The sequence below is a fragment of the Canis lupus genome, chromosome 23, assembly GCF_003254725.2.
Source record: "Canis lupus dingo isolate Sandy chromosome 23, ASM325472v2, whole genome shotgun sequence".
Taxonomy (NCBI): Eukaryota; Metazoa; Chordata; class Mammalia; order Carnivora; family Canidae; genus Canis; species Canis lupus.
Genome location: NC_064265.1, coordinates 6,391,058 through 6,661,419, shown reverse-complemented (window position 1 = coordinate 6,661,419; position 270,362 = coordinate 6,391,058). Strand labels below are relative to the sequence as shown.

Genomic DNA, 270,362 nt, shown 5'->3' with positions numbered 1-270,362 from the left:
TGTCCATTCTTAGAAATTTCTCCATTTTGGATATTAAATGAAACTAGTCCATTTAGAACTGAAGCTCTGAAGGTAGGGTTTGTGATCCCTGGGGCTCTTGTGTGAGCAAAGACCACAGTCTACTCCATGTCCATGATAAACATGTTTCCACTTTCTGGAATAGTTCACTTACATACTAAATTAAGTTTGGACATTTTGTGGAGTAGGATACAAGGTGTATAATAAAATTTAAAAGATATCACACAAGAATTCTAGGAAATTTTGAAATTATGGTAGGTTCTAGCTGCCCTATCTCCAGGATTCATGGGTTAACAGATTTTCTACTACTAAGGAGTCTTTTTTTTTTTTTTTTTTTTGCTACTAAGGATTCTTCAGTGAAACAATGGAGAAACCTACTTTAAAGGCTTCACCTGTTTAAACTGGTCCTTGTTGCCTTGGGGAAAGGAAGGATCACAGACATCACTAGTGCCTATATTCCATGTTGCACAGATGCATCCCTTGTCATCTGGTCATGCCGCTGTCCTTTTTCCTGAGGCCATTCTACATATGGTATTTAAAAGGAGTTTGTAGAAGTTCTGGAGGGTTTTCTTCTTGGCTGACATTCAAAGGGGAACTTTTTTTGCTTGGATTACAAGGAGGTCGATATCTCATTAACAGTGATGACAGATTGTAGAGGCTGTAAGCCTCATACCAAATGTGAAACAACCAATATGTTTATGAAATCATTTAATCCATAATCACAGCATATAATGAAAGGTGCTGGTGCCTTGGCATTGGCATTTACAAGGCCGACACCATGATATGTTTCTGTGAAGTACAGGTTCAGCGAACTGTGTAATTTATGAGTCATGAGAAAAAAGGATCCATCTGGGCAGTTCTTGAAGCTTGTTGAGGCAAGGTGATGTCTTTAATCAACCTGAGTACAAAAATCACACTATTGAGCTATTTTGCTGTTCTGTGTAAGGCCATGTTCCTTTGGTCCTTACTATTTTCTGAGGGATTTGGGAAGCAGAGGGGGTAACATTCTTTTCAATTTTGCTGCAAAGATGCTATGGGTGTGGTGCAATTATTTTCTTTTGCAATTCAGAGCAACGGAGCTATGACTTGGAGGTCACTACTTGTATGGACCTTGAAAAATTACTAGGGTTACCTTTCATCAGGTGGATTGAGAGCCATAATTTGGCCCTAAACTAGCCTGCAGACAGCATCTGTGAGATTTCTAGGGACTCTGGGCTTTCTCATCATTTTCTGTGGTGGAATGCAACCCTTCTCTGAACTCTGGCCACACTGATCTCTATTTCAATGGGTCATTACTGTGCTCACAGCTTTTTTTTCTTTATGACCACCTTAGAAAGGCCCCATGAGTCAGCATCTACAATTGCATATCTGTGTTGTGTTTGGGACCGCAGGTCAAATTTAATATAAATTCAGCAAATGCATGCCTATCATGATGTTGGTATATTTATCTGGGTGATGATAATAATATTAATTTTTATGGTGGTCATAAGAATAATGGTCAGCAAATGTGAAGCACCAACACACTGGGTGCTCAATTAATTCCAGTTTGAGTTCCTTCCCCACACCAGTATACATATTCAATAGGTACTCCCAGCTGGGGTGTAGCAACATGCTCTCTCAGTTTTTATGGGTTTCGGTGATGCTCAGAGCCAGTGAAATTAAAAGTGTGAGCTTGTAGGATGAGTATCAAAAGAACTAGACAAGTATTGGTTGCATATCATTGTCGCCCAGGTTACATACACATTTTCTCTTGCGATTCCATATTCTTTAAAACCCACAATTTGAGGAAGAAAGGTATAATTTAATCTGTTAAATTTCAGTTACTCTTATGGCCCTCAAGTGCATTGCTCTCTGCAGTAGCATTTTATCTATATCATTTTTCTGGATTTTTGTATTAGAGCTAGATATGGTATAAAGCAATAAAGGTACTTTCTGTAGTAGCCAAAATTCATGGTGGTAGTGGCTTGGTAATGAAATCCAGTTCTAGGTTTCCCTACATTTGTCTCCTCTCTACTTTTGTTTCTCATTATATTTGGGATGTTTGAGTGATTTGGGCTGTGGTCAGACGTGGCAGGGGACCTGAAGATCACACCTTACAAACAGTCCAACCTCGGTAGTCACAGGTATACCTCTTTCTGGCATAAGAGAATGTTTCACACTCACCATCTTGTCCTAGGGTTTATAAAAATAGAAATATAGAAATATTAGGTCAATTTCTACTTTTTAGAAAGAGCCACCACCTCTGTTATCATTAGAGCAATAACTAATGGGGCAGACACAGATATGATGATAAGAATATTCATTGCAGCTGTGTTTATTGGAGCACAAAAAAGAAAAATTGTAATTATTCATAATTATTATTGAGATATAAATTTCTGTGTAACCCTCACAAAAAATAATTCCATTGCAAAAGTCAGTCCAAAAGAAAACACTCTCAAGCCACTTCAGCCTTGCAACTCTCCTGAAACATAGCATCTTCATGCTAAGTCTTCAAGAAGATGGTCAGTGGCAGGGCTGGAGAGGAAAGGGCTCATACCTATAGAATGCAAAATTTATTTCTTTTTTTTTTAAATAAATTTATTTTTTATTGGTGTTCAATTTACCAACATACAGAATAACACCCAGTGCTCAAACCGTCAAGTGCCCCCCTCAGTGCCCGTCACCAGTCACCCCCACCCCCCAGCCCTCCTTCCCTTCCACCACCCCTAGTTCGTTTCCCAGAGTTAGGAGTCTTTCATGTTCTGTCTCCCTTTCTGATATTTCCCACACATTTCTTCTCCCTTCCCTTATATTCCCTTTCACTATTTTTTATATTCTCCAAATGAATGAGAACATACACTGTCCTTTTCCGACTGACTTACTTCACTCAGCATAATACCCTCCAGTTCCAACCACGTCAAAGCAAATGGTGGGTATTTGTCGTTTCTAATGGCTGAGGAATATTCCATTGTATACATAGACCACATCTTCTTTATCCATTCATCTTCCGATGGACACCGAGGCTCCTTCCACAGTTTGGCTATTGTGGACATTGCTGCTAGAAACATCGGGGTGCAGGTGTCCCGGCGTTTCATTGCATCTGTATCTTTGGGGTAAATCCCCAACAGTGCAATTGCTGGGTCGTAGGGCAGGTCTATTTTTAACTCTTTGAGGAACCTCCACACAGTTTTCCAGAGTGGCTGCACCAGTTCACATTCCCACCAACAGTGCAGGAGGGTTCCCTTTTCTCTGCATCCTCTCCAACATTTGTGCTTTCCTGCCTTGTTAATTTGCCCCATTCTCACTGGTGTGAGGTGGGATCTCATTGTGGTTTTGATTTGTATTTCCCTGATGGCAAGTGATGCGGAGCATTTTCTCATGTGCTTGTTGGCCATGTCTATGTCTTCCTCTGTGAGATTTCTCTTCATGTCTTTTGCCCATTTCATGATTGGATTGTTTGTTTCTTTGGTGTTGAGTTTAATAAGTTCTTTATAGATCTTGGAAACTAGCCCTTTATCTGATATGTCATTTGCAAATATCTTCTCCCATTCTGTAGGTTGTCTTTGAGTTTTGTTGACTGTATCCTTTGTTGTGCAGAAGCTTCTTATCTTGATGAAGTCCCAATAGTTCATTTTTGCTTTTGTTTCTTTTGCCTTCGTGGATGTATCTTGCAAGAAGTTACTATGGCCGAGTTCAAAGAGGGTGTTGCCTGTGTTCTTCTCTAGGATTTTGATGGAATCTTGTCTCACATTTAGATCTTTCCTCCATTTTGAGTTTATCTTTGTGTATGGTGAAAGAGAGTGGTCTAGTTTCATTCTTCTGCATGTGGATGTCCAATTTTCCCAGCACCATTTATTGAAGAGACTGTCTTTCTTCCAACTGATAGTCTTTCCTCCTTTATCGAATATTAGTTGCCCATAAAGTTCAGGGTCCACTTCTGGATTCTCTATTCTGTTCCACTGATCTATGTGTCTGTTTTTGTGCCAGTACCACACTGTCTTGATGACCACAGCTTTGTAGTACAACCTGAAATCTGGCATTGTGATGCCCCCAGCAATGGTTTTCTTTTTTAAAATTCCCCTGGCTATTCGGGGTCTTTTCTGATTCCACACAAATCTTAAAATAATTTGTTCTAACTCTCTGAAGAAAGTCCATGGTATTTTGATAGGGATTGCATTAAACGTGTATATTGCCCTGGGTAACATTGACATTTTCACAATGTTAATTCTGCCAATCCATGAGCATGGAATATCTTTCCATCTCTTTGTGTCTTCCTCAATTTCTTTCAGAAGCGTTCTATAGTTTTTAGGGTATAGATCCTTTACCTCTTTGGTTAGGTTTATTCCTAGGGATCTTATGCTTTTCGGTGCAATTGTAAATGGGATTGACTCCTTAATTTCTCTTTCTTCAGTCTCATTGTTAGTGTATAGAAATGCCATTGATTTCTGGGCATTGATTTTGTATCCTGCCATGCTACCGAATTGTTGTATGAGTTCTAGCAATCTTGGGGTGGAGGCTTTTGGGTTTTCTACGTAGAGTATCATGTCATCGGCGAAGAGGGAGTGTTTGACTTCTTCTTTAACAATTTGAATGCCTTTAATGTCTTTTTGTTGTCTGATTGCTGAGGCTAGGACTTCCAGTACTATGTTGAACAGCAGTGGTGAGAGTGGACATCCCTGTCTTGTTCCTGATCTTAGGGGAAAGGCTCCCAGCGCTTCCCTATTGAGAATGATATTTGCTGTGGGCTTTTCGTAGATGGCTTTTAAGATGTTGCGGAATGTTCCCTCTATCCCTACACTCTGAAGAGTGTTGATCAGGAATGGATGCTGTATTTTGTCAAATGCTTTCTCTGCATCTAATGAGAGGATATATGGTTCTTGGTTTTTCTCTTGCTGATATGATGAATCACATTGATGTTTTACGAGTGTTGAACCAGCCTTGTGTTCCAGGGATAAATCCTACTTGGTCATGGTGAATAATTTTCTTAATGTATTGTTGGATCCTATTGGCTAGTATCTTGTTGAGAATTTTTGCATCCATGTTCATCAGGGATATTGGTCTGTAATTCTCCTTTTTGGTGGGGTCTTTGTCTGGTTTTGGAATTAAGGTGATGCTGGCCTCATAGAACGAATTTGGAAGTACTCCATCTCTTTCTATCTTTCCAAACAGCTTTAGTAGAATAGGTATGGTTTCTTCTTTAAACATTTGATAGAATTCCCCTGGGAAGCCTTCTGGCCCTGGACTTTTGTGTCTTGGGAGGTTTTTGATGACTGCTTCAATTTGCTCCCTGGTTATTGGCCTGTTCAGGTTTTCTATTTCTTCCTGTTCCAGTTTTGGTAGTTTGTGGCTTTCCAGGAATGCGTCCATTTCTTCTAGATTGCCTAATTTATTGGCGTATAGTTGTTCATAATATGTTTTAAAATCGTTTGTATTTCCTTGGTGTTGTTAGTGATCTCTCCTTTCTCATTCATGATTTTATTAATTTGAGTCTTCTCTCTCTTCTTTTTAATAAGGCTGGCTAATGGTTTATCTATCTTATTAATTCTTTCAAAGAACCAACTCCTGGTTCTGTTGATCTGTTCCACAGTTCTTCTGGTCTTGATTTCGTTGAGTTCTGCTCGAATCTTTATTAACTCCCTTCTTCTCTTGGGTGTAGGATCTATTTGCTGTTTTTTCTCTAGCTCCTTTATGTGTAAGGTTAGCTTTTGTATTTGAGTTCTTTCCTGTTTTTGAATGGATGCTTGTGTTGCGATGTATTTCCCCCTTAGGACTGCTTTTGCTGCATCCCAAAGATTTTGAACGGTTGTATCTTCATTCTCATTAGTTTCCATGAATCCTTTTAATTCTTCCTTAATTTCCTGGTTGACCCTTTCATCTTTTAGCCGGATGGTCCTTAACCTCCACGTGTTTGAGGTCCTTCCAAACTTCTTGTTGTGATTTAGTTCTAATTTCAAGGCATTATGGTCTGAGAATATGCAGGGGACCATCCCAATCTTTCGGTAGGTTTTTCTTCCTCAGGCTGTCGTTTATTTCCCTTAATCTGTCTTCATGGTCTTTTAATTGTTTGTCTCTTTTTTCCTCAGTTTCCCTCTTTGCCATCAACTTGTCTTCTATGTCACTCATTCGTTCTTCCACCTCGTTAACCCTTGTCGTTAGGACTTTTAGTTTGGATTGCATCTCATTCAATTGATTTTTAATTTCTGCCTGATTGGATCTAAATTCTGCAGTCATGAAGTCTCTTGAGTCCTTTATGCTTTTTTCTAGAGCCACCAGTAGCTGTATAATAGTGCTTCTGAATTGGCTTTCTGACATTGAATTGTAATCCAGATTTTGTAACTCTGCGGGAGAGAGGACTGTTTCTGATTCTTTCTTTTGAGGTGAGGTTTTCCTTCTAGTCATTTTGCTTGATAGAAGTGCGAACTCTTCTCACTGTAGCATTCCAGCTGTTCTCTCTTTATTTTATTTTATTTTTTTATTTTTATTTTTTTCTGTTCTCTCTTTAAATCTCAGGCCGAATTCATTGATTTTCAGGATGATTTGAAGGTTATCTAGGTAATTTGGTGGGGACAGGTGATTTGGGGACCCTACTCTTCCGCCATCTTGCCCCTCCTCCCCCGCAAAATTTATTTCTGTCAACAAGAACTACCTTAAAAATGTGATCAGTCATAAAGCCTGGGTCTCTAATGTTATCAGTCCTGAGAAGTGTGAATGCCTGCACCTGGGGGGCTACGGGGTGGTGTGAGAAGGCGTAAGTCGTTTGGAATCATACTGATATTTTCCAACCAAATTTCAAAATCTCTTACAAGTCTTAGGTTTTATCTTTAAAAACTAACATATATTCTATATTTTACTCCACAATAATTTATAATATATTTAACTCCACAAAATAATTTAATATTTAACAAGTTTGAAGTTACTGCTATTAAGTAAAATTGATGCCCTAGGAAGCTGTGCCATGTTTATCTTGGGCTTTGAAGACCCTGTGGCCTTCTGCCAAGGGTCAGTGACCCTAGTTTAAGACCTGAGTTGCGTGCAATTTCTCCTTTATTAGACATATTCTTTGACACCTTGTCTTAGAAATAGCTGATCTGATGGTTCCCCAGGCAGTGGTAATTCTTGGTGAAGTAGTAATGGCAGCTATGGAGTGTGGCAGGAAAAAAGGGAGGCCTCAGGAATGATGATAGGGTAGATAGTGGAGGTGTTCTCAGAAAAAGCATGGAGATAAACTGGCATACAAAAGTGGCCTGGGTCCTTGAGAGGATCAGCCTATTCAGCTTTCTCTCAACAAGAACGTGGTCACTCTCCTTGTAGACAGATGTGGTTACAGGAAGAGCATCTGATTCTGGGAAATGAAGCAGGTGCAGCATAGATAAAATGCAAAGATCAGTTAGTTGTTCTGGCTGTAGTCACAGCTGGAATTAAGAGAAATAAGACCTGGTTCAGGAACTGGGCTGTCTTGAGGTGGGAAAACAGGGCTCAGTCTGCAAGTCATGTGAGGTCAGAGCAGAGTTTCTCTCTTGGTTGCAGGCCCTTAGGTGGGATAGTACTTAAGGGACACTTGTAGAGGGGGGCCAGATAGGTTGGCCATTGGTGGGAGAGGGATTGCATTCAGGCTTTATCTAAAAACAGGAGCTGAAAAAGATGTCCTCCCAACTCCATTAGCAGCCCCTGGACTTCTCTGGTTTTAAGAGGAGGCATCAAGGATGACACTGGAACCACTGGAACTGAGTCCATGGACTGATGTGTGTAAAGGAGTAGAGGGCCAGCAGCCAGGGAAGAAGAGGCAAGGAGAATACGTATTAAAAACAAGAACACAATTTCAAATGCAGAGGAGTCTGATATTAATCCCTAGCCAAGGAGTAATAAGAGAGATACTTAGAAGTGACTGTAGTTCTGGCAATGTGTGTCATCAAAGGAAAGCGAGAGGTTGGCTGAGTTTTCAGCATAGTTTCAGCTTGGGGATAATGAGACAACATTTGCTTAAAACTAAAAATGTTCAGGCATAGATTTACTGTGAATGAGCCACACAGATGATCCGCTTGAGGTTGGGAAGAGGTTTGGGATTTTTCAGAGATTCATAATTCATTAGAATGGCCTGATCTTCCAAGCGGATAGACAATTTCTTTCTTTTTTTTTAATGAGAAGAGAAATATGGGTTTGTTTTTATACAGGAGGCCTGGTTCCCATCTCTCATTGTCATTATTTTTAATATGGAACATAGTTGGACAAGTAATGGTGAGAAAACATGGGGTGCATGAGATAGGTAAGAAGAGGCTGAGGAATTTATGACTATGAAATTCCTTTGAAGTCATATAACTGCATCTGGTAATTTTACATAATAAAACTGACTATGTAAGTAACTCTTTTTTGATATAAGATAAATATTCAAGAATTATGAATACTATGTGAAAACAATTATCTATATTCTGCACCTAAAAATCCTTTAAATACTCATTTGGTTCAAAAGGCGATATTTTTGATACAAACATGAAAAATATATTTGTATGTAACTAGGCTGCTTAATGTTCACTCTGAATGTCCAAATGAATATTTTTTTTGTCATTCTCATTTTTCATTCATTGGAAATCTAACAACTAATTCCAGGCTGAACAGTATAATCTTTTTGGGTTCCATTGAGCACCTTGTCCTCTGCAAGAGATGCCTGCTGACTATATGGACTCCATCTCATCTTTTTCAGGGTGGACAGTAGGAGGCATACTTGCTGATGAAAAGTCCATATTGTAGTTTTCCTGTGTTTGCTTTCGGTAGGCAGATGGTAAAATAATTCACTATACTCCGATGTTGTGGAGGGAAATATCATCACCATCACCACATCATCACTATTACCATCATCATCACCATCATAATTTTAAAGAAATGACAGATTTATTTACTCTTATATCTATACATTGATGTAGTACTGTGTTAGGTATTAGACAGTCCAAGAATCAGCTTTAAATAGTTGCTGATTGTTCATCTTCCCATCATTGTAGGGAAGATGCAAGAGTCAGGCAAGTCTGCAAGTACACCAAGCAGAATATGGTTGGCCCAAGGTACATGCCGTGAGCAAGCTCAAATGGATTCTAAACATAAGCTACTATTATAAGCAAACAAATGAATAAACAAAAGTTATGGTAGCAAGCTATAGAAAACCTTGGGGGTTCCAATCTAAATAGGAATGATTATAGCTTCATGATATAAGGGAGAACCAACTCTTAAAGCTTGAGCTAAGTAGCTGATTAATATCAGATTTTAGAAACTCAAGGGAGAATTCTGCTTGAGATTACTGCTTTTATTGTCATTGTGTCAACATCTTGCTATATCTGTGCTCAAAGGAAAGTAATATTTTAATAAACCAAGGACATTTCTCCCACTTAAATCTCCATTCTACCTACTTTGTTATAAATTGTGACGTGTTTTCAAAAGTATAGCTGATTAATTATGATAGCTATCTCTAAAGGGTGAGATGAACCAGACCATCATACCAGGAGTGAGTCTGAGCTGGATCTGACCTTTAGGTCAATCACTTGCTGGGTGACTTTGCATAGGTTAATCTTTCTGAGCATCAATTTCTTCCTTTATATGAGGTCTGTTTGGCTTATAAAGTTTATTATGTGGATCAACTGAGATAATAAAGATAAATACATTCAGACAACTGTCAAGTAGTATTCACATATGAACTGTTCTGATTAGGTCTATCTATTCTTATGGTTTTACTGATATTTAACATTTTTCATTATTCTGCTTTCAAAAAATGTTCTTAAATATTCTCCAGACTAAATAATTTGGAACTATTTAGTCAATTTTTCCAAAATATTTTGTTGCTACTTTCATTTTTATTGAGTAAATTTATATATTAATTTGGGAAGGATTAATGTCTTGACCATGAAAGTGTTTTGATTGTATAATTATATGTTGAATACTTTAACAATTTTCTTTTATATCCCATGGTGATATTTTACTATTTATTTTGCTTTTCAGATTGATAATCTTTATTTTTTAACTGGAAATCTAACTTATTTATACTTAATATAAGAACAAATGTATCTGGGTTTAAATGTATAATTTTATTTTGTGTTTTTTTACTTGTTATATTCCATAACCCTTCTTCCACTTTCTTGTTTAAATATTTAAAAAATTCCACTTTTCTTCATTTTTAAGTTTACATAGTGTTTACATTCTTTTAGTGATTACTCTAGAAATTACTTGAGGAAACATTACCTTATCACAGTCCAAATAATACCTTTACTCTCATTCCAGAAAAGAGCAGGCCCTGAGGACACTTCACTTTTGTTTACTTACAGAACTTACAATAAATACTGAACTGTTCTTATGCCTCATCTTACATTTTTTTCAACCTCCTCTCCTGTCTGCAAGAACCTGTCCAGCACTCATGCATCCATAGCCCAGAAATGCTAGGAGGTTAATGACCATTTGGGGACACAAGCTGGTGAATAAGTTTGCCTCTTTTTTGCCCTTCCTGTGGACAATCGTAAGTGGCTTGTCAGAAGTCTCTGCTAAGATGGAGTTCCAGCTGTCCATTGCTGTGAACTGCTCCTTAATGAACTCTTTTTTTTTTTTTAAAGATTTTATTTATTCATTCATGAAAGACACACACACACACACACACAGAGAGAGAGAGAGAGAGAGAGAGAGAGAGAGAGAGAAGAGACAGAGACACAGGCAGAGGGAGAAGCAGGCTCTATGCAGGGAGCCTGACATGGGACTCGATCCCGGACCGCTGAGCCATCTGGGCTGCCCTATGAACTCTTTTATTGGCTTTCCTTTTTCCTGTTTTGTTCTCCTCAGTTATTCCTCTCCCCTGCAATTATTACCTATCCAAAATTGCATTTATGGTTTTTTTTTTTTTTTTTTTTTTTTTTTTTTTGTCTCAGAAGCTGCTTTCTGGGGCTGTGGGCACAGGGCAAGACATTGTATATTGTAGTTATGTATCTTAACCTCATGCATTTGCCTCTTTGTTTGCTCTTCATTCCTTTTTGCACATCTAACGTTCCATGTGAGATAATTTCCTTTCTGTTTGAAGCAGCTTCCTTATACCTGGTATGGTACTTCTGGTAATAAAGTCCTTAAGGTTTGTCTGAAGATATTTTTATTTTACCTTTGTTCCTAGAGGAAAAATTTGTTTTTCTGGGTATGAAATTCTAAGCTGATACTTATTTTCTCTAAACACAATGAAGCTATCATTCCACTTCTGTTTTCTATTGTTGCTCATAAGAAGTCACCTACCACTGAGTCTCATTTGTTTTTTTTTCCCCTTCCTTGGGCTGCTGTTATAACTTTCTTTGATCTCTTTTTCTGCAGCTTTGCTATGAAATGTCCATATATGAGCTGCTTTTTAATTTATTCTGTTTGGGATTTTCAGCTTCTTGAATCTGTGAACTGATGTTTTTAGTCAGTTCTGGAATATTCTTAGCCATATTCTTCCTATATTGTCTCTGCTCCACTCTTTCTCTTTTCCTCCTTGGATTCCAAGTAAATATGTTAGACCCTTTTATTGTGTCTTTTATATTTTTTATGCTCTCTTCTGTTATTTTCCATCTCATTGTCTCTGTGTTTTGTATTTTGTATGATACATTCTCTCTATAAACCAAGTTGCTATTCTTTCTTTGGCAAAGTTGAACCTGCCATTAAATTTTTGCTTATTGACTTTTTCATTCTTTTTTTTTTTTTTATTTTTTTTATTTTTTTTATTTTTTTTTATTTTTATTTATTTATGATAGTCACAGAGAGAGAGAGAGAGAGGCAGAGACACAGGCAGAGGGAGAAGCAGACTCCATGCACCGGGAGCCCGACGTGGGATTCGATCCCGGGTCTCCAGGATCGCGCCCTGGGCCAAAGGCAGGCGCCAAACCGCTGCGCCACCCAGGGATCCCATGACTTTTTCATTCTTAAATTATATCTGGTTCTTAAAGATATGCTATGTCAATTTTTATAGTTTTTAATTATTTTCCAAAACTTTTAAACTTGGCTTTTATATCTTTAAACCAGCAAGGTAGTAGCCTATGTTTTATAATCACAATACAGAAAATATTTGAGAATCTGTTTCTGTTTCTGCTGGTTCTTGATTATAGTGATTTGCTTCCTTGTTCACCTGTTTCTTTGGCTTTGTGCTGTACATTGCACCTAAATTATGTTTAGGATAATTTTTTTTTGTTTTTGTTTGGTGATTTCTCTTTCTTAAAAAAACGTTTTGCCCAGAATTTTAGACATCTTTAGTAGGAGGGTTTGTCTGAATCACTTAGATTTCCATATAGGAAGTGGAAGCCCCATTCAAACTCCTTGAACAGGAGATGACATAATTTGGTATCAAATATAAAAAGTGTCACATTGACTATGTTTATGCTGAAAGTAGAGGAAGATAGGCATCAGGGAGACCAGTAAGGAGTCCTGCAGCTGACCAGGTGAGAGATGAAGGTGATTTGGACTAGAATGTGTGACATGGAGAGAAGTAGATAGATTTATTTCTGAGATAGAACTGTCAGGACTTTATATCAGACTTATAAATGGATGATAAGGAAAAGGGTAGCTTTAAGGATGACTTCTATAATTTGGCTTTAGTAAGTCAGTGGAGATTGCATCATTTACCAAGAAAGGAGAGACTGGTCACTTCCTGTTTAGTTTAATATACTTTCTGCGTCTACCCATGCTATGCTCTATGGCCCTAGCTTTTGTCAGCCTTCATGGTCCCGGGTTTTGGCACCCAGAGTTCATGGTGCTGACTTATGGACTCTGATGACACATCCATCTCCCCTTTCCTTCCAGCCTTTCAGGTGGTAGTGACGTCCTGCTGTGGCTAACATGCAGGTGGCTTCACCATTATCTTTTCTATCACCTGTCTTGCCAATTCCTGGCATTAAATCCTCTTTTGGAAAGACCTAGAATGATTTTGTTTTCTTGACTAGAATCTAACTGATAACCCTGGGTTAGAACCAGATTGGTTGGAGGGAGAAGGAAAATAACTTCCTGACATTTGTGGTATCCTATAGATATCAAAATGGAAATGTTAATGAATGACTCTTCCTTGACATCTTCCTTGATGGGAGAGGACATATCATAGTACTGAGAAGATCTAAGCAGACTTGTTTAGGAATATCAGGAAGACATATAAAGCCCAATAGGTCTTAGAATCAGATAAACTTAGGTTCATTTTCTGTTTCACCACTGATATTAGTGAGAGTTAAATTATGGCAAAAAAAAGATCTTCAAATGTCTGCAGCTTAACACTATAGAAATGTAATGCAACCATCCTCTAGCCAAAAAAAAAAAAAATGTGGAGGTGTCAATAAGGTGGCTGAGCATGGACCCAGAACTCATGGGAGAGATGAAGAGATACAAATATGGGGTTCTTTTGCATGTGGGTGACATTCACAGCTAGGGAGAGATTATGTAATATATATAGAGAGAACATAGAGAAAGAAGAGGAAGGGTCTGGGATGGCCCTGGGGAATTTTGATACTCAAAATTCAGATGGAGGAAGAAGAATCTGAAAAATGAAACTTGAAATAGTGAGCCAGGGTGGTAAGAGGAAAATCAGCAAAGTATGGAGTTGCTGAAAAGAAAACAGGAGTATGACAGGAAGGAGAGGAAATTTCAAAAGTTTGTAAGAGGTCTAGTAACATGAGATGAGAACATCTACTGGATGTGGAGCTCACTGTTGATCATCGTGAGAACAGCTGTATGGGAGGGATGTGGAGTGGAGTGGGCTGAAAGAACATGAAAACAACTCTTCTGTGAATATTTACTACAGAGGGACACAGTGTTTCTCAACCTATTTTTCATTATTATCCCTTAAGGAACCTGTTTAGACATTTTTCTCTAATTGCTCATATCCCCTGAAATTTCAAACCATAGGTACACTGTGTATCTGTTCATGTTCTATATGTGTTTCATTGTTGATACATAAAGCAAGTAAACTTGTTTTCATTCCCCTAAAAATCAGTTTTATGTGATATCATCCCTGCTGAGAATACATGGTCTTAGCCTAATAATTTCTTAGTGTCTACAGAGAGGCTCAATAGTTTTGTTGTTGTTTTGTAAAGGGCTAGATAGTACACATTTCAGGCTTTGCAGGCCATATGTGGTCTCTGGTATCTGTCACATATTCTTTTCTTTGCTTATATCAAAAACAATTATTTAAAAATAATAAGAATAAAGCATGATTCTAGCTTGCTGGCTGTACAGAAACAGGTTGTGGGCTGAGTTGGACTCACACTCCATAGCTTGCCACCTCCCTGATTTGTAACAATAAAATTGGTCAGATTTTAGAGTTTAAATAAACAAGATTTTGCAGATTCCTTGCATGGAATTTTGAAATATATGATTTAGTTATAGAGTTGAAAGGCTACACAGAGTTCACTCATTTATTAACCAAATAATGATTGACAGCTTTTTGTGTGTGGGAGGTATGAATAATTTTTATCTTATGGCAAAACAACCAACTAAGTAACCAAGTATTAAAATGTGTAAAGGGGGGATCCCTGGGTGGCGCAGTGGTTTAGCGCCTGCCTTTGGCCCAGGGCGCGATCCTGGAGACCCAGGATCGAATCCCACATCGGGCTCCCGGTGCATGGAGCCTGCTTCTCCCTCTGCCTATGTCTCTGCCTCTTTCTCTCTCTCTCTCTCACTGTGTGCCTATCATAAATAAATAAAATAAAATAAAAATTAAAAAAAAATAAAATAAAATGTGTAAAGGGGCACCTGGGTAGCTCACTCAGTTAAGCGTCCAACCCTTGATTTTGGTTCAGGCCATGATCTCAGGGTTGTGAGATCAAGCCCTGTGATGGGCTCTGCGCTGGGCATGGAGCCTGCTTAAGGTTCTCTCCCTTTCCTTGTGCCCCTCCCCTGCTTTCTTTCTCTCTTAAAAAAAAAAAAGCCAAAACAGCCAGCAGTGTGTGGAACATGCTGTGGGAGGTAACTAGGGGAAGGCTGGAAGTGGTGCAAAAGGACTAGCTTAGGCCTGGGATCAAAAAGACTTGGGTATGTATTTGCATTGACTCGTTCTATTTCCAAGATCTTCACTTAACATCTCAGTGTTCCTAACTGACAATGCAGGTGTTTATAAGCCACCAGTATAGGGGTTTCTGGGAGGATTAACTATAGTAAGATTGCAAGATGCCTGATGCCTCATAGCAGCTCTAGAGTGTTAATTTCCTTTTTCTCTACTTTGCTCTTAACATGACTGAAGAAAGTCTTGAGTAGCGTGAATTATATCTGAAAAGCAAATATATATATATATATATATATCTCCACTTTAAAGTTGGAAGACAATGGTGGCAAGCTGTTTCTATTGTGAGGATGCTGATGGAATTCAGGTAGTGTGTACAGAGCACCTGTGGGAAAAGAACTACCCCAATAATCTGGTTTGGGAGGTCTCAGAGCATCTGAGAATGTGCATTTTTAGAGCCTCCATGCGACTGATGGAGGTGGTACCTGGGTTGCACTTTGAGAATTTCTGCTCTATTATTAAACAAGAAAGGTTGGCTGAGGTTCCAGGATTCCAGAAAAATGTAGTTTTCCTACCTACCAGGTTTCCGGACACTCCAGCCATAAGAAGGAGAAAATGTTATAGTCTGGGGGGTCTAACCCAAATGTCAAACTGGACTCTCTGCTGGGGGGACCAGTTTACACAGGTTTCAAGAGGAACAAAGTCTAGCTTGATCCAGGCCCTAGCTGACATCCCAGGTACCCAGTTGGGAGCTGGGTTTCGCAGACAGAGGGGCCCTAGCACGGTTCTGGGTTTTCTGTCTGAAGGTCCTGGACATTGAGAGATTCTGGAAAAGGGATCAAAGTCAGGAGGAGGGGAATGGCAAGAACTAGATGGGGTTTCAGGATCTCGACCGTAGGCCAACATCACATGTGGTGTGGCTGAGACAACTAGTTTTATCATTCACTAGTTGTGTGCTAACTTTATAGGTCCTCATTTTTCAAATCTGTGAAATGAGATAACAATTCCTATTTCTGAGTGATGCTGTGAGAGTGATATAAAGTCTTTAAGGCACCCGCTATGGCACTTATGGCACACCATAGGTTCTCAATATACAGGGAAGGTTACTACCATCATTAGAGGGTGGAGTTCTGGTTCCTGCTAAACTCTAGAGGGCTAATCAGAAAATCAGACTTTGGCAAGGCCAGCTAATGGAAGCTTCTCCCAATGTTTAATTAGATGAGCAAATCTAAAAATCTAGTATTACTAGCTACATAATTTTGAGCTTGGGAATTTTGCAAACTCCCAGATTTGAGCAAAAACCCTTAGGGATTTTGCTTTTGTTGTAAGATCTCACTTATTAAAAACAAACAAACAAACAAACAAACAAACAAACACAAATTTTAATTCTTGGGCCACTTTCCCAATGTCATTAGCAGATATATATTACATAAATCAGTTATCACAAATTGAATTATGCTTCATATTATAATCATAAGTTAGGTGTCTCATCACCAAGTAAGTTCATTAGTTTTGGAAGAATACCATTGTTAACCATATGTGACTCTGTACAAAACCACTTATTTACATACCATATGCTGTCTCACAGTTTTAATAAATTCTAGTTTTAAATTTTTAAATTCGTGTTTCCTTGAATTAAAAAAAATGTAGAGTTAAAAAATAAAGAAACTCAGACCAGTCTGGCAAGGGCTAGGGGAAGGGTCAGTTCCCATGCTGTGTAGGCAACCAGGTTTTATGGCAGTGGGGTAGACCTTGAACACTTCAAGAGGAGTGTGAGGCAGCAGTGATCCTCACTGTCCCGGACAGAAGAGATTAGGGTCAGGTGCCTGAGGCTGTAGCATCGGGGGCTCAGCAAAGCAGATGTATAGAGCTTTCAAGGTCCAGGCCAGTAGGGGTGGCTTGCCTCACTTGGACTGAGATTTCCTCTGTACTCTAGCTGGAACCATCCATTATTTGGGATTCACTCAACCTTTTGGGGCTGGAGTTGGGAATGTGCATTTACTTTAAAGCATCACTTTCCTTTGCCTATGACTTCCTTTCTACCTCTGGTTCCCACTTGATAAACACTGTCCTGGGAGGTGACAGATGTGTGGAGCAGAGTTCTCAGCTTTTTGTGTTTGTAGCACCCTCGTGGATTCTCGGCAGCACACAGTAAGGGTGCTAGAAGTCAGTCCGGCACCAGCTAACCAGCCACCATTCCAGCATAACCTCTCACTGTATACAATGTCTCATGCTGCCTTAGAGCATCTCCCACCCCCTAGTCCCTGGTCCCACCCCCTAGTCCCCATGATTCCCTTCAGAATCATGCTTCCATTTAAGCTAAGCTGCTACTCCTCCGACTACATTCTTGAATACAGCTGAAAGCACAGTTCTCTCATTCTTTCTCTGAGTACTGTCTGACTTTCTACTGTGCCTTCTCCCTGCCCTTCCCAGCAAGCAGTGTTCCCTTTATGCTGCCCTGTACCACTCGGAGGGTCAGCTGACGTACTGAAAAGTATCCCCTGATGGGGAGGAGTAAGTCTTTTACAGTGATTAACAGTTGCCGGCACATTTGTATGGCAGCTGTTTTCTGGGATATGGGGATGGAGAGCTGTTGACACAGACAGGTGGAGGACACACACATAACTCCAAAGTGGGAGTTGAAGTAGACAGAGACAGATGAAGCACAGTTCAGTGCTTTAGAAGAGCAAACTATTTCTACAAAAAAACCTTTTTTTCACAGAAGACAAACAATTGCAAACCATCCCTGAGCCAAGTTGTAGCCTCCACTTCTGGCTTCCCTTATTTCCTATGAGGTAAGAGTATGTGCCCCATGCGTGGACTGACTCCACACACCAGTTAGTTAGCTGGATTGTTATAATGATGCTGGAGCTTCCAGCCTGTGGGCCTGGCTTCAGTAGCTAGGGCATGAACTAATATGAGACGTTAGAACTGACTTCTGCTCCTCCTCCAGAGTGCCAGTTTGTCCCTGTGGTTTCTCTTTTGTTTGCTGATAAAATCACAATGTGTTCATGTTAATTGAATTTGTCTGGCTGAAACTGTTTTCTGATGTCATTATGAATGTGAAATGACAATTATTACATACAAGAATTTCCAACAAAACATACTCCTTATAAATAAATGTAAAGTTAATGTTGTATGGAAGTGGCATAATTTTAAAATTGAAAACATGAATGTCTGTCAGCAGCTTTACCATCTACATGGTTTTGAAGGCCTTAAGCAGTTAAATGCATTGCCCCCAACATGCTAGCTTTTCATACACTGTTAAGTGAATCTCTGATGTTTAAAAGAGGTTCCTTTTACTTTGAGATTTTCCAGAAGGAAATACAGACCAGTGAATTTCTCAGGTCCCATTGGCCAGCACTATTCAAAGTATGGAATGAGGACTGTACTAGTCAGCCAACTGTTTGTGAGCAGCCCATGAGCAGGTGAGTAAGGAAGTGTAGAGGACACATTTAGAATTTTATAGCAACTTGACATTGTTGCCACCCAAGCAATGATCAGTGGCTTTGTCTTTGAATGGAGTATATGACCAGTTTTATGGTGGGCTTCATGGTGAGTCTCATGTGGCATGAGCTGCAAACTAGCTCTGCCTGGTAGGGCCACATTCAAAGTTGGAAGTGAACAACTTGAATCTGTTGAAATTGCTCGAAAACTTCTTATATTTTTGTCAACATACCTCTGTGGGAATGGTTTATCTACTATGAGTCTACAAATGCTATTAAAACAAAACACAGAAATAATTTAGATATACTTTATTCCTTATGAATCGCATTTCCAATCCAATTTAGGATACCAATCCATTTGTTGCATTAAAACCTTTAAATGGTGATATACATGGTGTTAAAAATGTGCACATAGATGCTTAATATGGGGGATTGCTAACTCATAATTTTTGGCTTAGTTTTAAGTGTGAGTCAGTGACATTATGACTGTAATAATGATTCTCTATATTCACTGCCTCTACGTACACTTTTAATGAATTTGATACACGTTATTGTTCTTTCCCCTGCCTTATTTATTCTGATTATATTTGTCAATGAATTGATATATTTATTGATATGTAATTTTGTGCCTGCTAAATAATAAAACTTATATTTGTATGTAAGTATCTGCTTTTTCAAAATTTCATTTTTCTAGTATTTCACTTTTATTGCATTTTATAAAATTGTCAGTCTGTGATGGACTGGAATTTAAAGAAAAAGTGTTTTCTTCTACCACACACAGAAAGAATCAATTCTATAATAATATGAGTAAGTGAGATCCATGAAGAACATATACCTCCAAATCACTTTGGGGGCATTGATGCAGATTCCCAGAAGCAGAATCTCTGGGGACAGTCTCAAGCGTTTAAACAAACTACTCAGGGTATTCTGAGTCTTACTTGAATTTGGGAAAGACCTGACTGTAAAATGACTGTCTACTATATGATAAGCCTGGCATGAGGTTAGGATTCTTGTGAGGCTGAGATACAAAGGAAAGCAGATTGTCTTCAAAGTACATCCATCCCTGACTGCTTTACTCGGGACTGATCATAAGGTCATTTTCAAACTCTAGGCAATAACAGAATTCTAGTTGGTGCCTAGGGAAACATTCGCAAACCGGAAAGCTTCAGTTTTATTTTTTTGACTGTGGGCAATGTAAATGACCAGCATGATAGACTGTTGGCAGATTAATTGCTAAATAATATAGGAAAATGAACGTGGCTAATTCATTTATTAATAGGACTGTGTGTTTGCCTTGACAATCTCAATGACTGAATTAAGTCAATGTTGTGGCCCTCTTGTAGCTTTTTTGACAGTTAACTGTTGAGGAAAAAGGAAATATATTTGAAACTGAGTTTAGTAATCCTTACAATTCTCCTCCCCCCAACTGGATCCTCTTCTCAATTTCCTCATTTTTATCATGAAAAAACCATTGCTCCATACTTGGATTACTGTAGTAGCCTCCATGCTCAGTAGTTGTCAGAATTTTATTTTAAGAGGGAACCTAAAAATGTATCCCATGGCTTGTATGTCTGGTGATTGTCTCCTAGTGGAAATCGTGAGGCCATTAATTTCACTAACTTGCATCCCCCAAATAGCTCTTATTCCAAAACATATTCATGAGAATTGGGTATTTTACTCAAAGATTTGTGGGGAGATGGAGAAGAAGATTCTGGATTTGGAGTCAGAATTCGAAAAGGCTCCTCTAATTTGAAATTATAAAGTAATTAGCTCATGTTTCCTTGAATTACATTTATATCATATTAATTTTTAAAATTTTATTTTTGACATTTTGGAGTTTGCTTTTTTCCTGAATTATAGCTCACACCCCCCTCCCCTCCCTGGAGGTTTACCTGGTTGTTTTCAAGCAATAGTCCTTAAACATGGGAAATGCTGCCACACAGAGGCTGTTTGGCAATGTCTGAAGACATTTTTGGTCATCAACTTGATGGGGGGATAGTATTAGCATCTAATGGACAGAATCCAAAAAGCCACTGAACACCTTCCAATGCATAGGACAACCACCCAGGACAATGAGTTTTCCAGTCCCAAATGTCAATAGTGCCAAGGATGAGAAACTCTACTCTAAAATCATTTATTAAGTAAACTACATTCCCCTTAAGGATTTGAGGGGCTTCATTTATCATATTTTAGATTCTTAAAATAATTTGGATCTATTTTTATACTTCCCATTATGTTTCTTTGGTCCGCCTGTATATCCATGTTTCAATGACACACAGTGGCTTTATTTTATGCAGTGGCTTTATAATCTGTTTTAATATCTGGAAGGTAGTCTTTCCTTGGTGCTTTTAGTTCTTCAGACTTTTCCTGGAAACATTTTGTCCCTATATTAAAATTAGAATCAGCTTATCAACTTCTAAAACCACTCATTGATATTTTTATGGAAACCCTGTTAGATTTATAAATCAGAGCCTCGGTGTCCATCGAAAGATGAATGGATAAAGAAGATGTGGTCTATGTATACAACGGACTATTACTCAGCCATCAGAAAGGACGAATATCCACCATTTTCATCAACATGGATGGAACCAGAGGGTATTATGCTGAGTGAAGTAAGTCAATCGGAGAAGGACAATCATCATATGGTTTCACTCATATGGAGAATATAAAAAATAGTGAAAGGGAATAAAGGGGAAAGGAGAGAAAATGAGTGGGAAAGATCAGAGGGTGACAGAACATGAGACTCTTAATTCTGGGAAATGAACAAAGGGTGGTAGAAGGGGAGGTGGGCAGGGACACGGGGGTACTGGGTGACGGGCACTGAGGGGGCACTTGACGGGATAAGCACCGGGTGTTATGCTATATATGTTGGCAAATAGAACTCCAATAAAAAAAAATATACAAAAAAGTCAACTGAGGGAGAATTGACATTATGATGTTGAATCATCCTATGCAGGAACATGGTATGGAGATTTTCCATTTTTTAAAGACTTCTTTTACTAGTTTTGAAATTTTCCTTTTTATAGTCCTCGAAGATTGTTAAGTCTTGTTAAGACTATTACCAAGACTATTTTAAGTCATAGATTTCTTGTGTAAATGGAGTCTTTTCTTTCATTTTATCTTCTAACTGTTGGCTGTTTCTATAACTGGAAGCCATTGATTTCTGTATTTTAAGTTTGTTTCTTGCTAACTTAGTGAAATCTAATTATTTGTTGTAGTTTTCAGTTAATTTAGGGGAACAGGTATTCCATGTGTGTGATCATATCATATGTAAACAAAATGTTAACACTAGTCCTTTAAAATTTTGAAATTAAGGAATCAATCCCATTTACAATTGCACCTGAAAGCATAAGATACCTAGGAATAAACCTAACCAAAGAGGTAAAGGATCTATACCCTAAAAACTATAGAACACTTCTGAAAGAAATTGAGGAAGACACAAGAGATGGAAAAATATTCCATGCTCATGGATTGGCAGAATTAATATTGTGAAAATGTCAACGTTACCCAGGGCAATTTACACGTTTAATGCAATCCCTAACAAAATATCATGGACTTTCTTCAGAGAGTTAGAGCAAATTATTTTAAGATTTGTGTGGAATCAGAAAAGACCCTGAATAGCCAGGGGAATTTTAAAAAAGAAAACCATATCTGGGGGCATCACAATGCCAGATTTCAGGTTGTACTACAAAGCTGTGGTCATCAAGACAGTGTGGTACTGGCACAAAAACAGACACATAGATCAATGGAACAGATTAAAAGATTTTATTTATTTGTTCATGAGAGACACAGAGAGAAGCAGAGACATAGAGGGAGAAGCAGGCCCCATGCTGGAAGCCCAATATGGGACTTGATCCTGGGACTCTGGGATCATCCTCTGAGCCAAAGGCAGACACTCAACCGCTGAGCCACCCAGGCGTCCCACTAGTCCTTTCAATTTAAACCTGTAATATCTTTGTGTTGTCTGATCACATTGGGTAGTACCTGGAGTATAATGTTAAATACTAGCAGTAATAGTGGGTAGAGTCAGTGTGCCATTGGCCATCCTTGTATTATTCCTGACTTAAGTGAGAATGTCTGATGTTTCTCTATTAGCATGAGGCTGGCATGTGGGCTGGGGGGGGTCATCTTTTATTTATATTAAAGTAACATCCATCAACACATATGTACTGAATATTTTTGTTATTTAACAGTGCTGTTACATACAGATCAGTAGAGTTAGCATTAAAGAGACTGACAATACCAAGTACAGGTGACAAATAGGGCTTCTGGAACTCTTTACCACTGGTAATAAATTGTGTATAAATTGATATAACACTGGAGTATTGTTGCATAGCCTTTGCTTGGGCCTGTGACAGAAAGTCCACTGTAAGTATACACACAACAGAAGTGTGCACATACATTGACTGAGTATTAGTGCAAGAATTTCAGAACAGTCTTGCTTGTACTAGCTCCAAACTGCAAAGTCAACAGTCCATTGACACTAGAATGGATAAATTATGGTACATTCATTCATTCAGTGGAATATTATACAGAAATAAAAATGATCTACATGCAACCCTATGGATAAATCTCACAAACAGTGTTGTGCCAAGGAAGCCAGACCCAAAAGAATATGTGAGGTACAATTCCATTTATATAAATTCAAACACAGGCGGACTAATGTCTGGGGGCAGAAGTCATGATATTGGTTGTTTTTGAGGAGGAAGGAGGAGCTTCCTCTTTTTTTAAAAAAATATTTTATTTTATTTTTATTTGAAAGAGAGTACTTAGGAGAAGGAGTGAGGGTGGGGAAGTGGGACAAGGGGAGAGGGAGAAGCAGAATTCTCTGCTGAGCTGGGATTTCAACGTGGGGCTCAATTCAGGACCCTAAGAGAATGATCTGAGCCAAAGGCAGACACTTAACCAACTGAGCCACCCAGGTGCCCCAGGAGGGACTTCTTATGGGAGGCAGATGAGGGTAGCTTCTTGGTGGTAATACTGTATTTCTGAATCTGGGTGGTTGATAGATGGGTATATTTTTTTGAGATGAGCCATCAACCTGGATATGTATAAGTTTGAACTCTTCTCTACATAGGCTATAGTTCATTTAAAAAGATTACTTAAAAAAATAATAGATTTTCCTGTCAGGTTTTCCCTGACTGAATAATTAGCCTTCTTGGCAACTCTAAGGACTCTTACTCTCTTATGTTTCCTCGTTTAAGGAACTGAGGAAGTGGAGAGGTTTGTGTCTACACTCTGCAGTAGCTGAGCAGTGGAGCCGCAGTCACAAATAAGTAACCGCCACAGCTTTCCTCCTAGTGGGTTTGAGAGGACCATGCAACATAGGCTGTTAGGGCCAGGCCTGTACTGGGTGACCTCCTTTAAGATTGGATGGACCTGCAGAGCAAGTACAAGCTTCTCTCCCAGGAGTGGATTCAGTGGATGATGTGCTTGCTGCTATGGGGGTGGCTGAGTCAGATTCAGGAAGTGAGCACTCACCAGGAAATGGGAGATGACGGTAGTAAGACAGGAGCCAGCAGAGCATGCAGGGAGCTGGGGGTAAGGATGGAGGTGAAGCATGAGGTTGAGGAGGGGCACACAGTGCTGCCTCCTTGAAGCTGTGTGGGCCACTTCATGGGGAGAAGCCGGGGGGAGAGGGCAGAGGATAAGAACCTGATCTAATGACACCTTTCATATTTTAATCCTGCACATGGTCTTAAAATGGTATTTGTTCCAAGCTTAGGCTTCAAGATGGATAAAAACAAGTGCATACGCATCGCAGCATACATATTATCCACTGAATAGAACACCTGGAGGTTAGCTGTCTTCTCTAGGGAATGAAAATAAAGCTTTTCTGGCAAGGTGCTTATTCCACTGCTATCTCTGGTGCAGTTTGAACTTAAAATAGACCAAGGTGTTGGAGGCGGAGGGGGTTTGTATTGAAGTTTGTTTGTCTTTGGATTATTGTTAGGGCCACAATAAAAACGCAAAGAGAGAATGTTTTGCAAAACCCAGGAAGTTATAAAACATATTTATTCCAGAACAGTTCAGCTGGTGCTAAAATGTCAATTAAATCAGCAGATGGTTAGCTACTCTTCTTTACAAGTTCAATAATATAAATTCAGAATTAGAAAGACTGACAAATTCCGTATACATTTATTCCACTTCTTCATTTAGAGATATGAGACATGACTTTCAAGTCAACTGCATAAATATTTACTTGCTCTCACCTCCACCCGCTGCAGCCCCCAATATGCTTGGCAATGAAATAGCTATGGGGTCCAGAGCCCTGGAATGACTTCATACAGTTTCTTTTGTTTTCTTCTGGATTATGACCTCAGCTTTTAAAATTGATGGATGATGTATTTTTCAGTAGTGTTGCAAATGAAAGAAGTTAGAGCAGAAAACATGTCCAGAGTCACACAGGTGGGTACTTGCAGGGCTAGAACTGGAAAACAGGCATTCTTGTTGTAGTCTCAGAGGGCTTATTCGCTGGATGGGACCCACATAGGGTCTTGTCAGACATGCTTGCTCACTGTGTAAATCATCCAGTCACCAAAAATCATTTAACAGTCATATGGCAAGTCAGAAATGGACAGGACATGCTAACAGAAGCCAGAGTGTCTTATTTATTGGTCTTTAGACTGAATCTGGAGATAGAAGAAAGCAATAGAAGTCCTTATCTCTGACAGAGGCAGGACAGGGCAGGCCAACAAATTGTGATATAGAAACAACAAGGGGCCCTGGCCTCGTCCTGTTCTCTTTTTTTATTTATTCTTCACAAATGCGATTTATGAACCCCAAAGCTATCAGCTTTGTGGCCTGACACCATAATTTTGTTCTAAGACATTCTCTCTATTCTTATGCATTTCCTGGCCACATTTGTGCACCTGCTTGTCAGTTCCATAAATCATCATAGATAAGCAAATCCTTCTCTTAACCTTTTGGAAAGATAATATGACCAATATTTCCTGAACATATTTTTGCCAGGCTTGCTTTGGGGAGATAAATGCGGCCTGTCCTGATGGTGCATCACTAAACAATAGCATGATTTATGAGGAGGAGTGGGGCTTTTTCATTGTGGTTTGCCCACAGACTTTTCAAATATCTCCTTTTTGGAAGAACCATGGGGAGTTGTAAGAAGACACAATACAGTTTTTTGACAAAGATCTTGTAGTCTGATTTCTACAGCAGTTTCTATACCCCAAGGTAAGATAGCATATGAAAGTTTTAATGTAGTGACTCAAATTATCTAGATGTTCTTTTTGAGGGATGTGAACCTTGGTTAAATATATATTTTTCTGTATGTTTACATAGACTCTGCAGAAAGGCCACAACAAGGAGCTTCTTTCCAGCTCCCAGATACATATATGCAAACTGCCTACAGGATAAAGGGAACTTAAGTGAGATACAGAGAGGAAATGGAATGTATGTGGCCTGGGGGGGAGGAAGAGCCCTTTGCTATAGCATAACTGTGACATTGCACACCCAAAGAAAATACTTGTAGAAAATCACATCCAGCATGAACATCAGAGAAGGAAAAATGTGTCATGGTTGAGACGTAGGCTGCAGAGTCATGAAAGGGTTGGGTTTTAATCCCTGTTTGTCAATGCAGTGAAGTTGGGAACCTTTGGCTACATGTCTTAAGTTCATCTGCTTTACTCCCTTGTAAAACAGCTCAGGCTATTGTAAGCATTAAAAGAGACATTATCTTGGCATTGGCTGGAAGCAGTTTCCCTCCCTGGCATGAAGAATTGGAATGATTGGACCTATCCCTCGGTTTATAGCACATGAATATTCTTACTCCCTGCACTGCCTCACTGTTCACTGTTGTTGTTTTATTTATTGTCCCTTTCATGTTCCATTCCTAAGCCTGTTTCTTGCTCCCAACAGGCACCCACTCCAGAGGAAAATTGGAGGGGTCTGCATCATGGTGTTCACATCATCTGACCCACTGCCTTGTGCTCATGAGCTTCAGCCCCCAGGGCTGTCTTTTTCATTTAGTTCAATTACAGAATATATAGAAGGGCGCAGATGATATACTTCAGTGTTGGCAGAATGAGGCTGGAACTTTGTTTCAGGATCAATCAACACACACACACACACACACACACACACACACACACACACACGCTTGCTTTTCTTTCTTTTTCTTTTCAGGCAACATCACAGATTCTGTTTTTGTCTTTGGTAAACATTCACTTATATTTTTCATGTGAATTTGCAGTATTTTTTCTAGTGCCCACTTTTTTTTCTTTTTGCTTTTGGAATACGGGAGACTTCTGACTTTGATCCTTACCTCTTGTCAGGAGTGAGACTTAATACCCTTGGTCCCATTCTAAATCTGGGCAGCTTCTGCCTGAGTTCCCTGTGGAAGCTGATGTGAATAATTCCTAGCCCCAGTTCATCCTGGGTCCCTTGGCAGGGGGAAAGGGAACCTTTTATTTATTTTTAAAAGTCTCCACTGTGTTTTTGCTTCCTCAACAAATAGCGTTCATGACAATCTTTAGTCCCTATAACCTGCTGTCAGAGCATTTGGAGCTTTCTTTCTTGGAAATCTCACTTCAGCAGACTGTCACTACCCCACGTTTGGGGTTATTTCCTTAAACTTTCAGAATGCAACTTGATGCAGAAAGAAAGATATGAGAGAGGTGGGAATTGTGAAGTTGGGTGGTGCAGCACCTGATGTGACACCCCAGCCAGACCAATAGCAGAAAGTTTCTTTCTTAAACCTTGTGGCTATTAAGAATGTTCCACAGTTTTGTTTAATTTTAATTTATAGACTGTACCCTATAAAATGACCTTTAATTTTTTTAATTTGATGTTTATATTACCATAATAGTCTTTTTTCTTTATTATTTTTTTCTTATTCATCATTTAAATTTAACCTCTATGTACCATTTTATTTACTTATTTAAAAATATTTTATTTATTTGAGAGAGGGCATGAGGGGAAGGGGAAGAAAGGGGGAGAGGGAGAAGCAGACTTCCCCCAACTGGGCTCAATCTCATGATTCACAGATCCTAACCTGAGCCAAAGGTAGATGCTTAACCAGCTGAACCATCCAGATACCCTCTACATACTATTTTATTTTAGAAGTTCTTTCTTTTTCCCTTTAAATAGTGGGATTTAACTCATGCCATTTGTGTGAATAAAATAGAAAAATTTAGCTTTTTGGCAACTTTCTTATCTGCTTATCTGCCTACATATTTTCTTTCCTTATTTTCCAGGCACTTGCTAAATGTGTGTAATGCTTTCCATTTTGATCTTACTATTCAACTTTTCTGGAACATTCATCTCTATTTCTCCAGTTCTTAAATTTAAGATCAAGTCAGTTATTCCAGGTGTCCTTATGTCATTCTTGGTATTAAGATTGCTTCTATTTACCCTCACTCACCATACTATTTCCTGATCTTTGGTACCCCAATTTGGGATTATAAATCTGGACTATTACTACTGTTGAATCATTTCCCTTATATCACAAATCAGTACTTGTGATTCTGCTTTTATGAACATCAAAATCCATTCTGATTTTGTGCTTTTAGTTTCCCACATTGTTTTCTCAAAGGCTTGTTTTTTTCCAGCGAGCTTTTAAAAAATTTCAATTAATTAACATATAGTGTATTATTAGTTTCAAAAGTAGAGTTCAGTGATTCAATAATCTTATATAATACCCAGTGTGCATTATGTCACGAGCCCTCCTTATTACACTTCACCTAATTATTCCATTCTCCCACCCCCCTCTCCAGCGACTTCCAATGAGCTTTTAATCTCAGTCCATATTTTAGTCTGTGCATTTCCTAGTTTATTTTGCATGCTAAAAATAGAGTTGATATGTTCTCATATTTTAGTGAGAGCGCAAATTAGATCCATTATAAATATTACTTTTGTGTTTTTAACAGCTTCTTTCAAACGTTTGCTGTTTCTTTGAATTACGTGGGTTAAAGGGGTAAAGGTGGTTGAAAGAAAGCTCTAGGTGTTTGGGGTGGATGATAACACCATATGCATATTCTATTTTGGATATGTTAAGTTTGAGATATCTCTTAGATAATTATCAGGTGATATATGAAGTATAAACTTCATGAAAGGGTTTGAGGCTGAAGTTGTAAATATAGTTGTTACCTATATGCAGATCCTATTGATAACTATAGGACACTGGAGTCTATCAAGTGAGAGTATATAGAAAGAAAGGACCCAGTCTGAGAAATGTAAACATTTATATTTTGGGTAAAGGAGGAAGAATGTACAAAGTAGCAGAGAAGGGGTCAATTACATAGGAAGAAAACTAGAATATGACATGTTACAGATCCAAGAAAGGAAAGTGCTGAAGGCTACTCTTACTGCTTTAGGAATAGCATTATGTTAGCCATTTAAACAATCTGGATTTGCTAGAATAAATACAATTCACCCAGCCAAATATAAAATGAACACTAACTGTATGGAATAAAGTGAACAACCATCTAGTTAACACTGGAATATCAGGAAAAAATTAACCTGTCTCCTCTCTAGCATCCCTCATTCATCCTGTGAGAAGAGGTAGCCTGATGACATTAGACCAAAGAGTAGAGCAACTGAGCTCTGTGTTTAGGAAACTTTGTGATGTGTCTAAACATCTGGTTCTGCAATAATGCATTGCTCACCCATTCCGGCTAGTATAAATAGAATAGGAAGTTATTGAATACTCAGAGAATCAGGGTTTGAGCCTCTGTAGTCAGGAAGAAAACCGAAATCATATTCCCGAGTATTCCTCACAGATACAGTCCCCTGAAGGCAGAACACTCATCCCTTGGTTCTCACCAAAAACAGTGACCTGAGACACTGTTGTGAAATCTTCTAACATTCCAGATTCTGAAAGCTTAGTACTTCTCTTCTAAGCTCCTTTTCCCTTTCCAATAAAATGGATTCTGGGCTAAATCCTTCCCTGTCTTATTTTTTGTCATTGCAATCTGTGAGGGTATGTTCACTTCCTTGTGCCCTAATTGCAAAGGAAGCTGGGAAAGGACATTTCCTGGTTTCTTTCTTGCACAGGTGGACCTCAACATGTAGAAAATTTCTAAAGTACAGGAAAGTACAGGAAAAGTATTCAAAAGATGCCAGAAAGGCACAAATAAGACAAATAGAGGAAACAGAGTGGATCCAGTAATATTTAAAGTAATGGTTAAACAACAAAAAAAATCCTGATCCAGTTTTGTAATAATTCTATGTTGTTTTTCCCCATGGCATTTTAAAAACTAGCCATCTTAAAAAGAAATGAAAAAGAAAAGAAAAATATAATTTCTAATATTTGATTTTTAAATATGAGAATAATTAGTAAGTAAGTATGATTCTTGTGTTTTCTAACTTGCTATACCTTTTATTTTTTCTATTTAATTCTTTCAAATGTCATTGGCTGGAATAGACTCTAAGGTGATGGTTGGAATGTAAAAGGTTTTCTGGAATTCTCCTGTAAATCACACCTGTAAAGAAGGGAGGGTATTAGTGTTGATGAGAGGGAGGAGATGAACTGAAATGCTCCAAACTCTGTGATATTTCCAAGCTCTGTGATATATAAATATATATTATTCTGTATAAGGATCATATGCTCAGCAGAACAATGAGTGTAAGCAATACTACTGCTTCCAAAACCTTTAAACATTTCTTGAAGTAAGTGTTATATAAAGGAGCTTCATGATTAAATAAAATTGGAAAATGCTGGATTAAATGAAGTAAAATGATACTATTATATACAATTGACTATATTTTCTATGCTTAACTTTTTCTTCCTGTGATGTGGTCACTCCATAACTGGAGGCCTGTATGGCCCCCTCCCCTTCACCATTTTGCCCATCCCTCCACTTCTTTCCCCTCTGGCAACCATCAGTTTATTCTCCATATTTATAGGCCTGATTCTGCTTTTTACTGGCTTGTTTACTCATTTGTTTTGTTTTTTTTAATTTCCACATGCATGGAAATCATATGGTATTTGTCTTTTTCAGTCTACTTATTTCACTTAGCACAGTACCCACTCGATCCATCCATATTGTTGCAAGTAGCAAGATCTAATCCTTTTTTATGGCTGTGTAATATTCTTTAAAATTTTTTTTTAATTTTTATTTACTTATGATAGTCACAGAGAGAGAGAGAGACAGAGAGAGGCAGAGACATAGGCAGAGGGAGAAGCAGGCTCCATGCACCGGAAGCCCGACATGGGATTCGATCCCGGGTCTCCAGGATCGCATCCTGGGCCAAAGGCAGGCGCTAAACTGCTGCGCCACCCAGGGTTCCCATGGCTGCGTAATATTCTATTGTATATACAGACAGATGGAAGCTTCCATCTTGTGATTCAACATTCTTCCTTTAGATTTAACTTCACCACATGGAGGAATTTAGATGGCTTCTTGAATCTTTGGTCAAGACCAAAGCTTGTGAGCATAGCATAACATATAGAAATGTTGAATAGTTATGTTGTACACCTGAAACTAATATAATCGTGTATTCACTATACTCAGAAAATTAAAAAATAAGCTAAGTAAAATAGATTTGTCGTGTTTTCTTTTACTTTTAACAGAATTCATGCATTGTGGATCTTTGAGGGGAGTAAGCAGAATTTTCCAATTTACTTGACCACGAAACACCCCTTTTCCCAGCAAAACACTTTGGGAAATGCTGGATCACACTAATTCCACTTGCACCAGAGGCCTTGCCTTTGATGTGCATGGAATTAAGAGCCCTCCACATATCTGATCTTGGTACTCAGGTAATCTTCCACTCTACTTTATTAACTTTAAAATTAAACTAACTTTTCTGTCATGAAAAAGCAAATATTTTTTATTAGAAAATTTAGATAAATGAAAGGGTGACCCAAAGCATCCACAACCTTACCATCTGTGGACTGCTAGAAACACTTGGATGCAGTTTCTTTCCGAACTTTAAAAAATGCATATATGTTTATAATTGCCAAAATATGGGATTGTGCCTCAATTTATTTTGTGCCCTGATATTTTTTAATAAATAATACGTGATAAACAGACTTTCATTTCCAAAGTACACATCTACAATGTTATTTTTAATGTAGTGTGCGTATATTGTAATTTATGTAATTTACTCCTTATTGTTGGACATTTAACTTTGCCTACAATATCACTATGGAAACCTTGCCATTATTAAAAATAATTCCATAATGAATAGTCTTGTGTCTACATCTTTACATTCTACCTTAATGCATCTTGGGGAAGTTAACTTAACTCTCCCATGCTTCAGGTCTCTCCTCTATAAGATGGAACTTTCAATAAGATCTACTTCACAAGGATGGTTCAAGAATTATCATAATTCTTCTGTGTCATGTTTAGATTATTTCCTATCATTTACTTATCACCCAAGAGGTGTTGGCTCTTACGATTGTATCAGCATACTATATAATCTGTAACCCAACCCAGTTATACTTAGTATTCACCTGGTTCTTCAGATGTTGGGCAGGGTTCCCCCAGCTGGCTCTAGAAGCTGCTGTTGAAGGTAGGAAAGTCTTTTATTCACAGTCCTGGGTAGACTTGTCAAAAACCTGGTGCTCTGATGCCTCCTCTGGTGTCCCAGGTCTGCCTGATGATGTTCTTCCCAGTCCTGAGGAGTATCAATTTTTCTCAAGTCCTTATATTCTTCCTTTAGATTTAACTTCACCACATGGAGGAATTTAGATGGCTTCTTGAATCTTTGGTCAGGACCATATCTGAACTGAAAGACTTGGCTCTAAACCACTTAAATACCAACCTGTTCTTTCTGGACCTGACTCTTCAAGCTACTATTCACCAACCACCAAATGGCTCATGGTAAGTCCCTCTGTGTGAACAGAGGATGTTGCTCCTTCCTACTCATGTGTGTGGTCATCCTGAACCTGCCTCCTTTTAGCCAGGAACTCTTTCCCATACATGAACATTTAGAAATAAAAACAGAACAGCATTAGCCAGTGGCTCAAGCCATCCTGAATGCACCTTCTCATTCTGTTTCTCTGTGTATGGTGGCTTTGTTCTTTTCTCCCACTGCAGACCAGGTCAGATACCCGTATATGAGCCAATAATTTCTGGCCAGGGAGTCAACAGTTACAAACATGGCAATATTCAGGGGTATCGTGTATACTGAGAATTGAATGGGGGGAAAGGGGAAGTTCCATTAAGGGGGGGATCCTTGTCAGATCATCCTTCATTAGTTGTTATAGTGGGGCTACTTGGATAGGCAGAAGAACAGATTCTAGGTATCAGTCAGCTTTTGTGGCAGTAACAACCAACACAGTTTTCAACAGAATAAAACCAAATGCTTATTTCCTTGTAACATTAAATGAAAGCTGCAAGTTGGCTGTGATTCCTGGGCTCAAGACATCTTCTAGGACTCAAGCTAAAGTCCTGAATCAGGGCTTTCTTTCCCATACTATTCTCATGGAAGAAGGCAAGAAGGCACGAGGCCAAAATGAATGAAGCAAGCATATTTAAAATTTCTGCTCACAAGTGGCAACTATTAAGCTACTGATTGGCTGGCTTCAGCCATGTGGTCAGCATGTCAATGGAGTAGCCTGGGAGACAGTCAGGTGGCAAAGGCTGTGGATGAGTGATCCTCATCACTTATTGTGGGGGAGGGAGCAGGCACTGAGAGTGAATGAGAGTGAGGGCAGGACAACACATGCAATCTCCTCTTTTAGAGGAGAACTTTTTAGGGAACTTGGCATTAAGGAAATGGAGGTATGGTAAATTATGAGGGTGAATGGTAGGTCAAGTGTTTTGGTTTTGTGTTTTATGGAGGAGACTTTTCTGCATGGAGGTCAAAGAGAAGGAAGAGGGAAAGTATGATAAATTAATTTAGTACTGTTAGCCTACTGTATGTTTGTCAGCTTATTAGTCTTCAACAGCTTCATGAAGCAGGTACTAGTACATTTGTTTTACCAATGAGGGGAGTGGGGCAGATGTTATATAACTTGTTTAGTCACAGAGCAGCAGAGTTGGTACTTCAGCCTAGTAGATGGACTATAAAATCTTGGCTTGTATTTTATTTACTAAGTGTAGAAGATAGAAACCTGGTCCTCTCCTCCCCACCTCTGCTTCACCCAAGAAATATAATATGAATTTGGGTAGTACTCTGCATGTCTTGAAGTAGATGGCAAATGCTGGAGACCATTGAGAGGCACAGGTGAGATCATCCTGCTCACATGGGCATTTTGCCCTAACTGACTCCAGGTATGCTATAAGCAGTGGGCAGCTTCACAATTAATGCCTGGGGCCTTGGGTAAGGTTTTCTGCCTCTCTGCTAGATGTGGCCTAATCAGCCAGAACTCTTGGCGATTGCATCCAGATGTTGTCTTTAGCTGGAAAACAAACAGAGTCTACCTCAGCCTCCCTCTGCATCCAACAGAAGAAGTTTTAGATTTAGTGTACTTCTTGGTGGATTTGCTGACACATTTCTTTTTATTTAGGGCCAAATGTTCTAAAAGCAAAGCCTGCATTGTATTTGCCAAACATGCATAAGAACACAAACAAAACTAATGTTTGCAAGCCCCAAATAAGTACTTCTTATGCCTTAAGTGCCGTTTGGAAACCATCCAGTGCCACAGTGTGAAAGCTTTGTGAACAATTCTCCATAATTGTGTATGTAAAGGGTGTATATTCACAATTGCTTGAATGTCTTTAATTGCCTTTGATTACATAGCACACTGTGTCTTACCCTGTGAATTGAACATCCTTTATACACCAATGGCTTCCTAAATTTGATATAGATTCCTGTGGAGTGGGATTTTGTACAATGGAATTTTCTAATTGGAGCTGGGGTAAAAAAGGAGGAGAAATGGAAGGGGACACCAAATTCCAAACAAATAAAATAAAAACCCACGTGTAAATCTTTATATCCCACTGCTCTTCTCCCAAACAGCTCTGCAGGCAGGACAGAATTGGCACCTTGGCCAAGTTCCCTCTGGGTGATGCACTTGTATGGCCTTAAACAGCATTTGGTTCTTCTCGGAATCCTGTTGAGGAAATAATGAAGTTTAAAAGGGCCAACCATGGATAAGATAGAAGAACATATAGGGGAAGTGCACTTTACAATCTCCATTCATGCCTCTACAGTCCCTAATATTCATCCTCACCATCCATGCTGGGCATGGGGATGACAGACTTATTGGGAACCTTGGTCACAGATGGTGGCTGTCCATATGAGATTGTATGGATGGGGGCTGGAGAAAGTCTCTAGGATCAGACAAGTCTTACTCCACACTAGATGACAAAGAGCAATGAATTGGGTGCTGGCAATTTGTGGTCCTTATCAGAAGGTAATGGCAAGTACAACAATTGAACACCATCATTACTCAGTTCAATGCTGGTGTTATAATTCTGAGCTGATTCAGGCTCAAGCTGTGCTCTGCAAACTCTTCATCTTACCCTCTATATTCTACAAAGTTTGTCTTCCTCCTCTTTTCTCTAGTGTTGGTGTCCTTTAATATTATTTTACAGATAGGGAAAGTTGCTCTATAAGAATACAACTCTACTTTCATAATCTGCTCTGGCCCATGGCTTTTTTGGTTAGTATTCGAGTGTTTGTGGCTTTTGTTTGGGTTATGCAGTGGATAAATCCAATCCAGCTGCTTGGATTTGGAGGATGAAGAAGTTCAGTGGGTGGGGTGGAAGTGGGGACCAGAGATATATGCCATTGCAATAAAATACCATTTTATTTGTGCTGAATCTTTATGGTTGTGGAAAGTTTCTTTGCTTTGGGTTTTTTCGCTATCTGCTGTATTTAGTGAGCTGTGCACACAATGAGCCAAACACTGTATTAGTAGCTTCTGAGACATTTTCCCCTCCAACAGTTATGCAAGGCACATCTTACTGCATTTCAACCAACGGAGAGACTATGGGTCTCAGAATATCCATAATTTTCCAGATCTTGGAATGCTACTGGATATGTTTGACTGTAGAAGATAACGGTTTTTCTAATAATAGCCTGACTCAGTTTGGAATTCCCAAGGCCAATCCCTCTGTTACATTTCCTCTTGGATTCCTTTTCTCTGGTCTCTAACATTCAGTGACAAGTCCTAGTGTGTTCCTCTAGCATATCAAGGACTGATCTAATAGCAGTAATTTATACCACTGCATTGCTGCTATTGTTTCTACTTCAGAATGCATTTCAGAAATGGAATTTTGGAGACCAGCTCCATGTAGAGGGGTTATTCCCAAAGGGTCTTTTGGAGTGTGAAGATGCTGGAATATATTTGCCAGCATTGCTGCTAATGGACTTTTGCTAGGTAAAAATGAGGCCAAAGAAGACAATACTTTGCAAAGGGACTGTGGTGCCCCTCCCAGATCTCCTATATTGGGTTGGTGCCCCCACTTTCCCAGCTTGTGAATGTTGGCTGCTAGTGTTCATAGCTGGAAAATTGGGACTAAGGGAAACTATCTGGCCTGAAGAGCTATGGAATGACTAATGTGGGAGTGTAAGCTCCTTTGATTTAAGAAAGGAGACCTCTAGGGTGTAGATTTTGCTCCATAGCCCCTCTACAGATCAGAACAAGACCAGACTATACCAAATACCACAATCTTGCTCAGTATCCTCCCCTTGCCTTATCTTGCTACACTCTTCCTTCATAGATTTCTCCTAAGAGTGCTTTTCCAAGAAACCATGTGTACTTGAATTCTTGTCTCAGACTCTGCTTCTCAGGGCATTGATCTAAGATTGTCTGCTTACCTGTTTAGTTCACCCTCAGCATACAATCTTGAATGCATTAGCTGAGTAATCTCTATATTATTCTAATAGCCATCCCTAATGGTATCTGAAGGAATCATTTAATGGATATTAGGAGACATTAAAAAGACTATTTAAGAATAACTGAAACACTTATAAAATAGCCACAGACTTTTTGAAAAAGTTAATTCATACATAAATACATGCAGCAACTAGAGATACTTTTAATGGTGCTCATAAATGAATTTGTGCATAATTATACATATACTATAATACATATATACGTATAATGTGTGTATATATAATATATATACATACACAATATACATATACTGATTTCTAATTCCCTTTTCATTCAAACTTTGGTTAGAATTCTTGATCAGATTTTCTCAAGGGCATATTCTCTCTTACAATCTGGTCTGGACATCCTTTTCTTCTTTTGTCCATGTTCTGCTGAGTGTAAATCACTCCTCTTGACCTACACCATTTTTGCTTTTTCCAGGAATGCAAGGGGAGTAGAATTTTCATATCAGAATGCTGAGTCTCATTCTCTTTTTATATCTTTGTTTGAAGTTTATTTTCAATATTGTCAAGTGATTGGAAAAACGCTTAGTGCTGAATCTTTATGGTTGGGGAAAGTTTCTTTGCTTTGGGTTTTTTTGTTATCTGCTGAGAACCTGCAGCCATATGTTGCAGCTTTGCCATTTTGTTCTGCATTACAAATGATTTTGGTCCCTAAAATGATTCTGATTGGAGTCTGAGCTGAAAACTAATCCCTTTTGGGGTTGAATCAGGGCATCATGACAATTCCTATATAACTTGTTGCAGATTAGAAGGTCCAATTGTTGAGCAGCCCAGGTGGCTCAACGGTTTAGTGCCGCCTTCGGCCCAAGACCTGATACTGGAGACCTCGGATTGAGTCCCATGTCAGGCTCCCTGCAGGGAGCCTGCTTCTCCCTCTGCCTGTATCTCTGCTTCTTTTTCTCTCTGGGTCTCTCATGAATACATAAATTTTGAAAAAAAAAAAGAAGGTCCAATTGTTTGAGCTACTTCATATCCAATATATTTAGAGTAAATGATTAAAGTCTGGTATGTATTTTTTGAAGTTTGCAGTCTTTTGAGAATATTACCCTTTTATGTTTTGAGGCAGGGTTTCTTTTGAATATGTCTTTCTGATTCTATCTGTGAGGGAGAAATGAGGAGGATAGGAAATTAATATCTGTTCTTTTTGCTTTCCCAACACAGGAAAACAATCATTGAGTTAGGCAATGGGCTGTACTTGAAAGTTATCTTCACCAGGCCAAAGTCACTGAACCAATGTCCACTGACATGCCTTTGTTCACATCAGTCCCTCTGCTTGAATGCTTTATACTCTCCTTTCCATGAAGCTGTCCCATCCATATTTCAAGCTCACTTTCTACCTTCCTTAAGAAGTTTTCTCTAACTGCTCCATTCTTACATGTCTTCACTTTCTTTTGAACTCCTAGAGCATTATCTATATAAAAATGGCAAAGAGATGTCATTGCATATCCTTCCATGATGGTTGGTAGTGGCTACCAGGGATACTGTGTTAAGGAGATATTAAAATGAGGTTTCATCCACGCTTACAGGGCAAAGGAGGTATGATTAGCAATGTCAGCCATGGATATCCATGATGGGAGTGGGTCTAAGTTTGCCATCCTTGCTCTACACCATTCAACTGACAATTTAATACTGCCTGCTTTGTTTTTTAGTTATCTTTTAGAAACATTATTTCTCTCTTCAGTTAGATTCTATACTAATTGCAGAAGGGGACTGTATACTTCTCTGTAGCCACAGAGTTTACTTTCTGGCACATAGATGGTTTCAATTTTAACAAACTATTAGTGATCTACATTAGATAAATAATATCTATAGGCCCTTAATGCTTCATTGTTCTCCAGATAGGTAAGAACTACTCTTAGAGCTTTACTTCCCTGTTTAATCTATTACTGTAGAAAGTTGCCACTCAAAGAATCACAAGCATAAAACATGATTTCACAATTAAAGCTGAAAAAAGAAAAGGTGAGACTCCAGCTGACACAGAAACAGAAAACACATACTCATTCATCAGTGGGGCTTTAAGTTTTTTTCAATTGCAAACAATGATTTGCCAAAGGAATCCACTAATTGAAGTGGACTTAGAACTCAAACTAGATCCTTTCATGGAAAACCAATTATAAATTACATCTTTATTGAATACATATTGAAAAACATGTAAAACTTACCAGATGAGGGAACATATTTCCCCATTAAATGTAAACCCCAGAAGAGTTTGCATCATTGCCACAGAGGGAAGACAAAGTGAATATATTCAAATTCCAAACTTATTAAATAAATAGGACAAGTATCAATACTTGAATGAACAATTTTCTTGGTTAATTTTTTAAAATCCTGATTTATGATATAACATACGGGTGACTGTTGTTCGGGGGGCAAATAAGTGGATAAGATCATTACCACCAAGGCTTGGATGTTAAAGCTTGGTTTGTTTATAGTGGAAAACGTGTCAGAGAATTGTGTGACAGCCATAAGCACTTGATCACTTGGTGGAGAGCACAGAAAACATCTAAGGATAATTTTCAAATTCATGCAACAGGTCAAGAAGCCCAAGACACAATAAAGCTGAGATTTACAGTGACATTCTCCAGTGAAGGAACTAACACTACAGTTTTGATATAGTCCAAAAGATGTACATGTTAAGTGTCTAGTAGTTGTCAAGACTCATGCTGTACACTACATGCCTTACAATGATGATTAGGTGCAAGGTAACTGGAGAAAGCATTAGTCTTACATAATTATGGATTCATATCAGGTACTGTAACTGACAAATTGTAGGAGCCTGGGGAGGTTGCTGATCTTTTCTGAACCTCAGCTTCGTCATCTAATGATGTCGACTTGGAGTCCTATTATGTGAACTAGGTGAGATGAAGTAGATCTAAAGACATCTGAGGAGAAAGATAAGCTGCTTGAATAAGCCTTGGATGGGAAGTTACTCCCTGTTGGGAGATAAAAACTGTAAAATGTGGGATGGATAAAGGTAGGATGTACTAGGATTCTCCAGAGAAACCAACTCAAATCTATATAGTATATATGAAAATATATAAAATAATACATATACTTATATTTCTGCCAGCATATAATACATAACTGTATACACACATACATACAGACATGTGTGTGTGTGTGTGTGTGTGTGTGTGTGTGCGCGTGTATAAGGAATTGGTTCACATGACCGGGCTGGAAGCTCTGAAAAAATATTTTAATAATAAATTTATTTTTTATTGGTGTTCAATGTACCAACATACAGAATAACACCCAGTGCTCATCCCATCAAGTGCCCCCCTCAGTGCCCATCACCCATTCACCCCCACCCCCCACTCTCCTCCTCTTCCACCACTCCAAGTTCATTTCCCAGAGTTAGGAGTCTCTCATGTTCTGTCTCCCTTTCTGATATTTCCCACCCATTTCTTCTCCCTTCCCTTCTATATTTATATTTATATTCCCCAAATGAATGAGACCATATAATGTTGGTCCTTCTCCGATTGACTTATTTCACTCAGCATAATACCCTCCAGTTCCATCCATGTTGAAGCAAATGGTGGGTATTTGTCATTTCTAATGGCTGACTAATATTCCAGTGTATACATAGACCACATCTTCTTTATCCATTCATCTTTCGGTGGACACCGAGGCTCCTTCCATAGTTTGGTCATTGTGGGCATTGCTGCTATAAACATTGGGGTGCAGGTGTCCTGCCATTTCACTGCATCTGTATCTTTGGGGTGAATCCCCAGCAGTGCAATTGCTGGGTCTATTTTTAACTCTTTGAGGAACCTCCACACAGTTTTCCAGAGTGGCTGCACCAGTTCACATTCCCACCAACAGTGAAAGAGGGTTCCCCTTTCTCCACATCCTCTCCAATATTGGTTGTTTCCTGCCTTGTTAATTTTCCCCATTCTCACTGGTGTGAGGTGGTATCTCATTGTGGTTTTGATTTGTATTTCCCTGATGGCCAGTGATGCGGAACATTTCCTCATGTGCTTGTTGGCCATGTCTATGTCTTCCTCTGTGAGATTTCTCTTCATGTCTTTTGCCCATTTCATGATTGGATTGTTTGTTTCTTTGCTGTTGAGTTTAATAAGTTCTTTATAGATCTTGGATACTAGCCCTTTATCTGATAGGTCATTTGCAAATATCTTCTCCCATTCTGTAGGTTGTCTTTTAGTTTTGTTGACTGTTTCTTTTGCTGTGCAGAAGCTTTTTATCTTGATTAAGTCCCAGTAGTTCATTTTTTGCTTTTGTTTCCCTTGCCATCATGGATGTATCTTGCAAGAAGTTGCTGTGGCCAAGTTCAAAAGGGTGTTGCCTGTGTTCTCCTCTAGGATTTTATGGATTCTTGTCTCACATTTAGATCTTTCATCCATTTTGAGTTTATCTTTGTGTATGGTGTAAAAGAATGGCCGAGTTTCATTCTTCTGCACGTGGCTGTCCAATTTTCCTAGCACCATTTACTGAAGAGACTGTCCTTTTCCCAGTGGATAGTCTTTCCTGCTTTTTGGAATATTAGTTGACCATAGAGTTGAGGGCCTATTTCTGGGTTCTCTGTTCTGTTCCATTGATCTATGTGTCTGTTTTTGTGCCAGTACCACACTGTCTTGATGATCACAGATTTGTAGTACAACTTGTAATCTGGCATTGTGATGCCCCCGGCTCTGGTTTTCTTTTTCAATATTCCCCTGGCTATTCGGGCCTTTTCTGATTCCACACAAATCTTAAGATGATTTGTTCCAACTCTCTGAAGAAAGTCCATGGTATTTTGATAGGGATTGCATTAAACATGTAAATTGCCCTGGATAGCACTGACATTTTCACAATATTAATTCTTCCAATCCATGAGCATGGAATATTTTTCCATCTCTTTGTGTCTTCCTCAATTTCTTTCAGAAGTGTTCTGTAGTTTTTAGGGTATAGATGCTTTACCTCTTTGGATAGGTTTATTCCTAGGTACATAATGCTTCTTGGGCGTAATTGCAAATGGAATTGACTCCTTAATTTCTCTTTCTTCAGTCTCATTGTTAGTGCATAGAAATGCCACTGATGTCTGGGCATTGATTTTGTATCCTGCCACACTGCTAAATTGCTGTATGAGCTCTAGCAGTCTTGGGGTGGAGTCTTTTGGGGTTTCTATGTACAGTATCATGTCATCTGCAAAGAGGAAGAGTTTGACTTCTTCTTTGCCAATTTGAATGCCTTTTGTTTCTTTTTGTTGCCTGATTGCTAAGGCTAGGACTTCTAGTGCTATGTTGATTAGCAGTGGTGAGAGTGGACATCCCTGTCTTGTTCCTGATTTTAGGGGAAAGGCTTCCAGTGTTTCCCCATTGAGAATGATATTTCCTGTGGGCTTTTCGTAGATGGCTTTTAAGACGCTGAGGAATGCTCCCTCTATCCCTACACTCTGAAGAGTTTTGATCAGGAATGGATGCTGTATTTTGTCAAATACTTTCTCTGTATCTATTGAGAGGATCATATGGTTCTTGGTTTTTCTCTTGCTGATATGATGAATCACATTGATTGTTTTATGAGTGTTGAACCAGCCTTGTGTCACTGGAATAAATCCCACTTGCCCCTGGTGAATCATCTTCTTAATGTACTGTTGGATCTTATCGGCTAGTATCTTGTTGAGAATTTTTGCATCTGTGGTCATCAGGGATATTGGTCTATAATTCTCCTTTTTGGTGGGGTGTTTGTCTGGTTTTGGAATTAAGGTGATGCTGACGTCATAGAACGAGTTTGGAAGTATTCCATCACTATCTTTTGGAACAGCTTTAGTAGAATAGGTATGGTTTCTTCTTTAAACATTTGATAGAATTCCCCAGGGAAGCCATGTGGCCCTGGACTTCTGTGTCTTGGGAGGTTTTTTATGACTACTTCAATTCCTCCCTGGTTATTGGCCTGATCAAGTTTTCTATTTCTTCCTGTTCCAGCATTGGTAGTTTGTGGTTTTCCAGAAACGTGTCCATTTCTTCTAGTTTCCCTAATTTATTGGTGTATAGCTGCTCATAATATGGTTTTTAAAATCATTTGTATTTCCTTGGTATTGGTTGTGATCTCTACTTTTTCATTCGTGATTTTATTAATTTGAGTCTTTTCTCAAATAAGCCTTTTCTTTTTAATAAGGCTGGTTAATGGTTTATCTATTTATTATTAATTCTTTCAAAGAACTAACTCCTGTTTTTTTTTTATCTGTTCCACAGTTCTGGTCTCCATTTCATTGAGTTCTGCTCGAATCTTTATTAACTCTCATCTTCTGCTGGGTGTAGGTTTTAATTTGCTGTTCTTTCTCCAGTACCTTTAGGTGCAAGGTTAGCTTTTGTATTTGAGTTCTTTCCAGTTTTTGAGGGATGCTTATATTGTGATGTATTTCCTTCTCAGGACTGCTTTTGCTGTATCCCAAGGATTTTGAATGGTTGTATCTTCATTCTCATTAGTTTCCATGAATCTTTTTTAATGCTTCTCTAATTTTCTAGTTGACCCTTCCATCTTGTAGCAGGATGCTCTTTAACCTCCACGTGTTTGAGTTTCATCCAACTTTCTTCTTGTGATTGAGTTCAAGTTTCAAAGCATTATGGTCTGAAAACATGCAGGGGACAATCCCAATATTTTGGTATCGGTTAAGACCTGATTTGTGACCCAGTATGTGGTTTATTCTGGAGAAAGTTCCATGTGGACTTGAGAAGAATGTGTATTCAGTTGAGTTTGGATGTAAAGTTCTGTAGATATCTGTGAAATCCATCTGGTCCAGTGTATCATTTAAAGCTCTCATTTCTTTGGAGATGTGTTTAGAAGACCTATGGAGTGTAGAAAGCTCTAGATTGAAGTCACCAAGTATAAGTGTATTATTATCTAAGTATGTCTTAATTTTGGTTATTAATTGATAGATATTTGGCAGCTCCCACATTCGGGGCATATATATTGATGATTGTTAAAACCTCTTGTTGGATAGATCCTTTAAGTATGATATAGTGTCCCTCTTCAACTCTCACTACAGTCTTCGGGGTAAATTTTAGTTTACCTGATATAAGGATTGCTACCCCTGCTTTGTTTTGAGGACCATTTGAATGGTAAATGGTTTTCCAACCTTTTATTTTCAGGCTGTAGGTGTCCTTGTGTCTAAAACGAGTCTCTTGTAGACAGCAAATAGATGGGTCCTGCTTTTTATTCAGTCTGACATCCTGCGCCTTTTGATGAGGTCATTAAGCCCATTCCCGTTCAGAGTTACTATTGAAAGATATGAGTTTAGTGTCATCATGATATCTATTCAGTCCCTGTTTTTGTGGATTGTTCCATTGGACTTCTTCTTAAAGGGGAATTTTGAGAGTCCCCCTTAAAATTTCTTGCAGAGCTGGTTTGGAGGTCACATATTCTTTCAGTTTCTGCCTGTCTTGGAAGCTCTTTATCTCTCCTTCCATTTTGAATGAGAGCCTTGCTGGATAAAGTATTCTTGTTTGCATGTTCTTCTCATTTAGGACCCTGAATATATCCTGCCAGCCCTTTCTGGCCTGCCAGGTCTCTGTGGAGAGGTCTGCTGTTACCCTAATACTTCTCCCCAAAAAAGTCAGGGATTTCTTGTCTCTTGCTGCTTTAAGGATCTTCTCTTTATCTTTGGAATTTGCAAGCTTCACTATTAAATGTCGAGGTGTTGAGGAGTTTTTATTGATTTTAGGGGAGATCTCTGTATTTCCTGGAACTGAATGCCTGTTTCCCTTCCCAGATTAGGAAAGTTTTCAGCTATGATTTGTTCAAATATATATTCTGGACTACTGTCCCTTTTGGCTCCCTCGGGAGCCCCAATTATTATTTTTTTAATAAATTTATTTTTTATTGGTGTTCAATTTGCCAGCATACAGAATAACACCCAGTGCTTATCCCGTCAAGTGCCCCCCTCAGTGCCTGTCACCCATTCACCCCCATCCCCACCTTCCTCCCCTTACTCCACCCCTAGTTCGTTTCCCAGAGTTAGGAGTCTTCATGTTCTGTCTCCCTTTCTGATATTTCCCACACATTTCTTCTCCCTTCCCTTATATTCCCTTTCACTATTATTTATATTCCCCAAATGAATGAGACCATATAATGTTGGTCCTTCTCCGATTGACTTACTTCACTCAGCATAATACCCTCCAGTTCCATCCATGTTGAAGCAAATGGTGGGTATTTGTCATTTCTAATGGCTGAGTAATATTCCATTGTATACATAGACCACATCTTCTTTATCCATTCATCTTTCGATGGACACCGAGGCTCCTTCCACAGTTTGGCTATTGTGGACATTCCTGCTAGAAACATCGGGGTGCAGGTGTCCTGGCGTTTCACTGCATCTGTATCTTTGGGGTAAATTCCCAGCAGTGCAATTGCTGGGTTGTAGGGCAGGTCTATTTTTAACTCTTTGAGGAACCTCCACACAGTTTTCCAGAGTGGCTGCACCAGTTCACATTCCCACCAACAGTGTAAGAGGGTTCCCTTTTCTCCACATCCTCTCCAACATTTGTGCTTTCCTGCCTTGGTAATTTTCCCCATTCTCACTGAGGTGAGGTGGGGTCTCATTGTGGTTTTGATTTGAGTTTCCCTGATGGCAAGTGATGCGGAGCATTTTCTCATGTGCATGTTGGCCATGTCTATGTCTTCTTCTGTGAGATTTCTCTTCATGTCTTTTGCCCATTTCATGATTGGATTGTTTGTTTCTTTGCTGTTGAGTTTAATAAATTCCTTATAGATCTTGGAAACTAGCCCTTTATCTGATATGTCATTTGCAAATATCTTCTCCCATTCTGTAGGTTGTCTTTGAGTTTTGTTGACTGTATCCTTTGCTGTGCAGAAGCTTCTTATCTTGATGAAGTCCCAATAGTTCATTTTTGCTTTTCTTTCTTTTGCCTTCGTGGATGTATCTTGCAAGAAGTTACTGTGGCTGAGTTCAAAAAGGGTGTTGCCTGTGTTCTCCTCTAGGATTTTGATGGAATCAAGTCAAACTCTCCCTCTTCACCAATGACATGATACTCTACATAGAAAACCCAAAAGCCTCCACCCCAAGATTGCTAGAACTCATACAGCAACTTGGTAGCGTGGCAAGATACAAAATCAATGCCGAGAAATCAGTGGCATTTCTCTACACTGACAATGAGACTGAAGAAAGAGAAATTAAGGAGTCAATCCCATTTACAGTTGCACCAAAAAGCATAAGATACCTAGGAATAAACCTAACCAAAGAGGTAAAGGATCTATACCCTAAAAACTATAGAACACTTTTGAAAGAAATTGAGGAAGACACAAAGAGATGGAGAAATATTCCATGCTCATGGATTAGAAGAATTAATATTGTGAAAATGTCAGCGCTACCCAGGGCAATTTACATGTTTAATGCAATCCCTATCAAAATACCATGGACTTTCTTCAGAGAGTTAGAGCAAATTATTTTAAGATTTGTGTGGAACCAGAAAATACCCCGAATAGCCAGGGGAATTTTAAAAAAGAAAACCATATCTGGGGACATCACAATGCCAGATTTCAGGTTGTACTACAAAGCTGTGGTCATCAAGACAGTGTGGTACTGGCACAAAAACAGACACATAGATCAATGGAACAGAATAGAGAACCCAGAAGTGGACCCTGAACTTTATGGTCAACTAATATTCGATAAAGGAGGAAAGACTATCCATTGGAAGAAAGACAGTCTCTTCAATAAATGGTGCTGGGAAAATTGGACATCCACATGCAGAAGAATGAAACTAGAACACTCTCTTTCACCATACACAAAGATAAACTCAAAATGGATGAAATATCTAAATATGAGACAAGATTCCATCAAAATCCTAGAGGGGAACCCCAATTAAACGTAGGTTTTTCTTCCTCAGGCTGTCATTTATTTCCCTTAATCTGTCCTCATGGTCTTTTAATTGTTTGTGTCTTTTTTCCTCATTCTCTCTCTTTGCCATCAACTTGTTTTTATGTCACTCACTCGTTCTTCCACCTCGTTAACCCTTGTCGTTAGGACTTCTAGTTTGGATTGCATCTCATTCAATTAATTTTTAATTTCTGCCTTATTAGATCTAAATTCTGCAGTCATGAAGTCTCTTGAGGCCTTTATTCTTTTTTCTAGAAGCTCTGAAATTTGTAAGGCAGGCCAGGAAGCAGGAAATTCGGGCAGTTTCTTTATTTTTATTTTTTTGTTTTATTTATTTATTTTTAATTTTTCTTATGTATTTTTTAATTGGAGTTCAATTTGCCAACATATAGTATAACACCCAGTGCTCATCCTGTCCAGTGCCCCCCTCAATGCCCATCACCCAGTCACCGCATGCTTCTGCCCACCTCCCCTTCCACTACCCCTTGTTCGTTTCCCAGAGTTAGGAGTCTTTCATGTTCTGTCAGCCTCTCTAATTTTCCCACTCATTTTCTCTCCTTTCTCCTATAATCACTTTCACTATTTTTTATATTCCCCAATAGTGAGACCATATAATGATTGTCCTTCTCCGATTGACTTACTTCACTCAGGATAATACCCTCCAGTTCCATCCACATTGAAGTAAATGGAGCTACTTGACAACTCAGCAATTGCACTGCTGGGGATTTACCCCAGAATACAGATGCAGTGAAAAGCCAAGATAGCTACACCCCAATGTTTATAGCAGCAATGTCCACAATAGCCAATCTGTGTAAAGAGTCTTGGTGTACATTGAAAGATGAATGGATAAAGAAGATGTGGTGTATATATACAATGGAATATTACTCATACATTAGAAATGACAAATACCCACCATTTGCTCAGGCAGTTTCTATGTAATGGTCTAGAGGCATAATTCCTTTTTTTTAAAAAAAGATTTTATTTATTTATTCTTGAGAGACACACAGAGAGAGGCAGAGACACAAGCATAGGGAGAAGCAGGCTCCCTGGGGAGCCGGATGTGGGACTTGATCCCAGGACCCCGGGATCATGACCGAAGGTAGACACTCAGCCACTGAGCCACCCAGGCATCCCACATAATTCCCTTTTCTTATGGTACTCTCAGTCTTTGCTCTTAGGGGCTTCAACTGATATGATGAAGTCCACTCATATTATGGAGGGTAAACTGCTTACTTGAAGTCTATTGATTTAAATATTAATATTTCCTCAAAATTTATCCAAAAAAATAACTTCTTGGCAACATCTAGACCAGTGCTTGGCAAAACGACTTGGTGCCATAGCCTAGTCAAGTTGACACATAAAATTAGTCTGCACAGGGGATTAAAGAGATGAAGTGACCTTAAATTAGTTAGGATTTTCAGACTTTGGAGGATGGACTTTAGTCAAATAATGATAAAAAATTACCATCCCAATAATAAAAATAATGATGGTAGTGAGCACTTATTGAATTCTATGAACCAGGACCCAGGGCCACAAGCCCTGTTTATGTGGACTACTCATTTGTTCAAGCTATGCATTTTTACATCACCTCCCAGGTAACTAGGGAATAGCACCCCACTAATCCTCCTTATATGCATGTAAAAAGGAACCATAAAAAGGAATAAAGCACTGATATGTTCTACAGTGTGGATAAACCTTGAAAATACTATGCAAAATGAAAAAAAGCCAGCCACAAATGATCACAAATTGTATGATTTTATTTACATAAAATATTTAAAATAGGTAAATCCATATAGACAGTGAACAGATTGATGGTTTCCAGGGGCAGAGCAGGGAGGGAAAGGGAGTGATTGCTTAATGGTGTGAGATTTTCTTGTAAAGTGATGAATGTATTTTGGACTTTGATAGAGGAGGAGGTTGTACAATATTGTGCCACTGAATTTTACACTTAAAAATTAATAGTTTTAATTATAAAAAAATTTAAAAATACTCTTGTGAGAGGAATATAAAGAAATTTGCAGACTATAGATAACATATTCCTAAAATTAGGGGTGTCAATGGTATACAGAGTCTCCAATAACTGAGAGATTTCCTTTCCAATTCTTCTCCTCATCCTCAGTCACTGATGCTCAACCTCTTTGCGTGCTAGCATATATGACATGTCTCTGAAGAGACTCCTATGTCCAGGGGAGTGTTTTCCTTCTCCCCTCACCATACTCTGTCTCTTAGAACCCATACAGTCATTTTTTACACCACTAGTATCCCTTTTCCCTAGCCCTTGGATCTTAAAGATAGGAGGTGCCCCCTCAGTAGTCTCAGGTGAACTGCTATTTTGATTCTGTCCCTCATTTGATCAATCAGCTCTTGACTGGAATGTACACATGTGAGATCCATTGCCGAGGAAGGCATGTCAGGAGAGCAGAATCTGAATTTTTTTTAGCTAGCATTAGCCATTCTTTCTTTTCTTTCTTCTTATGGTTTATTCTTTGTATCTGGAAGTCACTTTTGATCTCTAATACTATCTTTTGTCTTTTGCTTCTATTCTTCTACCTCGTGCCTTTTTCTTGAGGACATTATTGTATTACAACCTAGCAAGGCCAACAAGCTTAGCTGGCCATTCCCAATAAGAATGAATGACATAGTGTGTAGAGAATTAGAAGGTTGACATTGAGATTTTGGAGATAACAAGTAATGAGTGGGAGTGGCAGAGAGAAGGAAAAGATTGTTGAAAGTAAGGCAAAAAATTGTGTCCATGATGTTGACTAGATCATCTATACACATGTTGAAGTAACCAAGAACAATGATAAGAATTGAGAAGAAAATGAGTAAAGAAGAATGTCTGAAAAGTCAGGAAGTGGTTGCAAGAAATAAGAGTGCCAGGTGGCACAGGCTTTTGGCATGCATTGCAAAGGAGATGAGGTTTTTGGATGTAAAGAGAGAAAAAAAATTCTAGAAGGACCAAGAAATTGCTGGAAGGACACCTATCTACCTCATTCTCCTGGTACCAAGATACTTAAGGTAGAGAGAAAAACATAGCCACTTCCTAAAAGGACTGTAGGAGAAACATGTCCTTGGGTTTAGCCAGGTTTCAAGGAGCTAAAAGAAACTTCACTCTATAAATTTCCCATCACATTAAATTTTTCTTATACTTTGGCATTTGATGTAAAAAATTGAAATGGAATGTTGAACACGTTTAAAAAAGGATTTTAAAAAAGATTTTATTTATTTATTTATTCATGAGACACACACACACAGGCAGAGATACAAGAAGAGGGAGAAGCAGGCTCCCTGCAAGGAGCCGGATGCAAGACTTAATCCCAGACCCCAGGATCAAGCCCTGAGCTGAAGGCAGACATGCAACCACTGAGCCACCCAGGTGTCCCAAATATTGAACACATTTTAATGTAGAACAGCAATAATTTTCAATTATAGAAAATGTTGGTAGAGACATGACCATCAGGTCTTAGGTGCCCATCTGCTTTCTGAACAAATTGCCCAGGGCTCTTTCTATCTGTGGTAATAGGACTAAAGGAGGGGATTTTCTTGAGGACTGTTCAAAAGAAAATTACTCCTCTAGAAGTTTGAGGGTTCTTACGTACATATTTAGTTGTTCAGGTTTTCATTTATAGAAGAGTGTAACTTTCCCATCAAAACAGTATCATTTTATTTTCTGAAGAAATAACAGAATTGAATAACGTTTATGATATCTTGTTTGAGGGAAGCCAGTCTTTTTATTTTATTTTGCCTTTTTAAATTGAACTATAGTTGGCCACAGAGTTACATTAGGTTCAGACATACAACATAGTGATTCAACAACTCTATATATTATGTTCTACTCACCACTAGTGTAGCTAACCATCTGTCACCATACATTGCTATTACAGTACCACTGATTATATTCTCTATGCTTTAATCTCTATGACTGATTCATTCCAGAACTGGATGCCTGTACCTCTCTTTCACCCATTTTTCCCATCTCCCTCACCTCCTTCCTTCTGGCAACCATCAGTTTGTTGTCTACATATACAGGTCTGTTTCTGCTTTGTCTTTTCATTTGTTTTGTTTCTTAAATCCTACATATGAGTGAAATCAAATGGCATTTTTTTTTCTGTCTGACTTATTTAACTTAGCATAATACCCTCTAGGTCCATCCATGTTGTTATAAATCAGCCTGTCTTTTTAAAAGATCAGGTTTTAGTATATTCTTTTCAACATTGCAGTTAGGTCATAGGAAAATGTTGAGAGTTAGAGAAATCCTGTTGTGAATTGTAAGAACAGGACTCAGCATCCTAGGGAAACAGACACTGGCTGGACACCTGTGTGACTTGGTGGGTTTGTGGCAGATTGTGCTGGGCCATGTTCAAGAGCAGAACTGACAGTCATGTGTCAGTAGACTGTGTTTTTTTTTTTCCATTTCATAAGCAAAACAGCAGAATAGAGGGTTGTGTTCAGGAAGTCTTAGAGACATGAGCCCATAAGTCACTTGGCCCCATATAATAATAGTGGAACTATCTTATTTAGAAAATCATAGGCACTTCTATGATCAGTATTTTCTTATAGAAGAAGTTGCTTCAACAGAAGTCACTTACTAAAGGTGATTAGAACAAAGCCATGTCCTGGTATCCTCATCCCCTCCCACTCCATTCTGAAAGGCCAACAGGGAGTTGGAAGTGGAGCTGAAAACTGATAACAGGTTTTCAACATGGTACTGTGGGAATCCCTACCACCCCTTCCATTAGAAGGAAACTACTCAATGTCAGAGAGTTGGCCCAGTAACAACTTCACTTCTTTATACATGAAACATGCTTATATATGAAACAGAAACTGAATATTTAGGACAATGCCCCCTTTTGGTATGATGGCATATTATAAACAGAAATGAAATGAGATTTGCCTATCATAAAGAGGCTCTTGATACGGACAGCCTATTTAACAGGCATCATCCTGTCTAGGCCAGTTTCCCAGCATTGTAAACTCCCAACTGAAGACAGAAGCTTCCAGAAAACTGACTTGTACCAAAGGTGTGGTTTATGGGAGAGTCAGTCAGGACATTTTATTTTTAAATTCTGTAGGCATCATCTCTATCCAAAGAATGCAGTGGCAAGGGTCTTAGATTTGGATAAATCTATTTTAAGAAATACTTTAGAGTCATAGAGCATTAGAATGAATTGAAAACAACATTAGTAAAAGTTTATTTATGGATAAGAAAATGAGATTCCAGTTTGTCAATAGTAGAACTGGAAAGAGAATTTGATCTTTCTCTTCTTTCCTTCCTACTCACCTCTTCTTTCCATATAATCCAGAGTGTTCTTCTTTCTGGTTTGTATATTTATCAGCTTAGCTTAAAATTGAAGCAAATTTAAACATAATGCTATAGTTCTCTTTATAGAAACATAGAAAGAGAAGGATTTTAGAAAGTCTAATCAAAGGCAAATTCAAATGGGAATATAAGAATGATTTTACATCTATGAATAAAGCCTTTTTAAGGATAGGATGAGAGAAACCATCAATTACGGCATATAAAATGTTCTTAAATTGTGTGCTACAACTTTCAGGAAAGAAAACAGAAATGTGATCTGTTAACTGGATCTCAATTTCTATATAACTTTAAATTGTTCTGGAAAAATACTACTTCCAAAAGCCAATGGCAAGATAGACATTTCTCTGCATTTATTATTACACAGGCTATCACATGATTATACCTTTTGGAACAAGCGTTGTATTACAAGTGTGGCGAGTTCTATCTGAAGAGCTGAAAATGATCATAAAGCTTCATTTAAAAAAATACTCAGTTTACTTCTTCCGAATACACATAATGTTATGTATTAATCTCTTACAAAATGCTTACAGAAGACTCATTTTTAATGATTAGTAATTATAATATATTGTATATATTGAACTTGTACCATGTCTCATATATTTTAGAGTATCTTTTGGGAAATAGCAAATTAATAAAAAGGAGTGAGGTTTTAATGCAAGTGTTTGCATGTTATAAATATACACTCTTCCTCCATTTGGTATGTTAGTTATGAAGTAGAGGAAATAAGTCCATTTTAAAAAGCATCTGGCATACATTGTAGTTCATCCAAAGGAATAGATAGTAGATCTTTCCCAAAATGAGTTACAGATATTTCAGAAATGTAAGAAGAAAGGAGGGAAAAAAAACCCAACTTTTTAAATTTTCATCATCATCACGGGGCATGCTTCATGGTTCTATGAAATCATAAATGGTACAAATGTATACTATGGGTTCTTTTACATCCAGGGAATAATTCTGAGACACCTAAGTCAACATAGTACTGGAAGTCCTAGCCTCAGCAATCAGGCAACAAAAAGAAATAAAAGGCATTCAAATTGACAAAGAAGAAGTCAAACTCTCCCTCTTTGCAGATGACATGATACTGTATATAGAAAACCCAAAGACTTCACCCCAAGATTGCTAGAACTCATACAGCAATTCAGCAATGTGGCAGGATACAAAATCAATGCCCAGAAAACAGTGGAATTTTTTTTTTAAATTTATTTTTTATTGGTGTTCAATTTACTAACATACAGAATAACACCCAGTGCCCGTCACCCATTCACTCCCACCCCCGCCCTCCTCCCCTTCTACCACCCCTAGTTCGTTTCCCAGAGTTAGCAGTCTTTACGTTCTGTCTCCCTTTCTGCATCACTTGCCATCAGGGAAATACAAATCAAAACTACAATGAGATACCACCTCACACCAGTGAGAATGGAATTTCTATACACTAACAATGAGACTGAAGAAAGAGAAATTAAGGAATCAATCCCTTTTACAATTGTACCCAAATGTATAAGATACCTAGGAATAAACCTAACCAAAGAGGTTAAGGATCTATACCCTAAAAACTACAGAACACTTCTGAAAGGAATTGAGGAAGATATAAAGAGATGGAAAAAATCCCATGCTTATGGATTGGAAGAATAAATAATGTGGAAAAGTCTAAGCTACCCAGGGAAATTTACACATTTAATGCAATCCCTAACAAAATATTATGGACTTTCTTCAGAGAGTTGGAACAAATAATCTTAAGATTTGTATGGAACCATAAAAGACCCTGAATAGCCAGGGGAATATTGAAAAAGAAAACCAGAGCTGGGGGCATCACAATGCTGGATTTCAAGTTGTACTACAAAGCTGTGATCATCAGAAGAGTATGGTACTGGCACAAAAACAGACACATAGATCAATGGAACAGAATAAAGAACCCAGAAATGGATCCTCAATTAGACAATTCAATTTAAATTGAATTTAAATAAAAATTATGATAAACTTATTTAAAATTGCCTATTATTTCTTAAAATGATCAGTTCTTTTTTCTGTTTATTTATTTATTTTTATAATAAATTTATTTTTTATTGGTGTTCAATTTGCCAACATACAGAATAACACCCAGTGCTCATCCCGTCAAGTGCCTCCTTCAGTGCCCGTCACCCATTCACCCCCATCCCCCACCCTCCTCCCCTTCCACCACCCCTAGTTCGTTTCCCAGATTTAGGAGTCTTTATGTTCTGTCTCCCTTTCTGATATTTAATAACGTTATAGGTCAGTAGATATAAAAATCAAGATTTGAGCAGTTGACTAAAATAACCCCTTAGCTATGGTGACTTAGAGGTGGGTCAGAGAAGCGTCTTCACAATCCCAGAACATTGTGATCCTTTGAGAGATCACAGTAAATCAACAGTAGTGAGTCCTCTATAAAAGTCAGCTTAAACTGACTATCTGCCCTTACTAACAGGTCCTAAAGAGACAAGAAAGGAGCAGAAGAGCATCTACAAAGTCTGGAAAGGAGTTTCCAGGAATACGCTTGTTGTAAATATAAGTTATTCTAGTCAGCTTCCCTGCAATGCTGCCTTTGGGTGATAGGAATGTCAGGCACTGGGGTTTGCCACAATCTCCCCTTTTCCCTAATAATCTGTACAATATTCTGTACAATCCCTGTTCCCTGTGCACTGTACAATCTTACAATTTTTAAAAAAGATTTATTTATTATGAGAGAGAGAGAGAGAGAGAGAGAAGTGGGGGAAGGGGCAGAGGTTGAGAGAGAGAGAATCTCCATCAGAGTCCCTGCTGAGCGTGGAGCCCAATGCAGGGCTCAATGTCACAACAGATGAGATCAGGACTCATGAGCCCACAACCTGAACTAAAATCAAGAGTCGGATGCTTAACTGACTGAGGCAGCCAGGTGCCCCCTCAACCTTATGATTATGATTTCTATTACTGTGCAAATTTGTCTGTGTGGGAAAATGTATCTTCCTAGGAAAATGAATATGGATATGAATTTTAAGCAGTCATCGTTTATAGAATGCCTACCATGGTGCCAGGAGTATGTCAACATATATTATCCTAACTTTTCCCACATCAGCCTTATGAGGTAGTATTTTTATTTTCCCCATTTCACAAATGAATACATCAAGGTTCAGAAGAGTTAAATTAAATCACTGCCCAGGATTACACTCTTATAAGGGGTAGAGCTGAGAGGTGAAATCAGGACTGTTAGTCTTCAAAGAGTTGAAGCTATACATGGCTCACATTCTTGCTTATATGCTGGCAAATGTGGCCACATCTAATTCTAAGGAGGCCTGGGGAAATAAGCTATTTATACAATTACTATAAAACTGTTCCCCTTTGTGCCCTGTATAGACAGTTTCCAATTTTATGCTATTGTAAGTAACACTTAGTTAAACAACTTTGGGCAAAAAGTTGTTTCTCTGTTTAGTATTTTTCCATTTATGTGGTTCAGAAATAGAATTCCCGGGTCCAAGATCACTGGGTTTAAGGACTACAAATTTCCTTTTTTTCATGCTTCCCTTTTTTTTGGATGCCTTAATAAGTTTCTTGTCAGCTAAGTTTTTCCTTGCAAAGGTTTACCAAGTTTATGAAGTCAAAACAATCAAATTTTATTCCTGGATCTGGTTTGAATTTCATTGTTTACTTCTTGGTAAAGAAACATTGTTTACTTCTTGGTTCTTGTTTATGACTCTCATATTGGTATGTATGTGGAAAAATAGACACAAGACCCTGTCTCATTCTTGGAAAATTGCAGTTTTCCATTCCCAGAGGAAAATGTGGAGGGGGAGATTTTTCAATAAAAGACAGATCCCTGAGTGGGTCATCCCTGATTATTTTCAAGGGTTGCTAAGATCATTCATACACTCAGTTCATGCTTCTGACTTAGCAAATTTTCACAGAACTTAACAATTCCTTCTTGGGTGATCACTTCCCTTGAGTTAGTGCGTCCAGACACTACATATATCCCTTGGGTTTCTGGCTTTGTCCAGCTCTGGTTCCTTCTTTTAGGATGAGTAAGATATCTCTTAGTCCTATATCTGTTGGTTAGCTTTGCATTAAAATAGTTCTTATTGCTCAGTTAACCCCACCAGTGATCCTGCTGTGGTCCTCCTGTTCCTTTTCTTCTGGGAAATTTTTTCTCCCTTGTCTCCAGGGTTTATGACCTGGCCCCTTCTCTCTTTATGAAGGCTGTAAAAGCATCTTGGAATTTTTCTCCTCTGTAAGTTTATTTCTGTCTTTGAAGACTTCACTGGGTTCTGCCCTGCTCTTCTGGTACTCTTACTTTGGCTAATATTCTCAGCTTCCCCTCTTCCCTTCTCTGTTCTGTCTCTTTCCCATTTGGTCTCTGTCTGTCTGTGTGCTTTATGTTTGAGCTCTTCTGTTTTACTATTAGGCTGGCAAGGGTAGGGTCTCTGGCAATCTCCAGAGGGAGATGGCAGAGGTTTGGGTTGGCAAATGGGGCTGATGGATAACTGTTGGGCAAGCAGTCTGAAGATCTGAGCATGCGATTTCAAGCCAGAATGACACAGCGACACCTGTGTGCATGTGTGCTACACAATAAATGACAGGAAAAGAGCTAGCAAAGGAAATGTAAAAGAAAACTTTAGATAGCCAGAGGGAAGGAACAAAAAAAGATATCAAGTCAACAAACAAAAGGGTAGGGGAAAGTTTCCTGAAAATGACATAAGTTTTTCCTAAAAAAAAGCTGGATTACGTAGAATTCAGGAAAAAATCAGTAAAGAGTTATAACTCAGGCTCTGGTATTAGACTGCCTTGGTTCAAATCTCAGCATCACCACATACTAGCTGAGAGACAAAGGACAATCTCCTCGTTTCTAAAGTTTTTTTTTACTTGTGAAATAGAGATAATAGTATTGCCTATATTCTAGGACTGTTGTGAGGATTCACTGAAACGGCATATATATCATTCAGAGTTCAATCAGAGAAGCAGAACTACTCTAAGTAATAGAGAAAACAAACCTTATTAGCACTGGATTCTGCAATTGCAGAAACTGGCAGAGGTATTTATGCTGGGCTGTTATCTCTTCTTTTAGCACTGAGGCTGTGGTAGCATTAACCAGGTTGCCAGTAAGATAAGAAAGCTAAGTGTGGTCATGAGTAAAGACAAACTGGAGGCCATAAAGATGAACTGGGACCCACCTGCAAACACCATGCTGCAGCTGACATGCATGGGAAGCTGATGCCTTCCCATAAGGTACCACACATGCACATAGGGAAACTGCAGGAGGAGACAGAGTAGGAGTTGGAGTAAGTGACAATGTCAATGTGCGCCAGCTGCAAAGTGCCTGTTGCCTTATCCTGACATTCAGAACATACAAAATAGGGAAGCTGTTTTCTTTCTGCTTTTCAAGTCTCAAGCAGAATTTCTCCTGTGGCCTACCCTGACATGGAACCATTTAGGGAAGGGATTCTGGGAGATGTGGTTCCAGCTCAGCTATGTTGTTACAGAGCAAAGCCTACAAAGCCAATGTAACATGTTCGAGAGTGGGCATATGTAAATGATAATAAATATTATCTATTGGTGCGGTTGGTTCATAAAAGAGGAAGACGGTTTCTGAGAAAACCAGTAATGGGATGGAGGGTGGTGATCCCCAAGGGTCCACTGGAGGTGAATGTGTGAAGTGGAAGTGGTCGCTGTGGGACGTGGAAATCATCCTGCTTCTTCCTGTCACACTTGCTGATACTGTCTTAAGCTGGTGGACTTCAGTCCTCTCACAACTACTCATCAGAGCACTCTTACCCTCTCTGTGCACAAAAGCCTTCTTTCTTAGCCCCTCTTGAGCTCTTCTTTCTTCCTAAGAAGAGACCTACCGTAGCCACAGGAACTTAGCTCAAAATAGGAACTTCGGGTTTTCCATGAAGGTGCCACAACCGCCCACCTTTGGAGTTCTGGCTTATCTGCTTGTGCTGACATCACTGACTCAGACTCTTTGCCCAATTAGGGCAGCCCCTGCCTCAACACTGCCTCTCCTCCATGTCTTCTACTTAACCCTCCCAGCCATATTAGGAGAATCGTAGGCTATTTTTTTCTTCTAAGAAACCACAACCAGGCTCTTTGGGGATTCCCATGAACATTGGTCTTCATATATAAAGTAAAAGCATACATGAGGAGAGAAGAATCTATAACAAGCCCTCTGATTTATCCTTCCATGCCTAGTTTATTTGTGTGGGAGATAAGGTTGTCAGCCACCTTCCTCAAAAGGATATTCTGAGGTTTCACATTGGAGACTTGACGTTTATTAACTAGGGTCATATGAAAGCTCTGATTTAATCTCTGGAAAAATGCTTTGAGTGTTTCAGACATGGGAACCATATAAGCATAAAGAATTTTGCCCATAGCTCTTGAAGGAGGCAGCGGTCAGTCAACAGGAGTGTGGGCCAATCTTTGGTGTGTTTTGCTTACAGTTGTGTCTGGACAAATTGAAGTGGAGAATTAGAGATCAGTATACACTACACTGGTTTATTAACTGTTAACTATTCATGTACTGAACAAAGACATTATGAAAATATTTGTCTTATAATAGAAGAGTGCCCTTTTAGTTAACAGGTTACAATTGGGCCACAGCCTCTTATGAGGATAATACCACTCTTGGGGGATGACAGCCCAAACTGTGGAGCCTTCCATGTGCCAATCACTACACTATACTCTTTCATATAAATGTCTCCTTTCATCCCTTCAACAATTCCAAGTAGGTGTTATTATTATCTCTGAGGATCAGAAAGATTAAGCATTGTCCACAAGCCAGGAAGGAACCAAATCAGACAACCAATTAGGTTGTCTATATTAAAAAAAAAACAAACTATGTTCTCTTATTCTATTATTAAACACTAATGGTTGTCTTCTAGGTCAACAGCTGTATTATTATTTTTTTTAACAGCTATATTATTAAACATTTACTATTCATGTTCTTATGTGATGAAGTGGTAATACAAGTAAAGATAAAAACCTTTGAGGGACTATAGCTCATATATTTTAGAGCACACAGTTGGATTAGCAGCACACCTAGACTTATAAAAGAACAAAAATGTTGTCACTATTTTTGCCCATTTATTAAACAGATTATACTTCTTGGAAGAAAGTTTGTGTTAATGGGAATTCTTGTGAAGGGGAGGCCAAATACATCCAGTTCTGGGAAGGAAGCTCCAAGGAACTGAAGCATATACATATTAAAAAGAAACCAGAAGCATTATTAAAAAAAATCCTACTTGTGCTATAAAATCATGTTTGTTTTTTTTTAAGTCCATCTCATTTCTGTTGTTTTGTTGGGGGTATAATTTCTATTTTTACAAGAGTGAACCATCACCAAGAATCCCTCATTGTTTCTTGTCTGTGGTATGTTGGAAAGGTGACTTTCCACAAGTAGTCTGTTTGTAGTAATTACCCAGATCTTAAATGAGAAACCCAGTGAAAATCATGTTGTGTTCAGCTTGAAAGGAAGGCATTAATAAACAAATGAGCACACACTTCACTCACCTCAATAGTCAGCTGAGGAGCTGACATGGAGAAACTTTCAAGAAGTAAGTGCTAAAAAGATGACATAGAAACAGCGAAGAGAAATCTCAGTTGGCTTGGCCACATGGCAAAAATTGAGAATGTATGAAGTGTCCTCCTAAGATACTGAGGTTGGAGTTGTGTCCTCTAGGGCCAGTGGCAGGCCACAGACCTGGAGGGGAGAAACCTCTGGAGCTGTTCTAATGTGTTGTTGTAAATGGAGGCTTTCCTTGGTAACCAAATATTGTCTTTTTATTAGTATAATTTTTATTATTATAATTTTAGCTGTCATTTAGATGTCTTTCTACAAGAGTAGGTGTTATAAGAAAGAATACCTCATGCCATTCTGAGCATTTGGATGTGCAAAATGAAGGAGAGAGTTGGAGCTCCTGGGGGCAAGGAGGGAGGAAGCAGAAGGAGAAGGGAAGATGGTAGGGGCGAGGAGACAGTGAGTTGATGGATTGTCATGGGCTGGGATTCCTCTCTGGGTCTCTTGCTGATCATTGTGTCAAGTATACGAATCTGTGCCCACATTTATGGGAGTGGATTTCTTATAAAAACTGGTAAGAAGACAGAGTTTAGCATCCAGCCTGAGGTGGTGCAGGAACAAGAACAGCTTGCACGGGAATAGGAACAGGGAAGCACAGGGGGCCCAGGAGAACATAGGACTTTGGGAATTTCTGGAGATTGTGATGGAGGCTCAGTTATACACACACACAACAGGATGTCCAGGAATATTGGAGTTATAATGGAATTATATAGAGTATATATACCATATCTTCTTTATTCATTCATCTATCCATTGATGGACATTTAGGTTCTTTCATGTCTTAGCTGTTGTGAATAATGCTGCAGTGAACACGGGGGTACAGATATTTATCTGAGATTCTGTTTTCTTTTTTTTTTTGGATATCTATACCCAAAAGTGGGATTGCTGGATCATGTGGTATTCTATTTTTAAGTTTTTGAGGAACTTCTATACTGTTTTCCAATGTGGCTGTACCAATTACATTCCCAGTAATGGAGGCTTTTAGACTTTTCTGGGCCATGTCCTTGAGACTCCCAAGTAACACTCTTTAGATTTCAATGATTGAAAAGACCTCAGACAGCACCTCTGTTTTGGAGACAAATCCAGTTTAAACAAAAAATCAGTTATTGATTGTTCACTATACGTAGAGAACCATATTGGGTGCAAGGAAAAGAAAGATTCAGCTGGACATTTCACATTGTGTGTTGCTGAAAGCATGAGAAAAATCACTCCCTTCCCCTAAGTTGCTTATAATCTAGTTAGAGAGAGGGGCAAATAAGCATCTAGTTTATAAAGCAGATGAGGTAGGAAGTCCTGGCTGGACATACAGAGACAGAGACTGATCAATTAAATGGGTAGTAGTAGGTTCAGGGAGGTTATCTTTACTTCATGCATGATGTATATTTATAGATATATTTCACTGAGTACTTATTGTGTACCATAACCTGTGCTAAGATCTTTCTATTTAATTCTCTAAACAGTCTCATGAGATGGGCATTATTTAGTATTTATTTTAGAACTGAGGAAATGGGATGTAAGTTCACACAACTGGCAGGTGCTGAGCCAGACTGGAACATAGCTAGTCTGAGTGCAAAGCTCATACCCGTCACTACCCTGCATGAGGCCTGGGACAATGTGTGGGAACATCTGGGTGAAAGGCTCACAATTTCTTTTTCTGGGTGCTAATGCAAGTCTTACAGTTAATCTAAGACACAGACTTACTCAATACACTTTGCTTTTTAATCACTCATAACTTGAGACTTAAAAATCATAAAATGCAAACAATTCCCATTCTTTCTCCTCATTTCCCTACAACCTCAGTTGTCTCTAAACCACAATGGAGGTGGGGTGCAGTAGACATACAAAGAGGGTGTTGTGGAGGCAGCCCTGTCAGCAAATGTTCTTTAAGCTGTTTCTCTGGAGGTGGTGACAGATTGGCAACATCACCTGCTTACCTTGTGACTAGGGCTGCAGCTGCATTCTCTGCCAAGGCACAGGACAAAACCCAAGTTCTAGTCCAGATCTTGAATTCGATCTCTATCTTGGTGGGCTATCCTGACTGATCCAACCTGCTATAGGCAGATGTCATGGTCATCTAGTGCTATGACCCAGATGTGGTAAGAGGTGGGATCGGGTGCTGGTCATAATGGACTGGGTTGGGGATGAAGCCATTAGTCCATGGTACCCTGAACTTATCACAAAGCAATACAGCCTAGCATTCTGCCCTCAAGGAAAGTAGAGTCTATCCACTGAAATAAACTTTAAAAATTACCAGCAGTTGGGCAATCAGTGACAGATGCCAATCTAGTGATTCAGGTCAGGGCTGTACAGTTTCAAGGAGACTGAGGTTGGTCTATAGCCATTGGAGAAGACTCCACTGTAGGAGCTGCACTTGCTTCTGTAGACTGGGGGAAGCCACTGGAGGGTTTTAAGCAGGGAAACAATATCAAAGTGATGAGTTAGGAAGACGATTCTGGCTTTGAGATTGACTCTGAAGAAGAACCACCACCAAAAAAGGCTTTGCAATGGTGGAGGAGTTGTGAGCACATGGTGGCAGCATGAGGCTGCCAAGCAGGCTAACTGAACTTACTGGACTGCCATGGGTCCTTTGTCATTGCCCTATAGTGCTACAGACTCTGCCACTCAGGCACAGGCCTATCTCTTTTGTAGCCTGACCTCTCTCTTCTTCCTAAGAGTGTCTTCCCTTCCATTTCAGCTCTCCTAGTACCAATTCATCCCAGCCCCTACAGAATATTGATATCACCCACATTTTATGATGTCTCATAAACCTCTTGAGTGTTTTCAACTGCCTGCCCCACCCCAATTGTGTTAGATTTTTCTTATTTCCCACAGTCCATTTTTGATTAGACATCTCTTTTCCTCCTGCTTTATAAATTACTTATTTCTGCATTCATGATTGGTCTGTCTTGAAATATAAAGTGCATTTAAAAAATAAATTACATCTCGGGGTGGAGCTCTCATCATTTAACCATCTCCTTATCATTTTACTGGAGCTCACCGCTGACTGCTCCTGTCACCTCCTTATCACACAAAGCAAGAGGTCACTGAGACAAAAATTCACCCTTTCCCCCTGGGAGAGCTAGAAGTTGAGAGGGGGGAAATCCTTTATATTCACCTCCTGAGGCCATGAGGTTTAGGAGATACAAGAGAGGTGTTATTTCCTTACGGAGGCTGGATTTTTTTTTCAGGAGGGACTGAGTCTTAGGTGGTAGTGGTGATGGAGACAGTGGAGGAGGAAAGGATTAAAGCCTGCTGCAAGAAAAGAGAGATCCGGGGGGGTCCCCTTCCAGAGGCCTGGTCAATAAGACTCTGCTTCATGTGTAAAAATAAATAAGGAATAGCTTTGAAACCAACAAACTGAATCAAAGAACATATAACTGCTTAAATCTGTATCACAGCATAGTATAAATTAAATTTGAGAACGTGTGTGTGTGTGTGTGTGTGTGTGTGTGTTTACATGAACACATTCTTGGATGCATTCTTACTGGCCCAATGAAGGCATCTTTCTTACTTTTCTCATCTCCAGAGGCTAGTCTGGTTTATTACTATCTAGGAAAGGAGATAGTAGCTTCCCACACTGATTGCATATTACTACCTTACTATTACATTTTCCCTATTCTCTTTGGTTGGCTTTTTCTGAGTTTTGGGAGTTCTTTCTTTGTTCCTAATCTGTGTTTGCAGACTTTAGTCCTCCTTGGCAATGTTCTTAATGAGCAACAGTGACATTCAGTTAGATTTCCCCCATCATCTCTTCACCTTCCCAAGTGGCAGCGTGATGCTATATGTTTCCTATTGGTGCAGAAACAAATGACTGCAAATTTAGTGGCTTAAACAATGCAAGTTATTATTTTGTATAGTGTGGACGTCAAAAGTCCTCCATGGATCTCATTGGAGTAGGGCCCAAGAGTTCTCTTCTAAAGTTCAAGGAGGCTCAGTGGGGGTCTAGTCTGCAGGCTTCAGGAGCAAAAGTAAAGCCCTGTAGCTATCAGAATCTACTCTTTCTATAATTTAAGTTAATATCAATCTGTTGTTACTTCAGCTCATTCCTGAGGGTCTCACACTCCTAGAGCTTGTAAAAAATTTCTTCCTTCTGTTAGCACAGATCTCCTTCACAGAGTTCTGGGAAATATAGCCTGCAAAGCTCTGCTACTTTGCTAGTGAATTCTTTAGTGCCTGCTGCTGCTCCATCCCCATCGTATAGAGTGCCCTAACTGGAATCTCCTCTGCTTTCTGCTCCTCCCCTCCTGGCCAAATCCTGGCACACTCACTGTCCCAATACCCTCTGCACAGACTACATGATACTCCTCAAATGGCTGATCCTTTTGGGTACAAATAACATTTCGTGGTCCCCAAAGCCCATAGGTTTCTTTATTTCCAGCACTGGCTCAAGAAGATTTGCCTTGCACTGCTTCCTTGCATTGAATTTTATGGTTTTAATATCACAGTCTGTAAGAGTCACAGATTCTATAAAACTGATTTCTGAATACTTAAGATTTTAACTTTTTTTTCCCTGTGACACAAAGAGGGAAAAGCAACGGTGAGTAGTTTCATGGTCTCTCTATAGCAGGAAGGCTCTTGTGAGGGTCATGATGTATAATAGGAATTTGGCCCAAATCGCTGGATGTCTGTGATTAAAAAATATAACAACCCGGGGATCCCTGGGTAGCTCAATGGTTTAGCACCTGCCTTCTACCCAGGGCATGATCCTGGAGTCCTGGGATCGAGTTCCGCATGGAGCCTGCTTCTCTCTCTGCCTGTGTCTCTGCCTCTCTCTCTTTCTGTGTGTCCCTCATGAATAAATAAATAAAGTCTTTAAAAAATAACAACCTTTGTTCCCCTTGTTGTGAAGAAGCCTCTATTGTGTTTCCATTTTGAATATGTTTTAAACTTTCTTATTCTCTGAATTATTTTTTCTAGGGTCCTAGACATCACCATGATTGATGTGGGATGGATGAGGTTTTACCTGCTGGCTCTCTATCCTTGGGGCATTTCTCTGGAGATGAGATAAAGAACCTAAATGCTCTTTGGAACAAGACATGGCATAGGTAAGTAAGCAGCCTCCTCCTTCTATCATCACACCATGAGCTCACCAACCTTATCCCCTCCTCCTCACCAGCTCCTCTATCTCCGACCCAGTCTCCTACTAATACTGCTAATACTGCACACACACTCAACACTAGAGCCTGAAGGGAGCACCCTGTTGGAGACATACTAACAAGTCAAAAAGAACTGGCTCACTTTTACAAAATGTTGCATCACCTGAGAAAATTAGTAAAAGGAAATCTTACAGCAGGAGAAGGAAGGCTTCCTTTCCCCCGATAACAACGGCTCAGCCAATGAGAGACAGTCATGATGATAGCCAGCTAATGAAAAGCCACTATACCTAGAACTCCCAGTTTCCTCCAATAGACTTTTTGTTTATAACAATCTCTCCAGCCCCTCTCCCCCATAAAAACCGCAGTCTTCTCCTTTGTTCAGGGGACTTGTTTATGGTTTTGATACAGTTTGCTTGTCTTGGATTGCAAATCTCAGCTGTTCCTGAATAAATCCATTTTTTTGATGGCAAAATAACTGGTAGTTTCATTTTTTAAGGTTAACATAACCTATCTCCACAAAATATCCTCCCTTATAATCCATAAATTCTAGTGAAACTAAAGTGCATTAAGCGTTGGTATATTATAAAAGAGAGAGCTAAAAAGCAGCTTTACCACTTTCAGCCTAAAATCGCCTTTTGGAAAGCCAGAACATATTTGACATAGAGGTTTGAACTTTTGTCGACCCTGTTCCTAATGGAAGCCGCATAGTTCCAGCATATTCTTGTGGTTCACTGTTCGTTATTATAGTACTAACTACACATTTTCAGTATTATTTGTTTGAGGACGTCATTCCCAGTAGACTCCAGTAAGTCTTTGTTGAGTTCACTACAAAAATGACAACCACCTAATGGCCAAAGAAACATCTCTATTTGAAACCAGCAGCTTGTGATTTACCATGTTTGGATTTAGACTCTTAGGTATGAATACATTTCGTCAGTGTATGATGTGATTTCCATCTGACCAGTCTTGTGGGTGGCACACACTGGACCTGTGATGAGGTCCTAACTCAACAGTGATTGCTGATTTCACTGTAATTTTTTTCCCTCAAAACTCCCTGGTCTATCAGATTAAGGTTTTCCAAGATTATTTTTAGAACCTCTTCACTTAAAAATGGCTCCTTTACACTTTTCTCCAAGGAATTAAAGAGAATGTTTAGGTAAGAACTGACTTTCAGTGATTCATCCTAAATGTAAAAGGGGAAGCTGTGGTGAAGAGCATTTTCTCCCTCCAAGGGCTGGCACCAAACAAGCAATTGGAGGTCCTTGCAAGATGTCTTTTATTTCAATCCACTGTTGCTTGCTCTTGACTTCCTTGTCCTTAAGAGAGTGTATTAGTAGTCATAAATGAGAAAACAGATGACCTGAACACTTTGTTTATTTAGTAGATACATATTAAACTTTATATATTGCAGACATGACTTCTCTCTCTCTCTTTTTTTTAACAGCGTCCATTGGATATTTCTAAAGATCATTCATATATTAGAGCACAAAGTGCCAATTAATGCCTCAAAGCAGAAACCCTATGGATCATATTTTCTGACAACAATGCACAATGGTTCTAATCACATACACATACACACACACAACCATGAAATAAAAATCTAAGAGAAAAATCAAAACTGTAATTACAGAGTATTTAAGAATGAATGAAAATTGGAACACTTTCATATGGTGAAATATACTGCCCTAAAGAAAGCTGAACTCAGAGGAAAAGCCATAACCTTGGAAGATTTTTTTTAACCGTATTAAAGAATGAAAGTAAATAAACTAAGCAAACACTTTTTAGGAAACTTGTTTAAAAGGAGAAGATAGACAAAGAAAAATATTGCCATGCATAAAACAGAGCCAGGTGTAACCTGAGAACCTGAATAAACGAGACCAGTGGAGGAAACCTAAAGATGATCCACCATTTTTCTTGGAAATAGGTATTGTACTTTTCCATGGTGTATTTCAGGATTTCAGCACATCCTGACTTCTGTGAAGATATGGAAGATGTTTGAAAGCTGTTTAAATTTGTTAGTGAGATGATAAAAAGTCTGCTTTGTTTCCATTTTTAAAAAAGGAACTATAAAATAAGTTACTATTATCTTGTTAATGTTTTGAGGTACAGTTACATTCCTATTACCCAGGGGAAGATTGAGGACTATTTAAAACTCCTTATTGGAAGCTAAGAAAAAAAGCATGTTTGAGGGTCACAAACACCAGGTGCTCTACAAAACGCACAACAGAAAAGCAACTGAGCAAAATCTAAGAGACTGTTGCAGGATATCATTAAACCAGTCCTAATTTATTTTTTGTCAGTGTTGTTTGTAAGGATTTTTGTTTTGTGTTAAAGCTGTGGGACACACCTGCTCACAGTTTCCTGGGGAGGATATTTTGGGTGATACTGAACTAACTTTCTTTTATTCCCAGATTTATACCAGCCTATGCCCTGCTGGGCAGTATTTGCTAAAGCTATTAGAGCATAAGAAGCTACTCTCCTTCCTGAGCTTTTCACCCTTTAGGGACGCAGCTCACTTTCTCCAATTCCCTACTGATTTCAGAGTAGATTGTCTTTCAGCCTCCATTTTTATGATGATTATGCTCTTTCGTCCTTTTCAATATTTCATGGGTATCTTAATGAGATGTAGGAAGAGAGAGGGTATTAGATGGGCCAATATTATATGAGAATTCTCTACCACAGCATATTCCAAACTATGTGCCTTGGAATATTCTATTTGATCCTAACAGTTGTTCCATGAGTCTAAATCCCCTTTTATAGATTTACTGTGAAAATTGGGAAATTAAAGGCTCTGGGAAGTCCTGAGTAATGAAGCTTGGTTTATTTTATATAAATATAAGCTATTTGAGCACCCAACACTTTTTTACAGCTGCCTGGGCCTGGTTCTAAGCTAGGGTCAACCAGTAGATATCCTTCCTTTCAGTGACCTGGACCAGGCTTTTGGACCTCCATGCTGCTTTTTACCTTTCTATTTGCATGTACTGTGACCTTCCCACTGATTTTATTTTTCTCCCTTTAATAACAAAGAACACTAACTCTCATAAGCACTTGCCATGTAGCATTTCATTGGTTGCTTTAAATATGTAACCCAGATGCTGGACTCTTCTTTTTGATGGGACTGCATGTGTGTATTTAGTGTGTAGAGGTGAGGAAGAAGGTCGTCTGTGAAATCAACCCTACTAGTAATCAGTTGGACATTTACACATGGGTTCTCTTTGCAGCCCATGACTCACACTAAAGGTGTCTCAGCTCTCTGCTAGTGATGGGGTAAAAAAATTCTATTCTTTGCCTCCTGAAGCCCTGAGAAAGTTTTAATCAGTTATTCACTTCAAAGATAGAATCCAAGTCCTATAGCACTGGTGGTGGAGTATAGGGCACAGCATCCCTGCTTCAGTTAGATATTCACCCTTGCTTAGCTGCAGGCAGGGGTACAAGGCTATTTTCTCACATGATGAAGAATATCCCCTCAGACCCCCTTTCTCTTCATATTAGCATTTCCTCTCTGCCGCTGCCCCCTCTCCAGAATCTGTCTCCTGAGGCCTTCATCTCACCTCCATTCCAAAACTGTGGCTCTTCTCCCAGCCATTTTTTGAATCTTGGAAGCCTTCAAGACTTAGGTAGGTTACAACTGTCCTTGTTCTTGCCATTTCTGCAGATAGGCAGGAAGAAAGTAATGCTATGGCTTCTCTCTCTCTCTCTCTCTCTCTCTCTCTCTGTGTGAATATCTGTGGCAATCTGTGAGGACAACTGTCTTTCTCTGATTATCTATCTGCATGACTCCAGATATTTAAGGAACAGTAGGTATCTTGTACTAAGAGGGTAAAACCTTTTGGGCCTCATTGTGCAGAATGAGTGTATTTTCTCCTAACATTGGCTCAAATTACAAAGTCCCTGTTCCAGATATTTATTTCTGTATAACAAATCACTCCAAAACTTAGTGACTTAAAAACCATCAAACCATATTTATTTTGCTCATAAAGCTATCACTCGGGCAGGCCCAACAGGGATGGCTGCTGTTCTGTGATATCCAAGATCTCAGCTGCAGAAACACATGCTCTCTCCACTGGGCCTCTCCCCCATGGTGGCCTCGGAGTGATAAACTTACATTGTGGCTCAGGTTCCAAGGGTGGGTGTTGCCAGGGAGAAAGGCAGAAGCTGCAAGGACTTTTTTGGCCTAGCCTCAGATGTCATGCAGTATCTCTTCTGCTGTATTCTCTTGGTGACATAAGACCAGTCCTGATTCAATATGGGAGTGGACTACACAAAGGCAAGAGTATTGGGATGCAGGGACCATGGGAGGACCACCTTGGGGGGCTGGCTACTATAGCGTTCCTCTGTTTAGCTTCCAAAGGCAAGCTGATTTTTTAATATAAATTAGATTAGCCTAGACTATGCCATCACTGTACCCAAAAGTTTCAGCAGACACTCCACCAGAAAGAAGAGATCAGGACACATGTTTTCTATGCTCCTTCCAGCCACTGTGTTGCCTTTATTCAATGGAATATTGAATTAGAGGCAGAGAGCGTTTGTACTCTGGCATTCCATTTTAGAGAATATAAGTCATATTATCCACTCTGGCTCTCAGAGAATCCATATTGACTCTGTACACTCAATTTTGTATCAGAGAGGGAGGAAATTCTGGATGCTGGCTTTCAAATGACAGTAAGGCATCTGAACTACCGTGAAACCAGCAGCCCTCCCATCTCAGCTCCCAACATCATGCTGAGCAGTAACAAAAGAAATAAATGGGGACTAATGATACTAGGGTTTGGGAAATAATGCTTACCTGCACAAGATGCGCCCACTTAAGTCTTTTAAAAAGCAATTGTTCTAATGCTTTTATTGGTCTGTAACAAAATAAATCAAGCTGACATTGATTCCAAGGTCATTGTAGATTGAAGTTTAACCATATTAATGACTAAGTAATTGGATGCAAGTTTGAATGCTAGGAGGAGCTTGTGGAAGAAGGCATCACAGTATATTGAATGCTTGTAAACATTAGTACAAGTACAGAGTAAGAGAGACTCCCCTACTTGATGCTAAATAGGACCCAAGTTCCTCTACTTTCTGAGGGATGAAGCACTAAAGATTCTTCTCCATTTTACATCTGCGAGGATATGATATACTGCCCTAAGGAAGAATGGATTCTGATTTGGCTACCTTTCTCCTAAGATGCTATTGGTTCTCCTCCATGTTTCTGGTTATCTGCAAGGTGGGCTTGGCCTCCAAAAGGGGGTCCTTTAGGATGGCATGAGGGAAAATGCTGCCCCTAGTATAGAGGATGTAAAATGAAATGGGGCTTATCGCTGAGACTTTTTGCCCCATTCTCTACCCCAGGTTCATCTGTACAGGAAAATGCTTTCATAACCAAAGGTGCTGCATAATCTTCAACATATAGGGCTCTTCACCCTTACCTTATTCCCATGTCACCCTCTGTATCTGTGCCTCATGCCCTTCTCTATCACTTCTGTTGGTAACTAGAGCAGCAGCAGGGACTGCCTATTGGCCACCTTTGGGCAGATCAGGTCTTAGAGGCTGGTACCACCAGCTCAGCCCTCACATCTTACGGGCAACTCCAGGACTCACTTGGAGGACAGAAGAGACAGCACAATCACAAAGTGAGGGGGACAGAGGGGAGGGGAGCCCTAGCATATTGGGGGCTGGGAAGCAGGACTTCCTGATGTTCTGCAGAGAGACAGCAAATGTGATGATGCTAATGGGCCAGTACTGGGGACACAGGTCTGGAACCAGAATCACACTTGGCTGTGGGGATCTGAGCCTCATATTGGGCCCACACCACAAGCTGGAGCGCACTCCAGTAGGCTAACTTACATCACATGGAAGGGGATGAGGTGAGTCCTCGGGGACCACTGTGGCTACCACCCTGCCGCTGCCGCCCCCTGCATGGCACTTAGCTCTCTCAGCCCCGCCCCCACCTTGGGCAGCCCCGCAATGCTGTGAGATGGGCCCTCTGTCTTGTGGCTGGTACTCCAGTCTCAGATCCATGAGTCTTGTTTCACTGTTTCCCGGGTGGTGGGTCAGTGCAGCAGCTCCTCTGCGTGGACACAGTGTGAGATGAGGCATTGCAGCGGAGCCCGGCCACTGCAAAAGCAGGAGGGGCCAGCAATCAGATGTTTTCTAGGACATCCAGGGGGACAAGGCCTCTCTTCTTTCCACTGAGGACTCTGATAAAGCCATCCTGCTCTTCTTCAGAAGTCACACAGATCTGAATGCCAAGGAAGAAAACATGAGTGTCAATGGGGAGGAAGAAATTAGGAGCTGCTTGAATCACTGTGGACTGAGGCCAGGAGCACCAACTTGGAAAAAGAAGAGCAGTTTTGGGGGTGGTGGGGGGGAGACTGGCTGTCTAAGAAAAAGGTTGAATAAATATTAGGGAGAATCTGAGTTCGGAACTAGGCCCAGGTGCTGAATGTTTTGTGAGATTCAGTTTTGTGAATGAAGATCAATAAAATGTGATTAATCATATTGTGTCCCCCTGAAGAGTCCCTATGAGGACAGAATGATATAATACTTACCACAGAACCTAGCATGTGGCACCAATGAGTCCTCAATACATATGTAAAGATCCAGGTGAACAGCTACCATTCGGCAGGCTCTTTTCATGTCCTTGAAGCTATACATGGAAGTCAAAGGAAGCTATTCATTCCTGGCCCCTAGCAAAGCAAACAGATGCTAACATCTCTCCTAGCCCAACGTGCTGGACTTAACCAGTAGGTGGGTAAAATCTATCTGGATATCCTTGTCACTTATCACTGCTACTCAGCCCTTGCAGGGCATGAAGGGTAGATGCGATCAGATGGACATAATAGGTTTTTGAAAATAGTTGCCAGTGTGTTGTTTTATCTGCTTGACCTGCTTCCATGGGTGGTAGTTATGTCTTAGGTTGGATTCTCTAGAAACAGAGCCTGAGACATGAATCCTTGTGAAGTCACTTGTGGGTGTGCTCTTGGGAAGTGGGATCTGAGGGAAACATGGCAGACAGGGGGAAGGAGCTGAACAAGGGTGAGTTCTTAGGTGGAGATGAGTCTCAGCCTGATCCCACAGGAAGCTCTGAAGCATGAAGTGCACCACAGAGTAGTCCCACTGTGAGGCAAGGGTTCTGGCCTTTTGGGCCCCATGTCAGTCATTGGCCACTGGCCGGCCTCGGGTGTGAGAGGTGTAACCTCTCAGGTGAGGCAGCTCTTGGTCAGTGAAAGGGCATTACCTAGATAAGGGGCAGCTGTGGGCTGTTAGCAGCCACAGCAGCTAGGAGATGGGTATACCCACACAGTGAAGGGAATGTGGGCAGGGAATTAACAGAAACCATTTTACGTGGATACTTAAAAGGATACTTAAAGAGCTTTATTTGTGACTCCTGGGGTTTGAGACATAGAATATACTGGATTCTGGTTCATGTTTCAGAAATTCACTGTGTGAGAAACTTGATTGGAAACAGGCTCAGACAGGGAAATAAAAAGGAGGTAATTTGTAAGAACAGAAGATGCGTTGACTATTTCCTAAAGGTCAGAGGTGAGTTGTAAGAAGGAAATAGCCCTTAGGCCAGGTTAGGTCCCGCTAGTGCCTCACAGGTAAGGGGACCATCAAAGGAAAGGTGAACCATCTAATTTTCCAAAGCTAAGACCTATTATTGCCATGCCACAAACACAACAGACAAGAGACCCCAGCGATGTGCAGGGTGATATGTCCTAAAAGAACCCATAAAAATGCCTTGAGAGCAGGATTTACCTTTAAAACCTGCAAAGACTGAGTTTTCTTCCTTATTGAAATATGCCCCAAATTCAACAACTCTATTAGTCCAACCAATGTGCATCAATGAGAACCTTTACATCTGCTCCCTCGTGCTTATATATTATTCTATTATTTTTGTATATTTTTTATTGGAGTTCGATTTGCCAACATATAGCAGAACACCCAGTGCTCATCCTGTCAAGTGCCCCCATCAGTGCCCATCACCCAGTCACCCCAACCCCCTGCCCACCTCTCTTTCCGATACCCCTTGTTCGTTTCCCAGAGTTAGGAGTCTCTCATGTTCTGTCTCCCTCACTGATATTTCCCACTCATCTTCTCTCCTTTCCCCTTTATTCCCTTTCACTATTTTTTATATTCCCCAAATGAATGAGACCATATAATGTTTGTCCTTCTCCGATTGACTTACTTCACTCAGCATAATACCCTCCAGTTCCATCCACGTTGAAGCAAATGGTGGGTATTTGTCATTTCTAATGATTGAGTAATATTCCAGTGTATACATAGACCACATCTTCTTTATCCATTCATCTTTCGATGGACACTGAGGCTCCTTCCATAGTTTGGTCATTGTGGGCATTGCTGCTAGAAACATCGGGGTGCAGGTGTCCTGGCGTTTCATTGCATCTGTATCTTTGGGGTAAATCTCCAACAGTGCAATTGCTGGGTCATAGGGCAGGTCTATTTTTAACTGTTTGAGGAACCTCCACACAGTTTTCCAGAGTGGCTGCACAGTTCACATTCCCACCAACAGTGCTAGAGGGTTCCCTTTTCTCCGCATCCTCTCCAACATTTGTGGTTTCCTGCCTTGTTAATTTTCCCCATTCTCACTGGTGTGAGGTGGTATCTCATTGTGGTTTTGATTTGTATTTCCCTGATGGCAAGTGATGCGGAGCATTTCCTCATGTGCTTGTTGGTCATGTGTAGGTCTTCTTTGGTAAAATCTCTGTTCATGTCTTTTGCCCATTTCATGATTGGATTGTTTGTTTCTTTGCTGTTGAGTTTAATAAGTTCTTTATAGATCTGGGATACTAGCCCTTTATCTGATATGTCATTTGCAAATATCTTCTCCCATTCTGTAGGTTGTCTTTTAGTTTTGTTGACTGTTTCCTTTGCTGTGCAGAAGCTTTTTATCTTGATTAAGTCCCAGTAGTTCATTTTTTGCTTTTGTTTCCCTTGCCATCATGGATGTATCTTGCAAGAAGTTGCTGTGGCCAAGTTCAAAAGGGTGTTGCCTGTGTTCTCCTCTAGGATTTTATGGATTCTTGTCTCACATTTAGATCTTTCATCCATTTTGAGTTTATCTTTGTGTATGGTGCAAGAGAGTGGTCTAGTTTCATTCTTCTGCACGTGGCTGTCCAATTTTTCCAGCACCATTTACTGAAGAGACTGTCCTTTTCCCAGTGGATAGTCTTTCCTGCTTTTTGGAATATTAGTTGACCATAGAGTTGAGGGCCCATTTCTGGGTTCTCTGTTCTGTTCCATTGATCTATGTGTCTGTTTTTGTGCCAGTACCACACTGTCTTGATGATCACAGATTTGTAGTACAACTTGAAATCTGGCATTGTGATGCTCCCGGCTCTGGTTTTCTTTTTCAATATTCCCCTGACTATTCAGAGTCTTTTCTGATTCCACACAAATCTTAAGATGATTTCTTCCAACTCTCTGGAGTTGGAATTTTAGTGGTATTTTGATAAGGATTGCACTAAACATGTAAATTGCCTGGTAGCATTGACATTTTCACAATATTAATTAATTACTTCTCCAATCCATGAGCATTGAATATTTTTCCATCTCTTTGTGTCTTCCTCAATTTCTTTCAGAAGTGTTCTGTAGTTTTTAGGGTATAGATCCTTTACTCTTTGGTTAGGTTTATTCCTAGGTATCTTGTGCTTTTGGGTTCAATTGTAAATGGAATTGACTCCTTAATTTCTCTTTTTTCAGTTTCATTGTTAGTGTATAGAAATGCCACTGATGTCTGGGCATTGATTGTGTATCCTGCCACACTGCTAAATTGCTGTATGAGCTCTAGCAATCTTGGGGTGGAGTCTTTTGGGGTTTCTATATACAGTATCATGTCATCTGCAAAGAGGAAGAGTTTGACTTCTTTTTTTTTTTTTTTAAGAGTTTGACTTCTTTGCCAATTTGAATTCCTTTTGTTTCTTTTTGTTGCCTGATTGCTGAGGCTAGGACTTCTAGTGCTATGTTGACTAGTAGTGGTGAGAGTGGACATCCCTGTCACGTTCCTGATTTTAGGGGAAAGGCTCCCAGTGTTTCCCCATTGAGAATGATATTTCCTGTGGGCTTTCGTAGATGGCTTTTAAGACGCTGAGGAATGCTCCCTCTATCCCTACACTCTGAAGAGTTTTGATCAGGAATGGATGCTGTATTTTGTCAAATACTTTCTCTGTATCTATTGAGAGGATCATATGGTTCTTGGTTTTTCTCTTGCTGATATGATGAATCACATTGATTGTTTTATAAGTGTTGAACCAGCCTTGTGTCCCGGGGATAAATCCTACTTGGTCATGGTGAATCATCTTCTTAATGTACTGTTGGATCTTATCGGCTAGTATCTTGTTGAGAATTTTTGCATCTGTGGTCATCAGGGATATTGGTCTATAATTCTCCTTTTTGGTGGGGTGTTTGTCTGGTTTTGGAATTAAGGTGATGCTGACATCATAGAACGAGTTTGGAAGTATTCCATCCCTATCTTTTGGAAGAGCTTTAGTAGAATAGGTATGGTTTCTTCTTTAAACATTTGATAGAATTCCCCAGGGAAGCCATGTGGCCCTGGACTTCTGTGTCTTGGGAGGTTTTTCATGACTGCTTCAATTTCCTCCCTGGTTATTGGCCTGTTCAGGTTTTCTATTTCTTCCTGTTCCCGCTTTGGTAGTTTGTGGTTTTCCAGAAACGTGTCCATTTCTTCTAGTTTCCCTAATTTATTGGTGTATAGCTGCTCATAATATGCTTTTAAAATCATTTGTATTTCCTTGGTATTGGTTGTGATCTCTACTTTTTCATTCGTGATTTTATTAATTTGAGTCTTTTTTCTTTTTAATAAGGCTGTTAATGGTTTATCTATCTATTATTAATTCTTTCAAAGAACTAACTCCTGGTTTTTTTTATCTGTTCCACAGTTCTGGTCTTCATTTCATTGAGTCCTGCTCGAATCTTTATTAACTCTCGTCTTCCGCTGGGTGTAGGTTTTAATTTGCTGTTCTTTCTCCAGTTCCTTTAGGTGCAAGGTTAGCTTTTGTATTTGAGTTCTTTCCAGTTTTTGAGGGATGCTTATATTGTGATGTATTTCCTTCTCAGGACTGCTTTTGCTGTATCCCAAGGATTTTGAGTGGTTGTATCTTCATTCTCATTAGTTTCCATGAATCTTTTTTAATGCTTCTCTAATTTTCTGGTTGACCCTTCCATCTTGTAGCAGGATGCTCTTTAACCTCCACGTGTTTGAGTTTCATCCAACTTTCTTCTTGTGATTGAGTTCAAGTTTCAAAGCATTATGGTCTGAAAATATGCAGGGGAGAATCCCAATCTTTTGGTATCAGTTGAGACCTGATTTGTGACTCAGTATGTGGTCTATTCTGGAGAAAGTTCCATGTGCAATTGAGAAGAATGTGTATTCAGTTGCATTTGGATGTAAAGTTCTGTAAATATCTGTGAAATCCATCTGGTCCAGTGTATCATTTAAAGCTCTTGTTTCTTTGGAGATGTTGTGCTTAGATTATGTGTCATTAACAGAAAGCGCCGTGTTGAAGTCTCCCAGTATTAGTGTATTATTATCTAAGTATGCCTTAGCTTTGGTTATTAATTGATTGATATACTTGGCAGCTCCCACATGAGGGGCATAAATATTCATGACTGTTAGGTCCTTTTGTTGGCTAGATCCTTTAAGTATGATATAATGTCCCTCTTCATCTCTTACTACAGTCTTTGGGATAAACTTTAATTTATCTGATATGAGGTTTGCTACCCCTGCTTTCTTTTGAGGATGATCTGAATGGTAGATAGTTCTCCAACCTTTCATTTTCAGGCTATAGGTGTCCTTAGGTCTAAAATGAGTCTCTTGTAGACACAAATAGATGGGTCTTGCTTTTTTATCCAGTATGAAACCCTGTGTCTTTTGATGGGATCATTAAGCCCATTTACGTTCAGAGTTACTATTGAAAGGAATTTAGTGTCATCGTAATACCTATTCAGTCCCCGTTTTTGTGGATTATTTCTTTGGGCATCCTCTTTCTTTTGCAGTATCCCCCTTAATATTTCTTGCAGAGCTGGTTTGGCGGTCACACATTCTTTCAGTTTCTGCCTATCTTGGAAGTTCTTTATCTCTCTTTCTATTCTGAATGAGAGCCTTGCTGGATAGGGTATTCTTGGTTCATGTTCTTCTTATTTAGGACCCTGAATATATCCTGCAAGCCCTTTCTGGCCTGCCAGGTCTCTGTGGAGAGGTCTGCTGCTAATCTAATATTTCTCCCCATATAAGTTAGGGATCTCTTGTCTCTTGCTGCTTTAAGGGTTTTCACTTTATCTTTGGAATTTGCAAGTTTCACTATGAAATGTCAGGGTGTTGAACGGTTTTTATTGATTTTAGGGGGGGACTTCTCTATCTTCTGGATCTGAATGCCTGTTTTCCTCCCCAAATTCTCAGCTACTAGTTGTTCAAATATGCTTCCTGGTCCTCTGTCCCTCTCTCCGTCCTCTGGAACCCCAATTAAACATAGATTTTTCCTTCTGATGCTGTCATTTATTTCCCTTAACCTTTCCTCATGGTCTTTTTTTTTTTTTTTTCCTCATGGTCTTTTAATTGTTCTTTTTTTTTTCTTTTTTCCTCAGCTTCCTTCCTTGCCATGAACTTGCCTTCTATGTCACTCACTCTTTCTTCTACCTCATTAACCTTCATTGTTAGGACCTCCAGTTTTGATTGCATCTCATTTAATTGATTTTTAATTTTGTCCTGATTAGATCTAAATTCTGCAGTCATGAAGTCTCTTGATTCCTTTGTGCTTTTTTTCCAGAGCCACCAGGTACTTTATAATTGTGCTTCTGAATTGGCTTTCTGACATCGAATTGTAATCCAAATTCTGTAACTCTGTGGGAGAGAGGACTGTTTCTGATTCTTTCTTTTGTGGTGAGTTCTTTCTAGTCATTTTGCTCAGTTCAGAGTGGCTAAAAACGAGTTGTACTTGTTAGAAGTGCAAACTCTTCTCTCCGTAGCATTCTAGATGTTCTCTATTTAAGTCTCAGGTTGAATTCATAGGTTTTCAGGATGACTTGAAAGTTATTTAGGTAAGTTGGTGGGACAGGTGACTTGGGTACCGTACTCCTCCACCATCTTGCCCCGGCCCCCCTCGTGCTTATTTTAGATGCTTATTTTAAAAATGTCCAATTAAAATATTTAAATAATGAATCTGAATACAATTTACTGACATATACACAAAGATGTTGTATCAAACTAATGTCAAATACAGAGAACAGTGGGCAAGAAATCAAAATGTAAATTCTGGCCAGAGCTCAGATCCCAACAGTATTATCCCAAGCCATAAAACAAACAAAAAAGTGATTGCAGTTTGGGTCTTCATTAGTTTTTTGAGTCATTTTCAGAGTTTTCCTCATTTGCATTAACAGTAAATTTCAGTGTCTCTCAAGCAAAAACCCAGTGACAGTTTAGGTGTGTGTCCACATATGCTCCAAATCTTTATTTCCCCCTTTTCTCTCTCAAGATTTCAGTGTAGAAAAGAAACAGTACTTGGTAGAAGCAATGGAAGAATTGTTTGAATGTGTTTCAAAAATAGGAGGCCAAGATGTACAAATGTTCATGGTTTGTTGAGTGTACTGACTTATTCTGCACCTCCTACTTAGCATCCTTGTAGTGATCTGATTTGGGGAGACCTTTCAAAGGATGAGGAGTTCTGTACCCACTATACACTGCTTGGACAGTTTTGAGAGCAGATAATGGGTAAACAGATGAGGAAGCTAAATAAAGTTGAAAACGATGAATACAAATGGTTGAAAATAGGCTTCAGCAGCTTGTACACTTCTCAGAAATGAAGGGTCTAGGATTTAAAATTCTGATGGTACAAATGCATAGCTCAGCCAGGCTTGAAAACATGCTATTTTAGGAAGTAATAACTGGGTTGGAAACATTTCCTTTCATTTTGAGGTGGAATCAAGAGATGAGAGCAGAAGATTATGAGTAGAGAGAGGTGAGAGGTGAGGGGGAACCAGAGGAATTCTGCTTTGGAGGGTCATGAATAGGGTGACCAACTTGTCTTGGTTTGCCCAGGATTTTCTCAGTCTTTGCCCTGAATGTCTCACATCTCAGGAAATTCCTCAGTCCCAGACAAAGAGGGCAGATGATTATCCCAGCAAATGTTTTACTGGCCAGGCCGCAAGAGAGATACCTGCAGTGTCTGAGGTCCCTTAATTCCCCACTGTCTGTTCCCATTTATTCATTCATTCACCAAGTTTTTACTGAGTGCCCTCTATGTGCTAGCTACCACTCCAAAAGCTGGATTAGTTTCCTATGGCTGCTGTAACAAATTACCACCAATTTGGTGGCTTAAAACAGCGCAAAGGTGTTATCTTGCAGTTTGGGAGATCAGAAGTCCTCAAATGAAGGTGAAAACTGGGATGCATTTCTTCTCAAGGCTCTAAGAGAATCTGTTTCCTTGACTTCAGTTTCCAAGAGGCATTCCTGGCTCTGGATCCTTCCTCTATCTGCAAGCCTGCAGTGTAGCATCTTAAAATCTCTCTTTCTCTCTGACCTCAGCTTCTATCCTCAGATCTCCTTCTTTGACTCTGGTCTTCCTGTTTTCCTGTTCTAAGGGCCTGTGGTGACACTAGGTTCGTGTGGATAATCAAGAATAAATTCCCATCTCAAAATCTGTAACTTCATCACATCTGCAGAGTCCTTCTTGCCATGTGAGGTAAAATATTCAGCTTTGGCAATTAAGACATCAGGCTATTGTTCTGCTTACAACAAGGTAAGGATCAAAACTATTACTATCAAACATTACTGCTAACTCTGGGAAACAAACTAGGGGTGGTAGAAGGGGAGGAGGGCGGGGGGTGGAAGTGAATGGGTGACGGGCACTGGGGGTTATTCTGTATGTTAGTAAATTGAACACCAATAAAAAATAAATTAAAAAAAATATTGTAGGAAATATGTGCCTATGTCTGAAAGTTCTACTTTCATTGGATGAAATTGGATGCTATAGGCTGAAGGAAGACTCAACCTTGATGTTTTAAGGAGAGAATCTCTAGATGGAGAGGATGTAATGAAAGACAAAGAAAATGTACTGTGGGGAGAAGTGGGATGGTTGAGAAGAAAACACTACAGGCAATACACATTAAGTTCAGTCTCTGATAGAAGCAGTTAAAGACTGGATTGGAACTTCAGAATATTAAAGGAAGTGGGGCACTATTTGAAAATGTTCTCTCAGGAGGAAGTAGAGAGTGATGAAGTGGAAAGCAATCAAGAAGTTAAAACTAGGGATGCCTGGGTTGCTCTGTGGTTGAGCATCTGCCTTTGGCTCAGGCTGTGATCTCCAGGTCCTGGGATTGAGTCCCACATCAGACCCCCCAGTAGGGAGCCTGCCTCTCCCTCTGTCTATGTCTCTGCTTCTTTCTGTCTCTCTCATGAATAAATAAATAAAATCTTAAGTAAAAGAAGTTAAAACTATAGAGGAAATATGGCAAAATAGAGATGACCCAACCAAAGAATTAAGTTCCCAAAGGAAGAAGCATTAAGATCAAAAGGCAAATGATAAACAGGAAATTTTGGCCACATATGGTAGATCAGATGTAAATATTTTTAAAAGATAGAGAACTTTTTCAACAGTGAAAGAAAATAGGCAAAGTACATAAACATAAAGGACATACCAATGCCTGATAAAACTTCAGCCTCCTTAACCATTCAGGAAATTCAGTTTAATATGAATTGTTATCACGCTATTAAAATGACAGATGTCAATGATAGTAATATTCAATTCTGGAAAGGATGTGGGGGTCACCTGAGTATTCTCACAAATAGCTTATATGGGTAGAAATTGGCACAATCTTTTTGGAAGCAGTTTGGTCATATGTATCAAGAACTATGAAAATCTTTATCTGTTTGTCTATAAATTCTAAAGTATATCCTAAGGAAGTATATCCAGAGTCATGAAGAAAGATTTTGGTTTAAATATGTTCATTGCAAAAAAAAATGTTCATTGCAATTATCAATAATAGTTGGAAAAATTAAAATGAAATATCCAACAGCAGAAGAAGATTGAAGTACATTTTTATATATCTAGATTAGAGGTTGACAAACTTTTTCTGAAAAGGACCAAATAGTAAATATTTTAGGCTTTGAAGGCCATATGGTCTTTGTTGCAACCACTCAACTCAGCTGTTCTAGTGCGAAAGCAGTTTCAGATGATAGACATATGAATGAATATAGCTCTGTTCCAATAAACTCTGTTTTAAAAACAGGGCCAGATTTGACTATAGGTCAATAGGCCACAGTTTGCCAAACCCTGGTGTATGCAATAAAATGTTACAGAACTGTTAGAAACTGTTTTGAGAGACATTTAGTGACTAAGTTAAAAAAAAAAACCCCACAAACTTAGAACACTAAATAGAATATGATACCAAAATATTAATTAGAAGAAAAGTTTGGTAGAACATATGCCAAATTGTTTATGTTGATAATATCTCGATGCTTCAATTACCTGCTATCTTTATTTTCTTCTTTATACTTGGTTGTATTTTTCAGATTTTCTCCACAATAAATGCATTTTAGTTTTGTAATCTAAAAATAATTTGTCTATTTTTCCTTAAAGCTTTGACATAACACAAAGAATCAATAAAAATAGTTCTCCTGGGATAGCAGAACTATGGATGAATTTAAAGAAATACTTTTGTGGTATTTAATAAGGATATTTTTTAAATTTCAAAAATTAAGAAAACATGCTTTGGCATTAATGCAAACTCTAGCTGTGTTCACAACAAAAGGATAACTTGATTCTATTTGGAAACAAGAGCTCTGTGAAAAAAATAATATAATAATTATTAGACAAATTAGCCCCAGAGGCAGAAATGTGATTTGATCAAAGAGATATACTGCATTTATTTTCAGAATCAAATTTCTCCTATTTTCCTGCTAAAGAGCATTTGTCTCTATATTTTTAGAGTTGCAAATGTCATACTGGTTATTTTCTGATGCTTACTAGGTAATTTAAGGCCTCACTGGCCATTGCTGACGATCTGGAACTCACTCTGAATGATGCTGGTGGCATGGGGACCTTGCTAAGTACTGGTAGTGGCCAGGCACTGTCCTGGTGTTTTCACAGATCATGTTTAGCCCTCACCCCATGTAAAGAGGGAGGAGCTACTACACTGATTTCACAGATAAGGATGTTGACATTCAGAGGCGACTTTGCCAAAAATCACAGAGGATATGGATCCATTTCTGTAGGACATGAAAATCTGCATTCTTGTTACTACATTATACTCTCCTCATTTTGACCAGCATGTTTTGAAATTTTATACCTAAAATTATTTAGGACACTAAAGTGGAGCCAAATTTAAAAAAAATTTCTCAATAACAGATCTTTAAAATCTTCTGTCAAGTAGCTGACATTTTTTTCAAAATTGGTTGCTTTGTTGATGCCAAAGATTGAAAACAGAGAATTTGTGTAGGTCTAGAGACCTCCATACCTTTCGTGGACCTGTATGTAAATGGAAATAGAAATACCTTCAGCTGTCACAGGACTACTATAGGATTTAAAAGTGAGATAATGGAAGTGAAGCTCATTCTCAAACTTCAGCTTTGATCCTGGGGGGTTTGTAAAAAGACAGATTTCCTGCCTTTACTCTGAGAAGTTCTGCAGATCTAGGTTGGAGTCCAGGAATCTGCATTTTCAACAAGCTCCCAGGTGATTCTGATTCAGGTGGTCTAAACCACACGACCAGAAACACCAGGCTGGACAAATATCAGGGGTTATGGAACTTTTTGAAAAGATTATGGGCAGATCCATTTGGTTCCTGGTTTAGGCTGAAATGCTGTGTTGTGTCTTGAACACCCCCACCCACCCCCATCTTGGAAGATTGTCAGTTCAACCATGAATGTGGAGAAGGCAGGTGTGAACTTATTCACAGAAAAGACAATTTTGGAGACTAGAGCCAAGGAATTAGTAGGAATCACTGAGTTTATGTTCTGCTTCTGGAAATTGATCAGGTTGAGCAAATTTTAATTTGTCTTCTGATTTCACTGACTTGTATATTAATAATACAAAAACAATGTTTAATTTCAAGTGGGGAAGCACAAGATTATTCCAAGAAAAAAATCAAACATGCTTGCAAAATTATTTAATAAAACTTTGCCAATAAAGATGGATATCCTCCTTGAATTTATTTCATTTAAAAGACTTTCCAAGTTTTTGGAACAGGAAATATATAGGTGGGTAAACTTGGAGAAGCTAGAAGCATTGGCATGGAACCCAGCTGGGAAAAGTGCCCGTTTGCTGTGTGGGGCATGTGAGGCACGAGAGATGGGGTCTCAGTCTGACAAGGATGATTCATTCCATTGCCTGGAATCAAGGATGACCCAGGAGGGTACTTAGAGGAGCAAGAATTTGTTTCCAAGGGGCTCTCCGGTCCTAGAACACTTGTTTATAACATCTACCTTCCCTGGGAGCCAAACTATGCAGATGGTACTGTACTGCTCTAAGTTTGTTCCACATTGTCCAGGGCACATGGCTCAGTGGAAAGCACTGGCTTGGAGTTTTCAGACCTATGTTTAAGTTCCAGCCTGGATACTTACCAGGTTTTTGCACCCTTGAGCAAGGCATATAACCTCTATGAACCTTTGTTTCATTATTTATGAAATATAAATAGTGAATAATGAATCAATAAAATTCACAGGACATGTGTGGGATCTCAAGTAAAATATAGTTACATATACTTTATAAACATATATATATGTTTATGACATAAATACACACATACATACTTATGATATAAATAATAAGTAATAATAATGATACTTGTAATAATTACTGTGGCAGTGTCTAGGACTGTATTAATTTCTTCTTTCCTTCTCTGTGAACCAGGGGCTAGATGTAAAGATTTTTCTTTTAAATAGCCATAAAAGAAGAGTATATTATTATTCTTTGAGGGTGTACTTGTTAGTTTGAAGATGATCAAATATTTGGCACTATATGTGGCATACAAAATTGTTGATCAAGTTAGATACACCAATTTTTAAAAATTATAAATCAGATATGAAGTAATATAAATATAAAGTAATATAAAATCTTATGGGACTTAGAAACTATCTTTGTAGGCAATTATAAAAATGACATTCAAGATGTTTTGGGCAATGCTATTGAACGGGGATAGTATCAAAATTATTCTTATTATTTCTTAATGATTTTACTTATTTGAGAAAGAGAGAGAGAGAGAACACACAAGCAGAGGGAGGCGCAGAGGGAGACGCGGATTCCCCTCTGAGCAGGGAGCCCGATGAAGGACTCGATTCCAGGACCCCAGGATCATGACCTGAGCCAAAGGCAAACACTTAATGAATTGAACCACCCAGGTACCCTGGGATAGTATTAAAATTATTACTATGTTTTTCATTTTGTACCTCTTTGTAGGGTGAGCCTCATCAGTTCTGACCAGAGGCATTAATTGTCTTAGGAAATATTAGAATTATCATACCAAAAGTGGAGACAGAAAGAAAGGCAAGGCTTTGGCTTTCAAAATTGGAAATTTGAGTTAATTGTGAGACTTTATTAGAAGACTGAAGAAATTTCTAATGTCTGATTTCTCAGATCATCGCCAAATACACCAAGAGCAAATGTGGAGGTCTTATGTATTATTTTACTTTATAGTGAGGATACAGGATATGACATGAAGGGAGTTGGAGTCAGAGAGGAAGTGGCAGTGGGAAGCCCTCTCTCTGCTGGAAGAAAGCAAAGAGAGGCAGAATTAGGACAAAGAGCTGAACTGTGTGTGTCTTGTCTCTTTGTCTATATCAACATTCTAGGGGTGAGATGGAAGAAGCAAGGAGCTTGAAGACATATACATGCAAAGGGTTCATATGTCACTTCTCAGGAAATCGACAGCATCATTTATTTGTTGTTGCATGTTGAACTTTACATTCAACATGGCACCAGAGCAAGATGGTGCCAGACTCCTCTAGTGTAGGGAGACAACCCGGCACTGGTGTGAGATAGTCTGGTTACCTATGTCCTGACTATATTTTATGCAGTAATGTGAAGGTGTCTTGAGTTCCAGTGAAAAGGCAGAAGCTTGGAGTCTGGACAAAGAGGCCTCACTTAGAAGAGTCTTTGTGACTGGAGGCAAATGCAATGAACTGTAGAACCCTCAGCAAAGTAAACAAACTATTCCTAAGAAACTATGAAAAATAAACCATGCATTGGTGAAGACCAGTACAGAGCTCAAACTGTGTCCACATCAGAGACCAGTGGTCCTCAGAGAAAAGCATCAGGACCAGACAGATGTCCTTACTCTGCTGCTATAATGTTATGTACATTTCCTTTTATGAACAGATACTACAAAGTGAGCTTCCTGACATTGTGGTTTTGCAGGTGTAGATCCTACCACACCATATAATACCACCAGATTGAATATTATCTTTTCTCAAAGTGAATACTTTGAATATGACTCCATTCATTTTGATTTATTTGTATTGTTCTATTTGTTAGTGACTTTCTCTGTTTTGGTCATACCTGGTATGTGCTTGCATGCTTTACTCACCTGATTCTCTTTCAGTGTCATCTGCCCCTGTTCTTTACACCCAAGGAAGGTCCTAACACATCTAAAAATCTTCTCATTTTGTTGTACTCTCTGAACAAAGTTGGCTGGAAAAAAGCCAATCCTGTCTTGAATTTTCCCCTGAAAGGAAAAAGAAGGCATGCATCCACAATTATAGCATTTGTTGTAATTTCAGTTACCAAATGATTTTTTTTAAAAGAAAGAAAAATACTTACTTTCCACCAGTCTTCATTGGTGTCTTCTAGAAGTGTAATCATGTCTCCTGGCCTGTAATGAAGAGTGAACAAATTGAGCAGGGAAGGAGAGGGGGAAAAAAAGAAAAAGATGACACTTCAGAGTCACAAGTAATAGTTTTTCATTTAAACTATTTCATAATAATCCTAAAATAAATAGAAGTAAAATAAACATGACTTCTTCCCAGTTCTCCCTACCCCTGAAAATAGTTTTGTTGCACATCCAAAACAAGTATTATTTCCATGCTGTATTTTAAAAAATAATATTAGCATTATTTTTAAAAAAGATTTTAGTTATTTATTTTGAGAGAGAGGTAAAGGGAGAGAGAGAGAGAGAGAGAGCAGGAGAACAGGCAAATGTAGAAGAGAGAAAATCTCAAGTAGACTCCGTGCTGAGCACAGAGTGCAATGCGGGGCTTGACCCCACAAATGTGAGATCATGACCTGAGTCAAAATCAAAAGTCAGGTGCTTAATGAACTGAGCCACACAGGTGCCCCAATATTAGCTTTATTTTTACATATAGAGAAGGGTTTTTATTATCTCTGATAGTTTCCTATTCACTTTTGCAGCTTTCTGTTATGATATTATAATGGATCTTTCTGAGGATATTATTATATTTTTAAAACAATATTTCTTTCCTTTATTGAATTCTTTGTTTCCTCTAGAATTGGTTGGCTTCTGCTTTATACTATCACTTCTCCTTCATGTCAGAGGATTTTCTTCAACATCTTTGTTTCTTGGTTGTTTCTTTTTCTTTTCTTTTTCTTGGTTGTTTCTTTACATTAATGACTAAAAACAGAGGTGGATAGGTGTGGACCGCTGGGTGGACTTCTCTGCTATTACACACATCTGCATCTGCACTGGGTCTTTCTCCCAAGTGCCAGGGCTAATTTCAGGCTCTGTTTAAGAGAGCAGGGTGCATTGATTGGGGCATCTCATTTTTGGGTGGTTGGAAGTGTAGCAGGCAAGCTGTCTTGGGTGTCCTACCACTACTTCAATGGCTAAAACAGGATGGCTCTCCTAACCCTGGTGGGGGAGAGGTCAGTTTATTATCCTGTTAAGTACCATTACCTTTTCATTCCCTTCCCCTGTTCTCTAGATGATCTGGGGTCTAGAGTTATCTAAACACAGCTCTTTTTCTTTCTCAAACTTCTGTGCTCACAGAGAAAGCCTCCTTAGGCATGAGTTCCCTCTATTCTGAGTACAGGTGTTCCTTTGATTCTGGAGTCAAACAAACACCATTGCTGCCTGTTGCTCATTATAAACAGTAATGTGGGAGTCTGTATCAGTTATACACTGCCATCATAATTCACCAAAACATATAGCCACAAAACCTCAATGAGCTGCTCACATGCCTGGTTGTTGGCTGGCTGTTGGCTGGGATGTCTGGAGAGACTTTGCCCTATTATCTGTTTCTTGTACCCCAGAAAGCTAATTTGCACATTCATGCCAATGCCAGAATTTCAAGAGCAGCAAGGCTTGGAATTGACACATTGTCACTTCTGCCTCATTTTATGGGGCAAAGCGTGTCATGAGGCCAGCCCAGACTCAAGGGACAGGATAGAGACTCCACTCCTGCGGTGACAGAAACTGGAAAGTCTCATGGCAAAGGGCAGGAGCACAAGAAAGGGTGAAGAATTGGGTCATTCGTGCAATCAAGCCACTGGAGACACCCTCATGTTCTTCAATGAATTTGCTATGAGTTCAGTGTCTCCATGAATGTGTCCCTACACCTAAAAGTTACTCTTGCCTGAGCATTCTTTGTTCTTTAGGCATCTTCACTATTCTCAATACTGTTTGCTACAGTTTGCCTGGAAATTCTCAAAATCTGGGGTCTCAGCATTATTTCTTGTTTTCTAGTACTTTTATGGATGTATTCTTAGAGAAATATATTTCCTGACATTTTAAGGGATTGGAGCAAGAGAAGAAGTAGATCCGTGGGCTCATTTTGCTACTCTGATTCAATCTCCTCTGCTGTCATTTTCAATTCTCAGTTAATATCTATCTTCATAGGGGATTCTAAATAGAACAGGCTTGTTGCACCTGAAGCATTAAACATGAGTGGCATTTTGGTATTTCAACAGTCACAGTTCCATGCTGATGCCACAGAAAGCGAGATGGCTGAAAATCACTCTTTTCCCAGATGAGGGATTTAATTAAGCAGCAAGGATGAAAGCTGATGTAGAAAAATCTTTCTAGTTCCAGCAGATTTTACTTAACCTAATAACCTAAGAAACCATGTGTTAATATCAAGTACAATGACTTTGCTGATGGTTTGGCAGAAACTGGAAGTAGAGAATAAAGCTGCAGATGGGGAGAAGTACCTTTTCCTAATGGTGAAAAAGGATGCTGTCTGGATCCAACCTTTGGTTTTACAGTCTAAATAGACACCCATTTTTTACCATGACCCATGGTAACTAAACCACATATTAGAACAAGGCACTCACTTGAATACAAGTTATAATATTATGAGCAATACCAGACACTCTCCTGACAGTGTGATGAGGATTGTCTTATCCTATAAAAGAGCACCATCAGGACCAGAAAATTGCTTAGTGAGAGAGGAGAATTACATTCAACTATTTATTATTTTTGTTTGTTTGTTTGTTTATCCATTCATTCAATAAATATTCCAGAATGTCAACTCTGGGTATTCTTTGGAGAATAACATCCTCACTGGAGTTAATGTTCTAGTGAGAAAGATGGATACAAATAAGCAAATATATAATACAACATTTAATACAGTTTTAAATAAGAAGAATATAGTCTATATGTATAACTGATGAATATATAACTGCAAATTGTCATAAGGGCTATGAAGGGAATAGATGGGAGGCAGTTATAAAGCCTAAGAGTAGACTCCTGATATTAGCCAATTACTCTAATCATCTGATGGAGACAGCTAATGCCTCTTTTTCTCTGCAGGCAGGATCTTGCCCCAGGCAGCACTTGAATCCAAGACAGCAATGCTCTGCTATCTGGGTCAGCAAACCTGTGGCCCTTGGGGTGTTGCGCTGCCCCTTGCCCCTGCCTGGCATCACCCATCAATCTCGGCACTCTTTCCACTGCAGTTGCACTCAGACTGAGACTCCTTTTCAACATGGGGTCTAGGCCAATGCATCTGAGTAGGCTAACAAGATAAAAACACGGTGTGTTTTATGATATTTTAAATTTATTTTTGAAGAGGTGTCTTGACCCAATTTCTTTTTTTTAAATAATAAATTTATTTTTTATTGGTGTTCAATTTGCCAACATACAGAATAACACCCAGTGCTCATCCCATCAAGTGCCCCCTTCAGTGCCCATCACCCATTCACCCCCACCCCCCGCCCTCCTCCCCTTCTACCACCCCTAGTTCGTTTCCCAGAGTTAGGAGTCTTTATGTTCTGTCTCCCTTTCTGATATTTCTACCCATTTTTTCTCCCTTCCCTCCTATTCCCTTTTACTATTATTTATATTCCCCAAATGAATGAGAACATATAATGTTTGTCTTTCTCCGATTGACTCATTTCACTCAGCATAATACCCTCCAGTTCCATCCACGTTGCAGCAAATGGTGGGTATTTGTCGTTTCTAATGGCTGAGTAATATTTCATTGTATACATAGACCACATCTTCTTTATCCATTCATCTTTCGATGGACACCGAGGCTCCTTCCACAGTTTGGCTATTGTGGACATTGCTTCTGTAAAGACTGGGGTGCAGGTGTCCTGGTGTTTGACTGCATCTGTATCTTTGGGGTAAATTCCCAGTAGTGCAATTGCTGGGTCGTAGGGCAGGACTATTTTTAACTCTTTGAGGAACCTCCACACAGTTTTCCAGAGTGGCTGCACCAGTTCACATTCCCACCAACAGTGTACGAGGGTTCCCTTTTCTCCGCATCCTCTCCAACATTTGTGGTTTCCTGCCTTGTTAATTTTCCCCATTCTCACTGGTGTGAGGTGGGATCTCGTTGTGGTTTTGATTTGTATTTCCTTCATGGCAAGTGACCCAATTTCAAACTCTGGTTAGAGGTCAGCCAGCTCCCCTTAAGCAACTGATTAAGTCAATACCCCAACTATTTCCCTTCGGACTTTCACAGTCCAGGCCATGATGCACCAGCCCCAGCCTTAACTGCTCCTGGGGCCAGGTAGCAGACAACTAGGGACAGCCCTTATGCCCTGGAATCTGTGAAATTATTCAAATGAGCTAACCCGCAGGGAGCCTGGAAAACCAGCTAACCCCAGCTGCTGGCCATACAAAAACTGCCCTATAGCCTGAGTAATCTTTCCCCTGACTCCCAGCTGCAAGCCGTGTGGCCCTGGGTGGCAGCCCTCCACGCTGAACTGTGTATTCTTTGCTCAATCGATTCTCAACCTAGTTGTCTTCTCCCATGCTGGTGTTGGTGCAATCTGTCCTGCCATCAAAGAGCTGAGTCTAAACATTCTGTCCACTCATTCTACCTAGGGAGAGTCTTTCCATTGTTCCTGGAGGGATGGAGGCCTAATGCCTAAAAATCCTCTTTCCCTGGTTGGTCTTAGGATGGACACTGCCAGTTCATGACTCTCTGTCTCCAACTGTTTCCTGCTTCTGGGCTGACCAGCCCTCTCTTCATGGAACAATTCTTTTTCATTCTGGGTTGTCACACTCCAAAGTCCTGCTCTGGTCTAGCAGCTACACTCTTTCTTTCAGGAGACTTTATGTCCCTGATCCATAATGTGCAGTCTATAATTTACTCTATTTCCAAATTCCTGGGGATGAACTTGTCAGGCCCCCAAATATTAAAATAAAAAAAAGTTTCCCTTTGCTTGATTCAATCAGAGTATCCTAAGTTTGGGTAACCATTTTGCTGTACAGTACCCAAGAATTATACATGTATAAAATACAATGCAATTCATAAACAGTAGAGGCATAGTTTCTCTTTGACTGATCAGAGTACCACAACTGGCCTTTTCTTTTGGTTTACTCAATGAAATAAAGGCTCAAAGTTCTAATTTCTTCCTGAAAGTATAATTTTTTTCACTTGGAAGTTTGAAGATCTAGTGATTTTTACCTTTTAAGTGGGTGTTCCCTTAGGTTTTTGGCAAGGATGGTTGGTTCATGAAATCATCTTTGGCCTTTTAAGTGGCTTCAGTGTGTTTCAGAGCTTTGAAAAAGTTTTTCCCTCTTTTTACATCCACTCATCCCTCTTGCCCTCTACTCCAGGTAGTGACAAGAAAGGTGTGGCAAGAGCTGGAGGCTGGAGTTATTACTCTACCACTCAGTGGTTGATTGTGACGGAGGTGTTGGAATAGCAGAGGAGGAGAGCCAAACAGTCTGGAGAGGGCAACAGGTTCACTGAATGAAATGGGTATGGCCACGTCCATCTGCACTCAAGTAAGAAGGTTCAGAGAGACTTTACCAGTTTTAGGCAGGATTTGAATCCACTACTAAACCACTAAATCAAGCTGTCTCTTATAACCACCCAAACCTTGTGAAACTCATCAGAACTGCCCGTTTTACTCTGCAAGTACTTTCAGATATCTTTAATATTTCTTACCCTTTTCTATTCATCGGGAACAAAAAATCAACCAACCAAACAACAACAACAACAAAGCTCCAACAGACCAACCAACCAAAACCAAATAAATATACACAAACCAAATCAATCTTACAGCAACCTGCGTCATTCAGCCAAAGGAGATGTCCTGGAAAAACCAGGTTACGGGAACATAAAAAGGAGCCAAATTGCTCCATTAACTTCAGATCTGCTGCTTAATTTTTCACAAGACCCACTTCTCAATTTCCATAATTCTGGTCCAGAGCCTTTTACAGTCTGGGCACATGGGTAGGTAATGAGGAGCTCCTGAATCCCAGGTTGATTTTGCCTTAAACCTAGCATCTGTGAGACTGCCTGCATTTCCCCAAGTCCGGAGAGTTGGTGTGGAGAAAAAGCATTCAGATAAAGGACCATTTGGATGAGACTTGGTAAATGTTCCTGAACTGTCACGGATCACGCTTTCCAGAACCTAATTGGAAAAGGCATCTGAGTGAGAAGATGGCTGCTGAGCACATTAGTGGCATTCAGGAGGGTCTGGGTTTCCTGACATAGTGCAGCTTCAGAACATAATATGCATCAGAGACTTTCCTCAAATAGCCTTAATTGCATTTTGATGTCCTGGTGACTGTGAAGATTATTTTTAAATCAAATTGGTGCATTAGAATTACATTTAGTTTTAATTAAGTTGATGCATTTGCCAAGCAGTAATTTACTTAGAGAATGGAAACGAGACACCAAGGGGGTCTTATTCTGTCTCAAGGGCTCTCCTTTTCTTATTTTATGAAGGATTTATAAAGCCTTACAGAGTGAAGGACATAGCCACGCAAGTTGCAGGCCAAAGCCCAATGTGGACGGGAATACCGAACATGACCAGGGATCAGGAAGCCTGCCTTATGGTCCTGGGTCTGTCATTGGCCCACTGCGTACCTTTGGATGTCACAGCTGCTCTCAAGTCTGGCAGATACTCAGAATCCAGGGGAACACTTACCCATTCAGAACTCCAAGTGGCATCTGATCCTCTAGGCCTGGTGGGCGGGGGGAGCCCAGGAATCTCTATTTTAATAATATTCTCTAGGAGGTGAGAAGTGGTTTGAAAATCCCAACCATAGTTTTCTCCTCTGTCAAATACTAACTGCTTGGGTGACTTCACAGATTTATGAAAAGAATTCAAGGGGACGTCAGGGAAAATTGAGGAAACTGTGAAAGACTCTCAAATGGGCACAAACATTACCGATCTTGGTGTCCAGTTCATCTTTCTGGCCATCTCTCCCTTTCACTGTTTTTGGGCTATTTTACATATTTTCTACAAGCTGTAGAAAATTGGTGATAATGCAAATGACTTTTGTCCCTAGAAATGCAAGTGAACTGTGTCTGGTGGGATATAACCAGTTGTTGCTTCTGAAGATTGACCAGTACGGCATGTATTTGTAAATTCATGTCAGCACTCCTGCTCACCCATGTATGTGTGATGTTTGAATCCTCCTTTGTACCAGATAAACATTATACTGGTTTTCTCACTAATTAATAAGTCAAATAAAAATTTTGACATGTGTTTATTTTATATTTGTATAGACTCATGATTTCACCTTAATTTAAAAAATTAGTAGTGAACTAGAATAACTTTTCATGAACACATTCTATAGATAATAAACTTCCTGGTCTTAGAAAGACTTAGCAATCTTAATAAACCAAGAAGGAGTATGAATGGCCAACATGGAATATATTAATGGATTGTCTCAATCTGCTGATTAGAAAGAATTGCCAACCTCATTGGAGAGAATACCCACACAGTCAATGCAGGACAAAAAGTTTGGGGTAGGAAAAAGACCAGTGGATTGAAAATCTGCCTCCTTGGGTTCCAGCCTGGGCCTCTACTTTCTACCTGTCACTTCTTGGCCCTGGTTCTCCCAATTTACCCCCTTTGGTAAAGAATCATAGACTGTCTCATTCTCATTGGATGTGAACTAAATAGCTTAGGTGTCCATTCACTAAGCTCTACTAAAGTTGAAGACAGTCCTTCCAGAATGAGGATTGGAATGTGGGTAGTTATGAAAATAGGTTCCTGCTCCTGCAATGAATTTGCACTACCTCTTTGTAATGGGATTCGCATTTGCCCCCCATTTCATACTTCTTAAAGTCATTCTCATGTTCTGCCATTGAACCCATCCTTCCTTATCCTTTCCTGACTGGAAAGAGAATGACTGCTCACTAACCAAGCTGCACAGGCCCTCCAAGTCATCTCTTGCTGGGAGCCTTGGCTTGGTTGTGACTCCACCTCCTTGCAAAGCCTTCCCTGGCCTCCCATGGCTGCTTTGATGTCTTCTTGAGATGCTGTGGCAGCATCCTGAACTACCTCCCTTCCTACAAGACCTCATGCCGGGGTGTGCTTTCTTGTCTACTCTTCGGCCCTTCACCTCCAGCCTAGGGGCCACTTGAGCTCTTTGAGGGTCTGTGAACTGTTCACCCAGCAGCCAATCAATACTAATTCACCACGTGGTGAGCAGTGAAGACATGAATTGAATCCTGAGAATAGCCACACAAGGGTTAAACTCAGTTTTAATTCAATTTCAAGTGGTGCTTTGAAAAAAATCAGAAAGAGATGAATTCAGGCCATCCCATCTCCAGAGGTTCTCGTGAATATTAGCTAATGAGACGAATGGTTGCCTGGTTTCATTCAGACTCAACCACAGAAAAACCCGATAGACTCACTGCTTCCAAGAAAGAGGCTGGTGATTCAAGAGTCTAAATCCTTATTTGGGATTACAAAAGAAAATACATTTTTTCTTTGAAGGCCCCCAAATTTAGGTGTCCGGACACACACTGAAGTGAGAATTAATTTGTATTTTAGAATTTAATAATATTGGAAAAGCAGTTCCCTCTTTCCCTCTCCTGGCTCCTAAGCTTTGTTCTTTTTTCCTCTTTCTCTCCTCCTTATGAAACATGGCCATTATCATATAAATTTGTTTGGGGAGAACTAATAAAAATGAAAATGACTTAGATGTGGAAAGCCAAAATGGATTCTTTGGAATAGGCATTATATGGTCACTAGAATATGCATCTGAACCCTTTCATCCTTTATTTACTCCTATCCTTTATTTGAGAGCCCTGATGTTTCATGGCTCTGTGTTTACTTGGAGTTATTTATATCTGCTGCTTATTTACATGATATACCAGCATAGCAAAGCCAGAAAAATTATTCTTATTGATTTTTATTTTTAAAAAATATTTTATTTGAGAAAGAAAGCACATTTGTGTGTGTGTGTGTGTGTGTGTGTGTGTGTAGACAGAGCAGGAGGGAGAGGGACAACAGATTTCTCACTGAATGCAAAGCCCTATACTGTTGATCCCACACCCTAAAATCATGACCTGAGTCAAAACCAAGAGTCCGGCACTCAACCCACTGAGTCACCCACCCTCAAACCACTAAGTCCTCTTCTTAATGATTGTTAAAATGTGTGTTGGTGTGAATAATAAGCAATGGCTCTAAGACCGTTTTGCAGACTTCTGAACCCAAAATCAGCAAGGATAATGGGACTGGTTACATTGTAAATGTGGAAGGCAAAAAGCTAAGCATGTGCTATTAAGCTCTTGCTAACTATGTGTGTGTTGTGTGTGTATGAGTGCATGAGAATGAATGTGTATTTGAGTGTGCGTGGGCATATGAATGTGACTTTGTGTGTATATCTGACTGCAGGTGTGTGGGAGTGTATGTGCATATGTAAGTGTATCACACACTATACTCACCCACTAGGCTAGAAGGGTGATTGGGCACACAGCCTACGTGTACTCATGAGGCAGCATATATGATAACAATGCCAGTGTTGATTATAATGGGGTTCTCCATTTGTATTTCAAGTAGCATTTTAAAAAGGTTTATTCATGTATTAAGCTGGCCATCCATAAAGTGTAATTTTCAAAGCTCTTAAAAAATTCGATAATAAAGGTTAATGTGGAAATTGTTTAAGACTCTAATTTCAGAAGTTTATCTACTATACAAGCTCATTTCACTCAGATGGAGGAATGGGGTGCTCTGTAATATTATCAGACCTCAAACTGTCAGTGACAGTCAGGGGATCCCATGAACGCTGGCACCACATCTTTCACATCAGTGGTAAAATGTCATACCTATAAGTCAGTAACTGCCAAATGTACTCAGAAGATGCGGGACAGGGTCTCACAGCCTCCTTTTGGCTGGATAAATTGGACGAAGTCACATTGGATGTGCTCAAAGGCTAGAGAGAGCCTTTGACTGTGTTTTTTCAACTGTATATCCTTAGGGTAGTGTTAGTGAGGTCCAGAGACTTGGAAATAAAACATATTGTGAAAAGATGCAAATTCAGAAGGTATGAAAATATACTGTGCACCTCACTTTGTACGAGGAAGGAAAGAAGCCAGTGTGGAGGGGAGGGAATGGTATAAGACAAAGCTGAGAGGTCTCCAGGGATGAGATTGTGCTGGTCCTGGAGGTGTCTGTAAAGACTGTTGTCTTGAGAGGACATCGTAGACTTTTAAGCAAAGATGTGAGTGTTGTGAGCAGACCTGAGGCAGGCATAATGATTATCTCCTTTTATAAATGAAAAAGCAGAGACTCAGATGGCTTACGTAAATTTTTGGGTTTCATGGGAGTCATACAGCTAGTAGGTGGCCTGGCTGGGAGTTAAATCCATCTCAAGGATGTCCACATTTTTTATTCTTAAACAGTAAGTGAATCCATGTTGATAAATTCCTTCTCTCTTCCTCTGTCTCTCATTTCTTTCTTTTTAAAAGGATTTTATTTATTTATTTGGCAGCGAGAGCGAGTGAGCACACAAGCAGGGGGAACAGGAGCAGGAGAGGCAGACTTCCTGCTGAGCAGGGAGCCCAATGTGGGGCTCTATTCCAGGACCCTGGGATCATGACCTGAGCCAAAGGCAGACACTTAACCCACTGAGTCACCCACGCACCCCTTGTCTCTCATTTCTTAATTCTGGAAAGGAAGTATCCACTTCTGGAGTAAACAGAACAGACTGGAATGGATGTTACCAAGCTCCTACTAGGGACCACATATTGTTGTTTTATTTAATCACAGTGATCCCCTAAGAGCCTTATTATTCCTATTTTCAAGATGACAAAACAGAGGGTCAGAAAGTTAGGTAATATGCTCTATTGTTGGAAAGTAGAGGGGTTAGGATAGGAGCCCATTTTATCTGATTCCCAAGTTTGGATGTCCCCCAATACACTGTGCTGTCACATTAGAGACTTTTCCACCCAAAAAGGATGGGAAGAGAGGGGTGGGAGAAAGACTGGAAACACAGAGACCACGTAGGGCCTGCTACACGAGTCCAAGGAGAGATGGAAATGGGGATGGATTCAGGCAAAGAGAACCAGAAGGACTTGAATATTAAGTACATTTTGGGCACAAGGTAAAGGGATGCCTCTAGTGGCTGGCTTGAAGCCTGGGTAGACAGGTGATATTATTCACCCCAAGAGCATGTTTGTGGGAGGGAGGGTGACGCTGCTGTGTGCCATCCACTCCAGGGTAGGCAAGTAGGGATGTGAATCTGGAGATCAATAGAAAGGTCTGGATTGTTAGCTGTTGGTGGAAAAACTTTCCTTGTTCCTGAGGAGATACATAGTGGATGAGTGGTGAAGCAATTACTCAGCTGCTCTGAGCTACAGCTGTTGGCTTTGCCAGTTGGGTCTTCTTTGCCCTCAAGCTTACACTGCAGACATTCCTGTGCCCTCACCTCATTTGTCCTCTGCTCTGAGGACAATACCTGCATGCTCCCCTGGGTGATAATGAAGGTGGATAAAAATGATATTCTGTTAAAAGGAATTTTTTTCTACCTTATGGTATGAGAAGAAAAGGATAATTCACAAAGCCCGAGTTCATTTAAGGAATTATACCAAATCCCCAAAGCATGGCTTTACACATTGTAAATCAAGTGCCTAGCTTTTTAAATTGGGAACATACAATCTCTTGGAAAAAAAAAGGAAGAAAAATGAAAAAAGGGAAAAGTATGATTTATCACTCCAATCTTGCAGTCTATGTAATACAGGCATTTCACTCCTGGGAATGAATAGTCCTGTTTTCCTCAGAGCAGACTGTAAACGTTTGATTCGTGACCAGACAACTTGACTTTTAATGACCTGCAACTGTCTAAAATATGCACAAAAATTTATGACCACCACCAGGCAGCTAGACGTCATTCCTCAGTACTGTAATAACATCCTATATTTCTCTGGAATTGTTTCTTTCATCTGCTGACTTCAGAATAATCTTCTAGTATAAAATGGTGGGATTGACAGAAGTTGGTACAGTATAAATTCTAGATATCCAAATAACAGCCTTAAGAAGGACACGATAAACTGTATTTATTGCAATGTGAATAGACATCACCCTTGTCTTTATCAGCAGAAAGTATATTGTGGACAGTCAGCTGAAGGCAAGGCAGCCCCCCAGCAGTGACCCCCTAGGCAGGCTCTAACCTGTAGGGCTTGTTATAACTCTGATAGAACAGGTCTTCACTTGGTAAATGCCATCATCTTCGCTTGCACTGATGCCAGATTGTTTGAGTCTGTTTACAGCTCCAGCCAGTGAGTTCAACACAGGGACTCTTACTCAATGATGGAAAAAACTAAGATTACAAGAGCCTACTTGTCTGAACAAATCTCAGGTGCCAGGACTCAGGCCCTGAACTCTGCTCTGGGAAGGCCCAAGGATCACTTGGAAGAAGATGGCAAATGAATACTGGAAACCAAGCTGACCTTGGGTGTGAGCCAGATTCTGGCAGGATATACACTTCGCCTATGGAGTCTTGCTGGATGAGGGGCAGATGAGCTGCTAGGCTTGACCTCATGGCACATGGAACCCCGGGAAAGGAGGGCTAATTGGAGACTTTTTGGTAGCTCTTTCTTTTTATGGGCCTTTGGGTAAAGAGAAAGAGGACAGGCAGATTTCACTGCAGTGGAAAACCACACTCAGGCAAGTGGGAGGGGGATTGTACCTGGGAAATGGCACAGCCTGAGGGGGAGAAGTCTAAAGAGCTCCCAGGCGGAGAGACAACATCTTCCAGAAGCCATGGGAAGGGAGTGACTGGCAACTGGTAATTTGGCCTCCATGATATTCAGACAAGTGGAGTTGACCTTGGAATGGAGGCTATATCCATCCCTAATGCTCTGGCATTTCAATAGTTTTCAGGACTACTTTAGCTCTCTGTTCTCTTCAGAAGAGCAAAGAACCTATCTCCAAGGGAATATCTGACTAGAAAAGCAGCCCCTTCTATCCTGCTCTAGGATTAAAAAAACTCCAAATTCTTATGTTTTGGGGTCATGAATGGAGATGAGGAGTAAAGCATTTTCTTTGAGATAGGCCAGTGAACATCACATTATAAAAACGGTAATAACTACCAGTTATTGAGGGTTTACGATGATGAGGCACTGTGCTATATACTTTATGAATATTATTCATTTCATCCTCAAAAATACCTCAGGCTAAAGAGGTCACTGTTATTCTTCTTTGAGTAAGGAAATCAGAGTAATGAAATGTCTATAAATTGCTTAAGGTCACCCAACAGGTAGGATGTGAACACAGCATGGACTCCAGCTTCACTACCCCTAAAAAAAAAGCAACCTAAACTGCCAACCAGGAGAGAGTTTCAGATTGCACGAGGGTCCCAAAGCTCATCTTATCCTCCCCTGGGTTTCAGGTACCATGAAGTGGGATGGATCCTGAAATGAAAGCACAGCTCAGGGTGTGCAGCAGGGGGAATTGCCAGCCTCTCAAAGGATAAACAAATGGTTTTAGTTTGATCCTTCAATCCACATGAATTTGGGCATTAGTGACATTTATTGATTCCCTATTAGGACTCACAGGATGCCAAGTGCATTTGATGCTCAAGCTTCATGCAAACACCCATTGGCAGTTCTGTTGATGCACTAAAATTGCGCTTCTTAAAGTGTGGTACCAGATAAGCAGTATCAGAGCCACCTGCTGACCAATTAGAAATGCAAATTCTCAAGCCCCACCCCAGGCCTGCAGAATCAGAAACTGCAGAGATAGGGCCTGGTAATCTGCTAAGTAGCCTGACAGGTCACTGGATGCAAGCTCATGGGTGAGAATCACTGCTCTATAGCATTAGGATGTAGTACTAATTTAACTTTTTTTTACATGAAAAACACTGACTTTAAATTTTCTTTCCTTTTTCTTAAATTTTTCTTTTTTTTTTTCTTTTTACCTCATTTCCAAATCTTCATTCTCCTGTGGTACAAATTTATACAAGGCAACATAGGTGTTCATCTGTAATGGTTCTTTGGAAAGAGATCCCTGAAAGAGAAAATAAAAGAAAAATGAGAGAAGGAAGGAGGAAACAGAAGATGAATAAGCGAGCGCAATGTAATTCTAGTGTACAGATCATGAGTTTTAAAATATCTATTATTTGAGGATTTGTTTCAACCATAGATTTATTTTCTATTTTCTTAGTTAAGCTTGATTTCATTAGAAACCAAAACCAATTATGTGGAAATCTTTTTCAGAAATAACTACAAATTTCTTCAAACAAATTTTTTCTTTGCTATAGTTGTTCATGAAAGGTGACAGGCTTGGCCCCAAGAATGAGAATATTGGCTCTATAGGAAAATGGACATATGAATAGTAGTGAAGGACTTCCACTTCTAAAAATTGACTTTTTGTCAGTTAGCCTAAAATTTTGTATCTAGCCTATCAAAGGGACTCAGGTATTTTGAGCTGGCAATTAGTTCATGTATGTTGTGAAAAAAGCATAGTTTTGGACATCAGACTGATTTCGCTTCTACCAAAGAATCGCCATCTCCTGACCATGAAACTTTGCAATAATGGTAATAAAAGCTACCATTTTTGATGACTTACTGTGTGTGCTGGGCATTATGATACATGTATTAGCATACTTGAAACTCAAAACAGCCCTCAACTGTTGTCCCCAATGTATAGATTATACAAGAGTCTTGTAAGTATTATATAAATATTACCTACTATTATTATCCAAATAAATGTCAGTGCTATATAAATAGCACATTTCACTTTATAATATATAATAAATAAAATATAATTGTATATTACTATTATATAATACACAATATAACATGTAACATATACACATATCATTGTTTAACATGTTATTTATATGTATATGAAATTACATATGTAATATATAATTGTATACTTAAATATATAATAACATGATAAACATATTGAGACATAAATAAAAGTTGTATACAACTTCGATTTATTCTGCTATCCAAAGGTCAAGTACCTTATGCTATGTATTTCTGTCCTAGTCTATCCTATTCTAATGATACACACACACACATAGTTGTATAATATATAAATGAGCATAAAATATAATAAATATACACTCAATACTATAAAATATGGTCATAATAGACTAAGTAATTATATAATCTATACACTTTACAGTCTATATCAATTTGTATAGAACATATACTATGGAAACAAAAAGCCTACAACACAACACTTATCCTTTTTACCTTTGATGCACTGTGATAGTTCTGTTTGGTGACATCTATCAGTTTTATGCCAACTATGCTATGGAACATTATGCCACATTATTCTCTTCTGTTCTCTTCTACACTCTATTCTGTTCTGGGACCGACTAACTCGATTTCATAACCCACTCAGGTAGTGATCTGCAGTATGATCTAAGGACCCTGCCTGGTCTGTCTTCTGTGACATCCGTGAAAATTAATTAAGGGAAACCTCACTAAAACGGAGTCAGGACAATGGGCAGGGGAGCTCTTATGCCCTATCAATCCTGGTCAGTTTAGACCCAATAGAAAGAGAGGGACCTTGCTATGGATGCTACCTTAGCCACTACTTTTACTATCCCAGCAGAAGGAGGGAAAGCTAACAGCTCAGCCAGTAAGAGGCAGTCTCAGCTCTGTCAGTGAAAAGCCACTATACTTAGAGCTCTCAGTTTCCTCCATGGACTTCTTGTTTATAGCAGCCTCCCCAGCTTCCCGCTTCCTCTGCAAAAGAGCCTTTCCCTGCTCTGCCTGGGGAGAATTGCCTATGGTTTTGCTATTGCTTACTTGTCCTGCATTGACATATTCTGCCATTTCTGAATAAACCCATATTTTTTTCTGGTAAAATAGGTTTTTTTACAGTTGACATCGTGATAAATACCTGGTGGTTTATGTTCTTTGCTTGGTGGCTGAGATCGTCAGTGCCATTTTCTGGATAAGTAAACACTGAAGGAGACAAGAAAAGGCAGGTGCTTTATGAATCCAGTCACCATGTTTGGAATCACATCAAAGATGTGGTGTTATGAATCCCTGTTCTACAGCTTCTACCTTCCTCCTCTCACAGCCTTTCCCTCATCCTTAGTGACACAGCTTTCATGGCATCTTCCACGTGATGCTTCCCCTGCTTCCCTACATGGCACCATGGACCACTTTCTCTGCATGCCCACACCCATGTCCATGTCTCCAGCAAGCATTCATCCTCCTGAATACTTGGCCATTGGGTGTTCACAACCTGGCCTTATTTGGTAGCTCTCTTCATTCATCTTTGAAACAATGTCATTCATCTACTGAATGTATCAAATAATTTGTTAATGGCACGGTGGGTGTGGACTAATTGGTTTTGAATTACCTTTTCTAAATACCAGATTCTTTTATTCATTTTTAATATCTTGCTTCATTTCTTGATATCCATATTCTATTTTGCACATTAAAGCTTTAGTTTTTTTTTTAAGATTTATTTATTTTAGGGGGAAAGGCAGAGGAAGAGGGAAAGAGAAAATCTCAAGCAGACTCCCTCTTGAGTGCAGAGCCCCATGTCAGGCTTGATCCCACCACCTTGAGATCATGACCTGAGTCCAAATTCAATCGGACTCTCAACCAACTGAGCTACCCAGGCGCCCCTAAAACCTTAGTTTTAAACTTCAAAATATTTCCTCGATCTCTTATTGTCAATGCACTGGGGCTATTATTAAGAATAGAAAACAAATAGTGGTTTCTCATTTAGTTTGTTTTGAAATATGTAATTCTCTTCTTTTTGCATTTAAGCAGCCACTCTCTGGTCTTTAATAAAGAACAAAGCTTCCCCAAATGGGCAGGAGTTTTCACTGTCCATGTGCACAGCTGCAGAAGGTCCCTGATGGGTATTGGAGGGGCTCTGCCCTCAGCTAGTTCTGTCAGCCACATTCACCCCAGTGATCGTGACCGCCTTATTCTCACCACATCTATCTGCCTCAAATGAAAATGTGGCAAGGGTTTCCAAGTTTGGTGCCTAAATTAACCTACCAGTTAGATGACTTGAATTTAAAAATAACACAGTGCTGTTCTTTTCTTTCTTTTGTTCTCCTTTCAGATTATTAGGAAATATCAGTAAAGGAGGAGAAACACACCACAGAAGACTATAACTTATTTCAGTTACTGCATTGACATCTCCACTGTCCTTAAAATGAACTCAAAAGCTGTGATGCAGAAAACATGCTTCAGAACAAGAGCCTCTATAAACGTACTGATACTCAGTAAACATCTATTCTCCACAGTTTATAGTTCCAGAGGCTGTGCATGAAATTCCATGATTCCTTGGAAGCCTAGGCATAAATATGTAGTCATTAGAGGAGCTCTGGTTTGTAGGTAAGTGGAAAATGATCCTATGGATCTTGTCTGCCTCAGTATCTAGCTACTCACCTTACTAATTTGAACTGAGTGGAGGCCGACAATACTCTGTGATTCCCTAAAATCGTGGCACAAATAAGTACAAACCTGGATACTTCTAAAAGAATATTGAATATTTGAAGGACAAATGCAGAGAATGTTCCTAGAAAATTCTTGGAGCTAAAAAGGGAGACTTCATAGGCTACATATCAGTTTGAACTGATTTTATAATTTTGTAATTTCATATTATTTTAGTTTTTTTATTGAATATCCATGAGCCATCTGGTTTAAAATGTATACCATTTTTTAATAATAAATTTTTTATTGGTGTTTAATTTGCCAACATACAGAATAACACCCAGTGCTCATCCCGTCAAGTGCCCCCCTCAGTGCCCGTCACCCATTCACCCCCACCCCCCGCCCTCCTCCCCTTCCACCACCCCTAGTTCGTTTCCCAGAGTTAGGAGTCTTTATATTCTGTCTCCCTTTCTGATATTTTCCACACATTTCTTCTCCCTTCCCTTATATTCCCTTTCACTATTATTTATATTCCCCAAATGAATGAGAACATATAATGTTTGTCCTTCTACGATTGACTAATTTCACTCAGCATAATCTTTTGTGAACTATGCCAAAAATTATTTGAAGTGACCCCAAATGTATTTTTAGCTATATGAACGAAAGCAGACCACTGCAAAAAAAATGATTTAAAAACCAATTCTTGTGGGCTATTTCTTTTTTTTTTTTTAAAGATTTTATTTATTTATTCATAGAAACACAGAGAGAGAATGAGAGGCAGAGACCAGGCAGAGGGAGAAGCAGGCTCCATGCAGAGAGCCTGACGTGGGACTTGATCAAGGGTCTCCAGGATCACGCCCTGGGCTGCAGGCAGTGCTAAACCACTGTGCCACCAGGGCTGCTCTTGTGGGCTATTTCTAAGACTTTGATTTGAGGGGAAAAGAATAAAGAAAGGTAACTATTTTACCACAGATATGTCATATATTTTTCTATTTGGTGCTTTAAATCTGTTTTATTAAAAATAATTTGGTTGCTGATTTCACCCAGGATGACTCTTTAAAGAGTATGTCCATAATGCAGATATGTTTTCCAATGTTACAGAAGGAAATAATATATATATTATTGAATGAATAAATAAATAAATCTTTAAAAAATATTTTATTTATTTGAGAGAGAGATAGAGAGGGAGAGAGAGAAAGAGAGCGAGCACAAGCAAAGTGAAGGGCAAAGGAAGAACGAAAGACAAGGAGACCCCTTGCTGAGCAGGAAGCCAGATGTGGGGCTTGATCCCAGGACCCCAGGATTATGACTTGAGCCAAAATTAGACACTTAATCCACTGAGCTACCCATGTGCCCCTAGAATACTTTTATTTTATTCTTTTTAAAAGATTTTGTTTATTTATTCATAAGAGACACACACACACACACAGAGGCAGAGACACACGCAGAAGGAGAAGCAGGCTCAATGCAGGGAGGCTGACGTGGGACTCGATCCTGGGTCTCCAGGATCACACCCTGGGCTGAAGCCAGCGCTAAACTGCTGAGCCACCCGGACTGCCCTCCTAGAATACTTTTTCTTTTTTTCTAGAATACTTTTAAAGCAAAATATCCTAGTCACAATTTAGCTACATCGCACAAATTTTGATATTTAGTGCTTTCATTATGACTTAGTTAAGTATATTCCAATTTTCATTATAAATTCTTTTTTGACACATGAGCTTTTTTTGAATATATATTTTAATTTCCCAAATTATGGGTTCTCCTATATCTTGTGATGATTAGTTCTATTTTATTTGCATTATAGTCAGAAAGTTGTGTTCTATATAATATTGATTCTGAAAATGTATGAAGCTTGCTTTATGGTCTAGCAGGTAATCATTTTTATAATTGTTCTGTGTGTCCTTAAAAAGAATGTGAATTCTCCATTTGTTAGATGGAGTGCCCTTTTTAAGTCAATTAGATTAGAATTGTCAAATGTGTCCTCAGATACTTTAAATCTTGAATCTTTTTATGTATCTACTTTGCCAATGACTTGAGAGGCATGTTAAAACCTCTGACTATGAAGGGAAATGTCAATTTTCCTAATACTTCTGTCAATTGCTCCTTGAGTTCCTGTCATTTTGAGGTTATATAATAAGTAGACACAGGTCTAGAATTTATATCTTCTGGTGAAGTGGATATGATCATGAAATGATGCTTTGTCTAGTAATGCTTTTTTGATCTTAATGTCCATTTTTTCATACATTAATACAGCTATACAATCCTTCTTTTGCCTTTTAAAATATATGAATTTATTTTAAACTTTCTATATCCTGATGTTTTAGATTGTTAAAAGCAGTCATTTAAACAATCCAGTTTGTGGGGCACCTGGATGGCTCAGTGGTTGGGCATCTGCCTTCGGCTCAAGATGTGATCTCCTAGGCCTGGGATCGAATCCCACATTGGGCTCCCCACAGGGAGCCTGCTTCTCCCTCTGCCTATGTCTCTGCCTCTTTCTGTGTTTCTCATGAATAAATAAATAAAATCTTAAACAATACAGTGTGTAAAACTCTCTTATCTAGTTGATTTTGATTACTGATAATTTAGGATGCTTCTCTAGCATTTTATTTTATATTTTCTATTTGTCTCAAATTTTCTGTGTTGTTTCTTCTACCTCTGTGCCCCCTCCCCCTTCCACCTTTTAGGTTATAAGGTTAAATCTATTTTTAATCTTCTGGTGGCTATTCTAAAAATGTTATGAGGTATATTTAACTTAACAAAATCTAAAGTGAAATATCTTTAATTTCCTTCCAATTAATATGAGCATCTTTGATGCATGTTTCTTACTTAAACATCCAGTATTTCAGTTAATGTTTCTTTAACAGCTTTTTGCTAACTTCATTATCTTTTCATGTAGCCAACATTCACTTGGTTCTTTCTTTGTGCTTTATTCCTTGCTTCTCAGTCCTTCCCTTGAGGTCACATTTCCCTCTCTGAACTCATTTCGAAATGTCTTAAGTGGGTCTTTCTTCACTGCCTTGTAGACAGTGTTTGTGTCAATATATATTCTTGAAAGACAGTTTTGCTTTTGCTCCATTTACAGATCTCAGAGTTACTTTTCTTTCAGATTACTGAAGGTATTGTTTTACGGTTACTTGGTACTATTGTCAGTTACAGGAAAGAGTAGTTTGCCTAATTTTCAATCCTCTGCAGGTAATCTGTCTTTCAAGCTGCGTTTAATATTATCTTTTGTCTTTGAAATTCTGCAGTTTCACTAAGATGGGTCTAGGTATAAATTTCTGAACTTGAGGAATGGTGTCTTTAATCAATTTTGAAAAATATTAGCCATATCTTCTTGAATATCATCTCTCTCCCATTCTTTCTTTGTGTCAGTTAGATGCATGCTGGACTTCCCTGCTTATCTTCTGTGTCTCTTTTATTGTCATGGATTCTATTGCTTTGTCTTTCTGGCTATACTGTAAGCCATTTCTTTGGCTGTATATTCCATGCCACTAATTCTCTCTTCTGCTATATCCAATATGCTATTAAATCCAACAATCAAATTTCTTCTTCTTTTTTTAAATTTCTAAAAGTTCTGTTTTGTTTTCTTAAAATTCTCCTGTTCAACTTTGATAGTGTCTTATTCTTTTGTTATATGTTCTAATCCATTTTTTAATATCTTAAGTATATTTACCTATATAGTTATATATATCTTTATTTGATGATTCCAACATATACAGTCTCTAAAGTCTGATCATAAAAAAGGTGGCTTTGGCTAACTCTTACGCATGGTGGCTCATTTTCTCATGTAGTTGATGTATTTCAATTTTTAGCTCATGTCCTTTGAGAGTTCATTTGTGGAGATTTCTCAGGTCTGGGTTTCAAGTCCCTTCCTCCAGAGGCCATTTTTATTACTTCTGCCAAATGTCTGGTGCATTTATCCAACTAGGCCATTTTAAGTAAATTAAACTAAAATTTTATATTGTTTTGCTTTGTCCACAGAGGTAATATAAATTCAGGCCCTAACCCCAAGTAAGCAGAGTTTCTTCCCTCCTTTGCTTCCTTTTTTCCTTCTTTCTTGCTCCTACTCCATTTCTTTCTTTTCTTCCTGACTTAAGGCCAATATACCATTTCTCTTTACTAAGTTCCTCTGCAGGGCATTCTTTTTCCCTAGTGCCACTAAGGGTGGTTTTTGAGGTATCAGCATTTTTCCAAAGGGCCTCTTATTGAACCTATGACTCTGCCAGCTTGCCAGGTCTTGTTCCCTATTGACCATACAAGGGACTGATTATTCCTCAATCTGAGGCCGCTGGGATGTTTAGAGTAAACAATGGCCTTTACCTGCTTATGTCTCTGCAGTCACACTTTATTGTCATTTCTAGACTATAAGAAATTGCCTTATTTTGCTGCCAGCTCAGCCATGCATTAGGTGGAACTTTCTTTTTAATTCTTTTTCCCAGGAATTTTAAGCGTGTTAAGTGGAAAAAAATTTCTCTAAATATCAGCCCTCGACATAGCTGGAAAGAGAGTCCTTTATGCTTTTCAACAAACTTTTACCTGCTCCAGATATAGACATGCAGATTTCTGGGTATCTGCCAAAGAAGCCACTAAAATATTTGCTTCATTTTCTGACTTACAAGTCAAAATTTGATATATAAAACTAGTGTGTGTTAAAGGCAAGGATAAATTTTCCATATCTGAGCTTGCTTTTTTCCTTTCTGGGCAAAATTTCTTTGCTTCAGTGAAAAGTAACGTATCATTGGGCTTTGTAATATCCTCAGGTGGATTGATTAACCCAGTTCTTTTTGAAGAATATTTCTAAGGATTTGTCTGACTTATGTTCTCTTCCCTCTGCTTCTCTTCCAGGAAAGTTATAGTCACATAGTCTCATACTGAAATGCAATTATTGAAGGCAGCCAATAATGTCCATTATTTGGCATTTTGAGCTGAAATAGGCAGAACAGATTTTACTTTTCCCTTTCCTCATCACATCAAGTGGAGTTTCTGGTGAAAGGTGAAGACCAACAACTCTCCCCTCTGTATTTCTGATGCATCAACAAATAGTGTTGAAAACAACAACCAGAAACAGTCAGACCTGGTCAACATCTTTCATGAGAGAGAAAACAGACTGCATGCAGCTTATTAAGAAAGAGGTATGAACTCCATCCTCTTGCAAGGTGCCTTTGGAAATTTTCCTCAAGGATTTTGACATGACACTTGTCTGGCAAAAATAACACCTGTATGTACTGTGTAGTTTTTAGAACATAAATGAAACATGTCATGCAGAACAGCTTGTGACCGGAAGCCAAACACTGCTTCTGAAAAGCCAGCACCCTCCTTGCCATGACTGTGGGGAGACCAGTGGGAGTCCAGATACACAAGCAGGGTGTTTTCTCTCTGTTGTTTCCCAAATTGCATGGACAGGGGATTAAATCCAATCATGGGAACATGTTTTGAAGCAAACTCCTGCATAATTAATCCCTCTAGCTTCCAAGGGTGCATTGTAAAGAAAGCTATTGCTGATCAAAGGAATAGTTAATAGATCCCCAAAGCCTTCTAAAGGTTTACTGCTTGCTAAGTTCTTTCAACAGATTTCTTTGAATTAGTCTCTAAAAATGCTTCTTAACATAGAAGAAATGGCAAATATTCAACTTGTGTCTTTGAGAGTATTACTCCATGCCTCAGTTTCCTTATCCATACAGTATGTGTTCGTGTGTGTGCGTGCGTGTATGTGTATGTGTTGTGTGTACTGGAGGGGAGGGGAGGGGGTTGAACTAAATGACCTCTTATCCACTTCTTGAACTTTAATAAGATTCATATGCAAATTCTGATTCTGCAGTTCTGGAAAGGCTTGAAGTTCTGAATTTCTAACAGCCTCTGAAGTGATGCTCTGGCTGCTGGTCCATGGGCTACACTTGAGAGTGGTGAGGCTCTAGGCTATGCCCCTGACACCTGATGACCTTATGATGAGTTTGTTACAAACAAACATGCTTCACTTTGATGACTGTTAAATAAAGTTCCTCACATTATAAAAACTTATTGAAGACCACTTTTTATTTTTTTAAGATTTTTAAAATTTATTTGAGAGAAAGAGTGCAGGCACTGAAGAGGGGCAGAGGGAGAGGGAGAAGCAGACTCCCCACTGAGCAGGGAAGCCTGATGTGGAACTTGATCCCAGGACCCCGGGATCATGACCTGAGCCAAAGGCAGATGCTTAACTGACTGAGCCACCCATGTGCTCCAAATATCACTTTTGGAGTAAAGAAATCTTCAGGGCAGGACTCCTGGGTGGCTCAGGAGTTGGGTGTCTGCCTTTGGCTTGGGGCGTGATCCCAGGTCTGGGGATTGAGTCCTGTGTCAGGCTCCCCACGAGGAGCCTGCTCCTCCCTCTGCCTGTTCTCTGCTTCTCTCTGTGTGTCTGTCATGAATAAATAAATAAAATCTTTAAAAAAATGAAATTTCCAAGGCAAACGAAGACCTTAAGGACTGAGGAACAGGTGAGCAAAAGCACCAATAACACTGAGATGCCTGAGGCAGGGAGGTAAGTGGTGGGCACATGCTAGGAATGATTTTGAAGAGCAGAAGTAAGATTTACTGACAGATGGGCTATGAGATATGAGAAAAAGGGGAGGCAAGTCTGATGCCAAAAGTTTTGACCTGAAGTAAGATCAACCAGCAAAATGGAGCTCCTCTTTACTGAGCAGAGACAACTGGAAAGAGCCAGTTGGGGTGGGTGAGTGGGTGAGTGAACCAAGAGTCCAGTTTGGGTGTGTTAACTTTATGATGTCTATTCCACATTCAGATGGCCATGTCCAGTGGGCAACAGGCCTCTGGAGGCAAAGGAGCTGGAGGTTTTGGGAGTCATCGATGGATGGGTGGTATTTACATTCGTTATTTCATTTAATGATCACAACACTTTACGGATTTGGTATTAGTTCTGTCTTTATTTCAGAGGTGAGGGGATTGAAGCAGAGAAGCTAGGTCACTCCTTGGAGCCATGTGACCACTGAGTGAAATCCAGCAGTCAACCTCCAGAGCAAGGAAGGGTTGAGGACCAAATATGTCTGGTGCAGTTAGTGATGAGCAGACAATCAGCAATTTGGTGATACGTGTCAGGGAAGGCTGCAGGCAGAAGTCAGACTCAGGGGACAGAACAGATGACCAGACTTGAACTGTTAAAATGGAGGTCTGGTTTAATGCCAGTGTCTGGTGAGTTTGTGCTCAGATGCTGAAGAATTCTGGCCAAAGTCAGATGCCATTTGTGTGACACTAGACAGACTCGGGCTGGGTGGTCCTGTGGCATTACTGCCCTACTGTGAGGTTCCCCTGGCAGCTGGCACTCTAAATCGTCTCTCTAATGGCACTGCTAAGTGCTCAATGAATGTTTGTATTGATCTGAAAGTGCAGCCTTCCCCATATGATGTCAAAGAATCCTTACCCTAGCAGATGTGAGTGGGCTTGGCAAGGGGGGCCCTGGTGAACATTGATGCTTATTTAGGAAGGAGAATCACCAAGGATTCTCATGAGGGAATCACTTTCCTAACTAGAGAAGAGACATAAATGAACTCCTAGAGCTAAGGAAATGGAAGAGATACCCGTAAGATAGTTGCTGATAAAGTAGCTCTGGGGTACTGAATGCACAGCTCCTGCTTGCAGTCTGGAAAGGGCAGAGGCGACTAGTCAGGTGGAACATCTACTCAAGGTGGCACATGCTTCCCATGCAGGGATTAGAGCTGGCAGGGGTAACTTCCACCAGAAGAAGGCATTCGGCCCAGCTTAACGACAGGAATCAGAACCTGCAACTTTGCTATGTTATGAGCGACCCGAGGACAGCTTGTGACTCATGTACTTTTGCTGGTCATAGTAAATACTTCATAAATACCTTTTGCATAAATGAATGAAGATTAAGTAGTTCCTGACATCAGAGAGGCTCGGCAAGATTCATCCTTAAGGGGCTGGTTGTTTCTTTAAACTGTGGTTTAAGAGGTTGTTCTTTTTTAATGTTAGCAAGCAATAGTATATAGTTAGCATTCAACAAAAATCTTAGAAATTATTGTTAACAAGGGCCTAAGCTATGAGAAAATCAAATAGTATTAATAGAGAATGTTTGGTTAGATCATACAGATCACTTTTTGTGTATTAGTTATTTCTGTTGGGGAGGAGACAATTGTGAGGACCATACTTACCTAGAGCCACCACCCAAGTGGTTTGGGGGTACTTCAGCTCTAGCAGGGAGTAGCTTCTTTCCAGAATGGTTTGCTAAATCTAATGTAGGTCAGTGAGGGAAATGATGTATTAACAAAATGTTCCAGAAGTGACTCCCAGGCCTCAATGTATCTAAGTCTATAAGGGATGAGAACTCAGGATCTAGAAGTCAGGAAATGTAGTCAAATCATGGAAATCCACCAGTAATTATGCCCAGTTTCCCTCCAGAATATTGAACTCTTGCTCAGACTGAATTCCAGAGCTAGCAGAGAAATAAGGGAACTGGAAATCAACTTTCCCTGGCTGTACACCTGGATAAGCAGTGCCATTCACATCTGTGCTGAGGTGAGGCCTGCCTTCCTGCTCGCATACTCACCACTGTTGCTGCGTTTCCGTGGATCATACCCGCCTCCTGGCCCATCAGCTTCTTCAGGAACCTCCACGAGATCTGAAGTCTTAGAGAAAAGAGGGAGTAGCATGTAATGAACAAAATTACTTCAGTGGACCAACTGAGCAGAGAAATTTGATGTCAGCAGAGGAATTAAGGCGTCAGGAATTAATTCAGGAATTAAGGCCTGACACTGCCTGATGAATCCAATCATTGCTCTCTGGTCTGTTTGGCTAACTTTAGAGAGGCTGCGTGGGCACTGCAGCTCCCTTCAGGTGTGTCTGCAGGCTCAGGGAATAGGCATTCAGTGAGAGCTGAATGAACACCTAGATGCATAGGTCATAGTTCGGTTCGGGCTTCTTCCCAGGAAGAGACAAAAGAAAGAAATCAGAATTCCTGTCCATATCCTGTCAGGTCAAATTCTCACTAAAACTAAAGGTCTTTTATAGGTGATTTTTAAATATACATAGCCCCCACGATGATTTGACTTGTGATTTTTTTGTCTTTACAATGCTCATTCAGTGGAAACTGTACATTGAGTTTTGAATTTGTATCTTTTCCTGGGCTGAAATTATGTGGGACAATTGTCTCTGGTGATGCTCCACAGCCACAGGGTCAGCCATGCGATCATAAGGGTGAACAACCGGCACACTGACAATGCTTCTGTGTCCACACTGCCATTCTGTTTGTCACTTCAGTACAGTTTCAATCTATTGAGATAGTCAACACTTTATTATCAAATAGGCTTTTTGCTAGATGATTGTGCCCAACTGTAGGTGAATGTAAGTGTTCTGAGCCCATTTAAGTCAGGCCAGGCTAAGTTATGATGTTCGAGAGGTTAGTTGTAGTGAATGCATTTTTGACTTAGGATATTTTCAACTTATGATGACTTTATCAGTATGAAACCCCATCATGAGTTGAGGAAGGTTTGTATTAATTATAGAGAACATGATGTAGCATTGAGGGATGCATCACCTAGGTACAAGGTCAATGCTATTTCCCTTGCTGCAAAATTATTTATGTAATATTTACTCTGCCTTTTCTTTTTCTTTAATATGAGAGGCCATAGTCATTCTTCTGCCTCGGTTATAGAAATAACAACAACATCACTCTAAATGGCTAATGGTTACTGCTCATTTATCCCATGCTGTTTTGTGTAATATATATGTATCCACTTATTCTTCATGGTAATACTACAATAGACTTATTTTTCAGATAGGAATGTGGAGCCCAGGGGGAAAACAGTAACCCTTCTTAAGGTCCCACAGCTACTAAGTACTGGACCTGGGGTACGAACCCCCACGGTCATTTCCAGAGCTCATGCAACTGAGCTTTATCTGGTGGCGTGCTGAAGTGACTCACATGGGCTGGTGAGAGCCGTCAGGGCCATCAAATCGGGAGTGTGAAATAGGCCTGGGTGAGAGTATTTACACCAAGAAATTGGCAAATGCCACAGATCAGGGTCCGGCCCCCAGGTGGTGGTTAAACACTTATTGGCACACCACTGATTGCCTCTTTCTAAGGGTCACAGACCTGGCTTTCATTTGCCTGGCTCCCGTCTCTTTGGAAGAGGAATTTTGGGGGCCTCAGAGGAGAGTCATACTTTGAAAACAGTTTGTCGGGATCCCTGGGTGGCGCAGCGGTTTGGCGCCTGCCTTTGGCCCAGGGCGCGATCCTGGAGACCCGGGATCGGATCCCACGTCGGGCTCCCGGTGCATGGAGCCTGCTTCTCCCTCTGCCTGTGTCTCTCTGCCTCTCTCTCTCTCTCTCTCTCTGTGACTATCATGAATAAATAAATAAAATCTTTAAAAAAAAAAAAGAAAACAGTTTGTTTATATCTTATTTGAAAGAAACAAGTTTGCCTTCTCAGTCAGCTCTGCAGCACTTTAGCACCACCCCATAGAGACTTATTGTTACAATTTAGGTTTAAGATTTTTCCCAGCCATTCTTACTTTCATGACACATCAGAAAGAAAGGAAAAAAAATAAATGTCACAGGGTCTCTAAGTCACTTATACCCTGCTTCTTTGAAGCTCACTATTTCTGAACAAAAGTTGCTATTATTATGTTAATTTAATCTTATGAAACTGAAGATTTTTCACAAACTAGCCAACCAACTCCCAGAAAGTTTTTGAATTTGGTTTTTGCTGGCCTTCCCAAAGCCATCAAGCCTTTTATATTCTAGAACATTTGAAAACACATTAAAAGAAACCTAACGATTTAGAAACAGCCAGGCAGTGACTTTCAGACAATGTAAAGTCAATGGAAGAAAATAAACATGTGGGACAGAGTTTGCTATGGGAATATGTTAGCTTTAGGACATAACAAAACTGCAAGGATGGCAAGCGGCTGAAGTTCATTATCATTTGACCCTGCAGGAAGGAAGCAAAATCATTTTAAAGTACCAATCAATTGTTTCTGTTTTCTTCATTGAAGCAAGTTGGACTCTGGGGAAAGAGTGAAGCGACAGATATTTAAGTACAATTTGATTTGTCTTTGTCTCCCTGCAGCTCTGAGAACAATGCCTTCACTGAGCACAATTCCGAGAATATTTACTGATAGAACCAGTGTCAGGAAGTTTAAATGGACTGTGATGAATGGATACCTTATTGACATTCAGAAAACTGTCTTTTGCCTTGAGAACCAGTCTGTAGGGGACAGACATTGCTAGAAACTAAACCACTTCAGACGGAAAAGCAAACTGGACATTCTTAAATCGTCTCCCTGACATTCTTGCTACTTCTGCCCTGGGAACAGACTGGGGAGGCTAACATGTTCATTGCTGTGGAGTGTTTCTGAGGATGTCTCCTCATCTGAGTTTGGCACAGCTCAGGACCGCAGGGGCAGCCATCCACTGCCCGTGTGGATACCTCGGGGTCATCTCTGTGGAGCCCACTCTCTGTTCTTGCCTCTCTAGGTTGGCTTTCCATTTATCTTTCCACTAATGCTAGCCCCAGTTGAGCATGGGAGATGCAGGCACTAGAAGTGGATTGAGGATATACTGGCTCTCACCAGAGACCTGAGAAAGGACTATTTGGATGCAAGTCAAGTGGACAGGAGTCTCTCTGCTCTGTTTTTCTTTTGGGCAAAAAGTCTTGATTTGTAAAGGGTGATGGCTATAGGCTGACAGCCAGCTCTACATGGCTTTTGGGGAAGCAACTTATTGGGAAAAATGACTCTCTTCACTCTCCTAAGAAAGATGTGATGTGGTATGTGTGATTAAGGACATGATATACACATCAGCAGTTCTCCATCTTTGGTGGGAATCAGAACCACCTGGAAGGCTAATGAAGCACACAGCGACCCAGGTTTACTGTAGTAGGACAGGGCCTTGATTTTTACATTTTTACAAAGCTCTTCCATGGATCCAGATACCCACGAAAGTTTAAAAATCTCTGGCTTAAAACAACAGAAATAAGAAGTGAGTCAAGAGTCCTTGTGTTTGAGCAGCTTAGCCTAGCTGAGGAGGAAACTAAAGAAAAGTGAAACACAAAAGTAAAAAGTACCAAGCAATCTGCAAATAGTAATTGATGAATCTGCAAATACTAATTGATGAATTAGTTGTTACGGTGCCCAGGAAAGGGGTACCCAACCCAGACCCAGAAGAGAGATGTTGTCTTCCGGGAAGTAGAAACAAGATGTGGGCAAGGCCCAGCAACTGGGAAGAGTGTGGCTATCCAGAGAGCTGCAAAGCATGCATAGAGCTCGGGGCATAAGCAACGAAAGGGCATATCAATTTTGAGGGTTCTGAGGTCAGTCTTTAAGAATCCCTGTTACTTCTTCCTCACTCTTTAAGCAGTTCTTGAGTACCCACTAGATGCCAGGCACTGGTATAATTATACATGGGCCCCCATACATAGTTGCTCAGTACCTAGTTCAGGAAAGAGGCAAAAGCAGAAAATTACATTGCAATTATCTCTGTCCTATAAGAAAGGAATTCTTTGAGGGCCTGTAGGAGGAGCAATTCATCATGCTTGGGAGAGTCTGAGAACTCTTTACAGTTTGTATAAAAACCAAGCTGGCCTTAAAGAACTTCAACTGGGGAAACAGCATGTCCTAAGGTATGAAGATGTCAAAGAGCTTGGCATGTTCAAGGGAAGGTGAGTCTTCAGGAGAGCGACAGGCCTCATGTGCCATGCTAGAGTTTGGGCACTGTTGTTTGGGTATAAGCAAGACAGTACAATGTTTCAATTTGGAAAACTGCATAAGGTCTTTCTTTAAAAGCTGATAAGTCTGGAGGAATTGAAAGAGTAGATTCAAAAGGGAGAGGAGAACATAGCTATTCCTTTGAAATAATCTGGATGAGAGATGATGAGAGTCAAACCTCCAGCAAAGAGGATAGGGTGCTTTTGACACACATCTGTGTTCTGAGTTATAGGACCCAGTCACCAGTGGAGCATCATTTGAGCTTGGACATGCTGATTCAGAGATATCTGTAGGACTAGAAGTGTCTCAGGAGTCATCAGCTTAGCCATGGTGATTGGACCAGAGGGATGTGAATGAGATAACCAGGAAGAGCCTGTAGCACAGGAAGGCCAAGCCAAAGCAAAGCCCTGAGAACATTCTCAACTTAAGAGTGACTGGAGGACACATCAGAGGAGACAGGCTGAGCAGGAGAGCAGAGTGGAACCCTGGAATGGGTCCAGCCTCTTACAGAGCCCAAGAATGGGCCCCATTAACGAACAGCCTGGGAAATGCTCTTCTCAGAGAACATATTTACCTTTCTAGTGGATTACACCCTTGTTTCACTTCATAATAACTCAAATTCAAAGAAAATCCATCTAAGGGCTAAATGCTTAATGAAAATAAAGCAGCATCAACCTCCATTAATTGAGTGCTAGGCTCTGTGCTAGAAACTTTGCTTATACTCTTATATTTATTCAATCCATGTAGCCAAAACCAACGTTATCATTGGGACTGCCAATTTGATTTATAGCCCCCCTGTGGAGATCATCAGGACCAGGTACCTTAAAATGTCACGACTTATACCTGCACTGCTCTGAGGGCAATGTCTACTGAAACATTTTCCTTTTTTACTCTGAAACCCTGCAGTGCTCATCATTATTATGATACTCTTAACATGTATGTTATGTTCCTATTCTTGATAAAAACAGTACAAGACATAGCAAAGTTCATTTCTTAGAAAGTGCTAACTAATGTCATCACCATCTACTTTTGTTCTCCACTGCTTTTGTCTTTGGAAATAAGTTGTGAATCCTGAGGGTAAGAAGTCATGTGTTCTGTACAGTGCTAGTGAGCTATAGGCACTCAATTCATATTCGCTGAGTAAAACAGAAAACTAACTGACATCAATTTTAGGTTCAGCAAGGAAAAAGAGTAAAACACTTTTTGGTTCTCCTTTCTTAGAAATTAGTGGGATGCATGAAGAATGGGGCTTGCAGTGAATTTTAAAGGTGGCATCTAGGATAACCACATGGCATCAACCAGAGGGCCTTCAAACCTACCTACTCAACTAGCCACTTGACCTACATATTTAACCATAGACCATAATCTCGGTTATCCTGTGGATTGACCTGCACCTGTTGAGGGAGCTGCTTCCTCTCAGCCCAAGAACCCCTCTGAGGAGTATAGCCCTCCTCTCCTCCCATGATCCACCCTAATCACTTGATGTTGACAGGACCCAGCTGGGCAGACCACCTGGTGGCTCATCTGTGCCTTGCCCTGAAGTCCCTGTAACAGTGGAACCAGTAGCTGGGTGTAAGCTATACTAACTGACAACAGGAACCAGAAGGTTCTTGTCTCTGCAAGGCAGGATAGTGGCCTTCAGCATGAGTGGCAGAGCTGTGTGGCATCTTGGGGCATTTATAGAAATTCTGGTTGGGACAGCCAGAGACAGGATGATGATAGCATGTCACAAAGATGCACCGGACAGCCATTTTAGACCAAATAAAATGTAGGAGAGGGGTCTGGGAGGGGGATTGTCTTGTGGAGAGAGGCCCAATTAAATTACAGGTCCAGTGCCTCTGGGAAGGTCAGTTTTTGCATGAAACTAGGCAAGTGCCTTGTCTTAGAGAGAAAAGACTTAGGAAATATGAGAAAGAGTTGTATTCTTAAACTTTTATGTAGCTGGAACTGGCCACAGCTGGGACTTCCCTGCCTCTGCCATTGCTTTGTGTTAACTGCCATGCTATCTAATATTGGGAGAAGGGGGAGGGTACACGGAGTTTCAAGGAGCATGAGGCCAAGAGCATGGACTTTGAGGACCAAAATAAAATGATCCCTGGGTGTTGGCAACAAACAGGAATTTAATCTTTAGTAGTGCAGGGGAGCTGGGATTTCACTTCAGAGACTGCCTGACTCCCAACAGACATGCCCTCATGATGTATTTATGGGAAGCTCCTTGCTCTGCAGCGCCTGAGGTCTGCCCTCCTCAGAGCAATGCAGGTGGACTGAGGGAAGAAGGGGATAATTACAGAGGTTCTGTGAGGCGAATCAGAGCCACTGCCAGAGCTGCCCTTCTTTGTTCTCTGGGCCAGGGAGGTGCCGAAGCGGAGGGTCTCGTAGACAGGGTCCACCTTATTGCCACAGGCTGCAACAGAAGAGAAAGGTCATTTGAGTGACAGTTTCCTCCACTCACCATCAGGAGTGCAGTCAACAATTTATCGCACCTCCTGGGTCAACGGCGCTCAAGAAGAAAGTTCTGTGCCACAGACTCACTAATCCCTGGGCAAATGGAGCTTTGTGTAGTCAAGCTTTCCTGGCAGATGGACTCCCACAGTATGTGCCATTGGCTAGATCTTTCCGATGCACCCACCACTTGCAGCCAGGGCTCTCTGCTCCCAGACACTTCCTGATATATTGGCTTTCCTCTTTTGTCATTCATCCCCAGGACTCTGATTTCAAGGTTATTTCCTTTGATGTGAGGTGCTGCTCACCAAGGTATGAACCCTTGAGTGAGACACAAAGTTTACAGTAGGAGGCAAGTTGAAAGAATTTGACATTACCAGGCCTCACGAATTTGTTTAGAAGCTTTCTAGTTTCTAAATTTCTAGTTTAAAACTTGCCCCCCATCCAAAGATAAAAAAGAGATGTAGAGATTCTCAGAGGGAGAGAGAAAAAAAATAGAAGTGAACTGAAAGATATTGTTAAAGAATAAATTCAAGCCAAAAATATCTATAAATATCAGATATTTTTTTGTCCTCATTAAAGAAACACTGATATTCACAGAGTTCCTTCCAAGTGTTGATCTATAATTTACATTTTTGTACAATAATTATGAAAAGCAGCCTTTGCTGTTCTTCTTTTATAGGATCTGATAGGTTGAGGACCTTGTCCAGACACGCAGTAAGTTGGTCAGTGGGAAGTTGGGCTCGGAGCCGGGTCTGTGGGATGCTATGCTCCACGTTCTTTCCACTCTGTCATGCTGCTGATGGGTGGAATAGCATATCAGCAGCCGTTGGGACTTGGGTGTTTTTCAAGTTTCATCAGGGAGAGCAGAATTTGCTTCTCCTTCTGTTTCCTCTCCAGCAAAGCAAATGATCATAACCCAATACACCACCAGACAGACATGCAGACACACCCCGCTGGATTTGTGGTCCTGAGACAGCAACAGCTGTTAATGCTGACATTGCTGCTCAAAACCCAGCTCAATCCATCAGCGTCCCAACTCACCAATGGGCATAACTTCTTTAATGCATCCAAACTGCTCATGAATGAGCAAGGGGGAGCTGTAGTAACGCCGAAACCCTTTTGGCTGGAGAGAGAGAGAAAGAGAAAGGCTTAATGTCACTGATGAGATGGAGAAAACCATGCAAGAGCTCTGAAATTAATATAGCTGGTTTCTCCAGGGGGCACTCCTCTGTCACCTTTAAGATGCCGACATCCCTAGAATTTATCCCTGGGGGGCAGGTGGCACAGGTGGCTATAAGAAAGCTACACTCCACCTAGAAAGCAAGCCCCAGCCCTGCCGTTCCCTTTCCTGCCTCTCCTCCTTTTGCAGACCATAGCAGCCTCCCTTGTGTCCAGCCTCCTCATCTCCCAGGATACAACTGGACTGGCATGAATTATTTCACCAAGGTTTACTACTGAGATTTATTAAAATCATAAAAGGCCTGGGTAAGGGGAAGCAGACCTCAGAGGGAGGCCGAAGGGAGCTTGTATATATTACAAGCTCCACCCAGAGTCATTTGCCTTGTGTTCTAGACTCTGTTATGTTTTTTCACCCCTCATTCTTGGTCTTTGCCTTGGCTTATGGGAATCACCATTGGAGGAGGAGGGGAACATGTGAGGCAGAGGTTTTAGAGAAGAGGACATTGCCAATCAGGGTAAGGAGATGGACTCTCTAAGAATCTTGGCTTACTATATCCCAGTGTTGGAAGAGAACTTTGTAGCCCAGCCCCTAGTGGAATTCCAGAATCCTCACCAAGGATTGTTCCTGGCAAGTGGTATCTTCCTTTATTTGAAAACTGCCATTGTTGGGGGGGTGGGGGGAAGGAGCTCTTACTAACCATGGAGGCAGGTCATTGGTGACATTATCTCATTGTTAAGACTTAGTAATCTACTGATTCTAGATCTTCTTCCTGGAGCCACAGGAGAGAGAATTCCTCTTCTGTGTGACTGGTTTTAAATTTTTTTGAAGGCAGCTGTCATAACCTAACTACCTTGAGGGTAGACATTCTTGGTCCCTTTGACACGTCTTTGGCCATCCTAGAATCAATACCTTTAAAAGTGCTCTGGGTTGCTTTTTATCAACATGTGGCACCAGGACTGAAGCCCACACTCCCAAGATGCCATGACCAGCCTAGAATGGGCCAGGGGCATTTGACCTTCCTTGGCTTCGCCACCACAATCTCTTAAGTGGTGTGTCGATTTTTATTACTCTCTTCACTTTTGGGGATGGTGGTTAATAGCTCTCCCCTTCTTGACATCTACTGACCTATCAGCCAATTTAGCACTGATGTGACCAGCCACCTAGTTTTTCTGGGCTGAGAGGGTTCCAGAAATGCCTGACTTTCATCTTTAAAACACCAACAGTAACAGGATGTAAGACTTCCAGGGCTAAAATTGAAAAAGTTCTAACCCGGGACAAGTGGGTTACCCTGTTAAGGGCACAGAGTCCTTATCGCATGCGGAGCATTTGCCTCAAGGATTGATAAAGCTTTTCTTCTGCTTGATCATTATGCCAATGAAGAAGCCTGGTTGGTAGGCCAGGGACTAGGGGGCTGCCTTCCTAGTGTCCAGCTATCAGGGTGCCACGGGGATGGAGTATTGATGTGCAGGGGGTTATGGGCTCACTCCTGGCACCAGCCCTTACCAGCTTGCCCATGCACCGCTGGGGTGCTAGGCCATCCATGCACTTGTGGTGGAGGCTCGTCTTACAGGCCTTGCAGCGCAGCCCATGCTTAGCGTTTGCTCCTGTCAGACATGCGCGAGCTTTGGTTAGGATATAACCTGCCTTTACCTGGTGACTAGTGTGAAGTCCCTGAAAAAGTGGATACCTCCCAAACCCAGGTAATTCTTCTTTTCTGTGACTTTAGCATGATGCTTTTGAAATGGACAAGATCTTATGGCAGATTCCTTGACCTTCTCCCACATCTTCTACTTATGGTCCCAGCTCTGATTTCTTTCTGCTCCTTTCCTCTTCATTACTCCAGAAAAATCTCAGCCTCCTCCATGTCACTGTTCACTCAATTCAAGCTAGCAAATGCCACTTTCTCTGCTCTTCATATAGGCCTCCTGTTTCTGCTTTTCTATTTGTCTTGCAAGAAATGCAAGTGCTGAAATTTTGCCCATTTTTACCCAAGTTCTTATCACAGAGTCTGAGCTGTTGGACAGACTCTTGGGAAAATGGCCAATAAAGGGGGAACAGCATGGTCTGTGTGAGAGAGGGGCTGATGGTACCTGAAGTGGAGACAGAGGGCTGGATCTGACATCAGTTCCTGCCTGGTTAAAGAGGAAGAGGAGGAGGGTAGCTGTGAGAGCATTGCTGCGGGGAATCATACAGCCCTCCAGGACAGGGTGCGATGATGGGGTGGGAAGAATGGAGGCAGAGGAGGAAAGAGGTGCCTTGATAACTGTGCTTCTGCAGTGAGGCTCAAGGCAGCAGTGCTAGGGGACAAGAGAATGGGCCTGGGGGGCATCAGGCACTTGAGAGAGGTGCATTCATGTTCTCCAGAGCAGCTTAAGAGGAGGGTGAGGCTAGGATGTCAGAGTGGGAGATTTTCTGTATCCACTTGGTCCAGGACAAAAAATGCAAGACAGGGGAAGCTGGTAGGCTCTTCACAAGTGTCACAAAATGGGCCACCCAAATGGGAGTTTATAGCTTTCAGCTATACACAGCTGACTGCGGAAGCAAACTGGTGACACCCCAAGATCATGTGTGAAAACCACTCTTCTCCACCATTGCTTCCTCGCCCAAACCACCACCAGCCCTTGTCAGGACGAATTCCTAATGGAACCCATTTGTCTGTTTTTGTTTTCCTTCAATGAACCAGGACGATCATTTCAACATGACTTGAATCACCTCCCTCTCTGTAAACAGCCTTCAGCAGGTTCTTCCTGCCTTTCTGATGTTATACAAAATGCTCAGATTGTGGGGAGGCTTTGTATGGTTTGGTGGGAGCCTACATCTGTCTCTCTCTCAGGCCAACCCCCTTGTTCACTCAGCTCTAGCTACATGGACTTCTGTGCATTCCCTGAAGGTTTGAGCTCTTTAATTCCTCAGGGTCTTTCACATATGCTACCCTAAATGCCCAGATTCTTTCTCTATCATTCCTCACCTGGCTAGCCAATCCTCATCCTTTGGGTCTCTTGTCATTCCTCCCATTAAGCTTTCTTGGCCACATTATCCCTTTCCCGTCCAAATTATCTTTTAAAAATTATTATTATTCTTTCTTATAGCACTTTGTTGTTGTTCACAGTATTTATCACAATGATTTATTCAAGAGTATGCTTTTGTATGCCTTTTCTCTTGGACTGTGAACCCAAAGAGACCAAGGGCCATGTTTGTTCATCTGCCACTGTGTACCCAGCTCTGAGTATGATGTCCAATAAATGTGTTAATTACATTAACCAACAAATTCCCTCACAGTTACACATATGGAAACAGGGGTGACTGGACTGAGATAATTAAGTGGCATTGATTCATTGATGGTGTAGAAGCAGCATTCAAGAGCTGAGGAAGGACCTGAAGATCATCTGTAGGTATGATTTTATCCCACAGATGAGAAGTTTGAGGGTCTAGGTCAGAGGAGGTTGTGTCTAATTTCACTTTTCTACTGCTTGACCCGAAAACGTCCTCCCTTTATTGAGGGTACACAAAGATATGAATGGAGATAATTAGACAATAAAAAAGGGAGTACAGGAACATGATATTTAGCTGGGAAAAGCAATGAGCAAACTCTCATCTGGACAAAGATCCACGAACCTTTCAGAAGGTATTACCTGAAAATTCCCTTTGAGAAGATATCATTTAACACAAAGTGTGTCTGCTCTTACAGCCACAGAGAGTCAAAGTGACATATAAACAAACACAAATCACTGGGTATGTGAGGTTGTTCATAAATACTAGTTGGAAAGGCTCTTTGTCTTTTTTGAGAGTGATTACTGTAATGTCTTCTAAACACTGGACTTTGAAGGCAATCACTTATTTTTTGTTTTCAAATTAGAGAATGTTATTTGTGACCTATGAGAGAATTTAAGTAAAAGCCTCAAAGAGGAGTTATTTCATTGTATACTAGACTCTGAAATAGCACCCCTATATATGAAGGTATATTTTCTTTGAGACCCAAACACCATAATTTCAGTTTTCCTTGTTGGTTCTAATACACTCCACTATTTGAATGAGTCAGATCACCAGCAATAATTTGGTTTTAGGTGTTCCAATTTTTCTTATGGAATAGCAGGAGTGACTGAAGAGGAAAGTCCATATTCTATGGTTCAGAGAATAGTTCAAAAGGATAATTCATATAACTTAGTGGTGTTAGTTTACTATAACAAGATATGGGGGGATCCCTGGGTGGCGCAGTGGTTTGGCGCCTGCCTTTGGCCCAGGGCGCAATCCTGGAGACCCGGGATCGAATCCCACGTCGGTCTCCCGGTGCATGGAGCCTGCTTCTCCCTCTGCCTGTGTCTCTACCTCTCTCTCTCTCTGTGTGTGTGACCATCATAAATAAATAAAAATTAAAATAAATAAATAAACAAGATATGGGAAAGCTACAGTCTAACTTGCTACTACTGGCTTCCATCTCAAAGGTCCCACTGGTCTCACTGAACGTGACCCTTATGCCTCAGTAAGAGCGGGAGAGACATGGTTTTAAATTAGAATCTGTCTCATGCTGGCCTTTTAAACCTAAGAAAGCTACTAACATTCTTGGGACCTCAGCTGTCTCCTCATCAAATGGCAATACTTCTAAGACCTCCTACGGTTGCTAACAGTAATAGTGTTGAAATATATGCAAAGGGGATTGCACGGATTTATATGCTCTGAAACATAAAGATGTCACTGGACTTTGAGTAGACATGGTGGACTGGCCACATGAGAGTCCTATTTATTCATACCAAAGCCCACTACAATGTCAGTCCAGGAATAGAAAGTGGTATTAACCCCAAATAACAAGGTCACTGGGAAGACTGGCAAGCATAGAAGAGAGTTCAACATGTTTTCAGAAGATAGAAAGCAACTGGAGGAGGAATGGCAAGGAATTTGGCAGAAAAGAAGGAGAGTGGATAGCAACCAGAAAACTAGAAGATCAGGTACCCTCAAAAGTTGTGGAATGTCAAAATGCTGAGAGAAAAGAATTTCTAACCTAGAATTTTGTACCCGGGAAAGTTACCAAAATTACCCATTACCAATTTTGTAGGCAGAATCCTCACATATTTAGGGATTCAAAATATTTGCTTTCTACATACCCTTTCTCAGAACACTACCAAAAAGTGTGCCTTAGAAAGATGAGGGGATAAATCGAGGAGGAGGAAATTGTTGGATCCAATGCACAGAGGAACTGACACAGAGGAGAGGTAAATGGTACATCCCTGCAACAGTGCTGCAATAGCCCTAGACAGGTACTACCAGATGAAGCAAGGCCATACCTTTGGGAAAAAATGGAACTTAGAAGTTTATTGATGCTTTTGAGGCTTGGATACTATAATACGTATGGCATTTGACAGATACATGAAAACATCTGATAAAACAATTATAGGTGCATAAAAATCAAGAGAATTGAAAGAGCAATTTCTAATTCAGGAAATATAAAAGCTGTGTAAGGAAAGAAATGTAATCATAGTACAATATTTTAATCAGAGGTTAGCAATAGTCACAATAGTGTACACATCTACAACTTCACACCAAAGTGTGACAGAGCTACTTGGGAAGATGAGAACAAAGGAACAGCAAAGATTGTGCTATAACTCTTGTGGGAAGGTGAGAGCAAGGAAGAGGGGAGCAAGCAGGGTGTGCTGGAGGGATGAGAGCTGGAAGCCAATAGACATTTGGTTAATCAATAAATAGTAGAGCATAGCATTTAGAAATACTGAAATAAATGTCAGAAGAAATTATGAAAAAGGATGAAAGTGGCCACCTTTCACAAGTATCATGGTTATAGGATGAGAAAGTTTCCACTGGAGTATTTTCAGTATCATTGGTATCATATTTAAACCATTGTCATGTACTATTATGGCAAAAAGCAAATAAAAATAAAGCTGCTGGAAACTGGGCCATATAAACCCCTTAGACTAATGTGGCCTGTGCCATATGGAGAGATAGAGAAAATATGCAGCCAGCTCATCACATAACCATCACTTCTTCTCTGGGATTTGGACTTCTGGGATAAATCTAAGATAGTTCTATGAGTTACAGTGGAAAATTGTTAAGAATGTTAGTTATGATACTCAAACGGAGTTTGGTATGGATCAATGCAAGCCAGGACAACAGTGTCAGGCACTGGGCTGTTTTATAAGCATAGTATCATGTACCATTATGGATAAGTGAGCTGTCCCTAGAAGAAATGTTGAAGCTCCTGTGAATAAAGGAGTTTCTATATAGATACTGGGAGAAATATAAAAGGAGTTTTCTCAATGCAGATGGCTAATCCACAACATTGGATGGCAGGCTCCTTATTTTTGAAAAATAAAATTGATTACATATATCTATAAAACATTTGGCCAGAATTATTTCGATAACATTTGGCCATTGAGGCATTGCTTACCCCTTAGTCAAATTTCATATAGTATCAGGTAAAGATAAAACAGGATAAACCAAGGTTTACAATTGAGACCCTTTAACCAGGAAAATAATATGGGGAATGAGTAAAAATAAACTTGTACAGAAAAAGAAATGGATTCATAATACCGTACTTCATCCTGCAAAGAACAAGTAGTTGTAATTGTTACTAAAAATTAGTTTGCTTCCAGATTCTACAACTATAGAATTACTCCTACAATTTATTTGATTAAAATTAATATGTTAGACAATAAATAAAGAGACTCTTTACTGTGATTTGGGAAAAAATTTAGAACTATATACATAAAAATAGAATATTTATAAACAAAGTCATAAATATTTATTGGATGACACAAAATACCTATAAATAATTCAAAGGTAAATACAGATCAAAAAGGTCAAAGACATACCAGCCCCTATTCTTACGGGTTCAGGTCCCGAGCCGCCTTTGCCCTCCATCAGTGCAGGAGGGGCCACGGCTGGGAGAGGAAGCTGCACGGGATACCTGTATCAAGGGTGTGCAGACACTAGCAAGGACCAGAAGTCCGTGTTACTGAAGGGTCTCAAAGGCAGAGAGATGAGAGCCAAAAGCAATTAGGTGAATTTTTGGTGCCTGGGCAGACCAGAGGTTTTAAGGGCTAGGAAACTATGCAAGTAGTAGAAAAATGACAGTAGTTTTAAACAAAAGGCTATATAACAACAACAACAACAATCTTTGCTGGATAATAAAGATGGGAATTATAATGCAGCCAGCATTATTCATCGGCCCTTTACCCTTAAATGAACACTAACACAGGGATGGGACAGAATTATGTGGGAATCTGTTAAGAAGCCCTCTGTGATGTGACCCCTTGCCTACTTGCTTTGCCTCATTTTCAGTACACTCCACTTTGACCTTTGTTTTCCCAGATCATCTGTGGTTCTCTGCAAGGGTGGCTGGATTAAGCTTCTTAAGGGTTGCTCATATGGCCTCTTCTGCCTTTCTTGTTCAATTGCTAAACAGCTTCTCCTTTCAAACCCTTTTAAATATTCTTCAAAGCTGCATGCATACACGCCCTCCCCCTTTCCATTATACAGGACCTGCAGCTCTCCACATCTCCCTAACTATTCCTAGAGTACCTTTCACAACAGGCTCTCGACATGGGCTGCTGAGTGGTTTATTCACCTCTGGAACCTCTGCAGAAAAGGTGCTTGGTTGGCATACTACAATCCATCAGGAATGATAAGTCTGCCCAGGCTAAGGAAATGCTGGGGGCACACCCCATTCATTCTGTGGAAAGAGCTAGATTTCTCCTTGTGGCCCCAAATCTTGGAGGCTCGTGTGACTACCAATTTCTACTCTGCCTGCAGATCTGTACTGTGTGGGCCCATCCCCTGTCTGGTCTTGCTTTTCATGTTCCAATGTGACTGCATCTGGGTTTGCTGAGACTCAGAACTCCCTAGACCCTGGGTGACCCAACCATCCAGGCCAGATACTGCTTTGCCTGTCTGGCCTAGGAAGTGAGCTGTAAGCTGATTCTGGGAATCATTCTCTTCTCTGCTACTGGCTCTTCATACCCTCCTTGGAGCAGATGTTGAAAACTATCTAGACTGGAATCAGATTAGCCATGCACCTTGACTTAATGTCACTTTGCTTATGGATTCCTCCTAGCTAACAGCTTACACTGGCCTCTGAGTCCTCTTTCTGGAATGAGCTCCCATGACATCTCTCAGATATCCCACTACAGCATCTGTGGGTGCTTTGCTGTCCTGACAGAGAGACTCTTAAGATTTCCATCATTGCCTTCACCTCATACATATAACTCAGAAATGCCTGACCTTCCACACTTAAACCAGCCTGATTATAGGCAGTGAGTGAGCATAACCTTAGCCATGGTTTCCTGTACTGGTGCAATAAAGTTACAACCTACTATCCCCTTATACATGATGGCCTGAATGATCATATATAGAATGTTGATTTCCAGTAGGGGAATGCTTAAATTCTATATCTTTGGTATTGCTATTAAAAACTGTGGCTTCAAAATATAAATAATAACTGGATGATTGGGAGAAGCCAAGTTTCCATAGTGGAATTAAAAATAATATGTGCAGAACATGGGATGTATTTCCACGACTTTCACACACTACTTCTTTTTGATGTCAAGCAACAATGTGGAGATGATGAAGCCAACTAAACCAAAAGGAGTCACTGGGCATGATTCTCTCTCTTCTCATGTAGACAGAGGGTGGCTTGAGAGAGAATCAAATGGAAAGAGTAAAAAAACCAGCTTAGTTAAGATGAAAAGAGTTTGGCGGTCAATACACACACATGCATGCACACACTAGAGCACACACACATGCACACACACATTCGAGATGAAAAAACATTGTATTAGAATTCAGAAATTAATTCTCATCCTGATCCTGCAGGAAGGAAAGAAAAGTGGGAAGGAACTAAAAATTATTGAGCTCTTATGCACTGTTAGGCAGTTTCCTGGGTGCTTCTTTACTTTATTAATACCTGCTACCTGTTAAATGCAAGACATCATTTTAACGGAAGAAGGCAGAGGGAATCAATAACTTCAATGGAAAAGAATGGACAAATGTTGAGTTGGGATGAATACATAACTCATTAGCTGTGGAACTCAATCCTGTAATTTTTCCCCTGGTTTTATCCCCCATCCTGTGAGGTAGGGATTTTTGTTCTCTCATTTTTAGAGTGAACTGAAGCCCAGGGATACATAGCTAGTGAGGACAGAAATGGGATGAGGGTCCAGGTCTATACAGGTCTTGGAAGCCTGGCTCTCTTCCCCCATCCCCACCACCTTCTGCCAGCCATCTGCATGCCAGCAGATCTCTACCCTGATCTGGTCTGGATTTCTCCTGTTGAAATTGAAAGGGAAAAATTATAAAGGCATTCATGGTTCTCTCAGCTCTGACTGTCTACGATAATCCTAGAATAAAACTACAAGTCTCTTACTGCAGTCGTTGAGCACAGGGTTGGAAGGTTGGAGGAGGAGGAGGAAGAGGAGCAAGGGATTTCTAGACACTGAAGTTTTCCCTGAGGAGATTCTGAGTCAGCAATGGTTCCTGTCCCCACATCCTTTTTGGAAAAAACATTCTGATCACATTTGTGGGTAATGAATAAACTCTCATAGCTGACAGATGTGAACAGGAATTTTCTTGGATGAGCCAGCCACTGTACAGATGTGGGTCCATGCAACAGTATGCGTAAGGAATTATGGACTCCACTGCTCTGCAGCTCAGTATGGGCTCTTGGCCACACACAGAAGGACAATGTGGGAAACACAGAGTCTCTCCCATTGCAGACATTGTCAAGCCCATTAAGCTGGCGATTACTTATGCAATCAATAATGAATTAGAAATCAAGGCTGCAAATGCATTAGCCAATATAAGTGTGTGCATTGCTGTTTCTAGTTTTCATTTGTACTTACTCGGGGACTTAATTTGTTTTGAGAATGTCAATGATGTAATAGACGTTCTTGTTTTGGTTGATTCTTTAAAAAGGAAGAGCGGAGCCAAGGTAGAGAAATATAAATGTAAGAATACGAAAGTACAAAAGCAGGATAGCTGTTCTACAACTTATTATAACTTCCACGCATAAATTGTATTACACCTGTATGTTCAGATCTGGATATGTGTGTCTATACTTGCACACATAATACATACATGTACCATGGCGAGGTGGAAGGAACTGGACTTAAGGCATCAAAAGATTTAGATATTAGCCCTTGCTTTGAGACCTTGGATGGACAGTCATTCTCTGAGGTCTGTAACCCCATCTGAGAAAGGGTTTCATGAGCAAAAAGTCAAGAATCCAAGGGACCCTCCTAAGCACAACTCAACGTGCAAAAGTAAATGGCAATGCGGCTAGACAGTATATCACCTGCAGCTCTAAGTGGTGGCTTTCCCTGAGGTCATGATTTTCATTCAGATTCCTTAAGGCAGAGCTGGAGATTCCAAACTCAATTCGCTGAGGTGTGACCCAGATAGAGCACAGTCTATGTTCCACTTTCTTGTGTGTACTACACCCAAACCCCGCACTCAGTTTACAAACAAGCAAGTTGATCTTTGCTCTGTAATTGTTTACCTCAAATACCTTTAAAACGTAAAAATGGCATCAAATAATAAAGAAATGTATTATTTATGGATTTCATCCCATAGGTCTTTTATAAATAAGATTCATACTTATTTATTAACTATGTTAATATTTTATTTAAATAATAATTAGATATTTAAATATAATAATTTATAGCAATTGTATTTTCTTTATGTATTAATGTGATAGGCTAATCATTTAAGGTCTTATGACACCTGATGCAGACCCAGCTGATGAAAATTTTACCATCTGTGGCAAAGGGACAGAATTGGAATTAGTGGTTAAAGCACATGTGGACTGTTAGTTGCACAACATCGATCCCTCAGCTTTCTAGAAGAATGTCTGCAGTGCAAAACTGGGCCTTTGTCTGGAACATCTCTGTATTAAAGGGCCATCTATACCTCTGAAGAATCTGTATCAAAGGGCCACACTAGGAAAGGTTAGAGAGTGAGGAGAGAATATAAAAACAAACATCTCCCAAACAAAGCAAGACAAAATGAATGGGTATCACTTTCATCCACAGTATAGAAAGAGGGGCCACTGAGACATCAAGTTTCACATTGCAGATCAGATTAGGATTTGAGAAGCTCTGGCAAGGATTATGGAGAGAAGCTGTCAGAATGGAATGTCAGTTCTATTGACATGGGTGGGTTCCTCCTTGCCCTCATTTACCACTTTGATTTTAGAGAAGCAGGGGAGAAACAAGAGGCTGAGGACTGTGAAGGGCCATAGAGTTTAGCCTTCTCTAGCGTTTACCCCTTCAGGAGGGAGAGGGGACAGAGTTACTCCTCTGAGCTTACTCTCTGGTACAAGTCTTGCTCACGCTGAGTGCACCATGAATGGCATTTTTACAACATTCACCACAGCATTAGAAATACTTTCTTGTCATCTAGCATAGTATTTTTAAAATGTAGCTTGCAAGCTAATTAAATGAAGGCATAATTACCAGGAGGAAGGCAGATAACTCCCAATTTCTTCTTTGAAAAACACTGAATATTTCAAGAATCTGGAGATTCTGGCTGCAGAATGGAGGATTTCTCCAGAAGAAAACTCAACAAGGCAAAGCTTGGCCATTATGGAGTGTTTTTTTTTTTGTTTTTTTTTTTTTTTTTTTTTTTTTTTTTTGTTGTTGTTGTTTGTATTTCCTTCCTGAGAAGTTAGACTAAGGACCAGACAAGTGTCTCTGTAAAGGGCAAGAGAGTAGATATTTTGGGCTTTGCAAGCCACATGGTTTCTATTGCATCTATTCTACTCCACTGTTGTAGCATGAAGCAGACACAAATAACAAGTAACCAAATGAGCATGGCTGTGTCCCCATAAAACTCGATTTAAGGACACTGAAATTTAAATTCACATAATTTTCATGTGTTATGAATTATTCTTCTCTGGATTTTCTTTCAACAATTAAAAAATGTAGAAACCATTGCTATCTTGTGGCTCGAAATAGGCAATGGATCAGATTTGGCGTGTGGGCCATAGCTTTTTCTTTTTCCCACTACTATTTTTAAATTGAGGTACAATTCACATAACATAAAATTGACCACTGTAGAGTGAAGAATTCAGTGGCATTTTGTACATTCACAATATTGTGCAACCATCACCTCTACCCAATTCCAAAATATTTTCATCATCCCCAAAAGAAATCCCACCCCGTTAAGCAATTATGTCCCATTCTTCTCTACCCCAACTTCTAGAAACCATCAATCTGCTTTATGTCTCCACTGATCCACATATTCTTGTTATTTCCTATGTATAAGATCATCAGTCTGTGACCTTTGTGTCTGGGTTCTCTCACTTGGTTTGGTTTTAAGGTTTATCCACATGTATGAGTATTTCATTCCTTTATATGGCTGAATATATCATTATACACAGTCTAGTTTATTATTAGAAATAGCTATTCGTTCAATTACTCATAGAAATAGATTTCTCATTCTGATTTAAGCTCTTAGTGAAGGTGGGATACAAGGATATTCTATAATATAATAAAGGATACACATCTGAAATAAGTCTGTCTGAAACTTAATGAGGAAACATTAGAAACTCTTCTTACCAGTAAACTGCTCTCATCATTACCAGACACCAACATCTGGCTAAATCCGTAAGTCAAAGTTCATCCCATAATTCATCTGCCAGTAGTAGCATTTGATAAGGCTGATCATTCTCCTTAATATCTTCTTTCTTGGCTTCTAAGATGGCATATCTTCTGGGCTTATCTCTACCACACTAGGCACTTCTTCCTGGTCTTGCTGTTTTTCCCTCTTCTACCCAACTTTTTAAGATGGGAAGGACCCAGACCTCAGTCCTTGGTCTTCTCTTTTCTGTCTGTACTTACTCCCTTGGTCATATCATCCAATCCTACCCCCTTAAATACTACTTACATGCTTACAACTCCAATATTTATATCTTTTACCTAGAAAAGTCCCTCAAACTCCAAATCTACTTACACACCTGACTACTTGACATTTTTCTACTGGGCTGTCAAACTTCTTAAAGTTCAACACATCTCAAATAGAATTAGTGATCTTTTTTTCTCAACATATGCCCCAGAACCTATTCGACCTGCAGTTTTCTCATTTCACTTGATGGAAACTCCACTTTTCTAGTTACTTGGACCAGACACCTTGTTGGCAGTAACATCCCTGTCTGCTAATTTCCTTATGCAGACCACATGCAGAAAATCCCGCTGGGTACTTCCTTTAAAATATGTCAAGAATCTGGATCCTTCTCAGTTCTTCCTGCTGTTGCCGGATCTCTGACTTGCACTGCTGTGACTTCCTGACTGTCCTCTCTGCTGCAGTCCTTATCCCATCCGTCCAAAGTCTTAGAAGCCACTATTCTTCACATAGCAGCTAAAGCAACTTTTTGCAAATATAATTAAAGTCCTATAATTACTTTACAGAGTAAAAGTCAAAGGTCTTGCAATGGTCTACAGAGTTACATGAGATATCTGCCCTCCTTTCTTCTGCTCATCATTCACTCTGCTCCACTGCATACTGGCTACAGAGCTGTTATTTAACATCCCAGGCATACTCCTGCCTTCAGCTTTAGCTCTAGTTGTTGCCTTCACTAGGAATTCTCTTTCCTCAGAGTTCTCTCACCTTCCGCAAGTCTTGCTTAGGTGTGATCTCAACAAGCTTACCATGACCACCTCCTTTGATACTGCAGTCTATCCCTTGCCTCTGAACTCTTGGTCTTTCTCAACTTGCTTTACATCGTTCTTCCTTCCACATCACTTATAACATTAGAAAATGCACCTATCCATCCATCCATCCATCCATCCATCCATCCATCTCCCCAACCAAAATGTCAACTTTACAAGGACCAAGATCTTTTCTTTTCTTGGTTTACTGATTGCTATATCCTAAGTGCTTAGAACAAAACCTGGTAGAGACAAGATCCTCCACAAGTACTTGTTGAATGAATTCTTTTTAAGTTTGAAAGAAGACAAAGATGCCTGATGTTATGAATACTCAGCATGGTATTATTAAATAAGAAAAGAAAAAAGTATGTATTGAAGGGATGCCAAATTTTCTCCAAATAGTTTTGCAAATGCACCAGAATTTCAGTTGAAGTCTCAGTGGGATTTGGGTGGGGGACTTCACAACATGATTCTAAAATTAATCTTGAAGAATAAATGCTTGAGAATAGCAAAACATTTTTGAAAAAGAATCTATAATAACCCACAACAATAATTAAACCAGAGAACTACTGGTGATACTACATAGTTTTGAGTAAACAAACAAAATGACCAATAAAGTGAATTGAAAACAAAAAAAATACTTAAGTATCTTTAAAAATTTAATGATTGATATAAGTGACTTTTGAATCAGCAGTGAAAAGAGGGATTAGTCAACAAATTTTGGTGAATCTCTTGGTGAATTATTTGGGGAAAAAGACCAGATTCTTAATTCATAACATAATATGAAATAAAGTTTGGATGTGTTAAGGAATTTACATAAAAGTTGAAACTATTAGGGGCACCTGGGTGGCTCAGTTGGTTAAACATCCCACTCTTGATTTCAACTCAAGTCATGATCTCAGGGTCATGAGATTGAGTCCTATGCATTGGGTTCCCTGCTTAGCTGGGAATCTGCTTGAGATTCTCTCTTTCCCTCTCCCTCTGCCCCTCTTGCTCTTACTCTCTCTCTAAAATAAATATAAAACTTCTAAAAAGTTGAAACTATTAAATTATTGAAAACATATAAATACTAACATTTATACTTGAATAGAGAAGCTCTTTCTCAGTATGATATTATGAGAAAACAATATACCAGAAAATTGATAAATTTGATTACATTAAAATATGCTCACTAATAAAAAACCCTGAAAAGCAGATAAATTGGGGCAAATATTTGCCTTATAAAATTCAGAATATTATACTTATTATATGGGATTGATGAACATTTCTTATCAATTAAAAGGAAAAGATAAATAAGCCAAAAGATATATGATCCAAGAACATAACTCGACAGCTTATAAAAGAAATGGAATTAAAAGTTAAGAATTTAAGTGGCAGTCTTAATTAGCAATCAAAGAACTAAAGAAATAGAAATAGCAAGATTTCATTTTCCCCCTATCAAATGTGCAAAGACAAAAAAAAATGAAAAAGAAAACCATTAGAGCTTGGATGTGGGCACTGCCACACAAAGCTGCTAGAAGGGGAAATGGTAGCACTGCTGTCTGGTTAATTTGGGAGCATGCACCAAAAACTTTAAACAGATGATTTTTTGCTATAGCAATTTCAGTCTCAGAAGTGGTCTTAAAAGATAATGAAATATGTTTGCAAATATTTAACTACAAGGATGCTTGCCATTGTTTTATGAATATCACAAAACAGGAAATAACTAAAATATCACAGAGTAAGGTAACTAGTTAATAAAAGCCTAGTAAACCCATAACCAAAATATGTTTTGGCTACTGAGACAATTTTTTTATTTAACAATGATTGATGTAACATAATGCTCACAGTATAATGTTAAAGCATCAAAATTAGTGTAATACACCACAACTTTAGAAAACCCTCATTTGAAATTTACATAACACACATGGATGTAAAAAAGCCTGGTAGGGAATAAAGCAAGACATTAATAGTATTTCTATCTGGGTGGTAGAATTATAAATGCTTTTTAGTTCCTGTTTTTGTTTATTTGTATTTTCTCATTTTCTATAGGCAGTACATTTCTGTTTTGTAATGAGAAATAAGATATTACATAGTTTTGAAATAAGGACGTGTTGAGATGAGAAGAATCACCCAGGTGGTTTGGTTTTGGGAGTTCCCACTGTGGGGGATCTGTGGTTGGGGTCGGGGGTCTGATAGCTTGGGGAAAACAAGGTGGTGGCAACTGTCCCCCATCTCCACTCACCAGGACCTTGGCCTCAGGTAGTGTGGAGAGGGTTGTCCTGGATGCCCATTCCTGCCAGCTCGGCAAAGCCCTGGCTGCACACTTGCCCCTGCACTGCATGTCCTGTGCATGCTGACATGCACAGCAAGCTTTGTTTTTCTTTCTTGGAACAACATCCTTCCAGTGGGGCCTTCCTTCTAATTCCTCAAAGCACATTCTGTAATAGACTTGATAGACTGTTCCATCTCAATTACCTCTGGCTGGCAAGGGAAAAGTGCCCATACCCCCACCTCAACCCAGCTCCTCTTTTTTCCCCCCAACATTTAGTGGATGGCTTTCATTGCTTTCCAAAGTCTTTTTTGGGGGTGGGAGGGATGAGAGTGCTAGAGAGAGAGAGAGAGAGAGCGAGAGCGCGCATACACGTGCATGAGTGGGAATAGGGGTAGGAGCAGAGGCAGACTGAGAGAAAGAATCTTTTTTTTTTTTTAAATGTTTATTTATTTATGATAGTCACAGAGAGAGAAAGAGAGAGGCAGAGACACAGGCAGAGGGAGAAGCAGGCTCCATGCACCGGAAGCCCGATGTGGGATTCGATCCCGAGTCTCCAGGATCGCGCCCTGGGCCAAAGGCAGGCGCCAAACCGCTGCGCCACCCAGGGATCCCGAGAGAAAGAATCTTAAGCAAACTCCCTGCTGAGGGTTGAGTCCCACTTGGGTTTGATCTCATGACCCTGAGATTGTGACCTGAGCTAAAATCAAGAGGTAGATGCTTAATTGACTGAGCCACCCAAGCACCCTTCAAAGGCTTTTTTTTTTTTTAAATCCAAGTTTTCTGAGCAGAGTTTTTCAGTCTCTGCCCTAGTGATATTTGCAGACTGATAATTCTTTCTCTGTGTATGTGTGTAATGGTATTTCCTGTGCCTGTAGCATAGTTAGCAGCATTCCCAGCCTCTAACTGCCTGCTGCCAATAGCACCCTTTGTCCAGAATTGTGACAACCAAAAACAACAGCATGCATTCTCAAATGTCCCTGGAGATAAGGTTACTAGATAAAATACAGAGAAAGTCCAGTTAAATTTTAATTTAAGATAAATTTTTTTTAAAATATAAGAATATCCCAAATATTGCATGAGATAACTGTGTCCCAAATATTGCTTGTGACACACACTAAAAAGATATTGGTTGTTTTTCTGAAATTCAAATTTAACTGGACGCCCTATCTTTTTATTTGCTAAATCTTGAAACCCTACCTGGGAGGAAATTCGCCCCCTGTTTGAGAACCACCGGGAAAGGCGACAATTATTTTCAGGCTTCTTTTTTTAGCTGAGGAGAATAAAACTCTTGGGGAGGGAAATCCTTGGTCTAAGGTCACATAGAGACTAGGGTGCAGAGAGAAGGTCTGAACCAAGTTATCCTGATTACAAATTCCCTCTTACTTCCTGCACACTGAGCTACTCATCTTTCTCCTGACACGCTGAAAACTATGATCAGGGCTCCTCAATACACAGACTGTGCTCAGAATCACCAAGAATTAGGTTCTTCCTATATGTTCTCTGTAACACAACAGTTCCTTGAAGTTATTGTTCTACACTTAACAGATGGAAAACTAAGGATCAGAGAGTTTAAACAATTTACCCAAGTCTATATAGCTAGTAAGTGGTAGGGCTGGAATCCTAAAGTAGATCTGACTTAATCTATACTTGACATTGCATCTCTGGCTGGTGTCCTCTGCTTATTTATTTCTACCCCTTAATCAACTAGGTTTGACTGAAATCTTTTAGCTGTATTTTCTGGTTGCATCGTGATACCAGATCTTTGATCCACCACATTTGAAAATCAGGGATAAAAGGATGAACTAGTTCAGAAGTCTTCAAACACCCTTTCAGACAAAAGCCAAGTAGTGTAACCACCTGGTTAGCTTTTTCGATACAATACCTCCCATATGAGAAGTCTACCAGAAGAACATACAGGCAGTGGTTAACCTGGACAAATCTGTAGGCTTTATCATCAGTTTCCAAGAAATTAAGAGTTAACTCTATTACTTTTTTTTTTTTAAAGAAAATGTGGCATACTTTGGCTCTTTGTACTTCATGGGGAGATTTAAGAATTATAATGAGTTTGGTAGGAAGTGGCAAACTCTTATTCATCCTTCAATGCCCGCCTCAAAAGCCACATTCTTTATGGAATTTTCATTGACCTCTTCCTCCTCAGGTAGAACTGTCATTCCCTCAGCTGGGTTTTCCTGAAATGTTTTATATGTACCGGTGTATGTATTTACATATGTATATGTATCCCCAAATATCCAAATATTTATTAAGCTTCCCATATTTATTAAGTATCTATGGAAAGAAAGAAAGATGAGTTTTTATGCAAGAGACAATGTTAGAAATCTTATGAAAATTTAAAATGAACTCTTTTCTCTATCTCTGTACCTCATTTCTCTTTCCCAGGTACCTACAGCAAGGCCTTCTGGTTAAGTCTTGGTGCTTGCTGAGGTAAGAGTCTCACAAAATTTAGTCAGGGAGATCCCTTAGTGCCTTGCAACTCAAAGTGAGGCCCACAGATCAGCATGAATGGCATTACCTGAGACCCTGTGAGGAATGCAGAATCTTAGGCTTCCAACCAGACCCGCTAAATCAGGATATGCATTTCACCAAGACTTCCAGGTGATCCGCATGCATATTCAATTTGTGAGAAGTCCCGCCTTTGAGATCAGTAGCCTACAGATGGCACATATGTCGTATATGTACTGAAGAAGCTCTTCATTTCGTATACTTGGCAGATACCACTGATCAATCACAATAATTTTCTCACTGAGCTAATAGTGCAGCTTTAGAAGTTTCTCTGGGCAATCACTCCCAATCAATTATAGTATAGAAACCAATTTGCACCATCCTCCCTGATCTAGTCAACTCTCTCATTTTATAGATCAAGGGACAGGCTTAAAGAAACAAAGTGATCTGACAAACACTACCCTGCTCCTTCACAGCAGAGCTGGTATTAAACTGTTCGTGTCTAGCCTCCTGTTCTAATGTTCTTGTCCTACCATGCTGGGAAGTTAGGCAGACATAGCTCAAACCTGAACTTACAATTCTTTCTCACCATCCCCCAAAGAGCCGTAGGTTGCCTGTCACTATCATAATACGGTGTACTAGAAAGAGCTCGAGCTTTGGACCTAGAGCAAGACAGTTTAAACTGCTCCCAAACTTTAGATACCACTCAATACTTAGAAAGTTTTCTGCTGAAGGGGCAAAAGGGAACATACTTTCCATCACAGTTGAACTCTAGTCATTAGACCTTGATTAAAAATAACCCATCCTATCTCTCCCCAACTTCACTTGAGCAAGATGGTTTCCAAGTTTTCCGGGAAACTCACTAATAGAGTAATTCACCAGTGACTTGAAATGCCATCAAGCAAGCAGAAGGGGCCAAAAATGGGAAGACCCTGGGCCATTTTCCCCTGCCTATATTCCCCACTCCTTGCTACACTACATCCTTCCAACCCCCTCTTAGCATAAAAAAATTAATGGCATTCATTGTTTATAAATGCTTCTGTTGATCTTTCCTATTTCGGTTCCTGACTGTTAGTGGAAAAACTCTCCCTACTTCCCCCGCCCCTCACCCGCACTGAGCTTTAAAAATAGCAACTGGAGTTGGGTTGGCTCAGGGATCTGTGTTTGGAGTTCATAGACTTTGCCCTCTGGGTCATTAGTTCACACCGTAATACCATGGCCACCAAGCTGTCTTTTTGTTACGTATGTACTTGGCTTAACATTTTGAGAGAAGACATCCTCCTCAATGATCACTTTCCATGACCATTTGGAAACTATTTGAACTTGATACTCCTGACCATAGTATGGATAATCACTGCTGCTCTGTCTTCTTCTTTGTCTGGGGTCTGCAGTTTTTACAGTCACATTTGCTTTCTTCAGAACTGTTCTAGCTTAAGGCTTAAGTTTTTATATTTCCCCGTAGGCCCCCCAAGAATGGATTGGCCAGTTTAGATTCTCCTCCTCTCCATCACTAAAGTGCTTGTCTTGGAATTTGGCATACTATTAATATCACAACGTTTTGAACATAAAGATGGCCTTAATAAAACAGTGACCAGTTTTTCAGTTTTATGGTCCACAAAGAATATTCACACGTGTCATTCTAGGCAGTTATCAGTAAATTCCAAGAAACAGAGAGGCATTGTGATTTTCAATCCTGCTTGAAACATAGTGGGATTGAGAGAAGGTCCATCAGCTGTTTGAGGCTGCTCTATCTGCTAAGTGCAGAGCCAGAATGCAACATCCACCAGACTCCTCTGCACCATTTTGCCTCTTCTGCTCTCTGCTGCAGGTCTGCATTTTGAGCTTGTTTGCAATAATCACTTACAGATGTTCCCTGGAGCCACTGATCGTGAACAAGGTTTCACTATTTACAAACCTGATGGGACAAAGCCCTTGCTTCTTTGCCTTTATTGGCTAGTGGAGGTTTTAGAGTAAGTGTCAAGTCAGAGCAACTTGAGTGTAGTGTAATTCTTTAGGAGATGAGATGTGAAGCATTCCTGAGAAAAACAGTAATTTGATGTCAGTTTGCTGTCAGATGAGGTTTAGCAGCAGAGTGTGAAGTAGATGAGGAGGTAGAGATGGATAGAAGGAAAATAACTGAGGTAGTTCTTGAAATGGTTGATGTGAGATGTGCTGGATGAATCCTGGGCTGGGGTGGGAGCAGTGGGAGAGAGAGGAGGGCCTGACTTGACCATAGAGGTGTCACAGAGCATGTGCATGTATGGGGTTTCTGGGGGAAGGGGCCAGGAAGGAATCAAAGATGGCTTGGAGGCTCTGGCCAGGAGCTGAGAGCACGCAGGTGCCACCTGCCCAAACAGGAGAGGTCCTCAGTAAAGTGGCAGAGTTTCTGGAGGAAGGAGCTGCTTTGTGCCACTGTGGACATATTTAATGTTGGCAGTGCCAAGGCATCTGGGCAGCCAAATTCTGGCAGTCAAAGTGAGAAACTGGGCCTCGGGAGAGAAGGTAGGCAGGCAGCAGCTCATGTTCCCTGGGGTGGCAAGACAGGAAGCAGGGAGAAGCAAGGAAAGTTATTATAAGAGGACACTACTGCTTTTGGGTATGGTCTCATTTAATCTTTATACCAAATCTACCAGTTTGGCATTTCTGTTTCTATTTTTAAAATAAGAGAGTGGATGCTCAGAAAATATTCCTTGAAATGCCCTTTTCCAACAGGGATATCAGGCTGACCTCCTGCAAAGTGATGTAGGCCTTCTGGATCAAAGAGAGTCAGGCTGGTTCACTGTCCCTCCTCAGTTTTAATGAGTAAGTCTTGTTATTTCTCTTTATGCCATTAGAACAGGGTAAAGGTGGTGCTTGGGTATCGTGGACAGGCTGAAGTAATGTGAATCCTTTAAACGTTGTCTTTGCTCTGGCAATGGAGGCACACATTACCCTGACTGAAGGTGTGAGGGCAAGTGTGGTGGGCACATGTGTACACTCACACTTTTGTTTGTTGTCATGTGGTTGGGGTGTGGAGTAAAGGGTAACAATAGGCTTTTGGATTTTCTTTCCAGGTAAGTTTAGCATGTGATAGAATATACTTTGTTTTTTTTCTCCTTCAGCAACCAGGCAGTGTTTGATAAGCTACAAAGAAAATGCTTTGGTAGCATTTAGCCTATATTTCTCTCCACCTTGCCCACCAACTCCCAACTGCAGTCCTTAGTAGCTGGGTCACAGTGCATAGGTGTCTCCCATAAACACGCTTGCACACACACACATATTTACACCATGCCTGATGCTTTGAGCCCTCCCCCCCCCCCCCGCCCACACACACACACAAAGAGCTGTCCTGTATTTTCGTACCAGCCTAGTTCTGTCATTTTATGATGTGGTATCCACTGTGGCTGCCCAACCAACGAGGCCATTCTAAAGTAGGTCAGTGGGGCATTCTCCATTAAGGCAGCTGAATGGAAGTGCAGGATACACATTTTCCCACAGATTTGCATCTCCTGTGTTCACAATTGGAGATGGCCTGTTCCTGTGGTTCCCTAGCCTCCAAACACTTAATTAATAATCGGTCCAAGGGCAGGCGGCTTCTCTTTATTTGTCTGTCATGACTGGGTCTGAACCTCTAGCAGACAGGCATGAATCAGCAATATCACAGTTAGGAAAAAGTTTTGCAGCTTCAAGTTTAGAAAATTCTCACAGTGTAGCCAGGATTCACAGCAGTGTCCACTTTCTGACTGCTCAAACTCTGCCTTGGAAGATTCTTCCTTCCTTCTGCTCTGGGTGCCTTTAAATTTTTTTTTGTATTTCTTGGTGGATGGGAGAAGGAGAAAATGTATGAAGCACAGTGGGTCTTGCAAGAACACAGAGACACATATATTCAGAATATATTTGCTATGAATATATTACTATATATTACAATACCTAGCTGGTGATCTATTAGGGAACAACTAAAAATTGAGCAAAAGACCACTAGAAATTATCACTCTCCCCTTTAGGGTGGGTTATTTATGCAAGGAAAATTCTGTCCTCTGTTACCCTTTCTTTCTGCTATGTTATGATCTTAAAAGGCTTCTATAATACAAATCTCTTCTTTGGAGCACAAAAAACATTACTCTTCTCAGGGATCATTGCTATGCCATGATTCAAGAAATCACCAAAGTATTTGCAAACATCATGATCTATAATTTAAGAGGGATATTCTCTGTCCTTTGGCTGACATTCCCCAAAATTGTAGCATTTAAGACTTTGGTCCATCACTAGTAAAACAATAGTTCGCAGGAATAAAATCTCCCATTTTCTTTGTAACACTAATTAAACAGTGGCAGTGTCTGGCACTTGAGAAATTTTTATTTTGAGCCCCCCCCACACTTTATGTGTATAAAGATTCTCCCGGGGCACCTGAGTGGCTCAGTTGGTTCTGGGATCGAGCCCCGTGTCAGGCTCTCTGCTTAGTGAAGAGTCTGCTTCTCCCTCTGCCCCTCCCCCCACTCATGTTCATGCTCTCTCTCTCTCTTTCTCTCTCACTTGTTTTCTCTCTCCCAAGTAAATAAATGAGATCTTTAAAAAAAAAGAAAGATTCTCTTTCACTACTTGGTCCCTTTCTTATTCTTACTAGTCAGGAGATGTTTAAGCATGGGGTAGAGGAGGGAGGCAACTCCATTTCTTCGTAATACCAGCTTCTGTGTACATTATGAAAAGTAGATTTAGGAAAATATGCATAGGTATGACCAACATCATACTTATGTCTAGACAAACTAGACTCTGACAGTTCCTCTGGCTTCCCCAAACTGGTCCCATATGGGGTTCAGATATTCTCCCAATGGTGATCTGGCTTTAGGACATCCTAGTTGGGTCATCCAGATGGGTGGCCCTGGAAGGCCAGTGAGAGCACTGTAAGGCCTGTTAAACCCACCCTGTCCACTAAACGCCACACTCTGGTCATGGAAAGAGGCCTAATGCATCTTCAACTAAAAGTTGCAGGGGCTCCTTCTCAATTCTTCCAGTTTCTGGATGACTTCCATCCCCTTTCCTTTGCTACCTCCCAGGCTCCTCACTTGAATTGATGAAGATGCTAGGTATCAGCACAGGTCCTGGCACATAATTGGTGCTCAATGTCTATTGAGATTACCTACAGTTTTACCTTCTTCTGAATATTTTGCTTTGTGTATAACAAAAATGTTTATAGCTATAATTTTCATAATACTATTTCTTATTGGTTGAGGACTCATTTATCTGTTCATTCATTCATTCAGTAAATTCACACTGAGCCACCCCTACAGGATGGCTGCCAGGCTTGGTGCTGAGGATGCTGCAGAGAACACACACACCACAGCCTCTCTCCTCTGCAGGTTATGATGTCACACTTGCCCTTTGCCAAAGAATATGACCACATTATATAACTGTCTCCTTTCAAGGATACTATAGGGAAAGACATATTTTTGAGAGTTATACTATATTAAACAAAAGACAATTATAGAAAGCATTTGCTTTGGGTTGACAACAAAATACAAGAGAGCCAGCTATTATGATAAAGGAGTCAAGAGAATAAATAAGAAAACAAAACCAAAGAAAACCCTGTAAGAGTTCGTGGGGAAGCAAGAAATACAATTTCACCATCAAAGTCCATATTAGAGGTGGTACTGGACAGAACTGCCACTACAGATAATCTAATTACTGTCATAAAGTAGTTCCCAGATCTTTGGACTTCACAGACTAATAGGAAAGGGAAGAGTGTACTTCTAGCTTTAGTGGAAGCAGAGGAGGCAGGGAGACAAAGCCACAGGACATGGCTGAGGGACATTTTGTAGAAACCGCAAGAAGCCCTGAGTTGCTCACCAACATGCTCCAATCTTCAAGAGATTCATTAGCCAAGCAAGTGGGGCCCATGGCAATTCACTCCCTTATGCCTTTGGAACTGAAAATATACACTGATCAGCTGAGAAACGAATAAAAACAAAAGCTTATGAATGGAGATGATATGTAACAATAGGACAGGTAGTAAATACTGAAATCACTTAAATTTAGAAATTTCTAAATAGATGTATACATTTTATTATAAAATACACATATATCTTAACATTTATTCTCAAAAGTCTGACTTGCAAAATATGGGAATAACAATAAATGTCTGAACTGACAAGAGTGACAAACTTGGGTCAGGATTAAAAGTTTGGTAAATTATGGGGTACTTGGGTGGTACAGTTGGTTAGGTGTTGTGGTCTCCGAGTCATGAGATTGAGCCCTGTGCCAGGTTCTGTACTCAGCAAGGAGTCTGGTTGGGTTTCTCTCTCCCTATCCCTCTTCTCCTCCCCATTCCCCATGCTCTCTCTAAAATAAGTAATCTTTCAAAAAGTTTGGTAAGTTATCTGGAATAACAGAGAAAGCAAAATACCAGATTTTTTACTTTATAATAACTTGAGAAATGTAGAATAAAGAGTGTTCTGTGAAACCTCAGAGTTAATCATTAGGAGAAGAGTATATTATATATCTTCCCAAACACAGGGGGTTATAAAAGGAAATAACACACAAACCACACATGATTAACACATGCACACATACACACACGAAATAGAAGGAAACAGAAAATGCAAAATAGAAATGACATAGTAATAGACAGAAGGAGAGCCAAACATTTCACTCATAACAATGAATGCAAATCCATAAATCTCTTCCATACAAAGATAAAAATTCAGGTTGCAGAAAAAAAAGAAATCTAAAATCCAATCTAAAACCTAAGGGCAAAAACAGCACTTAGATAACATGAGTGAAAAGGTTTAACGTCAAAAGTAGATGAAGGCAAATATTAAAAAAAAACTAAGGTGGAAGTATTACAGTAACAGTGGGAGTTCAGGAAACAAGTATTAAACAGTGGTATGGCACTGCATTTGGAAATGGATATAATTGGAAGTGAAGACATCCCTGTTATGACCCTTTGTGTGCTGAAAAACTTTGTGTTATAATATGCAGTGAAAAGGGGAAATGAAGAGGAAGATCAGAGGATGAAATTGGGCTTCTGTGTCAAGCTTCCTTTTAGGCATGATGGAGCCTTAATATACCTAGGAAGAATTTTCAGAGGGATGATGGATTTTCCATGTTCTTCCCCTATTTTGTTTTTAATTAGCTTCTATTTCTGCTGGTTGGTATCTGATGGTAGAAGGGTCTTTTTCCCACCCATGAACTACCATTGTCCACATACTCAGTGTGTGCAGGGTGTATGCCAGCTGCTGTGGCATCCAGCACGTAAATGAGACCAGGTCACATCTTCAAGTTGCTTACTGAAGTCAAGTCTGTTTGAAGCATGATAGGAAAAGTTCAGAAAACAAGTGGTCACTCAAGAACTCAAGGAAGCACTGTAACTGGGTCTCTGGAATACATGGAGAGGAAGATCAGGAAAGAAGGGTCTTTCGATGCTCCACAAGGAATGGCAAAATGCCAGCACAATGAAAATTGGCTCCAAAAACACTATTAGGACCTTCCCCAGGGAGTAGGATGTTTGAGGGAGGGCGGTGAAGTATATGGTAACATCCTCTCCACCTCCTCTCCTGGCTTCTCTGGTTAAGGATCTTTACATTTTCAAGGCAATGGCATGCAGGTCCCATGTGATGCCCCAGAGCCTAACACTAGCATCTAGCCTCTACTTGCTTCCATTATTTCTGTGTGAGACTCCAAGAAACCTCCTTTCTTGGAGTCCACCAGCATCCATTTATGCTCCATCTTTCCTGAAAGCAATGTGGATTACTTTTTCATGTAAGTAATTTCCCATGAGGGATTTCTTAACATCCTTAGCACGTAGTAGCAGGCATCACATTTTAGGAAACCAAGAGAAGATGCTAGCTTCAAAGTATTTTATGTCCCTTTACTTGAAAGGCACTGGGTACAATGTTCCCTGAGAACACTGGACCTGAATTGAAGTCTTAATAACTCTTTAATGAATTTGCTTCTGTGAGCATTGAAAAGGCTCTCTGAATTGTGTACACTAAAGAGATATAAGCCAAAAACTGTTCAGCAGCAGCCAAGTGGAATTAGGGAAAAGTAGATGTTGGGAGAGAGAGCACTGTAGTTATAATCCACTTGCTCCACTGCCTGTTCTCCACTCATAACACTCAGTTGTTTTCAGAAGAGCAGAACTTGAAGATGCTAATGTGGCTATTGATATCCAAAGGGAATACAGCGTATAGCATTTCCCAAACATATACTTTATTGTGGAAACAACCCCCCTCCCCAAATCTGTGGAGCTTCTGGAATTAGTTTTAGAGGCTCTCCCTTTTGGTGTCTTCCATCATTGCACCCTTGGGGCCCTCCGAGTGAGTTTAAAGCCTCTTCTGGATGAGATCCCTTTAGCTGTTTGAGGATACTGACCATGTTCCCCAGAGTCTTCTCCAAGCCAAACACTGCCATATCCTGCAAACATTCCTCCCCTGGGAGGGTTACCAGCTGCTTACTGGGCCTATGCTCTAGTTTTACTGATGTTCTGTTGCTAAAGTCAACAGGATTCTTCTCAAGGGGGCCAGATGAGCAAAGAATACAAAGAAGTTACCACTGTTGGACAGGCCGTTATAGTATGGCTCTGTCCTCTATAGAAAAGTACCAGTTAAGTCAGTGCTACTTTGAAGCATGAAGACACATAGGTGAGCAATCCCTGGACAAAGTGCTGGGGTCTTGGTACTGCATTTTAACATGGATACATGCCATGGCCCAAAGGAAAGGATCTATTTAAAACCTAAGATAAAGGTTCCAGAGAGCATTTGTATTTTCTTACCTACAAGCTGCACAGCTTCTAAAACGAGTGTCTGGCTAAATGATTGGTGGCACTGCAGAGTTTTAATTCTATTCTGAGAATACCCAGATTTGACATTTACTTTTCAATAATTCCTTTGATTTGTTTGGCCCTTCCCATCAAGAGACAACTCCATTGGTGAGCAAACACTGTCTTGGTTTTTTAGTTTTATGTACATGTGTATATATGTGTGTGGGCACATTTTTTTTCCATTCAGGGTTTGGTCAATGGTTTATGGCTTTTCTGAGCAATCAGATGAGGTCAGAACAGGTCAGGAAACAGTTATACTAATGATCAAACAAGAGCATAGCAGAAAGGTCCTGGACTCAGTGTAATGTAGTATTTCCTCATATTGTAACATTACCATATTCCCTTTTATCATGATAGCAGCACAATGTTATTGGTACAACAATGCCAACGTCCATCTACATTTTACATTCATTCGTAGTGGAGGATGTTTTTATATTGCATCTACATTTACAGATGTAGTGATGTTGCTGGTGCCTTGTCAGGATCTGGTTTATCATGCTGATGCTGTGACTGTGGGTGACTGCTAATGGCTCACAGGTGCTCCTTTTTGGAGAGAAGAAATTGTTCTAAAGACTGAGTGACAGGAGATACAGGCCAGCCCCCTTACCTCACGGTGGGACTACTAGGTGATAACAATCTGTCTCAGGGCTCCCAATGGGTGGCACCGGTCTGAAGCCAACTCCAACTTCTGTGCTTGGCTCCTTCCCCTGCCTCTTCTGCTGAGAACAGCAGAATCTGAATCTCCCACTCCTGAGGGCACGCCCCACAATAAATTGCTTTCACAGGCTCTCTATCTCAGGCCCTCTTCTAGGGATGCTTATCTAAAACAAAGTCATTATTATTTTTCCCAGTGGTTGCCACTTGGGCAGTTTGAAAATAAATGATTCTTCAAGCAGTAACTCTGTAAGCAACTTGAAATTGTAAGCAATGAAATCCAGCTGTTTTGCTAAATATTTGTTTAGAAAATATGAGCCCATTTACTATGCTGTCTTCTAAGTGGATGCCAACTAAGAACATTTGGTTATAATTTAAAAATAGTTATGGAAACAAGGTATCTGGCAGTAAATAGAAGAATAGAATCCTTCGGAAAAACCTTCTTAATTGATGGAATAGACTTGTTCATTGAGCCAGTTACGTTAATAGTGCATGGTGGCTTGTTCAAGTCTCTGAAGGTTCCATGAAAGGCAGATTACCACAAGCAAATTCAGTGCTCTCCTGAAATGAGGTGCCACAGATGGAATATATTTAAACTGATGTACGATGAAGATGAGTCCCTACCCCTAACTCCCATCACTGACGCCGACGGAATGTAAGAGTGGATCTACTTGGTGGAGAAAGGATGTCCATCAAGCCAAGAGGATTCTCCTAGACTAAGACTGGGTCTTCAGTCCTCTTGACTCAAAGGCTGGGAAATCTAGCATTAGGGCTGGGGTACACCTAACTGCCTATTTTTCTCATGTCTCCATGAAAATAGGTTGACCATCTTTGGATTGCATAGCTGATCAAGTCTTCTGGAAAGGGACAGTCTAGGGAGGAGATCATAAAGGGCAGCCATATCCTGGAGGCATGATTAGACTTGCAGAGGAGCCTGCTCAACCCAAGGGCCTAAGAGCCACATCAGTGGGGGAAAGTACATACCAAGGGCAAGGGCAAAACTGGCAGTAGGGAATGAGTTATAGAGTGAAAACGCTGAGGAAGTTAGAAACAGATGGGCAGGGAATGAGGCTGGGGTCCAGGTCTCTCTTATGGTCAATTTCTTGTGGCCAATGGGTGGCCTTTCCAGCTTTAGGGCATAGACAGTCAGTCAAGGAACAAATGTGAGGCCCTGTCAACCTAACTCTGAGTGTCCATTCCAACTCAGAAATCCTAGACAGTGAGAATGCCAGATTCCTTTTATTTTTAAACAAACATCCATCACCTAGGAACCTCACACATGACATTTGACTTTTCTTGGTCATCATTATATAACCTTTGGTTCTCAGTTGAAAGGAAAAAACCCTGTTCTAAGATATCTTCTGAAACGTTACTCCCAGGGAATAGTAGCAGGTGGTCTTTCCCTGGAATGTAGGATATGAAGGTGACTTGCAGCTTGAAGGAAACGAACCTGCAGGTGATACACGTTAGAGACAGGAGGCTAAGTCTGAAGAGGAAGGAAAGAGAAGAGGGGCAGATCAACTGTGCTCTGAGATCACTGATGGGGATCACTGATGGGGATGTCCCACTTCTCGTTTTGGAAGTTAGGACATTTGCCAGTCTCTGCTTCACCTGATGGTTCCTCTATTCACCGGCTTCCTCTGCCTCCTCCCTCTTCCCTTCACTCCTGCCTCACATCCAGTCTCTAATTTTCCTTCCTCTTTTATAGAAGGAGGCTGCTTACTTTCCTTCATTCTCGTCTTTTAAAAGAGCAGGTTGCTTGGTTGACTATTTTTTCCCTCTGTCTTTTTAAAAATAAAATTGCAGCTATGATATAAATTTAAATCTAATAAGGGAAAAATATACTAAAGTTCTCTTTAGCACAGAGCACGTCTTTTTGTGATTTTCAAAATGGAGTCCTTCCAAATGGTGGCTGCACTTGAGAAGTTCCCTAACCCCCCTTAGGGTAATGATTGTGACATTCCTCAGAGGCAAACTCATTTCCGTTACTCATTTTGAAAACACACGTTCCTTTGTCTTTTCACATGCATCACAGTGAGATTTAAAATAGAGACACATCATCACCTATTTAAGGGTTATGAATAGCACTGTCTTGAAAAGGCCTGGTGGAAATTTATACGGAATTGAAAGTGACACGGCAGACTTGGAAGATAGTTAGGCAGACAGGAAAACCAGGTTGGAGGCCAAGCTGCTTCAGCATCCTAAGCACAGGACATGAGACCCTCTTCCTGCCATGCTCACGTGAAGTCAGATGCAAGGCATCATTTCCAGATGGAGAAGTGAAGTGGAAGGGTGGGGTGGCCCCAAGATGTAGGGCAATCTACCAAATAAAAAGGTTCAATGATCCAGAAGCCACCCTAAGTACTATGGTAGGTTGGGTGCATTGTTCCATCCCTTGTCATGGGCTGGGCCCACCCTCTGGTGGAATGCCACAGGATGTAATAGTGTGCCACTTCTGATCTGAGGCCTTAAGAAGCTCTGTATGCTTCTACTTGTCCTTGCCATGGGAAGAATACAACCCGGCAACCCACTCGTCCAAGGAAAGGGTAAGAGATAAGGAACAGAATGTGGAACAGCAGCCCAACCCCAGCTGATCTGAAGAAACCTGAGTAGGAGTCAGAGAAAGCTACTCTGCATGCTGGAGCTTGAGAGTACTTATTGCACAGCAATATTGTGGAACCGCCAAGTGACACAAGCACTGCTCCGAAATGTGGCTTCTTCAAAAGCAGAATGTGAATAACGGTGACTGAAAAATGAGAATGTGAAGAGAATATGGTTCTCTGAAGATGAGGACAGTCCTTGTGTAAACGATCACAAGAGAGGCAGATGTTGCTCTCTATCTTGAATATCCCACCTGCCACCTGGGTCTTGGCCACGGGTGAAGGGAACTGCAGAATCTTTTTCCCAGCCATGCTGGAAATTATGGATAATGTTCAAGTTCAATGATGACAGACATTGGCTTCTTTGGGAAGCACAAACATTTCAAAGACTATTAGATAATTAAGTAAGAAAAGACCTTCAGATGACCTCTGCCTGACAAAAGTTAAACCATGCACCACTCAAAGGAAGGCCATTCATTCACAGGTCAAGCGCATGGGTGAAGTGGTTATATTCTCACTGAAATCTGTCTCTTTAACTTTACCACTTGATCCCCACCCTTCCCTCTACAGCCACATAGCGTGAGTTTCTTGACTCTTCCAACATGGAACTTTCAAACACAGTCCTGCATCCTAATCTCTTACACACCAAACTCCTAGAATTTCCTCATGATCTTGACACACCACTCACTATGCTGGTCACCTTCTTCTAGATACCTACCAGCTTGTTCATGTCCGTCATAAACCAGGAAACACAGAATTATAGACAATCCTTGACATGTACCTAAAGCATTGCCATGTCCACGAGGGACTAATTACTTCTTGTTCCCTGGATGTTCTTTTTTTTAAATATTTATACCTGTTTAAATTTTTTTTCTGTAAAATTAATTTGGTTTATCCTCTGAATATATTTCCCTGTTCCAGGAGAGTAATGAATTTTTTCTCCTCTAAAAATAACAATGATAATACAACTCCAATGGGTTCCCTCTACTGAGAGCCTACTCGGTGCCTGGCTTATTAACCCATTCAAAACCCCGAAGGTGGTATTATAATCACCATATAAAATGAGGACACAAGTTCAGAGAAGGTGAGTCACTGACATTAGGTCACATAGCTGCATGGGTTCAAATCCAGGCGGATTCCATGCACCTGGTCTTTCTACTATCCTCACTCCCTTACATCGTTTTATCTGGGAAGGGAAAGGCTAATTATATCATGGGAATAGCCAGGAGCAAAATATGGGTTAGTATTCTCCTTACTCTTGCACCGAACAGAAAGGTGCCTCTTTGCCCACTCCCATTGAAAACGACCTCTCACCATAAGACATGACGCAGCCATCAGCTGCAGTACAACAATCACATGACTGGTGTCAAAGCCAGGATGGGAAGGAATCAACAGAGGTCAGTCTTGTGATCTTCAATCTGAGTTTTAGTCTACTGTTGTGGTGGACACTGTTGGTGTTCTGCCCAGATATCCCTGCAGGGTGTGCAGAGGCAAAGGAATGGCCCCCAAAGGCCATTACTAATCCCCAGAACCAGTGAACATGTTATGTTACATGGCAAGGGGAAATTAAGGTTGTAGATGGATGTAAGGCGGCTAATCAGGTGGCCTTGAGACAGAAAGATTATCCAGGTGGGTGCAAGATAGAGAGTTAGGACCAGAGAGATGGCTGTGTGAGCAAGATGCAACCTGCCATTTGAAATTTGAACACAGAAGGTGCCACAAGCCAAGGTGTAGGCAATCCGTAGAAACCGGAAAAGGCAAGAATGTAGATTCTTCCCTAGAGCCTTTACAAAGGAATGTAGCTCCTGACACCCTGATCGAAGCCCAGTAAGACTCACTGTGGACTTTCAACCTCCAGAACTCTAAGATAATGAATCTGCATTGTTTTAACCTACTAAGTTTATGATAATCAGTAGCAAAAAGCCACTAATACACCGGAGGTGGGTGTGCTGGCTGCTAATGACTCACAGCTACCCCATTCTCCAGAAAATTGCCTTCCACAGAACATGAGCCACCTAGCCCAGGGGGTTAGGAAAGGGCCTCCATCGTGGGAGGAGGAGGGAGGCCCACTGAAAGCAGGATACAAAAGGCTGGCCTCAAGGAAGGACCAGATGTGCAACCCATGTGCCAGAGCTCCCTTCACAGCTGGCCTTCAGTGAGACTCCCACTAGAGACCACTACCTTATTTAGCAACTTCCCTGCCCCATCCGTGTACTCCCTCTCCTTTCTCCTGAGAGTGCCCCCTCAATCAGTTATGTGCACTTAACTCCTCTCTCAGGCTCTGCATCTGGGGAATCTGACCTGAGACGACAGTCATCCTGGGAAGAGATGTCAGCCTATAGAAAACTGGTCCTGGAGGGGAAACAGTGGGGCTGGAAGGTATGTGTGTCAGGGTAGAGGAGCCAGAGCGTGACATTAGAGGATATATATTAGCTTTTGCCTGGGGACTCACGGGGCCTGGGCCCAGTTTGGGAGCTTGAGGTTCTTGATCTTAAAAGTCTCCTTCCCGGAAGCATTCGTGCCAAGCCCAACGCTCCAGCATCTGAGCTGTGAGTGGGGCCACAGGGTGGGGAAGGCCTCGGGGTGCTTCCAGGAGCTCCAGGAATCTAACTGGCTACATATCTGGAGGGTTAGCACCATCTTGGGAAGACAGGCCACATCTGGATCAGCCTTGCATTTCCATTTTTTTGCCTCATTTCCATTCATGATGGCCTTTAACTTGGGGCAGAGGGGTACATCCTCACACCCCCTGAGAGCACAAACAGGCCTATCTCCTTCCCCTTTCCTCTTGTTCTGCAGCCACTGGTCAGTTACCAGGATTGACTGCTGTACTTGAAACAAGAGATTTAAATTCACTCTGAATCCCACCCAAATTGCCTTTCTGATTTCCTCCATCTGTCTGGTCCCTGGGAACCTGACACAGCAGAGGCAGAAGAGTATGAACTACAGAGTCTCTGTGTCTGTGTCTCTGAATGGCCTCCTTTTTCCTTGTAGCTGGGACATTTTGGGGGTCATTCTCTTCACCTGGGCACAACCCCTAAGACTCTCAGGCTGCTATCATTTCTCTGAGGTACTATGAGCGAGTCTGTGCCAGGTCCAGACTTGTAATGGTGGCTTAACGCTTTTTCCTACCTGGTTCAATGCTTCCCTCAGAATCATCCCTCCCACACCTGTCTGTCTGGGTCACCCTTACCCCCCCATAATTCACCAAGCCACAGACTCCCACCTCAGGCTATTCCAGACAGACCATGCCATGTGCCCTGCCTGTAGTAGATACTGTGACATGTCACTCAGGTCCCCCTGCAGTCCTGAAGCATTCCATGTCCACTTGCCTCATGTTTTGGTTGCCTCCCACTGATTCCTCTCTGCCAATTGCTGTTGGCTGAAGAGAGCTGGTTTATTCAGGATTATGCCCCTTCCGCATGGGCTGCCCATACACAGGGAGAGGCGATACAGAAGTACAGAGTCCCAGACCTCCAGCCTCCATGGAGGTGACTGTACAGAGCTCCCTGGAGGATTGATTGAAGTTGTAACTGTATAATTATCCAACTTCTCCCTCCACCCAGACCTGTGTCTCTTTCCTGTGCACATCTATTGTTCTCCAGAACATTCCCGAACTACCTGCCCTCATGTATATCTCTGAGGCTCAGAATCTGTCCTCGGACCTGGACTTGGGCCACGTCACTCTCACTTGCCCTTCAGGGAGGTGCAGGGACCTACCTAGAGGTAGGGATGGGGGAGGCCTTACCCACGATCATGTGGTTGCAGACATCACAGAAAGTGGGCTTCTTGAAGATGTGCTCCTGAAAGGTGTGGGCCTTGCCGCCAGCCCCTGGGTGAGGGCCGGCCCTGGTGGGTGTGGATGTCAGGCTTCCAGAGGCAGGGAGTGGGCTGGAGCTGGGGCTGACCTCAGCCAGCATGTCTGCCTGCAGCTTCACGTCGCTGTTGGTTCTCTGGAAGAAGTTGTCAGCGCTTTTGCTCCGTAAACTCTTGGTCTTGAAAGAAAGTGATCGTTTTAGTTTCTGGAGCTGCAATGCAATGACAGAACACTCTCTTACGATCAATCATGCAGACTCATGCTGTGGGGGTGAGGTCTGCTCCAGGCCCTGCCCTGGTCCCACTGACCCCCTCCGCCCCAAGGAGGCTCCTGTGTGTGTGCAGCGAGGCCAGTGGCTAGAGGGTATTTGGCAGCCCTTTCCTCACCCTGTGCTGAGTCAGGCTGCCCAAAGAGGTCCCATGGTACCTTGGTCTCTGTGCCTGCTCCTCCTCCCTGCCTCCTTGAGGTCCTACCAATGTGCTGTCAAAATGTCCTATGACATCGAACTTCTGCCATTATTTGCCTTCTGAATTTGAATCATTGTAAATATTAAATGTACAGTCCTCTGGGCTCAATGGCTATGTCCACAATTCTAGGACTTCTGCTGGTCTTTCTCTCTGACGGTCACTTAGCAGCTACTTGTCTCTATCCACAGCAAAGCAGAAGAGGCCACTGTCTGACTCAAATCCATCAGGCTAAACCATCCACAGAACAGGAACCAGAAACTCTCAAGCCTGCTTGGGTCTGAAGCATATGGATGAGTAATGTGTGTGTGTGTGTGTGTGTGTACACGTGCACATGTGTGTATGTGAGAGAGAGGATGACACAGGGTGGGATTACTTGTTTGACTTTCTATGCTCTTCTCCCTGCTTTGCTGCATGTTTTCAGCCATGGCAAACTGGACCACTTCTCCTTTGCTTTGGAACTTATAAAGAGTTAAAACATGGGTTTCCAGAACTACTAATTACTGAAAGGTCTGGGTTTGGTCCAGTCTGCACCACCAATCCAACCTTCATCCTAGAGCTAGAAGGATCTTTTAGAAATACAGATGTGAGCATGTGAGCCTGCTGTTAGAATTCTTTGCGAAGTTTCTTTTGTTCTTAAATCTAAAGAAAAGCTTTTTGTCATGGGTTCCAGGGACTGGCAGGTTCTGGGTCCCCATGACAGCTTGTACCAACGTGTATCTTGCTCTGTCTATGCCATACACAGTGGCCCTTTTAAAGGTCTGTGGTATTACTATGCTTTCTCATCACCACCCATTCTGTGCATATTGCTCCCTCTGCCCAGGTAAAGGAATGAAGTACTTAGTAGCTACTTGACCTGCAATAGGTCCTTTACCTTCAAGGCAGTTTCCTTTTGTAATTGAATATCCATGGGGACTCTGCCTGCTATCTGGAATTAATGTCTTTGACCCAAAGCTGCAGACAAAAGGTGCTAAGCACACTAGTCTAATAAAGACCCGCATCAACTGTAATCAAACACCTCTCCAGGACATATAAGGTGAGTTGATCTGGCCTTGCTGAGCCCCATCATCTCTGCATCAACCCTCCAACCTCTTCCTTAGAAGGTCAGGAAGATGTGTTTTTTTTTTTTGTGCTTGGGGTAGACTGCAAAAATGCTCCAATTTTCTAACATTACCCTTCCCATTTACCTTTGCAATGTCACCTTTGCAATGTGACTTTGCAGCCCCACCCCATCAAAGGTAGTGTGTTTCTTCACTCCTTGGATCATGCTGGTTTTGGGAATTTGACCACTAAAAGGTGGCAGAAGCAATTTTAAGCCAATTCCAAGCACAGACTTCAAGATGCCTTGCATGCTCTGTCCTCCCTCTTGGAAACCTGACAAACTGCCATATGAACCAACCCAGTGTAGCCTGAAGGATGATGAGAGACACACAGTCCAGTCACGTCCCATCACAGGAGTAAGCCCACTGAAGCAGAGCTACCCTGTTTCCATCTAGGGAATGAAAGAGTTTAAATGAGGCCAGAAGAACTGTCAAGCTGAGTCCTAACCAAATTTTCAACCCACAGAACCATCAACTACAGATAACTGGTGTTTGAAACCATTAAGTTGGATAACGATTGTGTGTACACAGCAATATATTGCTTCCTTCCACCTTCCGGCCACATGCTGAGATTTTACTTTGCCCATGTGAGGTTGGCTATAGTTGTGTGAAGCAAGCTCCCCACTTCAGGGAGCTATCCAGGGAGGGGGCCTTGCAGGGGGAGGACAGCTCCTCTAGAGGAGCTCCACTTAGCTAGCAATGAGGCATCATTAGCTAGAAAGGGCTGGCTGAAGAAGCAGCAACATCCTAATTTAAAGGTCAGAAACAGTGGACTAGCCAAGAACTCTCTCCTTCTCTTTGCCCTACAGCCCAAACCCACTAGAGGAGCTGCAGCCACCAAAGAAGGAAGAGAAGGAGGTGCTCATGAGTTATTTTGAAATTGTTTGTTACCGTACCATAACCTAGCCTATCCTGACTGATATAGGGGAGCATGGTCATGTGCTTTTGGGAACCCTGCATTTATTGTAAAGAGGATCCTTCATCTCTAGTAAGCTAAGTGAGAGGGAGCAAGAAACAGCACTCACTGAGACTGAGCCACACCAAGGTGAGGACCTGAGAGCCAAAGGAGCAGAATAGACCTCACTTCCAGTTCTTCCAGCCATGAGCTGGGCTGGTGCTGGAGGAAGGTGGGTTTAAATAGACATGACTAGAGTTTTATTCTGGACATATTTTAATAAATTAAAGAGACAAGGAATGTAAGGAATCTGCTAAGATTTTTTCGTGGGCTATGCAACCCAGGGCAAGGGTGGTTATCAGAGCAAATATCATCACATAGAAAAATAAAGTCCTTGTCTGTTCCCTGCCTTGGAGTTCAGATGGTTCAATAAACTGGCTATTCTTGTCTCAAAAACAGAACAAAACCCCCTATTCTTATTATAATAACACTGACCTTGTGTGTTTCACCAGGTGACCCTTCTTCACCTTCCCAACCTTCCAGTGAACATGCTGTTGTGTTACCACTGGAGAAATGGCTGAGGGAGGTTAAGGGACTCGTCCAAGGTCACACAGCTCATGTGAGTCAAGACCAGGGTTCAGAATTAAGTTTACCTTCCTCTAAGTCCACTCTTCAACTGCCAGTGATTGACAGATGATGGAGGGAATAAGGAGGAGGGCTTACCCCTCATCCCCAGGGGTGATATAATTACTTTTGGTGGACAGTGAGAGTGGGAAGGGATGTGCAGTGAGAAAGAAAATCTGCTTTTGGAGGAGGTATAAGCCTTATTATATATATTTAAAATTCCTTAAAAATAAAAGGAAAATCCCTGTTTATCAAAGGGGAGCATCAGACTCCCCTGCAAGTCTTCTCTGACAGACTATGTGGACTCTGTTGCTAGGACAGGGAAGGTCATGGGGTGTTGCCTATGTACGTCCAGTCTGGTCTCCCTCCTGTGCTCATATGCTTTGTTTCTGCCTTCAGAACCTTCCATATATAGTATTCTGTGTTCCTTGGAAGTTTAGCATGATGCCAAGATACCTGTAGCATTTTCCTTGTCCTGTGGGATGTGGCTGGAAATTGTATCAGACTTTCAGAGCCTGCTGGCCTGTAGAGCTGGAAAATTTGCTTTGGAAGCCAATGTGACATTTCTTATTCAAGTGGATAGCTTAAAAGAAATGCCTACAAGTTAAACAAAGTCTGAGCAGTAAGCTCAAAGGAGCACACTTTCTCTAATTATTCCCCCAAGAGTGGAGGCCAGATAGGAACATATAAAATGCAGAAATAGAAGCAAACCCTGATAACAGCATATGTCATAAAATAATTAGCTTCCAGGCACCACTGTTATAGCCCAGCTCCATTTTTAAAATAATAATAATAATAATAGGAAAAACAGATATTCTTGAGTACTTTGTCATGCACTAGAAAACTGTTTTATTTTATTTTTAATTTATTTTTTATAAATTTATTTTTTATTGATGTTCAATTTGCCAACATATAGAATAACACCCAGTGCTCATCCCATCAAGTGCCCCCCTCAGTGCCTGTCACCCAGTCACCCCCACCCCCCGCCCACCTCCCCTTCCACCACTCCTAGTTCATTTCCCAGAGTTAGGAGTCTCTCATGTTCTGTCTCCCGTTCTGATATTTCCTACCCATTTCTTCTCCCTTCCCTTCTATTCCTTTTCACTATTATTTATATTCCTCAAATGAATGAGAACATATAATGTTTGTCCTTCTCCGATTGACTTACTTCACTCAGCATAATACCTTCCAGTTCCATCCACGTTGGAGCAAATGGTGGGTATTTGTCATTTCTAATGGCTGAGTAATATTCCAGTGTATACATAGACCACATCTTCTTGATCCATTCATCTTTCGATGGACACCGAGGCTCCTTCCACAGTTTGGCTATTGTGGACATTGCTGCTAGAAACATCGGGGTGCAGGTGTCCCGGCGTTTCACTGCATCTGTATCTTTGGGGTAAATCCCCAGCAGTGCAATTGCTGGGTTGTAGGGCAGGTCTATTTTTAACTCTTTGAGGAACCTCACAGTTTTCCAGAGTGGCTGCACCAGTTCACATTCCCACCAATAGTGCAAGAGGGTTCCCCTTTTTTCACATCCTCTCCAACATTTGTGGTTTCCTGCCTTCTTAATTTTCCCCATTCTCACTGGTGTGAGGTGCTATCTCATTGTGTTTTTTTTTAAATAAATTTATTTTTTATTGGTGTTCAATATACCAACATTCAGAATAACACCCAGTGCTCATCCCGTCAAGTGCCCCCCTCAGTGCCCATCACCCATTCACCCCTCCCCCCTGCCCTCCTCCCCTTCCACCACCCCTAGTTCGTTTCCCAGAGTTAGGAGTCATTGTGGTTTTGATTTGTATTTTTCCCTGATGGCCAGTGATGCGGAGCATTTTCTCATGTGCTTGTTGGCCACGTCTTTGTCTTCCTCTGTGAGATTTCTGTTCATGTCTTTTGCCCATTTCATGATTGGATTGTTTGTTTCTTTGCTGTTGAGTTTAATAAGTTCTTCATAGATCTAGGAAACTAGCCCTTTATCTGATACGTCATTTGCAACTATCTTCTCCCATTCTGTAGGTTGTTTTGTAGTTTTGTTGACTGTGTCCTTTGCTGTGTAAAAGCTTCTTATCTTGATGAAGTCCCAATAGTTCATTTTTGCTTTTGTTTCTTTTGCCTTCGTGGATGTATCTTGCAAGAAGTTACTGTGGCCAAGTTCAAAAAGGGTGTTGTCTGTGTTCTCCTCTAGGATTTTGATGGAATCTTGTGTCACATTTAGGTCTTTCATCCATTTTGAGTTTATCTTTGTGTATGGTGCAAGAGAGTGGTCTAGTTTCATTCTTCTGCATGCGGATGTCCAATTTTCCCAGCACCATTAATTGAAGAGACTTTTTTCCAGTGGATAGTCTTTCCTCCTTTGTCGAATATTAGTTGACCATAAAGTTGAGGGTTCACTTCTGGATTCTCTATTCTGTTCCATTGATCTATGTGTCTGTTTTTGTGCCAGTACCACAATGTCTTGAGGACCACAGCTTTGTAGTACAACCTGAAATCTGGCATTGTGATGCCCCCAGCTATGGTTTTCTTTTTTAAAATTCCCCTGGCTCTTCGGGGTCTTTCCTGATTGCACACAAATCTTAAAATAATTTGTTCCAACTCTCTGAAGAAAGTCATGGTATTTTGATAGGGATTGCATTAAACGTGTAAATTGTCCTGGGTAACATTGACATTTTCACAATATTAATTCTTCCAATCCATGAGCATGGACTATTTTTCCATCTCTTTGTGTCTTCCTCAGTTTCTTTCAGAAGTGTTCTGTAGTTTTTAGGGTATAGATCCTTTACCTCTTTGGTTAAGTTTATTTCTAGGTATCTTATGCTTTTGGGTGCAATTGTAAATGGGATTGACTCCTTAATTTCTCTTTCTTCAGTCTAATTGTCCAATATCCCTGATGAACATGGATGCAAAAATTCTCAACAAGATACTAACCAATAGGATACAATAATACATTAAGAATATTACTCAGCTATTAGAAATGACAAATACCCACCATTTGCTTCAACGTGGATGGAACTGGAGGGTATTATGCTGAGTGAAGTAAGTCAGTCGGAGAAGGACAAACATTATATGTTCTCATTCATTTGGGGAATATAAATAATAGTGAAAGGGAAAATAAGGGAAGGGAGAAGAAATGGGTGGGAAATATCAGAAAGGGAGACAGAACGTAAAGACTGCTAACTCTGGGAAACGAACTAGGGGTGGTAGAAGGGGAGGAGGACGGGGGGTGGGAGTGAATGGGTGACGGGCACTGGGTGTTATTCTGTATGTTAGTAAATTGAACACCAATAAAAAAAAATTAAAAAAAAAAAAAGAATATTATTCACCATGACTAAATAGGATTTATCCCTGGGATGAAAGGCTGGTTCAAGACTCGTAAAACAATCAGTGTGATTCATCATATCAGCAAGAGAAAAAAACAAGAACCATATGATCCTCTCAACAGATGCAGAGAAAGCATTTGACAAAATACAGCATCCATTCCTGATCAAAACTCTTCAGAGTGTAGGGATAGAGGGAACATTCCTCAGCGTCTTAAAAGCCATCTACGAAAAGCCCACAGCAAATATCATTCTCAAAGGGGAAGCACTGGGAGCCTTTCCCCTAAGATCAGGAACAAGACAGGGATGTCCACTCTCACCACTGCTATTCAACATAGTACTAGAAGTCCTAGCCTCAGCAATCAGACAACAAAAAGAAATAAAGGGCATTCAAATTGGCAAAGAAGTCAAACTCTCCCTCTTTGCCAATGTCATGATACTCTATATAGAAAATCCAAAAGACTCTAACCCAAGATTGCTAGAACTCATATAGCAATTTGGCAGTGTGGCAGGATATAAAATCAATGCCCAGAAGTCAGTAGCATTTCTATACACTAGAAAACTGTTTTATATATTTCAATTCATGTGAACATCCTCGTGATTTGATGAATACATTCATTCAATAATTCATTCAATAAATATTTATTGCATCACTACTATGAGCCAGGCATTGGCCTTGTCTTTAGGGATACAGCAACAGAAAAAAGCAAAATCCTTACCTTTAAGGTTTCAATATCTATTGGATAAAGACAGAAAGTAAATAATCAAAGATATACATATATATAATATAATGTTGGGTAAGGATAAGAGACAGAAAAGAAATGAAAGTTGAGCCAGGCTGTAGAAGGTGATAAAAACAGCTTCTCTGACTGGTGACACTGGAGCAGAGATATGTGAAAAGTGAAGGCCTGAGCTACTTTGAAGAAGAGCATTCTAGGTAGTGGGGGAAACTAAGGGCAAAGGCCCTGACAAGGTGGGAGTGTTTGAGGAATGTGAGGAGGTCAGTATGTCTGGGGCAGAAGGTTGAGGTAGAAAAAGGGCAGAGAAGTCAAGGGTCAGCTTCATGCCAGGCCTTGCAGGCAATGGCAAAGGCTTTGGAATTTATCCTAAGGGTGATGGTTTTGAGCAGGGAATTTTAAAAGGGTTACTCTGGCTGTTCTGTGAAAAAGATTAGAGAAGGGCAAGATGGAAGCTCAGAGACCAGGTGGAAACTCTTGCAATTATCCTGGGGAGAATTAATTTTGGCTTGGCCTAATATAGTTATAGTACAGTATGGCTGAATATGGAGTACATTTTGAAGGTAGAGCCAATTTGGCTTGTTGATGGATTGGATATAAAATATGAAGGAAAGAGGGGACTCAAGAATGGTTTCAAGGTTTGGAGCTTGAGCAAGTGGGTGAATAAATGAATCATTTACTCAAAGGAAGAGTTCTGGAGAAGTGAGTTGGTGTGGGGAAGTGGGGTGGGGATGAAGGGTTGAGCTGGGGAAAGGAAGTTTGAAATGCTTGTGTGGAATTCACAGGGAGCTGAATATATGACTCTGGGTTTCAGGTGAGAGGTCCAAGCTGGACAAATACATACGCGAGTCATGAGGACATAGATGATTCTTACAGCCATGAGACTTTGTGAGGTCACTATGTAGTTAGTGTGGACACTGAAGAGAAGTGCTTTGAGGATGGACACATGGAAGTCAAGGAGATTAAGGAAAAGCAAAGTAATCTGTGAAGGAGAGACTGGCAAGGAAGGAGAGGGATGTTTTAGAAGCTCTGGGAATAAAATGACTCAAGGAAGAGAGAAGAACTCACATCATTGATGAAGCCTATATGTCAAGTATGTGAGCTAGGGGCTAGGGGTTAATTAGGAGAATGTCTAGATGGATCTTTTTTTAAAAGATTATTTATTTATTTATTTATTTATTTATTTATTTATTTAAGAACGCGCATGCACCTATGTGAGCAGAAGGAGGAGCAGAAGGGGAGAGAGAAGAAGAGGGAAGGAATCTCAAGCAGACTCGGTGCTGAGCACAGAACCTGACAAGGAACTCGATCTCATGTCCCTGAGATCATGACCTGAGCCAAAATCAAGAGTTGAACACTTAATAATCTGAGCTACCCAGGCGCCCCAAGGAGGGGCATTTTAATGACAGCAGATGCAGTGAAGTAGTAGGGGTGAAGATCTAATTGACAAGATTTTGAGAAAAAATAGTCGTGGGGGTAGAGATTGAGTGCAGGTGGTGAGCACAAGCAGTTTTGCTCTAGAGGGGATTAGTGATAGGGAAAGGGGAATGCAGCATCAAGGGTGAGTTTGGTCTCATTGAGTTTCAATGCAGGAGATTATCTCAGCATGATATAAATCTGATGCTGCAGAAGAGAGTGGGGGAAATGCTGGAGTGATGTCCTCAAGTAGATAGGAGGAGGTGAGACCCAGTGCAGGAGGGACAGTTTAGACTTGGAATGAGGTGGTTGGTTCATAAGGAGAGAGAGGAAGATAGGCTGGTGAAGTTGGTGCTGGTTGGATATGGATCTTTTCTTTTTATTGCTTCTATTTTCTCAGTGAAAACAAAAACAAGTCTATCTCCTGAATGAGGGGAATGAAAGGGAGTTGGAAGCTGGAAGTGAGAAGATACAGAATAGCTGTTTCAGTGGATTAGCATCATGCCCAGTGGAAGGATGCAAGGTCATACAGAAGGGTCTGTTTCAGGTTATTACCTCATTTTGCAGATGAGACAACTGAAACCCAAATTTAAATAGCAGGCAAGTTGCAGGATAAAGATCCACATAAAGGGCCTTCTAACTCCAAAGCCCCTTAAGTCAAAAAGACCTTCATAAAGTTTCCTACCCTTGATCCCCTCTTAGTAAAAGTTCTCTGTTTGGTATACTTTATCTTCCAGCTGGAACTTTTGCAGTAATCTATGTAGTTGCCATGTTGAGCAACACTTCCATGGCACTTAAATGGAGAACACAGAAGTCAGGTATCATTAGAGAAATGGAACATGGAGAATCACTGCCTACAGGTGATGGCAGTGGCATGCGTATACGATTTACCAGTCTGTTCTACAGAAGCACATCAAGTTAATTAACCAGCATGTACTTGGCCATTTCAGCCAGGTTCTGAAGTCACACTTTGTGGGAAAGTGTGGTTCTGGAGCAAACGCATCTCTGCCCACAGAGGCATAAATCAGGAGGTACAGTCACCATGTCAGTTCGGTTTCCATCAAGTCTCCTCTATGAACATTTCTTTTGCTATTATGAGACCCCATCAATAATGTGTTGGCTTTTGCTTCTGGATTGAAATGAGGTCATCTGCATGCACATACCTCATCCTTGGTGCCCACATGTGATCTATATCTTTGATTTTAATAGAAACATTTTTTCTTTTTTCATATTTTAACCTTTTTAAAATAGGGATATTTATTCAATTGAAATACTTATTCTTTAATTATTTTTTTCCTGAAAAGGTATTATTAAACCAATTGCTGACAGCTAAGACTCAGGGGAATGAGTTACTTGTCCTGCTGTGTTATGACAGTCCTGTGCACTCCCGTGGAAACTCAGGTTCCTTCACACTCCACCAGCCACACAGATTTACTTCCTTTCTTCCAAGTTTGGCTGATGCTGTGGTTCCTCCCACGCTCACCCCTAACATTTTATTTGTGACTCTACAGGCAGAGAGTAAGCACTGGGATCCTGAGAAATGTAATGCCTGTGATGAGGACTTTTCTCATCAACACTTTACCCATTCATATCCTGATTTCTTTTAAGACAAACACAATATATTCCAGGTGCTGATTGGCTTCAGTTTGGATGTGACTTCAAAGTCAGAAATAATCTTACATCTACCTGGCTTTGTCATAACCAAAAACTGTTGTTAAAGAATATGTTGGTAAAGCAACAGTTACTGAGTATGATCAGATCAGTGCTCATCCATGAGCAATGTGGCTTTGGCAGGCCCTCAAGCTCTTTAGCTTGGGTTCTATCAGTAAACAGAGAGGAACAGCTCAGTGACTGCTAAGTTCCCTTCCTGCTCTGGCGAGTCAGCACAGTGAGGGAATGCAAAAGAACTCTGAATAGTCTCTACTTATAGGAAGCCTAAGATTTAATTCTGGAGACAATTAGCAAAGCTTCAGACTATCCGATAGTGACACAAGAGCCTGTATCTTTATTACCAAGGGATAAGCAGTGTTTTGATCACTGCCTATTCTTAGAAGTCAGAAAATGGAGCTGTCAATGGGGGCTGGAATAGTCAGAGACAATCTTTCAAGCCTTAAAGAAGGAACTGACTTTAAAAACACATACTTGAACTGTGTAAGTATTTGATGGCCTCCTTCACATCTAAGTTATAACCAGTCTCCTCACTATGTGATACAAGACCCTTCCTGATAGACGAGGGCCATACACCTGCCCAACATACCTTCAGTCACCCCTCTGCCATCCCGGGCACACAGAAACATTAAGAGAAGCCCAGAGATTTTCAATGATGTGTAAGTCTTCAGTACCTTTATTCTGCCTGAAAGTGGCATTCCAGTCTACTTGGAAACTGCCTGATTCTCCTTGATTGCTTAACTTTTATCTGGCCTCTTGCCTGACCTTCTCTGCAGGTGGACAGAGACTTTCTTTTTTGTGTGACCCAAGTGGGCAGAGTGGAGATATGTCACTGTCCCTCCTGCTTTCTGCTCTGAGCTCCTCTTAAAACCATTTAGGCTGGGGTGCCTGGGTGGCTCAGTTGGTTAAGTGTCTGTTGTCAGCTCAGGTCATGATCCCAGGGTCCTGGAGCCCCACATCAAGCTCCCTGCTCAGCAGGGAGTCTGCTTCTCCTTCTGCTCCTCCCTCTGCTCATGCTGTCTCTCATAAATAAATAAATAAATAAATAAATAAATAAATAAATAAATAAAAAAGACCATTTAGGCTACTCTCAACGTGTGCCTAGCACATAATAATGATAATGATAATAATTATTAGCAAATTATTCAGCTCTTATTATATATGAGACTCCATCCTAAGGGTTTACATAAGTTATCTTTTGATCTTTGTGCTAACCCTGAAATAATGTGAAATAATGTGCCCAAATAAACCCAGAAAAAATGGTAGAGTCCAGATTAGAGGCAAGCACTAGTTGACTTCAGAATGTGTGGGCACGTTTCCCAAGTAATGATGGCAGGCAAGTAGAAAGAGTATAAGGCATGGTAATCCTCAGAAACCCATTGCAGTGGTAGGACCTGGATGTCTTAGAGGGAGTAACATTAGAGACATACCCTGAGAGAGATAAACTAGCAAGCTGCTCCCTTTGGCCCTAAGTCTAACTGCCATATTTCCTCCAAAGACTTTTCTGTGTAGCTCCCAAGTCCACAGTTGCTAGAACAGGAAGAATGTAGTAGCATGGAACTCCTGGCTACTTCTCACCTACTCCTCGTTGCTGGAGAAATTCAAGATCATCAATTTCCTGAGGTACCACCATGTTCCTTTCAAGTGTTGTGGATTTTTTTTTTTCCTTATCCTGGTAACAGTCCTCACCTATATTGTTTAAACCAAGAGTGCTGGCATTGGTTAAATCTTGTTCAATGGCACACATCAATACTTTACTTATTTATTTTTTTGTATAGCAATAGACACACACACACACACACACACACACACACTTTTATTTGACATACCTTTCCATGAAATAGTCCTGTGAATGCAGCAGGGCAAATACCATTCCCATTTTATAGATGAACAAAATGGGACAAAAGATGTGAAATGATGGGAACCTGGGTGGCTCAGTGGTTAAGCATCTGCCTTCAGCTTAGGTTGTGATCCCAGGGTCCTGGGATAGACTGCCTTAGGCTCCCAGCAGGGAGCCTGCTTCTCCCTCTGCCTCTGTCTCTGCTTCTGTCTGTGTCTCTCATGAGTAAATAAATAATTTTGTTTTGAAAAAGGTGTGAGGTGACATTCCCAAGGTCCACAGATGAGATGCTTAATGAAGAGGATGAGTTTTAATGATCATCTTATGTGCAAGGACAGAGGATCCTTCAAACCTGAGGATGACACATTCAAGGCTCTGGGGTCAAATGGACTTCGTTGCCCTTCTAGGCCTAACGAGTCTTCAGCAGTGTGAACACAGGAAAGTTACTTGATTTCTCAGAGCCTCAATTTCCCCATCTATAAAATGGGGACAATAATACTTTTCTTGCAAGTTTGTTGTGACAATTAAATAAGATAAACATCTAAAGCCCCTGACACAGTCCTGGCACTCAGGGGCCATGCCTTCACTCTCAGTCTTCAAAATCCCTGGCACCCCATTGTCTTTTCTGGTTGGCATGAGGTTGGGAGCATTGCTCTTATCCTTTGCCTGCATGTGGATGCCAGTATAACAATACTGGGGCCATTGAAACACCTTCAGGGATAGGTCAAGATTCCTCTTGGGAAAGAGGACTATATGTGCTCAGGATAAATACTCTGAGAAGCCAAAGGCAAGGGAAGATGGCATCTCAAGCATCACACTCGATGATGATGACGATAATGATGATAAGGCAGAATTGTGTTCTAGGAAGCACTGAGAAGGGTTAGGTCTGCAGTCAGGGATAGAACTGCACTGCAATCTATATTAGAGGTGAGTCAGAAGAGGGAGTGTGCTGCCATAAGGGAGGTGTGCAAGAAAAGGCAGTGAGAAAACAAAGATAGAGGTGGTATGGATTTTGGGCCAGACAGCTACTGAATAGGGTGTGCAGCATAAACCTCCTCTTTTTTCTTAAAATCTTCAGTAAAGTCTACATTTCTCACTAAAGCTTTGCTGAGGGGGTACTTTTTAAAAAAAATATTTACTTATTTATTTTAGTGAGAAGAAGGGCACATGTGAGTGTGGGGGGGAGGGGCAGAGGGTGAGGGAGAGAGAGAATCCTAAGCAGACTCCCTGCTGAGTGTGGAGTCCAATGCAAGGCTTGATCCCACAGCCCATGATATTATGACCTGAGCCAAAATCACAGGTCAGATGTTCAACCAACTGAGTCATCCAGGTGCCCCATTCAGGAAGAATGGAGACATGGGGCATCAGCACCTGGATTAAAATGGATTCTGTGGCCCATTTTGGAGTATACTCCTTAGCCCGTGGAATTTTGCTAGAGAAAGGGCTTGCCTGACCAGGAAGCACAGAGGCTGGGCCTGAGAGTACTGGTCCTGAACCATGTGACCCATCAAGTGGGAGTAACACTGGGCTATCTGATGCTGTGGCCACTCTTCCTCAGTAGGTCCATCAGTGGCCAATCCCCTCTCTGCTACTGCTGTACGCTGCTGTGACAGCTTGGGAGGAGGGATACAGCCCCAGGGACCACATTATTATTATTTTTATACACAGGAGCAGAGAGAGGGCTGGGTCCTAGGAAGGCCAATGAACCAGAAAAAATGGAAAAATGATGGCTGTCTAAAAGGGAAAAACTGTTTCAAGGGCAAATGAGTTTAGAATGAGTTTAGAATGAATGATTCTGATTCATATATTAAATGATTCTATTGATTTAGTGATGGAACAAAGAACAAAAGTTTTTACAGTTAACTATGCTGGACCTCATTTACTAAAACCATCTCCCATGATGCCTTACAAATAGTAGGTATTATGGGCTGAATTATGTGCCTCAAATTAATATATTGAAGCCAGTAATGCTCAATACCTCAGAACATGACTGTGTTTGGAAACAGGGCATTTAAATAGATGAGTAAGTTGAAGTGAGGCCTTCAGGCTGGGCCCTAATCCAATCTGACTGGTATCTCTATAAGAAGAGGAGATTTGGACATATGGACACTAAGAATCCATGCACGTAGAGGAAAGGCCACGGGAGGACACACGGAGAAGGTGGCCATCTGCAAGCCAAAGGGAGAAGCCTCAAAGAGGCCAACTGAATCTCAGACTTTAGTCTCCAGACTTCTGAGAAAATAAATCTCAGTTGCTGAAACCACTCAGTCTGTCCTAGTTTGTTACGCAGCCCTGGTAAACTATGTAATGCTCAATAAAATCTTGCCGAGGTAAAGACTGTGCTCCTAGAGCTGTCAGTTTCAATCAGAAGGAGCTGCACGGAGGTCATCTCTGCAGGATCTCTAATGGCCCACATGACAATATGCCTAGCCATGCGTTTCACTGGGTAATAAGAACGGAAGCTTGGGTAGACTGTCTTGTCCATGCTGTTTTGCCAGGAATGGCTTTCCTCACACATTCTTGAAGAGCTTCTGCTCATTATTATCTAAGTCGCAGCTTTGGAGCTGCTTCTCACGCCCTGCCCCAAGTCTTCCCTGACTTCTCCATTTATATGGGGCTCCAGATGTCTTTTCGTTTGCATACCATGACCTTTAACAGAAGTACATCACCACGATGAACCTTCTGCATACGTTCATTCTATACACTGAGGTCGAGAGCTATTCTTTCCAGTTTTGTTTCGCTGACACACAGGTATGGGTTTTGGTCTGGGACCTAAAACAAAGCATTCTGTGTTGAGTAAGTGATTGAATGAATGATTTCTTGCCTTACATGTTGGAGTTCTCCACATTGAGTAGTGACAACATTCAAGAGAAGTCATCCTTTCAAAATCTTTTGGCCTGAAACAATCTCCTGGCAGAATACTCTTTGAATTTTTCTTGTCTCTAATCTTAAACTCCACTTTCTGTAACCAAGGCTAATCCCTTTTCCTTTGAAAATGTCTCCTATATTCCCTCTTCTCTCCAAACCACATCAACTCCGCCCACTTCCCCCTGTGTTATGACCTCTAGTGCCTCCCTTTAGAACCTTGTCATGTTTCCCAGGCTTATCTTCTAGTGTTCTTTAGGATTGCCTGCCTGCTTAGGCAGGACCTAGGGTCAAGGAACCAGAATGAGCATGGGAGCACATCAGGCCACTCTGCAGTGTGAGGGTTTGGAACTGAAGGAAACAGATGAACGTGTTCCTGTTGACCTTGAATCCTGACAGCAAAGGAAAAGTTCTCCTCGAATGCAGAAAACCAGGAGACATCTCTAAGATGACCTAAGGATGTGCAAGGGGAGGGAGCATCTCTACAGTCTATCTGTTGACCCTCATGGGCAGACAGAGAGAGAAAAATTATACCCCAGCACTCCCAGACCGCTCCCTACTGGGGGATGAAGCCAGGGTTGGTGCAGGCCACAGGGAGCAGCTGTCTGCTCAGGCCCCCTCTCAAGTGGACAAGAAGGCACTGGAAGCCGAGTTTGATGTTGGGGTCTTGGCAGAACATATGGAAGAGCTGGATTCTTATAGAGAAATGCACTGAACTATGACCCTCGTGCCCTTGTGGGTCCAAGAGGCAGTCCTCCAGCTACTTTCCTCACTTTCCAGGCTCCCAGTCAGTAACTGGCATACCTTACTCTCTCTAATTTATCAGATTTCACACTTGGGAAATGCTCTTGACTCCAGTTTCCCCTTTACACTTCATATCCAGTCCATGAGCCAATATATTAGTCAACAGGACTGTCAAAACCTGTGCAGAATCTACTCGCTTCACATCACTTCCACCCCCATTATCCCAGACTGATCTGACATCCTATCTCACCTACATGCCTGCTTCCTCAAGGCCTCACTGAAAAGCAGACCGACTGCAATCAATTTTCTTGCCCCCTTGTACTCTACTTTCTGCCAAGTTGCCCAGAGTGATTGTTGCAGATGAAAGTCAGGCCGTTTTACTACTCTGCTCTCTCTACTACTCTCTTACCATTGTGTCTTGTCACACTTAAAACACATCTCACATCCTTTTTGTGGCCTCCCAGACCCTACATGAGCTGACCTGGGACCATTCTTACCACTGTCCTTCATCACTTACTCTGCCTTCAATGCCCCAGTGCTCCTCGTCTCCATTCTGTTCCACAAAGACACCAGGAACACTGCCACATAAGGACTGCTGTCTTTCTCTCTTCCTGCAATGCTCTTTCCTCTGCAGAATTCACTAAATCCTTCCATCAGCTCTCTGCCCAAAGGTCATGTCACAAGAGACCTTCCCTGACCACCTCACTCCATCTCCACTGCCCTCTTCATAACACTTACTGCTGTTTTATTTTTAAGCTTTTTTACTTTAAACCCCCATAAAATTGGCAGGAATAGCTCCATGAAGAATGTTGATCATGCCTTAAGCTCAGGTTTGCCAATTATTAATGTTTTGCAATATTTGCTTTTTATTATCCTCTTGAAAACAACAGATATTATTATGATAGTTGTCATTGCTACTATTGTTTTCATTACTGAACTATTTGGGAATGAGCTGCAGATGTCATGACCCTTATCCCTAAATATTGCAGTGTGTATCTCCCAAGAACAAAGATACTGTTATGTAAATGCAATATGATAAATTAACATTGATGTGATACCATTATCTCATGTGCAAGTCATATTCAAATTTTGAGAATTATACTAATAATCTCCTTCAGGGCGTGAAAAAATCTGCTTCCAGATCTAATCTAGGATTATGCATTGCTTTTGGTTTTCATGTAGTTTTTTTAAATTGAAGTCTACTTGACATACAATATTATGACAGTTTCAGCAGTACAACATAGCAATTCAACACTTCCATACATTACTCACTGCGTACTGTGATAAGTGTAGTTAAGTCTCATTTAATTTTGGAATAGTGTCTTAGCTTTTGTCTTTTATGACATTTCTATTTTAAGTAGTATAGAACAACTGTCTTGTAGAATGTCCTTCAATCTCGGCTTGTCTGATGTTTTCCTCACAGATTTGGGTTACACATTTTTGACAGAAATATTACAGAATCGGTGCTGTGACCTTCTCAATATATCCTATCAGGAGCCTTATGATACCAATTTCTGACTCTATATTTTATATTGTATACTTCTTTATTTACCTGTTGACTATCTGCTTCCCAAACCAGAAGGTAGTATCCATGGAGGGCAGAAGATTTCCACTGTTATATTAACATCTATACCTTAGAACCTCAGACAAACACAGGATAGGTGCTCAAGAAATACTGAAAGAATGAATCCAGGTGTGGCTCACTCCAAAGCTCAGGCGCACTTAACCATCAGAAAAAATCTGCTTACCCCAGCATCCTTCAGAGAATTACAGAAAAATTTCCTGATCCTACATATTCTTGAGCAGTTACAGCAGGCCAGGCTGTTCCAAAACACCTTGAAGGACAGGATTAGGCCTGTAAGTGTGTTCCTGGGGACTCTAAGGCACTTATTTCTGAGGCTAGCCTAGAAAGCATGTTGCGGTGGCCAACTGGAGGCCATGCAGAGCAGGCTCTGGGAGCCATGGTGTTGCTGGTTGGAGGAGGGCATATGAGCTGTGCCAGCAGGTAGTCACATTGGGTGATGCTCACAGATGTGGAGGGAGGCAAGGTGCTTCATGGGTCTATAGACTTCCCAATCAGACACATCAACCCTCTGAGCATTAGGAGGGTCAGCTCTACTCATCACCTTTCAGAATGGGACGTGATGGAGGCCTCCCAGGGCTCTTGTGTGCAAAATTCCTTGCTGATTCAGAAGCAGGAGAGTAAGTGAGAAAGGTGGAGGGGAAATCAGGGAGATGGAGGCTGACCTAAAGAAGAAAGCACAGCTCATTTTCCCAATGCAGGTTCTCCACTGAAGTCTTGGGGAGGCCTTAGCTCAGGTGTTCGTGGGTGGAGGCAAGGAGGGGTTGGTGGAAGGGAAGCGGAAAGGCCGTGAAGTCACTGTCAGGCTTACATTGTGCTTTAGATGGAGTGAACTTTTATTACATGCAAATGAGAATCTTCTGACCAACAATGAAAGCTGTGACATTGCACAAAACATGGTCAAGGCAATGAACAAAATTCCAACCAACCATGTTAGAGGAGGATAAGAAGAAAAATAAAACTGACAGCTGGGGGCACCCTCATAAACTGGTGTCCCTATTTGAGATTTACTTTCATATATACTACAAAATTAGTAGCTGGATCAGAACCAGAACCCAAGCTCTGAGTTCCCATCTGAATACCCTTCCCACAGCCTGCTTCTGCTCTGTTGTGTTGTATTTACTCAGGAAAACTTACTTATGTCTTGAGAAATATGGCTAATAGATTAAGTCATTTTATATGCTGAATCCTTTGAGTATTTCATACACTATGTATGATCCTTGACTTTTCATTTTCAAACCACTGCAGAGCACCTCTAAAGCCACACGTTAGATTTACAGAAACCTAGTAAATGGTTTTTGATTAAACAGTTTGATGCTTTAAAGGCAGCTTGGAGAATCAGAGCAGTTAGTTGCAAGAATACCAACTCTGCTTAAGAGCCTCACCTGGGTTTAGCAGATGTATGTAGCTAAAGATTAGATAAGGGCAGTTTCCTTTGCCAAATGAACAATAAAGATGTTGCTTCTTCTGGATAACTAAGAAAAAACTCCACAGTTAGATGACACCAAACGAGGGGGAGAAAACTCCTCATTTTAAACATTAGCCATTAGGTGTTGGAAAATTATTCTGAACTTTTCACTTTAGCAAGGCTCTGGGTTCCCTTACCTACCAGAGAATAACCCAGTAATAAATTGCATGACCTATTTTATTTTTTTCAACTTTTTATTTAAAAGTAGTTTTAGCTATCCAGAAAAACTGCAAAAAGTAGAATCCCCCATATGTCTTTTACCCCCAGTTTTTCCTAAGGTTGTTATCTTACATAACCTTAGGAGAACTGACTGCAACCAAGAAATTAACAGAGATATAAAATGACTAATGAATGTATAGACCTTATTGGGATTATGCCAATTGCCCCAGAATATCTTTTTTTCTGGCCCAGGATGCAATCCAGGATTCCATATTGCATCTAGTCATGTTTCCTTAGTCTTTCCAATCCATACTAGGTTCTCAGTCCATCTTTCATGACCTTGACCCCTTTGAAGACTACTAAGCCATTGTTTTGTAGAATGTCTTTCAATTTTAGTTCACCTGATGTTTTCTCATTAGACTGACTTCATAAATTTTTTGTAACAATAGGACAAAAATGATGGTTTGTCTGAGTGCAGCATATGAGGAGGTACCTGATGTCAAATATGTCCCATCTGGTGATACTGACTTTGGTCACTGGATTAAAGTGATATTTGCCAGGCGTATCCACTGTAAAATTACTGCACATTTTTCTATTTGTGATGAATGTGTTTTGTGTAGGGCAAATACTTTGAGATGGTGCAGATATCCTGTTTCTCATCATACATTTCCCTTCTAATGTCAATATCTATTAGTGACTCTTGCCTGCAAAACTTATTATCTGGTGTTTGCTTAATGGTGATGTTTATTTCCGCCAGTCCTTTATTAATTAGTTAGTGGTCTATTGTAGAGTTCTCTTTCATTTATTTATTTATTTATTCACTCAATTACTCATTTCTACTAGTGTAGGATTGAGGGATTATGTGCTGGATTCTAAGAGTTACAATTCGCTACTATCACTATTTTGTTGCTCAAACTGTCCCACGTTTGGTCATTGGGAGCTCCTTTAGATTGGCATCCGTGTCTTTTCAACAAGCCCCAATTATTTTTGGATACTTCTTTACTTCTGTTTTTTTTTTTAAGATTTTATTAATTTATTCATGAGAGACACACACACAGAGAGAGAGAGAGAGAGGCAGAGACACAGGCAGAGGGAGAAGCAGGCTCCATGCAGGGAGCCTGACGTGGGACTTGATCCCAGGTCTTCAGGATCATGCTCCAGGCCGAAGGCGGTGCCAAACCGCTGAGCCACTGGGGGTGCCCCCATTTCTTTACTTCTTAACACTACAGGGCTCTCTGGACATATCTCATATTTTCCCTGTTTTGGTCTTGCAGCCAGTCATTTCTTCAAAGAAGCCTGGTAGTTTTATTTTTTGTAATGGTTCTTATGAACTGATATCTGGGTACTGGATGTGTTAATTGCTACTGTGGTGTCATTGATATGAGGCTCTCTCAGTAGACAGAACTAGGAAATATATTCACGAGCACTCATATACCCATATACACATATCTATATTTATTTTTCTATCTGTATAACCCTTAAGAACCATGATTTTATACAAATGCACTCCCTTACTAATTCAAAAATGTTTCATTTTTAATTTATGTGCATGGTTGGACTCTAAAGTTAGTGTGCTTGACAAAGAGGGGACAGAAATTAGTTGGGAGAAAATGCATAGGACAAAAGAGAAAAATTGGAAAAAGGATAAGGCACAGAGAACTTACTTGAGAGGAATTTTGTAGTCACTTAGTAAATGTTTTTTAAATTAAGTGAGTGAAATTATTTTTTTACTTCAATAGATATTTACTGACTCCCTGCTATTTGTCATCCATTCTGCTGGGGATGAGGAGAGGCACAACCCTGTCCCTTGTCCTTATTTTCATCTTGGGGAGATACATGGACAGATCCATGATACTAGTTTTATGGAACTAAACAATTCAGTCTTGTGTGGAAAAAAAAAGAATAATGTAAAATACAGAGTACCAGGGTTCTTGGAGGAGTATTTTAGGCTGATAGACTATTTATATAAGCAAAGGCAGGAAAATGAGGAATGGCACAAGAAGGGAACTTCAAATCTCAGACATAAGAAGGTAAAAAGGGACCTGAAAAGAAAGGAGCTTGAAAAGCATGTCAATGAGCTTGGACATTATCTTATAGCAATGGATAATTGCTGGCAAGTATTAAGCAAGGGAATAACTTATTCATATTTATATATTTATACTTTGTAATATTAATAATGACACGTATGGTCAAAAAAGATCATACGGTACAAAAAGGGACTTACTGAAAAGTAAGTTTTCCTCTCATATTAGACCCCTAGTTCAACTCTGAGTTGAACATTAGTGACTTCTTCCAGAAATGTTCTGTGTATATATCTGCATTTAAGTACGTAGCACATCCTCATTTGAAAAACAAAAATGTGAATATATTGTGCACATTTTTCTGTATCTTGTTTTTCCAATTCATAATGTATGTTGGGATCTTTCTATTACATGTATCTAACAGTATGAGAGATTAAATTTATTCTTTACTTGCCGCCTAATATTCCATCAAATGGAGGTACCAGACTCTTTCTTTAGCTATTTGATTGTTTCTAGCATTTTCCTGAGGCAGAGACCTGAATTTGTTTACCACAATCTATTTTCATTTTCTTCCTGTGTATATGATTAGATTACATTTCCCAAAGCTTTCAGCAGATAATTGCACAAATGGGACAGTATTCTTGCTAATGGAATATAATGACATGCTATGTGTCATTTCTGAAATTAGGCCTTTAGGCTGTGTGCATGCCTGTTCTGTCCTCTCTTCCCCTTCAGCACCAAACCCAATATGGATGTGGTGTTGACCCTGCTTTGACCATGGAGATTACAGCCATGCTAGAGGATGCTGGAGCAGTATCTTGGAAGGAAATGGGTCCTTAAATGACCACAAGGAGTAGAGTTGCCCTGCTTACCTGAACAGTTTTCCTTGAAACCTATGTGAGAGAAAAATAAATATTTCTTGAGCCACAGAGTATTTGTTGGGCTTGTCACCACAGTCTATCATTATCCTCACTAGTATATTTTCAATTATAAACAATACTGGAGTGAACAGTTTGCACATACATCTTTTTATATTTACACAAAGATACTGAAGAGCTCTAGTCCTGGAAGTAGGTTTGCTTGGCCAAATATGTATTTTTAAAATCCACAGTCCCAGTTGTTGGTACAAGAGAGTATCTTTCTCTCCATATCTTAGCCAAACCTGTTACATTTTTAAAGTATTTGCCGATTTCACAGATAACAAATGATATATAAATTTTAAAAACTTTCCATATTTAATGATCAGTAGGACTAAATTTCTTTTTATATGTTGATTTATGTGGAATACATGAGCAGAAACTAACTGCTTAAGATATTTTTTCTCTAGTATGTTACAAATCTTGTTACTGATATGTAAATGTCTTATAGATTTATAAATTTACTTTATATTTGTGTAGCAAACATTTTTCTCCATTTATCATTTCTCTTTGACTTTATTCACAGAATGTTTACAGTGGATGAATTAGAATTTTTTTCTGGAGTCAAGTTTATCATTTGCTGCTGCAAATGGCCATGAAAAACACAGAGAGAGAGAGAGAGAGGCAGAGACACAGGCGGACAGAGAAGCAGGTTCCATGCAGGGAGCCTGACGTGGGACTTGACCCTGGGTCTCCAGGATCACGTCCTGGGCTGAAGGCGGCGCTAAACCGCTGAGCCACCCGGGCTGCCCCATTGACCTTGCTTCTAGTTTAAGATACAACATAAGGATGTTCTCATTCATTTGGGGAATATAAATAATAGTGAAAGGGAATAGAAGGGAAGGGAGAAGAAATGGGTAGGAAATATCAGAAAGGGAGACAGAACATAAAGACTCCTGACTCTGGGAAATGAACTAGGGGTGGTGGAAGGGGAGGAGGACGGGGGTGGGGGTGAGTGGGTGACGGGCACTGAGGGGGACACTTGATGGGATGAGCACTGGGTGTTATTCTGTATGTTGGTAAATTGAACACCAATAAAAAATAAATTTATTAAAAAAAACATAAGGACTCTAACAACATCAACAGGAATACTAAAATAATCACAGGACAGCTTTCTCACTATGTTTAGGCAAAAATTCTAGATCTTGAAAAACTCTTTTCATTTAAAAATGAAAGGACATAAAATACAAACCAATAATATGGTGCCTGTGAAAATTTCTAAAACATAAAATGAGTAAAGATAACACTCAGGTAGTAAAGGAAGAACATAGTTATAAAAATGCTTACTACTGGAATAAAAAGTAAATTTTATGTACTCTCTGCTTTGTGCTCTCAAAACATTTGAGGAAATAACATTTCTGCAAAATCAGATAGGCAAGCTGAAGTGGCCAAACTAGATTAGCAAGGGAGGGGCCTGGAAGAGTTAAGGAAAGAATGTGTAGCAACCAGTAATAGCACAGTAAAATTCAAAATAACAAGAAAAGGAAAAGCAAGAGAGACTGGTTTTGCAGAAAGGTGATCCAGTGACATGGGGGCATATGTTTGAGAATCTCCCACACAATACAAAGTGAGGATATAGTAATCTGAAAATTATGAGGGAAGATCATATTAGAGAAGCTATAAAGAAGCAGTTGAATCCTGAAGAAGACTCCAGAATGACTAGAGCAGCTGCACTGCTCAAAGATAAGACAGAGTTCCTGGCTAAATGAGGAAAACAGACCCAAATCTGTCAATGAGGGAATCACCATGTGCCAGGTCAGCCTAGTGAAGAGAGACATCTCTCCTCCTGCCAGCGTGTTGAAGTATCCTGTCAGAACTGTAGGGTGTCAAAGGTAAAGAAGGACATCGAGTGTACAGGCAGGAAAAGGAGTCATCCTTGAAGAAAGAGACCTTAGTCTCACTTCAAATCTCTTCTACCACATGAAACACTATAAGACAAAATTATGATTCAAGTATTCTTAAACCCAGACAAAAAACAAAACAAAACAAAACAAAACACACACACACACACACACACACACAAAACTAAAAACAAAAAACACCTCAGACAAATTACTATTCATGAGCATAGAAAACAAACGATGGGAAAACACGAGGCATAAAAGGACTATTGCTTGAAATAATTTAAACATGGTTAACTTAACAATGAATGATATAAACAGTTTACAGAGAGAATTCACCTGTTATAAATACATAGTGAAACAGATGACACATAACTGAGAAGTGGGCTTTTTAAAAAAGTTTATTTGTTTATCCAAGTAATCTCTAGACCCAACATAGGGCTTGAAATCATGACCCTGAGATCAAGAGCTGCATGCTCCTCTGACTGAGCCAGCCAGGTGCCCCTAGAAGTGTTTTAACAGTAATAAAAATCTCATGATGTGTAGTAACAAAACACAAGTGGTGGAGGACAGTGGGAGGGTAGAGGTGAGACAGAAATCAGGTTGTGTTACTTTTTTCATTTTATATGAAGGGAAAGTAACAGGGACAACAATGGTATTAGTTGTAGCTGACATTTGAGTCTTATTATGTGTCATGTACTTTACATCTACTATCTCTTTGATCTGCGAATCTGCCCTATCAGGTAGGTGCTATTATCATTATCTTTAAAGATAAAAAGTAGACCGATTGATGCTCTATTCTGTAAATAGTAATAATTCAAAGCACATAGTTTCAATAAATGTTTGCAAAATTTAAGAAGCAACATTGGTACATTCTAAAAATTGTGTTGTCTTAAACTTATTAGAAAAAATGATTTTTATAGTAAAGAATAATTTAAAAAAAAAGAAAATGGCAAGGACCATGAAAACCTTCAGAAACCAAAAATGATAGAGATGAAATCAAACATACGTCAATAAATGCTAATGGATTATGTTCTTCTCAAATAAATTTAAAATCTACTATAGAAGAGCCCCACCAAAACAAAAATAATTCCTAGAGCTTAAATAAGAAAATGAGCAAGGAAAATGGCAAATGCCAGCAAAGAGAGGGATATTTTCAGTATTAATATGACACAAAGTAGAATTTAAGTTATAAAAAGTTAATGGGACAGAATGGGAGGCCAGTGGTGTCTGGTGCAATCCACAATGAAGTTTAAAAAACAGTTGTGCACTGTTATGTACCAAACAACATGATATTAGAACATATACAACTTTTAAACTCTAAAAAGAAATAGAAGGAAATCAATCAAAATGCTTGATTTTCTTCAATCCATGATAAATGCAATGTAAAAGAAAGCATATAATTTCTGAACACTTAAATGTATAATGTTGATTTAATCAAGAGCATTAAGTTCTCTGCGTATTAATAAATACATTTTCTTTTCAAGGGCCCATGAAATACAAACACTACCTTATGGGCTACCACAAAGGAATCCTCAATGGGCTCCTCAATATAGATAAGTAGAGCATAGACAATGAACACAGAGCTATAAGACAAGAATTCAATAATCAGAATATAAATAAATAACAACATAAACACCCAAACATTTGGAAACGGATCCCCACCACCATCTCATCAGCTTGCAGGTGCGTACACACCTGCTTCTGTTTTAGAGTACTCAGAAAATAATATGAAATTAATAATTATAAAAATTTAGGGGATATAATCATCCTTATATTCAGGAGTGACTCCAAAGCTATAAAAGATTTCATTGTTACAAATGAAAGAGTGAAAATCAAGGACAGCCCAGGTGGCTCAGCGGTTAGCACCACCTTCAGCCCAGGGCTTGATCCTGGAGACCCAGGATCCCACGTCAGGCTCCCTGCATGGAGCCTGCTTCTCCCTCTGCCTGTGTCTCTGTCGTGCTCTCCCTCTCTCTCTCCTTCTCTCTTTGTGTGTGTCTCTCATTAATAAATAAATAAAATCTAAAAAAAAAAAAAAAAGAAAGCGAAAATCAGCAAACTAAGACTGTAACTTAAAAAATAAAAAGAACAAGGAAGTGACTATGAAGAAGTCAGGAGACAGTGTTTAACAGATAAAAACAGAAGTTAAAGAAAAAATCAGAGGCTAGGTAAATTCAAGAACTAGTTTATTGAAAAACATGAAAATAGAAAATACTTAGTCAAATCAATAGGAAAAGAAAGTATTTCCATTAAATACACAAAATGTAGAGTGAGAAAGGAGTCATAATCACAAATACAGGTGATTTGCAGTCCTTTACTAACAATATACTCAAACATTTCATTAAATTTAAGAAGATAACTTCCAAGAAAATAAAAATTGCTGATTGATTAGAAATGGCAGCCTACTGAATTAGCTCAATTGATAGAGAAAATATGGGAAATGATTTCTAGGTAATCATTGGCAAGAATGTGATTGGATCCAATGTTTTATGGGCAAATCCCCCCCTCCCAATTTAAGGAACAAATAAATTCTATAGCACAACATAGATACAAATGGGTGACTTTCTAATTCATTCTTTCCTCACTGTATTATAAATATTATTGCTCTAACTTTATGAGGGGAATGGTCCCAAAAGTGTACAAACACCCACATTCTAGACACTAATTTCATTAACACAGAGGGGGCATTCTAAATACAATTCAAAGAAATCAAATATACTATATCTCACCCAATGAAGACTAAACATCAATCCCTGGATGTGCCACATACAAAGAAAGGAGGTAGGAGGCTCCCCCATCATAAGAAAATAGAGAAACCAGTAGGCCTTTGGGTTCCACTGTATTGGAATAAAATAGCTTAAACTTGGAAGAAAATTGAACACCATGGGGCACATAGGGGAACATTTTTTGTTAGGCCCCTTCCCTCTCTTAAGTGGCTTTAGGAAGCTTATTGTCTCCACACTCCCGTCTATACAGAAAACTGAAGCAGTGATGCCAGCTTGGGGCCACCTGGGGGTCATGATGTAACGTCAGGGATCTCTGGATACCTGGTGCCATGGGGGGCAAGCCAAAGACTTGCCCAAACTCCTCCCTGGCCTCCCCTCTACATCGAGACTGTATAGCATCTCTTGGTATAAAAGAGGTGCCCAGTGTGGAGGTGCAGGGGAGTTTCTTGAAGAGCAGGGTGACTTGGTTGGGAGAGAGGGATTGTAAACAGGGAATGGTGAGTCCAGATAATAATTCCAGAGGGTGGCATCTCTTGGTGTACTCTTCCCTGCCTAAAACTCACAAGGGATATATAGTACAGCTTGGGCTTTCGCACCTGAGAAACTTCCCATCAGCTAGAAATCACCAGCAAATACTCCCAGGATAATATTAGCTCACAGGGGAAAATAACATGATACAGGGATGAAAATTAATGGAGCAGAATAGAATGTGAATTTAACACAGGCATAATAAATATCCTAAAGAATTAAGGGACAATTGTAGCATGAGGCGGGCATAAGCAAGCTGTCCCAGAGAACCAATCAGAGACGTGGAAACACTGAATATAAAAATATGAGTCAATATATGGAACTTAAGAGAAGCGTTGATAGCAGCAAGGATACTCTTCTGTAGGCAATTTTAAGTGTTTTATTAGAGGACTTATAAAAATACCTGAATAAATAGAAAAGTATTCCATGTTGATGGACGGCAGGACCTAACATTTTTTACTAAGTTAATTCTCTCCAAATTATTGTAAAAATGCAATGTAGGATATTATATAGGATATTTTGAACAAATTAACATTTGAATATAAAATTTCCCTACAGACTAACAGACCAGAATAAAGAGCAAAGGCACTATTAAAAAAGAAGAGTAAAGATGGTGATATCCCCACCAGATTTGAAGACATACTACAGTCACAGGAATAAAAAGATACATGATACTTATGTAGAACTATATAAAGCAAAGGGCTCAAATTAAACACAGAACCCTGAAACAGGGTGTGGGCGTGTGTAGAACCCCATGAGTGTTACAACGGTTTGTCAGAAAAACGTTAGCACTACACAGAGACAGACAAATTTGGTTCCTTCCTCTCCTCGTACCACACACACATTCACAGTTGAATTAAAAATCTAAATGTGGAAGAAGAAAGCTAACAAATGAAAATGTAGGAGAGTATCTTGGCACCTGTGTAGGGAAAATTTCTTAAACAGACCCAGTCATCATAAACCATATGAGACAATATTGGTCGGTTTTACAACATTAACAACAATTTCTGGCATGTGGTTGATGTTGTTCTTTGATGTGAGTCAGAAGTAAACATTGGTGATGATAAACCACTGAGATCTGGGGGTTATAGTTACACAACTGATCAAGACAACCAGCAAACCAAAATAGAGAAGGTTGGTGTGGCTTATGTCTGGTATTAATTACAGAGGGTCTGGCAAGAGGTTGGGGGCTTCTGTTTGTACAACAGAGCTATAAATGTCTAAGAGTGGAATGGCAGATCAATATTTAGAATTTTAATGAAAATTGAGCAGGTTACTCTGCTAGAAATAGTAGGAGATGAAAAACACGTTCTCTGTTGGGTAGTTTTAGTGTCACCACACCAAAATCTTGGCATAAAGTCTGCACACCAGTTAATAATAATAAAAAAAAATCTAGAAAGGCAAGCCTGGTTATTCTCACTGTAAAGTCCTCAAGACCAGAGTTTTGTCTGTTTTGCTCATTCCAGTGCACAGAGCTGTGCTGCCCAATATGGAGCCAATTGCAACGTATGGCCATGGGGCACTTGGAATGATAGTTGGTCTGAACTGAGATGTGCTGCACACAAAATACACCCTGATTTAGGAGACTTGGTGCAACGGAAAAAGAAGGAATGTTAAACATCTCAGCAATAACTTTTTACATTAAAGATTTATTTATTTATTTATTTATTTATTTATTTATTTATTTGAGACACACAGAGAGAGAGATAGAGAGAGAGAGAGAGAGACAGGCAGAGGGAGAAGCAGGCTCCATGCAGGGAGTCCGACTTGGGACTCGATCCCTGGTCTCCAGGATCACGCCCTGGGCTGAAGGTGGCGCTAAACCGCTGAGCCACCGGGGCTGCCCAACTTTTTATATCCATCACATATTGCAATGATAGTATTTGGATACATTGGGATAAGTAAAAATATATTATTAAAATTAATTTCATCTGCTTTTTTTACTTGTATTAATGTGGCAACTGGAAAATTTTAACTTCTATATGTGCCTTGCATTATATTCTCATAATGCTTGTCTAGGATAATGCTTGCCTAGGATAATAATTGGAATATTACAGGTGCTAAAAGATGTTGAATGAAAGAATGAATAAGTGAACCAGTTCAAATGGCTCTTTTAATGAGCATTAATTAGTTTTTTTCCATATATTATACAGTCTTATATTATTACATGTAACTGAAAATGTTCTATTGGCTGGGAAAAGAGTGGCTTTAGTGGGAATGGTTAATTTAGCAGTTTTCAAAAGAAGAGGAACAATGAACAGAACATTGTAACCAGATTTCATTCAAGGAGAAGTTACTGTGTGGCAGACAATTTACGTGCACACTCTCATTAAACTCACTCTACAGTGCTATGACACATTACTATTCCAATTTACAGATGATGATACCGAGGGTCAGAGTGGGAAAGGACATGATACAAGTAAGTGGTGAAGCCAGGAATCAGTTCTGCTCACTCTGACGGAGCCAGACGTTTGCACACAGCCCAGTCTTACCATGCCCCTCCATCCTCACACTCTATATTTCAGGTACAAGTGACTAGAAGGGTGCACTTTCCTGCCTCTAAGGCTTGCTCATGTTGCTCCTCTGCCTAAGAACACCATTTCTCTCTTCCAAAAAGCCACCTGCTATGTCAAGATTGTCACCATTGGAACTTACTCATTGTTTCTTGTCTATGTCCTTTAAATGTGAACTCCATAACTGTAGGCAGGCTTTCTGTCTTGTTCCCTGGGGAGACCTTAGCAATTAGTGCTGAAATGCTTGGTACACAGGAAGTACTCAAAGTTCACTGTTGCTCAGCTCAATGAAGACTCTTCCACTGTTCCAATAAGAACTAATTGCTTCTTGGGTCTGCTATAACATAATGCTTGTATTCCAAGTGCAGTTCTTATTTTACCATGTAGATATTATAATCTATTCTCTTTTTATGTCTCCCCACCCAAGGTTTGTAAATCCCCTGTAGATTGGATTAGGTCTCAACCAACTGCGTACCTCTCCTGAAGCAGTTTTGTCTTTTTTTTCCTGTAGGACTTTTAGCTGGCAGACTCTGTTAGCTACATACCCAGCTTCCGGTTTCTGCTTCTCTTTGTTTCACAAAATCTCCATTTTGCTTGGAACAGCAGTGCGCCCAGCCTTCCTTACAGCTGCAAATGGCCGGGACATGGCTCTGGCCAAGGAAATGTACATCCGGTACAGATGTCTCCAGAGGGTTCTTTTCCTGATAAGAGAGGGAAGATTTGTTTGGCCCTGCCTTTCTCTCTTTCCTTCTTGTCTTACACATAGACATGATGTCTAAAGTTATGGCATGGTCTTGCCATCTCAGGACACCAAACCAGAGGACATAAGCCAACAGGCTATGGTGGCAGAATAGAGAAAAGGAAAATCCTAATGGCTTTGCTGAGTAGCTGGGCCAGGGCCAGCAACTTCCTATCTCTAGATTTTTTGCAATGTGAGAAAAACAAACCCATAGCTGTTTATCATTATAAGTTTCTTTTCCCCCACTTTTCGCCAAAATTATCTTTAACTTACCCAGCTGATATCTTCAACTGGTACAGCATGTATATGTCATACTCCCAAGATTATATGCAGATTTTTGGCAAACCCCATATGTTACTGCAGGAAAGCAATTCACTGCAAAATTTGAAATATGAAGAGACTGAGGCTCAGAGAGGCCAAGTGTCTACTGATGTCAAGCAGCAGAGTCCGGAATCAAACCCAGGTCCATCAAGTCTACAAAGCCCATGCTTATGCCTGCCTGTGCTGCCTCATGAAGATACATGAACCTCTGAAGACCTCATCCTGGGGCACACTCTCTCCTGGGCTTAGTTGCCATGGTCTCCTTTCCTACAAGGGGGGTACAACTTTGTTGGCCAAATTCTGACTGCCTTTGCTGGACATGTCTTTAAAATCACCTTTAGAACATCCACACCAGCAGCCTTTGCTCCTGGTATCCTCTCAACCTGAGATGGGAGTATGTTGCATGTGTTTGAAGAATGCCAAAGAGCTTGAGCATAAGTGACCAGAACAGACTGAGGGAAGGACAGGAGGAGGAAAAGATAGAAGGCCTTGGCCCAAGCCATCGCCATTTACTGAGGTGACAGATGGTGGAGAGAAGCACAACTGCTGGAAAGGGGATGAATACAGGGCAATCGTTTTTGCTGGATTAGTTCTCAGATGACTATTAGATACCCATGTGAATGAATCCATGGGGCTCAGAGAGTTCAAATCCCCTAAATTTACAGTCCCAAACATCCCCCCAAACTGTGTTGATGAGCCAGAAGCCAGATGGCAAGACTCCGGAGTGAACTGTATGGGTTAGAAGATATGCTTGAAGATGGAGACAAATTCAGTCGGGGATTACAAACACACATCCTGAGGTTTTAGCTTTTCAACTCATTTTGCTGCTGAGCTCATCGATATGTGACCAAAAAGATGGGTGTATTTATTAGTGTTTAGTCAATTGCCTCAGTCTGAGATATGTACTGATTGTATTTTACTGCAGACAACGGAGAGAGCACCTCCAAGATTATTCTCTGAAACAAACAAAAAATACACAAACACACAGAGAAACACAGCTGTTGGGCAACATGATACTGGAATCAGTGTGAAGGGCTCTGGGGAGTGGACTGTCCCCAAATGGTCAAGCTGCTGGGGTCTGCATTCTGGTTTTCATTCCTAATAGCTTCGTTAACTTCTTCGTGCATGGAAAACATAGGCTGTGGGGATAATTCAAAGAGATGATCTCCATTAAGCTCTTAGCACAGAGTCTGGGACAAAGTATCAACCTAATAAATATTAGCCATTACTTATTTACATTCACAGAAGCATGCAGTGCAGACCCTCATAATCCGCTGAACACGAATCTTCACACCCATGCACTGCTAAACACACACCGGTAAATCTCCATCTACAGTACATGAATGAATATATACAGAAAATGCCCTAAATTTTCTCATTCCCTCAGTGGCTGTCTCACCTACCTTTCGCTTGATAGCATTCCTTTTTAATGCTTTTCAAGAACTGAAAGACTTTCCTTTTATTTCCCTCAAGAGCTGGTTTTTACTACCATGTCTGCCATGGTTCACAGCTGGCTGTCCTTCTGAATGAATGACAAACACCCTCAGCAAATCACTTTCTTTAAAAATAGACCACCCCAGATGATCTTTACCCTCAATTGTCGTTTCCATACACCTTGAAAAGAAAAATTCCATTCTTTTTAGAGATTTACGGCTAACGTATCCCAAGCAATAGGACTCTATGAAGATGAATTTTTTTTTTCAAAAATGTCCTAGTTTTGCCTCATCTGTTTATTGGGCTTATATAAAATATAAATGTAAGGCTGACAGTTCTCACCATATTGTGCCAGCTGAATGTTCATTCTGTGTGGCTTTATGGAGCTATTTACCTGGAATATTTTACCTTGATAATTTAATGTGTGACATGCCTTCTCTATTTCTTCTTGCAGATGCACCTGAATGAACTGAGGGTATACAAGATGCTTTCAAGCCAGTCACTGTACAGAAGCAGATTAATTGCTCTCAGCACTATAAGCTAACTGAACTTTTGATGGATACGATTCCCCAAGAGTTTGTTTAACTTTCTGGGTCAAGGACTACTTAGTTCACATCATCCACATTGCTTCAATGCATAGGTTTATGGCAAAAACAAAAGCTACAAACAAACAAACACCAAATCAAAATACTACAACATTTAAAACACATTTTATATTGGGAAAATCATCATTGGCCCAATGCTAATAGAGTCTGAGCATGAATTCTATTTATCTCCTTACAATCTTAATATGCATAAACCAACTAAATTCCGATTTGGATCACTGTGCTTCCCTGATCTGGATCAGAAAGAGGCATTCCATCAAGATCTAAATACCAAATCATCAACAGCTCCTCCAAAGTCTGTCTTGGCACAGTTACTCTGGATTTTCAAACTGGGGAGCGCTGAATTTGGAAGACTACAGGAAATATGCCAAATCTATATTTATACCCTCTAGATGCCATTCAGTAAAATCAGGGGCAATAAATGTTGCAGATTTCACGTTGGTGACTTTGACATCATTCCCAGGACAGAGGTATCTGTTGTCATCATCACATCAATATCGTTATTAATATTTCCAACTCTAGTACGTTAAGTAAAGGGAATACAATATTTTTGCACTGATTCACTGTAAGTGCCACAATTTAAGACTAACACAAACAAACAGATTATTTAGTACCAACAATTGCAGGTATTAGGAAATCCAGATATGGGGATCCCTGGGTGGCTCAGCAGTTTAGCGCCTGCCTTTGGCCCAGGGCGTGGTCCTGGAGTCCAAGGATTGAGTCCCACATCGGGCTTCCTGCATGGAGCCTGCTTCTGTCTCTGCCTGTGTGTGTGTCTCTCTCTTCTGTCTGTCTCTCTCTCTGTCTCTCGTGAATAAATAAGTAAAATCTTAAAAAAAAAAAAAAAAAGGAAATCCATTCAACCTGGCTTCCTGGCTTACACAATAGGGATATTACTTCATATAACAATAGGTTGTGGGGTAGCCCTGGTGGCTCAGCGGTTTAGCGCTGCCTTCAGCCCAGGGCATGATCCTGAAGTCCCAGGATCGAGTCTCACGTCAGGCTCCCTGCACGGAGCCTGCTTCTCCCTCTGCCTGTGTCTTTGCCCCCCCACTCTGTGTCTCTCATGAATAAATAAATGAAAATCTTTAATAAAACAAACAAACAAACAAACAAACAAAAAACCAAGAGGTTGTAATGCAGGGAGACACTAAGGATGGCTAGTTCAGCGGCAGAATGACATCACGAAGAACTCAAGTGCTTTTCATCATTTTACGTTGCCTTCCTCATCCCAGTCTTAAGGTTGGCCTCCCTCATCATCAAAAAATGGCTGCCTGTTTGCAAATATTGAGCAGCAGACTAGTGTTGGCATCTTCCCTTATGCCTGTTCTCACTGGCCTGGAGAACCTTTCCCTGCAGCTCGTCATTAGACTTCCCTCATCTCATTGGCCAGAACAACTCCCTTCTACACCAAATACTGGCAAGAATGAAACTGCCATGATTGTCTTAGATCAATCAGGATGTACCTCCTTTGTACCTGCTGAGCAGAGTGTTTCCTGAAGAATGGGGCACACAAAGGAGGGTGAATACTAGAGCAATATTAGCATTTCATTGGAACGGTGAAAGAGGAGTAAATGACTATGGAGTAGGACAGGGTCTCCTAAACATACATAGACTCCTGGTAGAGAATGAGGGGAAGAAGGGGTGATGTGGAAGAGGAAGGCAAGACCTGAGGGGTGCAAGTACATAACCTCTCCCCACCCCCCGGGGTGTGGCAGGGCCTGTGAATATGATGAGGCACTGCCTTGGCTGGGACACATTGTATGAGAGAGGCGATGGGGCAATCACTCCCAGGATTACTGTGTTATATAAAAGTCCATTCTGGCAGCCTGGAGGGAGGCCGTCCTGCTGGCCTTGGGAAACATCCCTGTCCTGTGGTGAGAAAGAAAATACAAAGCTGTGGTCATCAAGACAGTGTGGTACTGGCACAAAAACAGACACACAGATTAATGGAGCAGAATAGAGAACCGGAAGTGGACCCTGAACTTTATGGTCAACTAATATTCGATAAAGGAGGAAAGACTATCCACTGGAAGAAAGACAGTCTCTTCAATAAATGGTGCTGGGAAAATTGGACATCCACATGCAGAAGAATGAAACTAGACCACTCTCTTGCACCATACACAAAGATAAACTCAAAATGGATGAAAGATCTAAATGTGAGACAAGATTCCATCAAAATCCTAGAGGAGAACATCGGGCAACACCCTTTTTGAACTTGGCCATAGTAACTTCTTGCAAGATACATCCACGAAGGCAAAAGAAACAAAAGCAAAAATGAACTATTGGGACTTCATCAAGATAAGAAGCTTTTGCACAGCAAAGGATACAGTCAACAAAACTCAAAGACAACCTACAGAATGGGAGAAGATATTTGCAAATGACATATCAGATAAAGGGCTAGTTTCCAAGATCTATAAAGAACTTATTAAACTCAACACCAAAGAAACAAACAATCCAATCATGAAATGGGCAAAAGACATGAACAGAAATCTCACAGAGGAAGACATAGACATGGCCAACATGCACATGAGAAAATGCTCCGCATCACTTGCCATCAGGGAAATACAAATCCAAACCACAATGAGATCCCACCTCACACCAGTGAGAATGGGGAAAATTAACAAGGCAGGAAACCACAAATGTTGGAGAGGATGCGGAGAAAAGGGAACCCTCTTACACTGTTGGTGGGAATGTGAACTGGTGCAGCCACTCTGGAAAACTGTGTGGAGGTTCCTCAAAGAGTTAAAAATAGACCTGCCGGGATCCCTGGGTGGCGCAGCGGTTTGGCGCCTGCATTTGGCCCAGGGCACCATCCTGGAGACCCGGGATCGAATCCCACGTCGGGCTCCTGGTGCATGGAGCCTGCTTCTCCCTCTGCCTGTGTCTCTGCCTCTCTCTCTATCTCTCTGTGACTATCATAAATAAATAAAAAATAAAATAAAAAATAAAATAAAAAATAAAAATAGACCTGCCCTACGACCCAGCAATTGCACTGTTGGGGATTTACCCCAAAGATTCAGATGCAATGAAACGCCGGGACACCTGCACCCCAATGTTTCTAGCAGCAATGTCCACAATAGCCAAACGGTGTCCATCGGAAGATGAATGGATAAAGAAGATGTGGTTTATGTATACAATGGAATATTCCTCAGCTATTAGAAATGACAAATATCCACCATTTGCTTCAACGTGGATGGAACTGGAGGGTATTATGCTGAGTGAAGTAAGTCAATCGGAGAAGGACAAACATTGTATGTTCTCATTCATTTGGGGAATATAAATAATAGTGAAAGGGAATATAAGGGAAGGGAGAAGAAATGTGTGGGAAATATCAGAAAGGGAGACAGAACATAAAGACTCCTAACTCTGGGAAACGAACTAGGGGTGGTGGAAGGGGAGGAGGGCGGGGGGTGGGGGTGAATGGGTGACGGGCACTGAGGGGGGCACTTGACGGGATGAGCACTGGGTGTTATTCTGTATGTTGGTAAATTGAACACCAATAAAAAGTAAATTTATTATAAAAAAGAAAAAGAAAAGAAAATGGGGCCTCAGCCATTCACCTGCAAGGAACTGAATTCTTCCCACAGTGAATTGGAAGAGGACCCCAGACCTCAGATGAGCCTGCAGAGCTCAGTTTTCCCCTGGTAAGATGCTACGCAAGGGAACCCACTAACCTGAACCTAGACTTCTGACCCACAGAAACTGGGCGATAATAAGTATATGTTGTTTTAAGCCGCTAAATTTGTGGTATTTTGTTATGCAGCAATAGAAACAAATATACCCACTTAGGACTTGTGGATGAGTGAGAAATAAACTTATTCTTTATGTTAGGCCCTTAAGCTCTGATGGTTCATAGCAGCTAGTGTTACTTTACATAAATACGATGGTATTAACAAGGTTGCTCCTACAAAGGCAGTAACAGCCCCATCAAATATTCAGGGACTGTCTCCTCTGGAAATTTCGTCATGGGGACAGTCTCCTGGGTCTGGCCTGCAGCATGACTGTACCTGCTAATGAAATGGAATTCCGAACAGCTATGACTTATTAGTTGTCACCTCCAGATTATATCACTTTTCATTTTGGGTTTTGGTTTGCTGCAATTAATTATAATCTGCGTCAGATACATAAAGCATGATATCTCTGAGAATCATCAGGGTTGTCTGTCACATTTATGTAGCAGAAAAGGTCCTGCATTTCTGGCAGGTGCTAAGGTTTTATTTTATTTTAATTTTTTACCCCAAAGATACAAATGCAATGAAACGCCGGGACACCTGCACCCCGATGTTTCTAGCAGCAATGGCCACTATAGCCAAACTGTGGAAGGAGCCTCGGTGTCCAACGAAAGATGAATGGATAATTTTTTATAAAACAAACACACAAACATCTACTCTCCCCAAGTAGGATTTCAGGCTTTTTAAAAATGTCCTAGCACTTTTTGAATAGACTCGATGGCTTTCATTTAAGTGAACACAGAATAAATACCAAGTACTATGCTGGTAATCCACATATGCTTTCTTACTTAATGTTTATACCAACTTCTAAAAGGTAATAATATCAATCCCATCTTCTTGATGAAACTTGAGATTAGGTTAAACTATGGGCCTAAGGTCACAGCTTTTGAATGGCATAGCCAAGAATCAAACACAAGTCCACCTGACTCATTCACCCATATGTGAATTCATCTGTCATTCATCTAAAATTCCATTTCTAGGCACCAGTTATGGTGTGATACATAAGATAAAGAGCTGGGATTGGTAAATTCTGTCAAGAGCCATTTATTTATTTATTTTTAAATATTGTATTTGTTTATTCATGAGACACACACACACACACACACGCACACACACACACACACATAGAGGCAGAGACACAGGCAGAGGGAAAAGCAGGCTCCATGCAGGGAGCCCGACGTGGGATTCGATCTCGGACTCCAGGATCACACCCTGGGCCAAAGGCAGACGCTCAACCGCTGAGCCACCCAGGGATCCCTGGGCTGTAATTTTCTTAGCCCTGGTCTAGTGAGAAGACTGGCATATTGTGACACACCCTGGGAAATGCAGAGATATATATACACACACAGGAACACGGAGAAGGGCCCCTCAGGGGCAGCTGTGATGCACAGCCCCGTCCTCCCTGCCCTTGGGATGCTGCTGGCTGCAGGCTCTCAGTGAAGGGATCTACTTCATCTAAAGGCATTCATCCTCCCCTGAGTCATGGCTGATAGATGTGAGGGTAGGGGCCCCACTCTCTTTGCTCAGTTTGGAACAACTCTGATGGGCCACCCTAGCTTCAATGCTCCCCAAGGAGTTGGCGGAGGCCTCTGTCATCACTGTACTGAAGCTGAACATCTTCTGCTCACTCCTGCCTTCCAGGTCTCTTCCAGGGTTGTCCTCAAGAGCACCTCTCAGTAAATTCCCTGAAGGTGATTCTCCAGTTCAGAGTGTATGCAGGGAAGCAGATGCAAGCAGGTGAGTAGGGGAAGGGGCTATAGGATATAGAGGAGAATTCTAGTCAGAAGGGAAAGCAAAGATATGGAAATAAGAAAAACATGATAGATTCCAGGAACCAGGTGTGGTTCATAGCTGCTGGAGAGCGACGTGTGTTGAGGAATTAGCTAACGATGAGGCCGAGAGGAACGTGGAGGCTGGATCATGTCAAGCTTCAAAAAGCAAACAGTTTCACATCTGAGGATGGAGTAACCTCCAAGAGGTGGTCCTGGGGGTCTGCAGGAGCCTTCACCTTCTGACCATGAAGCTAGGAGTACAGAGCCTAGAGTAGCCTCCACTGGGAAGGCTGGAGGGAGCTGTGTGTCCTGGGGAAAGTCTGGCCTCAGGGAGTCTCTGGACTGAGGACATGTGAAGACCCCACAGAAGAATGGTCACCATGCTTCGAGATTTCAGAGGACACAGTGGAAGAAGGCTAGGGCTTGGGGAGTGACATAGTAAGGCAGGGACAGCAAACTCAGATCAGGGTGGAGAGAACCCAGAAGGGAGAATGTGTGGCTGGACGGGCTCGCACTTGAGGTGAAACAAGGATGAAGTGAGGCTTACCACTTGGGGGAAGGCTGCTCTCCCAGGGAGGGCCCAGATGAGGCCTCAGTCGGAGCTGGGGACCTGGCCTAATAATATGTGGACATTGTGGCTCCACCAGAGCAGTCACTGTTAAATGCACAGGGGCTTCAAAGCCAATAGACCCAATAGTGGGGGTCAGGGGTTGTGGATGGGGACATGTATGGAAGGAAAGGACTTGAAAGAGCTGCTGTCCTGCACCAGGGCATCCTAAAGTCCAATGAAACCTCCTTTAAAAAAAAAAGATTTATTTATTTATTCATGAGAGAGAGAGAGGCAGAGACATAGGCAGAGGGAGAAGCAGGCTTCCCGCAGAAAGCCTCATGTGGGACTCGATCCCAGGACCCCAGGATCTCGACCCAAGCTGAAAGTAGAAAGACACTCAACCACTGAGCTACCCAGGTGCCCCCAATAAGACCCTTAAATGTCTATGCTTTTCTATTTTACAGTTTTTTAAAAAAATAAACAAGTAACATATGATATCTAAGAAAATTCAAATAATATGGCTGCACGGTAGTCCCCTTTTATTCACAGTTTTGCTTTCCATGGTTTCAGTTCCCTGCTGCCCAGAAGCAGATGTTCCTCCTACTGAGAGATCATCATCATCAGATCACTGGTGGCCTAATGCTGTGTCACAGCGCCTATGTCATTCACACTTCACCTCATTACATAGGCGTTTTATCATCTCACGTCATCACAAGAAGGAGGGTGAGTACAGGAAAAGAAGAAATTGTGAGAGAGACCACATCCACATAACTTGTATTATAATAAATTGCTGTAATTGTTCTATTTTATTATTAGTTATTATCATTATTACTCTCTTACTATGCTTACTTTATAAATTGAACCTTATCATAGATATGTATATATGGAAAAAATAGTACATAAAGGGTTTGGTACTGCCCACAGTTTCAGGCATCCACTGGGGTTCTTGGAACATGCCCCCCATGAGAAGGGGGGATGACTATATTTGTAATAAAGAAAGAAAATTACTTTAGAGAATTACTATCACCATTCTTAATATTCCACCAAACAATTGGCAATAGTTCGATGTACATAATCCCAGAACAATTTCTGTGAACTTACTAATATTTCTCATACTTAAAAATATCTATCATCTATTGATCTATTATTTCAATACGTTTTAAATGCATAAATTTGCCTACACATTTTGTTCTGTGACTTGCTTTTTCCATGTCGGATTACAGATATGTATGTCATAAATTTTGCGAATTTTTTTCCATGCTATGGATACAATGTGTTGTATTTAATCACTACAAAATTGATGGCAATTTGCGGCTGTCCTATTTTTTGCTGTTGTAAGCATTGCTGCAATGTACCATATGTATATTTGTATACACAAATGCACAGGTCCACTTAAAATATAATAAAAACTAACATTTCTGGAGTCTGTTGTGGGTTGGGCATGCTGCTAAAGTGCTTACATGTGCTACTAATTTAATTCTCACAATTACTCTTTGTAGTAGATTTCATCATGGTCCCAGTACAACAAATGAAGAGACTGTGCCTGAGAGTTTAAGTAAACTGCAACTAATTCCCCAAGAAAAATAGTGGAATGAACTTGCTAATTGTCATTTAAAAAATATTTTATTTATTAATTCATGAAAGACACACAGAGAGAGGCAGAGACATAGGCAGAGGAAGAAACAGGCTCCCTGTAGGGGAGTCGATGCAGGACTCGACCCTAGGACCCCAGGATCATGACCTAAGCTTAAGGCAGATGCTCAACCACTGAGCCACTAAGGTGACCCACTAATTGTCATTTTTAAAAGACATCCTATTGTTATATGATCGTAACTAACTTGGACTGGCATCTTTACAAGGTTGAGTCTTCTCTAAAAAATGTCATGTCTTTCCATTTACTTAAATATCCTCATTTGTCTTTCCATGTTTGCATGTTCCTCATATTGGATTACATATTCCTCGTTAGAGATATTCCTGAGTAGGTCATAGTTGTTACTGCTGGTTCAAAGAAAATGAATGGATTTTTCCATTTTGATTTTGAGCTTGTAGCATACCAAATCACCTTAAGAGTCGTAAGAGTTTCAATGGATTATTTTAAACAGATAGGCTTTCTTATTAACTGTTCAGTAATGGCAATTTTATCTATTCACTTCTAATATTTATTCTTGTTTATTTTTCCCATCCTGGAACTTCCAGAGCAATCCTGAGTAACACAGCCATGAGTGTGTCCCTTACCTAAAGGGACTCATAAGGTGATTGCTGTGGTTTTCTGGTAAATACTCTTCAACAAGTAAATAAATCCCAGGTTACTAGGGATCTTTTTGATACTTAGGAATTCCAGCTGATTCTGCACTAGTAGAGTCCAAGCACTTTTCTCTTGTTTTCTATCAAAGAAGGGGACTACATATTTATTTGAACGCCATTGCTTTTTTGGGGGGTATATTCTCCTTGGTTATGAGAGATACTTTTTATTGCTCAGCATTTATTGAGGCTTTTCAATTTGAACATATAAATATAATTTTCTTCTTATTTAGCTTTCTATTCATTTTCTTTTTCATATTTTAACATTTTTTTCTTATATCTTTTTCTTTAGTTATTTCACCTCCATTTCAGCTGCTTTTTCCCAGGCGCAATGACTGGTTGGCTTCCTGTTTCTACTTTCAATACGAGACTCCTCGTTTATAAATTACTCTTCCTTTGCTATATCATTTGGGAGATTACATTACCTTTCATCTTACTGATTCAGTCTTCATATTTGTTTATTCTACTTTTAAGACCTTGCATTGTTTTTTTTAAATTTTATTTTTCCAAAAGTTTATTCCTATTCATTGATTTTTTTTAAAAAAATAAACACCTGTTCTTTTGATATGGTCACCATACATTTGAATCTCTCTGAAGATACCAATTGGAAAGCTTTCGCAGGTAGCCATAACCCTTGTGTTAGCTCTCAGTTCTCTGGGCTAGTGTACACTGGTCCTTCTTGTTCATGCTTGTTTTCTATTCATACTTATGGGTGAAAAACTAGCTTGATCATATGTTAGCAGCAATGTGTCTTCTCTACTCCAAGTAGACCACTACCCTGAGTTTGTCTGCCTTGGGAATGCTGATAGGCAGGCTTTGCTTTAGGATACATGGTGTGGGATAGAGACTCCCACAAATGCCAACATATGGAAGGTTCTACTTTGAGAACTGAAGGGTTTCATGTATTTTATTCCTGGATAGAGTTCTCTTTTATAATTTTGTAGTTATGATTTTTGATGTCTGGAACTATCTTGGGCTCTGCTCTGCTGCATGGCCCCTGAGTCCATTCTGAGTGATCTCCTAGGCCAATGCTTTGGGTTGTATAGACAGAATTCCTGAGGCATTCACCTCGAGTGCAGCCAGAGCTTCTAGCTTTTTGCATCCCTGGGGAATGAGGAGGAATGATGGGGCCTCTGTAGTGGGCAGCCCTTCATGACTTACTTGAGGACCTGCTGAGACCACTCCTGCTCTTTGCATCTGCTGACACAATCTCTGCGGCTCTGCTGGAACATCTGTGTTCGTGTCTGTAACTACCAATGCCACAACCTGCTTTGGACAACAGTCTTCTCTTATCTGGTTTCTCCATTACCTCAATGCTATCTGCTTCAAATCTTCCACAACTTCCTCACAAATTCCAGCCTGCTGATGGTATCTTTTCTGGTTTTCTCACACTCTTATCGATGTCATCTTTTCACATTAGTTTCTGCTACACCAACAGGATGTTGCAAGGAAAGACAAATGCCTACACCTGGTCTGGTTTCTGAATGGAGTCTTTAATGATCTTTAAAGCAGGGCTGACCATTTGCCTGGAGAAGTTACCTTCTCGGCCTCACATAGCTCACCTGTCATTTGGATTGAATATTAATCTACAAGAGAACTGTTTTAAGGATTACAAACAGGATTTAAAGAACCTAGTGAACAGCAGGCAATCAGTAAACAGAGACTCAGCAAATGGCACCTGCCATACTATTTGTGGTAAAGTGATTTCACTGTGCCTCACTGGAGGGGAATAGTAGACAGGCCACTAGTTGGGCTGTGAGACCACTGACATAGGACACATGGCCTGGAGTGCATCAGCTACATGTGGACTGTGAGGGCTGGTGGGGGAATTGGAGGGGAAAGCTTGGGTAAGTTAACCAACTGCTGTAAGCTTCTGGCTCCTCCTCTGTAAGGTGGCATAAAAACAAGGTCTGTTTGGGATGGTTGTTGTGAGGATTAAATAAAACAAGGCACAGAGAATAATGGTTAAGTCGAGGCAGCATTGCTCGAATGCTACAAATGCTACATTTGCTACATGCTACATGCCAGCATATCCCCTTCCTGCCCCCTCTCTCCTCTTCTTAGGCCCTCTTTCCCCCTCTGTCCTCTTCTCCTTACTCTTCTTTTCTTTCATTCCCACTATTACGATTGTCATTGTTGTCGTTTTTAATTGAACCTGGATCTGGACCATATTTTCATCATTTTATTCATTAAAAAACTGTATTACATGTTTACTTTGGTTTTGTAGAGAATAACACTTGAAAACAGATGTCAAAGCTTTCCCTACAAGCCATTACTGCTTTAAGAAAGTGGATGTGGAAAAAGTAAAACCAACAAACCAGCTAGCCAGCCAGCCAATCTGGGACTAAGAGCCAGAGCTGGATATGAATTTCAGAATAGGCCCAAAGCAGCCACATGCTTCCAGGCAAGCCAGTTCACTTTCCTGAGCCTGGGCACCTTGCAATTTCCTCATCTGTACAATGAGGATAAATGAAATGATGTGCATCGATCACCCTGCCCAGCAAGTCCTAAGGAAACGTCTGTGCCCCTGCCCTGCCCACTCTTTCGACCTGCCAAGCTCTGCCGCAGGGGCCTGTGTGTGGCCTGTATCCACTTATGAGGGCCCTGCCTTTGGTTTCATTCGCTGCCACTGCTGTCTTAAAATTCGTCATAATATTTGGACAAGCAGCTCCTATTTTCACTATGCACTCGACCTCACAAATTATGTGGCTGGCTTTGCTGACTGGGATTCAACACACAGAAGAATCCGTACTGCTGTCCGCCCAGCGGACAGAGGAAGCAGGTTCCCAGGTGCCTGGAAGCAGCAGCCCTGGAGTCCGACAGCCAGACTGTGGATCTGTGGTTGCCCCCTCTCTTCATTTCCATCTATGTTCCTAAAGCAGCCTGCGCAGAATTCCTTGGGTTCCCTGGAGCAGCCCTGACTCTAGCTCCAACCTGACACATTTACTATCTTTTGTCTGGGTTCGTAAGGTATCTCTCTGCCAGACTGTGGAAGTGATGCACCCCACTACCTTTTTGTTTATGACTTTTAAAGGAATGAGTATTTCTTGAGCATAAGAAAACCTCTAGCATGCTGGGAAAGGCAGGCTCATGCTGTGCGCAGACTTGGATGTGAAATCCCTGCCAAGGAAATGCATAGCTAGGAGGTTCCCCTGCCTCCTTCATGAACCTTCAGTTGGCCATCTGCTCCTCTATTTCCATAGGGGACAGAGACTGGTTTTCATAAGCTAATATGACACCAAAATGGATGGATAGAAATCTTCTTAGAGCCTTGATTTCCTTATTTCAAAATGGACACACAAGTTTGGAGGTTTCAGTAAGTTAATCTTGGTCCTATGAAGCTGACGTTTTTGCCTTCTTTATCCAAGTCCACAGCTGGGGAAGGAGGCTGTGGGTATGGGAGGTTGAGAGAGGCTGGGTCAACCCATCAGGGTCCTGGTGCTTCCCTCTTGCCAGTGAATTAATTTTGGCTTTCTGTGGGTTGATAGAGGCTTTGGCTGAATCCCTTGTGTATATGCAGACCGTCTTGAGTCAAGAGAACACCTGTATATCATTACAGCCAAAGCGATATGTTCCGAGCACAGGTACACAAGCACACAGAGTACGCGGTTACTCCAATGGAACCAGTTCTCAAAGTGTCTCTGTAGTCACATTGTTGGCATCACCTGAACCATGTTTGAAGTAAAATCTCAGGCTTTATTCCAGACCTACTGGATCAGAAATTCTGGGGGTAAGGTCTAGAATCTGTGTTTTCACACTGCCCCCGCCCCCACCACCATCACAAGTGATTCTGGTGCACACTCATGTTTGCAACCAACCAGTCTCTGGCATTCTTTGGAGGTATTCATAAGGCTTCTTAACCCAATGTGAATGCCTAAATGGTTTATCCTGTGGCTTTGGGTTGTAGCGGTTGTAGAAATGGGAGAAGAATTCAACCTCTCTGGGCCTCAGTTTCCCCAACCCTAAAGTCATGGGATTTTCTGTGATGATCGCAAATTTTTTTTCACATTATGTTTTTTATGCTCTAGGATTCAAAGTCATCCAGAAACACTCCCAGCTAGTTATATAACACACGGAAAAAATGGTCATTTGGTAGTAGATGAACAGCTATTACAACTTATTTATATATCTCTATTTATGTATGTATTTGCCTACCTATTGTCTATCTAAATCTGGAACATGGTAGCCCACATGTGGAGTCCGATGACCTAAATTTGACACTTACCAGCTGCATATCATCTGTCAAATTGGGGAATCGCTTACTTCGCAGGGCAGGAGATGATGAATATACAGTGTCTAGTGCTGGGCCTGGAAATAGAAAACTCCCAAAGGGCAGTCACTATTACTTTGTTGTCTTACACCGATAGACCTAAGCATTAGCTCCACCTCTTTTAAAGCATATCAATCCCTTCCTTTCCCTTATCCTTCTCCCCCACTTGAGTACGATTGCTCCTACTTTGTGTGGGAACATGTGAGGCACAGAACTGACAATGGCTGGTCAAACCCACTAAACCTAGAGGCACCATCCAGGCAGACTGATTAAGGCATTGATTCTAGATCAGACTTTCAGACTTTGGTTTGTCCACAACTTCAAAGTCAGTTGGAAGAACTTTTCTAAAATGTGTGTGAACTAAGCAAAAATCTTTCCAAAGAACCTTGAGTTAGTCACCCCATATTGGCGAGTTTCTCAAGGGGTCTTTATCCTGAGGCTAAAGGATGCCCATATTAGGGGATAAGGCCACTAAGAGTGTCTTGGAGGAGCAAGGCAGCTGGGCCACCTGTCCTCTAGCCATGTCTGCACTTCAAGCTGGCCAACTGAAATTTCAACAAGTGTCATCCTTTTCCCTAAAATGCTGTTTCTTTCTGGGGCACAATATACAATGTTCCATCAGTGCTCATCCCCATCAAGATCTTTAACTCACTCTCCTGCTACAGGATGCGTGTTGAGTGAGTGGGTGAGCAATCAGTTTCCTTAGCCAGCACCTCTGATATGCTTTCAGTGGGTGTCTATCACACTTTTTTCAAATGTAGCATTCTTTTTTTGACCAAAAATATTAGCAAAGTTCCTAATTATATGGAGCATGAAAGAGAGAAATGACTACTCTGGGTAAAACAGTACAGGTAGAGACCTGAGCTGCCAGGTACCTTTGGCATCCTACCCAAGTCCTCTTTACTGGGCCCCTTGCACCCATCTCACAGCTGCTTTGGTTTGCAGATGGCTCTTTCTTCTGAGAATTGGCCTCAGCTAATGGGAACTGTCTCCCCTGGGTGGTGATGCAAGCACCCACACCCACCCCTCTACCTCAGGCTGAAGAGTTGACTGATACAGAGTAAAACAGTCCTGTCATCTTGCCTTAAGGCAGGGACAACTCCGTGGTGCCCTCCATGCCCTGGAGCCCCACTGTGATCAAGGAACACTTAACCTTAGACTATATTCTTGTTCAGCCCTGTCTCATGTCCTCTCCTGCTTCCTCCCCTCCTTGTTAGTTTTTCCTGAGAGTGTGTGCCCTCAGTAAATTACATGCTTCTGGGGCACCTGGATGGTTCAGTCTATTAAGCATCTGACTCTTGATTTTGGCTCAGGTCATGATCTCAGGGTCATGAGTTGGAGACCTGCACTGGGCTCTGAGCTTAAGATTCTCTCTCTCTCTCTCCCCATCTGCACCCCCCTCAAAAAATAAATACAAGCAATAAATTACATGCTTCTGAACATCATGGACCCTCTGGAGACCCCAAACTGAGGTGAAGGATAAGGAAATAATTAAAAAGAGAAGCTTGGTAACTTCTGTAGCTACAGAAACCTTATGTACTGGAAGCAGGCTTCCTCTAAGTTGGCCCTAAATGATTTGGCAAGTCTCGCCATTGGGGATGAAGTCAAAGCCATGCCTTTTAATGGGCCTCTGTCTGTCTCACAGCCACTGTCCAGAGCCTGAGAACCAGATACATGGCTTTAAGCTACTAAAGAGATTTAACCAGGCTGCAGACAAACTTATAACTGAAGGCCCAATTAAGAACCAGAAGGTGTCCTGCCATGAAGTTAGCATTTTGCTCTTGGCTCCTGATATATATTTAAAATATCTCCCATCTTTGACTCTATGATTTATTAGACAATTAGGTTTTGTTTTACATCCTTCTGTCTGCAAAGCTCATCCTATAGGCAGTCTGTGAAAGGAACTTTGCCAAAGTAATTCTAACCACAAGAACAAATAAGTCACATAGGAAAGTGTATATTGCTTTCTCAGACAAGTTCAAAAGCCTATGAAATTCTAGAGCACTTGGGTTATCAGAATCAGATTGAAGTTATTCCTCTGGGAAAAAGATCATTCATGGTAAAAATCTGCACATTTCAGAGTTTGAGGAGCTTCAGTGGGTTGAGTTATGATCTGACATGAAGCCTTCTGATTTTATATTGTGTTCTTCCTTGTATTCATCAGAAGAACCATAACTGCATGTTACATTTTGTAAGCTTGATGTTTTTTTCCTTTTTTTTTTTGCTCTTTGTTTTTTGCCTTATATAACTTATTCATGGAATATTTATCTTGATGATGTCACTTATAGGCTATATATCCAAGTAGAAGAGATACAGTCTAACATAGCAGTTAGAAAAAAATCTATTCCAAAGAAATTGACAATAATGAAACCTCATATTTAGGAATTTATATTCTCAAATGTTTTAACTGGAAGATCAGGTCCACTGAGGATGATCACCACCAAACTGACCAACATATGAAGCATCCAGTAAAAATGTGTTAACGAAATCAATGGATACTAGTTTGCCCTTTAAACAAGAATTAAGAAATATCTATCAGGAACTCCGCAACTGATTTAGAGAAAATGCATCCAAGAACTGGGATATGTAAGCAAAGCCTGATGAACTTCCAGATCAATCAGTAAGTAAAAATCAAACAAACAAACAAACCAAAAAACCCTAAAAACCAAAAATCATTTTTTTAAAAGGTTTTATTTATTTATTCATGAGACACACAGACAGAAGCAGAGACATAGGGAGAGGGAGAAGCAGGCTCCCTGCGGGGAGCCCAATGTGGGACTGGATCCCTGGACCAGGGATCACACCCTGAGCTGAAGGCAGGAGCTCAACCGCCGAGCCACCCAGGCATCCCAAAACAAAAATCCTTTATCTACTTCCCTGGTATTCCACTAGGTTCAGTTTCCATTCTGTTTTAAGGAAAATGAAATTCCAATGAGTTTGATGATTTATCTTCCAATACAAAAGCAAATTAGAAGAAAGCAAGTTAAAAGCCTCAAAGTAGTCTGCAGAGAGAAATGGTCTTTGTGAAGGAAGAGTTAGAAAAATGTTAGATTCAAATACAAGATCCAGGAGAGCACATCAATGTGGAGTCATTGGTAGGATGAAAAAAAAACCTCTGCTATATGCATAAAGTTCAATAACTGGTGTTCAAAATGGTAATCCTGAGTAATTAGGAAAAGTAAATTACAAAAACAATATAATTGCTTTGAAGTTTACCAAGCATTTGCAGCTCTGTTATATGTGAATGAAATTCCATGTGGCATATTCTGCTTTTGAAAGCAGGGAAACGTGAACCAGATTACAGTAAGATTTGCAAGCAAAATTCTCAACTGGGAAATGCCTGGCATATCAGAGGACATGTCCTCTGTTATCAGGAAGGCTTGACTCTCTGGGATGACTCCTTTCCTGAGTATCCTTGTCTGATAAGGTTTCTTGGTGCTACTTTGAGATGAAAAGAACACATTTCCCACAAAATTCGAAATTCCAAGAAAATGCTTCTGGAACAAAAAGTGGTAACTAACTTTGCAGAGTAGTAATAATGTTATCAGAAAATCAGTCCTAGCATTTTTCAATCATAAATTTAATTTAGAAGATTGCATTTGTATCATGTGATTTTTTTAAAAAGATTTTATTCATTTATTCATGAGAGAGAGAGAGAGAGAGAGAATGGCAGAGACACAGGCAGAGGGAGAAGCAGGCTCCATGCAGGGAGCCCGACGTGGGACTCCAGGATCATGCCCTGGGCCGAAAGTCGGAGCTGAACCGCTGAGCCACCCGGGAATCCCCTTATCATGTAATTTTTTATTGTTATTTTTCTAAGGAACTTCATCTCAAATTTCTTAATAAAAGTCAGTAGGAAAATATTGTTCAATGAGATCCAATTTATAATTGGGTTTTGTACATATATCTAAGGCACATGAACCCCACATGAAGAAACTTTGGTTTAATATCTTCTAAAAAGATGATGTAATTAAAGAAATCAATTTGAAAATCTCATTAAGCTTATTAAACTTCAGGGTGGAGACTTCCATTGTGCTTTCAGAGTAAGATTAATGGGAGAAGGGAGGAAACAGACTTCTGAAACTATTTCAGAGATAGTAACTATTATTTTCCAGAGAGATTCCTTGACTGAGGAAATTATTTGAATCCAAGGTCTTTCCCCTTGTCCCTTACCTGGCTTATAGTTCTATGGAGAGATGGTCTATGCTTATGGAAGCCAAAAATCAAAGTATTTATTTGTTGGATGACTCTGGCCCTTGTGGTGATCCTCTTGTCATATGACGAGATATGAATGTAGATCATGGTGACTGACAACCAAGCCTCATAACTAGTGGTCTTCTGATAACCTCCATGGCCCAAGCAACACATCAGAGAGGAATTTTGGTGAAGCAGTGAAGTTCACGATCTTGATTTTTGATGACTTTGTACCTCCTTCCATCCTACATCTTTTTTTCTTCACTGTTAGCATCAGCTTTATGATCTCTTGCCTTTTTTCAAAAGATTTTATTTATTTATTCATGAGAGACACAAAGAGGCAGAGACATAGGCAAAGGGAGAAGCAGGCTCCCTGAGGGGGGACCCCAGGACCCTGAGATCATGACCTGAGGCAAAGGCAGACACTCAACCACTGAGCCAGCCAGGCGTCTCTCTTGCCTTCTTGTCCCACCCTTTGGGATGTTCCCTGTCTCTGTGTTTCTGGCTTTGATCTTGGAATTGCTGCTCAATTACTCTGGCCATTCACTCTGACAGTGGAGTCTCTGGCGAGGTAAGGGTTCTCCTGGTTGGACCCAGCCTCCACCCCTGTGCAAGTTCTGTGAAGACAGCTCTCTGTGGAAGAACCAGACACTTTCCCTTGTCTTTGAAAATCCTCTCATGCTTGCTTTTTCCTCTTCCTTTCCATTTCCCCTCTGCATTTTCTTTTTTTTTAAGATTTATTTATTTATTTATTCAGAGAGAGTGAGAGAGAGGCAGAGACATAGGCAGAGGGAGAAGAAGCAGGCTCCATGCAGGAAGCCCGATGTGGGACTCGATCCCGGGTCTCCAGGATCACACCCCAGGCTGCAGGCGGCGCTAAACCACTGAGCCACCGGCGCTGCCCCCCTCTGCATTTTCTTAAGACTGGATTGCCCACCTCCCTGGTTTAGGTTCTCTTCATGTCAATTCATCTTTCACTTCACTGCTGCAAGGTTAATGGATCCTCTTGTCTTCACTATTCAAATCTAATACCCTTTGCCCAGCTTCTAAGATGTTCATCTGACCTCAGTAACTTCCCTGTATGCAGAGTAAGTCAAGCCAATCATATCATCTCTATCTTTGAAAGGTCATCCATGAGATTAAATTCATGTCCTATGTTTCTGAAGTTTACTGTGACTGCTACCCACTCACACCTGCATAAGGGCTTCATAGATCATGAAAGGTTGTGCTTCTCCCTTTAGCTTTTTTAGGAAGCATCCTGGTTCTTCTTTGTACCTCACACCTTTCTCCCTCACACCTACAAATAGCACATTCATAGCAAATCTCATTGGTTCTACTTTCAACATATATCCTGAAACTTATGACTTAACTATTCCACTAACTAGTACCTGGCCTAACACAGCATTCCCCCTAACCTGGTTACCACAGCTTTCTAACTGGCCTCCTTACCTCCATTGTTGCTATGCTATAGTCCCACTATAGATAGTAACCACAGAAATCCTTGTAAAATATGAACCACATACTAGTCAGATCCACTTCCTCCTGGGCTTTCTCAAGAGGTGTTCTCTCAAACTGAGGGCAAAATCCAGATTCCTCAGCATGGCCATCAAAGGTTCATGCCGGTGCTATCCATAAGAATGTTCTATGATGATAAAAATGTTCCATAATCTATGGTGTCTAATGTAGTAACCACAAGCTACAGGTATTATAAGAATTTGAAATGTGGATAGTGTGACTAAAGAATTGAATTTTTAATTTTAAGAAATTTTAATTAAGTAGCCACACATGGTTAATGGCTACCATATTGGACAGTACAATTCTAGTCCTTGGATTCTTTAGAGGTCTAGCTTTCTGGACACAGGAACAAGCACCCGAGATATCTTGTTGCTCCTCAAAAATGCAAACTTGTTCGCAACTCAGGGCTTTGCCCAGATCTCTCCCCTACTCTCCTCTTAACTTTGATCTTGAAATGACAGCTCATACCCTTGCTCCATTCCAGTCTCTGACTCAAGTCACATTTTCATAGAATCCTTCATTGATCACAAAAGTAAAATAGCTCCTCATGCTCCCTGATTCCACACTATACTCTTCTTTGTAGCTTTATCACTGCCTGAAATCATATGCACTTTTTTCAACTTGTTTGTCTTCTCTATACTTTCGCCAGAAGTGTGGGTACGGAGTAGGTGAGAAACTGGCTTTAGGCAGTTCTAAGGTTTCTCTAGGTGGTTCTGAACAAAGGGATAGATGGGCAAGGGAGTTCAGGGTGTTTGTAAGGGAGTGATTACAATCATGATAATAAGGAAACTGAGAACCTAAAGTGGGTGGGGGACAAAGGAAAGGTGGTGAGCTCCCCAGTTTATGTATTTTATACATGGGCGGGGTTGAAATAGTTTTGGAGTAGAGGTATCAGAAGGAATTAGATGAAAGCTGCCAGCTAGTGGTCACAGAATGGAGAGCCTGCAAGGGAGATTCTGGAGATGATATGACCACTACATATACAAAGTCCTGGGAATGACCACGGAAGTGGGTGGTGATGTGCAAGAAAATGGAAGACAAGACCTTAGGAGGAGAAAAACTTAAAGTCTAAGAAGCAGAGTATTTGGAAGAGTCACCTGCAGTGTATGAACATCACCAACAATTAGGGCAGGAGTGAAGTTGGAATGAGCGAGAGAGGGCCTGGCTCTGCCATCATGGGGCACAGAGGGACTCGCTGGGGTTGGCAGCTGACTGTGGATGGTAGTAATGGGAGGAGGAGTCTGACCACATGGATTTTAAAGCTGTGAGTTTCAGAGGAGGAGAGACAAGAGTCTGGAAGCAGTAGTGAGGGTGCCTCCCCAACTACCCGGCCCATGGAGGGAAAAAAGAACCACTGCCTGGGATTTTGCTGAAGAGTGAGCTGTAGAGGGTAGACCTGAGGATGCTGACCCTGGGGAGGGTGGATGGCACACTGCTGGATCAGCAAATGTGCATACTTGTGTGGAGGGCGCTGTGAGAGGACAGGGCTGTACAATCTTATGCTTCTGGTGACCAATATCACTTGGTAAGAGGGGTTGTTGGGATTCTTTTCCAAGTTCTCCACGTTACCCTGTTTTGAGAAAACTGAGAGTGTTGGAGATGGAGGGAGGGGATGTGGAGGCCCTGCTAGAGGCACATGGACCTCTATTTTTTTTTTTTTACTCCTTTTCCTCATGTTGGTTTGGAAGGCAAAGAACAGTGGCTTTCCTGGGAACCCAAGATATTCTGGATCCCTCCTGACCTCAGTCTCTGACCTCAGTCCTCTATGCTGTGGTCACAGCTGCTGTCAGATCTGAGGAACACATGTTGACTGGAACATCAGCTATGGGGCCATTACCAAAAGGCAGCATGGACAAGCTGCATTTTCAGATCAATGAAGTACCCTCTGGGGGCTGACAGATATCTTATCATTTGTCTACCTGCTGCCAAGCAACCTCTCTGCTCAGACCCCCTGGGGGTCATCGAGGATGACTCTTGGTTTTCTGGCTCGGTTGACTTCATGGATGAGGCTCACCCATGGATGAGAACACACAAAGAACTGGGCTGGCATTTGAGTTGAGAATGATGAGTTTGGCTGAGAGTAGGCTGAATTTAAAAATGTACGGAAGGCATCAAGAAAGGCTGTCCAAAATGCAGCTGGATCTATCAGTCTAGAGCTCAGATTTGTGTTGGATTCAGATTTGGAAGTTACCTGCTGGCAGGTGGAATTAAAATACGTAACATGTCCCAGTGGAGATGCAGAGAATGAGAAAGACTTTAAGGCTAACAATAGGATGCGGGAGAAAATCAACATTTGAGTGACCGCTGGAGGAGGAAGTGAGAGCCCAAAGGACCAGAGAGGAACTGTTCCAGCAGCAAGAAGGAAATCAATGGAGTGAGAGGCTTAAGGAGGGAGCACTGGTGTTTAACTCTCCTGATTCCAACCCAGACCTAAGGGCCAGTGCTACATAAATACAGAGAAGTACAAAACATGGTGTGCACAGCAGAGAGTGCATGGGAGCCCTGCTAGAGAAGTGAGAATGAGAAGAGACTGAAGAAAGGTCCAGGGCTGTTTTACAGTAATTCATCCAGAGATGTTATTAAGATTTTAAGGGAAATGAATAATTTTACGGAAAAATGCAAATTAGCAAACTTGAATCATGCCAATTTGTAAAAAGAAAAGGAACAGAATAATAAAATAAAAGATGTTTTCAAAATTTCTTTTAAAATAGGTGTAAGACTAGATTTTATTGCCAGTTTTTTTTCAAACATTAAAAAAGGGGATCTGGATTCTACAAATTCTTCCACAGGAAAAACAAAAACAAAACAAACAAAAGCACCCATGGAAATCTTCCCAAATTGTTTTTATAAGTTGGCATAACCTAAAAAATCAAATCTGACCAAGAACACAACGTAACAGTTATAGAATAATCTCCCTTATGTATATAAATGTAAAAATAATAAAGTATTGGCAATCAAATGCTAGCAGTTTATTAAAAGAAAATCCTCATGGCCAAGTAGGACCTTTTCCAGGAATGTAAGAAAAGTTTAATATTAGGCTATCTATAAATATAATCCATCACATAAGGAGGCCAAAGGACAAAAAAAAAAAAAAAAATCACATGATTACCTTGATACTTGCCAAAAAGTCATTTGAAGCAATTCCACATCCATTCCTGATGGAAATTCTTAGTAAGCTAAGAACATTACCCATCTTAATACAAGAAAGGCTGTCTCAGTTTAATTGTGAACATGAGTGGGAAGTCTGGAATTTGTATAGAAGGAGATCTTAAGGAATGATTTAGTTGGAAATGGATTTGTCTTGAAGTTAAATTTGCAAAGCACCACCTTATGTTTCTCAGGCTGAAATGTATAAATTTGCAGTGGGTTGATAAACAAGAGAGTTAAGGCCACCTCTTAGCACCAACACTGTACAATAAACACTTATAGAGAATGTACACTTAGCAGGAAAACATTGTTGGCACTTAAAGTAAGCTAGTTTGTCACTCAGTACCTCCACTAATATTTACCATACTTCGGGAGTTTTAATGCAATAAGCCCCTCTCCCAAACCTACTCTACTCCCGGACCTCCAAAAATGAGAATTATATTTAGAGAGGGGAAATTATTATTGCAGGTATTATGATGATCTAATAATAATAGCTAATGTTTACTTATTATGTGCCAGGCACTGTGTTAAGCACCTAGCATACACTAATTAATTTAACCCTATGACAATGCTGCAGAAGGTTGTTATTATGCTCACTTTACTGAAAGCATAGTGGAGCTCAAAAAAGTGAATGACAGGGAAGCTTAGTAAGTGGCGTCCCAAAGTGACACCGTTGGATTTGAACACAGCTATTTCTGATTCCAGAGCCCATGCTCTGAACTGCTTAGCAGCACTATTTCTTTATTGATGAATAAGAAACAGAATCTAGAAGATCTTAGATTATAAAATTAATACAAAGCCAATTTCCTATATGTCAGCTCTCACCACTTAGAAAATATAAAAGAGATGGTTCTTTTTTTTTTTTAAGATTTCATTTATTTATTCATGAGAAACACAGAGAGAGAGGCAGAGACACAGGCAGAGGGAGAAGCAGGCTCCGTGCAGGGAGCCTGATGCAGGACTCGATCCTGGGACTCCAGGATCACGCCATGAGCCAAAGGCAGATGCTCAACCACTGAGCCACCCAGGCATCCCTAAAAGTGATGGTTCTTAAGTGTAACCTAGAGTATAAAACACCCTGACAATAGCTACCAGAAAATTGGGCAAAAAGTATTTGAAGAAAACTCACAAGTGTTTATAAGTGTCATAAAAGGCATGTCAATGCCTAACTTATCCATGACTATGCTCCTGGATAAGAAATCCCATTACTAGTAAAGATTTCACTGAAATGATCTTAAAAGTTTCATGCAGTTACTTTCAAAATATTATTTTTATAATTGATAGAAAAACAAAAAGGTGTGCAGCTAAATAAATAAAACTCCCAGGAGGGTAACTGTATTACCACTTATCTATTATAAAGCTACAATGATTAAAACATTATACTAGTAATGCCAAAGTACTGTATAGTAATACATGCAAAATCATTAGAATATAACAGATGACTCTAAAGGAGAACCTAGTACGTATTAGCATTTATTACATAATTGATGTAATATTTCAAATCATTGAAAAAAGAATGAATTATTCAAGAAATAGTTTTAGAAATACTTAGTAATCATTGGGAAAAAACTAGAGTTCTCCCATACCACATAACACCAAAAATTCAAGATGGATTAAGGTGATAAAAGTAACAAGTATATATTAAGGATCTAGAGAAACAAACAAGTTAATATTTATCTGCTTCCAGGATGGGGAAGACCTTTCTAAATATAAGTGGAAAAAAAGAAGCCAAAGCTAAATAAATCTGAGACATTTAACAACATAACAAAAGAAATCTTCTATATTGAAAATGTCATAAAATCAAAAGCAAATTTCAGTCTGGGAAAAGGTTAGCAACATGTATGAAAGATCATGGTTTTAATATTTATAAAGAAGCTTTAAAAAATCAATAGGAAATGGATGAATGTTCTATTAAAATAGACAAGGACATGAACAGATAATATGCAAAAGAAAAAGACAAATATTTTTTAAAACATAAAAATTAATACATAATTATAATTATGTATAAAAACATAAAAATTAATACATAAATATAATTAAAACATGTATCTTTGTCCTTCAAATGTTCTGATTTGAAAGACTATGATACTACAAGTTAATAACCAAAAAACTCAAGCAGCCTGGTTAAAAAAAAATGAGCAAAAGCCTTGAATGGACATCTCTCCAAAGAAGATATACAAATGGCCAATAAGCACATGAAATGATGCTCAACTAATCATTAGGGAAATATAAAATAAACACCATGATAAGATAGCATTTAACATCCATTAAGATAAAAAAAAAAAACAGAAAATAACAAGTGTTGGAGAGGATGTAGAGAAACTAGAACCCTTGTGTATCTTTTTATTATTATTTTTTAGAACCCTTGTGTATTGCTGCTGTGTGTCTAAAATGGTGCAGCCAGTGGGGAAAGCAATATGATGATTCCTCAAAAAAGTTAAAGAATTACCATAAAAATAACAATCATGCTTTGTCATATACCTGAAAGAAATGAAAGCAGAGACTTGAACAGATACTTCCATACCCAAATTCATAATAGTATGTTCACGATAGCCAAAAGGTGGAAGCAACCCAAATGTCCATTGATGGATAAATGGATTTCAAAAATGTCATATATCCATATAACGGAATATTATTTAGCCTTAGAAAAGAAGGGAATTCTGAAAAATACCAAAACATGAATGAACCCTGAAAATTTGTTAAATGAAGCCAATTACCAATATTATGTGATTCCTCCGATATGAGGTACCTAGAACAGTCAAATTCATAGTATCAGAAAATAGATTGAGGGTTGTCAGGGGCTGGGGGCAAAAGGAGATGGAGAATAACTGTTTAGTGGTTATAGAGTTTCAGTTTGGGAAGATGAAAAAGTTCTAGAGATGGATGGTGGTGATGACTGCACAACAATGAAAATGTATTTGTCATAGAACTGTACACTTAAAAATCGTAAAAATGGTAAATAGTACATTATGTATATTTTACTATAAACTAAAAAAAAAACTAGGGAGATTGGATTTTGATGCTTAAATAGAGTGGAGACTTGAAAAAGAAAGAATGAACTAGAAACAAATTTCTCACCAATTCGGGGTGATGATAAAGAAATCTTAGCATAGCCATAAAGTAGAAAATATACACATACATATATACATATTTCTTGTGAATTCATAATCACAAATCTGCCTTCACACAGATTTGAAGCTTAAACTTCTACAACACAATTTGGTCTGAAACCCCCAAACTGAAAAATTAATATAAAATTAGGTTCTCAGCTAATTCCCTGGGATACATGCAGAAGCAAACACTCTTGAGTGGTATAATTTATCAGAAGAGCAAAGGTGGCAGTGAAGTACAATCCTGAATCTTGACCCCTACCTCACACCCTACCAAAAAAGCAATTCCAAGTGGATTGTAAACCTATGTGTGAAAGGCAAAACAATAACATTTCTAGGAAATAATATAGGAGAATATCTTCATGTCTTTGGGGTAAGCAAAGATTTCATAAACAGAACACATAATTCCCTAACAACCACAATATAACCATTAGTGGGAGTATGAATTGGTATAATTACTTTGGAAAGCTGACAATATCTATACATATGCCCTACGATCCAGCAATGTTGCTCCTAGGTATTCGTCCAACAGATGTGCCACAAGAATATGTATAAGAACGATCACAGCAGTACCACTTACAGCAGCCCAAACCAAGAAACAATTCAAATGTCCATCATCCGTAGAGTAGTAAACAATGAACTATTCACACAGTGGAACACTAGACAGCAATGAAAATGAGAACTGCTATATGCAGTGGCGCAGATGAATCTAATACTGCTATATGAAAGACGGCAGGCATGAAAGGGTATACACTATATGATTCCATGTATATAAAGTTCAAATAACTGAGATTAATTTATGTTGTTAGAAGTCAGGATATTGTTTACCTTTGGGAAGGCAGAGATAGAAGGGCATCTAAAGGAGTTTCTGGGGTGCTGGTAACATTCTATTTCTTGATTTTTGCATTGGTCACAGATATTTTATAATGCATGCACTTTTTGGTATGATGTCATATTTCAATAAAAAGTTTACTAAGAAATAAAAAGCTAGGGTATAGTCTTTCTTGAGGGCACTGTGTCAATGAGAATAAAAGCCCTTAGAAATGTTTTTATCTAGACCCAGCAATTCCTCTTCCCATGAAATTAGTCAGAAATATCATCAAATGCTTATGTATTAGGATGTAAATTTTAGTATATTTAGGTATGTGAAAGGTAAGAAAGAATCTAAATATACACTCAAAAGGGACTGCTAGAATAGATGTGGTATAGCAATAAAGTAGAATATGATACCATTTTGAATATTCATGTTATTGATTATCTAATAATATAAGGAAACTTTATGTATAACATCAGGTGGAAAAAATCTACAGCATGCATTTATATATACACTATCCAATTTTGTTTTGAATGTATGTATAAAGAAAATGTAAATGAAAGAAAGGCAGCAAGAAACATAATCATCCTTCTCTCCATGTTGTGTGACAAAGAAATGTTTTCCAGGTTTCTACGTTGAATACATATTATTTTTATGATTATGAAAACTGCTTAATAAGGGCATAGCTACCCTTGTAAATCCAGCTGCATCTGAGGAATGCTTAAGATTATTTGGTAACATGGAGATCAACAGCCAGTCACTATTGGTAGGGCCATTTCTTTGGACTGAATGATAAATGGGAAAGGGAAAGATGAGAGTAATTACGAATAATTCCTTCAAGTACTGTTGTTGGAAAGAAGAGGATCTTGGCAGTCTACAATTCTTACTCAATTCTTATTCTCTACTTAACTGCTTTGACAGTCTATACTCTTATAGTCTAAATCAGTGTTTCTCAAACTTGTCTGCACAATGAAATCACTAAGGAAGCTCTAAAACAACACTGATGCTTGGGACCCTCATTCAGAGATTTCCATTTAGTAGTCTAACCAATGGACTGGACTCCCCAAGGGATCTGGATTGAAAGCCAAGGTTCCATTTTCTTTCATCTTCTCCCCTACATAGAAGTTAAATTCCTTATCAAGTAAGAGCTTCACATATATGTACAAGATATGCTGAGCATGAAGTTGACACTGAATAAACAGTTGCTGATTGGTGGACACAACACCTCTCTGGGGGTTGCAGAGCACGTCCACAAGGTTAAGAGATTTTTTACTCCCTAGCCTAGACAGTGGTCCAGATTGAGAGAGAACCATCCAGGAATGAGGAGGCCCCATGGTCCTTGGCTCCTATGTGCCACTGGGTGGCTTATATCACTCTCAAAATTGAGGCCACAGGCTGGTGAGTCTATGGCTTATCATTCTGCAAAACAGGTAAGGTGAAAACTCATTGCAGTCAATAGAATAAGTAAAGTCCAAAGGGAGGAAAACTCAGTTATACTATTGGAATATCAGTTTTGGTTACTGAAATGATTCCAGTGATGACATGTGGGGTTGGCTAGTGATAAAGTCATCTAATGTGAAACAGGAAGAGAAAGTAAATATTTATATTTACTTTTTTAAAATTTTTATTTATTTATGATAGTCACACACAGAGAGAGAGAGAGGCAGAGACACAGGCAGAGGGAGAAGCAGGCTCCATGCAGGGAGCCCGACGTGGGATTCGATCCCGGGTCTCCAGGATCGCGCCCTGGGCCAAAGGCAGGCGCCAAACCGCTGTGCCACCCAGGAATCCCAAGGGAAAGTAAATAATGTTACATGCTTACTAATGCTTACAACATATTAAGTCACAGGCCTTACAAAAAAAACATGTCAGCTGGGTATTAGCATCCCCATTTTAAAGATTAGGAAGCCGAGGCTGACAGAAGCTAGCCAACTCGCCCAGAATCAGAGGGCAACCGATAAGATCTCAACTCTCATCAATTTGACCTTGAAACCTATAATCTCTCCACAACATCAAAATGTGACCTTGTGTCATGGAAGTGATGTCAAAGGGCATCCACACTAAACCTTCATATTAGACCCTAGTAAGAGTTCTATGCTGTCAGTAAGTCAGTAGGAGAAAAGATATTCATTGACATAAGGGATGCTGAAACATGACATTTTTCTTAGTATTCAATAGTCTCTGTCAGCACTTAAAAAACAAATGAGGTTGTGGTCTTTCTGGAATAGTTAGTGGAAAGATAGATGGATGAAGTTCAACAGTGGCTTTCTCATTCTTTGAGTTCAACTAATTTTATGAAAAAGAAAACCACATAAACTACATTACTACTTCTGTTTACAGGAACATGCCCTGAGGAAATTGTAGGGTGGTATCCAATGTCCAAGAGAGTGTTCTTAAATAGAAGTACTGCCACTAACAATCTGTGTGATTTTAGACAAGTTATTGCCTCTCTCTTGGCTTTGATTTCCTCAAGAGAGAAAAGAGAAGACATTTAAGTGAACTTTGAGGGCTATAGATGCTTTATCGATCTGATATAAGCTATGGATCCCTTCCCCAGATGTTGCACATCTGCATGTAACTGCACAATTTTGAATGCTCATTCTGGTTGTTTGTGGATCTTCCAAAGACGGTTCATGGACCCCCAGAGAATATACTGACCCTTGACTGAAAACAGCTGGAGTACATATGTGATAATGGAACTGTAGTCATGCTTACCAAAAAAAGCCCTTATCTTTTAGAGATGCAACCTGAAATATTTATGGATGAAATCATTTGATGTCTGGAATTTGCTTTAAAATGATCCAGTGTATTTGAGGAGGGATGGTGGTGGTAGTGGGGGATAACAGATGAAACAAGATCACCCATGAATTGATCATTGGTGAAACCAGGTGTTTAGTTCCATGACTGTTCTCTATATTGTTTTCTCTACTTTTGTGTATGTTGAAATTCTCCGTACTAAAATAAATTTACACAATAGAAATCAGCCATAATTTAAAAAATACTCTGAGTAGAGTAGATGATCTCTACTGTTTCCAACTCTAATAATCTATGATGTAGCATTCCAAAGAATCTGCAAAGGAAATGGACTTCTGGAAACATGTTATGGGCTCAGGGCAATGAACCATCTTCCTTTTCTCCTAATGGACTCTCTGGACTAAAGGGTTTATTGTAGCTCCCTTTTTCAGATATTTCTGTGATGTAGACTTAATTCTTTCCATAAATATATTTTTGGAGGAAGAGTAGCAAAATCAAACACAAAGAATCTACACAAATATTGGTCTTTAGTCATTTCACATGTGGCTCAATTTGTTTTCAAAGATTTCTTAAGAAAAGACCAAAATACTGCTGTATTGTATACTGTAAATGACTTTGAGTGACCTGTGAAATACTTGGTTGGGATGTTAGGGGAACCAGAAGAGAGTGAAACAGCACACAAACATGACAGATAAAGGGCTGGGCACCCAAGCTCTGCTGCCCAGGGCTCTGTCCTAGCTGAACAAACTAGCTATGTGATCTTGGGCAAGTCACCAACTTTTCTGAGCTTCTACTTCCTTATTCATAAAATCAAAGACACAGGCAATTGCCCTCATAGGATTACTGTGAAGAATCAAGTCATACCTGACATACAGCAAGCACACTTTCAGTAGATGGTGACCAGAGTTCCTTCAACTATGTAAATATAAAAATAGATCTTACAAAAAAGATGTATGATACAGATCAAAATGTTATCAGTAGTTGACTCTGGATTGTGAGCCAATGGATCATTTCCCCCCCTTTATTTTTGCCTGGGCTTTTTCAAATTTCTACAAAGAGTATTACCCTTATAATCAGAGAATAAAAGTCTTTTAGAAGGTAATTTTAAAAGTCTTTCTTGACAAAGTTTAGTGCTCAGAGAGGCATAACCCATGTGGTATTTTCACAACCAGACCATGTCAGAGGAGTGAGGTGGAATACACTAATGCCTTGTGCACACTTTCTTTACTATGGTCTCATCTTCAGGATGGAAGATCCCTATTAAGCAGTGAGCTTCAGATCTGGCATTCCTGGTGTGGAATAAATAGAGCCTTCTTCTTTTCCTGTTTCATGCCCTCCCACCCCCCTACTACATATTCCTCCATACCAGCAGCTGGGCCTTTTTGAGACGCTTGGAGCCCTTTGAGAATATCACCAATGCTATGCCATAAAAATTCACATCCAGGCACACTATTTTGCATTCAATTTCCTGGGCTTCATGGCCCACCCCTCACCCTCCAGCCCACCTCCACTGATTAAGAATACCTAAGCCATGGCAGATTTCTGAACACACACTTTAGGCATGTAGACCACTTTGAGAAAAATTGGCATGTACAAATTTGAAACCATAGTCAGATAAATCAGTGGATAATTATGGGTATTACATATGTAGTTTTTGCTCTGCCAAAGAATTTGCATCAGGATATCTATAAATAGCAAACCCATATAGTGTGTTTAAATCATGCCTCTGTATTTGCAAATGCTAAGCCCTTTCCAGAACACACCTACTGCAGAGCAACAAGCCCAATTCAAAAAGTTTAGTACCAGTTTCACTCACTAGTTTTGCTACTTTCATTTACAGTCCACTAGATCATCTTTGAAATGGTCACTAACCCATACCCCTTAGGTGGCTGGTGGTCAATGATAGACAATGATGAGATGACCAGAAACTTCTAGTTGGAGGAGAGGTGGTATGAGTGTGCAGGTTATGAGACAGCTTTGGAGTGGATTATCTGTGGTAGGGTGGATCCCCTTTATCTCGGGAAGGAGAAGACTCCTAACTCTGGGAAAGGAACAAGGGGTGGTAGAAAGGGAGGTGGGTGGGGGGTGGGGGTGACTGGGTGATGGGCACTGAGGGGGGCACTTGATGGGATGAGCACTGGGTGTTATGCTATATGTTGGCAAATTGAACTCCAATAACACACACACACACACACACACACACACACACACCAAAAAAAAAAAAAAAAAAAGGGAAGGAGAAGGGTAAACACTGATTGAGTCCTTACATTGCACTGGGTCATTTCACGTATTCTTCACAGAATTCTGGAAGGAGAGGCTTCTGCCCCCATTTCCAACTGAGTTTTAGAAAAGTTAACATACATGCCCCAGATCAGACACTTATCAGGAAAAAAAAAAAAAAAAAGGTAAAATAAAGACAAGACAAAGCTCTTTTTGATGGTTAACTTCCATAGGCTGGGATGTGTACAGTGCCCATCATCACTTAAACTAAGAGCCACTTAGCTGTGATTTTGATCCTTGCTGCTTTGGCGATGGCTTCTAAGGATGGATGTAAACGGATAGAGGGATGGGGCTTTTCTTTCCTCCATCTCACCTGCCCTCCAAACTGGCACCCCCCTCCTGTTCCCTCCCATACAGGAACTGCTGGCATTCCAAAGATGCCTGGGGAATTCACAAGGATCTCTGTATAAAGAGCCAGGGGCCCTGCACTTAAAAAAATCCATATAACCACCAACTCCATCTCATGATTTTCACCCCAGGCTAAGAGGCCATTCAGCATGTCACTGCGAGCAGCCACAATTTACTCGACCTTCTTTCATGATTTCCAAACATGTGCCTGGAACCCACAAGAGCTTTAGAGGACGTGGAGCGGTGGCAGGAGAAGTGCTGCGAGGCTGGCTTTGTGTATGCGTGTTGGTGTAACTCAGAAAAGCAAGGGTAAGTTCTCCAAGTGTTAACTTCCACGAGAGGAACCTCAACTTTCTCACGAATGCGGCTCTTCCCTTTGCTTAGCTCTTCTGAAGCCAGGGGTGAGCCCGTTAATAAAGCAGAGTCTCGGGGACCTCTGTGATACGGACATCGCTTTGCTGGCCACAAGTGGCTGGCTTTTCTGGGGGTGTATCCATCGCTACCACACTTCATCCTCCAGAAGCCGCCTGGCACCTGCACGTGCTCTGGGCACCCGCGGGTTGAAAGCTCACAAGCAGCCACCGGCCGCCCCGGAGAGCAGTGCCTGAGCCCGGGGGTGCGCACTCGCAGCGCGCGCCCGCGGGGAGAAGCCGGCGCAGCCTCGGGTCTGCGTGGGCAGCAGGCTGGGTCCACGCTACGCGGTCCAGCAGCTTTACCGCGAGTCCTGCCCGACCTTCGGGGTTCGGGGGCGCCGGGGCCAACCCGGAGCACGTCTCTCCCGCCTGCGCCGGCGCCAGTGCTGGGGGGGCAGGAAGGTGGGGGGCAGAAGGGCAGGAGGAAAGTGAGCTCCCGGTTCTTGGGGCAAGTGTGCGCAGTACCTTGGATTCCTGGCTGCCGGCGGATGCCGGAGAGGGCGGCTGCTGGGCGCTCGGCGCCTCCTGGGGCAGCCCGTCCACGCCGTCCTCGCGGGCGCCGCTCGGCGGGATCATCGTGGCGGAGCGGGAACGGTGTGGGGCTCCGGGGGGAACCGCGACGCTGGCCTTCCCGCCGCTCGGGCTGGCTCAGCCGCGGGTCCCAGGGGCTCCCATCCTTTCCCCGCCGCCCGCGCGCCCTCCCTCGGCCTCGCCGCCGCCCCTCGCCGGCCGGAGCGCGGGCGGGACTGGCAGGCGGCGGCGGACCGGCGGCTCGGGAGCGCTCGCGGGCCGCGGGGGAGGCGGGGCGGGGCGGGGCGGGCCGGGGCGGGCCGGGGCGGGGCGGGGCGGGGCTGCGCGGCCGCCGCCGGGAGGGGAGGGGAGGGCGAGGGCGGGGGCGGGCGGGGGGCGCGGGGGTCCGGCCCTGGGGGCTGCGCCTCCGCCGCCCGCTCGCAGCCTCCGCCTCGGCCGGGGGTTCCCAGGAGGGGCCGTGGGAGGAAGAGAAAACCCCGGCGGGGTTCGGCCAGGAGGGACCACCTGCAGCACCTCCCTCGCTGCTCCCCCTAAGGAACAGCGACTCCAAGGGAGACAGTGACTTAGCTAAGCTATTTATAGGGCTCAGTGACGGAGAGCAGGGAGAGCTGGGGTTCCCCTGCTTGGAAGCGCTCCGCGCTCCCCCGTTCAGCTTTGGACTAAAGCAGAGGCAAGATGCAACGAGGCTCTGTCCCTGTTTTTGTGCTGAGCCCGCTATGCTTTTGACCACGTTTAATCCTCACGGCCAGCCTCTTGGGCTGGGCAGCATCGCTTACGTTTTATAGATGAGGAAACCGAGATTCTAGGAAGGCTAAGTCACTTACTGTAAGTCATTGAACTGTAGAAACAGTGGAGCTGGGATTGCAACCCATCTTGGCTTCAAAATCCATGCCCTTTGGACGCTGAAGCCTCAGATGGTGGGCGGCTCTGCATGGCTGAAGGGCCAGCTGGGTGCTGCTGTACAGCGAGGAGTTCAGGGCTGCTCACGGAGGGGCAGGCCGGTCAGCCCGAATAGAACCTTTGCAGACATGGAGATAAAGGGACGGAACGAGCCGTTATTTTCTGAAGACACAACCTCAGTGTGCAGGGAAAGGAAATCGATCTGGATATTTAAAAGATCTTATTCTTCATAAATAACAAATACTCTCTCCCTTGTCTAACAGAACGTTACAACCTTATGTTCCAGATTTTCCTGATTAACTGTACGTTTTTCAAGGCCAGCTTCATGAGTATGTAACCTGTGCAGTCTCACACAGGACCTGTACTTGGTTTGATCCTCTTCTGTCACCATCTTGAAATTCTTTTAAGTTTTTTTTTTTCAATTGTAGTTTAGTTGATATGCAATGTTACATTGGTTTCAGGCGTACAACATAGTGATTCCACATCTCTATTCATTATGCTCTGCTCACCACAAGTGTCGCTACCATCTGTCATGATGCAATGCTATTACAATACCGCTGACTATATTCCCTGTGCTGTATCTTTCATCCCTGTGACTTAGTCACTCCATAACTGGAAGCCTGTCCTCCTCACTCCCCTTCACCCTTTTTGCCCATCATCCCAACTCTCTCCCCTCTGACAACCACCAGTTTGTATTTATGGCAACCACCAACTCTATATTTATGGCTCTGTTTGAAATTCTTAATAATATTTGAACAAAGGGCCCTGCGTTTTCATTTTGGACTGGACTCCATGAATTACATATCTAGTCCTGCATGTTTGCCTTAGCTCATGTCCTTTGGAAAGAACCTATTACTCTTTCTATCCTGGACATCAGTTGAAAGCTCCTGTTCTAAGTGCCAGGCTCTTAATGGGCATTTGGCTCTCAGAAAGCTCCAAATACCCTAGTGGCCCTTACCTTCTCATTTGACCTGGCCAGATTGTTTAAACCCAATGGCCACAGCTCTTTCCTCCTCAAAACATAATTCCTAATTGTTTAGTGGATACAAAATTCTAACAGCCAAAATTACCAGAGCTACAACCAGAGCACATAATGACAGGGGCAACAGTTTCAACACATCTTTATCAAGCATCTATTCTGTACCAGACATTGTGCTAGAAAAGAATGATAGAAATGATAGAATGACAGAAAACATAGATAGCTTCAGACTTTGTGCTGGAATGGAGAGCCTGGTGAGAGACAGAGATAGATATTAATTAAATCACACAGACACAGACACATTCACAGAGATTTTATGAACTGTGGCAAATAAAAGTATAGGAATCTAATGAGTATGCACAATGTAAGGACTAATAAGTGTATGGCCAGAGAAGGATCTTCTGAGGAAGTGAAGCCCCCCCAGGGTTAAATAGACAATTCCGATCTTGGTGGACAAGCACATTGTGACTTAAATACAAGGAATTTTTCATCTTTGGATCTTATTTTATTTTATTTAGAATTGAAGGGCAGCTGTACTATCTCACCTTTATTTTAGTAAATGCTCAGGCTTTCATTCTGTGAACTTTGTCTTCTTCTAGAGCCATTTGTAGGGAGATACTTTCAAGACTATTTAAAAATTTTAATTGCCATACTTATGAAAGGTACAAAAAAGAATAGCAAGAAAGGAAGAGAGAAGATAAGCAGGGTGACCAGGGAATGGGGAACTGACAAGGATAAAGGAGAGACGGTCTCAATAAGTTAGTTCTCCATGTCTGATGCTTTGAAGTCATTATGAGTAATGAGATATATGAAGGGCATGGGGTTTAACAATTAAATTGATGATAATAATCATTGCTAACCTGCACTGGGCTTCTTCTATGTTTGTAGGCATTTTCTATGTGTTGTTTCATTTAATCTTTTATTTAATGAGATAATCATGCTAGGTTTTACCAGTGAATGTGGGAACAGGGACTTGGACTCAGATATATCCCACTTCTGAGCCAAGTTTTGACCACCCTGTCCTGCTGCCCCTCAAGCAAATGTGAACCAAGATCTGATGAAGAGCCTGCAGGCCTTAAAGGGAAGATTGATGCAGACTGAGAGCCAGAAGCTTAAGAGATGCATAGGGAGAGTCCTCAAAGAATGAAGACTTGCCACCTTTCTTTATCCTAAGAGTGAATAATCACCAGATCTGCATTATGGAAGTGATAGACAAGAAGTCAGGACAAATATGGCAGGAGGCACCAACCGCTGCTGTTCAATCTATAAAGGAGCATTGGGAATGCCAGCCTTAGTTGTCACTTCTGGCCATCTTGCCTGAGGGACTTGCATGCAAGCCAGAGAAACACAATGCTTTGTCCAGAGTCCTACAGTAACAACACCAGCCCCTACTTTGAGCAACTGTTGATGCCAGATTGCAGTCCTCACAACAATTCCAGACTCATCTCTCCTCAGCATCAGTCATTTAATTTGGAGACTCATATTATCAGAGTGAATGAGATCCAGTTAAGGCATCCTTAACCTGTTTTTTGAAGTGCGATTAATAATAATGATGGCAGCACTAATAGTAGGTTATATTTGAAGTGCACTATTTGACTGCATTGAAATGATGTCCAAGCTGGAGGGACCTAGAAAAGGCAGCCCCTTAAGGCTAGTTTCTGGTTAAGATCTGCCTCTGTTCTGTAATGAGCACATTTGCGGGCTGCTTCTAGTTGGTTATAACCTCTGGGAGACGGACGGGGACTTGAGTCTTTACATTTAGTGAAAGGGCCATGACCCTAAAGTTCAAACATCCTGGCTCTTCTACTTAAAAGCAACAAGATCTTAGACAATTAACCTGATCTGCCTCAGCCTTGGTTTCCTTGAGTCTAAAATGAGATAATGATCCCTACTTCATAGAGTCTTTGTAAGGATCAGAGGATTAAATGCCTGGTCAAAATTAGTCTCATACTATTAATTATTATCATCATCATCATCATCATTATCATTAGTTGTATGCTTTTGCTCAAATATATTCGCTTTGAATTGGGTTTTCTGTTCATCACAGCCAAATGGATGCACAATGTCAAAACAGTTGCATTTCTATACGCTGTTAGTGAAATAGCAAAAAAAGAAATTAAGAAAACAATCCCATTTACATTTGCACCAAAACTAATAAAGTGCCTAGGAATAAACTTCACCAACAAGGCGAAAGACTGTATTCAGAAAACTATAAAACATGAGTGAAAGAACTGAAGATGACACAAATACAGAAAGATATTCCGTGCTCATGGATTGGAAGAATCAATATTGTTAAAATGTCCATAGTACCCAAAGTAGTCTATAGATTCACTGCAATCCCTGTCAAAATACCATCAGCATTTTTCACAGAGCTAGAACAAACAATCCTAAAGTGTGTATGGAACAACAAAAGACTCTGAACCACCAAATCAACCTTGAGAAAAAAGAATAAGCTGGAGGTATCACATTTCTAAAACTGTTAATAGTTCCTACCTGGAAACTGCAGGTGTGACAGTTATGTGCAATTTCTTTCTTTTTTTTTATAAATTTATTTTTTATTGGTGTTCAATTTGCCAACGTATAGAATAACACCCAATGCTCATCCCACCAAGTGCCGCCCTCAGTGCCCGTCACCCAGTCACCCCCACCCCCCGCCCTCCTCCCCTTCCACCACCCCTAGTTTGTTTCCCAGAGTTAGGAGTCTTTCATGTTCCGTCTCCCTTTCTGATATTTCCCACTCATTTTCTCTCCTTTCCCCTTTATTCCCTTTCACTATTTTTTATATTCCCCAAATGAATGAGACCATTGGAGAAGGACAAACATTATATGGTCTTATGTGCAATTTCTTACAGATTTTGGTCCTTTGATTAGTAATCAGCATGTGACTTTACATATCCTCTTCTATCGGTTGAGGGTAATAGTTTAAGAGACATGAGAACCCCTTCACCCTGCCCTTTTCTTTTTTTCTCAAAATGCCTGGTCTGTTCTTTTTACCAGTGTTGCTGTTTGTTGCCATTTCCTGAATGTGAGAATCCTTTACCGTTTTTCCCTACGGATAGCTCTCCTCCAGTTCCGGACCTCAGAGCCTACCATGTAAAGAGTCCTGTTTCTTTCTTTCCTTATTTGGTGTCCTTCAGAATCTAAGCTCTGTGAGGTTGAGGACCTCCTGTCTCCTCTTCATCATCTATTTCTGGACTTAGATGCTCATATAATAGGTGCTCAGTGAGTATTTGTTAAATGAATGAAAGATAAAATGTCAGTCTGTAGAGAAATTTACAGATCTGATGAAAAACTCTTATAAAGGGGAATATTGAAACTCATGTAGATTAAATACTTGGGCAAAGTCAACTAATAAGTAGCACAATGAACCACTGTCTGTTTACTTGCTTACCAGTCCCAATGCTCATTGCTTCATTCAGATTCGGAATATATGACCAAACTAACAACGGCACATGTTTCTTTCCCGAGTTTTCAAATTTATTATAATATTATGTGAAGTATTTCTAAATCCTCTTTTCCAAAACAATGCCTCTTTGTCATGATTCAAACAGTACCAAAAAGAATCCTGAGGAAATTAAAAATCCTCTAAAATTCTACCATGTATTGGTAATAGCCATTGGCATTTGGCTAAGCTGCCTTCTCAAATCACATGTATGTATGGGTATATTTTAAATGTATATATATTTACATAAAAATGATCTCAGGAAACTGAGTGTTTTTATAACTTCCGTTCTCTTAAATAATATGTCTTAGGGATAGTTCTGTGCCAGTAAATATAAGCATACATTAGCGTTTTGTTTTTAAATGAGTGTGTATCCCATTGTATGGATTGCATCATTATTTATTTATGAAGAAGCTTTTATGCTTTTTGCTAGGAATTGTTAGAGGGCAATAAAACAGTCATTATTTCTCGTGTTCCTAAACATCAACTTGGCAAAGTAAGTACCATTAGACCCATTTTGCAGATGCGGTAATGAGAAGCCTGAGGGGGTTTATGATTTCCTTAGTGGAATATGGTAAGTGCAAAGTAAGGATTCCAGATCACACCTTCAGACTCTAAACCTCAGACTCCTTGCCACTTGTAAGCAAACTGTGACACTCAGTATGCTCACTGCCGTATAAGGGCCATTAGCAACAGGGAGAATGAAGTCTACCAGTGGAAAGGGTGTTTAGGAAGGTTCAAGTAGAATTTGAAAGGTGATTATGGTTTTGGTGGAAGGAATCTGGACCAGAATGTACAGTATCAATAATACACGGAGTATGCTTATGTAGGGCTGTTCAGGTTTGGTTCTTAGAAAACTATAGTTTCTTTTCTTTGTGGGTAAGCTTTACTGATGACACACCACAATGCTCAAAAAAGGGAAATGCGGGAGAAATCCTTTGAATAATCATTTTGAGTACTTTTACAAATGCCCCTTGGAGAAAGTTGGGTGTCAGTCAGCCTGGGAGGAACAGGCCTGGTTAGTAACAAAGGAAGGGAAAAAAAGCATCATAAGGATTTTGGGAGGGTTTAATGGGTCACAGAGTAAGAAAGAGCCAAAGCCAGAGTCCTGAGAGATACACATAGATACTTCACACCTGGCAGCCAGACATAGAGAGCTCTTGCTCCCCCTGAGGCAGGAACATATTCCGTTTGTGGCTCCCTAAAAGTTACACTCGTGTAACTTGCACACTTAAAACCTTTAGAGGATTATGAATATTCAGTGTATAGTCGGTTAATCATTCTGTATCTTAGATGACATCCCTAGAAGTGAGCAGTAGGAGTAACTCTTAAAACAAACAAGAGCTCCAGCAAAACCGGATAACAGTTCCTGCTTTTCATTCCTAAAGCTTTGCACTTACTTTGAAATAGGTTCTAAAAGCATGTAGTGTCATGCTGGGGGCAGGTGAATCTCACAAATTCTCTTTACTGTTTTCTAGGGAGGGGTTATATTACCTCTTTGACCTCCTGCCTTCTGTAACCCTCTGTGTTCCTCCACTAATTCACTTGGCAGCCTTGAGCCATCCATCAGGCACTTGACAATTGGCCTGGAAAAGATGACTCAGGCTTTAAGCCTTAAATGCCATGTTCTTCCTCCCATAGCTGAGGCCAACTTACCCATAAAGCCTGGACTTGGGAAACATATCTGTGTTTTAACTGTCTTTATTCTTGTAGGGTTGGCCAGAAAAATGGAGACTTTTGTCTCCTCCATTAATAATGATAACTTGATGCAGCTAATGATAGTGTGGAGTACAGTAGGAGTCAATATCAATGGTGGTGTTATTCAGGCAAAAATTTAGAGGAAGTTGTTGGTTGTTTCTAGTCCCATTTCCTCCCTGAAATGCAAGTTGCCAAAAATGCCAGACTCTACTGAGCAATGGCCTAGTACTCGGAGGATGCTCAGCCTGGCAGGTAGCTTTGTATGGCACACAACCCCCGAGTTCCTTAGACTGCAGGTAGAGCTGCTAATGTAGGAGATGAGAAACACCCTCATTTTAAATAAAGTCTGCAACATTTTACTCTTTGTTTTTCCTCAACCACCTTATCTAGTGAGTCACCATGTCTTGTTGCTTCTATCGCTTGTGTGGTCACGGGTGTAAGGAGTTTCCCAGCTTAAGGTATTTGAGAACATTACAAAATATGGCAGACATGTCTGAACAAATGAAGTTCTCACTTTATCTGCTGATTTATTTATTGATAGTTGCTGGGACCTGCTATGTACCGGGCACTCTATTAGATCCAGGGATATAGAGAGATACATGCCTCTTCCCCCACCCAAAGGGCAATTCAGCTTATCCAGAAAGGCAGAGATGGGGACAAATGAAAATCATTATGAAGAGAAGCCTTAGACCCAGAGCAGGAAAGCGCTAATTCCACTGAGGAGCTAGGAGAAGGTTCACCAAAGGAAAAAACTTATTGAAAGTTAAGGAGATGTTTTCCAGGGGGAAAAGAGGAAGCTGGCATTTTATTTATTTTTTATTGGTGTTCAATTTACTAACATACAGAATAACCCCCAGTGCCCGTCACCCATTCACCCCCACCCCCCGCCCTCCTCCCCTTCTACCACCCCAAGTTCGTTTCCCAGAGTTAGGAGTCTTTACGTTCTGTCTCCCTTTCTGATATTTCCCACACATTTCTTCCCCCTTCCCTTATATTCCCTTTCACTATTATTTATATTCCCCAAATGAATGAGAACATATAATGTTTGTCCTTCTCCGATTGACTTACTTCACTCAGCATAATACCCTCCAGTTCCATCCACGTTGAAGCAAATGGTGGGTATTTGTCATTTCTAATAGCTGAGGAATATTCCATTGTATACATAAACCACATCTTCTTTATCCACTCATCTTTCGTTGGACACCGAGGCTCCTTCCACAGTTTGGCTATCGTGGCCATTGCTGCTATAAACATCGGGGTGCAGGTGTCCCGGCGTTTCACTGCATCTGTATCTTTGGGGTAAATCCCCAACAGTGCAATTGTTGGGTTGTAGGGCAGGTCTATTTTTAACTCTTTGAGGAACCTCCACACAGTTTTCCAGAGTGGCTGCACCAGTTATATGAGCCTACTTCTCTGCTTATATTTTCTGTGGCTATTTATTTTATTGTTACTCTGGAGGAAGTGGAGGGACCTAGAATTGTCATCATTAATCCTTGCAATTCCCCTTTCTCATTTTAATTTGTTTTATTAACTATCCCAAATGTAACCCACATCTTGCTCAAAATTCCCCTCCTTCAGTGACACCCACTATCATATTTTGAAAATATATGTCATAGACATGTATGCCTATTTGAGAAATATATGCAATTTGTGGGTCTAAGTGTTTTAAGTTCCGTAAAACATATTGCACTATAGCATATTTCCTGTTTCTAACTTATTTTAGGAAAAACCATTTCATTTTAAAAACTAAATTAAAAGTAAAATATGCAAAGATTATTTATTCTCTTTCCTTGCTATATAGAATTTGATTGTATGAATCTGCCATAATTTATTTAATCCATTATGTGTGGATGGGCTGTGAGGTTGTTTTTATGTCTTCCCTGTCACAAATAGGGCTTCTTGAACATTCTTGTATATGACTTTTGGTGCTAAGGCAAAAGCATCAGTTATGGGTTCCAGTTGTTTTCTCCGACATGGATACAGCATATTTTTTATTTTATCACTGTGACTTTATTTTCATTTCCCGGATTGCTAATAAAGTTGAGCCTCATGTCATATGTTTGTCGGGCATTCAGATACTGTCACAAACATAGAGTAAAAGAAGCCAGACACAGAAGAGTATATATTATGTTATATAACTTATGTAAAGTTCAAATACAATGACCATATTTAGGAATGAAGGACTGTTCATAATTGGGAAGAAGCACTGTCATTTCTCATGGTGCCAGTGGAGTGCCCCTCCTTCACCTTTGGTGGTGGTAACTCACTGAACTATACCTTAAGAATCTGTGAGTTTTTTTTTGTAGATATGTTTCAATAAAGCATATAAGAAGTTTATAAGTGGCAGATAAACAATCTGAATGGAAGTGAGTTGTCTTCCACTTAAAGAATATGGAGAAGATATGCTTTTCTCTAGATTTCCCACTAGGTACAACTAAAAACTGAATCTTCTATGTAAACCAAACATAAGAAAGCTTTGAAAGGTGGAGGGAAGGAGGCAGGCTGCCTTGAGATTTTGAGACCTAAAGGATGACACTGTTGAATTCCTTGGATTTTCTTTTTGTTGTATATATTCCAGACTCGGAGTTAAAGAGGCTTGCAAACCAGAAATGCCAATGGGGACAGACCAAGAAAAAGAAAAGTGCCAACAAGAGGCTGCTCCTTTTAGCCAAAGGATAAAGAAAGGATCAACCCAGCAGTGCAGAAAACTTTTAGACAATAAGTGCTCTCCTGTGGCCAATGCCACATGAAAAACAGACACTCTACCCTGCGCTATACCAGCATAGACCAAACAGGGAGTCCAGGCTTGCGCTTTTACTAGTTTGTGAGGGGGTGCCCTGACATCCCTTCTGGGGAATATCAGAAAGCAAAGTAGGGAGCTGGGACTTCAATGTTCATCAGCTGGTGATGAGCACCCACCCCCATCCCCATGGTGTCAGTGGAGACCTCATGGAGTGGGGAGGCTTTCACCCTCACCCAGCAGTAACAAAGGGCCAACATGGCATGGAGGATCTAGTTGACAATAACAAGGTGGTGCTCCTCCCCTTCCTCTGCAAGAGCACGGCCAGAGAATGTTAGCTAAAAGAGAAGATTTAAATAACATTCAGCCTCATAACACAATGCAAAATCATCTAGATTTCAATAGAAAGTTATTCATAATAACAAAGACAATCAAATGGAAAAAGACAATCAAAAGACACCAACAGTGATATGACAGAGATGTTAGAATTACCTGACAAAGATCTTAAAGCAGCAAAATAAAAAGGCTTCAAACACCAATATGGTCATATTTGAAACAGATGAAAACCAGGAAACCTCAGTTTAGAAATGGAAAGTCTCAGTAAATCAAAGAAGACATAAAGAAGAACCAAGTGGAAATTCTAGGCATACACAATGCAGAAACTGAAATAAAATGGAATATTATTTAGCCATCAAAAAGAATGAAATCTTGACATTTGCAATGACATGCATGAAACTAGAGGGTTTTATGCTAAGCAAAATAAGTCAAAGACAAATACTGTATGATTTCACTCATATGTGAAATTTAAGAAACAAAACAGATGAACATAGGGGAATGGAAGAAAAATAAAATAAGGTAAAAACAGGGAAGCAAACCATAAAAGACTCTTAACTATAGGGAACAAACTGAGAGCTGCTGGAGGGGAGGTGGATGGGGAGAGAAGGGTAACTGGATGATGGACAATTAAGGAGGGCACTTGGTGGGATGGGCACCGGGGGTTATATGCAACTAATGAATCACTAAATTCTACCACTGAAATTAATAACACACTATATGCATGGATTCAGCAGCAAAAAGAAGAGGAAGAAGGAAGAATCAGTGAAGTAGAAGCTACAATAATAGAAATTAACCAGTGTGAACAACAGAGTGAAAATAAATGGAAAAAGTAAAGAGAACCTTGGGGGCCCCATGGGACTACACAGAAGATGAACATTCATATCACCAGAATCCTGGAAGGAGAGGATAAATTGAACCAGGCTAAGAAAATACTCAAGGAAATGGTGGCTGAACATGTATCAAATTTAGCAACATACATAAATCTACAGATTTAAGAAGTTAAGAGAATTCTTCAAAATAAAATTCAGTGAAATCCATGCCAAGGTACTACCTCATAATTTAACTCCTGAAACTAAAGACAAAGAAAAAATCATGACCACACCCAGAGAAGAGACAACACCTTACTATAGGAGAACAAAACAAAATAAAACAAATACACACACAAAAAAATAGTTCAGATGACCAAGGATTTTTCATCAGGAATCATGGGGACTAGAAAGAAGCCTCACCTTTTTTCAAGTTCTGAAAGAAAAGAACCATCAACCCAGAATTCTATGATCAGTGAAAAAAATCCTTCAGGAATAAAGGGAAAATCAAGACATTCTCAGACGAGAAAAAAACTAAGAGGATATGTTACTAGAAGGTCACCATAAACAATGGTTAAAGGAATTTCTCTAAACAGAAAGGTAATGATAAGAGAAGCAAACTTGATGCACGAGGAAGGAAGAAAAACATGGCAAGCAAAACTTATCAGTAAATATAGTAGGCTTTGAATCTCTTCTTGAGTTGTAGAAGCGATGTTTGACTGTTGAAGCAGTGTTAAATGGTTCTAAAGGTATTCACAGGTAATATTTAAGACAATTATATTATGAATGGGGGAGGGTATATAGATGTAAAAAAGGTAAGGCTTTAATATTTCACTCAAACTGGTAAAATGACAACACCAGTAGACTATAAAAAAGTCATGTATAGAATAATGTAATACGTAGAGAAAGCACTACAAATGCTATCTGCAGCTAAGATCAGCTTCTTTGGAGCCAAAGCCACTGGAGCCATAAACCTGTAGAAATATTGACTGGAAACAAATTTTTTGAATTTCTGAAAGCTGAAAGTAGACTAGCTTGAGAGTGAGAAACTCCTGGGACCCATTCTTGGGGCACCCTACACTTTCATTGGCTTTACTTTTAGGAACCTCACCGAGTCTCATAGTGAAGATCACAGAAAAACTCATGTTTTGGTCAGGGAGAGGGAAAAATAACCATTTTACCATAGGCCCAGAGCAATTGGCATAACATAGTCAAACACTCCAAGGGAGCAGCTTTTTCAGAACCCTCTCTGAACTGGAAGGAAGAGCATAAGCACTTACTCTAGCTGGTAACATTATTCCAACAGGAGGGCGAGGTTCACAATTCTGATAGTGTGATACATGCATACTGAAACTGAACAATTGCGTTCATGAATAGCAGATGACAGCAGTTGGCAGGAGCCAGATTTCCCACTGTTGGTATGAGATTTACAGATGCATAAGGGTGGAGACCAGAATGATCACATGGTAATGGATTGAAAGTTGGAAGCATCTGAACTCATATGTAACATAACATAGACACAGATGGTTACATGTAGAAATATTAATATATAAAGATACATTATTATATATGCCTTATATAGTACATACATACTATATATATAACCTCATATACTTCACACTTTATATGAATATATACCTTAGTTTTTTAAGATTTATTTATTTATTTTGGAGAGAGAGAGAGCATGTGCACATACAAGCACATGCATGAATGGGGGGAGGGGCAGAGGAAGAGAATCTTCAAGCAGGCTCCCTGCTGAGCCTGGAGCATGGCAAGGGCTTCACCAGGGGCTCAGTCTCATGACCTGTGAGATCATGATCTGAGCCAAAACCGAGTTGGACGTTTAACTGACTGGGCCACCCAGGTGCCCCAAAATATAGCTTATTAATATACAAATATATATACGCATACATACCTGAGTGGTATGCACACATATTTGTCTTCTGCTATCGCAGAAGATACAAGAAAGCACACCCCAGTAGCAACAAACATACCAAGTGCCAAGATCTTGGTTTCAAATACCATTTTTATTGAAAAGGAGCCATGAACATAGCACTAACATGGACTACTGTGTTTTACCTATAAATAGTGATCTAAGGCATGCCATTTCTGTCACAAGAAACATTCTGCAAAGGTCAAATTCAACAAGCATGTACTGAGGGCTATTATGCACTAGCTGCTGTTTCAAGTGCTTTTTTTATTTTTAAATTTTATTTATTTTTTTGAGAGCATGTGAGAGAGATCATGAGTGGAGTGGGGGGCAGAGGCAGAGTGAGAGGGACAAGCAGACTCCTCACTGAGCACAGAGCCCATCATGGGGCTCGATCCCGGGATCTTCAGGTCATGACCTGAGCCAAAGTCAGATGCTTAACCAACTGAGCCACCCAGGAGCACCTCAAATGCCTCTGTGTGCATTGTATCACTGAAGCCTAGGAAGAAATATTATTATTTGCAGGGGAGGACCCTGTGGACCGGAGAGGTGACACATCTTGCCCAAGAGCACAGGCATCCTGAGTAGAGTCAAGCTCTTGTATGTTAGATTGCCTCCAAATTGAACCCCTTGCTGGGATGAAAATACAAGTGGGAAAATCAGGTATATCCTTCAGACTTCAACGCTTTATCCTTCATGTACAGGCTCATATAATTACAACTTATGATATAGATTAGTTTGAACAGATTGGAGGAGCAGATGCTACCAACATGAACATGGAAGAGCTCCCTTATTAAGTGTCTGTGACTGGCAATTGGATTTTTGTAGCCCTGATGCATGTTCTTATAAACATTCACGTTTTAGGTTCAGATAGAACTCAGAATGAAGATGTAATGATGCTGCTGCCTTCCAGGAAATAGCCATGTATAAATGCATCGCTGAAGATTCTTTCCATACTTCTAACAGGAAGGATAAACATATTTCCTCAGCAAGGTTTTGTATTTCAGGGTTACTACAATCGAAGGCAGAACTGAGGGTCAGGTGGAGACCGGTTCAAAGGTGGGAAACACTAGCATATAACTAACTAGGAAAAGGAACAATTTCAAAATGCATTATACAGTAATTGCAGTTAGTTTAAATTTATGTCACTCTCTGACTTCAGTTGGAATATAAACACTTATAGCTATTAGATATTACTTGAAGTTGCTTGAAAGAAATTAAATCTACATTATTGAAAAGGATACATTCATGTGCTTTCTTAATTGTGTTCCATTAGGACAGAATTTTAATTTTTAGGAAATTAATTCTGTGATGTTTAAAATAGAGAAGTGGGAAGAATCGAACCACTTAACACTTAATTTTTTCAGGACGCCATTAGCAAACCCACATATCCTTCCTATAATGTAGTTAAATATTATGTGCTCCTTGCTTCCCCCATGGGAGATGAATCAGGAAGAGGTATGCACCACTGAAATCAGAGAAAGCAGAAAATGCAGCTGCTCAGCATTGTGGTGCAGAGGCAATGGTTAAAAAAAAAAGAAAGAGTTTTGATCAGGAATGGAAAACTGTGTGGAGGTTCCTCAAAGAGTTAAAAATAGACCTGCCCTACGACCCAGCAATTGCACTGTTGGGGATTTACCCCAAAGATACAGATGCAGTGAAACGCCGGGACACCTACACCCCGATGTTTATAGCAGCAATGGCCACGATAGCCAAACTGTGGAAGGAGCCTCGGTGTCCATCGAAAGATGAATGGATAAAGAAGATGTGGTCTATGTATACACTGGAATATTCCTCAGCCATTAGAAATGACAAATACCCACCATTTGCTTCAACGTGGATGGAACTGGAGGGTATTATGCTGAGTGAAGTAAGTCAATCGGAGAAGGACAAACATTATATGTTCTCATTCATTTGGGGAATATAAATAATAGTGAAAGCGAATAGAAGGGAAGGGAGAAGAAATGTGTGGGAAATATCAGAAAGGGAGACAGAACGTAAAGACTGCTAACTCTGGGAAACGAACTAGGGGTGGTGGAAGGGGAGGGCGGGGGGTGGGAGTGAATGGGTGATGGGCACTGGGGGTTATTCTGTATGTTAGTAAATTGAACACCAATAAAAAATTAAAAAAAAGAAAGAAAGAAAGAAAGAAGAAAGAAAGAAAGAAAGAAGAAGCAAAAGTTGAATTTAGGACAAATAACACATGAAAACATAACTCTCCACCAAATAGCATTTTAAGACCTACTGACTAACATATGAAACACTCAAAGAAACTGAAACATCAAACAGACAAACAAGAATCCCCATTGTTTACTTTTAAAACATGTCACAGGAAATGTGATGGCTCTAGTAGTTACAGATAATACAGCATCCCATAGGGCCACTCCTGACTTCTGGAGAAATTCAATTCTGGTTATAAGGATATAATCATACTATTAATCACTATTTCTATGGCATCAGGCACTATAAGTACTTTTTATGCATTATTTTATTTAATAACCTCAGCAACTGAGGAGACAATTACTCTGGTTATCTCCATGTTATAGATGAGGGAACCAAGTTTAAAGAGGTGAAATAAATTATCCAGGGCCACTGAGTGCACCAATTAGTTTTTATTTATAGCAAACCACATCCAAACTTTACGTTTAGAATAGCAATCATTTCTTCAGCTCAGAAGTGTGTGGGTAAACAATTGAGGTGAGCTGTGCACTTCTACTGCTAGTCTCGCTGGGGTCACTCATACATCTGAGGTCACCTGCCAGGTCTCACAGTCTCTTATCCAACAACAGGTAATCGGTCTGTGCACATGGTGGTCTCTGTTCCATGAACCAGAGAGGACAAGATGCGAAGCTCAAGGCTTTTCAGACTTCTGCTTGTATAGCAAGGCAAGTGACAGGGAGAAGCCAGATGCAAGGGGGAAAAAGACTCTATCCCTTGATTGGAGGAGCTTCATATTGTGAGGGAAGTAGAGGATTTGGGCTGTTCTTTGAAATCCACCACATCAATTAGTAAGTGACAGAGCCAGGCTCTGGATGCTGATTCCTAAGCCCCTGTCTGTCTTTAATGCTGATCCTACAATGCCTCTCAAAAAATGGATCCCTTCATGGTTTTCAGGAACACCGTCCCACTTTGGAGGGACCTTGCCTCCTCTTGACTTGGCAAATCTCTGCTGTGCTCCAACTCCCACTGGTTCTCTCTGTGCCCCCCTGCTCTGTGCATCCATCCACTAGAGCATTTATCATGTTATAATGAATCTTTTATCATAATACAGCGTTCACTCTCTAGATGAGGCGGGGATTATGTCTAATTATTATCTATAGCCCTGATGCTTGGCCCAGTTTTTGGTACGGGTTTTGTGCCTGTACCAGCAGAACACGATCTGCTGAAGAAAGTCATGATGTTTACCTACTGGTAACCAGCCATTTCAGCCATAACGGATGTCATGGAACAGTTAGCAAGCTTACTGCTTGCACCTTCCATTAAATGGCCTCAAGACCTTTGAAAAATGCAATAGTAAACATTTTATTTTCAATTCCCTAATTTTAGAAAAGTACTTGATTTCTTTTTTTTAATTTTAGGTATCTCCCATAATATAAGCAACATTAATTTTTAGAAAAATGCAAATTAGATGCACAGAAGAAGAAAGGCATTTAGAACCATCTTCATATCCAACTTGGTAGTATCAAGGGTGGGGTGCAGCCGAGATTCCTTAGCTTGTCTGTGCTTATTAAGAAGGACGCTCTCATGAATAAATAAATAAATAAAATCTTTTTAAAAAGGACACTCACAGCACCTTAAGAGAAACAGGTTCTCAGAAGCTCCCGGCTTCTTTCCTGGAAATAGCAGTGCCCTTGCAAAATACTGCCTGGAGGGTCCCCTGGCTAAATTTAGAACCATTGCTTTGGTTGTGTTTTCCTTCTTTTTAGTAGCTGATGTTGGCTCCAGGAGGCCTCCAAGTCCGTTTCAGTTCTCCAATCCCGTCCTCACCCTGCCCTCCCCAACTCTGACTCCTCCCTACCTCTTTGGGCTTTGCTCGTCATCTGTCATCTGCTGTTTGAATTGTCCTTAGACTCTGTAGGTGTGCACAGGCAAAGGGTGAGGGTACAGGCAACCAGGAAGCCATGGGAAGTTGGTGCATTCACACTAGTGCAGGAGTGAATGGGGTGTAAGTGAAAAATACAATCAGTGACTTAACCTTTTCTTAGTGCTCCAAATACCACCAGCAAGCCGGTAGAATGCGAACCCATCTGTGTTCCCCAGATTAAAGGGACCAATATTTATTCTGAACTGTTAAATGCAAAGCACTTCTGTACTCTACATTTGCCAGCTGGGAGACCTTGGCAAGCTACTAATCTGTGAGCTTCAGTTTCCTTATGTGTATCCTACGGTTCACAGTATTGGGAAAATGAGACAGATCTGTGCATGGAAAGCACTCAGTGCCATGCCCAACCCATGGGAGGTGCTCAGTAAAATGGACAACTGTTATATTAGTCTTATTTAGAATATCAGTGTCCACTAATGAAAATCTCAATGTTTAGCTTAACTTTAAAAGAATAAAGTCACATTTCTACTACCATTAGTGAATCCAATTATTTTCTTTTTTCCACATTCCTGCTCATTCCTTATGAGCAGCTAGAGAAAAAAAAATGAGGTTTTTATCTCTAGCTGCAGTCGTTGGGAAGGAAATGATTTTGGTGTACATTTTAAAATTTTCACTAGGGTTATACTCAAAAATATTTCAATCTCTTGAATTTTAAAGGTCGAAGTAACAACTGCTAGAGAGAATACCAGTATCATAATCTACTGCAAATTACATAGCTCCTTGGTTGTGCATAATGCTTTGCAATTTTCCATAGATGCATTTTTATGTAACACAGTAATCTTGCAAGATTATAATAATAAAATCCAAATTATTCTAGATAATACTTTTGAGCACTTACTATGTGCCAAGCCTAATCTCACCATTCTTATCCTGATTTGACACTCAGGGAAGCCAAGTACCTTACACAATTTTAGAAATCCAGTGAAACTTTGAAATGAGCCTAAAAATCAGATCTTCTAGCTACTGCTCCAGTCTTCTTTTCAATCTACCACCCCTTTCCAGAAAACCACAATTATTGGGTTCCAGTTCCTTTGCAGCATACATTGCCACTAGTGCTGCCATATAATTTTGTTTCATTTTTTTTTTTTTCACTTGGATGCTTTAAAGCTGGCTTTGGCCATGTGTCTTGGGCACAGCCTCTTATCTTGGTGAGATAAGCTGGTATAATTTGTAGGAAAGTATGGTAGCCATTTACTGTCCAAATCTTCCAGCCTGACCCCAGTGATTAAACCAAGAGCAGGAAAAAGAAGCATGTGAGCAACATAAATGACAATCTTTTATCCTTCACTTTAGAGATGAATGCTCTTTCCGTTGGTGTCACTTCTAGAAGCACCTTTTTCTTTTTCCTGTAGCACATGCATCCAAGTATCACCAGATCAAATGTTCTTATTTTACATGCAGTCTTTTCCTCAGGCATTATTAAAATCTCACCAGAGTATTTGTCATTCTTATTAAAAAGGTTCTAGACAGGGACTTAGAGCTGGACATAAAGCCAAAAATAATTGCCATGGCATGGCACATCTCTTCACTGTCTCAGGTACCCATTTCCTTTCTGGTCAAATCAGGTCCTTCAGAGAGATGTTCTCTGGTGTTCTACTTACAAACCTCTTGCACTATGATTCTATTATTGTTTCCTGATGCATTCTCTACCCACCACTTTCTACTTTGTTAATTGTCTAGTTGAAATTTTTAAAAAGTCCTTAAGTGTCATCACAAAGAAAGTCCCCTGTGAGCCTCCTGTGTGTCCATTTTCTTATTAGTTAACTACATTAAAGTGCTATTGAAGTTCTTTAGAATTCTTCTATGTGGGTGCCCAAATTATGGTATTCATTCACTGAACACATAAATGAAAAAGTAGCATTGCCAAAATTATAGAGATAGTTACTAATTCCCAGAGGATGCTATGTAAAATAGCATAAGTTCAAAAAGTAGACATAACCTCTAAAACTAAAACTAAAGTGCTGCTAAATATTTGGCCTTGTAATTTCTACCTTATGATCCTTTGAGATTTGCAATTTTAGAACTTATCTTTTGTTTGCAAGAACCATAAGATCAAGAGAGACTATTAAATTCTTGAGACATTTTAAGCTTATTAATTTGAAAAAATATATGCAGCATAATTGTGTTATAGCAATAGAATATATTAAAATGGCGCATTGTTAAGTAAGAACTCCTAATATTGCTAATAAGCAATTGTTTTATGCTTCAAATATGTGTTAGTTTCTATATAAATTCTTTGTTTCTGAACTCACTTCCGGTGCTGCTATCCAAGTTCTATGAATTCCAGTCTATAATTAGGATATTTAAATTTAATGAGTCACTAAAACATTGTTCTCAGATTGATATCAAAGAGTAAGTCAATTTTTCTTTACTAACTAGTATTCAGAAAACCACTACTTACTTAACTAGTCATACTTTATTTACTTGGATATATTTTTTAGATCTTTCTTTTCTCCTCCCTCTCTTCCTCTTCTCTCCCCCCACTCTTTCTTTCTTTCTTTCTTTCTTTCTTTCTTTCTTTCTTTCTTTCTTTCTTTCTTTCTTTCTTTCTTTCTTTCTTTCTTCTCTCTCTCTCTCTCTCTTTCTTTCTTTTCTTTCCTGTTGCATAAATACAACCAAGGTATATATATATAACATAAATGAAAATTACAAATAAAAATATTAATTATAAACTCTCATGTACAAATAAATGATCCAGCTTAAAAACAGAGTGCTATTGACACCTTCACTGTTTCTCACCCAACCACAGCTATGGCTTCATGGGGAGGAGTTTCCTAGGATCAGTTAGTAGAGGAGGAAAATGGTGGTGTCTTAGTCTATTTGGGCTGCTATAACAAAATACCACAAACAGGGTAGCTTTTAAACAACATAAATTTATTTCTCACAGTTTTGAAGGCTAGTTTTAGAGAGGGCTATGACCTAATTGACCCAGTGATGACATGGCAGTCCTTGTGATTTCCTTTATTTTTTATGTTAGAGTTTCAGACTTTTCTAGACAAGAAAAAATACTGGATATGTTGGGGCAAAAGAAGTGAGCTAATGAATGTGTCAGACTATTTTGCATTTGCCTCTCAAAATTTACCCTCTATCCCTTTCCTGCACCTTCCATCCTGCTTTCTGCTCAGGGAGGCTGACCTATATGGAAACCACCAGTGATCTCTCATCTATAAGGTGGAGAGTTAAAATTTGAATTTCAGATAAGTAACAAATAAGTTTTTAATATAAGTATGTCCTCTGAACTGTTTGGGATATACTTATGCTAAAAAATTGTTTGTGTTTTATCTGAAATTGGAATTTACCTGTGTGTCCTGCATTTTTCATTTGCTAAATCTGGCAACCCTACTTTCATCCCACCTGCTTTCTGGTTGAATGACACCACTGGGGAGCTCCAGCATGACACTGATGGAAGATTGGGGAGGGAGTTCAAAATATTTATTTCTCTGCCTCCCTTTGTGCAAGGTGAACTTGGGCTGGCTTCGTACCTTGATTGGAATTCAGTGCTTTTCAGAGATTCATTCTATAAGGACTGTTGCTTTCCAGGTTCCTTGTACCAGTGCTTCCCTTTGATTCTGTAGGCTGAGGGATATAAACAGCCCTACTCATTTTATTAGCCTTGTGTTACTATACCCGGGAAACACTCAAATGTCATTATAGCTTTGTAATTAGTCTCTTTGTTTTTTTTTAAGATTTATTTATTTATTAATGAGAGACAGAAAGAGAGAGAGAGAGCGGCAGAGACACAGGCAGGGGGAGAAGCAGGCTCCATGCAGGGAGCCTGACATGGGACTTGATCCTGGGTCTCCAGGATCAGACCCTGGGCTGAAGGCAGAGCTAAACTGCTGAGCCACCCGGGGTGCCCTGTAATCAGACATTTTGTAAATTGACCTTCCTTAAATTATCCTACTGAAGGAGCACTGATAAGACCAAGGTCAAAGTATTTCTTTAAAAATGTTTCTGTTCTGTTCCCTTTCACTATTATTTATATTCCCCAAATGAATGAGAACATACACTGTTTGTCCTTCTCCGATTGACTTACTTCACTCAGCATAATACCCTCCAGTTCCATCCACGTTGAAGCAAATGGTGGGTATTTGTCGTTTCTAATGGCTGAGGAATATTCCATTGTATACATAGACCACAGCTTCTTGATCCATTCATCTTTCGATGGACACCGAGGCTCCTTCCACAGTTTGGCTATCGTGGCCATTGCTGCTAGAAACCTCGGGGTGCATGTGTCCTGGTGTTTCATTGCATCTGTATCTTTGTGGTAAATCCCCAACAGTGCAATTGCTGGGTCGTAGGGCAGGTCTATTTTTAACTCTTTGAGGAACCTCCACACAGTTTTCCAGAGTGGCTGCAGCAGTTCACATTCCCACCAACAGTGTAAGAGGGTTCCCTTTTCTCCCCATCCTCTCCAATATTTGTGGTTTCCTGCCTTGTTAATTTTCCCCATTCTCACTGGGGTGAGGTGGTATCTCATTGTGGTTTTGATTTGTATTTCCCTGATGGCCAGTGATGCGGAGCATTTTCTCATGTGCATGTTGGCCATGTCTATGTCTTCCTCTGTGAGATTTCTGTTCATGTCTTTTGCCCATTTCATGATTGGATTGTTTGTTTCTTTGGTGTTGAGTTTAAGGAGTTCTTTATAGATCTTGGAAACTAGCCCTTTATCTGATACGTCATTTGCAAATATCTTCCTAACTCTGGGAAACGAACTAGGGGTGGTGGAAGGGGAGGAGGGCGGGGGGTGGGGGTGAATGGGTGACGGTCACTGAGAGGGACACTTGACGGATGAGCACTGGTGTTATTCTGTATGTTGGCAAATTGAACACAAATAAAAAATTTATTATTAAAAAAATAAAAATGTTTCTGTTGTAGAGTGACGGATGAATGGAATTTAATCCTACAACTTATTTAGTGCAGAACCTCACTTCCTCGGTGGATCTAGGTAAGTCTCTAATGTATTTAGGCATAGAGGTGAGTCCCCATCCTCATGGAACTTATGATCTAATAAAGATATTAGATGGGAAGAAAACCAACTTTAGGTCATCACCATTTCAGCTGTTTCATATACCCTTTCTCAAGTAATTCTGCTATAGTTTAAACAAATAAGGTGTTCTTAATTACACAGATGAGGGAAATGAGGCTCAGAGAGATTAATGGGAAGCATCTTTGAAGCATCTTTCGTGAAGTCTTACCACCAGAGCATGCCAGAACCTTAGTTTTAATGAGGCTCACTTGTCAGGCACTATTCTAGCTAAGATTTATTGGGCACAATCTATAAGCCAGGTTTGTTCTCAGCACTTTACATATATTTACCAATTAAGTCCTCCCTAAAGCCCTGGAAGGTAAGTATGAATATTAACACCATTTTATAGCTAAGGAAATTAGGCACAGGAGGATAATTTTCCCAAGTGGTCTCACAGGCAAGAAGCAGTGGGGCCAGGGTTTGAACCCATACAGATGGGTTCTAGAACTCACATGGCAATGCATCATTGCCACAGCATCACATTTTGCCTCAATGGAGGGTGGTTTATTTTTCTTCTTTTCTTTCTTTCTTTCTTTCTTTCTTTCTTTCTTTCTTTCTTTCTTTCTTTCTTTCTTTCTTTCTTTTTCTTTCTTTCTTTCTTTCTTTTTCTTTCTTTCTTTTTCTTTCTTTCTTTCTTTCTTTCTTTCTTTCTTTCTTTCTTTCTTTCTTTCTTTCTTTCTTTCTTTCTTTCTTTCTTTCTTTCTTCTTTCTTTCTTTCTTTTTTTCTTTCTTCTTTTTAGAGGGAGAGGGTAAAGGAGAGAGGGAGAGAGAGAGAGAGAGAGAGAAAGAAAGGAAGGTGGGGACAGAGGGAACAGGAAAGAGAATCTAAAGCAGGCTTTGTGCCCTGTGCATAGCCAGAAGCAGGGCTTAATCTCACATCTCTGAGATCATGACCTGAGCTGAAATCAGGAGTTGGACACTTAACCAACTGGGCCACCCCAGGCTTCCCTGAAGGGTGATTCTTAATCTTGTGGGCCAGCCCCAGGAGACTTACGAGATAAGCCAACTGATGTGAACATCTGGAGAAGTGGTCTAGTGCTAGGCAAGAAGGATGCTCTTTTGCTGGGCAGTCCTGCGTGTGGTTGTTGCTGGAGTTTCTCTGCGTAGGGGATGGTTGTTCTCTGGTCCTGAAGGGAGCAGCAATGGCTGAGGGCCTTATGAGGGCCTCTGGTCCATCAGAACTGTGCACAGAATAGGTCATTGCCTCTGGCTTTTCCACAAAGATCTTCCTCTCTAAAGCTTATTTTTCAGAACCTGGTTACAGCAGGTGTTGTGCCTCTCCTCAGCTCCTGAAAGCCACTGATACTGAAACTTGGATTTTTTTCTCTGAATCTCAATTACCCTTGTTCCAAAATAGAGCATTTTTCCTTCTACCAACTCAAGACAGTCCAATTAAGGAAGGTAGTTAGGGAAGAGAGAAAAAGAAGGAGGTAAGAGGGAGAGATCTAGGAAAATTTTAAATAAATAGTATTGCTATTTTCAGATAACATAGCTGTCTAGTTGAAAAGCACAACAGAACTAACTTAGAGACTATTAAAACTCATTAGAGAGTTCAATGGGGTGGTTGGTGTGAAAATTCAAGCAGAAATGGCAATAACTTTCCTCTCTACCTATAATAAATGAAAAACATAATGCAAATAAGACCACATTCAAACAGCAAGATATATAAAAATATATTAACAAATAGATTTTGTAAAATTATGCAGAACTAATGTATAATGAATGAAATTAAATGAAACAATAACAGCAAAAGCTACTATGTGCCTGGTTCACAAACTATGCACTTAGTCTGTAGCTTCTTAGTCAGTAAATGGAGGAGACAAGTTGAGATTTTAATAGATAGTGAGAGGTATCCTGATTCTGGATGGTAAGACATTATTGCCCAGGAGATGTTGAGTGTCACAAAAATAATCATCAATTTTATTTCCCATATTGTGATGCTTGAGGTTTGGGCAAGTGTGAACTCAGACAAGTCAATGAACCCTCCGGAGTTTTCACTTCCTCATCTTTAGAGATTCAGTCATTCCATGAAGTTGTCAAAACGGCTAAATAATAAAATTGTCTTTGAAGGCTCTTTTTAAAGTGTGACAGCTTATACAGGTGCCCTTTGATAATAGAAGTCAGACCCATCAGAGTCATGCCACTGAAAGGGGTTGCTTGGGCAAGGTCAACAGGGACAGCTAATTATTTCCTGATGTCTCAGGCACTTCCCCACTGCTCCCTGTCTCCACAGGCTCCATGGGCTTCATGACGGTGCAGGCAGCTGTGTTGCCAGGTTTCAGGCTCAGGATCCCTGACACTGCTCAGAATGACCTGGATATGACATGCCACTCAATCTGAGGACTGCCTAGAGGATCTTTGTGCTCTGATGTGAATGCTTTTTCAGTTTTGACGGTGACAACAGCAGACTACTCTCCAGCTGACACATCCCCCTATGCATGGTAAAAGAGAATTGTGACCCTATGAAGTTACTGGGTTTGGTAGAAAGCTTAGAAGAGAGTATAATTACGTGGGCAGATATTTTTAACCTTAACCTAGGAAAAAAAAACTGGGTAGAAGAATTTGATAGCCCTGTGCAGAGAATCCAACTGGAATCTACCTGACACCTAAACTGTAGCACTGACCCCGCCCCCCAACCTTCTGTCCTAATTTCTGACTCAAAATTTGAGATCCCTATGGAGAAGTCTTCCTTGGAGTCTGTTGTGAAAAAGCAGCCACCCCTGAAAAAAAAAATGGAGCACATCAAATGCAGAAGTGTTCCAAATTAGTCTTGAAGCTAGGAGCTGATAATGTAAATTGCCTTGGTAGGACCACCTAAAGGGAGCTTTCTTTGGAAAGTCTATTTTTAGCTTAGAGACTCAGCGCACCAAAGACCCAGCAAAAAGATTGCTCCTACTTGACAAATGATGGAATGCACACACTCTGGAGTGGGTTTTCCTTCCTGTTTCCCCAGCACTACACTCACAAGGATTAAGGTGGAGTCCAAGGACTAAGGAGGCCAGGAAAGCCTCAGTTGCTGATGTCATTGTGATCCTAATTTTTCCTCATTTTGGAGGCAGATGTCTCTATTTTAAGGAATTGGAAAGGAGTGGGAACTTAGCTGAAGCACCATCTAAACAAAGCACAGGCATCCTTGATGTTTATCTACACAGTGGCTGCCCCTTCTTGTGCCTTACCCGCTACCCTCTTGTCAGCAAAGAAAGGACAACTGCCTTTCTCCTCCAGCTGTCTTCTCTAGCCCCCTAACCCTTCCCATTACCACCCTTCCTCTCATCCTCTTTCCCCCTAAAGGGAAAAACAGAAAGAAAGAGCTGTAAAGGAAAACAATATGTGACACCACCTCTTGCCTGGATTATTAAAATCATCTCCCAGATGGTTTTCCTTTCTCTTCTGCTTGTTTCTCTGAAAACTGCCAAAGGGGTATTTCCAAAACAAACTGACTGTGAGCCCCTTGCAAGTCCATAGGCTCCTCAAAGGAAGGAATTGTCCTTGCCTCTGAATCTAGTGCCTGGCACATAGTAGATGTTGAACAAATGTGTGCTTAATTGGGATAGAACTGAAGGTCTGTCATTCATTAACATGCACCACAAAAGCATTCTCCCCAGTCTCAGAGGAGGTCTTCGTAGTCTGCTCCTCCCCCAGACTTCCACAGGCTGCATGGCCTTAGAGGTAGTCCATAGAACACTTTGTTCTACAAGTGTCTTCCTGGCAAGGAGTAACAAGGCCCCAAGACAAGAAAGAAGCAGCACGCTGGAAAGCCTTTGAGTTCTGAGTTTCTGTTGACCTGTGGGAGAGGCTCCGCTGAACAACTGGTCATCAAAGGTTTGCCTCTGAAGTTGTCCTTTGAAATCACTTAGACATTTTATGACAAAACAGCAGTTTCACATAGTTCAATATAATATATACTGAGAGCCACGTGCCAGGCTTGCAGGGCGTGTAGTGAGGGAATAGCAGATCTAGTCCCAGCTTCATAGACTTTACAAGTCTTACATAGAGCCATGTGCATTCTGCTTTGTGATAGGGAAATATCAAGTGCTCTAAATTAATGGAAGGGGGGGGGAGTGGAAAGGGACTTTATGGTAGAATCTGCTACCTTTTTGCCCAAATCCAAATTCTCCTCTTCTTCCTGGAAGTGCAGCTAGACTACATTTCCCAATCTCTCTTGCTGTTAGACATGGTCACATGACTGATATCTAGCCAATAGAATGTGGGAAGATGTGTTGTGTGCCCATAAAACCTCCCATATGTGCTCTTCTATTGTCTTACCCTGACCCAGCTGACCAGGAGGGAGATAATCATGGGATCTTAGAAGCTGTGTGTTGAGAAAGTTGGAGACCACATCAGCCTATGTGCTTGAATTATCCTTGGACCACTACCTGAGTGAGACACACTTTTATGGGTTTGAGCCATTCTAGGGTTGAAGCCTATTTGTTACAGCAGCTGGATTTACCCTAAATACCATAGAAGAGAATTTGAGTTTAGGGTCAGAAGAAGCCTGGTGGGGGTAACATTTGAACTGACACCTGAAACATGATTAAGATTATCTAGGCTATGCCTGAAGGGAAACCTTTTCAGGGGGCAGGACCATGTATATGGAAGTGCTGAGAAACCATCTGGGGACATGAAGAAAGCCTAGCAAGGTTAAAAAGCAGGTGGCTTAAAAGACACTGAGAGAGGAAGTTTGAGGCCAGTTCCTACAGGATCTTTTAATCATATTAGAGATTTGAGGTCTTTCACCTGGGGGAATAGGGAAATATTTGAAGGAATTGAACCAGCGAAGCAAACTGATTACAGAGTTATATGTAAGCATTCTGAAAAAAGTACATATGACATTTCTCCCTGCATGGTTGTGGCCTTTTTCACTTGCTCTTATACATACTTTTCTAACCCTGGGAATGAGTATGCTTGTGAAAATTAATCACAGTCAAATTATTTTCTCCTTCTGTACCAGCTCTTTCTCTCTCCTGCCTTACAACTTGAGATGTGTGAAATTTTAGAGTAAAGTAATAAAGAATAACTGCCCCCATAACACAGATGAGCAAGCTCATGAAGGCAGAGGTGAGAAGGTTGACTTTGGTGTCTCTGCATCCACAATTTTCTCTTTCTTGGTCTTCTTTGCAGAGCATACTTCCCCCCATTTTTAATGCCGAGTATAGCTTGACAGTATTTATGAATTAATTTAAAAAATAGTTTATTTAACAAATATTTGGTGGATGCCTGCTATGTGCCAAGGACTATCTTAGGCCTTAGAAATAATAGAACAGTGAATGTGGCAGGCAAAATTCATACTTTGTGAATGTTGCATTCTCGTATATGAGATGGACAATAAAAATAAATCACATTATTATGCCAGTCAGTTTAAGTGTTGTGGGAAAAAAATAAGACAAGGAAGCACTCCAAGAGGGACTGCTATTTTCTATAGATATGCCAGAGATTTTTCTTTGGAAATAACATTTGACTCAAGATATGTATAAATGAAATGAGAAAGTAAGAAATGACAATATCTGGAGGAAGAGTCTTCCAGGAAGAAGGAGAAGCAAAGGTGAAATGCCCTTGATTGGAATGTGTCTGGCATACAGGAGACTCATGAATGTGGTCAGGGAAAGAGACAGTCGAAGAGAGCCCTGCCAAAATCATGCTTCTTCTAGATAAATATTGGGCATACCCAATCTGCATCCCACTAAGGGCCAACATTAGAGGACCAACACTGTGGGATGGGGGAATAGACTTCACTTTAAAAAAATCCATCACTAAACAAAAAAGCAAATAACAAGTTCCAGAAGGAGTGTACCAGTGTCCAGAATTGTTACTGTCTAAAATATCCAGTTTCCAACAAAAAAATTTATGAGGAATACAAAGAAACAGGAAAGTTTGGCCCATACATCTAAAAATGTAGGCAACGGAAATTGTCTCTGAGAGAGACCAGATGTCAGATACAATGGAAAAAGATTTTAAAGAAATCGTTATTAATATGTTAAAGAAATAAATAAGACCCTGACTAAAGAACCAAAGGAAGGTATGATGATAATACTTCATCAAATAGAAAATATCCTTAGTAAGCTAGAAAGCATATAAAAGGAATTTCTCAAGGGACGCCTGAGTGACTCAGTGGTTGAGCATTTGCCTTCAGCTCAGGTCATGATCCTGGGGTACTGGGATTGAGTCCCACATCTGGTATCCTGCAGGGAATCTGCTTCCCTTCTGCCTATGTCTCTACTTCTCTCCCTGTGTTTCTCACAAATAAATAAAATCTTTTTAAAAAATTAAGGAATTTCTCAAGTTAAAAAGAGAATAAGTAAAACAAAAGATTCACTTGAAGGACTTCACAGTAGATTTGCACTGGCAGAAGGAAGAATGAGCAGACTTGAAGACAGATCAATAGGCAGTACTCAGTCTGAAGAAGAAATGGTAATGACGCAAAATGAGCCTCAGAGAAATATTGGTGTGGTAAGTGTGCCAACATTTACTAAGGTGAGTACCTAAAATAGAGCATGAAATAATAAAATAAAATAAAATAAAATAAAATAAATAAAATAAATAAAATAATAAAAGGAAAACTATTGAAAAATAATGGATAAAACCATTCCAAATTTATTGAAAAACTACATCCAGGAGGCTCAACACACTCCAAGTAGAACAAACATGCAAAGAGATACACAAATAGACACATCAGAGCAAAAATATTGAACACAAGGACAAGGAGAAAAATCTGGAAGTGGAACAGGAGAAAAATGACTCATTATTAACCAGGGATCCCAATAAAATTAATATCTGACTTCTCAGCAGAAATAATGGAAATCTGAAGGCAGGGTAATAACATATTCAAAGTGCTGGAGGAAAAAAAACCTGTCAATCGAATCCTGATAGTGATGTCACCAAGATGGCAACATAAGTTGTTTCTAATATCACTGTCCCTCACAAGAAGAACTGCTAACAACTATTTAAGAGCAAGACACTACCAAGAGAATCCTAGAATATGAGTCTGAGAACCTTTGGGGGACACAATTCAGTCCCCAGCAATGTTGTTTTCCACCATATGTGGTTATTAGCATGGGGAGGAGGCTCACTATATGGAATAAGTAGTGTTGTATTTTCAATTTTGCCTCATTTGGACCCTCTGCATCCTTGTGGCACATTTGACTTCTATGGTCACAAAACTGAAAACATTTTACAATGCTCCTTCTTTATCTTGCTTACAGGCACATTCAGAGACTGGGGGGTTGGGACTTAAACATATGAATTTGGGAAGGACACAGTCCTGTAATAACATCCATGGTGATGTGTACATGTTTTTTTGAACACTCTGATCCATTTCCTTGAACTTAATTTTTACTCAGTTCTTCTCCTCCTCCAATTAAATAAATTCCCACTTTGATTATCACAGTCCTTTCAACAGAACTCATTTTTCTATGTTTTTCTAAATTTATTTCTCCCTATAAAATAATTTTGTTTATGATTTTTTCTTGTCTATTCTTACTGTTCCTCAATTTCTTACTGTTCCCCAACACCACCCTCTGTATTGGTTCCCCAACACTACCATACTCCATGTTTATAACAGAATCTGTTAATTGTTAACTAATCCTTTGTCCCAGATAAACATAGCTGGACACTAGCTAAAGTGGTAAGAACAGATTTTAATTAGTAACATACCATTACAATAGTAAAATGAGTGTAGCATGAATGAACTCAATTTTGACCTGTACAGAAGTGACTGGGACTTTTAAAGGGAGGAAATAGTAGGGTGAGCAGAACATCAGTAGAGTCAGGGAAGTAAAAAAAAAAAATTAAAAGGCAGGAAGCAGGGTTTGGTCCTTGTGAAACCCCTCTGGGTTTGTTAAATTAGTTTTAGGTCAACAGTCTATCAAAAGAGAAAGAGTTCTGGGACGCCTGGGTGGATCAGTGGTTGAGCTTCTGCCTTTGGCTCAGAGTGTGATCCTGGAGTCCCACGATCGAGACCCACATTGGACTCCCTGCGAGGAACCTGCTTCTTCCTCTGCCTGTGTATCTCTCATGAATAAATAAATAAAAGTTTAAAAAAGATAAAGGGTTCTGATGCTTTCAGTTTACTTTTAAAAGCATAAAAAGACTCCACAGATGTTGTTGCAGGCTGAATTATGTCCCTCCCAAATTCTTATGTTGAGGTTCCAACCACTATTCCCCAGGAAACCTCTATTTGGAGACAGGGCTTTCATATTTGAAGAGGTAATTATGGCTTAACTTGGTAATTAGGTAGATTCTAATCCAATATAAGAAGAGTGTATTTAGACATAGAGCACAGAGGAAGACCATGTAAAGACAGAGAAGTTAGTCACCTGCAACGCAAGGAGAGAGGCCGATAGAACAAACCAACACTGCCAACACCTGGATCTTAGACTTCTAGCCTCCAGAATGGTGAGAAAATGAATTTCTGTTGTTTAAGTCACTTGGTCTGTAGAATTTTGTTCTGGTGGCCCTAGCAAACTAATGTTAGGGGTATCAGGGATTGAAGGACGGATAACATGATAAAGTAAGAATAGTAAAATGTTAGCAGTAGAATCTAGGTGGCAAGTGTACAGATGTTCATGGTAGAATTCTTACAAGTTTTTGGTATGTTTGAAATTTTTTGTAAGGCATATTTTGGGGCAAACTACTGTAGAACTTATAATTTGGGCTTACCAGTTCATAACACATTTAGTGAACATATAAAAAATTTGTGACTTAACAATCATTGTTTAGCACATTTTGAACTGTCTTCCTCTCTCTTTTTTGATATCATTAAGGATACCTATGTCCTTCCTAAACTTCAGTTTATTATGTCTGATTGTAATGATTATTTTCCTTTCTCATGACCAAACTGTGACTCTTTGACCTCTGTGAATTCTTTCTTCTGGTTGGGATCATATATCGCTGAACACATCCTACTTTCTTGTAAAATGTGTGTTGAGTTTTCCTGCCTTGAGTTTCTGCTTTTGTTTCGTTTTGAATTTACTTATGTAAAAAGATCACTTTCTTCAAGCAATTTGAACTTTTTCTTTTCCATCCAGGTGACCCAATTGTTTGTGAGCTGATGCCAAAGAATAAAATTCAGCTTGGCTGGGAGGAATTCTTAGTAACCAACCATACTCCTAGGATTCTTCATTTCCTTGTGCACACTATGTTTATGTCAGACTAACCTGGTCTGCTTCTCTTCTTCCTCCTGGGAGGTGGGGGATCAGAGCCAGCAGTCACCAGGAGTGGTTTGCAATCAAGAGAAGCCAGCTCCTTAGCCTTTCGCTGATTTATTTTGTCACTGGTAATTGCCTTCACACAGTCTGAAGAAAAACTGAGCCCTTTATTGTAGGTCACTATTGGTAGATTGTGTGAGAGATGGCTGGGGAAGTTACAGAGTTTTGAGAGTCTGTTGGTGTTTGTTCAGTTTGCTCAGGAGCCAGAATGAATTGTCTTTCCTCATAGAACCTGGTTCGGGCCCCTGTAGGTTTTCATTTTTTGTTTCTTCTACAAAGAGTCATGCTCAACACTATTTTCCGAGAGGCTAGACTAGGCTAGGCTTGCTGCTGCACAGTTCAGCTAGATGAACTATGTCTTGAACCCAGAGTTCAGTACTGTGTCTCTTGTGCTTTTTAAGTGAAAGGCAACTGAGAAATAGGATGACCACCACTTGACAAGGATAAAGTAACTAAAGGCTCAGACCCCTTGAAGATTAAGTTCTGGTTCATTCTACCAGGTAAGCAACTCAGGCTAGCTGAAGTGCTCAGTTGAGATTAAATACATCCAGAATGGGTTGGGAAGAAGGGCAGTGATAAATATTCTTTGAGTTTTGGGACATGCTGTAGCAGTAGAGCTGTATGTAGCTTTTTATTCTCGCTAGTTCTATTATTTTACACAATTGAGCTTGTCTACAAGCTTGAAGTCAACCTTAGGGCTGCTTAATTGTATTTTCTCAGGGAAGAAGTGAGGTATGTTCTATCAAAAATAGAGGCCCTGGGGCGCCTAGGTGACTCAATTGGTTAAGAATCTGACTCTTGATTTTGGCTCAGGTCATAATCTTGAGGTTGTGAGATTGAGCCCTGTGTCAGACTCCATGCTGGGAGCCGGATGAAGAATTTCTCTCTCCCGTTGTCCCTTCCTATCTCCTCCTCTTAAAAAAAATAGATGCCTTAAATATTGTAGCATAGGAGCCAGATGTAACAGTGGAGTATGAGCATATCTGAATGGTGTAAAGACTGGTTTCCGTCACACATCTCTTTATTTATTTATTTATTTATTTATTTATTTATTTATTTATTATAGTCAGAATGAGAGAGAGAGAGAGAGAGAGAGAGAGAGGCAGAGACACAGGCAGAGGGAGAAGCAGGCTCCACGCAGGGAGCCCGACGTGGGATGCGATCCCGGGTCTCCAGGATCACACCCTGGGCCGAAGGCGGCGCTAAACCGCTGAGCCACCCGGGCTGCCCTTTATAAAAAATTTTTATGAATGACTGAGTGACACGTGATGCCTATGTTTGGGGAACCATTTCTCACATTTCATGTTAAAAAAAAAAAAACGGAATGAATGATACTGTCACCCAGGACTTGTATAGTCATTTATTATTTACAAAAAAGCTTCCCAAAATAGCATCATATTTAATTCACGAACAGTTTTCCTAAGGTAGGTGATTCAGTGATTTAAAAATGAAATTCTAGGTTTAAACAATTTGGAAGTGATATATTTATGTTTACGAGTAGAATTTAAATATTTTCTGATTCTTAGTCCAGTATCCTTTATCCTTTATTTTGAGATGTTGCTAGATAATACATGAATAAGCAAGTTCTATAATCTGACTACTTGAGAAATACTGGGATACACTGGGGTCTTTGCTTCTGGACTCTCCAGAAACTTTCATAAGCTAATGTGAAATGTAAATTGCCAAAAGAAGAATATAGGATAGGGTGTTTCTAGAATCCTTTTTAGGAGCATAGTGGTCAAGAGCTTGTGTTTCATGTAGCCCTGAATGAGGGTCAAGATTGAATAAAGTACCTAAACCTCTCTAAGCCCTTATGCCCTTGTCTATAAAGAAGAATTATGGGGACCTTGGGTGGCTCAGTGGTTGAGCATTTGCCTTTCGCTCAGGTTGTGATCCTAGGGTCCTGGGATTGAGTTCCATGTCAGGCTTCCTGCCAGGATCCTGATTCTCCCTTTGCCTGTGTCTCTCATGAATAAATAAAATCTAAAAAAAAAAAAAAAAGAATTATGATGATAGCTTTTTCATGGGGTAGTTGGAAGGGTTCAATGAGTTGATGCATGAGCCCAGTGTGCACATGTAATTGATTAATTATATGTAACTGCTAAATTACACCTATGGGTACATTGGTGCCCATTTTCATGAACCAAAGGGATTCCAAAGAGGATTTTCACTTTTGTGATAAAAGCTGTTCCTGTACTAATATAGGTATTTTGTAAAAGCAAAGTGAACTTTCAGAAAGCAAGAGTACTCTGCTTTATGCTATTTCAATTTATGAAAGATTTGATAGGAATTCTCTGCTTTTGGATGGTGGGGAAAACGTGTAACTGTTTTACAGTCACATCCATATCTAGCACACACACTGTCAAATCCAACCTCTTTTTCAAAGATGGGGAAGCAGTTCAGGGAAGTGGAATGATTTTCTCAAGGTCATGTGGCCAGCAAGAGATGGACCTGGGATGCATACTTAGCTCTTCTAAACCCAAGGGCAGGGTTTTATTTATCAGAACAAGAAAAATGAAACCAGATATCTGCTTTGTTATTAAAGTCTGAATGGAAACTGGAACCTGGCGGTCCTTACCTAGAATTTCTAAAAAGATAAAATAAACAACTGAATATTTGGCAAGAACAGGATGACTGGCTGGTATTTTGCACACCTTCTGTCCAAGGGATATGTTGTCCTCTTCAATGAGATTGATTTGTAACTCCATGCATTGCTAAACCACTGATCTCAATTTAACTATACAATTTGGGGAGAGTTGGAGTCATGCCATTCTGCCAGAAAATGATTAAGACAAACTCTAAGAATATTGTGAACTTTATCAGGAAAATCAATTCTTCTAACAAGGAAGTGAATCACTATTGATTTTTTTCCCTCTCTAATTGGACTCGGAGCCCTGATAGCTTTTCATAAGTGGTGACAGTTTGCTTTCAGCAAATGCATTTTTCACTTTGCAGTGGAGTATAATATGCTCTCAAAAGCCTGTGGCACTCTCTCTTTCTCTTTGTTGTCCTGTTCTTACTGGTTAACATGAAAGCTTTTAGACATCTGCTATTTACCATGACATGATGTTCACTAGGCTTTTTGTTGTCCTAAATGGGCAATCTCTGTGTTTCTGCAATATGTAGACACATGGGGCGGCAGCGGTGGTGGAGACGGATGAACTCAGAACAGGTGCTGCTCCCTGAGGAAATGGTTGAGATATTACTAAGGTGATTAGTGAAGAAGCGAGCCATAAACTTGCAATCCAAGATGTCTAAGCACAGCAGAGCTGGTGACATTCCTAGTGGGAGGCAGGCACCTGAGCATATGACAGGACCACAGGGTTGTTGGTTGCTGGCTGAGCCTCTGGAGAGGGTAGCTTCTCTGACCAGGGAGGTTCACCTTGATGGGTGCTTGTAGAACTTAGGACTTTGCTGGGCACATGAGGTTGGAGAGAGGTGGAAGTAAGGAGTGCTTTGCTTGTCTATAAATGATATCCCTCACTTCTTTCCTTTCATTTTCCTGCATCGTTATTTCAATAGAGAATCTTGGCATGATTTAATGGATTTGGGTTCTGCGATGTTGATTTTTTGTTTTTTGTTTTTTAGATTTATCACTTAATTCTTCTAGCTCCAGGGTTTTTTAACTTTCTGCTTCTTTCCTATTTTCTTGTATTTTTTTTCTACCCTATTGTGTAGAAAAGGGTTAACACCGCAGGCCTGGGTTGCTCTAGCCTTGCACATTCCCAAGAAAGTCCCATTTCAGGACTAGCCAGTGGCTGCTCCTGGGAGGGAGAATGAGCCCAATGAGAGCATAGTTATGAGCACCTGGGGCCTCGGTATTCACAGAGTAGCTAAGGTCAATCATGCAGGTGCTGCATGCGGAGTGCCAGTAAAGACCTTCGGCATCCAGGTTCTGGCGGACCTTCGCACGTGTCCTCCTGCATTATTGCTGGGGGAATTAAGCCCACCCACGCAACTCCACTGAAAAGGACAATTGGAAGATTGTTCCTGGTTTTTCTTGGACTTTATGTATATTCCCCTTTGCTAATTTTTCCTGTGTCCTTTCACTGCAATAAACCATAACCTTGACTACAACAGCTTTTCTGAGTCCCCTGAATTGTTCTAGGGAATCATGAAGCCTGAGCACGGTTTTGGGGGCCCCTGAAATACTTGTATTTTCATTTTCATCTTAAAAATGCTATATTTCCTTTTGTTTCTTAATCCTTAACTTTTTTTAAAAAAAGATTTTCTTTATTTATTCATGAGAGAGAGAGAGAGAGAGGCAGAGACACAGGCAGAGGGAGAAGTAGGCTCCATGAAAGGAGCTCGACATGGGACTCAATCCCGGGTCTTCAGGATCACTGCCCTGGGCTGAAGGCAGGTGCTAAAGTGCTGAGCCACCCAGGGATCCCCTAATCCTTAGCTTTTAATTCTCTTTTTCTTAACTAATATTCTGGAATCTGTTTTTATTTTCTATTGATTTCACTTTCCTTTTATATGCTTTTACCTGATCAGCTTTTTATCTGTTTTTCTAAAGTTTTATTTATCTTATTTTTGAATTAGACTTACATATTTGTTGTTTTTAAAATTCTCTTCTAATTATTTTAATTTCCTATTCTCTTTTCAGGTGACAGTTTTGTTTCTTCTTAATCTCTTCCCTTTGATTATTATCTTGTAATTGTTCTCCCTTTCATCTTATCTATATCTTGTAATGCTTAGTTACTTGTGTTTATACCGAGTAGCAAGAAAGCCAGGCTGCAGATGTGGCTTTGAGAAAACAAGGCAAAGTCACATGGAGAGTGCTGGAGACTCCATCTTTGGTTGTCCCTGAAGCCACACTTCGATCTCCCGGTTTGGTGTTCAACATTTCTTTTTAAAGTTGTTTTTCAAAATTCCTTATTATGCAAAACTTATGAGGTAGCTACTTAGTAGGTTCTACAAAGCATTCCCAGTGGAATCATGAGAGCACATTGTGAGAAGGAAGCACCTCCTTGGAACAATTCCATTGGGCTACTATGAAAATGGAGACATGGGAGTACAGAAATTAAAAAAAAAAAACAAACTCAAAAGAAAGGCTAAATGCATATGATGGACAACTGAGTTATTGACCTAAAAACTGACTGCTTATTAAACTGTATCTGGGTATGTGTTTGGTATTTCGTGAGTATGGTTACCTTAAGATAGAAATTGTTATTACTCAAGTTTGAAAAGTATTGGAGAATATAGAGCCACCCCACAAAAGAATGGAACAGAAAAGACAAATAGTAAAAACTTGGAGGACAAATATACAAGATCTAATATCTATGAAAGCAGACATACAGAGGAGAGAACGGTAGCTGAGGAAGGGAAATAAAGAGCAAGAAGATGAGCCAGGAGTCAGGGGAGGAGAAGAAAGGAGAGGAAGAGGAGGAGACAATGTTGGTGTGAAACTAAAAGAAGGCAGTTTTTTCAGGCAAAGGAGCCCATCAGGTGCACAACGGGAAATGTGCCAAAGCCATGTTTAGGATACTTAATGCATTCTTTAGAAAGTAATAAAAATAGGAGGTTGCTGAAAGGACTTGGTAATGGAAAAAAAAGCAAACTAAAAAAATAGAAAGAAGAACTTAACGCATACAAAACTTCGAATCAATGAAACAAAAGACACAAGATGGATTGATAAAGCCAAAATATATTCTTTTGGAAAGACTTAAAATGTTGGCAGTCTGGGAAATTACAAAACAAATATACAGCAAGTATACAAAGAACAAAAGAATGAATGAACTGCAGACCAAAGTAAATTAAAAATTAGGATAGAATAAAATGTACAACACATAAAAATTTAAATTATATGTATGGCTTACTTTTGTTGCTCATAATACTGGATAGTCCTGGAGAAATAGTTGCTATATCCAGAAAACAAAGGAGGATCAAATGAAAAAAAACTCATATATATGAAAATTCTATGTCATAAAATTCACATACAAATTATATTTCAATTTCTTTATAAGAAATGTGAAAGGGCATTCTTCAGGCTGAAATAAAAGGATACTGATGAACATTGTGAAAACATAAATGTGTAAAGCTCACTGATTATAGTAGATGTATAGTCAAAGCTTCATTCACTAATAATGTAAAGGCGGTGCATAATTCACTTACAACTCTAGTTTAAAAGTTAAAAAACAAATATATTCAAATAACCATAGCCATAATTTGTTAGTGATACACATTGCCTTGTTTTGCTTTGTTTCTCTTTCTCCATGGCAGGTGAGCACTTTCAGTTAAAGTTTTCCAGGGGGGTGCTCCAGCCTTACACCTAGTCCTGGGATTTTCACAATGCTATTTTGCTAGTTGGTTTCCTTGGTGAGGGGGCGGGGGAGGGGCGTCAAGGGCGTTGGCGCTTAAGGTCCATCCTGATGACCTTACCTGAAAATTTTCATACTTTATTCTTTTTGAATTTTATTGAATAAAGTTTTCACTTATAAATATAGCCATAATTTTTTCCTGATTTGATTTATTAAACTGATGACTTATATTAATAGACTACTTAATACTTAACCATCTTTACATTCAAGGGAGGAGAGTGTCATTGGGTTAAAGTGCTGTTGGTTTTTGTTTGCTGATATATTTTTTTAAGAGATTTCATTTATTTATTCATGAGAGACCCAAAGAGAGAGGGGGGGAGCGGGGGGGAAGGGAGCGGGGGAGGGGGAGCTTCTACCCAGGCAGAGGAAGAAGCAGTCTCCATGCAGGGAGCCTGATGCAGGACTGGATCCCAGGACTCCAGGATCAGGCCCTGGGCTGAAGGCAGGTGCTAAACCGCTGAGCCACCCAGGGATCCCTGTTTGCTGATATTTTAATGAATATTTGTACCAATCGTCATGAATTTGGTTGGGTTTCCGTATTACTATGTTTAAGTCTATCTTTTACAGGTCTACTTTATTTAGATAATAAGATAAACACCTGTGTATTCATGACCCATATTAAGGAATGAAATGTCATTGTACTTTTTAGATCATGTATGTCCCTCCCTAAATTAATCCTATTCCCCCCGTCAAGTTAACAATTTCTTAAATATTGTGTTATTCATCCTCTTGTTTTCTTTATGGTTTTAACACATGTATTTGTATCTTTAAGCTAAATACTGCTTAGTCTTTGGCTGCTGCTGGTTGTACTTTGTATACATGGAATCAAACCAAATACATCCTCTATGATGTGCATTTGTTTAAAGTGTCATCTGTATTGATGCATGTGGTGTAGTTCATTCATTTTCATATATACCACAATTTGTTAATCCACTTTGCTCTTGATAGATACTTGGATGATTTCCAGTTTTTTCCTGCCTTGAAAATTTTTGAGCATCTCACTCAATGAATGTTTTTAAGAGTTTTAATAGTATATGTTGTAATTGTGTTTGTGATTGTGCTTGAAGGTATCTATGTCCACAGTGGAATGTCAGTAGTTCTTTATAGGTGCACTTTAAATTATTTTCCAGTGACGTAGAGTGAAATTGTATCTTGTGGTTTTAATTTACATTTCCTCAAGAACTAATGAAGCTAAAACTTTTTTTAAAATCAGATGTTTATTGGCCACTTGGATTCCCTCATTTGTTCTTATCTTTCACACATTTTTCCTTCTTAGTTGCCTGATTTTTTCTTACATTTTTTCCTAATTATAATACTATCTCTTTATCAATATGTAGTTTTGCAAACATATTCTGCCTTTTTTTCCTATTGTTGGAAGAGGTCAAGAAATATGATCCCGGTTAACCCATGAGCTAGACCCTGACGTTCACAGCCTCCTCATCTCCTCCTCTGTCCTTGGAACATATGCTCACTTTTTCCACACCATGAGCCGTTCCAGGTCATAGCCTTGGTAGAGTAAGGTGTTTCTGAGACCGTCTGGATGGTATACATGGCTGAATCCTGTCAGGGCCTTAGGATGCTGGCAGTGGGTGCAGAGATCTGCTAGCCTCGTAAGTTCCCTTGCTTGTTAAACCCTCCACCTCCTGGTCTGCAGGGCCTGCCTCTGTAGTATCTCCCTGCCCTATGTGTATGGGGGCCAGTCAACCAACTATTATATAGTAAATATTATTTTTAGTGCAGTTGATTTTATAATTTTTACATTGTGATTTGCTTTTTTATTTTTTATATCTTAAGCCCTTTTTAACCCAGAGACTTCTATAAGTTTAACATATTTTACTTTTCTATTTATATATTTAAGCCACTTGGAGATGTTTTTAAGTGACATGATTGGGATCCACTTTCTTTTCCTTTTTTTTTTTTTTTAGAAAAAATCCATTCTTTAATTCTTGCATAGATATCTAATTATACCAGGGCTATGAAGAAATCAATAATTTCCCCACTGGTCAGAAATGCTCATCAGGAAGCTTCCACATATGTAAATCTATGTATGAATTCTTAATTCCCCCCTGTTGCTTATTTGTTATACTGTTCTATTTGACTATCAAGATGGACAGACTTTCAGCATATTGCCATAATCATTATAGCTTTATTTTAAGATTTATTTATTTATTTGAAAAAGAGAGGGAGTAGGTGAGCAGGAAGTGGGGCAGAGGGGGAGGGAGGGAATCTTAAGCAGATTCCCCTCTGAGCAAGGAGCCCAACGTGGGGCTCGATCCCAGGACCTCAAGATCATGATCTAAACTGAAATCAAGAGTCTGATGCTTAACCAACTGACCCACCCAGATATCCTGATTATTATGGCTTTAAAATATGTTTTGATTTTTAATAGGGAAAATCTTCCTCCTTGTTCTTCTGCAAAATGTCTTGATTGTTAGTGCTTCTTGTTTTTCCTTATAAACTTTGCAGTAGCTTATTGAGTACCTGAGGGTGGGGCAGGGCCATGGGATTTTGATTAGAATTGTATCAGCTTCATTAGACAGTTTGGTGTATTGACATCTTTATGGCATTGATTTTTCTTATCTAGAAACAAAGTATACCTCAAAGTATACCTGTTTATTTATTTCTTCTTTGATGACTTTCATTAAAGTTTTATAATTGTCTCTGAAAATTAATGATTTTAATGGTATTTTTCTAAGTACATTATATTTTTGATATATTTGTTTTAAAATTACATTTTAATTATATAAAATATGTGCAATTGTTAATTGCATATAAAATATGGCATTGTTTTCTTGCTAAGCAGTCTTGTTAAAATCTCTCATTTATTCTAATAACTTGTTTGAGTTCGAGTTTCCCAAATATGCAACTCTGATCATCTGCAATGGTGTCAGCATTGTGTCTTTTCTTCTAATCATTACCCATTTTGTTTCTTTGCTTCTGACATTAACTAGAACTTTGGGTAAAATACACAGTAAAAGGGTTGATGGCAATCAGAGGGAATGCTTTGCACATTTCAAAATAAAAGAAGATATTTGTTCTGTTTTGTTTTTCAATACATGGTTTTTTAATTTGCTTGGGCTACCATAACAAAATACTACAGACTGGGTGGATTTCACAACAGAAATTTACTTTGCTATAGGTCTGATATCTGAGTTCGAGGTGCCAGCAGGGTTGCTTTCTGCTGAGGTCTCTCCCCTTGACTTGCGGATGGCTCCCTGTGCTCCCACAGCCATTCTTTCTGTGTAAGTATCCCTGATGTCTCCTGAGTCCAACTTTCTTTTTTTATTTATTTTTATTTTTTTACTTTTTTTAATTTATTTTTTATTGGTGTTCAATTTACCAACATACAGAATAACCCCCAGTGCCCGTCACCCATTCACTCCCACCCCCGCCCTCCTCCCCTTCTACCATCCCTAGTTCGTTTCCCAGAGTTAGCAGTCTTTACGTTCTGTCTCCCTTTCTGATATTTCCCACACATTTCTTCCCCCTTCCCTTATATTCCCTTTCACTATTATTTATATTCCCCACATGAATGAGAACATATAATGTTTGTCCTTCTCCGACTGACTTACTTCACTCAGCATAATACCCTCCAGTTCCATCCACGTTGAAGCAAATGGTGGGTATTTGTCATTTCTAATAGCTGAGTAATCAACTTTCCTTTTTTTAAATAAGGACACCAATCAAATTGGGTCTAGCCTACCCAAACAGCCTCATTTCTATTTAAACACCTCTTTAAAGGCCCTATTTCCAAATATTCACGTACTGAGGTACGAGAAGTTAGGGCTTCAATGTGAATTTTGGAGCACACAATTTGGCCCATAGCATATGGATTCTTTCTTTCTTGCTTTTTTTCTTTTTCCTTCCTTCCTTCCTTCCTTCCTTCCTTCCTTCCTTCCTTCCTTCCTTCCTTCCTTTCTTCCTTTCTTTAAGATTTTATTTATTCCTTTGAGAGAGAGAACATAAGAGAGAGAGAGAGAGAGAGAGAGAGAGAGCCACCTAGGCTTTCCTAGGTTTCACCTTTTTAAATCTTTGGCAAATTAGAATTTTATTTTCAAAACTATAACTTCATTTATGGTGTTCAAATATTCAGATCCACAATACTACTAAAACAAGATTAAGTCTTCTTCGTAAAATGACAATATATCAACATAAACAAAAGTTATCATATTAAAATGATAAATTAATAAAACCACCATTGTCATTTTGGACATTAGCACAAATCTCTATGATAGAAAGACAAACAAACTCAATGAGGCTTATATAATTGTTGTAAAGAGGTAAATGCACACATAATACAAACACAAAATTCTGTAGCCCACTAAAAAAAATCTATTTTTTCCAATGGTTTATAAGACATTAAAAAAACAGATTATGAACTGGAGGATGAAGAGAACTGCAATTAATTATAAAATCCAGAAATTATATAGGAACACCATAACCCAAATCTTGCTATCATATGCAAAGTATGGCAAAATATAGGGAAAGCCTAAGATCAAATATATATTTCCTATGAATTATTGTAAAGGGGCTAAGAACTAGGACATGTAAGCTCTGCACTCATGCATAATTTTTCTCCAATATATAATTAGAAATTCAATTAAATAATATTAAGAAAATATGGTAATGTCAAAATGAAAGAGCAAACCTTCTAGAATGAACTCAACGTTGTATTTCTGTGATTCTATTTACTTTTAGCCTTTAATGTCCAGTAGTGTTTATCAATCACTGCTTTTAGGTTTTTAGCCACGTAGTTATATACGTTGATCTTGCTTTATCATCTGTGCCTTTCAGTCTTATCTGTGTTGAATGGAATCTAAATGTGATTTGGGACTGTGGAGGTGAAGTGGCTGTAACAACAGTAGTTCTTCTTGGGAGGCAAGCTGAGAGTCTGCAAAGGACCCAAACACCTCTTCCTCAAAACCACGATCTGAATACAGAGTAAGTCAGCTAAAATATGTATGGCCACAGTTGAATGTTTGTTCAAAAACCAAATCATTTCTTTCTTTTTTTTTTGTCTTTAGTCAACCATAGGAAGAATTTCATGTACTATTTTATTATTTCATATTTTTAGATTTACATTTCTTGCTCATGGCACCCTCTGTGACACTTGAACATCAACTGTGTTGGTTTTGTCTGTGTTTACAGAGCAGATAAGGCATACTCTCTTTGATTTAGCACAGCTGTGTGGCAGCAAACTCTTGCAGAAGCAAAGCAAGAAAATAAAACTATCCGTAAAACTGAAAAAGAAAAAAATAAATTTCCAAAATTTTCTGTGGGTTGCTTATGGAGTGAGAGATTATCTAGTTACAGAGATAATGAGGGGAGTGTTGCTTTTTTTCAAGAAAGACTCACTTATCTGTACAGCGTGAAAGATATAAAACGTGTTGCCTTATACTTAGAAAAATGAAAATATGGTCACAATTCAACAGAGAAAATTTAAAACTGAAAAAGGATTTGCAAATATACCATTTAAAAAACTTTTAATTGAACAGATGTACATACATAGAAATGTATGTATCTATTCTTAAGTGTCTGCATTACCAAAATTTCACAAAATGAACACACCCATGCAGCAGCACCAGATTGAGATGTAGAATATTGGCAGCACCCTAGAAAGTCCTCTTGTGCTTTCTTCTCATTGATACCTCTCAAGTGTAACACTCCTCTGATTCCTAACAGCACAGATCAGTATTGGCTGTATTTGTACTTTCTGAACTGAACCATGTCACGCATACCTTGTAAAAATAGACATAAAGTCTATTTTCTTTCACAACATAGTTTATAAGAATTTTTAGTATGTTGCATATCATTGTAGACCCTGTTTTCATTGTTGTGTAATATTTCACCATGCAAATATATAACAATTAGTAACATCTGATTGGCATTTGGGTAATTACTCTCCAGTTTAATTTCTTGGAATAGTTTGAGTAGGATTGGCACTACTTCTTCATTAAATATTTTGTAGAAATAAAAATGAAACCATAGACCCAGGAATTTGCTTTGTGGGAAGATTTTTAGCTACAAATTCAGTTTCTTGTATATTAGACTATTCACATTATCTATTATATCTTGTTTTTTTGAACAATAAACACCTTTATTACATGACCAAAGATAATAGGGAGGAAGATTTATTTGCCTTTCTGGGCTTTGATTGTGCTCAACTAGAACTCTAGCTCCTAGGGCCTTCTAAGCTCATTGCCATCTGCTCTATCACACTAGCCTGGTCTTGATGCTATGCATGCAAGTTCTCCCTGCTGGAACTTCTCCTCTAGGAGATTGCTATTTTGGCATTCTTTTTCCTTTCATCATATTTCTTCAGAACTTTCTTGGATTGCTTTTTGTTTAAAATCTCTTCCTTTTTAGGAGTTAGCTTGGCCTCTTTCTTGTGGCCTAGGGGCAGTGCATAGTAGAACTTGTACCATTGTTCTTGAAATGTACTGTCAGTGGGCACCATACGGTTCTTCACTGGGGGCTCAATATGGACCAGTTTGCTGTTTGGTGCCTTGTAGACAACATCAGTAATCTTTGTTTTGTGCACACAACACTGGGTGTCCCAGGAGAAGTGCCCTAAAGATGGATGTATTTATTACTGCCTCCCTGAGTACGGACTGTATGTATGCTGCGGGGGGAAATCATAGTGTTGGCAGCGAGTCATCCCAGCTCCTACCTCCACTTCTTGGAATAGATCTTGTGGCACTTGTGCCATCTATCTTGAGAGATGCCCATTGCTCTGGTGCTGGCTACAAAAGAGTATATATCTATTACATCTTGAGTGAACGTTGGTACTACGTGTCTTTGAGGAATTTGTTCATTTCATCTAAATCATTGATTTCATGGGCATAAAACTGCACAAAGTATTCCATTATTATCCTTTTAGTATCGTTAGTATCTGTAGTGATATGACTTTTCTCATTCCTGAAATTAGAAATGTGTGTTTTCTCTTTTTTACTTCTCTTCAGTCTGGTTAAATACTTACCAGTTTTATTGACCTCAAAGAGCCAGCTTTTAGTTTTACATTGTATATCTCTGGTAATATTTTTTTCTCTGAAATCCACTTTGGCATCAATATAATTATTCTTTCTTTCAATTAGCGTTAAAATGGCATACCTTGGTGAGTAATTTTCACTCACCAAGAAACACCCATGTGTTTCTCGTAAACACTATATCATTACATCTTGGTTTTTAAAAAAGATTTATTTTAGAGAGAGTGACTGCTCACCAGAGCAATGAGCAGAGGGAAGGGCAGAGTCAAGCAGACTCTCCTCTGAGCTGGAAGCCCTCCTCACCTGGATCTCACATCCTGAGACCATGACCTGTGCCGAAATCAAGAATCAGCCACTTAATCGACTGAGCCATTCAGGAGCCCCACATCTTGATTTTTCTAAATCATTTTTTATTGAGATATAATTGACATATAATATTATATTATATAAGTGTATGAATTAAGGATTTGGTTTATAAAAACAAAATGATCACCACAATAAATCTAGTTAACATCCATCACATACATGGTTACAATTTTTTTCTTGTGATAAAAAATTTTAAGATCTACTGTCTTCACAACTTTCAAATATACAGTATACTATTAACTAGACCTTGACATTTAATCTGGTCTGACAATCTCTAGTTTTGGGTATTTAGATCATTTGTATTTAATGTGATAATTGATATGATTAAGTGCAAAACTATCATGATTTTTTTTTAGTCTCATCTGTTCTTTGTACACCTCCCCCCCCCCTTTTTTTTTTTTTGCCTTCTTTTGGATCAATTGACTACACTTTACAATTCTATTTTATCTGAGTTGATTGATTACTTACAACTTTTTGCTTTATTTTACTGATTGCTTTAGTGTCCTGGTATACCTCTTTAATGTCACAGTCTACCTTCTTTTTTTTTTTTTTTAAGTTCTTATTTAAATCCCAGTTAGCAAAGAGTATGCTATTAGTTTCGGGTATAGTATTTAGTGATTTGACACTTACAAAAATCAAAATAAAAAGCTTTGCACAGCGAAGGAAACAATCAACAAAACAAAAAGGCAGCCTATAGAATGGGAGAAGATATTTGTAAATGGCAGTCTGATAAAGGATTAGTATACAGAATATATAAAGACTTTATCAAACTCAACACCCCAAAAACAAATAATCCAGTTAAAAAATGGGTAGAAGACATGAATAGATATTTTTTTCAAAGCAGATAGCCAAGTGACACATGAAAAGATGCTCAACCTCACTCATCATCAGGGAAATACAAATCAAAATCACAATGAGATACCACGTCACAACTGTCAGAATGGCCAAAATCAACAACACGGGAAGCAACAGATATTGACAAGGATGCAGAGAAAGGGGAACTCTCTTACACTGTTGATGGGAATACAAATTGGTGCAGCCATTCTGGAAAACAGTATGGCGGTTTCTCAGGAAGCTAAAAATAGAACTACCCTACAATCTAGCAATTACACTACTGGTATTTACCCAAGGAATACAAAAATACTAATTCAAAGGGATACATGCATATCAATGTATTATCAACAATAGCCAAATTATGGAAAGAGCTCAAATGTCCAATTGACTGATGAATGGATAAAGAAGATGTGGAGATATATATAAAATGCAATATTACTCAGCCATCAAACAGAATGAAATCTTGCCATTTGCAATGATGTAGATAGATTATGCTAAGTAAAATGTCAGTCAGAGAAAGACAAATACCATATGATTTCACTCATGTGTGGAATTCACAGGCTATCTTCAAATGACATTATATTATTTCATATATTACATAAAAAGTTTATAGGAATTTACTTCCATTTTCCCCTCTCCTGCCTTTTATGTTATCATTGCTAGACATTTTACTTGTGCATATGTCATATGTACAATATAATAAATAACAAATAATATGTTGTTATTTTTGTTTATGCAATCAGTTTTATTTTAAAGAGATTTAAATAATGGCACAATATTCTCATATCACAGTTAGATCTCTGGTACTCTTCATTTCGTTTGGCTGGTTCACATTTTCAGTTTGCAGAACTTAACTTTAATATTTCTTGCAGCACAGGTCTGCTTTTCATGAATTCTTTTAGCTTTTGTAATCTGAAGTATACTATCTCATTCTCACTTTTGAAACATTTTGCTAGGTATCAAATTAGTCTATGTTGATTGTGTTTTCTCCCTTTTATTACTTTGAATATAATGCTTCCCTCTCTTCTCACTTGTATTGTTTCTGTATCAGTCTCATATTGTTGTTATAACAAATATTATAAAGGCTAAATTTCAAACAACAAAAACTTATTTTACAGTTCTATCAGTCAGAGGTCTGGTGGTCTCACTAAGCTAAAATCAAGGTGTTGGCAGATTTTGCTATTTTCTGGAGGCTCTAGGAAAGAGTTCCCTGCTCTTTTCAGTTGTTTGCAGAATTAAGTTCTTTGTGGTACTTAGTGGGGTTAAAGTTATTGTTTTCTTATTGGTCCTGAAGTGAGAGCTATTGTCTTAGCTTCTAGAAGTTGATGCATTCCTAGGTTTGTGGGCTCCTTCCTCAACCTTCCATTTTAAGAATTGATTTATCTATTTATTAATGAGAGACACAGACAGAGGCAGAGAGAGAAGCAGGCTCCATGCAAGAAGCCCGAAGTGGGACTCAATCCCAGGTTTCCAGGATCACACCCTGGGCTTAAGGCAGACGCTTAACTGCTGAGCCACCCAGGTGTCCCAGTCCTCGACCTTCAAAGCTAGCAATGGAGGTAAAGTCTTCACTTCATATTTCCAATTATAGCCAGGAAAGGTTTCTCTGATTGTAAGAAGTCATGCAACTAGATTGGGCCCACCTGGATAAACCAGGTTACTCTCATCATCTCAAGATCTTTAATCACACTTACAAAGCTTCTTTAGTCATTGTAGAGGTATATACTCATAAGTGTAGGAGATAATGGTATGGAAATTCTTCATAGCAGTTCCCAATGAGAAATGTCTCATTCTCCTCTCTGTTCCTCTGTGTATAATGTTTTGTTTGTTTGTTTTGTTTGTTTGTTCTGGCTTCTTTTTTCTCTTTATCACTGGTCCTCAGTAATTTGATTATGATTTCTTCATGTTCTTGTGTTTGGAGTTTATTGAATTTCTTGAATCTTTATAGCTTTCATCATATTTGGAAAAATCAGTTCAAATAATGTTCTTGTTTCCTCTGTCTTTTCTTTCCATATGTATCATAGTGCCTGAAGGGGCCACAGAACTTACTGAAGGGATTTTCAGTTTTTGATGTTTTATCTGTATGTATTTCCTTTTGACTAGTTTCTATTGCTATGTCTTATTTTTTCATCTCAGTTGTTATACTTTTCATCTCTAGATATTTGATATGGACCTTTTTATATTTTTCATGTATCTTTTTACCTTTTTGTACACCTGGAATTCAGTTAGAATAATTTTAATCTCCTTGTCTATTTCTAATATCTTTATCAGTTCTGCATTGCGATAGGTTAATTTTTCTCCTCATTTGAGTCATATTTTCCTGTTTTATTTCTTGTTTGTTTTTGTATGCTTGAAAATCTTAGAATTGATGTGAGCCATTCTGACTTTTACCTTATCAGGTCCTGGATGTTTGTGTATTTCTGTAAATATTCTTAAGCTTTGTCCTGGGACATAGTTACCATAGAAACAGTTTGATCCTTTTATGTCTTATTGTTATGATTTGTTAGGTGGGACTGGGACCAGAGCAGCATTTAACGTAGGGCTTATGGTTCTCTACCTCCAGAGTGTGAACCTCTGTGTACTCTGCCTCCTGCTCTGTGAATTTTGAACTTTTTTACTCTGTGCTGTGGCGGACTCTTCTCAGCCTTGGGTGGGAGCCTGGTTCTCCTACAATCCTTTCTGATGGTTCTTCCCTGGCTTCTGGTAGTTTCCTCACATGCATGTGATGATCTCTGCTGAATAGGTGGCATGATCTTTATAATATTTCCAAGTTGTCTATATACAGCTCTCTTTCGTGGCTCTGTCCTGCAAACTCCAGCTGCTTTGATCTCTCCAGAATATCAGGCCTATCCCTTCAATTTAGGGAAACCGCTGGGCTCTGCCTGGATTCCCCTCTGCACCACAGACTGGAAACTTTCTTAAAGTTGTAAACTGGGGCCATTGTGGGGCTCAATTAATTTGTTTTCCATCTTTCAAGAATCACTGTTTTACATTGCCTGAGAAGTGTTTTGAAAACTGTTGTGTGTTTATTTTTAATTTTCAGTTGTTCCAGGAAGCTGTGTATATCTGGCCCTTTTACTCCATCATTCTCAGAGCCAGAATTAATCCTACTAATTTTTAAAGTAAACATTAGCCACACTTTTCATTTATAGAACTCTTTTATCTATTCCCCGTTGGTGTATCTGTGCATTCATCCATCTATCATTATGAAAAGGGATAAAACTTTATGTCTTAAATGGAATGTAAGTACATGTAAGTGTACGTGTAGTATAAGTGTGAAGATGAGATTGACTTAAGTAGTTAGACCGTCAGAGGTTGGAATATTCTAGAGATGGAGGGATAGTCATTGATCTTTCAGGAGCTCTAATGAAGGAAGTCCACAGAAGGGTTTCCCATTACAGAAGTAATACCTCTTTCAGCATCATGGTTATAACTCATATTATTGCCTTTATAAGAATATCTCAGGGCCTACCTAGTATTGTTATCTTCTTATCAATAAATGTGCACATGTTTTAGAGGTATAGAGTATACATGGAAATATACTCTGAGCTCTGATCTAAATGCCATACAAGGAAAAAAACCTGGATTCTTCAATTATTCTATGAGCATGTGAACATTTTTTCCTTCCAATTCTTCAGTCCCACATCAAACTGTCTCTCATTTTCTATTGATTCTTCGATATAAATATTGCTGACTGTGATAGCCTTGCTCCACAAATTTTTATCAATCGACATGAAAACTGACACAGATTCTTAACTGGCCATTACTTTGTCTTCATTCTTTATGTGCTTCCTTCCAAATACTATTAAAATGCAAATTTCAGGGGCACCTGGGTGTCTCAGTCAGTTAAGCCTCTGACTCTTGATTTCTGCTCTTCAGGTCCTGATCTCAGTGAGACTGAACCCTGTGTGGGGCTTCACGTTGGGTGTGGAACCTACCTGAGATTCTCTCTCTCCCTCTCCCCCCACCTCTAAAAAAGGGCAAATTTGAGCACATCACTCATTTTTAAACCTTTGGTACACGTCTGGCTTAAAAATGATGATGTAAAATTGGTATTTTTTTAAATATATTTTGCATTCATAAAAGCTAGGACAATAAGAAATAGAAGGATAACCTCAGTCTTTGATGGAACAAAGATAAGATACACCTGAAAACCTGCACCACACATAGTCTAAAGAATTCTAGTATAGCAGAGGTTTGGGAAGATTCAAAGAGAGTGCTCAGAAAAAGCCAAATCAGAGCCCTTCCCTATGTGTGTGCCAGAACTTTAAGTACAAAACTAACAATCCCCTGTTTGTAGCAGAAGGCCCTGGGTGCATAATCTGGCAACAGGAGCATCTCTAGATTTCCACTGGTATAGAATTTGAAACAATTGAGCTCTTATGCAGGAAATCATCTGTTCATGAGGTAATTTTAAAAAGAGAGGCTCACAATGGGATCACAGGTGCCAATCTTGGTGGTCTGGGAAGAAGTTAAGGCTAAAGATTCACACTTGCATTCACAAAACCCTGTTTCATAGAACTCTTAGAAGCCAGTAACATGATCTTTTTAATCAACTGCCTGCTTTTAGCTGGTCCAGGAAGAATTGATCTCATTCAAATGTGAGCAATAAATAAAAAGGACCCAAGACCGGTCTTTCACAAAATACTACAAATAAAAACAGCTACCACAACAAATGATTGAAGAGATGGGAAAAAATTGCAAATAAAAATATTTTGTATATTATACTAGTAGAGAAGAAAATTGTAATCAAATTTATGTCCATAAATTAAAAAAAATCAGCAAAGCAATTGTCTCTGTAAGCACAAAGAAACAAAAGATATAAGGAACAGAGGGCAAGAAAACAGAAAAAGATAAAATGTAAGTTAGATAAATGTGAGAAAAAATAAATAAGGAAAAGACAACCTGCGATGCCCAGGTGGTTGTTGTTGAGCATCTGCCTTTGCCTCAGGTAGCAGTCCCTGGGTCCTGGGATCAAGTCCCGCATTGGGCTCCCTGCAGGGAGCCTGCTTCTGCCTGTGTCTCTGCCTCTCTCTCTGTGTCTCTCATGAATAAATAAATAAAATCTTTAAAAAAAAACGTTAAAAATGAGCAAGTGATTTGAAAAGGCACTTTAAAAAACAGGATATCCAAAGCGTTAATATTCATATGAAAAAAGATCTATGAAAACAAAATTTAAAACAACTTGAATGATCAAAATGAAAAACAAAACAAAACAAAACATGACAATACCAAGTGTTGTTGAGGGCATATTAAGCAAGATGAATTCCTATACGGTACTAATAGGAATGTACACTGACAAACTTTTTTTTGAAACATGTTGGACATTAAACCATAAAATTGAAAGATCTATGTAGTCAGCCAATAAAGTCATTTACCAATACTTTTAGTTTTTCCTCCTTTCAGACACTTGATGGAATTCTTTGTTTCTACCCCAGTTAAGTTAGGTTTGAAGTTAAAAGGTAATTTGCTTTAGCCAATGAAAGGTGAGCAAAAGCAAAATGTATTATTCATTTTTGTGTGAATTCTTAAGACCGAATGCATAATTTGCCATATTCCATTTTCCTTGCCACAGCAACCAATCATTTCTTAGACAATAGAAACTCTAGCTTTCTACTTTGCTGAGGAGATCCCTAGCTCCCTAAGATAGATACATGGATATGTTGAATGGGTGAGAAAAAATCCTTGCTGTTTAAACCACTGAGATCTGGGTATTGTTACTTATTAGAGCTTAGCCTATTTGATTCCTTACTGGTACACAAACTCCATTTTCTGTATAGTTACATTCCCTGGAGTACCAGACTATGTCCATTATACCCTTTGGCAGTCTGGTGAAACTTAAGGGCCCTTTTTTATAGTAACTTAAAATGTTTTAAATACATTAAATACATAGACTCTACAAAGGAAAATAATTATATCAGAAAACCACTTTTGGGATGCCTGGGTGGCTCAGCAGTTATGTGTCCGCCTTCGGCTCAGTGTGTGATCCTGGAGTCCTGGGATCGAGTCCCATATCAGGGGACTCCCTGCATGAAAACTGCTTCTCCCTCTGCCTATGTCTCTGCCTCTCTCTCTCTCTCTCTCTCTCTCTCTCTCCCTGTGTCTCTCATGAATGAATGAATGCATAAATAAATAAATAACTTAAAAAAAAGAAAACCACTGTCAAATATTAAAACAACAAATTTGTACTATAGTAAACATTTTCCATCTTAACATATTAAATAACAATAGCTAGAAGGTTTAATAATTACTATAATTTCAAAATAGTGATGAACACAAATGATATTTCTGGACATCTGCAATCATAATGTGATATTAAAATATCTGTATTTCTATAAGTGACAAAGTTACCCAGGACAGAGTTACAGGTGTTGGTATTGTTTTTCCCTTGTCCACATTTGTAATGCAAGGAATTGCTGCATTTCAGATTGAAGTTAGTGAAAATAATGATGTGATTTTTTTTTCCCATTCAAGTTTGTGGAGTCTCTGAATTCTCCACAAGGACATCTTTGTAGAGGGTTGAGGACATCTTTGTAGAGGTATACATTAGGATACAGTTAGAAGACTGCATTTTATTTTTTTTATTTTTTATTTTTTTATTTGTTAGGGAGGATTTTTATTTTTTTAATTTATTTTTTTATTGGAGTTCAATTTGCCAACATATAGCAAGCACCCAGTGCTCATCCCGCCAAGTGCCCCCCTCAGTGCCCATCATCCAGTCACCTCAACCCCTCTCCCACCTCCCCTACCACTACCTCTTGTTCATTTCCATTTTCCATGAGAGAGTTAGGTGTCTCTCATGTTTTGTCACCCTCACTGATATTTTCACTCATTTTCTCTCTTTCCCTTTATTCCCTTTCACTAATTTTTGAAACCCTAGTAGAAACAAAATTTTTATATTCCCCAAATGAATGAGACCATATAATGTTTGTCCTTTTCTGACTGACTTATTTCACTCAGCATAATACCCTCCAGGTCCATCCATGTCGAAACAAAAGATGGGTATTTGTCGTTTCTTTTCATTTTTTTTATTTGTCGTTTCTAATGGATGAGTAATATTCCATTGTATACATATACCACATAGAAGACTGCACTTTACAAGATTGTTTGTAACAGCAAAAAGTTAGAAAGATTACCCATCTCATTGAAAAATAAAATAAATAGCATAAAAGTGCATTCATACAATGAAATATTATATAGCAATAAAATTAACAGTCATTTGTTGTACACAGCTACATGAAATAATCTAAGCACATATACTGGGTAGTTTCATCTATATAAATTTCAAAATAGGCAGTTAAATTAGAGCTTTGAGGTTGCCAACATAGTTGCTAAAATTATAAAGAAAAGCAAAGAATGATTACCACAAAAGTCAGTGTGTTTAGCTCTAAGAGGTAGGGATAATATTGAAATTGGAAGGGTCATGTCTGGGAGCTCTGGGTTTCTGGAAATATTTGATTTCCTGATTTAAGTGATGGGTATATAAATTTTAATTGAATGATAATTCATGAAGCTTTACATTATTTCATGACCTTTTACCTTTAGGTATGAGTATTATATTTTATAATATTGCATTAAATGGAAACATGGCAAAGCTAATATGTAAGTGCAAGATTTGATTCTCCTAGAAAAATAACAAATTGACAACCATTGGTGCACAAATATCCAAAATTAGCAATAATAATAGGACAATCAACACAGATACAGGATAAATAAATTAAAAGAATCATTGGAGACTATTATACTCATATCTATTCAATAAATTTGAAAGCCTGAAAGAAGATGATTGTCTAAGAAAATATAAATTACTAAAACAAACCCTAGTAGAAACAAAATTTCAACAAGTTTATTATTATAGAAAAATAGCAAAAGGTGTCAAAGGCTGCCTCCCCATAAGGCATAGATGGTTTCAGAGGAAAAT

General features: G+C 40.1%; 1 protein-coding gene, 2 long non-coding RNA genes and 1 pseudogene across 7 annotated transcripts; 1 reads left to right on the top strand and 3 right to left on the bottom strand.

Annotated features, from left to right (window-relative positions):
• Nucleotides 1-67,903: 67,903 nt before the first annotated feature.
• Nucleotides 67,904-216,967, bottom strand: STAC (SH3 and cysteine rich domain). 5 transcript variants are annotated; one of them, XM_025461372.3, is made up of 12 exons: nt 216,702-216,967; nt 182,481-182,636; nt 152,439-152,718; nt 119,786-119,886; nt 118,144-118,225; nt 116,946-117,061; nt 110,501-110,579; nt 100,439-100,503; nt 98,496-98,584; nt 84,743-84,794; nt 84,510-84,647; nt 67,904-70,191 (listed from the first exon to the last, which is right to left on the bottom strand). In XM_025461372.3, exons 1-12 carry the CDS (start codon nt 216,810-216,812, stop codon nt 70,093-70,095), a joined length of 1,368 nt encoding a protein of 455 aa, XP_025317157.1. In that variant the 5' UTR covers nt 216,813-216,967; the 3' UTR covers nt 67,904-70,092. The 5 variants fall into 5 exon arrangements, with proteins under 5 accessions (XP_025317157.1, XP_048955821.1, XP_025317159.1 ...); XM_049099864.1 differs by having other exon boundaries at nt 152,439-152,685; XM_035705131.2 differs by lacking the exon at nt 67,904-70,191 and adding an exon at nt 70,491-70,599.
• Nucleotides 108,860-110,488, bottom strand: LOC118352103 (uncharacterized). The gene is made up of 3 exons (XR_004808651.2): nt 110,106-110,488; nt 109,802-109,891; nt 108,860-109,091 (listed from the first exon to the last, which is right to left on the bottom strand). It is a non-coding gene; the product is annotated as an uncharacterized LOC118352103 (long non-coding RNA).
• Nucleotides 160,569-185,470, top strand: LOC112668785 (uncharacterized). The gene is made up of 3 exons (XR_003141869.3): nt 160,569-160,737; nt 164,227-164,351; nt 184,884-185,470. It is a non-coding gene; the product is annotated as an uncharacterized LOC112668785 (long non-coding RNA).
• Nucleotides 216,968-260,386: 43,419 nt separating the features above from the next.
• Nucleotides 260,387-260,984, bottom strand: LOC112668914 (40S ribosomal protein S8-like; annotated as a pseudogene).
• Between the last annotated feature and the right edge of the window lie 9,378 nt (nt 260,985-270,362).

What these genes read in the sequence shown, in the direction of transcription:
- STAC (XM_025461372.3), bottom strand. Translation starts at nt 216,812, where the DNA reads ATGATCCCGCCGAGCGGCGCCCGCGAGGACGGCGTGGACGGGCTGCCC. An exon ending in ACGGAAACGCAGCAACAGTG is followed by an intron (nt 100,504 to 110,500) that starts GTGAGTATGCGA and finishes TGTCTCCTTCAG; the next exon opens with TGTTTACTTATCCAGAAAAT. An exon ending in CCAATGAAGACTGGTGGAAA is followed by an intron (nt 84,648 to 84,742) that starts GTAAGTATTTTT and finishes TTTTCCTTTCAG; the next exon opens with GGGAAAATTCAAGACAGGAT.